The 288,358-nt window shown below is 48.8% G+C and overlaps 3 protein-coding genes and 1 long non-coding RNA gene across 25 annotated transcripts in view; all 4 read right to left on the reverse strand.

Moving 5' to 3' along the window:
* Positions 1-815: 815 nt before the first annotated feature.
* On the reverse strand, positions 816-33,699 carry LOC132209043 (utrophin-like). Of its 12 annotated transcripts, none has more exons than XR_009445135.1 (9): positions 32,055-33,691; positions 25,374-25,520; positions 22,144-22,412; positions 21,782-21,905; positions 18,002-18,201; positions 17,357-17,503; positions 13,397-13,538; positions 6,857-6,931; positions 816-937 (listed from the first exon to the last, which is right to left on the reverse strand). XR_009445135.1 is itself a non-coding variant. In XM_059644257.1 (5 exons), the coding sequence occupies exons 1-3, from the start codon at positions 33,107-33,109 to the stop codon at positions 18,115-18,117; spliced, it is 414 nt and encodes a 137-aa protein (XP_059500240.1). In that variant the 5' UTR covers positions 33,110-33,675; the 3' UTR covers positions 13,397-13,538; positions 17,357-17,503; positions 18,002-18,114. The 12 variants fall into 12 exon arrangements, 2 of the variants coding, with proteins under 2 accessions (XP_059500240.1, XP_059500241.1); XR_009445130.1 differs by lacking the exon at positions 21,782-21,905 and adding an exon at positions 17,033-17,149 and having other exon boundaries at positions 32,055-33,687; XR_009445129.1 differs by lacking the exon at positions 21,782-21,905 and adding an exon at positions 17,033-17,161 and having other exon boundaries at positions 32,055-33,687.
* Positions 33,700-37,315: 3,616 nt separating this feature from the next.
* On the reverse strand, positions 37,316-194,243 carry LOC132209041 (dystrophin-related protein 2-like). 11 transcript variants are annotated; one of them, XR_009445114.1, is made up of 11 exons: positions 194,039-194,243; positions 191,762-191,898; positions 170,843-171,044; positions 159,459-159,544; positions 155,084-155,241; positions 154,640-154,806; positions 153,367-153,478; positions 141,706-141,974; positions 110,933-112,742; positions 95,221-95,426; positions 94,009-94,717 (listed from the first exon to the last, which is right to left on the reverse strand). XR_009445114.1 is itself a non-coding variant. In XM_059644252.1 (6 exons), exons 4-6 carry the CDS (start codon positions 154,759-154,761, stop codon positions 37,585-37,587), a joined length of 357 nt encoding a protein of 118 aa, XP_059500235.1. In that variant the 5' UTR covers positions 154,762-154,806; positions 170,843-171,044; positions 191,762-191,898; positions 194,039-194,232; the 3' UTR covers positions 37,319-37,584. The 11 variants fall into 11 exon arrangements, 2 of the variants coding, with proteins under 2 accessions (XP_059500235.1, XP_059500234.1); XR_009445115.1 differs by lacking the exons at positions 94,009-94,717; positions 95,221-95,426 and adding an exon at positions 37,336-37,707 and having other exon boundaries at positions 110,933-111,127; positions 194,039-194,235; XR_009445111.1 differs by lacking the exons at positions 94,009-94,717; positions 95,221-95,426; positions 110,933-112,742 and adding exons at positions 37,339-37,707; positions 42,040-42,119 and having other exon boundaries at positions 194,039-194,234.
* A 12,111-nt stretch (positions 194,244-206,354) lies between these two features.
* On the reverse strand, positions 206,355-207,738 carry LOC132209044 (complement C3 alpha chain-like). The gene is made up of 2 exons (XM_059644259.1): positions 207,687-207,738; positions 206,355-206,584 (listed from the first exon to the last, which is right to left on the reverse strand). The coding sequence occupies exons 1-2, from the start codon at positions 207,690-207,692 to the stop codon at positions 206,363-206,365; spliced, it is 228 nt and encodes a 75-aa protein (XP_059500242.1). The 5' UTR covers positions 207,693-207,738; the 3' UTR covers positions 206,355-206,362.
* A 42,823-nt stretch (positions 207,739-250,561) lies between these two features.
* Positions 250,562-288,358, reverse strand: part of LOC132209045 (uncharacterized) — a 268,219-nt gene continuing 230,422 nt past the window's right edge. Inside the window, exon 6 of the long non-coding RNA XR_009445140.1 lies at positions 250,562-250,683. This is a non-coding gene — a long non-coding RNA (uncharacterized LOC132209045). The remainder of the gene's footprint in view (positions 250,684-288,358) is intronic.

Below are 288,358 nucleotides of genomic sequence, written 5' to 3' on the forward strand. Positions count from 1 at the left end.
CTTTAGAGGGGGTGTAGAGGAGATTTAGCAGGATGCTGCATGGAATGGACGGCACGTCTTATGAGGTAGGGTTGAGGGGGCGAGGACTTTTTTCATTGGAGCAAAGAAGAATGATAGGTGACTTGGTAGAGGTATGCAAGATGATGAGAGGCATAGCTGGAGTGGATAGTCAGAGATTTTTTCCCAGAGCAGAAATGACTATTACGAGGGGGAGAAATTTTAAGGTGACTGGAGGAAGGAATAGGGGAGATGTCAGAGGTAGGTTCTTTACACAGAGAGTGTGTGGAATGCACTGCTGGCAGTGGGAGTGGAGTCAGATACATTTAGAGACTCTTAAGCGACTCTTGGATAGGCACATGAAGGATAGTAAAATGAAGGGTATGCAGGGTAGTTTGATCTGAGTGGGATAATAGGTCGGCACAACATTGCGGGCTGAAGGCCTGTACTGTTCTTTGTTCTATGTTCAGCCAAAGGTTCTTTTCTTTTGAGGAGAGGGTAATTGATTGTCGTTTTTAAAGACAGAACTGGAGGACAGAGAAAGATATCAAGGAAGGTTGCACGTTAGTGACAGTATCAACAAGTCCACAGCAGATGCACTCTGAGTAACTACACTGCTTTCAAGGCGAGAGGACCAATGATATCAGTTAAGCCCCCCTTGTTTTTGTATTGTGTACTTCTGATATATGCGCAAATGGACAACCTCACTCTCCTGCTAAGCTGCAGAATGAATAATGCGGCAATATTTGTCAACCCCCAAATGGGCATTGATACATTAGTAAATCTCACATCAATAAACTTACATCTCAAGGTTCTCACCTTCTAGGACTGTTTGTAGTGGTAAATAACCCAAGCGAGGATGTTTGGCAAAGTATTTCTTTGATCTGAAGTTATTTTTCAGCACCTTGGTGAAATCACACACATCTTCACCTGATGTGGTCTAAAAATGTAATATAAATCAAATTTAGTAAAGAATTAATAATGAAACAATCTACTCAACTCACTCTATAATCCACGCTATCCCTGCTAAATGTCTTTGAGGATGTAAAATTAAAGAGTCCAGGCGGAATATGAGTTGCTGTTCCTGCAACCTACGGGTGGCATCATTGTGGCACTGCAGGAGGCCCATGATGGACATGTCATCTAAAGAATGGGAGGGGGAGTGGAAGTGGTTTGCGACTGGGAGGTGCAGTTGTCTGTTGCGATTCATTGTGGCACTGCAGGAGGGAACCTGGGAACCCTGCTGCCTAATGGTATCAATGTGGACTTCACCAGTTTCAAAATCTCCCCTTCCCCCACCACATCCCTAAACCAGCCCAGTTCGTCCCCTCCCCCCACTGCACCACACAACCAGCCCAGCTCTTCCCCCCCCACCCACTGCATCCCAAAACCAGTCCAACCTGTCTCTGCCTCCCTAACCTGTTCTTCCTCTCACCCATCCCTTCCTCCCACCCCAAGCCGCACCCCCATCTACCTACTAACCTCATCCCACCTCCTTTGCCTGTCCGTCTTCCCTGGACTGACCTATCCCCTCACTACCTCCCCACCTATACTCTCTCCACCTTCGGTCCGCCTCCCCATCTCTCCCTATTTATTCCAGAACCCTCACCCCATCCCCCTCTCTGATGAAGGGTCTAGGCCCGAAACGTCAGCTTTTGTGCTCCTGAGATGCTGCTTGGCCTGCTGTGTTCATCCAGCCTCACATTTTATTATCTTGGATTCTCCAGCATCTGCAGTTCCCATTATCCTTGAAGGTGGCAGGACAGGTTAACACGATGATTAAGAATGCGTGCTGAGAACTTGCCTTTATCAGTCATGGCACAGATGGTTTCAGCTGGAAGGTTAAGTTGGAATTGTATAGAACTTTGGTTAAGCCAAAGTTGGAATACTGTATGCAGTTCTCATCACCATGCTGTTGGAAGGATGTGATTGAATTGGAGAGGGTGCAGAGATTATTCACTCGGATATTGCCTGGGGCGGAGCACTTCAGCTATGAAGACTGGCTGGATAAGCTCAGTTTGTCGTCTTTAGAGCAGAGAAGGCTGAGGAGGGACGTGACTGATGTGCAGAAGATTAGGAGGGGCAAGGTCAGCAAGCAGCTGTATCCTTAGTTGAAGGGTCAATAACAAGGAGACACAATTATGAGGTGAAGGGCAGGAGATGTAGAGGGGATTTGAGGAAAAATATTTTTACCCAGAGGGTGGTGGTAATCTGGAATGCACTACCCAGAAGGGTCGTTGAGACAAGAGAGCTCACAACTTGTAGAAAAGTACTGGGATGAGCACATGAAATTAAAGGTTATTCTCCAAGTGCTGCAAAGTGGGATTAGTGCAGTTAGGTTTGCATAGACTTGATTGGCTGAAGGGCCTTCTGTATGCCATATTCCCAAATTCAAATCATGTATCTATCTCCAAAAATCAGTGTCCTAATACTTGGGAAACTGCTAATAGCGATCTTCTCATCTATTTATCATAACTTGCTGCTTCTGTCCTTCAGCCATCTTTTTTAACCAAATTTGATAGTGACCTATATATTCCATGAATCTCAATTTTATAAATCAGTCTTTTATGTGCACCTTCCCCTCATCCTTATCTAGGAAAGATTGCATTGCTTCATGAAGGCAGGCTGAAGTAATTCAGCATTACAGCCATACTCTGGTAGTATAATGACAGCATCAGTGACAGTACAATAAGTGCCTTATATCAATTGTTTCAAAACTGGGTTCTACAGTAGAGAGGTAATTGGAGATCTACAAACCAAATCATCTGTCATAACTACAGATTAAATATATTGGAAAAAAGCATACTAACTAACGCGAGCTTCAATGGTGATAAATTAAATGTAACTAATTGGAACAGTAATATTCCTCATCCAACCTTGCTAAGCACTGCCTTTCTGCACTGATAGGCTGGAAAGCTGCAGTCAAGAAAAGATATTCACTATTTATCATCAAGTCGAAACAATTCTGGAATGCTTTTATCTAACATGCATGTTTAATTATTGCAGTTTGAAACTCTCAACTATATGTAAATCATGAATATGTGATGTGAAAAATATACAAAAGGATCCAGCCCTTTTCTTGATTTATCAGGCTAACAATAGAAGAGCATTTGGATAAAGTGGATATACATTATGAGTGCCCGTATCAAACACCAGTCCAGGGACTAACAGATATCACAGTTGGAAGCAAATACACACATCGGGGCAGCACAGTGGCTCAGCGGGTTAGCACTGCAGCCTCACAGCACCTAGTACCCGGGTTCGATTCCAGCCTCAAGTAACTGTCTGTGTGGAGTTTGCACATTCTCCCCGTGTCTGCGTGGGTTTCCTCCGGGTGCTCCGGTTTCCTCCCACGGTCTAAAGATGCGCTGACTTGGTGGATTGGGCATGCTAAATTTCCCATGGTGTTCAGGGTGGTGTGTCGGTGATAGGGGGATGGGTCTGGGTGGGATGCTACAAGGGCCGGTGTGGACTTCTTAGGCTGAAGCGCCTGTTTCCACACTGTAGGGAATCTAATCTCATCTCCATGATAAGCGTCAGGAAGGAGCTTTTTAAAAAGATGATTAGAACACTTCTTTACACGTAGCCCTTTGTATTATGAATATGCAATTAATAATAGATAGGTTAGTGATTGCTATTAATATGTAGGCATTCAATCAAAAAGGTTCGAGAACGATTGCCTACCTTAAAAGGTTAAACACTGGAAGGGGCTCACATTTAGAAGGTAGAAGGAACTATGCAAAACCCATCAGATACTTAGAGAATCACCAAGCAATACAAAATATACACTGCTCCTCAAACGGATTCAAAGAGGAAATTGGTTAATATGTTAAAGCATGTACAGTCATAGCAACAAGGAGCAGGAATAGCAAGGACAGGATTTGCTGCCCATCCATAGTTCCTCCAAATTGTTTGACTATTTCAGAGTGCAGTTAAGTGTCAACCACATTATTGTGGATCTGGAGTCATATGGAGGTGAGATCAAATAAGAATGGCAGAGCTCCTTTCTTAAAGAACATCGGTGAATGAGTCAAGTTTTTATAACAGTGAATAGTTTAACAGTGACAGTGTAACCGTCACTGAGACCAGCTTTGTTTATGATTATATCAATTTGAGCATGTGTTGGATAACTGGCCCCCTCAAGCCTGCTTCACCATTCAATAAGGTCGTGGCTGACTTGACTGCAATGTCGGCTCCACATTCCTACCTACCCCCAAAATTATATTGAACTGAATTCAAATTCCATCAGCTGTTACAGTGGAATTTACGCCTATACTCTACAGCATTGTCCCAGGCCTCCAGATTACTAATCCTGTGACATTAATAGTGCTTCACTGACTACCCCAGCATGTCAATCCCCGTTCTGAGCATACTTCTTGGCTGAGGCGCCACATTTTCTGGAGTACAGAATTACAAAGTTCACCTCTCTGTGAGTGAAGAGGTTCCTCATCTATCGCTGTTGTTACATTTTATTCTGAGATTGATCTCAGGTTCTACAGCCTGATCTCTTAATTCAAATTACAATAACTTGGCTTTTCAAACGCCCTGTCACATTATCCTTGCCAAGAGATTGAATGTTAATGTTATATATACAGCAGAAGAAATGTCCATGTTGATTTTTCTTCATTTAAGTGCCGTCACCAATCTTATAGTCACCATTCTTATACAAGTGCATTTTGTCATGGGAGAGGTTGAAGGAGCAAAATCGGACCTTCATTTCTTCCCCACCCCAGCCTCAAAAAGTTTTGTCTTCATTTCAAATTTTTCACATCCAATGGATAATTCTGTACCTTTCTGGTCGCTTCAAGAAGTGCATCCTACCCAAATTGTCCCAAGCGTCTCATCTTAAAAATGAGAATATCTTTTGACATCCTCACTGTCGAACTAATCCATTATATACTTAACATAGGATTCAGGTCAAGGTTTTTTTCCCCCCCACTGTTTGTTTAACTTCCTGGCCAATGCCCCACGATTTCTCAAGAAACTATTAGTCTCTCTCTCTGTATCAGAACATTCTTCAAAAAACTAATACTTTCTCCAAATCTTGATATAACAACTGGCCAGTTTCGGTGCGAGATGAGTTCCACAGCGCAAACTCATACTTGAACCTTTTAGCCATATAAATCATTTGACAAGCAGATTCTAGGGAGTCAATCTGCAGGATCAAGTGACATCTGAAATGCTGTACATTTACTGCAAACAGTCAAGTTCAGTTTTTCTGGCATCCACAAATCTTTGACAGCATGGCTGTGGGTGTGAATCACCTAGGTCTGGCCAAATCAGTAAAATCCCACTCCTTTTCTCATCTGAACACTGCCCCAGAGCAATATCATGTGAATGCACTGCACTTTCCACATACATGGTGGCAATGCCCAGGTCTATCTCACCACCCCCTCATGCATTTCTTCCACTGTCTCTACATAACCGGACAGTTTCCATCTATTAAATCTGGTACAGAACGAAGCCATTATCTTTGGTCCTTGAAAGGACGTCTGCTTGCTAGCTACTGGTTTTCGTTGTACCCTTTGTTATTTTGACCCAGAGTTTAAATTCTGGCCACATAGGCCTGATGTCACAAAGTCTACTTATTTTCACATCCACAACATTTGGCCCCAGGTAAGTCCGTTAGTTTTGAAACCCGACCGCATTGATTAACTCTGAACATGACCATTCTTATGAATATCAAGTTGGCCTCCCAAGTTCTCCTTTTCTTTAACATGGCATCATTTCAAAGTCCATTGACTCTGTCTTAACACGCACCAAGTTCCATTCACCCAACTTTCTCTGCGCACTCTGATCTACAATGGCTCACAGTTAAGCAGTGCCTTGGTTTTCACATTGCTGTCCTGGCTTTCATATCCCTCCCTGACCTGGCAACACCCATGCACATCCCCTGACAATGTCGAACTCATAGCCCCTCTAGGCACATTTACGCCTTTCATTCCAGCCTCTCAACACAATTTGTGCTGTTCCATCATCGACAGCTTTACATTCAACTTCTTGGAGCCTAAGCTTTATAGAATTACCTTGCTGAACCTCTGCATCATTCTTTCCTCCTTCAAAACAGTCCTTAAAATCTACCTCTTTGATGAGGTTTTAATCAATCTACCTTCGGATCTCTTTCAATACTCAGTATCAAATTTTACTCTATAAAGCTCCTATGACATGCCTTGGGATGTTTTATAAAGTCATGTCATAGAAGCTGTTGTGGCAATTGCTCAGAATATGGTTTTATTCGGGGCTGAAATTCTCCATGACACTCATCATTGAAGTATTTTTCTGTTATAAAATGGGTAAATAGTACAGTGACTTCAGGCCAAGGGATGATGTGGTTAAACGCCAAAGTTGCACTCCGTGCTATTGGCATCATGAAGACAGTGTCTCCCTTTCATTTGAAGAAATCTTCTGTATTTTCTCAAATACTTTCTTCATTGTACTTTTGTTGTTGATGGTTTCCAATGAACATAAACCATTACTTGCCTTTTCAATTTCAACCTTCCTTACGTTCTCTTAATTTCTTTTGCTGTACCTGATTTGAAACAAACCATTCCTCTTTTAATTCACTGTCCTCCTCGGTCCTTCATGTGGTTGTTTCCCAATCATTAAGAAGACATCCTGTTGCTTTCCTCATTCACTCTAGTCTAAGATGCCTGGCTGCCCTTATCAGATTGCATTTTCAGCAACTTTATAGACAAACGTCCTTTGAGTGGAAGGTTGTAAGGTCATGCCGAACTGATGTCTCAACAACTGCAAAACCAAGCTAATTGTAATCAATGACATCTGACAACAGGCAAGCAAGGATGCTCACAACAAAACACAGCACGAGATTACAAATTCTGCAATGTGTGAATGTACTCACAACAGAGTGCTTTCTGGAGTCGGCGGATCTTCATTGCTGGCAGATATGCAGAAAAACGCACGGTGTTTAAATCACCTGCATTCAAAAAAATCTTTAGATACATTTTTCCTAACTGTTAGTACAAACCATTTCAATTGGAACACATTCTCAACTACTCTGCAATGAATACAGGGGGATAAATATCTGCTGAAGAATACAAGGCACAGTAAAAGGACATGATAACTACTAGGTTCAATTTATTTCCACATATTTTCAAGGATGGGAACATCACTGACAGGACCAGCATTTGTTACCCATTCCTCATGTAGGTGGTCAAAAGCTACATGAAATTCATGTCATAACTGGCAAACAGCATCTGGTGAATACAGTGGAACTCACGGAAGTCTCACTGTCAGCTTTATAGTAGGAGAGAAAAGATTCAGATAATCATGCTTGGTGTAAAGTCTGCAATCTCGCCGCCTGGTTTTTCAGGGCCACAAAGGGTTTTGAGATCTGAAATTGTATATTTGACTCATGAGCACACATCAAATGCAAGTTGCCATGGATGCTATTCTGACAATTCTATGTTGCATGCAGCAAATATCTGATGAAATGATGTCGAGGAGGCAAGATATTGCCAATACTGTGATATCAGAGCTCAATGCTTAAAGTCCCTCAATGACACATTGCTGAACGTATGATCACCAGGAACATGAATAATCCCTCTGCCAGAGTTATTTAAAGACACTGTCAGCTACTTGCAGATTAATTACTGATGGATTCATAGAGCATACAAACATACAACAGTACAGCACAGGACTGGCCCTTCAGCCCACAGTGTTGTGCTGAGCTTTTACCCTCAACCTAACGTCTAGCTAACCTCCACCCTTACCTTATACTATCATCCATATGCCTGTCTAATAGCTGCTTAAATGCTCCTAATGAAGCTGACTCCACTCCCCTCTCTGGCAATGCATTCCACGCTTCTGCCACTCTCTGAGTAAAGAACCTACTTCTCACGTCTACCCGAGATCTATCTCCACTTACTTTTAAACTATGCCTCCTCATAAGAGCTACCTTCACCCTCGGAAAAAGTCTCTGGCTATCCACTCTCTATCGATGTTCATACCTGTTATTGCCAAAATGGATGTGTGTTGATATTTTTTAGACTTCTTTAAAGTTGCCAAGGTCCACATCTAAGTTCTGAAGGACTCTGTGAAAACTTCATGGCTGCTACGCAAATCATTCACAGACATGGATGCAGTAATAGACATCTGCAAAAAACCATGTAGGTCAATGATTCACATCCTGGCCAATGTCATAATGCTTTCAAGTTGCAAGTCTGCTTTGCCAGCCACTTTGGGCCATCAAAAAATTAAGGGATAGCTACTGAGCTAAAGAGCCAAGCCAATAACAACTGGGCTTCTGACTCTTACACACAACATAGAACATAGAAAAGTATAGCACAGCACAGGCCCTTCGGCCCACCATGTTGTGCCGTGGAATAATCCCACTCCAAAAATAACCTAACCTAATTTACATTCCCCTCAATTCACTGCTGTCCATGTGCATGTCCAGCAGTTGCTTAAATGTCACTAATGGCTCTGCTTCCACCACTACCACTGGCAAAGTATTCCATGCACTCACAACTCTCTGGGTGAAGAACCTCCCTCTGACATCTCCTCTATACCTTCCTCCTAACACCTTAAAACTATGCCTCGTGGCAGTCAATCCTGCCCTGGGGAAAAGTCTCTGGCTATCGACTCTATCCATTCCTCTCATTACCTTGTACACCTTGAGCAGGTCACCTCTCTTCCTCCTTCTCTCCAGAGAGCAAAGTCCAAGCTCAGTCAACCTTCTCAACCTGGTAAACCTCCTTTGCACTCTCTCCAAAGCCTCCACATCTTTCCTATAATAGGGCAACCGGAACTGGACACAATATTCCAGTGTGGTCTCACCAGGGTTTTGTACAGCTGCAGCATAACCTCGCGGCTCTAAAACTCGATCCCCCTGTCAATGAAAGCCAAAACACCATATGCTTTCTTAACAACCTTATCCACTTGTGTGGCAACTTTGAGGGAGCTATGCACTTGAACACCAAGATTCCGCGATTCCTATACACTGCCGAGCATCTGCCTTTAATCCTAGATTCAGCATCTAAATTCGACCTTCCAAAATGCATCACCTCGCATTTATCCAGGTTGAACTCCATCTGCCATTTCTCAGCCCACCTCTGCATCCTGTCAATGTCTCGCTGAAGCCTGCAATAGCCCTCAATACTATCAACGGCACCTCCAACCTTTGTGTCAGCAGCAAACATACTAACCCACCCCTCAACCTCCACATCCAAGTCATTTCTAAAAACTACAAAGAGCAGAGGCCCAAGAACAGAGCCCAGCGGGTCACCACTCAGCACTGACCTCCAGGCAGAATATTTACCATCTACAACCACTCTCTGCCTCCTGTCAGCCAACCAATTCTGAATCCAGACAGCCAAGTCACCCTGATTTCCATACCTCCTGACTTCATCAAAGTGCCTGCCGTGGGGAACCTTATCAAATGCTTTGCTGATGTCCATGTACACCACATCCACTGCTCGCCCCTCGTCAACCGGTCTCATGACCTCCTCAAAGAACCCAATCAGATTTGTAAGGCATGACCCGCCCGTCACAAAGCCATGCTGACTCCCTTTAATCACGCTCTGTGCATGTGCAACAGCACATCCACATGAAATTTGACAGGGCAGGTCCTCGTCTTCCTGAAACAAATTTTCTGCTGTCTGGATAACTCTGGGGAGGCTTCCAGCGCTTGGCAGGGGCAGCAATTGACAGAGTTGCATGATTGGGACTACAGTAGGTGAAAATAAAGGCATCACCTACTCACTAACACTCAGTTGGGTTTCTACCAGGGCCACCCAGCTCCTGGCCTCATTGATGCCCTGGTTCAAAAATGGACAAACGAGGTGAGGGAGTGAGGGCGACAGTCATTGTTCTTGACATCAAGGCCACACTTGACCAAATGTGGCATCCAGGGAACCGAGCAAAACTGGTTTTAACGGGAATGGGGGGAAAGCTCCCTGCTCGTAGGAGTCAGATTGAGCGCAAAGAAGATGGATATGTTTGTCTGGAGTTAGAATCTTGGTGGCACACTGCATGGAAATAAGCCTTTCTGCCCAACACATTATGCATCCAGAGATTATGACATTGAAGGCTCTGCTTCATGGTGCCAAATTCCTCATTACAACTATTCACAAACTCTTTTTTTGTCCTGCCTACAATGTCTGGATTCTCCACCTCCCACCGCAAGGTCTTTTCCCGTCTGAGCAAATAAGACCCGAAGATATATGAGCAGAATTAGGCCATTCTGCACACTGAGTCTGCTCTGTCATTCAAGCACGGCTGACATACTTCTGAACCCCATTCTCCTGCCTTCTCCCCATAACCCTTGATGCACTTACTTGTCCACAAACCTATTTATCTCTGTCTTAAATACACTCAATGACTTAGCCTTCGCAGTCTTCTGTGGCAATGGCTTCCACAGTTACAGACTCTCACTCTTTGCTACACAGAATAGTGTCAATCCCACTGATTATACTACATTGCGTTTATCAAGCCCCTTTGAAAGTGTGTTTTTTACCACAGTGCGATAGTCAATTTGCACATCCACCCTAAAGCTCAGGCATTCTAGTTCCGCTATCAGCCTCATTCAGTCACAGAAGAACATGGAAACTAGAAGCAGGAATAAGCCAATCAGCCCTTCAAGCCAAGTCCACCATTCAATAAGATCATGGCTGATCTTACATCTCGATATCATATTCCCACTTTCCTGTATACTTATTGAATCTTTTAACATCTAAAAATCTATCACAAAATCAAAGAATCCCTACAATGCAAAATGTTTTCAGCTGATTAAGTCGACACTGACCCTTCGAAGTGCATCGTGTCCAAGACTGGCCCCTCCATCCTTGCCCCGTAACTATGCATTTACCATGCCTTATCCACTTGGCCTGCATATTTTTGGACTGTGGGAAGAAACCGGAGCACCTGGTGGAAACCCACACTGACACAGGGAGAATGTACAAACTCCACACGGATAGTTACCCAAGAGTGGAATCAAAACAGGTCAGTGGCACTGTGAGGCAGCAGTGGTGAGCCACCGAGCCACCTTGTCTTGTTCTTGAATACATTCAGTGATGGCCCCCATGGTCTTCTGTGGTTGAAAATTTCACAGATTCACTCTGCTTGAATGACGAGATGTTGTCCTCATCCTAGTCCTAACTGATCTACCCCAAATTCTGAGACTGTGACCCCTGGTCCTAGCACCACAAACAGGGAAAATAGCTTCCCTGCATTGAGTTCATCTGGCTCAGTTCCAACTTTCTATATTTCAATCAGATCCACCCCTCATCTTTTTAAACTCTCATGAACACAGGCCCAGTTGAATCCATAACTCACCACAGGACAGTCCTACTTTCCCCAGTATTAGCGTAATGAACCTCCACCATCGACCTCTCCTGCGCCTGAAGACTGACCAAATCAGACAAACACAAACTTAAGGGCTGTGACTGCCTCTTGGTGCAAAGAATCCTTCTGATGTGTCCCAGCATCCCTAGATCAGCCTCCAGCTCATAAACACAAGCTACTCAAACATTAAGTGCTTACAGCAAACATGCTTGCACCAGACCATACTGGAACACAGGAGCTCTTACATGTTGTAGCCGAGTTCTAATTAATGACTTTGCTATTTTTATTTAATTATATATATTTACTTATGTTTTCATAAAGCTTATTAACTTTACCATCAGTTGCATCATGTTAAACCATGGGAAGAGAATAAGCCACAATCACCACTTCTTCTCTAGCACTGGAAGAATCAATTACTGAAGGCTGAGAAGTTAGAAAAGGCAATCGTAATTTTTTTTCTTGATTCAACCTCGGGATGAGGGCGTCACTGGCGAGCCAGCATTTATTGCCCAGCCCTGATTACCCAAAGGGCAGTTAAAAGTCAACCACATTGCTGTGGGTCTGGAGTCACATGCAGACCAGGCCAGGTAAGGATGGCAGTTTCCTTCCCTAAAAGGCATTAGTGAACCTGTTGAGCTTTTCCAACAAGCAACAACGGATTCATGGTCATCATCAGATTGTGAATTCTGGATATTTATTGAATTCAAATTCCACCATCTGCCACAGCGGGATTTGAATCCAGGTCCCCAGAACATGATTTGTCTCTCTGGATGAACAGTCCAGTGACAATACCGTGAGGCCATCGCCTCCCCTAAGATGGATAATTTATACATCCCTAACACAAAAGGCTGAGTTAACTCAGTTGAGACTTGGGTTCATCAAGCCCAAACGCTCTTCAAAGGTGAATTTGTTAAAACTCCACTTAAAATTGGGAACTTCTGAACTTAAATTGCACAATTCAGTTATTGCTAATAAATTACAAATAAAATTAGGTTTGTCCAAAGGGTTAAGACTTTCTTACCCACAAACCACCTGTATTCAGTTCAGTGGATCTACATTCTGGCCAACACTTAGCATTCAATCAATATCACAAAGTAAGTGGTCATTTTTACAGTTCTGTTTGTGAAAGCCTTCTGCGCATATATTTGTTGCTGTGTTTCCGACATTACAAACATACTTCAAAAAATTACTTCATTGGTTATACAGTGCTTTTAGTTGTTTAGTGCCTGTCGAAGCTGAAATATGAACCAAAGTTCTTTGTTCTTGTTTTTCATTTAATGTCACAGATGTTGTCTGTCACTCCTAATTATACATTATTTCAAGTATTTTTAGCCGACATGAATGCATCTAAATAGATCTAAACACATAGGTATATTTGCCTAGAATCCAGAATTTACTTTGGTACCTTTTGGAGTCACAATGATCTGACAGTGGCACAGAACCAGAGTCCTATTATCAATCTACTGACCGAATGAGTGAAAATATTCAGTCATTTTTGGATGGTCCCAACAGGTACTCTGAGTCTGGTGGCTAGATAGAGGATGCACAAAACATAGAAGCTTCCACTATAACACTCTGAAAACATTTCTTATCAGAAGTATTATCTATTAATATATGAGATTCAATGGCAAGCCATTCAGAACTGAAATCAGGAAGCACTTGTATCTTAATACAAACAACAGTCAAGATCTCAAATACTCTCTCATAAAAGAATGTGGGTGCTGGATCAATAACAATGAGTGTAACTGAAATTATTTTTGATAGCTAAGGCTATGAAAGGACATAGAAGAAAGGGAGGTAAACAGACTGACGACAAAAAATGCCGGAGACCACAGTAGGTCAGGCAAGCAGCCATGGAGAGAAAGCAAGCTAATGTTTTCAGTCGACATGACTTTTCAGCAGGTAAACAGAGTTGAAGCTCAGACTAGCTGTGGTTTAACTGAATGGTTTATGCACAGAACAGCAAAACCGGTCTGCTTCTGCACCCATTCAGAATGGTTCCTTCTGTTTTATGTACTGTTTTTCGAACCAAACTTAACCACTTCACAATTTTCTGTATTACATTTAATCTACAACATCAACTGGTGCCTCTCCTCACCTTGACCTCCAACTTGCAGCCTCTCTCCACTCCCAAACCTCTGGGTTGTGCCCTCTCCTGCTTCTCAATCTCCAAGTAAGAGCCTCTTTTCCTTCCCTCCGTGACCTCAGGGTTGCAGTCTCTGCCTCCTCACCTCCTGCTGCTATTCAACAATAAATAAAACACAGAACACAGAACATTACAGCACAGTACAGGCCCTTCGGCCCTCGATGTTGTGTCGACCTGTCAGACCGATCTCAAGCCCATCTAACCAACACTATTCCATGTACGTCCATATGCTTATCCAACGACGACTTGAATGTACCTGAAGTTGGCAAATCTACTACCATTGCAGGCCAAGCGGTCCATTCCCTTACTACTCTCCGAGTCGAGAAACTACCTCTGACATCTGTCCTGTATCTTTCACCCCTCAATTTAAAGCTATGCCCCGTCGTGCTCGCCGTCACCATCCAGAAAAAAGGCTCTCCCTATCCACCTCATCTAACCCTCTGATTATTTTATATGTTTCAATTAAGTCACCTCTCAGCCTTCTTCTCTCTAATGAAAACAGCCTCAAGTCCCTTAGCCTTTCCTCGTAAGACCTCGTAATGTGGCAGGGGGATGGGAGCCAAATGCACAGGTTAGTGGGCAGTAACAAGATAATAACTACAGCCTGTAAGGAACTAGATAATGAAGTCAGTGTGACTAAGAGGAAGAGTAGACACAGAGCAGATGATGAACGCTGATGGACAGGTAGTCTGAGGTACATTTGTTTCAATGCAAGAAGTGTGTAGTGAGCTATCAACGCAAGGTAGCTCAACTGTGGGGTCCTGACAAAAGTTCTCAAAACTGAACGAGTTGAACTGCTGGGACAGGACAGATTTAGCAAATATCATGTGTGGCACAGCACAATTTTTGACAAAACAAATCTGAATTCTCAGACAAAGATGCATGAAAACTGATGCTATCATAAATCAGGAACTATATTCAGAATTCTCAGAAAGCTCAATGAGAAACTATGAAGAACTACTGCAATATTTATATTTTATTATCTACAATCTGATTTAAGTATTTCACAAACAATGAAAACGCATATTTTTTCACATTTTTCATTTCAGTGGTTCAGCCAGTTATTTTCTAACCACCATCTTTATCAGGCCGAAAAGCCATAACTAGTGGAGTGCCACAGGGATCAGTCCAAGGACGAGAATTATTTACTCTCTATATTCCTAACTTAGAGGAGGGGACAAGGCATAAATTCATTCAAATTTGCTGATGCTACAAAAATAGAGTAAGGGAATGTTGTCATGAGGACAGAAAGAATCTGCAAGGGGATAGACAGGTCAAGCAAGTCGGAAAAAAGTTGGCAGAGAGAGTTTAATGTCGGAAAGTACACTTTGGTAGGAAGGATCAAAAGATAGACTCTAAAGAAAATGCATGGTAGGGGACTTGGATGCTCTCGTCCATGAAACACATACTAGCATGCAGGTGAATGATTGCTTTGTTGCTGACACATGTACTGAGATACTGTGAAAAGTGTTGATTTGCATGCTGTGTAGGCAAATCACACCGTACAAAGTGCAGAATAGTGTTACAGCCAGAGAGAAGAGGCTGAGAGAGAGAGATCAGAATTAACATTTGAGAGGTCCATTCAAAAGTCACAACAGGAAAGTGGCTGTTCTTAAATCTATTTGTACGCTTATTCAAACTGATATCCTCTGCCCGACAGAAGAGGACGGAAGAGAGTATAATCAGAGTGAGGGGGTATTTTGATTATGTTGGTTGCTTTCTCAAGGTAGTGGGAAGTGTAGATGGAGTCAATGGATGGAAGGCTAGTTTGCGTGACGGATTGGGCTGTGCTCATGATTCTCTTTCGCTTCTTGCAGTCTTGGGAACAGCAACTGCCATACCACACAGTGATGCATCCAGATAGGATGCATCTACAAAAACAGGTAGGGTCCTCATGGACATGCTGAATTTCCTTAGCCTCCTTGACCATCATGTCGACATGGATTGGCCAGGACAGATTGTTGGTGAGCAACATTCCCAGGAACTTCACACTATCAACCATCTCCACCTCAGCACCATTGCTGCAGACAGAAGCTTCCTGAAAAAAATGACCAGCTCCTCCATTTTGCTTATGCTGATGGACAGATTGTTATCTTTCCATCATGCCAGCAAGCACTCAATTGCTTTTCCTGTAATCTCACTTATTGTTGTTTGAGGTCCGACCTACAATGGAAGCGTCATCAGCAAACTTGTAAATGGAGTTGGGGCCACGCAGTCATGATTGCATAAGGAGTATAGAGTAGGGGCAGCTTTGCTGGGCACCGGTGTTGAGGCTTACGGTGGAGCAAGTGTTGTCATCTATCCTTACTGATTGTGGTCTCTGGGTCAGGAAGTCGAGAATCCTGTTACACAGAGGGATGCTGAGGCGCAGGTCTCAGAGTTTAGAGAGGAGTTTGTTTGGAATTACAGTGTGGAAGGTGGTGCTCTGATCAATAAGTAACAGACTGATGTAGGTATCCTTGTTATCCAGACATTCCAGGGATGACTGTCAGGCCAGGGAGACGGTATCAGCTGGAGACCTGTTGCAGTGGTAGGTGAATTGCAAAGGATCAAAGCACTTTGGTAGGTTGGAGTTGATGTGAGCCATGACGATGGTGATGCAAGTAATTAAGAAGGCAAATGGAATTTTGGCCTTTATTGTAAGGAGGTTTCAGTTTAAAAATGGGCAAGTGTTTTTGCAACTGATCAGGCTATTGAGGAGGTCACACTTGGAGAAATACAAGAAAGGATACACAGCCATAGGAAGCAGTTCAAAAGAGACTCACTGGGCTGATTCATCGGATCATGATTTATCAAGAATGGTTGCACAGAAGGTCTTTATTCATTCAAGTTTAGAAGAATGAGGGGTGATCTTACTGAAACACAAAATTTTGAGAGGGCTTGACAGGCTAGATGTGAAGACAATGTTTCCATTATTGTGGAAATCTCAAACTCAGCAACATAGTTACAGAAGAAGGGAACATTTATTGAAACCTGAGATGCAAAGGAATTTCTTCTTTCAGCAGGTAGCGATTGTTTAGAATACAAGAGAATTGTGAAAGGTAGATCACTGGAAGTATTTAAAGAAGGTGGTAGATAAGATTTTTGAAATAGAGAACTTGAGCGGTCTGAGAAGCTGGTATAGAAGAGGAGTTGAGTCCTGGGCAGGTCAGCCATCTCTTATCGGATGGTGAGGTAGGGTCAAGAGGTAGAACATCCAGATCCTGGTGCTATTTATGTTTTTGTCTGCTTGCTAGAACCGATAAGGAGTTTTATTGTGCTACATGGCCAAGCGAGCTGCTGACACAGAACAAGACTGAAATAATTTGCTCAATAAAACATTTCATGCGGCTTTATGGGATAAATAAAACTTTCATCTACTACTTTGCTGACATCAATCAAAATCTGCTCAATTGAAAGAAATACATGCAGTTCAGACAACTTTATGTCATTCTTCCCTTCAATGCATCAAGTATATCTTTGTTGTAATTCATTAAAGTATGTCTTTCTCAGGGACTTAAAATATGAAACAATACATAATACTGAAGTGTACAGCAGTGAGCACAATGTTCCAATTCCAAATTCTTTTAGATGGATCGGGAAAAATACCTGCTACCTGCAGCTTCATCCTGAATATATTCAAATTGTTCCAGTCCTGAACCATTTCAGACTGTAGTTCGGATGCTCACATCTCTCACTATTTGGATTTTGTTTTGCGATTACATTCTAAAGTGCAAACTACAGACAAGAACATTGTATTTTTGAAAAAGTAATATGATAAAATTGGATAACTTCATAAACCATGATAATAAAATATTAATTGCTTGCTTCAGTTGAAAGGGTTCTTTATCTTGCTCATATATTTGAAGCCAAATTATTTGGACATACTTTCTTCAACAGATTGGCTAGTTTAGAAAATGTTTTCACTGTTACCTGTATAAATTTCAACCTCATATTTAGGTCATCAAGCTGGTGAGAAATCTTTGGAGAGAAAGAGACATCAAGCGGAGATAACTGACATCCCAGATCATTTAATATTTTGACTTCTTGTTTGACTGGGGCAATTTCTTCTTTAAAAACCTAATGGAGAGGAAGCGTATAAAATCTGAGAAACATCCTGAAATTAATGATTAAATGTTAATAAGAAATTAAGTTAAAACTAAAATCCTAATATTAAATATAATATACAAAAGCATCTGCTGGAAATGACATTTAATTAATAAAGATCTCGAGTTAAAAGTAACAGTGACGATGAAACTATCATAAATTATTTTAACAGAAAACTGAATTCACTAATCTATTCTTTCGGGAAGGGAATCTGCATCCCTTCACAATTCTGGTATCTGACTTCAAATTCACAGGAATATGGTTGACTCTCTACTGACTTCCAAAATGGCCTACCAAGCCATTCCTGGATGGGAAATGAATGTTAGCCTTGCTATCAGTGCCCTCATCCTGTGAAAGAATGCTTTAAAAAATGTGGATTTAATAAATGTAAAAGTAAGGAACAAAACAGGACAAATCAACTCAACAAGGCTTTGAAGGATAATACTACTTAGTCCTGTTCTTCTTTCTTACGTTACGTTCTCTCGCATGAAGGGTCGAGGCCCGAAATGTCAACTTTTGTGCTCCTGAGATGCTGCTTGGCCTGCTGTGTTCATCCAGCTCCACACATTGTTATCTCGCATTCTCTAGCATCTGCAGTTACCATTATCTCTCGCAAGCAAAGGTTGATGTGTTTCAAAACCCAATCTCAGATTTTGCAGGCAGTCCTTAACCTGAAAAAATACCAAATATGTACAAAGAAGAAAACTGGAGGTGAAACCATTCAAACAATTTTCATTGGCACAACAAATGTTCAAACTGTAAAAGCAGGTTAAGCACCTGTATATGAGGACACTGTACTCAAACTTTAAACAGACACTTACAGCCAACAAATGCGAGAAACATCCATTTCTTTCTGGATTACCAATTTTGCTGTTGAGAAAATAGGCCTAGACTTAGCAATGTAAATTCAAACAAGATAGCACCCTCTCAGATCTCAACACTCACAGTCATAGAGTTCTGTTTTCACAGGTTGGAGTATAATAGCATCAAGTACAACACACCAAATCTTCTTTGGTACCTTTTCCTTCCATAAAACTGCTTGTAATAGATGCGCACAGAATTCATTTTATACACATTTAAATGTTTCTAAGTTCAAGAGGCCAGTTCCAGCACTTCGACTTGCATCTTCTTCATCATCACAACAGAACAAAATAAAGACCCACTCTTTCTAAGTCACGTTTTCAATTGTTAGTGACAAGGTGAAGTGCGAGAACTGCTCACTCGATGTTAAAATCACTTAACTATGTACCTATATATTTCAATCCTGTGAAATATGTGGAATGAATTCGAGAAAAGGATTAATTTTTTTGCTCTGGGAGAGAGCTGGTACAGATAAAATAGGTTGAATGGCCTTCTCCCATGCTAAAAATGTCCATAACTGTTCTTGGCGCTGCTAAATTAAAGTGGGCATCCTTTCATTATGACTGTGAGGCGCAGCATGTTATGATAGATGGCATAATGGAGAAATCCTTTGTTATTAATAAACTTTTCAGCACGAGGCATCCTTCCGAAGTCAAATGTTCGACCTATGCCTGTTGCACTGACTTGGTTCCAAACACTTATAATGTGGAGGTGCTGGTGTTGGACTAGGATGGACAAAGTCAGAAGCCACATGGCATCAGGTTATAATCTGACAGGTTTATTTGAAATCACACAAGCTTTTGAAGTGCAGTCCCTTCATCACGTGCGGTCAGAGAGGAAAACACACAGGCACACAATTTATAAGCAGACAGATCAAAAGATCATACAACTGGTGTGAGTGGAGTGTCAGATAATAAGTCTTCATCCAGGATGTTTGTTTAGTTGCAGATATTTTGTTGAAGAAACACACAGCTTGTAGTCACAGTCAGTGTGGTGTGTTATAAATTCCTGGTTTTGAAATAAAGGTTAAAACTCGAAGACAGATTCTGAACACAAGCCTCTAAACTACAAGTCAGAGTCTGACCCGAGATGTCACCTTGTACATTCCAGTTGCGCTGCCTGATTATCATGACAGCACAGCACTGACATTGACTTTATAAACACTTTACTTGCTTATACAGGCTACCAAGAGTGTTAGAGCGTTATTATCTGACACTCCACTCAGGCCAATTCTATGATCTTTTGATCTCTCTGCTTATAAATTGTTTGTCTGTGTGGTCACCTCACCAACTGCACCTGATGAAGGGGCTGCACTCCAAAAGCTTGTGTGACTTGAAATGAGCCTGTTGGACGATAAGCTGGTGTCATGTGACTTCAAACAGTCATAGACTGTGTTTTCAGTCCTACCGTGACTTGACAAGAAGCCAACTTCTTAAAATTTAGAAAATGAGAAGTATGTCGAGCCTTGAGCCTTTAAAAAAGGAAATATTACAACCATAGTACAGTCAGACAGTAAAGACAGAAGGAATGATTTAATCAACTGTGTCTGACACCACACAATTAATCCCCCTGATGGAAGAAAGGTTGGCTGTGTTCTCTTTCTTCAGGAACATTCAGCTAATACCACCTTACTACTGCTTGTTTTATTCATCTGGTGTTCCATATAATTCCTTTCAGTCTTGGTCAAACCTTCATGTAATTTATTTAAATTTTCAAGAAAATAAATTTAACTTTATATTCCACAATTTTAACATTTCCTTTGAAGGTTTGAATGGTTCACTTAGTACACTTCACATGTGGTGTTCATAATTGGAGAAGATGGTGGAAAAATCAAGATATATTAACAAGTAAACAAATGGCTAACTTCTGTTTTCTTGTCAGTAATGCCTTTTGAACAGAACATAAAGTTGCGGAACTATGTAGAGATAACAATTTAAAACTGGGAAGACCACTGTTTGTGGTCCCCACACCAACCTCTATTCACTGCCTACTGACTGCATTACTCCGCCTTGGCAACAATGTAATGTTACGCTTGTCTCAGCACAACCTTGGCATCTTGTTTATCCCACGATGAACGTCCGACCACACATTCATGCAATCCCTGAAGCTGTCTCTTTCCATCTTTTCAATCCTGCCTACCTGTCTCTTGTCTTGGCTCATTAGCAGTGAAACCTTCATCTGGAACTACTTCACTCTGGGCCTGACAATACCAATGCATTCCCTGCTGGAGTCCCACTTTTGCCCATTGAACACTTGAGGTCATCTAAAACTCCAGTGCATGAGTCTCATCTTGAACCAAGTCCTATTCTCTGTACTTTCCACCTAACTGATACTATTAACAGTAATTTTATTGAATTCTCATTTTTGTTTACAAATCGTTCCTTGGCTATGCCTATCGCTACTTTGGTAATCCCCACCAATCCAACCATACTTGAGGATATCGGCACTCGTCTAATTACGTCCTCTTGCCCACTCTTGATTTCAAACGGCCCACTACTGGTTGCCAAACATTTAATTGTGTAGGCTTCAAACCCAAGAAGAGACTTCCTCCACCTTCAGCGAGCAAACTCGCATCCAGAACCTCAACCTGAGCACAAATCTTTCAAAACTCACTAACTTCCTACACCTCTTAGCCTCTGTACATTTCCTCTTTTAAGGCACTTTTTCAAACAATCCTCTTTGATCAAGCTCTTGATCATCTGAACTAACAACTTAATAAGGCTCAGTTGTATTCTGGGATCGTTAATACTCCTTTCAGATGTCTTCAAAGTATCCCTCCATTAAAGAGATTTTATAAGTGGTTGAAGTCATTGCCAAGCAGAGGGGGACGAATTGGGGAGTTATTTCAAAGAGCTATGATATGCCAAATGACCTCCTTCCACACTGGCCAACTCTGATTGCACAAAAACAAAAATGATTTTCAGACTTGGGAAGATCCTTCAAAAATGTCACAAGTAACCAGCTTTTGGGCAGAGTCAAGCTGCTGAGATGATAGACCAGGATTTAGGGGTACCAGGAGTGATAATATGCTGAACACAATCAAATTTTGAGGTTGTACAAGGATGTGGTCTTCAGCATTTTTGACACTTGGACCATCTTCCTTCCTTTCCACTGAACAAGTCAAATAGCGGCAGCACAATGTTGCATGGCCGCTCAAGCTTGCTCCACCATTGATGATGATTGTGGCTGGTCTTCCACATCAATTAAACTTTTGCTCATATCTCATCCGCTTTTCAAAACATCGATCTATTCAGTAGTATCCCTCTCGTGTAGTATCCCTCTCGCTAACTTCATGAGAATTCTATTCAAATTCCGTGGGCTGAACAGTTGGTTTGTGATGCAGAGTGATGCCCTGCAGAGAGGGCTCAATTGCCACACCAGTGACCTTACCACAAAGGATCTTCGCCTCAACCCCTTTACTTGCCCGAGGCATGGTGATCTTCAGGTTAAATCATAACCAGTTGTGTCTCTCTAAGGAGTGGCCAAATGGCGTGGTCAGACTTCACCTTTAGTCCTGATAACATGGCAACAAGCAGATAACTCACTTGATGTCACTGACCAATAAAATCCTCAATTATACTCATATTACCAATGTGATATCATCAGAAGGCATGCTCAACTAAGTTTTAATTTACAAATTAAGTTAACAACCATTCAATCAATATTACTTCACTACTCATATTACTGATCGTCTCGATACAACATTGCGGTTACATCTGTTCATAAGTGAAGTGTAAAGTAATTGCACTTACTGTGGTTTTATCCATGTGATCCTGCAATGCGTCAATAAACAGGTCATTCACAGGTTGCCAATCAATGTGGACCCCCTCAGCTGTTATCACATGAGACTCAAGATCATCCAGAGCTTTCTGCAGTTCTTGAAGTTTCTCTAACGCCTTTTCCACCTTGTTCTGCCAGTTGCTCGCATGGGTTTTCAATTGCTCCCAATTTTCCTTCACGTCAATTGACTGCTTGCAGACAGCTTTGGCAATTCTCTGGGCTCTCTCTTCCGGGGTAGATTCTGGAAATATGAAGTGCAAATAATTTATCAACTATTCATGACTTGGATCTATAGAACTTAAGTGTTCTTTCTAAACCCCTTTCCTTTAAAAGGTCTCAGGACTTTCTCCTGAAATTGGGAATACATAGTATAAGACTAAAGATTTTATGACAGGCACATCAATGATAAATTCTGTAATTAGCTAGCAGGTCACGGAGCCATTAACGGGGAATCACGGAGAACCAATACAAAGCCGAATAAAATTCGGCCGATATTTGAAATTTATGACTACCAAGCAAACTTTAAAAAAGGAAAAGGATTAGAGTGACTAAACGGGTAAAATTCTCAACAAAAGATATGAAAAATCCTTTCAGGATATCTTTCATAGCTATGAAACAAACATCCAAAATAAACCAACTTTCATCTTTCAGGACAGGCAAGTTAGAATGACAAACCCTAAGTCTCCCCTGCATAGTTCTCTCCAGAACTCACTTAATGAGGTTGTTAAGACACATCGAGATCACAAAGTGTGCAGCTGGATGAACACAGCAGGCCAAGCAGCATCTCAGGAGCACAAAAGCTTAGATGTTGGGCTGAGACCTTTCATCAGAAAAGGGGAAGGGGGAGAGGGTTCTGAAATAAATAGGGAGAGAGGGGGAGGCGGATTGAAGATGGATAGAGGAGAAGATAGGTGGAAAGGAGACAGACAAGTTAAAGAGGTGTGGATGGAGCCAGTAGAGATGAGTGTAGGTGAGGAGGTAGAGAGCGGATAGGTCAGTCCGGGGAGGACGAACAAGTCAAGGAGACGGGACGAGGTTAGTCGGTACGAAATGGAGGTGCGGCTTGAGGTGGGAGGAGGGGATAGGTGAGAGGAAGAACAGGTTAGGGAGGTGGGACAAGCTGGGCTGGTTTTGGGATGCAGTTGGGCTCGTTTTGGGATGCAGTGGGGGAAGGGGAGACTTTGAAGCTTGTGAAGTTCACATTGATACCATTGGGCTGCAGGGTTCCCAAGCGGAATATGAGTTGCTGCTCCTGCCCCCTTCAGGTGGCATCATTGTGGCACTGCAGGAGGCCCATGATGGACATGCCGTCTAAGGAATGGGAGGGGGAGTTAAAGGAGTTAAAATGGTTGGCGACTGGAAGGTGCTGTTGTTGATTGCGAACCGAGCGGAGGTGTTCTGCAAAGCAAACATGAGATTTTTGTCTTCAACCTTGCACTCACTGGAGCACTGCAGCAAGCCTGAGACAGAGATTTTGGCCAGGGATCATGATGGGGTGCTCAAGTGACAGGCAATTGGAAACCTGGGGCCATTTTTATGGACAGAATATAGGTGTTCAGCCAAGTGGTTGGTCAGTCTGTGTTTCGTCTCCCCGATGCAGAGCGAGACAATATTGAGAGCAGTGAATACAGTAGACTAGATTGAGTGAAGTGTGGGTAAATCGCTGCTTCCCCTGGAAGCCTTGGATAGTGAAGCGGGAGGAAGTAAATGGGCAGATGTTATGCCTTCTGTGGTGGCATGCAAAGTGCTGTCGGGTTATGGGGAGGTGTTGTGAACGGATCAGGAGTGGACTGAGGTGTCCTGATGGAATGGTCCCTGCGGAAGGCTGACAAGGGAGGGGAGGGGAATATATGCCTGGTGGTGGGATCTTGTTAGAAATCGTGGCTGATGTTCTTCTCGATGTGGATATTGATGGGTTGGTCATTGAGGACCAGGGTACCTCATCAGGGGTGAGGCCAAAGTGTAGGACATGGGTTGGACATGGCCGAGAGCTCTGTCAACCACGAACGCAAGGAATGCTCAGTTGAGGAAGAATGCAGACATTTCGGAAGCCCTCCAACAGAAGACGATATCATGAGAACAAGTGGATCTGTCTGGACAGTCCTGTTTGAAGATTTTAGGAAGTAAGACTCTGTTGTTTGTCATAAAGGATATGGTTAAGTGATCATATTCAAACTGAAGAGACCAAGAATGTGAGCCTGCAGAATGGGTGGAGAACCATGCCTCTAGGAATTCCTCTGCGTGTCTACACTTGGCTTGGGCTACTATGGTTACCTTGTCCCAGTTTCATATGAGTGGCGTGATTCTCCACCCATAATGCAACCAACAAACAGATACAATTGGACTGCACATACAAACCCATACAGATCAAAACCCGAAATGACAGTACTCATGGTAACAGACCGGACAGTATAAATTCCAGACAGAGTAAAGTAACATTGTTTCGTTGGAGGCTCTACTGGTGATGTCACCAATCATGGTGACGAAACGTCTCAATGAAAACAAGCCAGCTCGGCGAGCAAGTCAACAACCTCAATTTGAGCTACCTTGTTCAAGTGTTTCATTTTTGATCTTGAATGTTAAATCTCGCTCCAACACAGGGACGGAGGATTACTGTTAACAGCTGCATTCTAACTAATTCAAATCGAATCATTGTTTTGACCAGTCCAGAGATGTGCAGGTTAGGTGGATTGGGAATGCTGAATTACCCACATTGCCCACATACGTGTAGGTTAGGTATATTAGCCATGGGAAATGCAGGCTGACAGGGATAGAGTAGGGAATGGGGATGGGTCTGGGTGGGATGCTCTTTGTAGGGTTGCTGTGGACTTCTTGAACTGAATGGCCTGTTTCCACACTGGGGATTCTATAAAACTAGGTTTTACTGAATTAGTGAGAAAGTGAGTTTATCAATTGCTAAACGCAAGAAGTCATAAGGCACCACAAATACACACAAGTTAGAAACAAGAAATTAGCTCAAAAAACATAACCGTTAAGAGGGATACGGATAGTTCAGCCTTTGGATTGTTTGTGAGGAATAGAAAGTGGGATGTTGTGGCCACTACATTGGGCGATCCCCGGAATGCTTATGTGAATTCAGCAGTTAATTTTGAGATTCTTGTTGAAACTTTTGACCTTGGTTCCTTTTTGACATTGCCCTGGTTTGCAGAGCTCAGAGCAAGAGATTTTCTTTTCTTCTTACCTGCAGCAGAGGCCTATGAAATGGCTGTCCTAGAACTGTGACCTCCACAACTCCGTAGACCACACGAGCATAGTCGCCCAGGAATACACACACACTGACATTAAAGAACTATTGGGATAACAATACTCAGCATGGGACTGGAAAAGACTGCATGTAGAAACAGAAAACAGCTGTAAATAGTGTCAAGAGGTGAAATAAAGTTATAAATCAAAATTAATGACTCTTTGCTTGCGTGCTCATTGTATTCAGAACAAAATCAACAAATTCGTAGCACACATACAGGTTGACGGGCATGATTTGAGAGCTATTACAAAGACATGGTTATAAGGCGATCAACACTGGAGGTAAATGTGCAGGGCTACGTGACATTCCAAAAAGACAGGCAAGAGGGAAACTGACTAAGCGATGAAATTACTGTGAGAACAAGAAACGATCTTCAATCGGAAGACATAGAATCCAATTTTATTTATTTGCTAATGGGAGGACGACATCACTAGCTCGGCAGTGTTTATTGTCCATCCCGAATTGCCCAGGGGACAGTTCAGAGTCAATCATCTGGCTGTGGGTCTGCAGTCACATGTAGGCCAGACCATGTAAGGATGGCAGTTTCCTTTCCGAAAGGACATCAGTGAAGCAGGTGGGTTTTTCTGACATTTGACAATGGATTCATGGTCATCATTAGATTCTTCATTCATGATTTTCTTTTGTATTCAATTCAAATTCCACCACCTGCTGTGCTGGGATTTGAACACAGGTCCCCAGAATGTTATCTAAGTCTCTGAATTAACAGTCCAGCAATAATACCAATCGGCTATTTCCTCCCCAACCTTGGAACAAGAAAACCTGTAGTTGACTCCCACATGGGGAAAAACACTGAACCAGGAGCTTCTTAAACGGGGTGATCGCCTCTCCTTACATTTTAAGATAGCTATGAATAATCAGGACCTTGGGGGAAGCTACGAAATTGTGGGAAGGAAAATTACATCAGTATTAGGTAGGAGCTGAGCAGTATTAATTGGGAGGAGCTTTGATTGAACAAGTCGGCATTTGATACGCGGGAGATATTTAAAGACCTACTGATCAGCGTTCAGAACTGGCCTATTCCAGGGAAGGAGGAATGACAAGGATGGCAATCTAAGGACATATGGACAGAAGAAATAAAGGAGTAGGTCATCTGTCTCTTCCAGCTCGCTCCGCCATTCAATAAGGTCATCGCTGATCTTTTTGCGGACTCAGTTCCACTTACCCTCCCATTCACCATAACACTCAATTCCTTTCCTGTTCAAAGATCTATCTGTCTTGGCCTTTAAAACATTCAACCAGGGAACCTTGACTGTTTCACTGAGCAGAGAATTCCACAGATTCACAACCCTTTGGATGAAGAAGCTCATCCTCAACTCAGTCTTCAAACTGTTCACCCTTATTTTGAGGCTGTGCTGCCTGGTTGTAATTTCACCCATCAGCGGAAACAACTTCCGTGTTTCTTTCCTATCTATTTCTTTCATCATTTTAAAAGGTGCTATTAGAACACCCCTCATTCTTCGAAGTCTCAGAGAGTGCAATCCAAGTCTCCTCAATCTCTCCCCATACAGCAACATTTTCAATTGTGGAATCAATCTTGTGAAGCTCCTTTGCACCCCCTCCACTGCCAGCACATCCTTTCTCAAGTGAGGAGACTAAAACTGTACAAACTATTCGACATCAAGCCTCACCAGCACCCTATACAACTTAAGCATCCCCTCCCGATTTTTAAACTCAATTCCTTTGCTGTTCAAAGATCTGTCTGTCTTGGCCTTTAAAACATTCAACCGGGGAATAGCAGCATGCTACAATTTTTCACCATTTAACTAATACTCCATTTTGCCCTAATTGCTACCAAAATGGAGTCTCACATTTACCATCGTTGCACTCCATCTGCCATTGTCCATTCACTGACACTTTCTGCGTCCTTCTGCAGATGTTCATTATCCTTTTCACACAACACTAAAATGAGTGGTAGAGTAATCTGTGAACTGTAACTGAACATAGAAGAACACAACGCAGAACAGGCCCTTCGGCTCTCCATGTTACGCCGACCTGTGAACTAATCGAAGCCCATTCCCCTGCACTATCCTATTGTCAAACATATGCTGATCCAAGGGCTGTTTAAATGCCCCTCATGTGGCTGAGTTAACTTCATTGGCAGGCAGGGCATTCCACGCCCTTACCACTCTCTGAGTAAAGAACCTGCCTCTGACATCTGTCTTAAATCCATCACCCCTCAATGTGTAGCTGCACCCCCTTGTACAAGCTGAAGTCATCATCCTCGGAAAAAGACTCTCACTGTGCACCCTATCTAATCCACTGACCATCTTGTATATCTCTATTAAATCCCCCTGAGCCTCCTTCTCTCCAATGAGAAGGGACCCAAGTTCCTCAGCCTTTCTTCATGAGACCTTCGCTCCAGACCAGGCAACATTCTGGTAAATCTCCTCTGCACCTGTTCCAACGATTCCACATCCTTCCTGTAATGGAGCGACCACGCAATATTCGAACCGAGGCCGCACTAGCGTTTTGTAGAGTTGCAGCATGACATCACGTCTCCGCAACTCAATCCCTCTACCAATGAAACCTAAAACACCATCAGACTTCTGAACAGCACTATCAACCTGGGTGGCAATTTTCAGGAATCTATGTAGATGGACACCAAGATCCCTCTGCTCATCTACACTGCCAATAATCTTTCCGTTGACCCGGTGTTCTGCCTTCCTATTATTCCTCCCAAAGTGAATCACCTCACATTTATCCATATTAATCTCCATTTGCCAAATTTTGGGACAATTCTGCAGTTTATCCAAGTCTCCCTGCAACCTGCAACATTCTTCCACACTGTCCACCACTCCACCGACTTTAGTGTCATCTGCAAACTCACAAACCCATCCACCAATTCCTGCGTCCAAGTCATTTATACAAATGACAAACAGCAGTGGTCACAAAACAGATCCTTGAGGCACACCACGCGTAACCGGACTCCAGGCTGAATATTTTCCATCAACCACCACTTGTTGCCTTCTTACCGAAAGCCAGTTTCTAATCCAAATGGCTAAATCTCCCTCAATCCCGAGCCTCTGTATTTTCTCCGAGAGCCTACCATGGGGAAACTTATCAAAGACTTTACTGAAGTCCATGTACACCACGCCAACTGCCCGACCCTCATCCACATGTTTGGTCACCTTCTCAAAAAACTCAGTGAGGTTTGTGAGACACGACCTGCCCTTGACGAATCCATGCTGACTATCTCCAATCAAGTTGTTGCTTGTTGGATGATTATAAATCCTGTCTCTTATAATCCTTTCCAAAATTTTTCCTGCAACACACCTAAGGCTCACAGGTCTATAATTGCCTGGGTCATTCCTACTGCCCCTCTTGAACAAGGGCACAACATTTGCAATCCTCCACTCCTCTGGTACGAAACCTGTAGATAATGAGGACTCCAAGATCAAGGCCAAAGGCTCCACCACCTCCTCCCTAGCATCCCAGACAATCCTCGGAAAAATCCTATCAGGCCCAGGGGCTTTACCTACCGTCACACGTTGTGGAATTGATGACACTTCCTCCTTACTAACCTTAACCCTTTCAATTCTAGTAGCCTCTAACTCAGTCACCTCCTCTACAATATTCTCCTGTCCCTCAGTGAAAACAGATGAGAAACATTAATTTAGCACCTCTCCAATCTCCACAGCGTCCACACACAACTTCCCACTTCTGTCTTTGACTGGCCCTATGCCTACCCAAGTCATCCTCTTATTCCTCACATACCTATCGAAAGCTTTCGGGGTCTCCTTTATTTACCTGCCAGTGTCTGCTCGTGTACCCTCCTTGCTCTTCTTAACTCTCTCTTTAAATCCTTCCTAACTAATCTGTAGCTCTCCATCACCTCATGTGAACCATCTGGTCTCATCGTCACATCAGCCTCCCTCTTCTGCTTAACAAGAGATACAATTTTTTTAGTAAACCACGGTTCCCTTAGCTGATCGCTTCCTCCCTGCCTGACAGGGACGTACCTATCAAGGACACGCAATATCTGCTCCTTAAACCAGCTCCACAATTCAATTGTCCCCATTGCCCTGCATTTTGCTAACCCATTCTATGCCTCCTTAGTCTTGCCTAATCGCACTACAAGGGAGGAATGGAGAAGCCGATAGTGAAGGGGACTATCAGAGGTTACAGCAGAACATAGGTAGACTGGAGAGTTGGGCAGATAAATGGCAGATGGAGTTCAATCCGGGCAAATGCAGGGTGATGCATTTTGGAAGATCAAATTCAAGGACGAACTATACAGTAAATGGAAAAGTCTTGGGGAAAATTGATGAACAGAGAGATCTGGGTGTTCAGGTCCATTGTTCCCTGAAGGTGACAACGCAGGTCAATAGGGTGGTCTCGAAGGCATATGGCATACTTTCCTTCATTGGATGGGGTATTGAGTACAAGACTTGCCAAGGTCATGTTGCAGTTGTATCGGACTTTGGTTTGGCCACATTTGGACTACTGTGCACAGTTCCAGTCGCCACATTACCAAAAGGATGTGGATGCTTTGGAGAGGGTGCAGAGGAGGTTCACCAGGATGCTGCCTTGTATGGAGGGTGCTCGCCATGAAGAGAGGTTGAGTAGACTAGGATTATTTTCATGAGAAAGATGGAGATTGGGGGGGACCTGATTGAGGTCCACAAAATCATGAGGGTATAGACAGGGTGAACAGCAAAAAGCTTTTTACCCCCAGAGTGGAGGACTCAATTACGAGGGGTCATGAGTTCAAAGTGAGAGGAGCAAAGTTTAAGGGACATATGCATGGAAAGTTCTTTACACAGAGGTTGGTGGGCACCTGGAACGTGTTGCCAGCGGAGGTGGGAGACGCAGACACGTTAGCGTCTTTTAAGATATATTTGGACAGGCACGTGGATGGGCAGGGAGCAAATGGACACAGACCGTGAGAAAATAGGTGACAGGTGAGACAGAGGATCTTGATCGGCGCAGGCTTGGAGGGCTGAAGGACCTGTTCCTGTGCTGTAATTTTCTTAGTTGTTTTGACTGACTAGAGGGAGCGAGGGAGGGAGGAATGGATGGCTGGTGGGAGGGAGCGAGGGAGGGAGGGAGCGAGGACTGACTGGAAGAAGGAATGGATGAATGGAGGGAGCAAGAGGAAGGGGGGGCAAAGGGGCAGGAGGAGGAGGGGGGGCAAAGGGGCAGGAGGAGGAGGGGGGGCAAAGGGGCAGGAGGAGGAGGGGGGGCAAAGGGGCAGGAGGAGGAGGGGGGGCAAAGGGGCAGGAGGATGAGGGGGCGGGGGGGCAAAGGGGCAGCAGGAGGGGGGCAAAGGGGCAGGAGGAGGGGGGGAACAGAGGAAGGGAAATGAACACAGCAGACAGGCTGACATCAGCTTCCCTGGCCTCTGATGCTGCATGTCCTGCTGTTTCATGCTCATGAACACCTCGTTACCTCCCATTCTCTTTTGTTTGTGTTTTATCACTCTTCCTCCCTCACTCTGATTCTCTCCCCCTCTCTCACCTCTGCTGGCCCTAATTTCACTCCCTTGTCATGCTCCTTTATTTCCATCTTTCTGTCCCTTTTCTCTCTCCCACCACAAACTCTCTCTCTCTCACTCTGGCTTTATTCACAGGGGGAGAGAGTACAAGAGCAAAGGAAACCAAAGCACGCAGCGCCTTCGGCTGAGAGAGAAATGAAGCACTGCCGGAGATTTTCCAAACCCTGACACAGGGGTTGCCTCTCTCTCTCTCTCTCGACAGTCTCTGTGACTGCCCCATCAAACCCCACACCCATTCCCTTCCCATGGTGTCTCTCCACAAACCCACCTCCGGGTAGAAATGCAAACACAAGTTGCTGAAAATGCTCAGCATCTGTGAAGAAAAAGTACCGAGATAACGTTTTGGATGCGATGACCCTTTCCCTCAGAGCTCCGGCTAGAAATGCTCCAGCCTCTGAGACAGGGTCCCCTTGTAGTCGGAGAGCTGCGGGTCGATCTCGGCTGGTCGCTTGGTGCAGGGCATCAAGAGCTCCCCATAGCCCCTGGAAGGGGTCTGTTCAGCCCCTAACCTTATACTGACCCTGGTTCTGTCCTTCCCTCATCCCCAGGAGCCCCTCCTGCCTTCCCACCTTGTCGTCGGAGTGCTGTGCGATAAAGATCCTACTTCCCACAGCGGCGGGGTGAGGGAGCATCCCCTCACTCCGAAAACACCTTCTCCCATCTCATCTTGTGGCAGTAGCTGTTCAGCTGCAGAAAGCAGCTCTGCCCGTGACCCCAAACCTCCCTACAACACCCCTCTCCTAAACCGACCCTTTTGCAGTAGCTGTAAGCCATTCAGTCACTGGGCTGTACAATAGTGACTCTCACCATGTCCTCTCACTTCCAGGACGGCTATCCTCGAAACCCCACCCCATTCCAACCCCCTCCTTCCCTTTACCTTGTAGTACGAGAGCAGTAGGCTGTTCGGCTACGGAAACCCGCGCAGGGCTGTATAATAGACACCCTCCCAATGTCCCCAGCCTTCCCTCACCCGAGGAGGGCTATTCTCACCCCCAAAACATACATTCCCAACCCCTCGCCTTGTGATAGGAGCGGCGCAGGATGTGAAACAGGGACCGTGCTCATGTCCCCAGTCCTCCCTTCACCCCAAACCCCGCTCTCACCTTGCAGTAGGAGATAGTTTTCGGCTACTCAGCCCCGGAAGGCGTCGCGGACCCGCGGCCGGGTGCTCGGGGAGCGCAGGCTCGGTGCCAGGCAGCTGTTCAGGCAGGTAGCTGTGCCCAGGAGCCGGGCGAAGAGGCCTTCTCCCACCTCGGATCCCCGCTCCCGGCAAAGGCGGCGCAGGGCTGAGCCACTGAGCAGCGAGCGCTCCGGCAGCCCGGATGCCTGCTCCTAGCCCGGTGGTCATGCTGGAGGCCGCTGGAGAACAGGAGGTTGTAGGGGTCCAGGAGCGTGGTGCGATGATCCCCGCTGCCGAACCGCTGGGTCCTCAGCCCACTCCTGGGTAAAGGGATCCAGACAGCGGACTCATCGCCGAGGCAGAGTCGGGGGGTGGGAAAAGGCGTGAGTAGGACCAGGAGAGGAAGGGGATTGACTGAAAGGGAGAAAGAGACAGTGTGTGTGTGTGTGTGTGTGTGTGTGTGTGAGAGAGAGAGAGAGAGAGAGAGAGAGAGAGAGAGAGAGAGAGGGGGGGGGGGGATTAGAAATGCAGTCTGATTGCGGATGGGTTGGGTTCAAACAGAGATCTTTAAACTTTGTTCGAAAGAAACTCACAACGCTCCCTGCTGAGCGGGTGGAGAGGCTCGGCTAGAGAGTAAGAGAGATGGAGGAAAAGGCGGGGGGAGGGGCGGCGCAGAGTGGGTGGGGGGTCGACGGAGAGAGAGAAAGGCAGAAGCACATACAGAGGGAGGCAGAGACAGAGAGGGGCACACACACACAAAGACCAAAGAGACAGTGAAAGAGAAGGAGAGAGACAGAGAAGTGCACAGCGAGAGAGAGAGAGACACAGACAGACAGAGAGTGAGGCGCACACACACAGAGATGGAGAGACAGAGAGACAGAGATTGTGTGTGTGGTGGGGGGTGGGTCTGGAGCAAATGAGAGAGGGGGAGGGGGAGACAAAGAGACAGAGTCGCAGAGTTGTACAGCAGGGAAACAAACCCTTCAGGCCGACCAGATATCGTAACTGACTAGTTCCATTTGCCAGCATGTTGCCCATATCCCTCCAGACCCTTCCTATTCATGTGTCCATGCAGGTGACTTTTAAATACTGTGAGTATAATAGCCTCTGGCAGTTCATTCCATACACAAACTACACCAGGGAGGACACATTGGCTCCAAATCCATCTCCCATCCTCTGAGAGAAAGAACAGGAAATGACATCACCAACCCAAGGAAACCGAAACACTTGAAGAGAAAGCGGGACCGAACTCCAGCGCTTCACCGGAGGCTCACTGATGATTTTACCTGGAATGGTGACGAATCATCTGAAAACTAACCTTCCAGCTCATTGAGCAATCTTACATCCAGAACCTGAACCCTGAGCTACAAATCTTCTCAAAACTCGATAATGCTTTGCCACTTGATTAACAGATGCATCCTATTTTTTTAAAAAAATAAAGTTTTCTTGCTGGATGTATGACTGACTGATCAATGTTTGTTGTCCTTCCTTAACTGAGCCTTGGGAACTCTGCAGCCCAATGCTATCAATGTGGATTTCACAAGCTTCAAAATCTCCACTCCCACCACTGCATCCCAAAACTAGCCCATCTCGTCCCCACCTCCCTAATCTGTTCTTCCTCTTACCCATCTGCTCCTCCCAGCTCAAGCCAAGCCCCATTCCCTACCTATGAAGCTCCTCCCACCCCCTTGACCTGTTCGTCCTCCCCAGAGTGACCTATCCCCTCCCTCCCTCCCCACCTACACTCACCTCTAATGGCTTCATGTCCAGCCCCTTAAGACCACAAGATACAAGTCGAAGTTGGGCCATTCGGCCCATGAAGTCCACTCCGCCATTTAAATCATGGATGATGGGCATTTCAACACCACTTCCCTGCACTCTCCCCGCAGCCCTTGATTCCTTTTGAGATCAAGAATTTGTCGATCTCTGCCTTGAAGGCATCCAACAACCCGGCCTCCATGCACTCTGCGGCAATGAATTCCACAAGCCCACCACTCTCTGGCTGAAGAAATGTTGTCTCATTTCAGTTTTAAATTTACCCCCTCTAATTTTAAGTCTGTGCCCACGGGTCCTCGTCTCCCCTCCTAACGGAAACAACTTCCGAGCGTCCACCCCTTCTAAACCATTCATTATCTTGTAAGTTTCTATTAGATCTCCCCTCGACCTTCTAAACTTTAATGAGTACAATCCCAGGATCCTCAGCCGTTCATCATACGCTAAACCTACCATTCCAGGGATCATCCATGTGAATCTACGCTGGACACGCTCCAGGGCTAGAATGTCCTTCCTGAAGCATGGGGCCCAAAATTGGACACAGTATTCTAAATGGGGCCTAACGAGAGCCTTATAAAGCCTCAGAGGCACATTGCTGCTTTTATATTCCAACCCTCTTGAGATAAACGACATTACATGCGCTTTCTTAATTACTGACTCTAGGGACTATTAACGTTGTCCTACTATGAACAAACGGAGAGAGGAACAGACCAAGAAATTTATGGCCAGTCAGAATAATCTCAGCACTGGAGAAGCTACAAAGAGGCATTCTTAGGGGTAGAATGTACTTGCATGAATTAATCAGGGATAGTCAGTATGGATTTGTTAAGATGAGGTCACATTTCAGAAATTTGATCCTTTTTTGAGGAGATGTTGGAGTGTTGATGAGCTTATGCATTTGATGTGGACTTAGTAAAGCCCCCCTTGGCAGAGTGATCAAGAAAACAGCAGTCAACGGGATCAAAGGCAAAGAGGCACACTGGAGCCAAAACTGGCTGAGGCAGAGAGCACAGGGTGATTGACGGTAGAGAGATATCTATCTGACAGGATGTTTGCTTTGAGTGGGGTTGTGCAGGGCTTGCCACAAGGGCCCTTGAAATTTGTCAATGAGATTCATCATTTCAGCTTAAACACAGAGTGTATGACCGTGTCGCTAGCAAATCACTAATTCAGTGAGGAGGATATCGGTGGAATGGTCATGTAAATAACAGCCATGGGATCAAAGGCAAAGTGGCACACTGGATCTAAAATTGGTTGACAGGCAGGATGAATAAACTTCAGGAGGAGATCAACTGACTGGTCAGCTGGGCACAGCAATTGGAACTCAACCAGGAAAAATGTGGGCTAACGAACTCTGGAGGGCTAACAAGGCCTAATGGGTGGTGACCAAAACGCCACACACGACTCCAGCTGTGGCCGAAACAAACTTTTAAACAGCTCCAAAGTGACCTCCCCATTCTTAGAATCTACGCCACGACTGATAAAGGGAGATGTCCCATATGTCTTTGTAACAACCCTTACTAGCCTGTCCTGACCCCTTCAGGAATTTATGAACAAGCACCCCAGCATCCCTTTTCTCCTCTAAGCTTCCCAGTGTCCTGCTATGCATTAGATTTAGATTTAGGTTTTATTATCACATGTATTCAATACACGGTACAAGAGTACAATGTCACCTCAGACGGTGTCATCTCAGGGACAAAGTACCTTGGTACGAAATTTTAGTTGCAGAAGTAGAAAAGGTATCCATCCTTCTTTACTCAGAGTCGTAGGGGAGTGGAATGCAATGCCGGAGAGGGTAGTGAAGTCAGCCTCATTAGGGGCATTTAATTGGCTATTAGACAAGCAAATGGATGACAATATAAGGTAGGGGTGGAGGTTAGATAGACCTTAGGATGAGGGTAAAAGTTTGATACAACATCGTGGGCCGAAGGGCCTGTACTGCGCTGTACCGTTCCACGTTCTATGTTAGAAAAATAAATGAATAAGTTAAAAAGTTCAGCACGACAGTCTTCTTAGTATAACAGTAGAAAAATAAAAACAAAAGTTTAACAAGTCAAACATTACAGTCCTTTCTTAAGCCACGAATTTGCAGACACTCTGAACGAGGCTTCCCCCGTGACGGTTTGTATTCCCCTGCGTTGGGCTAGGGCCCGCCCATCCTTGCCGGTGGACTTCACTGCTGACTGCCATTGCTGACCTCCATCGGGCACGACAGGCTTTGCCACGTTAAGTACTCTCATCTTATTCCTTCTTCAGGCTACATCAATCCGCCACTGACCTGCCCATCTGACCGATGCCAAGATTGGAGCAGACTAGGGGACATGGTGAAGGTGTTTAAGATTTTGAAGGACATGGAAAGGTTAACTGGAAGTTGCTTTTTCCATTCGTAGACATGTCAATAAACAGGGGGCACAGATTGAAGTTCACAGGTAGAAAGCTAAGAGGGGAGCTGAGGAGAACCTATTTTCCCAGTGTGGTGGGAGTCCTGAGCTCACTGACTGAAAGTGTGACTGATTCAGAAAGTGTCTGAATATTTAAGCAGTATTTAGATGTTCACTTGTGTTGCCGTAGGCTCCAGGGCTATGGGCCAAACAATCAAAACGGAAATCAATGCCATGTGAGTTCAATGTAGACAGAGCTTTGTTGAGCAGTGCAGGAACTACGGACCGCACGGCCTCCTCCTGTGCACCAAACATCCATGAGTCTATAATTACACAGCTTTTCTTTGAGGCATTTCTCCACTTGACTGATTCTTTGTAAATGCAAGGCCGACAAAATAAATCCTTTTATTAAAAGCTTCCATCTCACTGAGAAAGCTTCAGGCCAATTTGATAATCTGCTCTCAAAAATCTGCTCATATTTTGATAGTTATGACAAATTCTACTATCAGGGCTGACACAATCCACAACATTCTAAATCAATCAACAATATTCCAGAAAGATGATCATTTGCCGTTCCTACCAATTTTAACAGATGCTTTAGAAAATAGAGAAATAAATCTAGATCTGTCAAGAACTAATCAGTTCTTCCTTGGACCATACTCATATGTATCAGTTTTCAATGAAATATGCCCATTAGTTTGTGAGTTACATTGCTGACCAACAGAACAACAAATGGGCAAAAACATGACCTCACATTAAGTGTTATCACTGCTGCAAGTGAGCAGTAGAGTCATACCACACTTCTGAATATTTTTCCCAGTATTCTAATGATGAAAACATGATTGGGAACAAAAACAGCTGCTGAGGCTAGTGTCTTTGAGAAACAATAGCATCATACATATGTAGCGCATCATTTATCTTGCAGGAATGCACTGTGCACATTCTGCACAGACCAAGTTATGATTTAACACTCATCGTGGCAGTGACTAAATACAGAAATATACTAATACAGCAAACCTTTTGTTAAACAGCACCCGTGGTCCCAGGAATGTGCTGAATAATCAAAAATTCCAGTTGATCAATAGGTCCACACACACAAAAAACACACACTCGATAATAGGAACATAATGCACAGGATATACACATCACTGTTCTCCTTCATTTACAGCATAAATAACTTCAGTAATGATGCAACTTTGCGTGAACTAAAACTTACTGGCAGAGAGCCTTCTCACTTGCACCCTCACCAGACATCACAGAGATTATGAGAAGACAGTAAACATCTGGTATGTAATTTTTGTCAGTTTATTGAGTGTGCTAGTTTATTAAACAAAGTTTACCTCCAGTTAAACCTACAGTTTACAAGTGTATCAGCAATGATAGATTTAGTACTGACACTTGTATTTTTCCTCCAGTTGACGCTTGGATGGACAGATCAAGACAATTTTCAAAGAAAGCACTCTGATTCTTCGACTCCAACCCCTGGAAAAGGAAATTGCAGAATGTCACTGACTCACTTTACTGATTTGAATACAGCATAAGATACATAGAACATCGAACAGTACAGGCCCTTCAGCCCACGATGTTGTGCCGAACTTTTACCCGAAACCTCAGGTCTATCAAACCTCCACCCCTATCTTATATTACCATCCATATGCCTGTCTAATAGTCACTTAAATGCCCCTAATGAGGACGATTCCGCGACCCACTCGAGCTAAAACAAAGATCTCTTTGAATTGTCATTTGTCAGACATGTATTGAATCAAAAAACAAATTTCTCACTTCCATAGATTTCTATAGCACCTTAATATGATTTGTGAAAATTAATATTTCACCCTTTCATTTTATAAATACAACTTTAAACAAAATGCTACTATATAGAACTTCTATGTTGGTATTTGCGCATATGCCATTTCAGTTTGTGTGATCTGTTTCTATACAACGAGTGATAAATACTTCGATTAAAATGGTTGAGAGCAGTGTATGTGAGATTTAATACCATGCTTTATCGGCAGACAGTCCATGAGCGGGTAGTTATTCACGAGACTCAACTGACATCATGTCTCAGGGGGGCTTGTGGCCTCTGGGTTACGTACTGTTTGACCATTGCCTACTGGTCACTGGTTGAGAGCAAAGAGAACTACTGGCTGCTATCCATTTTCAACAAGTGATCACGATAATCTACCTGCGTTTCAATGTCCCATCAACATTCAAGAATTGTTGCTCGAAGAGGCTACTGTGTCACAAACAGGAGCAGAATCAAGATCAACCAGTGATAATGGGAACTGCAGATGCTGGAGATTCCAAGATAATAAAATGTGAGGCTGGATGAACACAGCAGGCCAAGCAGCATCTCAGGAGCACAAAAGCTGACGTTTCGGGCCTAGGCCCTTCATCAAGATCAACCATGTTCTTTTCCCTATCTGAACAAGCTGCCAACACCAGAAATATGGGACCGTCTGAATCAATCTTATACAATTAACTTTTACAGTAGACAACAGGTGCAGAAGTAGGCCATTCAGCCCTTCGAGCCAGCACCACCATTCATTATAATCATGGCTGATCATCCACAATCAGTATCCTGTTCTTGCCTTATCCCCATAACCCTTGATTCCATTATCTTTAAGAGCTCTATCCATCTCTTTCTTGAAACGATCCAGAGACTTGTGCCTCTATTGCCTTCTGGGGCTGAGCATTCCATACATCCACCGCTCTCTGGGTGAAGAAGTTTTTTTCTCAACTCTGTTCTAAATGCCCTACTCCTTATTTTTAAACTGTGTCCTCTGGTTCTGGACTCACCCGTCAGCGGAAACATGGTTCCTGCCTCCAGAGTGTCCAATCCTTTAATAATCTTATACATCTCAATCAGACCCCCTCTCATCCTTGTAAGCCAGGGCCCTGTACAGCTGCAGAAGGACCTCTTTGCTCCGATACTCAATTCCTCTTGTTATGAATGCCAGCATGCCATGAGCTTTCTTCACTGCCTGCTGTACCTGCGTGCTTGTTTTCATTGACTTCTGTACAAGAACACCTAGATCTCGTTGTACTTCCCCTTTACCTAACTTGACTCCATTTTGATAGTTATCTGCCTTCCTGTTCTTTCCACCAAGGTGGATAACCACACATTTGTCCACATTAAACTGCATCTGCCATGCATCCGTCCACTCACCTCGCCTGTCCAAGTCACCCTGTATTCTCATAACATCCTCCTCACATTTCACACTGCCGCCCAGCTTTGTGTCATTGACAAATCTGCTAATATTACTTTTAGTGCCTTCATCTATATCATTAATGTATATTGTAAACAGCTGCAGTCCCAGCACCGAACCTTGTGGTACCCCACTGGTCACCGCCTGCCATTCCCAAAGGGACCCGTTTATCACTACTCTCTGCTTCCTGTCAGACAGCCAATTTTCAATCCAACTCAGTATTTTGCCCCCAATAACATGTGCCCTAATTTTGCTCACTAATCTCCTCTGTGGAAATTTATCAAAGGCTTTCTGAAAGTCCTGGTCCACTCCATCCACTGGTTCTCGCTTGTCCATCTTCACAGTTACATCCTCAAAAAATTCCAGAAGATTAGTCAAGCGCAATTTCCCCTTCGTAAATCCATGCTGGCTCTGACCTATCCTGTTACGGCTATCCAAATGAGTTGTAATTTCATCTTTTATAATTCACTCCAGCATCGTTCCCACCACTGACGTCAGGCTAACCGGTCTATAATTTCCTGTTTTGTCTCTCCCTCCTTTCTTGAAAAGTGGGACAACATTAGCCACCCTCCAACCTGCAGGAACTGATCCTGAATCTGTAGAACATGGGAAAATGATTACCAATCCGTTCACGATTTCTAGAGCCACCTCCTTAAGTCCCCTGGGATGCAGACCATCAGGTACCGGGGACTTAGCAGCCTTCAGACCCAACACCATTTCCTGATGAATATAAATACCCTTCAGTTCATCCATTACCCTACGTCCTTCAGCCACCATTACATCTGGGAGATTGCTTGTGTCTTCCCTAGTGAAGACAGATCCAAAGTACCTATTCAACTCTTCTGCTATTTCCTTGATCCCCATAATAAATTCACTCTTTTCTGTCTTCAAGGGCCCAATTCTAGTCTTAACCATTTTTTTTTCACATACCTTTTTCTATCCTCCTTGATAATGGGAACTGCAGATGCTGAAGAATCCAAGATAACAAAGTGTGGAGCTGGATGAACACAGCAGGCCAAGCAGCATCTCAGGAGCACAAAAGCTGATGTTTCGGGCCTAGACCCTTCATCGAGGCCCGAAACATCAGCTTTTGTGCTCCTGAGATGCTGCTTGGCCTGCTGTGTTCATCCAGCTCCACACTTTGTTATCCTTACTATCCTCCTTAATATTTTTGGTCAGTTTTCCTTTGTACCTCATTTTTTTCTCTGCGTATTGCCTTTTTAGTCAACTTCTTTTGCTCTTGAAAACCTTCCCAGTCCTCCGGCTTCCCACTCATCTTTGCTATGTTATACTTCTCTTTTATCTTTATAGAGTCCTTAACTTCCCTCGTCAGCCATGGCCGTCCCTGCCTCCCCTTAGGATCTTTCTTGCTCTTTGGAATGAACTGATCCTACACCTTGTGCATTATATCCAGAAATACCTGCCATTGTTGTTCCACTGCCATCCCTGCTACGGTATTGAACCATTGAACTTTAGACAGCTCCTCCCTCATCGCTCCATAGTTCCCTTTGTTCAACTACAATACTGACACTTCCGATTCTCCCTTCTCTGTCTCAAATTGCTGATTAAAACTTATCATATTATCATCACTACCTCTAATGGCTTCCTTACTTCGAGGTCCCTGATCAAATCCAGTTCGTTGCCCAACACCAGATCCAGAATTGCCTCCTCCCTGGTAGGCTCCATACTGACTCTGCATCTCCTGATTCTATGTCTCCACTCGCAAGGGGCTGAAGATTTTATATTTCTTTACATTCATAATTTCATATTCATTTTACTATTTACTATTTCTTTATTATTTCATTTTCTTTACTTCTGACTATTTTAAATACGACATGTTTTCTTATGCTACATCAGTGACGACATTTCAAAAGTAGTTTAGCTGCCTATAAAGTACTTTTTATACCGGAGACCATAAAATATGCTACATAAATGCAGTTCTTTCTTTTATTAACTGCTGTAGTTGTGTGCTTCTTTGCCAATGGAGGATTGGCTACAATTACGCAGAGGAGCATAAGTGAAATACATTTCCCATGACAAAATTCCAAACCAAAGTTACGAAATTAGAATAATAAAATATTGCCTGTTTGCAACTGAACTGTAGATGAGCAAAGGTCACTTAGTCAGTAAAGTACAAATTAACTATGTTCCCGACATGGAGAATACAAATGAAAACTACGGTAATGCTCACAGGAACTTGGACAATGTTCTACTTTATGATCATAGCAATGCCATATCATCAACACAGGTTTTAATAGATAATAAGTCAATCTGGGATATTTATTCATTTGTTTTATATCCTCAAGATCATCTTCGCAAATCCTGTGAACAGGGACCACTGAACAGCTGACTTAGAATTTTTTTCCACCTATAATATCCATGTTTTATCCTTCTCCCCTCGAAGTTTGTCTGCAGGAAGATGAGTTTACAGGGGCCTTACAGTTTTAATTTGTACATATATGTGTCCAATCTTTGTAAATATCTGTCTGTAGTGAGAATCCATGCATTTGCAATAAATAGGCATTCTTGTTAAGAACAGAAACCTGGACCGTGGTCTTCATCAGTTTGGATCTAAAAGACAGGTAAATTAGGGAAATTTACATACTTTTTAAAATCTTCCACATTGGGATTACTCTGGAAACAGCAGGCTCGAATTGCAGCATGGTACCCTTCTGAATGTAACACCTGAAATCACGAAAGTAATAAATTCCTTGAAAATGAACACAGATTCTATACATGAAGGTTACACAAATCCACGAGCTACAACATGGGGAAAAATACAGTGGATGCTATTTTTAACGAACAGTGTGACTACATCAACTGTTCTGTCTGAGAGTGAAATCTGAGAAATGAAAAGTGAAAACTGCCGGGTTAGAAAGATCCAGTTACGTGCTTACCTGATGGAAATGCATTGATTGTGATATTAATATATATATGATTGTTAATTGAGAGTACTGATGAATTTTGCTTATTGTTTCTGTGATCATCTCAACAATCCATTTGTCAACACAATAAAGTAGATATTGTTATCGTAAAACACCCCTGTAAATCCAAAGAAAATTTCAAGAGGGGCCAAATAAGTAGTGTTGGGGAACAAAGAAATGGCAGAGGAACTGAACAAGTATTTTGCATCAGTCTTCAGGTTGGAAGGCACCAGTAGTAGAACTTTAAGGGAGTCTGAAGCAGAAGTGAGTGCGGTGGCCATCACTAAGGAGAAGGTACAGGGGAAGCTGAAGGGTCTGTGTGGAATTTGTACATTCTCCCCATGTCCGCACGGGTCTCCGCCAGGTGCTCTGATTTCCATCCACAGTCCAAAGATGTGCAGGCAAGGTGGATCAGCCATGGCAAATGTGAGCTTGCCGGGACACAGTACAGGGCTGGGTCTTGGTGGGATGTTCTTGACGGAGATGGTGCAGACCCAATGGCCTCTTTCCGCTCTGTAGGAATTCTATAATTCCGAGAAGATGGTAAATTACATGGACCAGATGGACTGCCCCCCAGAGTTCTGAAGGAGATAAGTAAGAAGACCATGCAGGTATTGATGATCTTTCAGGAATTACTGGAGTCAGGGTGGGTCCCAAAGGAGTACAAAATGGCAAATATAACACCCCTGTTTAAAATGGAGGGAGGCAAAAGACAAGAAATTAAAAGACGAGAAAAACCTGTTAGCCTGTCATTAGGTCAGATTTTAGAATCCATTATTAAGGATGAGATCGGAGAGTACTTGGAAGGACATGGTAATACTTGGAACTACATGTTAAATTGGGCTGAGAAAACACAACTTTGTCAAGGGAAGGTCTCTGTTAGATTCTTTGAGAATGTAACCAGTGAGTAAAAACAAAAGAGAGCCATTGAACTTTATCTGTTTGGATTTTCAGAAAGCCTTTGACAAGGTGCCACACAGGACGCTTCAAAATAAAAAAAATGAGCTTATGGTGTTAGGGAGTAGGTACTGGCATGGATAGAGGATCGGCTAACTGGCAGAATGCAGAGAGTGGCAATAAAAGGGTCTTTTGCAGGATGGCAGCCAGCAACTACAGGAGTTCCACAGTCATCAGAGTTCAGACTACAGCCATTCACGTTATACATTAGCAATCTGGACAAAGGAACTAATGGTATTGTTGTCCACAGGGGGTTGTTGCTAAGTTTGCAGATGACATTTCGATAGGTGGAGAGGCAAGTAGAACATAGAACATAGAACATAGAACATAGAACAGTACAGCACAGAACAGGCCCTTCAGCCCACAATGTTGTGCCGACCATTGATCCTCATGTATGCACCCTCAAATTTCTGTGACCATATACATGTCCAGCAGTCTCTCAAATGACCCCAATGACCTTGCTTCCACAACTGCTGCTGGCAACGCATTCCATGCTCCCACAACTCTCTGCGTAAAGAACCTGCCTCTGACATCCCCTCTATACTTTCCTCCAAACAGCTTAAAACTATGACCCCTCGTGCTAGCCATTTCTGCCCTGGGAAATAGTCTCTGGCTATCAACTCTATCTATGCCTCTCATTATCTTGTATACCTCAATTAGGTCCCCTCTCCTCCTCCTTTTCTCCAATGAAAAGAGACCGAGCTCAGTCAACCTCTCTTCATAAGATAAGCCCTCCAGTCCAGGCAGCATCCTGGTAAACCTCCTCTGAACCCTCTCCAAAGCATCCACATCTTTCCTATAATAGGGCGCCCAGAACTGGATGCAGTATTCCAAGTGCGGTCTAACCAAAGTTTTATAGAGCTGCAACAAGATCTCACGACTCTTAAACTCAATCCCCCTGTTAATGAAAGCCAAAACACCATATGCTTTCTTAACAACCCTGTCCACTTGGGTGGCCATTTTAAGGGATCTATGTATCTGCACACCAAGATCCCTCTGTTCCTCCACGCTGCCAAGAATCCTATCCTTAATCCTGTACTCAGCTTTCAAATTCGACCTTCCAAAATGCATCACCTCGCATTTATCCAGGTTGAACTCCATCTGCCACCTCTCAGCCCATCTCTGCATCCTGTCAATGTCCCGCTGCAGCCTACAACAGCCCTCTACACTGTCAACGACACCGCCGACCTTTGTGTCGTCTGCAAACTTGCTGACCCATCCTTCAATCCCCTCGTCCAAGTCATTAATAAAAATTACAAACAGTAGAGGCCCAAGGACAGAGCCCTGTGGAACTCCACTCACCACTGACTTCCAGGCAGAATATTTTCCTTCTACTACCACTCGCTGTCTTCTGTTGGCCAGCCAATTCTGTATCCAAGCAGCTAAGTTCCCCTGTATCCCATTCCTCCTGACCTTCTGAATGAGCCTACCATGGGGAACCTTATCAAATGCCTTACTGAAGTCCATATACACCACATCCACAGCTCGACCCTCATCAACTTGAGGCAAGTAGTGTTGAGGAAGTGGGGAGGTCACAGAGAGTCTGTAGAGAAGTGGCAGTACAGGCATAGGCTATTTTCGAAATGGGGAAAGGCTTCAGAAATCTGAAGCACAAAGATGCCCCAGTTCAGGATTCTTTTAACATGCAGGTTCAGTTGGCAGTTGGGAAGGCAAATGCAATGTCAGCATTCATTTCCATACGGCAAAAATACAAGAGCAGAGATGTATTGCTGAGGCTGTGTAAGGCTCTGGTCATATTGCATTTGGAATATTAAGAGCAGTTTTTGGCCATCTGTCTAAGGAAGGATGTGCGGGCCTTTGTCAGGGTCTAGAGGAGGTTCTCAAACATAATCCTGGCGATGAAGGGACTGTCATGTGAGGAATGGCTGAGAACTCTGGGTCTGTACTCGATGGAGTTTAGAAGGATGAAGGGGGTCACACTGAAGGTAATTCAGGCCTGGATAGAGTGGTCATGGAGATGATGTTTCCACGAGTAGGAGAGACCAGGACCTGGGGGCACAGCCTCAGAGTCAAAGGGACTACCCTTCAGGATGGAGATGAGGAGGAATTTCTTCAGTCAGAAAGTTGTGAATCTGTGGAACTCGTTGATGCAGAAACCTGTGAAGGCCAAGTCAGAGTTGATTTCAGGCGTAGATAGATATGTTCTTGCTTAGTATGGACACAGGAGAATGGGATTGAGAATGATTGATCCCACTCAATGGGCTGAATGGTCTAATTCTGTTCTTAAATCTTCAGGTCTAAAACACTGGAATGAATCAGTTCAGTGTCATTTTTATTGCACTGCAAGGACAGTAGCTCTCCAAAAGACCGAACAGATTTTCTCACGCTGTTGTGGCAAACCTATTCAATAACTGGCAACAATGCTCCTATTGTGCCTCTCTCAGCCGATGCTAGTTAGTTCTCCTACTCATCGTAACTGGACCATCCTGGTATTACTGGCACTAGTGCCATGTTTAAAGGCTATTGTGAACCAGTAAAATGCTCAGAATCCAGAACTGCCTTGTACAGTTCATAGCATTTGTCCCAGACAGGGTAGGAAAGGGGAAATTAGCACCTTATTTTACAGTTAGGGACCTGGAAGTCCTGGTGGATGGATTGGTGCAGTGCAGAACTGTCCTCTTTCCCAAGGACAAGCACAGGAGGCCATGACACAAGACTCGGCCAGACTCATCTGAGGCTGTCCAGTGTCAATGCAGTCTCAACCACCAAAAGAACCATCCAGCATTGCTGCAAGATCAGTGACCCCTGCTCCAACAGAAGAAGAGCCTCATTGTTCTGTGCTACCTCACATTCACACTCTCTCTAATTCTGCACCACCCTTCAGCACAGCTCATGTAATACCATTCTCACCAAAGCATTCAATGTCTGTCTTCGCTTGCTCTCGTCTACTTGAGGCCCCAAGGCTATTATTCCTGTATGTTCTCTGTGCCTCTTGCTCTCACCCAGGAGACCTCACCTCCCTTCCCAAACATACATGAGCACTAACAAATGCACCAGCTCATTTCATCTCACTCAATCCCTCCCTTTGTTTCATTCCAGGAAAAACAGCCCACAGTAGGGCAGAAAGAGCCAACACAGGTAGTGAGGTGTCTAACGTTTGACTTCTCACAACCTATGAGGATAGTGTCCTGACCATGATCATTCTGAGCAGCCAACTGATTGCATCCAAGCCCCTCGAGTGATATCAGACAATGCCCTGGAGTTAGCTAGATCTGCTGCCTGAAACTGCCTCCCTTGACTGGAGACCATTCCCCTCAGAACATGAAGCATGACCATGAGGTTGGAGACAATGCAACGCATTCTGTGCTTCTGCAGCTGGCACATGCTGCAGGTGTGAGATCAACATATCACGGTGCTGAACGGCAACACCTCCACTCCTTTGATTGATGACTGCTGACAAACATGACAAGCTGTCTGGCTTGGTCTCGATGCCAAAAAGTTAATCAATATACTAGCATTATGAGTCTGTGAGATGTGGCAGAGGGGGCAACCCATAAAAAGACAAGGCAAATGAAGACAAGGCAGAGGAGCTGTTAGCATTCATGCGGGGACAAAATGAGAGTGGAGAGCTCAAGCAAGGTGTCCTGATGTGTAACGTGGCCCAATACACGAATGGGTGCCTGTTCCTGCATATAAAAGTGCCCTGGCAGCAGCACTGCAATGAGGGGGGCTGCTGCAATCCAAAATTCAGCAATGAAGTACAGAAGAGTACTGAAAGCAGATCTGAGATGTGCCATGATGTGCTGAGGCTGGAACATGCCACATGTCAAAACTGTGGACATGGGGTGCTACTGATGGGTGTGGCTGGAGATGCTGGTGACTAGTGTCCAAGTTGGGGATCCAGAGGAGCATTGAGCAATGTGGAAGCACCACACACCCACTCTGAATTTCATTTCGGTAATTCTCAGCATCTAGTTCCTGTCTGGCAGGTAGAAAAAGGGAATAATTATTAATGAGGGTGGTACTGAGAAATAATCTATGCCTTTTTGTGCTCCCTAGCGCGAATTTCTGCTCAATGTCTGCAATTTTACTGCAAAATGAAACATTTTGGTTTTGACATCCAGAAGGAACTTGAGCTGCAATCAATATGACGGGTACTCACCAAATGAAGAATGTCAAAATTGACAGTCGCAAAAATGATTTAATATTGGAACACATCTCATGCAGACAAAGCTCAACTTTATACAAATGAAAAATTGGAGGTCATGTCGGGTGCAGAGAAGGACACCGAAAGATTAACCCCGGACTTTCATCTCCAAGTCCTAGAATTATATCCAGCTTGGACTGAAGGAAAATAAAATTCTCTCCGCTTGCAAGGATTCCCCAATATACTGTCACAGTCTTAATACATTTCCAAGTGAAGTGCATAACATTATTCCGGAATGGAGTTTACTAAACAATCTGACTGAGATAAGCTGAAGGACAATTAGCCTGGAAAATACCACAATGGCACAGTTAATGCTCTTCAAGATACTGGCTAGGTTAAAAAGTCTCAGTTATGAGATAGACTGGTATGCTGGGTTTGTTTTCCTTGGAGCAGAGGAGGCGGAGGTGTGGGTGGGGATCTGATTGACGCATAGAAAATTATGACAGGCACGGGCAGAATACATGGTGAGAATCCATTCCCCATGGCACATGTGTCTAAGACCAGATGGCACAAGTTTAAGGTGAGGATTAAATGCTTTGGAGGAAGTCTGAGGAAAAGCTTTTTCATCTAAAAAGTGGCAGACATATGGAGCACACTGCCTGAGAGGGTTTTTGATGCAGGTATTCTCAACATTTAAAAAGCATCTGGGATGAGCATTTAAAATGCTAGGTCAAAGTAGGCTCTGGACCAAGTGTTGACAAATGAGATTAGTGCAGCTTGGTGTTTGTTGGTAGGCATAGATATGGTGTTTCTATGCTGTATGACTCTATGAGATTGAGGGTCATATGAAAATTTATTCTACATCTGGCCGTTTATTCCTTGACATTAACTGGATGATGTTCATATTGTGTATTTTATACACGTCATTCTCTAGCACTAACATTTGTCACCGTGAAGAGCATTACAATCAGAATGTCAAGATGTCTACATGATCCTGGGCAGATCTGACCAAATGGAATCAAAAGTATATCAGTTTCAATTTTATTGATTTAAAACAAAAGTCGCTAAAACTGTCAACTACTTTATCTGTTGAACTGAAATGAAACTAGAACATACTGAAACCTTATGTCAACAATACTCGGATTGATTTTAATCAGTCGACAATCTTCACATTTACTTAACTGATCCTGTACATATCAAAATCCAATATGTCGCATGCAGTTTAGTGCACCTTAGGACAATCTAAACTTACTACATTAAAGTGTAAATCATACATAGGTATCAAAGACGTTCAGCAGCTAGTTCAGACACATTTCGACACAGAGTGGCACGTTGACCAAGTCCTTGTGATTTTGTTCCAAACCATCATAAATGGTCATTAAACGGTTGATTACTTCAGTCACATTTAGAAGTTGCTCATTTTGTGTCAATTTGTGTTGAGCCAAGACGCGTTGTGCTGTGTGCAACTCCAACAGATACACGACAAAGGAGGAAGAAAACTAACTTCGATTACAGTTTTAACTTATTGGAGCTATTAAATAAAATTAATTCCTGTATTTGGCCCAGAAATAAATACAAGGATTCACAAAAGTACTCTGGAATGATGGAAACAGGCCATTTCCTTCTCAAATGCAACATGTCAAATCCAACGAGGGAACCGTCAGTGATGCTGGTCATATACTGTTGTTTGGTTCAGTAATTCCTGCAGAACAATGGTGGAGGAACAGTAGCTTTGTATGTCATGAAGCCCTCCTTTGTATTTATGAAGCAGGACTCAGAACAATTTAACCTGAAACATCCATCTTTTTCAAGCGATGTTCATTCTCACTACATCCAAATCCAAAGTACAATCTAATTGGCTCTTTCTCCGTTTCAAATAGTGGATCTTACAACCCTTATTTCACTTCTGGTCATCAGCATTCTTTTAAATCACACTATGCCACAGCTATTAAGTGTGTTAATTATATGTTCTTGTTAATTTTAAAAAGGTGCTCTGTTACCTCGGTTTTGAACTAGATTTCTCTTGTAATTTTGCTATTTTGTCATACATATGGTATGTTCTACAGCGTCTACCAAAAATAATTAGTAGTTAAGCAAGTATCAATTCAATGTTAGTTCACATGATGCCAACAAAATCTGGCAAACTTTGTCAAAACATCGAATGCCAGTCAAACCACTCTAAATATAACAGAACCTCCATAAATAAAATCTAATGGCAATATGAGGAACGAAGCTCCCAGAGATATGCATTCATGTGACTGAAATCATTTATTTTCTCGGCTTCTAACCCTTCCACAGGCAGCAAGATCCTGGCCCATGAACCTTCACTGCTTGAAAAAAATTCCTCCTAACATCCCCCTACATCTTTTCCCCAAAACATCAATGTATTCCATTCTCCTTGTAACATCATCCATCAGCCATGGGAACACAGACTTTCCACGTTTATCTTATCCCAACCAATCATAATCCTTTATGTCTCCATTCACTACTTATTAATCCCCTGTACTCCAATGAAAATAGCATTAGTTAAATTTGTTGATCAAATGTCACATTCTTAAAACAAGTTGGGTAAATTTCATCATTATTACTCAATATTACCAAAATTATTACTCTTGAAGTTTAGTCACCAGATTTGGGTGTATCATTCCAGTCCTATTTCAAGGTTCAGGATAACTTCTTTGTTTTAGCACTGCATGAGCTACATTATAAAGCCCCATCCCACAGATACGAAAGTGGGAAGAAACACATAAAATCTGGAGGGCACTGTGTGTACATGTGTGGAAGTTCTGGGGAACTGTCAAGCAGCCTGCCTATCCTTTGACCTCCTGAGACTAATTGATGGCAATTTAAGGGATCCCCTCTATTGCGTAAGGAGATAGATGTCAATCAGGAAGGCAGTCAGCTTTACATGCACAATCCAGCCTCGAAAAACTGAGTTGGTAGGGGATCCTCATCCACAGGCCCCTTGGCCTGATCCAAGGCACTTCACGCCCTTAAACTCTCATCCAACGTTTCAACAACCCCGAACAACCCTCGACCACTCCGCACCTCTAGTCCGGGACCTGCCATCCAGCCATCAGCAACTTCAGACTCTTCTGGGCTCTAAGTGGCCAGGAGTTCTACAAGGTAGAACTTCCATCCAAGAGGGCGCCCCATGTCCTGCCTCCAGCCATTTAATGCTGCAGGGCAGCTGTGAAGAGCATGGGCAGGGTCCCATTTGGCATTTCAACTGGGAGACACCTGAGCAGGAGTGGGGGCAACAGCACCATGTCGAGTACTATTCACCAGACCAAAACTTCCATATCCTCAGCATTCTCTCCAATGTTCTGCCAATTCAACAGTCAGTGCCCAAGGTTAGTGGGAAACCAGAAATAAGGAAAGATTTCAAAGCCGAGAAATAGAAAAGAAACCGACAATAAGAGCTTATTTAAACAAATGAAAAGGAAGGAAGAGGTCAAAGAGAACGCAGATCCCTTAAAGAATGGAGGCTGCAAAAATAATAATGGGGAATCAGGAAATGGCAAATGAGACAAATAATTACTTCATATGAGTCTCCATAGCAAAAGAAACAAATACAATCTCAAAATTACTTACTTAACAAGGTACAAAAAGCAGACAGGAAATATCACCAGAGAAAAGGTGCTCGGGAAACTAATGGGGCTAAAGGTCAATAGGTATCCTGGACCTGATGTACCCTGCACTAGGATATTAAAAGATGTAGCTCCAGAGATACTGGATGCACTAGCAGTAATCTTCCAAATATCCCGGGAATCTGGAACATTTCAAGCAGTAGATTGGAATACTGCCAATGTAACAACTTCATATGAAAAGGAAGGATGACAAAAAATAGGCAACCTCTCATTAGGAAAATATTGCAGTCTGTTATAAAAGATGCAACAGCAGGTCATGTGGTCTGGCAATACTATGGCTTTAAGAGGTGTATTTTGTCCTGGCTTGTGTTCTTCTCTAAACCAATAAACAGCTCGAGAGGCCTTGGGGATGGGTAACTTCCGAAGAAGGGTCTCGACCCAAAACATCAGCTTTCCTGCTCCTCTGATGCTGCTTGGCCTGTTGTGTTCATGCAGCTCTACACCTTGTTATCCAAGATTCTCCAGCATCGGCAGTTCTTACTATCTCAGTATGAATGGGTCATGTCAGGCTCCCACAGAACCAAGGTTTTAGTTTAGATTTCGACAGTTGTTGAGGTTTGAAGTTGGCCGTGGAAGCTGTTATCTCTCTCCGTATCTCCCCATCTCTCTCTGCGTTACAGCTAAAAGCAGGGGTTCTCTTTCTGTGACCAGAATCATGTGAGACAATCTGTTTTACTGACTTTGTCTTTGCCAAGGTGTGTTTATGGGATATTATTATATTGGAACAGTTGTTGTTTGGTAGTTAAGTAATATATTATTCAATTAAGTTTTCCAGTAGAGTTAAACTAATCTCAATTCTTCTTTCTTTTGTTTGCATTTTAACTAGGGGGAAAGTGGTTTTGCTTAAATCTGAGTGGTGTGCCTAATCGATTTACATCTAGAACACAGCACCCGAGACTTGTCTTTAAATAAAAGTTGGAGTCTAGGTTATCTCCTTGATACATATGTGTTGGGGACTTGGTCTAGTCCATAACTGTGGAAGTAGATAATATAATCAAGCAAAGTCAGCATGGCTTCATGGTGGGGAAATTGTGCCTGACAATTTTTTAAAAATTCTTTGAGTAAGTAACAGACAGGATGGATAAAACAGAACCAGTAGAAGTATTGTGTTTGGATTTTAAAATGGCACTTGAAAAAATATCGCCCTAAGTTTACCTAATATGAGAAAAAAAACACATAATTTTGGGATAGTATATTAGCATGTTTTCAGAATTGGTCAAAGAATAGAAAATAGGCAGTTGGGCTGAAGGGAGAGATAATGGGAACTGCAGATGCTGGAGAATCCAAGATAACAAAGTGTGAAGCTGGATGAACACAACAGGCCAAGTAGCAGTGACAATGGGAACTGCAGATGCTGGAGAATCCAAGATAATAAACTCTGATGAAGGGTCTAGGCCCGAAACGTCAGCTTTTGTGCTCCTGAGACGCTGCTGGGCCTGCTGTGTTCATCCAGCCTCATATTTTATTGTCTAGGCCAAGTAGCATCTTAGGAGCACAAAAGCTGAAGTTTTGGGCCGACACTGTTCATCAGAGATGGGGATGGGGAGAGGGTTCTGAAATAAATAGGGAGAGAGGGGGAGGCGGACCGAAGATGGATAGAGGAGAAGATAGGTGGAGAGGAGAGTGTAGGTGGGGAGGTGGAGAGGGGATAGGTCAGTCCAGGGAGGACAGACAGATCAAGGAGGCGGGATGAGGTTAGTAAGTGGTAAATGGAGGTGTGGCTTGAGGTGGGAGGAGGGGTTAGGTGAGAGGAAGAACAGGTTAGGTAGGCGGGGATGAGCTGGGCTGGTTTTGGGATGCAGTGGGGGGAGGGGATGAGCTGGGCTGGTTTTGGGGTGCAGTGGGGGAGGGGGAGATTTTAAAACTTATGCAGCCCACATTCATACCATTGGGCTGTAGGGTTCCCAAGCGGAATATGAGTGGCTGTTCCTGCAACCTTCGGGTGGCATCATTATGGCACTGCAGGACGCCCATGATGGACATGTCGTCTAAGGAATGGGAGGGGGAGTTAAAATGGTTCGCAACTGGGGGGTGTACGTGTTTATAGAACAGAGAACATTACAGCACAGTACAGGCCGTTCGGCCCTTGATGTTGTGCCGACCTGTCATACTGATCTGAAGCCCATCTAACCTACACTATTCCATGTATGTCCATATGCTTATCCAATGACGACTTAAATGTACCTAAAGTTGGTGAATCTACTACTGTTGCAGGCAAAGCGTACCATTCCCTTACTACTCTCTGAGTAAAGAAACCACCACTGACATCTGTCCGGTATCTTTCACCCCTCAATTTAAAGCTATGCCCCCTCGTGCTTGCCGGATAAAGGATAAAGGCTCCAACTCTCTGATTATTTTATATGTTTCAATGAAGTCACCTCTCAAACTTTTTCTCTCTCACGAAATTGCGAACCGAGTGGAGGTGTTCTGCAAAGCGCTTCCCAAGCCTCCGCTTGGTTTCCCCAATGTAGAGGAAGCTACACCGGGTACAGTGGATACAGTATACTACATTGGCAGATGTGCAGGTGAGCATCTGCTTAATATGGAAAGTCATCTTGGGGCCTTGGATGGGGGTGAGGGAGGAGGTGTGGGAGCAAGTGTAGCACTTCCTGCGTTTGCACGGGAACGTGCTGGGTGTGGTGGGATTGGAGGGGAGTGTGCAGTGGACAAGGGAGTCACTCGGGAAGGCAGACAAGGGTGGGGATGGAAAAATGTCTTGGGTGCTGGGGTCGGATCGTAGATGGCGGAAGTGTTAGTTGGGCTGAAGGGAGGTGTAACTAATGGAGTACCACAGGGATCAGTGCTGGATCCATACTTATTGTCAAAATATTACTGACTTATATACTTGAAGCAAACATACTATTGCCAGGTTTGCAGATGACATAAAAATAAGTGGGAAGGCTATTCAGTTCCAAGAACGACCAGGAGGCTGAAATGTTCAAAAGCAGAAGCTTGATTATGAAACAAAAAAACTCAACAGGCCTGGCAGCATCAGTGAAGAGAAAACAAAGCCAATGCTTTGAGTCCAACAATCCAAAGTTAGAACATAGAACAGACAACAGTACAGCACAGAACAGGCCCTTCAGCCCACGATGTTGTGCCGGCCATTGATCCTCATGTATGCACCCTCAAATTTCTGTGACCATATGCATGTCCAGCAGTCTCTTACATGTCCCCAATGACCTTGCTTCCACAACTGCTGCTGGCAACGCATTCCATGCTCTCACAACTCTCTGTGTAAAGAACCCTCCTCTGACATCCCCTCTTTACTTTCCTCCAACCAACTTAAAACTATGACCCCTCGTGTTAGCCATTTCTGCCCTGGGAAATAGTCTCTGGCTATCAACTCTATCTATGCCTCTCATTATCTTGTATACCTCAATTAGGTCCCCTTTCCTCCTCCTCCTTTTCTCCAATGAACAAAGTCCGAACTCAGTCAAACTCTCTTCGTCAGATAAGCCCTCCAGTCCAAGCAGCATCCTGGTAAACCTCCCCTGAACCCACTCCAAAGCATCCATATCTTTCCTACAACAGGGTGACCAGAACTGGAAGCAGTATTCCAAGTGCGGTCCAACCAAAGTTTTATAGAGCTGCAACAAGATCTCACAACTGTTAAACTCAATCCCCCTGCTAATCAAAGCCAAAACACCATATGCTTTCTTAACAACCCTGTCCACTTGGGTGGCCATTTTCAGGGATCTATGTATCTGCACACCAAGATCCCTCTGTTCCTCCACACTGCCAAGAATCCTATCCTTAATCCTGTACTCAGCTTTCAAATTTGACCTTCCAAAATGCATCACCTCGCATTTATCCAGGTTGAACTCCATCTGCCACCTCTCAGCCCATCTCTGCATCCTGTCAATGTCCCGCTGCAGCCTACAACAGCCCTCTATACTGTCAACAACACCTCCGACCTTCGTGTCGTCTGCAAACTTGCTGACCCATCCTTCAATCCCCTCATCCAAGTCCTGTATCCAGACAGGTACGTTCCCCTGTATCCCATTCCTCCTGACCTTCTGAATGAGCCTACCATGGGGAACCTTATCAAATGCCTTGCTGAAGTCCATATACACCACATCCACAGCTCGACCCTCATCAACTTTTCTAGTCACATCCTCAAAGAACTCGATAAGGTTTGTGAGGCATGACCTGCCCCTCACAAAGCTGTGTTGACTGCATTTAATCAAGACATGCTCTTCCAGATGGTCTTAAATCCTATCCCTCAGAATCCTTTCTAACACCTTGCAGACGACAGACATGAGACTTACTGGTCTGTAATTGCCGGGGATTTCCCTATTTCCTTTCTTGAAGAGAGGAATTACATTTGCCTCTCTCTAGTCCTCAGGTACGACTCCAGTGGAGAGCGAGGATGCAAAGATCTTCGCAAGTGGCGAAGCAATTGCATTTCTCGTTTCCCAAAGCAGCCGGGGACAAATCTGGTCCAGGCCTGGCGGCTTGTCAATCTTAATGTTTGACAAAATTTTCAGCACATCAGCTTCCTCTATCTCTCTCCATTCCAGCAAGCACACCTGCTCTTCAAAGGTTTCATTCACTACAAAGTTCGTTTCTTTCGTAAAGACAGAAGCAAAAAACTCATTTAGGGCTTCCCCTACCTCCTCAGACTCCACACACACAAGTTCCCTATGCTATCCCTGATCGGCCCGACTCTTTCTTTGACCATTCTCTTATTCCTCACCTAAGTGTAAAATGCCTTTGTGTTCTCCCTAATCCGTTCTGCCAAGCCTTTCTCGTGCCCCCTCCTGGCTCTCCTCAGACCATTTTTGAGCTCTTTCCTCGCCTGCCTGTAATCCTCTAGAGCTGAGCTTGCCCCTAGCTTCCTCCACCTAATGTAAGCTACCTCCTTCCTTTTCACTAGAAGCTCCACCGCTCTCGTCATCCAAGGTTCCTTTATCTTACCCCTTCTTGCCTGTCTCAGAGGGAAATATTTATTCTTCACTCGCAACAACTGTTCCTTAAACCATCTCCACATGTCTATAGGGCCTTTACCATGCAACAACTGCTCCCAGTCCATGCTTCCTAACTCATGTCCAATCGCATCATAGTTTCCTCTTCCCCAATTAAATATCCTCCCATTTTGCCTAATCCTCTCCGTCTCCATAGCTCTGTAGAATGTGAGGCAGTTATGGTCACTATCACCAAAATGCTCTCCACCACAAGATCTGATACCTGCCCCGGCTCGTTTCCGAGCACCAAGTCTAGAATGGCCTCTCCCCTCATCGGCCTGTCAACGTACTGAGTTAGGAAACCCTCCTGAACACACCTTACAAAAACAGCTCCATTCAAATCTTCTGCTCGAAGGAAGTTCCAATCAATATTGGGAAAGTTAAAGTCACCCATGACAACAACATGACTACGTCCGCACTTGTCCAAAATCTGCCGACCTCTGCTTTCTTCAATCTCCCTGCTGCTATTGGGGGGCCTGTAGTAAACCCCTAACGAGGTGACTACTCCCTTGCTGTTCCCAATTTCCACCCATACTGACTCAGTAGGCAGATCTTCTTCGACAATGGAAGCTTCTGTAGCTGTGATACCATCTCTGATTAGTAGTGCTACACTCCCTCCTCTTTCTCCCCCCTCCCTATTCTTTTTAAATGTTCTAAACCCTGGAACATCCAGCAACCATTCCTGCCCCTGAGAAACCCATGTCTCTGTTATGGCCACAACAACATAGCACCAGGTACTGATTCATGCTCTAAGTTCATCACTTTTATTCCTGATACTCCTTGCATTAAAGCAAACACACTTGAACTGATCCCTTGGTTCCTTCCCAGGAAAATCCTTCCCACTAGCTGGTCTACCTCTTGCTACTGCCTCACCTGCATCAACTCTCCCCTCTGGTATACAGCTCAGGTTCCCAACCCCCTGCCATACTAGTTTAAACCGTCTCGAACTACTCGAGCAAACCTTCCACCCAGGACATTGGTCCCCTTCCAGTTCAGATGCAACCCGTCCGTCTTGTACACGTCCCACCTTCCCCAGAAGGCATCCCAATTGTCTACATAACTGAAGCCCTCCCTCCTACACCAGCTGCGCTGCCACGTGTTAAGCTGCGCCCGCTCCCTGTTCCTCGCCTCGCTATCTCGTGGCACCGGTAGTAAACGAGAGAACACTACTCTGTTCGTCCTGCTTTGCAGCTTCCATCTTAACTCCCTGAAATCACTTTTTATATCCTCAATCCTTTTTCTGGCTTTATCATTAGTGCCAATACGTAACACGATTTCTGGCTGTTCGCCCTCCCCTTTTAGAACCTTATACACCTGATCGGAGACGTCCCGGACCCTGGCACCAGGGAGGCAACATACCTTCCGGGAATCCCGATCCTGACCTTTAAACATGCGTTTCCTTAGCTGTGATGGAGTGATGACCCTCATTCCCCACAGGAGACCTCCTCCTTGTATAGATAGTTCTAGCTTCCACGTGACAAATGGTTTCAGTTCCGGTTGCTCCCTTTGCAGTACCACACCCACCACTCACGTAGTCGTGGGTCATTTTGACTGTCTCTCTTAATTTGTCCTACCGTTGCCAGAGTGTTCCCTACTTGCTCGAAGTAGAAAATGTCTACATAGGGACTGTTCGTTGTCAACTCATTTGGCAAAGGTAATCTAAAATCCTTCAGCAATCTCTCAGTTTCTGATTTACAGCATCCCACAGTGAACTTCAGTTTTTACTTTTGAAGGGGGCTTGTATAATCCCACGGCATCAATGATATGGCCTTAGTATTGTATGGAAATTATTTTTTAAAATCATAGTCATTTTTCCTCACTTCTTCAAATCTAACTTGTGAGGGTGCTCTTTTTTAGGTTCTCCCTGTGAGTAAAATATTGTCTTGGCAACACTAGACTCCTTTCAATCCACTTCAAATCTGATCCATGGCATGTTAGAATAATCCAAGCAAGGATGGATTTCAAATGGAAATCTCTTGTTATTGAATACTACTTTACGTGTTACAATAATCAAGTATTTCCGTGACTCAGGAACTCTATTAATCTGGAGATAGATTTGACTAAGTTCAATCTTACTGAAAAGCAGACCTCTAGCTGGTCCAACAAGTAGGTCATCGATTACAAGCAAAGCATACTGCTCAGCACATAGTGCTGGATTAGTAGCGAACTTGTAAGCAGCGCAGATGTATACTCCATCTATCAGTGGAATGATAGGTGTGGGCCAATCATTTTTGGATTCAAGGATTCCCATCTTGACCAGTGTCACTCAATTATGGTCATAGTGTCATAGAGACGTACAGCATGGAAACAGAACACTTTGGTCCAACTCATCTACGTGAACAGAATATCCTTATTTTTCTAATCCCATTTACCAGTATTTGGCCCATATCCTCTAAACCCTTCCTATTCATGTACCCATCCAAGTGCTTTTTAAATATTCTAATTGTACCTGCTTCCGCCAGTTCCTCCAGCAGCTCATTCCTTACACACACCATCCTCGGCTTGGAAAACGTTGCCCCTTACGTTCATTTTAAATCTTTCCCCCTCACCTTAAAGCTATGCCCTCTAGTTTTTGACTCCCCTACTCGAAGGAAAAGACCTTGGCTATTCATCCTCTCCATGCCCCTCATGATTTCATAAACCTCCAAGTTCACCCCTCAGCCTCCAAAACTGCAGGGAAAGTAGTCTATTCAGCCTCCCCATAGCTCAAATCCTCCACCCTGGCAACATCATTGGAAATCCTTTCTGAGCCCTGTCAAGTAGGTTTAATTCTGCCTCAAGCTTTAGTCTGATTGCACGAGGCACTGATCTTGCCTTGCAACATTTTGCTGGACTCTCACACTTGATTTTCAATTCGACAGATGTCTTCTCCATGTCTCCCAGATCCCGATGAAAATAATTGCACGCTTCTTTAGAATTTTGCAATGAATCAGTTTCAGAATCTGACAAGCAACTTAGTTCAACCCAACTGAGTTTGATTTTTTTTCCAGCCATGGTCCTCCCAGTGAAACTAGCAGATTATCCATGCTGTCATTGTTACATGTAGATTTTTTTCCAACTCTTCACTTTCAGTACTTTTGCTGTACACTGTTCATATTTCTTTCTCAAACACACCCATTCAATGGGCCCTTTATTGCCGCAGTTTCTGCATACGACTAATTTATACCAGCAATTTGCTGTTGATTGAAGTGCTCTTTCGCACCAATGGCAGTTGTGAGTCTGTGTTGGTGCTCATCTCTCAGCTGCCACTATTCCTACCATTTCTTCATAAGTTTTGAAACCCGGTTTCTCTAGCGGTACCAGGCTCCTCAGGCAACGAAGGACATTCCCACACCCTGCCATAATACCAGGAACAATGGATTCTCTGGGTGGAGGAATTTCAGGTCTCTTTACTATAAAATATTTAACAGCTGAACTGTGGCAAGATCAAACAGGGACAGCATGGATTTATGAAAGGGATAGAGGGAAATCATACTTGACAATCTTTTGGGATTCTTTGTGGATGTAACTCATTCAGTTGATGAGGGGGGAACCACTAGATGTGGCTTCTTTGGGCTTTCAGAAGGCTTTTAACAAAATCCCACACAAGAGATTAGTGCTTTAAATTAAAGCCCATGGGATTGTCGCAATATACTGAGATGGAAATAAAACTGGTCAGCAAGTATCAAAGGATAGGAATAAATGGTCTTTTTCCAAAGGCAGAGACAGGTGGTGTGTCGCAAGGATCTGTGCTCAGACTCCGGCTACCCACCTATTCAAACGAAGGAATCAAATGCACTATCTCCACATCTGCAGATGACACAAAGCTGGATGAGAGGGTGAGCTGTAAGGAGGATGCAGAGATGCTTCAGTGTCATTGGGACAAGCTGAATGACTGGGCAAATGTGAGACAGATACAGTATTACACGGATATATGTGAGATTATTCACTTTGGGAGCAAAAACGGAAAGGTAGATCATTACCTGAATGGATATAAATTAAGACATGGGTATGTAGAATAAGATCTGGGCAAACCTGTACTTAAGTCATTGAAGGTAAGCATGCAGGTGCAGCAAGCAGTAAAGATGGCAAATAGCAGAAGGGCCTTCATAGTGAGAGAATTTGCATTCAGGAGTGGGGATGTCTTGCTGCAATTACATACCAAGAATATTACGTGCAGTTTCGGCCTCTTTATCTGAGGAAGCACACTCTTGTTCTAGGGACAGTGCAGCAAAGGTTTAGCAGACTGATTCCTGGAAGGCAGACTGGCATATTAGGAGAGGTTGCGTCAGATAAGATTATACCACTGGCATTCAGAAGAATGAAGGGGCTTCTCATCGAAGCTTAAAATTCTTACAGGACTAAACAAGTCAAATGGAGGGCAGATGTTCTTGATGGCAGGGATGTACAGAACAAAGGAGTCACAGTCATTCTTCATACCCTTAAACTAAGATGAGGAGATATTTCTTCACCCAGAGACTGATGAGCCTACAGAATTCACTACCACAGAAATCAATCAATGCTAAAACATTGCACAGTTTCAAAAAGGAGTTTGGGTTTAGCACTTGGAACTAAGTGGATCACAGGATATAAGGTTAAAGGAGGAACAGGCTACTGTGTTGGATGATTGGATATATTCATAATGAATGATAAAGCAAGCCTGAAGGGCCAAATGGCCCATTTCTCATTCTACTTCTTATGTTTCCGTGGAAAGTGAATGGCCACAAACTTGGCGGATAGAATATAATGTGGAAAATGTCAGGTTGTGCACTTTGGCAAGAAGAATAAAAGAGCTATATGTTATTAAAATGGAAAAAAGATTGCAGAAAGCTGCAGTGCAGGAGGAATTTGAAGCTCCTTGTGCATGAATCATAAGAAGTTAGCAACCATGCTCAGCAACTAAGAAGGAGGTGTCCTGTTGGCCTTTAAAAGGAATGGAATAAAAGAAGAGGGAAGTATTGCTGAAACAATACAAAGTACGAGACAGACCACATATCAAACACAGCAAATAGTTTTGGCCCTTCATCAAAGGAAAGAAATCTCAACATTGGAGGCAGTCCAGAGAAGGTTAACTAAGTTGATTCTAGGTACAGAAGGATCTTCTTTCTAAGGAGGTCAAATAGGTTGGACTTGTACTCTTTCGAATTTAGAAGAGTAAAAGGTTACCTTATTAAAACGTACAGGATTCTTAGGGGGCTTGTTAGTGTCGATGCAGAAAGTTTGGTTCCTCTTGGAGGAGAATCTACGACCAAAAGGGCATCATCTCAGAATAAGGTGTGACATATTTAAGACAGGGATGAAAATGAATTTATTTCCTCTGATGGCTTGATTTTGTGGCATTGTTTACTCCAGAGGCCTGTTGAAGCTGGGTTACTAAGAATATTCAAAACAGAGATAGCCATGATCTGATCGAATGGTGAAGCAAATTCAATGGGCTAAAAAGCCTACTTCCATTCCTTCATTTTATGGCTTTATGACCCCTACATTCCTGGGTTTTTCAGTCCTCACACACTCTTTGGAACAATGTCTTTCGAGTATTTATTGTTTGCCACTATCCCTTTAGTTAAACTGCTTCACCTCATGCATCGTTTTGTTTTGCTTTTGACATTTCACATTTTATATGGGGTAACACAATGCAAGTTGATCAACAACAAAAAGAACAAGAGCAAAGTTTCTGGAAAAATCCCAGTAGGTCTGGCAGCATCCGTGAAGGGAAAAATAGAGTTAACGTTTCGGGTCTAGTGACCGAACTCAGAACAGTGAGCAAAGATCACCACTCTTTGCAATTATCATCTTTTGATTTCGTAGATATATCTGCCACTAACCTAACCCGTCGATCCAGGCTGAGGATTCATTACCACACAAGTTTGCTTTCCTGCACTGAATACTGGGTCCTTCTGTCTCGGAGTGAGAATCACACCAACATTTCTGACTCAGGAGGAGGGCCACTGCTGACTAAACCACACTGTATCCCAGATCCCCTCACGTTTTGCTGTATTGAACTCTATCTGCCGTGTCATTTCCCATTCTGGTGGCCTATTGCAGCTGATCAGAATCATCCTCATTGTTTGGGCTCCTGCAAGCTTGGCAATCGTGGTAAATTTTGGAACTTCACGCTCTATTACTCATGTTGAGGTGTGCAATAATAAGATGGTAACTATACCAGGGGATTTCAACTTCCTCAACATTGTTTGAGATAGTCATAATCAGTGAATCATACAATATATGAGGCCCTTCAACCCACTGAGTCTGCACTATCAAGGACATACTACGAAATACACTAGACCCACTGTCAACACACTAGGTCATAGCCTTGAACGTAATGACACGTCAAGTGCTTTTTAAAGATTCTGAGATTTCCCGTCTCAACTATAATCCCAGAGAGTGCATTTTAGACCCCTCTGGGTGAAAAAGGTTTTCCCCTCATCCCCTTTAAACCTACTGCCTTTCATTTTAAAATAATGTCCACCTTGTTATCGAGTGTAAAGAGGAGTTGGATTTCTAAATACGCGTTCAGCAGAGTTTATTGTGTCAACATATAGAAGGTCCATCAAGGGACAGTCCAGTCCCAGATCTAATTCTTGGGAACAAAGTTGCCAAGTTGTTTAAGGTGGTAGTGGGCAGAATTTAGTGATAACAACCACTGTTATGAAAAAGAAAATGGTAGTTTGCAAAAAAAATAATTTTGGATTGGAGGAAGGCAGATGCTATTAAAATAAAGCAGGATCTGACCAAAGTAGACCAGGTTCAGCTACGTCTGGCAAATTCTACAGTAGAAAGTGAAGGTGTGATTGAGAAGAAAATGGGGAAAGCACAGGCCCAACATGTTTCCTTTGGGATGAAATTTGGAAATAACAAGACAAAGAACCCTGGATGTGTAGGAATATTCAGAATTGGTTAAGAACAAAAAAAAGGCTTTCAGTAGGTGCAAAGGGAGCAAATGATGGAGGCCCCAGTGGAGTATAGAAAGCTCAGAGGGAACTTAAAGCAGTTCGGAGGAAACAGGCGCATGAAAAAACATGAAGATAAAATTTGACAGATCCCAAGATATTTCACAAGTACATTGAGGGGAAGAAGATAACCAGAGGAAGAATGGGGCCCATTAGGGTCCGGGGGCAAACTTTATACCGTACAGAAGGACACTGGTAGAATGTTTCACTTTAGTCTACATTCAAGAGGAGGAAGATGGAGGTAGAGAACTTGGGGACAGGGACTGAGGTACTTGAGCAGACTGACGGAGGGAGTGAGGCTTTGCCAGGCCTAAAAGTAAATAATTCTCTCGGTCTGAAGGGGTTGTATCGTATGCTGCAATGAGAGATGAGAGGAAATTACAGGGGCTCTGACCCAAACTTTCAATTCTTCTCTGGCTACAGGGGAATTGGTAGAGGACAACTAATGTGGTACCATTTTTCAAGGAGCGAGAGAGAGATATATCAGGAATTACAGACCAATGAATCTCACGTCAGTGGGAGGGAAACAACTGGGGAAATTCTGGAGGAGAGAATTCATCTCCACTTGGAAATGCAAGGTTTGATCAGCATGGCTTCATCAAAGTGAGGTCACACTTCACAATTCTGATACAATTTTGCAAGGTATGTAGGTGCCCAGATTTTCACAAGGGTTTTGATAAGCTATAACACATTAGGCTACTTAATAAGATAATAGTCCATGATGTTGCTGTCGTATATTATCATGAACAGAGGACTGGCTCACTCATAGAAGACAGAATTGGGACAAGGGAGGCATTTGCAGACTGGCAACCTGCAGCTAGCAGAGCGCCGCACAGATTAGTGCTGGGGACACAATTATTTATGAAATACATTAATGCCTTGAATGACGAAAGAGAATATACTGTAGCTGATGACACAAAACCATGTGGGAAGGCAATTAGTAAGGATTAATCAAAAAGTCTGCAGAGAGATATTGACAGGCTAAGCAAATGGGCAAAAACTTAGCAGATGGAATATAATGTAGGGAAATCTGAGCTAATGTATTTTGGCAGGAAGAATAGAAAAGCTGGCTATTATTTAATGGAGAATGACTGCAGAAAGCTACAGAACAGAGGGATTTAAATATTCTCGTCTACGAATCACAAAAAGCAAGTATCCAAGTTCATTGGGTAATGAGGAAGGCAAATGGAATGGAATATAAAAGTACAGAGGTTTTGTTAAAATTGTACGAGGCAATTGTCAGATCTCAGCTGTAACACCGGAACAGTTTTGGGACACATATCTAAGGATGTGGAGGAAGTTCAAATAAGTTCCAGGAGGTTAAGAAGATTGAGTCTGTTCTCGTTGTAATACAGAAGAATGAGACGCCACCTGATTGAAACTTACAAGATTCTTGACAGGTTAGATGCAGAGAGTTTGTTTTCCCTTGTGGGAGAATCTAGGACCAGAGGGCATAATCTCAGAATAAGGGGTCACACATTTAAGACAGAGATTGGGAGGAATTTCTTCCCTCTGAGGGTTGAAAATCTGTGGAATTCTTTGCCACAAAAGACTATTGAGGCTGGTCATGAAGTAAATTTAAGGTTGAGATAGACAGCGGATATTGGGAAAAGGCAGGAAAGTAGACTTGAGAATTAACTGTTCTGAGATAATAAAATGTGAGGCTGGACGAACACAGCAGGCCAAGCAGCATCTCAGGAGCACAAAAGCTGACGTTTCGGGCCTAGACCCTTCATCAGAGAGGGGGATGGGGACAGGGAACTGGAATAAATAGGGAGAGAGGGGGAGGAGGACCGAAGATGGAGAGTAAAGAAGATAGGTGGAGAGAGTGTAGGTGGGGAGGTAGGGAGGGGATAGGTCAGTCCAGGGAAGACGGACAGGTCAAGGAGGTGGGATGAGGTTAGTCGGTAGCGGGGGGTGCGGCTTGGGGTGGGAGGAAGGGATGGGTGAGAGGAAGAACAGGTTAGGGAGGCAGAGACAGGTTGGACTGGTTTTGGGATGCAGTGGGTGGGGGGGAAGAGCTGGGCTGCTTGTGTGGTGCAGTGGGGGGAGGGGACGAACTGGGCTGGTTGAGGGATGCAGTAGGGGAAGGGGAGATTTTGAAACTGGTGAAGTCCACATTGATACCATATGGCTGCAGGGTTCCCAGGCGGAATATGAGTTGCTGTTCCTGCAACCTTCGGGTGGCATCATTGTGGCAGTGCAGGAGGCCCATGATGGACATGTCATCAAGAGAATGGGAGGGGGAGTGGAAATGGTTTGCGACTGGGAGGTGCAGTTGTTTTTTGCGAACTGAGCGGAGGTGTTCTGCAAAGCGGTCCCCAAGCCTCCACTTGGTTTCCCCAATGTAGAGGAAGCCGCACTGGGTACAGTGGATGCAGTATACCACATTGGCAGATGTGCAGGTGAACCTCTGCTTGATGTGGAATGTCATCTTGGGGCCTGGGATGGGGGTGAGGGAGGAGGTGTGGGGACAAGTGTAGCATTTCCTGCGGTTGCAGGGGAAGGTGCCGGGTGTGGTGGGGGGTTGGAGGGCAGTGTGGAGCGAACAAGGGAGTCACGGAGAGTGGTCTCTCCGGAAAGCAGACAGGGGAGGGGATGGAAAAATGTCTTGGGTGGTGGGGTCGGATTGTAAATGGCGAAAGTGTCGGAGGATAATGCGTTGCATCCGGAGGTTGGTAGGGTGGTGTGTGAGAACCGCAGGAAATGCTACACTTGTCCCCACACCTCCTCCCTCACCCCCATCCCAGGCCCCAAGATGACATTCCACATCAAGCAGAGGTTCACCTGCACATCTGCCAATGTGGTATACTGCATCCACTGTACCCGGTGCGGCTTCCTCTACATTGGGGAAACCAAGCGGAGGCTTGGGGACCGCTTTGCAGAACACCTCCGCTCAGTTCGCAAAAAACAACTGCACCTCCCAGTCGCAAACCATTTCCACTCCCCCTCCCATTCTCTTGATGACATGTCCATCATGGGCCTCCTGCACTGCCACAATGATGCCACCCGAAGGTTGCAGGAACAGCAACTCATATTCCGCCTGGGAACCCTGCAGCCATATGGTATCAATGTGGACTTCACCAGTTTCAAAATCTCCCCTTCCCCTACTGCATCCCTCAACCAGCCCAGTTCGTCCCCTCCCCCCACTGCACCACACAAGCAGCCCAGCTCTTCCCCCCCACCCACTGCATCCCAAAACCAGTCCAACCTGTCTCTGCCTCCCTAACCGGTTCTTCCTCTCACCCATCCCTTCCTCCCACCCCAAGCCGCACCCCCCGCTACCTACTAACCTCATCCCACCTCCTTGACCTGTCCGTCTTCCCTGGACTGACCTATCCCCTCCCTACCTCCCCACCTACACTCTCTCCACCTATCTTCTTTACTCTCCATCTTCGGTCCTCCTCCCCCTCTCTCCCTATTTATTCCAGTTCCCTGTCCCCATCCCCCTCTCTGATGAAGGGTCTAGGCCCGAAACGTCAGCTTTTGTGCTCCTGAGATGCTGCTTGGCCTGCTGTGTTCGTCCAGCCTCACATTTTATTATCTTGGAATCTCCAGCATCTGCAGTTCCCATTATCTCTGATACAATTAACTGTTCTGCCATGGTCTCTTTGAATTGCAGGGCAGATTCAAAGGGCTGAATGGCCTATTTCTGCTTCTGTGCTCTATGCTTACATTGCAGCTGATGTAGTTTGTATGGATTTCAAAAACGCCTTTGACAAGGTCCCACATGTGAGACTGATAATAAAGGTAAACACATCTGGCACCACTGGCTGTTGCGATAAGGTAGTTCTAAAATGGCATAGTGGTACGAGACAGAGCACAGAGGTAGAAGGCTGTTTGTGCGACTGAAAGCTTGTGTCAAATGGCGTACTGCAATGTTCCATATTGGGTCCCTCACTGTTCGTGATATATATAGCATAATGAGATATAGATGGGTTGGTCAGATGAGCAGATCAGTGGCAGACAGAATTTAATCCTGAAACATATCAGGTGATGCACATCGGAAGAAGTCACAAGACAAGGAGGTACTCAATGAATGGCAAGACACTAGGATGCTTAGGGGACACAGACGGATCATGGGGTGCTTGTCCACAGAACCTTGAAGGTGGCAGGACAGGTTAACAGGATTATTAAGAATGCGTGCTGAGAACTTGCCTTTATCAGTCATGGCACAGATGGTTTCAGCTGGAAGGTTACGTTGGAATTGTATAGAACTGTGGTTTCGCCAAAGTTGGAAAACTGTATGCAGTTCTCATCACCATGCTGTTGGAAGGATGTGATTGAATTGGAGGGGGTGCAGAGATTATTCACTAGGATATTGCCTGGGGCAGAGCACTTCAGCTATGAAGACTGGCTGGATAAGCTCAGGTTGTCGTCTTTAGAGCAGAGAAGGCTGAGGAGGGACGTGACTGAGGTGCAGAAGATTAGGAGGGGCAAGGTTAGCAAGCAGCTGTATCCTTAGTTGAAGGGTCAATAACAAGGAGACACAATTATGAGGTGAAGGGCAGGAGATGTAGAGGGGATTTGAGGAAAAATATTTTTACCCAGAGGGTGGTGGTAATCTGGAATGCACTACCCAGAAGGGTCATTGAGACAAGAGAGCTCACAACTTTTAACAAAGTGCTGGGATGAGCACATGAAATTAAAGGTTATTCTCCAAGTGCTGCAAAGTGGGATTAGTGCAGTTAGGTTTGCATAGACTTGATTGGCTGAAGGGCCTTCTGTATGCCATATTCCCAAATTCAAATCATGTATCTATCTCCAAAAATCAGTGTCCTAATACTTGGGAAACTGCTAATAGCGATCTTCTCATCTATTTATCATAACTTGCTGCTTCTGTCCTTCAGCCATCTTTTTTAACCAAATTTGATAGTGACCTATATATTCCATGAATCTCAATTTTATAAATCAGTCTTTTATGTGCACCTTCCCCTCATCCTTATCTAGGAAAGATTGCACTGCTTCATGAAGGCAGGCTAAAGTAATTCAGCATTACAGCCATACTCTGGTAGTATAATGACAGCATCAGTGACAGTACAATAAGTGCCTTATATCAATTGTTTCAAAACTGGGTTCTACAGTAGAGAGGTAATTGGAGATCTACAAACCAAATCATCTGTCATAACTTCAGATTAAATATATTGGAAAAAAGCAGACTAACTAACGCGAGCTTCAATGGTGATAAATTAAATGTAACTAATTGGAACAGTAATATTCCTCTTCCAACCTTGCTAAGCAATGCCTCCCTGCACTGATAGGCGGGAAAGCTGCAGTCAAGAAAAGATATTCACTATTTATCATCAAGTCGAAACAATTCTGGAATGCTTTTATTTGTCATGAATTTTTACTTATTGCAATTTGAAACTCGCAACTATATAGTGATGTGAAAAATATACAAAAGGATCCAGACCTTTTCTTGATTTATCAGGCTAACAATAGAAGAGCATTTGGATCAAGTGGATATACATTGTGAGTGCCCGTATCAAACACCAGTCCAGGGACTGACAGATATCACAGTTAGAAGCAAATACACACATCGGGGCAGCACAGTGGCTCAGCGGGTTAGCACTGCAGCCTCACAGCACCAAGTACCCGGGTTCGATTCCAGCCTCAGGTAACTGTGTGGAGTTTGCACATTCTCCCCGTGTCTGCGTGGGTTTCCTCCGGGTGCTCCGGTTTCCTCCCACAGTCCAAAGATGTGCTGACTCAGTGGATTGGCCATGCTAAATTGCCCATAGTGTTCAGGGGTGTGTGTGGGTTATAGGGGGATGGGCTGAAGTGCCTGTTTCCACACTGCAGGGAATCTAATCTCATCTCCATGATAACCGTCAGGAAGTAGCTTTTTAAAAAGATGATCAGAACACTTCTTTACATGTAGCCCTTTGTATTATGAATGTGCAATTAATAATAGATAGGTTAGTGATTGCTATTAATATGTAGGCATTCAATCAAAAAGGTTCGAGAACGATTGCCTACCTTAAAGGTTAAACACTGGAAGGAGCTCACATTTAGAAGGTAGAAGGAACTATGCAAAATCCATCAGATACTTGGAGAATCACCAAGCGATACAAAATATACACTGCTCCTCAAATGGATTCAAAGAGGAAATTGGTTAATATGTTAAAGCATGTACAATCATAGCAACAAGGAGCAGGAATAGCAAGGACAGGATTTGCTGCCCATCCATAGTTCCTCCAAATTGTTTGACTATTTCAGAGTGCAGTTAAGTGTCAACCACGTTATTGTGGACCTGGAGTCATATGGAGGTGAGATCAAATAAGAATGGCAGAGCTCCTTTCTTAAAGAACATAAGTGAATGAGTCAAGTTTTTATAACGGTGAATAGTGTAACAGTGACGGTGTAACCATCACTGAGACCAGCTTTGTTTATGATTATATCAATTTGAGCATGTGTTGGATAACTGGCCCCCTCAAGCCTGCTTCACCATTCAATAAGGTCGTGGCTGACTTGACTGCAATGTCGGCTCCACATTCCTACCTACCCCCAAAATTATATTGAACTGAATTCAAATTCCATCAGCTGTTACAGTGGAATTTACGCCTATACTCTACAGCATTGTCCCAGGCCTCCAGATTACTAATCCTGTGACATTAATAGTGCTTCACTGACTACCCCAGCATGTCAATCCCCGTTCTGAGCATACTTCTTGGCTGAGGCGCCACATTTTCTGGAGTACAGAATTACAAAGTTCACCTCTCTGTGAGTGAAGAGGTTCCTCATCTATCGCTGTTGTTACATTTTATTCTGAGATTGATCTCAGGTTCTACAGCCTGATCTCTTAATTCAAATTACAATAACTTGGCTTTTCAAATGCCCTGTCACATTATCCTTGCCAAGAGATTCAATGTTCATGGTTTATGTACAGCAGAAGAAATGTCCATGTTGATTTTTCTTCATTTAAGTGCCGTCACCAATCTTATAGACACGACAAGTGCATTTTGTCATGGGAGAGGTTGAATGAGCAAAATCGGACCTTCATTTCTTCCCCACCCCAGCCTCAAAAAGTTTTGTCTTCATTTCAAATTTTTCACATCCAATGGATAATTCTGTACCTTTCTGGTCGCTTCAAGAAGTGCATCCGACCCAAATTATCCCGCGTGTCTAATCTTAAAAATGAGAATATCTTCTGATATCCTCACTGTCGAACAAATCCATTATATACTTAACATAGGATTCAGGTCAAGTTTGTTTTTTTCCCCACTGTTTGTTAAACTTCCTGGCCAATGCCCCACGATTTTTCAGGAAACTATTAGTCGCTCTCTCTGTATCAGAACATTCTTCAAAAAACTAATACTTTCTCCAAATCTTGATATAACAACTGGCCAGTTTTGGTGCGAGATGAGTTCCACAGCGCAAACTCATACTTGAACCTTTTAGCCATATAAATCATTTGACAAGCAGATTCTAGGGAGTCAATCTGCAGGATCAAGTGACATCTGAAATGCTGTACATTTACTGCAAACAGTCAAGTTCAGTTTTTCTGGCATCCACAAATCTTTGACAGCATGGCTGTGGGTGTGAATCACCTAGGTCTGGCCAAATCAGTAAAATCCCACTCCTTTTCTCATCTGAACACTGCCCCAGAGCAATATCATGTGAAAGCACTGCACTTTCCACATACATGGTGGCAATGCCTAGGTCTATCTCACCACCCCCTCATTCATTTCTTCCACTGTCTCTACATAACCGGACAGTTTCCATCTATTAAATCTCGTGCAGAACGAAGCCATTATCTTTGGTCCTTGAAAGGAGGTCTGCTTGCTAGCTACCAGTTTTCATTGTACCAGTTGTTATTTTGACCCAGAGTTTAAATTCTGGCCACATAGGCCTGATGTCACAAAGTCTACTTATTTTCACATCCACAACATTTGGCCCCAGGTAAGTCCGTTAGTTTTGAAACCCGACCGCATTGATTAACTCTGAACATGACCATTCTTATGAATATCAAGTTGGCCTCCCAAGTTCTCCTTTTCTTTAACATGGCATCATTTAAAAGTCCGTTGACTCTGTCTTAACACGCACCAAGTTCCATTCACCCATCTTTCTCTGCGCACTCTGATCTACAATGGCTCACAGTTAAGCAGTGCCTTGGTTTTCACATTGCTGTCCTGGCTTTCAAATCCCTCCCTGACCTGGCAACACCCATGCACATCCCCTGATAATGTCCTACTCGTAGCCCCTCTAGGAACATGAGCTCCTTTAATTCCAGCCTTTCAACACAATTTGTGCTGTTCCATCATCGACAGCCTGACATTCAACTTCCTCGGGCCTAAACTTTAGAATTACCTTGCTGAACTTCTGCATCATTGTTTCCTCCTTCAAAACAGTCCTTAAAATCTACCTCTTTGGTGAGGTTTCAATCATCTACCTTCGGATCTCTTTCAGTACTCAGTATCAATTTTTACTCTATAAAGCTCCTATGACATGCCTTGGGATGTTTTATAAAGTCATGTCACAGAAGCTGTTGTGGCAATTGCTCAGAATATGGTTATATTCTGGGCTGAAATTCTCCATGACACTCATCATTAAAGTATTTTTCTGTTATAAAATGGGTAAATAGTACAGTGACTTCAGGCCAAGGGATGATGTGGTTAAACGCCAAAGTTGCACTCCGTGCTATATCATGAAGACAGTGTCTCCCTTTCATTTGAAGAAATCTTCTGTATTTTCTCAAATACTTTCTTCATTGTACTTTTGTTGTTGATGGTTTCCAATGAACATAAACCATTACTTGCCTTTTCAATTTCAACCTTCCTTTCGTTCTCTTAATTTCTTTTGCTGTACCTGATTTGAAACAAACCATTCCTCTTTTAATTCACTGTCCTCCTCAGTCCTTCATGTAGTTATTTCCCAATCATTAAGAAGACATCCTGTTGCTTTCCTCACTCACTCTAGTCTAAGATGCCTGTCTGCCCTTATCAGATTGCATTTTCAGCAACTTTATAGACAAACGTCCTTTGAGTGGAAGGTTGTAAGGTCATGCCGAACTGATGTCTCAACAACTGCAAAACCAAGCTAATTGTAATCAATGACTTCTGACAACAGGCAAGCAAGGAAGCTCACAACAAAACACAGCACGAGATTACAAATTCTGGAATGTGTGGATGTACTTACAACAGAGCGCTTTCTGGAGTCGGCGGATCTTCATTGCTGGCCGATATGCAGAAAAACGCACGGTGTTTAAATCACCTGCATTCAAAAAAATCTTTAGATACATTTTTCCTAACTGTTAGTACAAACGATTTCAATTGGAACACATGCTCAACTACTCTGCAATGAATACAGGGGGATAAATATCTGCCGAAGAATACAAGGCGCAGTAAAAGGAAATGATAACTACTAGGTTCAATTTATTTCCACATATTTTCAGGGATGGGAACATCACTGACAGGACCAGCATTTGTTACCCATTCCTCATGTAGGTGGTCAAAAGCGACATGAAATTCTTGTCATAACTGGCAAACAGCATCTGGTGGAACTCACGGAAGTCTCACTGTCAGCTTTATAGTAGGAGGGAAACGATTCAGATAATCACGCTTGGTGTAAAGCCTGCATTCTTGCCGCCTGGTTTTTCAGGGCCACAAAGGGTTTTGAGATCTGAAATTGTATATTTGACTCATGAGCACACATCAAACGCAAGTTGCCATGGATGCTATTCTGACAATTCTACGTTGCATGCAGCAAATACCTGATGAAATGATGTAGAGGAGGCAAGATATTGCCAATACTGGGATATCAGAGCTCAACGCTTAAAGTCCTTCAATGACACATTGCTGAAAGTATGATCACCAGGAACATGAATAACCCCTCTGCCAGAGTTATTTAAAGACACTGTCAGCTACTTGCAGATTAATTACTTACGGATTCATAGAGCATACAAACATAGAACAGTACAGCACAGGACAGGCCCTTCAGCACACAGTGTTGTGCTGAGCTTTTACCCTCAACCTAACGTCGAGTTAACCTCCACCCTTACCTTATACTATCATCCATATGCCTGTCTAATAGCTGCTTAAATGCTCCTAATGAAGCTGACTCCACTCCCCTCTCTGGCAATGCATTCCACGCTCCTGCCACTCTCTGAGTAAAGAACCTACTTCTCACATCTTCCCTATATCTACCTCCACTTACTTTTAAACTATGCCTCCTCATAAGAACTACCTTCACCCTCGGAAAAAGTCTCTGGCTATCCACTCTCTATCGATATTCATACCAGTCATTGCCAAAATGTATGTGTGTTGATATTTTTTAGACTTCTTTAAAGTTGCCAAGGTCCACATCTAAGTTCTGAAGGACTCTGTGAAAACTTCAAGGCTGCTGCACAAATCATTCACAGACATGGATGCAGCAATAGACATCTGCAAAAAACCATGTAGGTCAATGCTTCATATCCTGGCAAATGTCATCATGCTTTCAAGTTGCAAGTCTGCTTTGCCAGCCACTTTTGGCCATCAAAAAATTAAGGGGTAGCTACTGAGCTAAAGAGCCAAGCAACTAACAACTGGGCTTCTGACTCTTACACACAACATAGAACATAGAAAAGTATAGCACAGTGCAGGCCCTTCGGCCTACGATGTTGTGCCGTGGAATAATCCCAATCCAAAAATAACCGAACCTAACTTACATTCCCCTCAATTCACTGCGTCCATGTGCATGTCCAGCAGTTGCTTAAATGTCACTAATGGCTCTGCTTCCACCACTACCACTGGCAAAGTATTCCATGCACTCACAACTCTCTGGGTGAAGAACCTCCCTCTGACATCTCCTCTATACCTTCCTCCTAACACCTTAAAACTATGCCTCGTGGCAGTCAATCCTGCCCTGGGGAAAGGTCTCTGCCTATCAACTATATCCATGCCTCTCATTACCTTGTACACCTCGATCAGGTCACCTCTCTTCCTCCTTCTCTCCAGAGAGAAAAGTCCGAGCTCAGTCAACCTCCTCAACCTGGTAAACCTCCTTTGCACCCTCTCCAAAGCCTCCACATCTTTCCTATAATAGGGCAACCGGAACTGGAGACAATATTCCAGTGTGGTCTCACCAGGGTTTTGTACAGCTGCAGCATAACCTCGCGGCTCTTAAACTCGATCCCCCTGTTAATGAAAGCCAAAACACCATCTGATTTCTTAACACCCTTATCCACTTGTGTGGCAACTTTGAGGGAGCTCTGCACTTGAACACCAAGATCCCGCTATTCCTAAACACTGCAAAGAATCTGCCTTTCATCCTATATTCAGCATTTAAGTTCGACCTTCCAAAATGCATCACCTCGCATTTATCCAGGTTGAACTCCATCTGCCATTTCTCAGCCCACCTCTGCATACTGTCAATGTCTCGCTGAAGCCTGAAATAACCCGATACTATCAATGGCACCTCCAACCTTTGTGTCAGCAGCAAACATACTAACCCACCCCTCAACCTCCACATCCAAGTCATTTCTAAAAACTACAAACAGCAGAGGCCCAAGAACAGAACCCTGCGGGTCACCACTCAGCACTGACCTCCAAGCAGAATATTTACCATCTACAACCACTCTCTCCATCCTGTCAGCCAACCAATTCTGAATCCAGGCAGCCAAGTCACCCTGATTTCCATACCTCCTGACTTCATCAAAGTGCCTGCCGTGGGGAACCTTATCAAATGCTTTGCTGATGTCCATGTACACCACATCCACTGCTCGTCCCTCATCAACCTGTCTCATGACCTCCTCAAAGAACTCAGTCAGATTTGTAGGGTATGACTCGTCCCTCAGAAAGCCATGCTGACTCCCTTTAATCACGCTCTGTGCGTGTGCAACAGCACATCCACATGAAATTTGACAGGGCAGGTCCTCGTCTTCCTGAAACAAATTTTCTGCTGTCTGGATAACGCTGGGGAGGCTTCCAGCGCTTGGCAGGGGCAGCAATTGACATAGTTGCATGATTGGGACTACAGTAGGTGAAAATAAAGGCATCACCTACTCACTAACACTCAGTTGGGTTTCGACCAGGGCCACCCAGCTCCTGGCCTCATTGATGCCCTGGTTCAAACATGGACAAAAGAGGTGAGGGAGTGAGGGCGACAGTGATTGTTCTTGACATCAAGGCCACATTTGACCAAATGTGGCATCCAGGGAACCGAGCAAAACTGGTTTTAACGGGAATGGGGGGAAAGCTCCCTGCTCGTAGGAGTCAGAATAGAACATAGAACATAGAACATAGAACAGTACAGCACAGAACAGGCCCTTCAGCCCACAATGTTGTGCCGACCATTGATCCTCATGGATGCACCCTCAAATTTCTGTGACCATATGCATGTCCAGCAGTCTCTTAAATGACCCCAATGACCTTGCTTCCACAACTGCTGCTGGCAACGCATTCCATGCTCTCACAACTCTCTGCGTAAAGAACCTGCCTCTGACATCCCCTCTATACTTTCCACCAACCAGCTTAAAACTATGACCCCTCGTGCTAGCCATTTCTGCCCTGGGAAATAGTCTCTGGCTATCGACTCTATCTATGCCTCTCATTATCTTGTATACCTCAATTAGGTCCCCTCTCCTCCTCCTTTTCTCCAATGAAAAGAGACCGAGCTCAGTCAACCTCTCTTCATAAGATAAGCCCTCCAGTCCAGGCAGCATCCTGGTAAACCTCCTCTGAACCCTCTCCAAAGCATCCACATCTTTCCTATAATAGGGCGCCCAGAACTGGACGCAGTATTCCAAGTGCGGTCTAACCAAAGTTTTATAGAGCTGCAACAAGATCTCACGACTCTTAAACTCAATCCCCCTGTTAATGAAAGCCAAAACACCATATGCTTTCTTAACAACCCTGTCCACTTGGGTGGCCATTTTAAGGGATCTATGTATCTGCACACCAAGATCCCTCTGTTCCTCCACGCTGCCAAGAATCCTATCCTTAATCCTGTACTCAGCTTTCAAATTCGACCTTCCAAAATGCATCACCTCGCATTTATCCAGGTTGAACTCCATCTGCCACCTCTCAGCCCATCTCTGCATCCTGTCAATGTCCCGCTGCAGCCTACAACAGCCCTCTACACTGTCAACGACACCTCCGACCTTTGTGTCGTCTGCAAACTTGCTGACCCATCCTTCAATTCCCTCGTCCAAGTCATTAATAAAAATTACAAACAGTAGAGGCCCAAGGACAGAGCCCTGTGGAACCCCACTCACCACTGACTTCCAGGCAGAATATTTTCCTTCTACTACCACTCGCTGTCTTCTGTTGGCCAGCCAATTCTGTATCCAAGCAGCTAAGTTCCCCTGTATCCCATTCCTCCTGACCTTCTGAATGAGCCTTCCATGGGGAACCTTATCAAATGCCTTACTGAAGTCCATATACACCACATCCACAGCTTGACCCTCATCAACCTTACTAGTCACATCCTCAAAAAACTCGATAAGGTTCGTAAGGCATGACCTACCCCTCACAAAGCCGTGTTGACTGTAAATGGCGAAAATTGACTGTAGAATAGACTGTGTTGACTGTAGAATGAGCGCAAAGAAGATGGATATGTTTGTCTGGAGTTAGAATCTTGGTGGCACACTGCACGGAAATAAGCCTTTCTGCCCAACACATTTTGCATCCAGAGATTATCTATTAATATATGAGATTCAATGGCAAGCCATTCAGAACTGAAATCAGGAAGCACTTTTATCTTAATACAAACAACAGTCAAGATCTCAAATACTCTCTCGTAAAAGAATGTGGGTGCTGGATCAATAAGAATGTGTGTGACTGAAATTATTTTTGATAGCTAAGGGTACGAAAGGATATAGAAGAAAGGGAGGTAAACAGACTGACGACAAAAAATGCCGGAGACCACAGTAGGTCAGGCATCAGCCATGGAGAGAAAGCAAACTAATGTTTTGAGTCGACATGACTTTTCAGCAGGCAAATAGAGTTGAAGTTGAGACTAGCCGTGGTTTAACTGAATGGTTTATGCACATAACAGCAAAACCTGTCTGCTTCTGCACCCATTCAGAATGGTTCCTTCCATTTGATGTACTGTTTTTCCAACCAAACTGAACCACTTCACAATTTTCTGTATTACATTTAATCTACTACATCAACTGGTGCCTCTCCTCACCTTGACCTCAAACTCGCAGCCTCACTACACTCCCAAACCTCTGGGTTGTGCCCTCTCCTGATTCTCAATCTCCAAGTAAGAGCCTCTTTTTCCTTCCCTCCGTGACCTCAAGGTCGCAGTCTCTGCCTCCTCACCTCCTGCTGCTGTTCAACAATAAATAGAACACAGAACATAACAGCACAGTACAGGCCCTTCGGCCCTCGATGTTGTGCCGACCTGCCATACCGATCTCAAGCCCATCTAACCAACACTATTCCATGTACGTCCAAATGCTTATCCAATGACAACTTCAATGTACCTAAAGCTGTCGAATCTACTACCGTTGCAGGCAAAGCGTTCCATTCCCTTCCTGCTCTCTGAGTAAAGAAACTACCTCTGACATCTGTCCTGTATTTTTCACCCCTCAATTTAAAGCTATGCCCCCTCGTGCTCACCGTCACTATCCCAGGAAAAGGCTTTCCCGATCCACCCTATCTACTCCTCTGATTATTTTAGATGTTTCAATTAAGTCACCTCTCAACCTTCTTCTCTCTAATGAAAACAGCCTCAAGTCCCTCAGCCTTTCCTCGTAAGACCTTCGCTCCATACCAGGCAACATCCTAGTAAATCTCCTCTGCACACTTTCCAAAGCTTCCACATCCTTCTTATAATGCGGTGACCAGAACTGGACGCAATACTCCAAATGCGGCTGCAGCAGAGCTTTTACAGCTACACCATAACCTCTTGGTTCCAGAATTCGATCCCTCTATTAATAAAAGCTAAAACACTGTATGCCTTCTTAACAGCCCTCTCAACCTGGTTGGTAACTTGCAAGGATCTGTGTACATGGTACAATTTTATTACATTTCATTCATCTAATATTTGATGTTATAGCAGCACCAAGTAGATCTTAAGACTAAAAATGGTAGGAGATCCCAGACCCGTGTTATGCTGCTCTTGCTCAATGTGGGAGCTCAGGGACGTGTCTGATGTCCGTGACTCCTTCACGGGCAGGAAGCGTGTCCAGCTGCAGCTCTCGTTAGACCGCATGATGGCTCTGGAGCTGTGGATGGACTCACTTTGGAGCATCCGCAATAGTACATTCAGCAAATTGGTCATATCGCTAATGAGGATAGCTGAGGGAGAAAGGGAATGGGTGACCAAAAGGCAGAAAAAGAAGCAGGAAGGCAGTGGTGTCCCCTGTGGTCATATCCCTCCAAAACAGGAAGGGCAAGAAAAAGAGTGGAAGGGCTATAGCCACAGGGATTCTATTGTAAGGGGAGGAGATAGGCGGTTCTATGGTCAAAAACATGCTATGTTGCCTCCCAGGTCCACCGGTCAGAGATGTGTCAGATTGACTGTAGGACATTCCGAAGGGGGAGGGTGAACAACCAGCTGTCATGGTGCATATAGGCATCAATGATATGGGTTAAAAAAACACACAATGAGGTGCTACATGCAGAATTTAGGGAGTTCGGAGCCAAGTTAAAAAGTAGGACCTCAGAGGTAGTAATCTCAGGATTGCTACCAGTGCCACATGCTTGTCAGAGTAGAAATGAAGAAATAGGCAGGATAAATGAGTGGCTTGAGAGATGGTGCAGGAGGGAGGGGTTCAGATTTTTGGGACATTGGGACCGGTTCTGGGGGAGGTGGGACTATTACAAATTGGACCGTCTACACCTGGAGCCAATGTCCTCGGGGCTGCTTTTGCTAATGCTGTTGGGGAGGATTTAAACTAGTGTGTCAGGGGGATGGGAGCCAAATGCACAGGTTAGTGGGCAGTAACAAGATAATAACTACAGCCTGTAAGGAACTAGATAATGAAGTCAGTGTGACTAAGAGGAAGAATAGACACAGAGCAGATGATGAATGCAGACGGACAGGTGATCTGAGGTGCATTTGTTTCAATGCAACAAGTGTGTCGTGAGCTATCAACGCAAGGTAGCTCAACTGTGGGGTCCTTACAAAAGTTATCTCAAAACTGAACAAGTTGAACTGCTGGGACAGGACAGATTTAGCAAATATCATGTGTGGTACAGCACAATTTTTGACAAAACAAATCTGAATTCTCAGATAAAGATGCATGAAAACTGATGCTATCATAAATCATGAACTATATTCAGAATTTTCATAAAGCTCAATGATAAACTGTATTCATCAAGAACGACTGTAATATTTATATTTTATTATCTACAATCTGATTTAAGTATTTCACAAACAATGAAAGTGCATATTTTTACACATTTTTCATTTCAGTGGTTCAGCCAATTATTTTCTAACCACCATCTTTATCAGGCCAGAAAGCCATAACTGGTGGAGTGCCACAGGGATCAGTCCTAGAACTACAATTATTTACTATCTACATTCATAACTTAGAGGAAGGGACAAGGCATAAATCCATCCAAATTTGCTGATGCTACAAAAATAGAGTAAGGGAATGTTGTCATGAGGACATAAAGAATCTGCAAGGGGATAGACAGGTCGAGCAAGTCAGAAAAAAGTTGGCAGATCGAGTTTAATGTAGGAAAGTACACTTTGGTAGGAAGAATCAAAAGATAGACTCTTCCTTAAATAGAGGAGGACTCTTAAAAAAATGCACGGTAGGGGACTTGGATGCTCTAGTCCATGAAACACATACTAGCATGCAGGTGACTGATTGCTTTTTTGCTGTCACATGTACTGAAATACTGTGAAAAGTGTTGATTTGCATGCTGTATAGGCAAATCACACCGTACAACGTGCAGAATAGTGTTACAGCCACAGAGAAGATGCTGAGAGAGAGAGAGAAAGATCAGAATTAACATTTGAGAGGTCCGTTCAAAAGTCACAACAGGTAAGAGGCTGTTCTTAAATCTATTTGTACGCTTATTCAAACTGATATCCATTGCTGCAGACAGAAGCTTCCTGAAATCAATGACCAGCTCCTTCATTTTGCTTATGTTGATGGACAGATTGTTATTTTTCCATCATGCCAGCAAGCACTCAATTTCTTTTCCTGTAATCTGACTTATTGTTGTTTGAGGTCCGACCTACAATGGAAGCGTCATCAGCACAATTGTGAATGGAGTTGGGGGCAACAAGTCATGACTGCATAAAGAGTCTAGAGTAGGGGCCTGAGTACGCAGCTTTGCTGGGCACCGGTGTTGAGGCTTACGGTGGAGGAAGTGTTGTCACCTATCCTTACTGTTTGCGGTCTCTGGGTGAGGAAGTCAAGAATCCTGTTACAGAGAGGGATGCTGAGGCCTAGGTCTCCGATTCAGAGGAGATTGTTTGGAATTAGTGTGGAGGGTGGAGCTCCGATCAATAAGCCTGATGTAGGTATCCTTGTTATCCAGACATTCCAGGGATGACTGTCAGGCCAGGGAGACGGTACCAACTGGAGACCTGTTGCAGTGGGAGGTGAATTGCAAAGGATCAAAGCACTTTTGTAGGTTGGATTTGAGGTGAGCCATGACGATGGTAATTCAAGTAATTAAGAAGGCAAATGGAATTTTGGCCTTTATTGGAAGGAGGTTTTAGTTCAAAAATGGGGAAGCTTTTTTGCAACTGATCAGGCTATTGAGGAGGTCACACTTGGAGAAATACAAGAAAGGATACACAGCCATGGGAAGCAGTTCCAAAGAGACTCACTGGGCTGATTCATCGGATCATGATTTATCAAGAATGGTTGCACAGAAGGTCTTTATTCATTCAAGTTTAGAAGAATGAGGGGTGATCTTACTGAAACACAAAATTTTGAGGGGGCTTGACAGGCTAGATGTGTAGACAATGTTTCCATTAGTGTGGAAATCTCAAACTCAGCAACATAGTTACAGAAGAAGGGAACATTTATTGAAACCGGAGATGCAAAGGAATTTCTTCTCTCAGCAGGTAGCGATTGTTTAGAATACAAGAGAATTGTGAAAGGTAGATCACTGAAAGTATTTAAACAAGGTGGTCGATAAGATTTTTGAAATAGAGAAGTTGAGCGCTCTGAGAAGTTGGGATGGAAGAGGAGTTGAGTCCTGGGCAGGTCAGCCATGTTCTTATCGGACGGTGAGGCAGGGTCGAGAGGAAGAACATCCAGATCCTGGTGCTATTTCTTATGTTTTTGTCTGCTTTCTAGAACCGATAAGGAGTTTTACTGTGCTACATGGCCAAGCGAGTTACTGCCACAGAACGAGACTGAAATAATTTGCTCAGTAAAACATTTCATGAGACTTTTGGGATAAAGGAAATTTTCATGTACTACTTTGCTGACATCAATGAAAATCTGCTCAATTGGAAGAAATACATGCAGTTCATACAATTTTGTGTCATTCTTCCCTTCAATGCATCAAGTATATCTTTGTTGTAATTCATTCAAGTTTGTCTTCCTCAGGGACTTAAAATATATGAAACAATACATAATACTGAAGTGTACCGCAGTTATCACAATGGTCCAATTCCAAATTCTTTTAGATGGATTGGGAAAAATATCTGCTACCTGCAGCTTCATCATGAATATATTCAAATTGTTCCAGTCCTGAACCATTTCAGACTGTGGTTTGGATGCTCACATCTCTCACTATTTGGATTTTGTTTTGCGACTCCATTCTAAAGTGCAGACTACAGACCAGAACATTGTATTTTTGAAAAAGAAATATTATAAAATTGAATAACTTCATAAACCATGATAATAAAATATTAATTGCTTGCTTCAATTGAAAGGGTTCTTTATCTTGCTCATATGTTTGAAGCCAAATTATTTGTACACGCTTTCATTTGTACATTCTACAACAGATTGGCTGGCTTTGAAAATGTTTTCATTGTTACCTGTATGAATTTCCACCTCATATTTAGGTCATCAAGTTGGTGAGAAATCTTTGGAGATAAAGAGACATAAGTGGAGATAACTGACTGGCCAGATCATTTAATATTTTGACTTCTTGTTTGACTGGGGCAATTTCTTCTTTAAAAGCCTCATGGAGAGGAAGTATACAAAATCTGAGAAACATCCTGAAATTAATGATGAAATGTTAATAAGAAATTAAGTTAAAACTAAAATCCTAATATGAAATATAAAATACAAAAGCATCTGCTGGAAATGACATTTAATTAATAAAGATCTCGAGTTAAAAGTAACAGTGACGATGAAACTATCATAGATTCTTGTAACAGAAAACTGAATTCACTAATGTATTCTTTAGGGAAGAGAATCTGCTTTCCTTAGCAATTCTGGTATATGACTTCAAATTCACAGGAATATGGCTGACTCTCTACTGACTTCCAAAATGGCCCACCAAGCCATTCCTGGACGGGCAACAAATGTTAGCCTTGCCAGCAGTGCCCTCATCCTGTGAAAGAATGCTTTAAAAAAAGTGGATTTAATAAATGTAGAAGTAACAAAACAGGACAAATCAACTCAACAAGGCTTTGAAGGATAATTCTACTTAGTCCTGTTCTTCTTTCTTACGTTATGCTATCTGTATGCAGAACTGTATGTGAAATTACAATTTGACACCTGCCTGATGCACAGCATATATAAAGACATCCTGAGGCATCCCAAAACTCATTCTGTTAAGCAGTTCCAATTCAAGCCATTAGGAAAACAACCTCTGAATGTCGGGTGTGGGTTGCCTGAACAAGCATAAACTCTTCCCTTTTTATACATACCACCAAGCAAATAGCAGACAATTAGGTTTAATGTGAAAAGGGTTTTAGGTTTTGGTGGGCAAATCAGGGCAGAACTTATACACTTAAAGGTAAGGTCCTCAGCAGTGTCGCCAAACAAACTTGGGGTGCAGTTTCAGAGTTCCTTCAAAGTGGAGTTGCAGGTAGTGAAGTAGGTGTTTAATATGCTTGCTTTTGTTGGTCACAGCACTCAATATAGAAGTTAGGAAGTCACGTTGCAGCTACAAAGGACATTGGTTAGGCCATTTTTGGAATACTGCATTCGATTCAGGCTTCCTTGCTATAGGAAAGTTGTCATGAAACTTGAAAGGGTTCAGAAAAGATTTACAAGAACATTGCCAGGGTTGGAGGGTTTGACTGGAGGGAGAGGCTACTTTCCCTGAAGTACCTGCTTCAAAATCTTCCCACCCCCAGCCTCATCTTATTTCCTGCCCGACTGATCCAAACTGATCACAAGGTAACAATGTGTAACCTTTGAATGGCACTTCTCACAAGACATTCGAAAGAAGTCGCTCAGCCACATAATTTCGTTTTCTGGCAATAGGAGTTTTAAATGCAATAAATTACAAAGAATTAACGAAAAGAAAAGCATGCTGCCGTTCGACTCTTCAGAAATATGACAAATCCCAAATTTCCAGTTAAATCTTGTTAAAAATGGAGTGATGAAAATCACCTGCACACAACAGGGTGGCCTGTTCTTGAATCCATAGTATTTATGTGGCTGATCTTGTTCAGTTTCTGGTCAACACCAACACCCGTGATGTTGATGGTAGGGGAGTCGGCGATGGTAGCAGCATTAAATGTCAAGAGATGATGGCTAAAATCTCCCTTGTTGGAGATGACCATTGCTTGGCACTTGTGTGGTGCAAATGTTACCTCGCACTGTAACAGCCTAAGCCTGGATAATATATTGGTCTTGCTGCATTTGAACATGGACTGCTTTATTATCGAGGGAGTTGGAAATGGTACTGAACATTGTGCAGTCATCAGCAAACATCCCCACTTCTGACTTTATAGAAGGATGCTGAAGCAGCATAGATGTTTGGGCACTGGACACTGCCCTGAGGAACTCCTACAGAGTTGTCCTGGAGGTGAGACGACTATGTCTAACAACCACAAACCTTTTCTTTTGTGCTTGGTATGACTCCAACTAATAGAGGCCTTTTCCCTGCCTTACCAGAATCTAAATCCACCTTAAAATATTCAATGACCCCAACTCTATCATCTTAGGAGGCAGCTAGTTCCAATGTCATACAACTATCAGAGAAAAAAATGCTCTGCTCATCTGTCCTTAAGTGGCAACGTCAAATTTTGCATAAGTGTCCCTAGTTCTGCGCTCGCCAAAGTATAGGAAAAATCCTTCTACATATTCCTTGTGAAGACCATTCAGAATCAAATATACTTCAAGGAAATCACCTCCTTCCTCTTCTCAACTTCAGCAAAAACAAGCCCAGTCCTTCTAAGATCACCAAGTGTGGAGCTGGATGAACACAGCAGGCCAAGCAGCATCTCAGGAGCACAAAAGCTGATGTTTCGGGCCTAGACTCTTCATCAGAGAGGGGGATGGGGAGAGGGAACTGGAATAAATAGGGAGAGAGGGGGAGGCCGACCGAAGATGGAGAGAAGAGACGATAGGTAGAGAGGAGGTCCTTCTCATCCTTCCCAGTCCTTCTGATCTTACTTCATAAGACAACCCATTAATTGCAAGTATTGTTCTAGTAAACCTAAATCTGAACTGCCTCCTTAAATGAGGCAACTTATATTATATGCCATAATTGAGGTATGGCTTCAATGCTATGTATAACTGTGGCACAAAATCCTTACTTGTATGTTTATTTCCTCTTGTAATAACATATAGCATCCATTAGCATCCTTAATCATTTGCACTTCATCAGAAAGCCTGGTACAAACACCAGATAACATGACAGTCCGAACAGGATGCATTTTCCAATGCTTTAAATATATAGTCATGTGTGTCTCAGTGAATAAAAATCCTCCTCGCTTTACCCCAATCAAATCTCATAATAAAGGGAGTATGTCTGAAACTAGTCTCATCCTAAGGAAAACAGACTTGCTCCAGGAAAGCTGCTAAAATATATCAAGGAAAATATATATGAAATGATTCTAGAAATTTCTGCAATACAAAGATCAAAGGAAACAATAGTTTGATGAACACACTGTTAAGTGTTGCACTTGCACATCACATTTTGGAAAACAAACAACACTGATTTTCTACTTTTTTAAAATAAGAATGTTGAAAGTCTTCATTATGCAGCACTGCAGTGAACTGAAAAGGCACAGACTTTTAACCTGCAAAGAAAGTATGTGCAGAAGTTAAAACAAACAAAAAAAAAGCCACTTCTGTACTAAAAGGACAATATTATATTACAAAAAGGCATGGAAGTTGGAGAATGCAGCATCATGCTACGTCTGTGTCATAAAAACAAAAGAACTGTGGGCACTGTAAATCAGGAACAAAAACAGAAGTTGCTGGGAAAGCTCAGCCGGTCTGGCAGCATCAGTGAAGAGTGAGTTCTGAGGAAGGGTCAAAGGACTCGAAACGTTATCTCTGACATGGTCTACGTCATAGTGAGTTATGTCTATTGCTTCAGCAAAATCCAACCAACTTTGAATGAAAATCAATGCTTCAGAAATATCCAAAACATCCGCTGTACCCGTTGTGGCTTCCTCTACATTGGGGAAACGATGCGGAGGCTTGGGGACCGCTTTACAGAACACCTATGCTCAGTTTGCAATAAACAACTGCACCTCCCAGTATTGAACCATTTCAACTCCTCCTCCCAATCCTTAGAGGACATGCCCATCCTGGGCCTCCTGCAGTGCCATAATGATGCCACCCGAAGGTTGCAGGAACAGCAACTCATAGTCCACTTGGGAAACTTGCAGCCCAATGGTATCTATGTGGATTTCACAAGCTTCAAAATCTCCGGTCCTCCCATTGCATCCCAAAATCAGCCCAGCTCGTCCCCGCCTCCCTAACCTATTCTTCCTCTCACCTATTCCCCTCTCCCACCTCATGCTGCACCCCCATTTCCTACCTACTAACCTCATCCCGCCCCCTTGACCTGTCCGGCCTCCCCAGACTGACCTATCCCCTCCCTACCTCCCCACCCATGCTCTCCTCTCCACCTATCTTCTCCTCCATCCATCTTCGATCCGCCTCCCCCTCTCTCCCTACTTATTTCAGAACCCTCTCTCCCTCCCCCTTTTCTGATGAAGGGTCGAGGTCCGAAACGTCAGCTTTTGTGCTCGTGAGATGCTGCTTGGCCTGCTGTGTTCATCCAGCTCCACACGTTGTTATCTCGCATTCTCCAGCATCTACAGTTACCATTATCTCCAAAATAAAAGCTGATGTCTTTCAAAACCCAATCTCAGATTTTGCAGGCAGTCCTTACCCTGAAAAAAATACCAAATATGTATAAAGAAAAAAACTGGAGGTGAAACCATTCAAAAAACTTTCATGGGCACAACAAATGTTCAAACTGTATAAGCAGGTTAAGCACCTGTATATAAGGAAACTGGACTCAAACTTTATACAGACACTTACAGCCAACAAATGCGAGAAACCAATATCCATTTCTTGCTGGATTACCAATTTTGCTGTTGGGAAAATAGGTCTAGTCTTAGCAATGTAAATTCAAACAAGATAGCACCCTCTCAGAACTCAACACTCACAGTCGTAGAGTTCTGTTTTCACAGGTTGGAGTATAATAGCATCAAGTGCAATACACCAAATCTTCTTTAGTACCTTTTCCTTCCATAAAACTGCTTTTAGTAAATGCGCACAGAATTCATTTTATAAACACATTTAAAAGTTTCTAAGTTCCAGAGGCCAGTTCCAACACTTTGTCTTGCATCTTCTTCATCATCACAACAGAACAAAATAAAGACTCACTCTTTGTAAGTCACGTTTTCAATTTTTAGTGACAAGGTGAAGTGCGAGAACTGCTCACTTGATGTTAAAATCTCTTAACTATGTACCTATATATTTCAATCCTGTGAAATATGTGGCATGAGTTTGAGAAAAGGATTAATTTTGCTGCTCTGGGAGAGAGCTGGTACAGATAAAATAGGCTGAATGGCCTCCTCCCATGCTAAAAATGTCCATAACTGTTCTTGGCGCTGCTAAATTGAAGTGGGCATCCTTTCATTATGACTGTGAGACGCAGCATGTTACGAAAGATGGCATAATGGAGAAATCCTTTGTTATTAATGAATTTGTCGACACGAGGCATCCTTCCAAAGTCAAATGTTCGACCTATGCCTGTTGCACTGACTTGGTTCCAAACACTTATAATGTGGAGGTGCTGGTGTTGGACTAGGATGGACAAAGTCAGAAGTCACATGGCATCAGGTTATAATCTGACAGGTTTATTTGAAATCACACAAGCTTTTGGAATGCAGTCCCTTCATCACGTGCGGTCAGAGAGGAAAACACACAGACACACAATTTATAAGCAGACAGATCAAAAGATCATACAACTGGTGAGAGTGGAGTGTCAGATAATAAGTCTTCATCCAGGATGTTTGTTTATTTGCAGATATTTTGTTGAAAAAGCACACAACTTGTAGTTACAGTCAGTCAGTGTGGCATCTTGTAAATTCCTGCTTTTGAAATAAAGGTTAAAACTCTGAGACAGATTCTGAACACAAGCCTCTCAACTACAAGTCAGAGTCTGACCTGAGATGTCACCTTTTGTACATGCCTGTTGCGCTGCCAGATTATCATGACAGCACAGCACTGATATTGACTGTATAAACACTCTCCTTGCCTATAACACTCTTGGACGCCTGCATAGAGTTATTATCTGACACTCCACTCAGGCCAATTCTATGATCTTTTGATCTCTCTGCTTATAAGCTGTGTGTCTGTGTGGTCATCTCACTAACTGCACCTGATGGAGGGGCGCACTCCAAAAGCTTGTGAGATTTCAAATGAACCTGTTGGATGACAAGCTGGTGTCATGTGACTTCTGACTTCAAACAGTTATAGAATGTGTTTTCAATCCTACCATGACTTGATAATTAGCCAGCTTCTTAAAATTTATAAAATGAGAAGTATGTCGAACCTTGAGCCTTTAAAAAAGGAAATATTACAACCATAGTACAGTCAGACAGTAAAGACAGAAGGAATGATTTAATCGAATGTGTCTGACACCACACAATTAATCTCCCTGATGGAAGAAAGGTTGGCTGTGTTCTCTTTCTTCAGGAACATCCAGCTAATACCACCTTACTACTGCTTGTTTTATTCATCTGGTGTTCCATCTAATTCCTTTCAGTCTTGGTCAAACCTTCATGTAATTTATTTAAATTTTCAATAAAATAAATTTAACTTTCTATTCCACAATTTTAACATTTCCTTTTAAGGTTTGAATGGTTCACTTAGTACACTGCACAGGTTTTGGAAATAATTGGAGAACATGATGGAAAAATCAAGATATATTGACAAGTAAACAAATGGCTAACTTCTGCGTTCTCGTCAGTCATGCTCTTTGAACAGAACATAAAGTTGCGGAACTATGTAGAGACAACAATTTAAAACTGGGAAGACCACTGCTTGTGGTCCCCACACCAATCTCTATTCACTACCTACTGACTGCATTACTCCCCCTTGGCAACAATGTAATGTTACGCTTGTCTCAGCACAACCTTGGCATCTTGTTTATCCCATGATGAACGTCCGACCACACATTCATGCAATCCCTAAAGCTGTCTCTTGTCTTGCCTCATTAGCAGTGAAACCTTCAACTAGAACTACTTCACTTCCGGACGTGACAAGTCCAATGCATTCCCTGCTAGAGTTCCACATTTGCCCATTGAACACTTGAGGTCGTCTAAAACTCCACTGCCCGAGTCTCATCTTGAACCAAATCCTATTCTCTGTACTTGCTACCTAACTGATAGTATTAACAGTAATTTTATTAAATTCTCATTTTTGTTTCCAAATTGTTCCTTGGCTCTGCCTATCGCTATTTTGGTAATCTCCACCAGTCCAACCATACTTCAGGATATCTGCACTCATCTAATTAAGCCCTCTTGCCCACTCTTGATTTTAAATGGCCCACTACTGGTTGCCAAACATTTAATTGTGTAGGCTTCAAACCCAAGAAGAGACTTCCTCCACCTCTTAGCCTCTGTACCTTTCCTCTTTTAAGGCACTTTTTAAAAGAATCCTCTTTGATCAAGCTCTTGATCAGAACTAACAACTTAATAAGGCTCAGTGGTATTCTGGGATCATTAATACTCATTCCGGATGCCTTCAAAAGTTCCCATCCATTAAAGAGATTAGAAAGTGGTTGAAGTCAGTGCACAGCAGAGGGGGACGAATTGGGGAGTTATTTCAAAGAGCTATGAAATGCCAGGAGACCTCCTTCCACACGCCAACTCTGATTCTACAAAAAGAAAAAATGATTTTCAGACTTGGGAAGATTCTTCAAAAATTTCACAAGTAACCAGCTTTTGGGCAGAGTAGAGTTGCTGAGATGATAGACCAGGATTTAAGGGTACCAGTAGTGATAATATGCTGAACACAATCAAATTTTGAGGTTGTAGAATGATGTGGTCTTCAGCATTTTTGAAACTTTGACCATTTTCCTTCCTCTTCACAGAACAAGTCAAACAGCGGCAGCACAATGTTGCATGGCCGCTCAAGCCTGCTCCACCGTTGATGATGATTGTGGCTGGTCTTCCACATCAATTAAAAACTTTTGCTCATATCTCATCCGCTTTTCAAAACATTGATCTATTCACGTGTAATATCTCTCTCGCTAAATTCATGAGAATTCATTCCAATCACTGAACTCCTAATGCTGACCCACCTGAGATCAAAAAATTCAGCTGAGATCAGGAACTGATCTCGCCTGTATGGCTGAGCTGGTTTTTAAAAGTTTGCCAGTGAGAAACATTCATTAAAAAAAATACAATTGCATGGATTGCTCTCCAATCCTAAACTCTATTCAAATTCAGTTGGCTGAACGGTTGGTTTGTGATGCAGAGTGATCCCCTCCAACAGAGGGCTCAATTGCCACATGGGGGGGGGGGAGGTGGGGGGGGAGGTGGGGGGGGAGGGAGGTGGGGGGGGAGGGAGGGAGGGGGAGGTGGGGGTGGAGGGAGGGAGGGAGGGGGGGAGGAAGGGGGGGGAGGAAGGGGGGGGAGGAAGGGGGGGGAGGAAGGGGGGGGAGGAAGGGGGGGGAGGGAGGGGGGGGAGGGAGGGGGGGGAGGGAGGGGGGGGAGGGAGGGGGGGGAGGGAGGGGGGGGAGGGAGGGGGGGGAGGGAGGGGGGGGAGGGAGGGAGGGGGAGGGAGGGAGGGGGAGGTGGGGGGGGAGGGGGAGGTGGGGGGGGAGGGGGAGGTGGGGGGGAGGGAGGGAGGGGGAGGTGGGGGGGGGAGGGGGAGGTGGGGGGGGAGGGAGGGAGGGGGAGGTGGGGGGAGGGAGGGAGGGGGAGGTGGGGGGAGGGAGGGAGGGGGAGGTGGGGGGGGAGGGAGGGAGGGGGAGGAGGGGGAGGTGGGGGGGAGGGAGGGAGGGGGAGGTGGGTGGGGAGGGGGGGAGGTGGGGGGGGGAGGGAGGGGGGGAGGAAGGGGGGGGAGGGAGGGGGGAAGGAAGAGGGGGAGGGAGGGGGGAGGAAGGGGGGGGAGGAAGGGGGGGGAGGGAGGGGGGGGGAGGGGGGGAAGGGGGAGGGAGGGGGAGGTGGGGGGGGAGGGGGAGGTGGGGGGGAGGGAGGGGGAGGTGGGGGGGAGGGAGGGAGGGGGAGGTGGGGGGGGAGGGAGGGAGGGGGAGGTGGGGGGGGAGGGGGAGGTGGGGGGGGAGGGGGAGGTGGGGGGGGAGGGAGGGAGGGGGAGGTGGGGGGGGAGGGAGGGAGGGGGAGGTGGGGGGGAGGGGGAGGTGGGGGGGGAGGGAGGGGGAGGTGGGGGGGGAGGGGGAGGTGGGGGGGGAGGGAGGTGGGGGGGGAGGGAGGGAGGGGGAGGTGGGGGGGGGGGAGGGAGGGAGGGAGGGGGAGGTGGGGGGGTGAGGGAGGGAGGGGGAGGGAGGGGGAGGTGGGGGGAGGGGGAGGGGGGGGAGGGAGGGGGAGGGGGGGAGGGAGGGAAGGCGGGGGGGGGAGGGAGGGGGGGAAGGGGGGGAGGGAGGGGGGGAGGGAAGGGGGGGAGGAAGGTGGGGGAGGGGGGGAGGGAGGGAGGGGGGGAGGGGGGGAAGGGGGGGGAGGGGGGGGAGGTAGGGGGGGGGGAGGGGGGGGAGGTAGGGGGGGGGGAGGTGGGGGGAGGGGGGGAGGTGGGGGGAGGGAGGGAAGGGGAGGTGGGGGGAGGGAGGGAGGGAGGGGGAGGTGGGGGGAGGGAGGGAGGAAGGGGGGGGGGGAGGGAGGGGGGAAGGAAGGGGGGGAGGGAGGGGGGGGAGGAAGGGGGGGAGGAAGGGGGGGAGGGAGGGGGGGAGGGAGGGGGGGAGGGAGGGGGGGAGGGAGGGAGGGGGAGGGGGGGAGGGAGGAGGGGGGGAGGGAGGGAGGGAGGGGGAGGTGGGGGGGAGGGAGGGAGGGGGAGGTGGGGGGGGAGGGGGAGGTGGGGGGGAGGGAGGGGGGGAGGGAGGGGGGGAGGTGGGGGGGGAGGTGGGGGGGAGGGAGGGGGGGAGGGAGGGGGGGAGGGAGGGGGGGAGGAAGGGGGGAGGAAGGGGGGAAGGAAGGGGGGAAGGAAGGGGGGAAGGAAGGGGGGAAGGAAGGGGGGAGGAAGGGGGGGAGGAAGGGGGGGAGGAAGGGGGGGAGGAAGGGGGGAGGGAGGGGAGAGGGAGGGGGGAGGGAGGGAGGGGGGAGGGAGGGGGGAGGGAGGGGGGAGGGAGGGGGGAGGGAGGGGGGAGGGAGGGGGGAGGGAGGGGGGGAAGGGGGGGAGGGAGGGAGGGGGAGGTGGGGGGGGGGAAGGGGGGGGAGGGAGGGAGGGGGAGGTGGGGGGGGGGGAAGGGGGGGGAGGGAGGGAGGGGGAGGTGGGGGGGGGAGGGAGGGAGGGGGAGGTGGGGGGGGAAGGGTGAGGTGGGGGGGGGGGAGGGGGAGGTGGGGGGGAGGGAGGGAGGGAGGGGGAGGTGGGGGGGGAGGGGGAGGTGGGGGGGGAGGGAGGGAGGGGGAGGTGGGGGGGGAGGGAGGGGGAGGTGGGGGGGGAGGGAGGGAGGGGGAGGTGGGGGGGAGGGAGGGGGAGGTGGTGGGGGGAGGGGGAGGGGGAGGGGGGGAGGTGGGGGGGAGGGGAAGGGGGGGAGGGAGGGAAGGCGGGGGGGAGGGAGGGGGGAAGGGGTGGGGAGGGAGGGGGGAAGGGGGGGGAGGGAGGGGGGAAGGGGGGGGAGGGAGGGGGGAAGGGGGGGGAGGGAAGGGGGGGAGGGAAGGGGGGGGAGGGGGGGGAGGGAAGGGGGGGAGGAAGGGGGGGGAGGAAGGGGGGGGAGGGAGGGAGGGGGGGAGGTGGGGGGAGGTGGGGGGAGGGAGGGAGGGAAGGGGAGGTGGGGGGAGGGAGGGAGGGAGGGGGAGGTGGGGGGAGGGAGGGAGGGAGGGGGAGGTGGGGGGAGGGAGGGAGGGAGGGGGAGGTGGGGGGAGGGAGGGAGGGGGAGGTGGGGGGAGGGAGGGAGGGAGGGGGGGGAGGGGATGGAGGGGGAGGGGGGGAGGGGGAGGTGGGGGGAGGGAGGGAGGGGGAGGTGGGGGGAGGGAGGGAGGGAGGGGGAGGGGGAGGGAGGGAGGGGGAGGGGGAGGGGGAGGGAGGGAGGGGGAGGTGGGGGGAGGGGGGGAGGTGGGGGGAGGTGGGGGGAGAGAGGGAGGGAGGGGGAGGTGGGGGGAGGGAGGGGGAGGTGGGGGGAGGGAGGGAGGGAGGGGGAGGTGGGGGGAGGGAGGGGGAGGTGGGGGGAGGGAGGGGGAGGTGGGGGGAGGGAGGGGGGGAAGGGGGGGGAGGGAGGGGGAGGGGAGGGAGGGAGGGAGGGGGACGTGGAGGGAGGGGGGGAAGGGGGGGGAGGGGGGGAAGGGGGGGGAGGGGGGGGAGGGGAGGGAGGGAGGGAGGGGGAGGTGGGGGGAGGGAGGGAGGGGGAGGTGGGGGGAGGGAGGGAGGGGGAGGTGGGGGGAGGGAGGGGGAGGTGGGGGGAGGGAGGGAGGGAGGGGGAGGGGGAGGGAGGGAGGGGGAGGTGGGGGGAGGGAGGGAGGGAGGGGGAGGTGGGGGGAGGGAGGGAGGGAGGGGGAGGTGGGGGGAGGGAGGGAGGGAGGGGGAGGTGGGGAGGGGGAGGTGGGGGGGGAGGGAGGGGGAGGTCGGGGGGAGGGAGGGGGAGGTGGGGGGAGGGAGGGAGGGAGGGGGAGGGGGAGGGAGGGAGGGAGGGAGGGGGGGAGGGGGGGAGGGAGGGAGGGAGGGAGGGGGAGGTGGGGAGGGGGAGGTGGGGGGGGAGGGAGGGGGAGGTCGGGGGGGAGGGGGAGAGGGAGGGGAGGAGGGGGAGAGGGAGGGGGGGGAGGGGGAGAGGGAGGGGAGGGAGGGGGAGAGGGAGGGGAGGGGGGGGCGGGAGGGAAGGGATAGGTTAGGTTGGGGAGGGAGGGAAGGGATAGGTTAGGTTGGGGAGGGAGGGAGGGGATAGGTTAGGTTGGGGAGGGAGGGAGGGGATAGGTTAGGTTGGCGAGGGAGGGAGGGGATAGGTCAGTCCGGGGAAGACAGACAGGTCAAGAGGTGAGGTTAGTAGGTAGGAAATGGGGGTGTGGCTTGAGGTGGGAGGAAGGGGTAGGTGAGAGGAAGAACAGGTGAGGGAGGCGGGGACGAGTTGGGCTTGTTTTGGGATGCAGTAGGGGGAGGGGAGATTTTGAAGCTTGTGAAATCCGCATTGATACCTTTGGGCTGCAGGGTTCCCAAGCAGAATATGAGTTGCTGTTCCTGCAACCTTCGGGTGGCATTGTTGTGGCACTGCAGGGGGCCCAGGATGGACATGTCGTCTAAGGAATAGGAGGGGAAGTTGAAATTGTTCACGACTCGGAGGCGCAGTTGTTTGTTGTGAACCGAGCATAGGGACTGCTTTGCAGAACACCTAAGTCTCTCCTTGGTTTCCCCGATGTTGAGGAGTCCACAATGGGTCCAGCGGATGCAGTATACCACATTGGTAGATATGCAGTTGAACATCTGCTTGATGTGGAAAGTCTTCTTGGGTCCTGGATGGGGGTGAGGGAGGAGGTGTGGGGGCACATGTTGCACTTCCTGTGGTTGCAGGGAAAATGCCGGGCGTGGTGGGGTTGGAAGGGAGTGTGGAGCGGACATGGGATTCATGGAGAGAGTGGTCTCTCCAGAAAGTAGACAATGGTCGGAGGAAAAATGTCTTTGGTGGTGAGGTCAGATTGCAGATGGTGGAAATGTCAGAGGATGATACATTGTAGGCAGAGGTTGGGAGGGTGGTATGTGAGGATGAGGGGGTTCTCTTTTGGTGGTTATTGCGGGGACGGGGTGTGAGAGTTGAGTCACAGGAAATGAGAGAGACACGGTCGAGGGCGTTCTTGACCACTGCGAGGGGTTGCGGGGGTGTGGGATGGGTTGGGGGGAGTTGCGGTCCTTGAAAAATGAGGACATCCGAGGTGTACGGGAATGGAATGCCTCGTCCTGGGAGCAGATGTGGCGAAGGCAAAGGAATTGGGAATAGGGGATGTAATTTTTGCAGGAAGGTGGGTGGGAGGAGGTGTATCCTAGGTCGCTGTGGGAGTCGGTGGGCTTGAAATGGATATCAGTTTCGAGGTGGTTGCCCGAGATGGAGATAGAGGGGTCCAGGAAGGTGAGGGAGGTGTTGGAGATAGTCCAGGTGGACTTGAGGTTGGTGCCCGAGATGGAGACATATATAGCTCCATTCATATTCACAAATCTCTGTTTCAAATCTAATCTTCTGAAGCACGTATGTAATTTTTCATTGTCAAATAATGTTGGAATGTTGATTGCACAGCAAAAGTGTTTCAAGAGACTGATTGGCCTCATACTGTTTAGCCAATTGTATTTGGCAAGTTGACGTTCAGCACTTCTGTAACAAGTCCAATCCCAGTAAGTGGAGCAAATGGCATGGTCAACATAAATACAAGAGAGAAAAATTAAGACAATGGCCTGAGTATTTCGCCCGATTACAGCAGAGGCATTAACACATACTAGGTTACATTAATTTATCTCTGAATCTACCAAGAAATGAATTCTTTGACAATGTCATGACAACATTGAGACATTTGGCAAGCTCAGGGGCAAGGGGGCTGGTTCAGAACTGTACACAGAAACGTAATGAAATGCCAAAACACTGTACGGCGAGAATGGTACTAACAAGGAAATGGTACTATTTCATCTGTATCAATCCGTAGTTGGAATACACATGGTTTGAACCGGCACCAATGCAAAATTGAATAGCCATTGCATGACATAGCATGTGTTCAGAATGAGGAAGAGATGAAGCTTAGTTAGGATTCATTTCACGAAAATGAATCTCAACTAACTAATCTAATTAAACAAGGCAGTTTTACATACAGAACGCTGGTTTACCATCAAAATCTGCACTGATTGACTTCCAGATAGTAAACTGAAAGCTGTTGATCTCAAACTTTGCTTATCAACAGAACTGAAAGATGAAGTGACAATATTGGATTCAGGATTGCAAACTGACATTGGTGATTAAGCAACCGATAGAGACCATCCATGTAGTTAATCTTGAATTGGCAGCATTACAAGTGACCAGGACAATACCTGCTCTGTAAAAATAAGAAACAGAAGACAACTGAGATGCAAAAATGCGACATTCAATTAGAATTACAAAATACCTTAAGCAAACAATTTTATTTCATTCACATATATTATCTGCAATAATATCCATTTAATATTGGTTCTTCCAAACTGTTGCAGCACTTTGACATTAAAAGAATATTCCATCACAAGTATTGCTTGCAATAAAAATCCCAGCACGTTCTGAAATCCTGAGAATAAAAGTATTTCAATCCGATGGTGCTCCTGCATTATTCATCAGTTCCCCACTCAATGGGTATGTTCTGATATGCAGGAAACTTCTATTGTTCGATATGGGGATGGGGATTAACTTGGCATTGTTCTAATGGAGGCAGCACTGACAGATTATAATTTTCTTCCTGTGGGCTCTGTAGTCCAGATTTTTCTCTCCTCCATTATATTGCATTAAAGATCAACAACATTCACCATTTCCTCAGTCTGAGAACCGACCATGTTAAAAAGTGACCAATTAAAGTGTTGCATTGCCTTCAATTTCACAAGGACTGAACTAATCTGCTGCTTACGACACTGATTGCAAAATTAAACCATGAATTGAGAACAAAAACAGCGGGATTTTGTACTTTCAGAGATAATAGGAACTGCAGATGCTGGAGAATCCAAGATAATAAAATGTGAGGCTGGATGAACACAGCAGGCCAAGCAGCATCTCAGGAGCACAAAAGCTGACGTTTCGGGCCTAGACCCTTCATCAGAGAGGGGGATGGGGGTGAGGGAACTGGAATAAATAGGGAGAGAGGGGGAGGCGGACCGAAGATGGAGAGAAAAGAAGATAGGTGGAGAGAGTATAGGTGGGGAGGTGGGGAGGGGATAGGTCAGTCCAGGGAAGATGGACAGGTCAAGGAGGTGGGATGAGGTTAGTAGGTAGATGGGGGTGCGGTTTGGGGTGGGTGGAAGGGATGGGTGAGAGGAAGAACAGGTTAGGGAGGCAGAGACAGGTTGGACTGGTTTTGGGATGCAGTGGGTGGAGCGGAAGAGCTGGGCTGGTTGTGTGGTGCAGTGGGGGGAGGGGAAGAACTGGGCTGGTTTAGGGATGCGGTGGGGGAAGGGGAGATTTTGAAGCTTGTGAAGTCCACATTGATACCATTAGGCTGCAGGGTTCCCAGGCGGAATATGAGTTGCTGTTCCTGCAACCTTCGGGTGGCATCATTGTGGCACTGCAGGAGGCCCATGATGGACATGTCATCAAGAGAATGGGAGGGGGAGTGGAAATGGTTTGCAACTGGGAGGTGCAGTTGTTCGTTGCGAACTGAGCGGACGTGTTCTGCAAAGCGGTCTCCAAGCCTCCGCTTGGTTTCCCCAATGTAGAGGTAGCCACACCGGGTACAGTGGATGCAGTATACCACATTGGCAGATGTGCAGGCGAACCTCTGTTTCATGTGGAATGTCATCATGGGGCCTGGGATAGGGGTGAGGGAGGGGGTGTGGGGGCAAGTGTAGCATTTCGTGCGGTTGCAGGGGAAGGTGCTGGGTGTGGTGGGGTTGGAGGGGAGTGTGGAGCGAACAAGGGAGTCACGGAGAGAGTGGTCTCTCCGGAAAGCAGACAGGGGTGGGGATGGAAAAATGTCTTGGGTGGTGGGGTCGGATTGTAGATGGCGCAAGTGTCGGAGGATGATGCGTTGTATCCGGAGGTTGGTGGGGTGGTGTGTGAGAACGAGGGGGATCCTCTTTGGGCGGTTGTGGCGGAGGCAGGGTGTGAGGGATGTGTTGCGGGAAATACGGGAGACGCGGTCAAGGGCGTTCTCGATCACTGTGGGGGGAAAGCTGCGGTCCTTGAAGAACTTGGACATCTAGGATGTGCAGGAGTGGAATGCCTCATCGTGGGAGCAGATGCGGTGGAGGCGGAGGAATTGGGAATAGGGGATGGAATTTTTGCAGGAGGGTGGGTGGGAGGAGGTGTATTCTAGGTAGCTGTGGGAGTCAGTGGGCTTGAAATGGACATCAGTTACAAGCTGGTTGCCTGAGATGGAGACTGAGAGATCCAGGAAGGTGAGGGATGTGCTGGAGATGGCCCAGGTGAACTGAAGGTTGGGGTGGAAGGTGTTGGTGAAGTGGATAAACTGTTCGAGCTCCTCTGGGGAGCAAGAGGCGGCGCCGATACAGTCATCAATGTACCGGAGGAAGAGGTGGGATTTGGGGCCTGTGTAGGTGCGGAAGAGGGACTGGTCCACGTAACCTACAAAGAGGCAGGCATAGCTGAGGCCCATGCGGGTGCCCATGGCCACCCCCTTAGTCTGTAGGAAGTGGGAGGAGTCAAAAGAGAAGTTGTTGAGGGTGAGGACGAGTTCGGCTAGGCCGATGAGGGTGTCGGTGGAGGGGGACTGGTCGGGCCTGCGGGACAGGAAGAAGCGGAGGGCCTGGAGGCCATCTGCATGCGGAATGCAGGTGTATAGGGACTGGACATGCATGGTGAATATGAGGTGTTGGGGGCCAGGGAATTGGAAGTCCTGGAGGAGGTGGAGGGCGTGGGTGGTGTCACGGACGTAGGTAGGGAGTTCCTGGACCAAAGGGGAGAAAATGGAGTCCAGATAGGTGGAAATGAGTTCGGTGGGGCAGGAGCAGGCTGAGACGATGGGTCGACCAGGGCAGGCAGGTTTGTGGATTTTGGGAAGGAGATAGAAACGGGCCGTGCAGGGTTGGGGAACAATGAGGTTGGAGGCTATGGGTGGGAGGTCCCCTGAGGTGATGAGGTCATGAGGTCATGAATGGTGTTGGAGATGATGGTTTGGTGCTCGGGTGTGGGGTCATGATCGAGGGGCGGTAGGAGGTGGTGTCGGAGAGTTGGCGTCTGGCCTCGGCGATGTAGAGGTCAGTGCGCCATACTACCGTTGCGCCACCCTTGTCTGCAGGTTTGATCGTGGGGTTGGGGTTGGAGCGGAGGGCTGCCCGTTCTGCAGGGGAGAGGTTGGAGTGGGTGAGAGGGGTGGAGAGGTTGAGGCGGTTAATGTCTCGACGGCAGTTAGAGATGAAGAGGTCGAGGGAGGGTAGGAGGCCTGGGGGTGGTGTCCAGGAGGAGGACTTGTGTTGGAAGCGGGTGAAGGGGTCAGTGGAGGGAGGGTTAGGTTCCCGGTTGAACAAGTAGGCATGGAGGCGAAGACGGCGGAAAAACTGCTCTATGTCCAATCGTGACTGGTATTCGTTGATGTGTGGTTGTAGGGGGACAAAGGTGAGGCCCTTATTAAGGACTGACCATTCGTCCTCAGTCAGTGGGAGGTCTGGGGGGATGGTGAAGATGCGGCAGGGTTCAGTGTGGCTGTCTCCTCTGGGGTTGCTGGCTGTGGAGGTTGTGGGCAGAGCGATGAGGTCGTCAACCGTGGGCGGGGTTCCATCGGCGTCGGCCGTGGGCGGGGTTACGTTGGCGTCGGCCGTGGGCGGGGTTCCTTCATCAAATCCAACCTGTTTTGATGAGATACTTTTGACTGTATAATCATCCCTCCATACGAAAGCCTCTTCCTCTCCATCCATTGAATTCAATACTCTCTGACTTTGCAATGAACTGCACATTAATTGCCCTGGGCAATCTAAAAACATTTCCGAGTTGAAAACTTATGGCCAACTCCCAATGTAAATAGATTCCTAAATGGAATTAGCTGAGAAAATGGAAGCAGGTTCACTTACATGCCAATGTACAGGCCTAAACATGCACTTTAGTTTTGAAAAACTGAATGGTGGCTGGGAAAACGTCAGTTTGTATAGGTAGAAAATGGGGAGGTGGGTGGGGTCAGGAGCAATCAACAGGGTGGAGCCCAAAGAGAAAGACAGTTGGACAGATTTAGGATTTGCTAATGATCAGGCTGGGAGGGTGAATAGTTGTTAATGGGGACTGTTAGTCATCAACAATAGCGGGTGTGTCGGGGGAGGCTACGTGGTAACAAGGCCTGGTGTGTGGGGTGGGGGAGGCTGGGACATGGGAGAGTTTCGGCCCAAAAATTATTCAACTCAATATTGAGTCCGGAGGGCTGGAGGGTCCCCAAGCACAAAATGAGGTGTTGTTCCTCCAGCTTGCACTGGGCTTCACTAGGACACTGCAGCAAGCCGGAGACAGAGATGTTGGTCAGGGAGAAAGGTGGTGCATTGAAGTGGGAGACATATTTTTCAAAAATCTGATCTCAGATTTAGTCAAACCCTTCCCTCCACCAGTTTGTCACTGTTAGAAAATTTGGCCAGTTCATTAAACCCCTGAGTCCATGTTGTTGGTGGTAACTACAAATAGGCAAGATCCTAACATGATCCTCGGACGCCACAGCAAGTACTCTTACCACTCTCAATCTTGATACCACTTCTCAACTGAAAACTCACCGCTTCAGCCAGTTTTAATCCATTCCTGTGTTTTGTTTTAATTCTCCCACAATGAGCTTCAATAGCTCTGTTACATGGAACTTTGCTGAAGTTTCTTTTTTAAAGTCTAGATATATGTCAAATCAGGTAATGATCTAAATGAATTGCGAAGCAGACTCATAGATCCAAATGACCTTCTCCTATTTCTGCATCTTGGAATTCCCACAGTCTACCTGGAACATGATTTCCTCTAAAAGTTCAAAGTGGTTCGTCAGCCAGACTGCCCCTTCCAAACCTACATGTTGGCCAATGTTAATTAGATTAGCTGTTCGACCCTCACTCCTCACAATCATTTCCAGTATTTTACTCCGACCTTGGTTAAGTGTAATGAACTTTAAGTTTTAGAATCCTTACAATGTGGAGACAGGCCCTTCGGTCCAAAATGTTCAGTTGGATCCTTGGAACATCCCACCCAGACCCATCCCCCTATAACACACCTAATCTACACATCCCTGGACACGATGGGCAATTTAGCATGGCCAGTCCACCTAACCAGCACATCTTTGGACAGTTGGAGTAAACCGAGCACCCGGAGAAAACTCACACAGACACAGGGAGAACTTGCAAACTCCACACAGACCGTCACCCAAGTCTGGAATCAAACCCGGGTCCCTGGTGCCAAGAGGCAGCGGTGCTAACCACTGCACCACCATGCCGCCCTTAAAGACATGTCCTTTGAGTCAGAAACAAACCAGCAACCAGAGGATCTTTTTGGATCTTTATTTGAAAGTTAACCTGTTTCCAATTTGTATTACCAAGATATTCCCAGAATATAATTTCCTCGTAACAATTACCAGCACATCACAAATAAAATCCCTTGGCTCCCTCAACACCTGAAATACACGCTATTAAAGCCACTTGCAAAAGTGAAGACTGCATTCTCAACAAAGCGAAATGGAAAGTATTTTATTGAAAGAACGAACTACTTTCTGCATCTCCTTCCCTTGCTCTGCACTTTTCATCTCTGAACTGATAGATTGCCACAGCACATACCAGTAGAAATCAGGAACCATAGACAAGAGTGATCTTTATCGTTACTATCCCAAGGTCCCACAGACAAACTACTCTTACGTTGAGTTGATACAATGTAGCCCCTGATTATTAATTCAACCTGGAACTATTTTGTTACAAATCGACGAGACACTTTCATCACAATGGGAGCAGATTAAATGCTGTCTCATTTCAATGTATTTCAATGCTGTCTCATTTTTGAATGTTTTTTTATTACGTCATTATTGTGTGTTACTGCTTTAGTGCATCAGCAGCCAGGTAACCAACAAATTCTCTGATGTATCACTGGCAATTATGGACTTCGGGCCAGGTTCATTAATGCTTTGATTTTTCTCTCTCCTTCTACTTTCAGGAATCCCAGTGTTTCTTGGCCTTCCAACTGACCTACCAGTGTTCAAGGATATTCTTTTCCATACAGCAAGATATTATTTTCAGAATTATATCCCCAAAACATAATCTAGCAATTTAACACAAGAAATTCAACTGGCATACGCCAGCTAGAGTTATCACATTCGTAACCCTTATGACAATTGTTTGTAGATTCTCTACATCCTCTCAGCATTGTCTGGCCAATACTTTCCTCCATGTACTGTGTTAACAGCAAAGTCACAAAGTGAAATTATATTCTATTTGTGTCAAATTTCAGAAGTACAATGGATTCAATGGTAAAGAAATACTAACTCAAATACAGCAGCTATAGGTAATCAGTTTAACCTTCCAACCAAAGCAGAACAACAACCAAATGACAGACTGCCAAACTATACACCCAAAACAACAGCAAATTCAAAATAAGAAAAGCCATGATTAAACTGCTCTCATGGGAATGCACTTGATAACTGCACTCGGATACAGGGAAAAATGCCAAGCCTGGAGGAAAAGTGCAGCACACCCCTAAGGTAAACTCAGGTTGTTGAAGGCATGCTTCACAAGAAATAAATTAAAGAAATTTTGGCTTTACTGCTGGCAAACACAGCAAATGGCTGGTGAAAACAAATGAGACGTTTCTGAAGGAAGGCTCAACTTCAAAAACATGTGCTCCAAAGAATCAACATGACAAAACAAAATAAGAAAATCAGATGACACCAAAAACAGAAGTTGCTGGACAAGCTCAGCAGGTCTGGCAGCATCTGTGAACAAAAATCAGAGTTCACGTTTTGGGTCGGGTGACCCCTCCTCAGAACACAACCGTCTTGTTTGTCCGTTTCTATGCATAATGCAAAATGTAAAACAGTTGTCTAATTGCAAAGATTTTCATCATTTTAGTATTTCAGCCAGAACATACTGCTTATTAGATGATTAAATTGGTCTTTCATGACAAGCCTGCTCATAAAGTTGTGTCTAAACTGCAGTGGGTAATCACTTGAGCAATGCTGGATGTGTCAAAATGTCAAAATGCTGCTTGGCCTTCGGTGTCCATCCAGCTCCACACTTGGTTGTCTCTGATTCTGCAGCATCTGCAGTTCCCATCATCACTGATACAATTTTGTGACTTACCCATTTACAAACCAAATATTTCAGAAGATATTCTAGACAATAGAAGAAATCTGTTAAATTACTTTATGTTGAATCTTTCAGGGTAATGCTAAGAGTATGTTTTTGCATGTTTCAGTTTTCAAATCAGATGCACAGCAACAGGACGCCTCCAAGTATTTCTAAACAAGACAGATTTGATTTTTTGTGGTGGCACAGAAGCAGAACAGTTGTTGCCAGTCTCCAAAAGTCTATTACTTTAGCATATCAGAGTCTCTGGGGTAATCTCACAGCATACTCACGACAAGATCACTCTCAAAGCCACACACAAATCAAATCTAATTCTAGACGGATTCTTCTCTTTACTTCTATTTATTTTAAAGCAAACATTTGTACGGAAAAGAATTTTACAATCAGACTGTTTGAATCAACTGCTTTAGAAAAAGGCCGACAAACAAACACACAGCACGCAGTTCTGGGCAAATTATTGAGGGTCTGTCTACCAGTCCTAACCATTTCTTCATGAGGACCATAAATCTTTTTGAATCCTTATATTTCCTTGTTGACCTTGTCAGCATTTCATGATAAAGTACATATAAATGCTTAAAACAAGTCAAAATCCTGGAATTCCCTCCCTAATGTCATTGCGAGAGTAGCTATATCACATGGCATGCAGCGGGTTAAGAAAGCAACTCACCACCACTTTCTCAAGGGCAACTCAAGACAGGCAGGGATGTCCATATCGCAAAAGTGAATAAAAATTGTATGTTGAAATAAAGATACACAAAAGTAAGTCTCACCTCAGGTGAGGAAACTACTGGAAGCAATTCTGTGGGACAGAATTAATCCACACTTGGAAAGGCAGGGCAGTCATGGTTTTATTGAGGGGAGGCCATGTCTGAATAACTTGATTGCATTTTTTGAAGAAGTAACCAGGTGTGTACAAGAGGGGATTACATTTGAAATAATCTACTTGGGCTTTAGCAAGGCTTTTGTCAATGTCCCAAATGGAAGACTAATAGTGAATAGCCCAAGGGGTCTGAGGAAATTTGGCTACTCGGATCCGGAATTGGTCGAATGGCAAAGAACAGAGGATGATGATTGCTTGGTGTTTTGGTGATTGGAATTCTGTGTTCAGTGCAGGGATCAATGTTGGACTTTTTGCTGTTTGTGTTATTTATAAACAATTTAGATATCTATACAGCTTTTTGAGTGCGAGCAGCAGCGGAGGCAAGACGGACCCGGAAGACTGCAGCTAAGGTAAAGCAGTTTATTTTTAAAATTACTTACCGGTAGCGGGCAGCGGTGTTTTTTTTTCCTCTTTCAGAGAAGGAGCGGGAGCATCAGAGGAAGTGACGAGGACCAGAGGGGCAGCCGGGAAGGAAAGCAGTGAGTATAAATACTCACCCTTCGACGCCAACGGCCTTTTTGAGTGCGAGCAGCAGCGGAGGCAAGACGGACCCGGAAGACTGCAGCTAAGGTAAAGCAGTTTATTTTTAAAATTACTTACCGGTAGCGGGCAGCGGTGTTTTTTTTTCCTCTTTCAGAGAAGGAGCGGGAGCATCAGAGGAAGTGACGAGGACCAGAGGGGCAGCCGGGAAGGAAAGCAGTGACCATATATATCAGCAAGGGGTTTCAGATATGTTGATAATTGGGATGCCTTCTGGGGAAGGTGGGACCTGTACAAGAAGGATGGGTTGCATCTGAACTGGAAGGGGACCAATGTCCTGGGTGGAAGGTTTGCTCGAGTAGTTCGAGAGGGTTTAAACTAGTATGGCAGGGGGGTGGGAACCTGAGCTGTATACCAGAGGTGAGCGTTGATGCAGGTGAGGCAGTAGCAAGAGGTAGACCAGCTAGTGAGAAGGATTTTCCTGGGAAGGAACCAAGGGATCGGTTAAAGTGTGTTTGCTTTAATGCAAGGAGTATCAGGAATAAAAGTGATGAACTTAGAGCATGGATCAGTACCTGGTGCTATGATGTTGTGGCCATAACAGAGACATGGGTTTCTCATGGGCTGGAATGGTTGCTGGATATTCCAGGGTTTAGAACATTTAAAAAGAATAGGGAGGGGGGAAAAAGAGGAGGGGGTGTAGCACTACTAATCAGAGAGGGTATCACAGCTACAGAAGCTTCCATTGTCGAGGAAGATCTGCCTACTGAGTCAGTATGGGTGGAAATTAGGAACAGCAAGGGAGTAGTCACCTCGTTAGGGGTTTACTACAGGCCCCCCAATAGCAGCAGGGAGATTGTAGAAAGCATAGGTCGACAGATTTTGGAAAAGTGTGGACGCAGTAGGGTTGTTGTAATGGGTGACTTTAACTTTCCTAATATTGATTGGAACCTCCTTCGAGCAGAAGATTTGAATGGAGCTGTTTTTGTAAGGTGTGTTCAGGAGGGTTTCCTAACGCAGTACGTTGACAGGCCGACGAGGGGAGAGGCCATTCTAGACTTGGTGCTCGGAAACGAGCCGGGGCAGGTATCAGATCTTGTGGTGGGAGAGCATTTTGGTGATAGTGACCATAACACTCTCTCATTCTACATAGCTATGGAGAAGGAGAGGATTAGGCAGAATGGGAGGATATTTAATTGGGGAAGAGGAAACTATGATGCGATTAGACACGAGTTAGGAAGCATGGACTGGGAGCAGTTGTTCCATGGTAAGGGAACTATAGACATGTGGAGATGGTTTAAGGAACAGTTGTTGGGAGTGATGAGTAAATATGTCCCTCTGAGACAGGCAAGACGGGGTAAGATAAAGGAACCTTGGATGACGAGAGCGGTGGAGCTTCTAGTGAAAAGGAAGGAGGTAGCTTACATTAGGTGGAGGAAGCTAGGGGCAAGTTCAGCTAGAGAGGATTACATGCAGGCAAGGAAGGAGCTCAAAAATGGTCTGAGGAGAGCCAGGAGGGGGCACGAGAAAGGCTTGGCAGAAGGAATCCGGGAAAACACAAAGGCATTTTACACTTAGGTGAGGAATAAGAGAATGGTCAAAGAAAGAGTAGGGCCGATCAGGGATAGCATAGGGAACTTGTGTGTGGAGCCTGAGGAGGTAGGGGAAGCCCTAAATGAGTTTTTTGCTTCTGTCTTTACGAAAGAAACGACCTGTGTAGTGAATGAAACCTTTGAAGAGCAGGTGTGCATGCTGGAATGGATAGAGATAGAGGAAGCTGATGTACTGAAAATTTTGTCAAACATTAAGATTGACAAGTCGCCAGGCCCGGATCAGATTTGTTCTCGGCTGCTTTGGGAAGCGAGAAATGCAATTGCTTCGCCACTTGCGAAGATCTTTGCATCCTCGCTCTCCACTGGAGTCGTACCTGAGGACTGGAGAGAGGCAAATGTAATTCCTCTCTTCAAGAAAGGAAATAGGGAAATCCCCGGCAATTATAGACCGGTAAGTCTCACGTCTGTCGTCTGCAAGGTGTTAGAAAGGATTCTGAGGGATAAGATTTATGACCATCTGGAAGAGCATGGCTTGATCAAATACAGTCAACACGGCTTTGTGAGGGGTAGGTCATGCCTTACAAACCTTATCGAGTTTTTTGAGGATGTGACTAGTAAGGTTGATGAGGGTCAAGCTGTGGATGTGGTGTATATGGACTTCAGTAAGGCATTTGATAAGGTTCCCCATGGAAGGCTCATTCAGAAGGTCAGGAGGAATGGGATACAGGGGAACTTAGCTGCTTGGATACAGAATTGGCTGGCCAACAGAAGACAGCGAGTGGTAGTAGAAGGAAAATATTCTGCCTGGAAGTCAGTGGTGAGTGGGGTTCCACAGGGCTCTGTCCTTGGGCCTCTACTGTTTGTAATTTTTATTAATGACTTGGACGAGGGAATTGAAGGATGGGTCAGCAAGTTTGCAGACGACACAAAGGTCGGAGGTGTCGTTGACAGTGTAGAGGGCTGTTGTAGGCTGCAGCGGGACATTGACAGGATGCAGAGATGGGCTGAGAGGTGGCAGATGGAGTTCAACCTGGATAAATGCGAGGTGATGCATTTTGGAAGGTCGAATTTGAAAGCTGAGTACAGGATTAAGGATAGGATTCTTGGCAGCGTGGAGGAACAGAGGGATCTTGGTGTGCAGATACATAGATCCCTTAAAATGGCCACCCAAGTGGACAGGGTTGTTAAGAAAGCATATGGTGTTTTGGCTTTCATTAACAGGGGGATTGAGTTTAAGAGTCGTGAGATCTTGTTGCAGCTCTATAAAACTTTGGTTAGACCGCACTTGGAATACTGCGTCCAGTTCTGGGCGCCCTATTATAGGAAAGATGTGGATGCTTTGGAGAGGGTTCAGAGGAGGTTTACCAGGATGCTGCCTGGACTGGAGGGCTTATCTTATGAAGAGAGGTTGACTGAGCTCGGTCTCTTTTCATTGGAGAAAAGGAGGAGGAGAGGGGACCTAATTGAGGTATACAAGATAATGAGAGGCATAGATAGAGTCGATAGCCAGAGACTATTTCCCAGGGCAGAAATGGCTAGCACGAGGGGTCATAGTTTTAAGCTGGTTGGTGGAAAGTATAGAGGGGATGTCAGAGGCAGGTTCTTTACGCAGAGAGTTGTGAGAACATGGAATGCGTTGCCAGCAGCAGTTGTGGAAGCAAGGTCATTGGGGTCATTTAAGAGACTGCTGGACATGCATATGGTCACAGAAATTTGAGGGTGCATCCATGAGGATCAATGGTCGGCACAACATTGTGGGCTGAAGGGCCTGTTCTGTGCTGTACTGTTCTATGTTCTATGTTCTAAGACAGATCAGTTAGTTTGCAGATGGTGCAAAAATTGGTGGAGTAGTCATTCATGAGGAGGTTAGCTTTAGATAACAGGGGAATATAGATAGGCTAATCAGCAGCAAATGGAATTCAATCTGGATACACGTGAGAGAATGCACTTCAGCAGGACAAATAAGGCATAGGAATATATGATGAAAGGTGGAAGCACTGAGGATCCCAGGGATTTTAATATACATGTACACCAGTCCCTTAAGGTATCAGGTCGGGTAGATAAAGTAATGAAGAAGGCATAAGGGACACTTACCTTTACTAACTAAGGCATTGAGTTTAAGAGTAGGGTGGTTATGCTGGAACTCTGCAAAACATTGTTTAGGACACAGCTAGCGTAATGGGCACAGGTCTGGAATCCACAGTGAAGGGTTGGGGGGATGTCACTGCACTGGAGAAGGTGCAGGGGAGATTTATCAGGATGCTGTCCAAGGTGAAGAGTTTTTGAAATGAAGAAAGATTGAACAGTCTAAAGTTGTTTTCCATAGAACAGAACAGATGAAGGGAGAATATGATTGAAATGTATAAAATTATGAGAGACATAAACAGAAAGAAACTTTTCGCTTTGGTGCAGGGATCAATGACTGGTCACGTAGATTTAAGGTAAGGGGCAAGAGATTCATAAGGGATGAAAGGAAAAATGTTTTTACCAAGAGGGTGCAGGGATCACTGCCAGTAAGGGTGGCTGAGGCAGAAACCCTCGTAAGATTTACGAAATAAAGGTGGATACTTGCTACGCCAAGGCATACAAGGCAAATGGTACAAATGCCGTAAAATGGGATTAGAATAGTTCGGTGGCTGTTTTTCACAGGCACAGTGCCAAAGGTTCCTTCCCTGAGCTAGAGGCCTCTATGAGACAATAACCAATTCATGAGCATAATAGGTAGTTCATAACATCAATAACTTTGGTTAAAGATATTGGCTGAGAAATTCAAATTCGATTGCCTAACATGGCCATTTCTGGGAAATAGCTCAGAATGACTCCCGAAGTGAGCAGTGAATAAAGAAAAGGATTTAATCTAATTACCATTAGATACTGTTTCAACAAATCTCCTGTGCTGTGTTAAAAACCTGCCTGCCCTGCCCAAAATCCACAAGCCTGCCTGCCTGGGTCGACCCATTGTCTCAGCCCTTTGTTGCCCCACCAAACTCATCTACACCTATCTGGACTCCATTTTCTCCCCCTTGGTCCAGGAACTCCCCACCTACGTCTATGACACCACCCACGCCCTCCACCTCCTCCAGGACTTCCAATCCCCTGGCCCCCAACACCTCATTTTCACCATGGACGTCCAGTCCCTATACACCTGTATTCCGCATGCAGATGGCCTCAAAGCCCTCCGCTTCTTCCTGTCCCGCAGGCCCGACCAGTCCCCCTCCACCGACAGCCTCATCCGCCTAGCCAAACTTGTCCTCACCCTCAACAACTTCTCTTTCGATTCCTCCCACTTCCTACAGACAAAGGAGGTGGCCATGGGTACCTGCCTGGGCCCAAGCTATGGCTGCCTCTTTGTAGGTGACATGGAACAGTCCCTCGTCCGCACCTACACAGACCCCAAACCCCACCTCTTTCTCTGTTACATTGATGACTGTATCGGCACCGCCACTTGCTCCTCAGGGCAGCTCGAACAGTTCATCCACTTCACCAACACCTTCCACCCCAACCTCAAGTTCACCTGGGCCATCTCCAACACATCCCTCACCTTCCTGGACCTCTCAGTCTCCATCTCAGGTAACCAGCTAGAAACTGATGTCCATTTCAAGCCCACCGACTCCCACAGCTACCTAGAATACACCTCCTCCCACCCACCCTCCTGCAAAAATTCCATCCCCTATTCCCAATTCCTCCACCTCCGCCGCATCTGCTCCCAGGATGAGGCATTCCACTCCCGCATACCCCAGATGTGCACGTTCCCCAAGGACCGCAACGTTCCCCCCGCAGTGGTCGAGAACGCCCTTGACCGCGTCGCCTGCGTTTTCCGCAACACATCCCTCACACCACGCCCCCACCACAACCGTCACAAGAGGATCCCCCTCGTTCTCACACACCACCCCACCAACCTCCGGATACAACGCATCATCCTCCGACACTTCCGCCATCTACAATCCAACCCCACCACCCAAGCCATTTTTCCATCCCCACCCTTGTCTGCCTTCTGGAGAGACCACTCTCTCCATGACTCCCTTGTTCGCTCCACACTCCCCTCCAACCCCACCACACCCGGCACCTTCCTCTGCAACCGCAGGAAGAGCTACACTTGCCCCCATATCTCCTCCCTCACCCGCATCCCAGGCCCCAAGATGACCTTCCATATTAAGCAGAGGTTCACCTGCACATCTGCCGATGTGGTATACTGTATCCATTGTACCCAGTGTGGCTTCCTCTACATTGGGGAACCAACCGGAAGCTTCGGGACCGCTTTGCAGAACACCTCTGCTTGGTTCGCAATAAACAACTGCACCTCCCAGTTGCAAACCATTTCCACTCCCCCTCCCATTCTTTAGATGACATGTCCATCATGGGCCTCCTGCAGTGCCACAATGATGCCACCTGAAGGTTGCAAGAACAGCAACTCATATTCTGCTTGGGAACCCTGCAGCCCAATGGTATCAATGTGGACTTCACAAGCTTCAAAATCTCCCCTTCTCCCAATGCATCCCAAAACCAGCACAGTTCTTCCCCTCTCCACAGTGCATCCCAAAACCAGCCCAACTTGTCTCCGCTTCCCTAACCCGTTCTTCCTCTCACCTATCCCTTCCTCCCAGGTCAAGCAGCACCTCCATTTCCTACCTACTACCTCATCCCGCCTTCTCGACCTCTCCGTCTTCTCTGGACTGACCTACCCACCTACTACCTCCCCACCTATACTCTCCTCTCCACCTATCATCTTTTCTCTCCATCTTCGATCCGCCTCCCCTTCTCTCCCTATTTATTTCAGAACCCTCTCCCCATCCCCCTCTCTGATGAAGGGTCTAGGCCCGAAACGTCAGCTTTTGTGCTCCTGAGATGCTGCTTGGCCTGCTGTGCTCATCCAGCTTCACACTTTGTTATCTTGAATTATCCATGTAATGGATTATAAAGTAATTTGAATGAAAGATAGAGCATAACCCAGGAATATGGGTATAAATTACATAGTTGAGATTATGTTACGAATACTGAGATTCATAAAGCTTTCCCTGGACAAAGAATTCACTAAGCATGTTGGTCACAAATCTGTAAATAGTTTTTTAAGCCACTCAACTCAGAATCACACTGTGTGCTGAACTAAATCTTGTCACATTTTTGACACACGCAATACAATTAATCAAAAGATATTGCTTTCAGCAGAAACACACACGGCTGTAAAAATTGCACAGCTCTTAATAAAAGTCAGTCAACTCACTGTATCTCCTTGAACATAATGAAAACTTGACTGAAATCAACTGCATAGAGCTAATTATAAGCCGAACTCTGGCAGCTCCCGTTCATATGACAGCACCACACAATTAATAAAACAGCTCCACAAAGTGTTCACAATCAAAAGACTGAGATAAGTACTGAATGACCTGGGTAACTGGAGGTCGAGTCTAGAATTTTAACTCATTGTACGAGTCAAGGTTGCGCTTGGTTATATAAATTAATGTTATGATTGGAATAGCGTAGTTTCTCTAACTGTGTGTGACTGAAATTAATCAGAGCTAACATTTCGGGTCCAGTGACTGTTCCTCAGAACTGGACCCGAAACTGGACAATAACCGGCTTGCTGTTGCTCATTTTGGGTTCCATCAGGGCCAACGTAGCTTCTAACTTTAATACAATCTCGGTCCAAACAGAGACAAAAGAATAGTTTTCCAAAGGTGACAGAAAAGTAACTCACCTTGACATCAAAAAGCCTTCCGAAAACTGAAGTCAATTGGGAATCAGGTGGGAAATGGCCGACTAGTTGGAGATATAGACAGCAAAAGGCAGGATTGGTTGTGGTTGCCGGAGATCCATCAGCTCAGTACCAGGTCATCGCTGCAAAGTTCCTCAGTCTGACCAGCTTCAGCTGCTTTATCAATGAACGTAACTCCTTCACAAAGTCAGAAGTGGGTATAGGCACTGATTACTGCAGTCCATGTCCATATGCAGCAAGGCCTGGGCAAAGTTTAGGCTAGGGCTGACAAGTGGTACGAATTATGCATTACAAAAAAGTGTCAGGCAATGACAATCTCCAGTAAGGGAGAATCTAAATCTCTTTACTTGACAAAAACAGAAGTTGCTGGAAAAGATCAACAGGCCTGACAGCATCTGTGAAGTGAAATTGGAATTAACATCTAAGGTCCGGTGACCCTTCCTGAGATATATATTTGAAAGTGCTGAATTTAGAGGCCTACAGAGACACAGCTGGGTAGCTCTTTCAGGAGCCAGTACAGACAGAGTGGGCCAAATGGCCACCTTCTATACTGTAAAATTCTATGATTCTTCAGTTCAGAAATATTAGAATTTGATTGTGATGCAGGATAATGGAGTCGAAGTTGATCACCAAAAAAAAATCGCTGAGCTCACATTTTTCCGCACTTCAGTTAAAGAATAATTTACCAAAAAATCTCACTCAAATTTTACTAGTTACTTGCGCAATTTTCCTGAAAGGCTGTTACCTTGCTGGAGATGTACCCATCAGTTCCTCCATACTCATCTGTTTTTCAGCTATACTCTACAACAGTGGGTGGCAGTCGCTACATTAATTCAACACAGCACATAACTCTCAACCAAAATGTCTTTGCTGAGGACTTTCTGGCCCAAAATCTTTTCAGCATACACAAATCAAACTTGTGTTAGAATGCCTACAGTGTGGAATCAGGCCTTTTTCTGATCCAAGCCCAGACATAGGTTCAATTGATCAACTGTCAAATTGAGGATCAATGTGGTGATCGGTGACACGACACCATTGTCAAAAAGCAGAGGAACTGTGAGAAAGTCACCTCATTTACCCCGCTTTTGGCTGAGAGTCTTGTTCTGCAGGGTTTGTTCTTTTTACTGATATCTCCCACCCACGATACTGCAGAATAACTGTTCATCTTGACTATCCTGCCACCTTATTGGTGACAAGTGTATGCATGTCTGCACCTGAATGTAGAATGGTTTAAGTTTACATGTTCATCATTAATAATCCACTTTGTCACTTGTTAAAGAATACATTTAAAATAATAAATGTACTTTTTCCCCCATTAATTGATGAAGCCTGGAGAAAATTTCTTTTATCCTCAATAACGGTAACAGTCAGACATTAACAATCCTTGAGGTTACACTCGTCATATTTACAATTATTTATGGAATAGTGGGGTTCAATCTCTAGTAGGCTCTTCCAATATAGATTGTGACAAATCCAAAAAAAATTTACGTCCCAAGAAAATGCTGCTCAAAACAGGCTCATAATGATAAAATCAAATATATATCAAGTGTTTTCACTGAATGTACTTAAGAACAAAATTTACCTTCATTCTCTCAGGGAATCGAGGGACTCAGGGAGCAAGCAGGAAAGCAAATTTGAAGCCCAAGATGAGCCACAATTGTAGTGAATGAGGAAGCAGGCACAGTGGGCTGCACAGTCTTCTCCTGCCCTTGGTTCTTATATTCCTTTACAGTATTATTAGATTGGATCCAAAGCCAAATTGAAACTAAGCACAGCTGGATCCTAGCTGAACCTGTTAAAACGAGTGGAAGGGATGCACTGTCTTTAAGTTTTTCACAAAGCCTTTCTTTATTGTTCACAGGAGTGCATCAAAATATTCTGGACAGCTTTTAGTGAAAGAGCATTCCAACTAATATCAAATAGGCAATCAGTATCAAACACCAACAAATCTTAAAAGAAAGGCAGTAAACCTTTAGCAGAATATTGCTGGCCTACTTTATAAAGTACATTGTTGCATACAACATGGATACAAAGTTCCAAAGTTCTTGTCTTGACTAAATCAAGCTTTGTACAGCTTCATTTACTGTTCAGGTTTCATACAAAGTTCCGCTAAATCCTTTCACCATGTATATTTCGTAATCAAACAACAAACTAAAAGGAATTTGTGATTAGTTGCAAATAATTAGTAGCGTGTTATGAAAGTAAAGAGTCAAAATTCATAGTTTCAATGTGCAAGAGTCCACAACACAAATAACCCACAACTCTACAATCTGTGAAATATCAATTGGAATGCAAGCTGATTAAAAAAGCTCAAAGGCAACAGAAATGAGAATTAATGCTATTGGTGAAACTCCAAAGGTTAACATATCACACTGCATGCACCTTTGTATACATGGGAAGGTAATAAATGAGATTTGATTTGACATATTACCGTCACATGTAGACAGACACAGTGAAAAGTATTGTTTTACATGCTAACCAAACTAGGTTGATACGGCATCAGGAAAGCCAGTGCCAGACATGAGACTGCTGAGTGAGAGAGTTTATTTCAGGGGATAATGTTTGGTGTAGGAACCAGAGGAATGTACCTGCATGAGTAACGGGCATGGTCAATGTGAGGTCAGGTCGAATGACATATAAAGATCAAGTAGATGCAACAGCCCTGAACGAGAATGTCACCAAGACTGCTGCAAACTCGCAAACAGTGCAGGGGCACAACGTGCCCAGCTCCTCGACAGCCTTTCCAATAGTTTGGGAACATGTGTGTTCGACTTCTCCGTCAAGATTCTCGGAATCTGAGATGGTCACTGCCTCGACGCCTTTTCCGCTTGCAGAATAAAACTGATTTCTTGCGAAATACTCTCGGTGCAAGAGGCAGGCTACTGCACATTACACTCTGCCCGTATCCGAGACAGGATTAGAGGAACCTGACCCGACGCTAGAACATCCAGAAACCACAAAAGAAAAAGAACCAGCCTGTGTCCTTGAACTCAGAAGGGGAGGAATATATTGAATGTAATGAGGTCAGCCAGATGGACAGCACAGAGTGAGTTTCCTGAATGGGGCTTAATCTGGTCCAGTCAGGAAGCCCTGGCTGATTGATAAGAACTGGAGTGTCGGACATCCTGCTCACTCTGAAAGAGTCGGTTGAGTGTCAAGGACTCTCAGTTTGTAAATAAAAGGTGACTTGGTGACAGGATACCAGCTCTGCGGAATTATTTCAGGTCCCTCTTAAAAACAAAATTTTTGATCCCTTCCACTGCGACAAATTAAAAATTCTGAGTGAAAACCCAAGAGGACAGCGGATGCTGTAAATCAGAAATAAAAGCAGAAGTTGCTGGAAAAGCTCAGCAGGCCTGGCAGCATCTGTGAAGGAAAATCAGAGTTACCATTTCAGTGACCTTTCCTCAGTTCTGAACAAGTACATTCATCATATGAATGCTGCAAACTCGCAAACAGTGCGGAAGCATGACATGCCCAGCTTCTCGACAGACTTCCGATAATTTTGAGCATCTTGCTAAATCTCCTCTACACCCTCTCTAAAGCTTCCACATCTCTCCTATAATGAGGCGACAAAAGCTGAACATAAAAATACAAGTGTGGAGTAACCAGAGTTTCAGAGAGCTGCAGCATAACCTAATGGCTCTTAAAATCAATTCTCCTGTCAATGAAAGCCAACACACCATATGCCTTCTTAAAAACCCTCTCAACTTGGGTAGCAACTTGGTGGGAGCTTTGGATATGGACCCCAAGATCCCTCTGTTTCTCCATACTTCCATTAACCCTGTAATCTACATTGAATTTGAACTTACAAAATAAATCAGTTCACACTTTTCTGGTTTGAATTCCATCTGCCAGTTCTTTGCCCAGCTCTGCATCCTGTTGCAACCTGCAACAGCCCTCCACACTATCCACAACTCCAACAACCTTTGTGTCATTGGCAAACTTAGTAACCCACCCTCCCACTTCCTCTTCCAAATCGTTTATAAAGATCACAATCAGCAGGCGTCCCAGAACAGATCCCTGCGGAACACCACGAGTCACCGAGTTCCAAGCTGAATACTTTCCATCTACTACCAACCTGTCTTCTATTGGGCAGCCAGCTATGTATCCAGACAGGCAAATTTCCCTGAATCTCATGCCTCCTTACTTTCTGATTGAGCCTACCATGTTGAAGCTTATCAAATGTCTTGCTAAAATCCATAGACACCACATCCATGGTCTACCTTCATCGATGTATTTTGTCACATCCTCAAAGAATTCAATAAGGCTTGTGAGGCCTGACCTACCCCTCTGAAAGCCATGCTATTTCGAATCAAACTGTGCTTTTCCAAATAATCATAAATACTATACTATTCATATTGGGATATACCCATATCACATGGACTGCAGTGACTTATTCTCACCTTCTCAAAGGCAATTAGAATTGGACAATGGACACACTCCATGAATGATTTAAGGAAAAAAAAACTCCGTGTCTGTCATTTTTGTTCCACTGACACAGTCATCCTCTTCTTTCCACCCTCTACCCAGTTAGAAATTTTAGGTTGAAGCTCCAAACCAGGACTTGAGCACAAAATGATGGCAATGTTGAGGGAATGCTGCAATGCTGACGTACCTACTCTTGGCATTCTTTCCGAAGCCTGAATTCAATGGAAGTCAGCAATAAAAAAGTTAGCCAGAACGTGTCCATTAAACCATTCTCAATTGCCATTTGGTTCACTAATGCCCGACACAGAAGGAAACCTGGCCTAGGATACACGTGATTCCAGTCTTCGCATTCATAAAATCACAGAATCATATGGTACAGAACAAACCCTTCAGTCTCGGCCATGCATCATAGTTTACGCTTAACTGCCTTCTAAGCAATTTGGCATGAGCAATAAACAGTCACCTAGCCAGCAACACAAGGCCCATTTAGAAAAAGTACTGATAATATTGGCTTCCAAGAGTTACTGACGTCGACACCATCAAGAAGCTGAAATAACATAAATATAGTGATGCAAAAATTGACTCAGCGGCACCTAACTAAGCTCCTTGATAATGAGCAGAGACTCAGAACCTCCAAGCTGGTAAGCTCAATGTCATTACTAATCAAAGCAAAGGATGCAGAGGTACATGCTGTTAATCTTAGTTGTGTGTCACTGGTCAAGTTCAAAAAGGGGGCCACAATGATGATTAAGAGCGTCTAAGTTGGCGGTTGGTTGGCTGACTGTCATAAGCCAAGCTCATTATGTGCTGAGGATACAGAATGACTTGTATGAAAATAAATTAATTTTAAAAATTATATTTCCTCATTAGAAGTACAGGATAGTTTTAATAGCCCTGAAGGGAACATTATAAAGAGTCACTTTAGGCTTCATGTTTGTTTTGCTTCTGTCCTACAGGGGTTATGCGTGTAATTTTCATCAAAAATGATTAGCTGCTCTAGGCCGGCCCAGATTAAAATTCTAGCAGTTTGGTAGTGGCTTGACCACTCGACCATAAATATAGCATAAAGACCCATTCATTCCTTGGCAGTTTTATTAACTCCAATACCGTTTGTTATTAGAAAGGCTGTCAAAACATATCAGAAAGAATCCTTCAAAGGAATCAGCTGAGAATACAATACTGCAAAGATAATTTTCTCTTCAAGTTGTCAAATCATTTTATTTTTAAGGGTGGACAACTATCGTGGACAAACAAGAGACACAAAATTCTACAGGTGGGGGTGGAGTAGTGATATCATCGGACTATTAATCCAGACCCACAAGCTAATGTCCTTGGGACTTGGCTTCAAATCTCACTATGACAGACGATATAACATATTTACTCTCTCCTAATGTCCCCTTAACTCCTCAATACCTTGTACCTAAACATTGGAAATTAATTCCCTTTATACAATTACAGGAATAAAAATAATTTACATTTTCGATAGTCAAATATCAAACTTCTAGTTAGATATATGTCACAACCAACTCATACCTGACCTGATCAGAATTATAAAACTTTCAATGAATGTTTAAAACAAAACCAGTGTTATGACAGTGGATCAGAGCTTCAAAATACAAACAGGCCTCTTTTCACTTCGCATTTCAAAATTACTCACTTTTGAAAGAAAAACAGGACTGCTACAGAAAGTATAAACTGTAAATGTGAACTCACTGAAAAGATCCTACAAGAAGCCCACGTAATGCTGTAAAGAATCACAGAAATTTCAAACAGGGACAGACCTCCTAAAAAGACAGACCGAGGGGCTGACTGCACCCCTGTCAGCAAACAGCCACCTTTTTCAGGCATATCTGTGTTAGCCTCCAGAAATGTATGAAAAAGAGGTTAAAAAGTGAATGCAACAATGAGCCTGTCACTATTAGCAGAAAATGTCCTGGTATATGGCCCAGAGTGCTGAGGGACACAGCTTTGAGAATAGCGATTTTTAACAGCCCTATCCTACCAGAAAAAACATAGAATCACCCCTTCTTCCTCCACATGCTGTCAGTGAGTTCAAAAGTAATCACAAAGGAATTTTGATTACAAAATCAACATCAAAACTGTCAGCTCAACTATCAAGGTCAACGCTACTGGCCCAATCCAATCACAGCTGCTACATCTTTGCACTTGCTCCTCACAAATAATTCAGAGGCTCATCTGCATTTTGCTTTTACTTTTATCCAGTTGCACTCATCGCTTACTTTTATAAGTTTAGTAGTTTAATTATGTATTTTTTTATTTTGAAGAAACTGAAAAATGTTTGGGAGGAAACAAATGCTAGGAAAGTCAAGGAAAACTGTCTCAACTCCCCTAGTCAATTTTCATCATGGGATATCACATCCCTGGAATTATTGTAAATTGCTTCTGCTCTGCATCCAACATATTCACAACATTCCCATAGTATTGGAGGTTTTCATCTGCCATGGTGGCATAAACCTATTTAGAAGTAACCTTGCCAGAATCTTCCTGGAAAAGGTAAATCTGACGAGCAGCAATTCTAACATGTGAAGCTGTAAAGGCAACAATACACATTTTCAGCTCAGACAGCAGAAGGGAAGTTCTCCAGGGAAAGAGAAAAAAATAGCAAAGAAATAAACTGTAATAATGGCTGAGAGACAGTGGGCAAGTGGCAAATACAGTGAACTAAAAATCCAGAGACCCAGGCTGATGCTCTGGAGAATGTAGGTTCATGTTCAAACACTGCAGCTGGTCAAATTTACAATTCATTAAAAAAATACCCAGAACTAAAAGTTATTTCCAGTAACGCTATCATGAAACTATCAACAATTGTTGGTAAAAATCCATCTGATCCACTCATGTCTTTTTGGGGAGAATTTGATCATCCTTACCCCATCTGATCTACATGTGGCTGCAGAGCCACAGCAATGTAGGTAGCTCTGAACCACCCTCCCAGCCATCCACTCAGTTCAACAGCAATTAGTGAAGGACAACAAATGATACCTTCACCGGTGATAGCCACATCCCTTGCAAGAATGGAACATGTTATAATGAAATGGAAGGACTTGATCAATGTAGTGTGAAATTATCAACAGATGAATGGATAGAATTGGATACAGAATGCAGTTCATCAATATGATGAGATGGTGCAAAACAGAGGATATTGCTTTCAGGATTCCTGTCATTAAGGCAAACTCGAAGACTCAGCAAGCAGTTAGGGCACTCATTAATGTATGAGCAGAAACTAAATAGCCATGAAAACCAACATAAAAGTACAAACAGCAGGCTCTTAAAATTTTTTGGAGATGTGCAAGGCAATATTAAATTATGCCCTGAAGTGGTTAAGTTCAGTTAATCCTATTATAAATAGCACTGAAACTCACTGTCAATTACACATTAGTCCAGAATTTTCGAGGCAATAGATAAAGTGAAGCAGAATACCAGTTTCCATGAGGAACAAACATAATTTGGAAGTTAAAGGGATGAAAGGAATTACTTTTCTGAACAACGTTCTGAACAAAGACAGGCAGAGGGCAGATTGAGAATATGAAACATTGAGGAGATGGTAAGTAAAGAAACAGGTTTGGAAGCAACAGTGTGGTAGAATTGTAGAAGTTCTCTGGCCTCATGCAACATCAGGAATGAATACATTTGATCTTTATAGAACAGAATGTCAGAGAAGGGGGGGCTCTCTTCCAAAATGGTCAAGCTTACAAAATGTAGGAAAAAGGCTGCCTTCCTCTTGGTGCTTCTCACTGGATGAACACTCGAGGAAAGTTGTGCTCATTGGTTGCGGACCTGTTGGTGGTTGCTTCGTTCATATCAGGCAGATTCTCCCACAGCGGGTGAAGGTGTGGTCACAGTCTTCACTGGGGGCAACTGAATCTATTCCTCTTCTTTGTTCTTTCATGCAAGTTCTGTGTTTGGATTCCTGATTGTGGCTACAAACTCATCTATCTGTCCCTCGAACGATCAAGTCTCCGATCACTCACGTCCTGTTTACCTTACCCTTTTCCGCCGTGCCCCAGAGCCAATAACACTTTACTTTAAACAAATTTTCAGTCCAAATCACGGTAAAAGGAAGCCATTTGGTCCATCATGTTTGAACTAGCTCTCCAAATACATATCACAAATTTGTGCCTTTTCCTTACCCTGCACATTATTTTTCTTTCATTAATCAACTAATGCTCTCTTGCATCTTTTGCTGAAACTGCCTCCTCCAGGTAATGCATTCTATAGACTGTGATAAAGCTATTTCTTACAGGGCAGTTACTTCTTTTGTCAATCACTGCAAACCTCTGCATCCAATTCTCAATTCTGTCACAAGGTAGGAAAGTCTTCCCGTCGTCTGCTCTGACCAGACCTCAAATGATTTTGCAAGATTCAACATAATCTCTTCTAAGTCTTAGCATCTTCGAGGAAAGCTGTCCCAATTCCTCTAATCAATTTTCATGAGATATCACATCACTGCAATCATTATTGTAATTTGGTCCTGCTCTGTCTCCAACATTTTCACAAAGTTCCCTCAGCATGGAAGGTTTCTGCACCCATTCAGAATGGTTCCTTCCATTTTATGTACTGTTTTTCCGACCGAACTTAACCACTTCACAATTTTCTGTATTACATTTAATGTACTACATCAACTGATGCCTCTCCTCACCTTGACCTCTAACTTGCAGCCTCTCTCCACTCCCAAACCTTTGGGTTGTGCCCTCTCCTGCTTCTCAATCTCTAAGTAACAGCCTCTTTTCCTTCCCTCCGTGACCTCAGGGATGCAGTCTCTGCCTCCTCACCTCCTGCTGCTATTCAACAATAAATAGAACACAGAACAGAGAACATTACAGCACAGTACAGGCCCTTTGGCCCTCGATGTTGTGTCGACCTATCATACCGATCTCAAGCCCATCTAACCAACACTATTCCATGTACGTCCATATGCTTATCCAATGACGACTTCAATGTACCTGAAGTTGGCAAATCTACTACCGTTGCAGACAAAGCGTTCCATTCCCTTACTACTCTCTGAGTAGAGGAACTACCTCTGACATCTGGCCTGTATCTTTCACCCCTCAATTTAAAACTATGCCCCATCGTGCTTGCCGTCACCACCCTATCTAACCCTCTGATTATTTTATATGCTTCAATTAAGTCACCTCTCAGCCTTCTTCTATCTAATGAAAACAGCCTCAAGTCCCTCAGCCTTTCCTAAGATCTTCCCTCCATACCAGGCAACATCCTAGTAAATCTCCTCTGCACCCTTTCCAAAGCTTCCACGTCCTTCTGATAATGCAGTGACCAGAACTGTACACAATTCTCCAAGTGCAGCCGCGCCAGAGCTTTGTACCGCTTCACCATAACCTCTTGGTTCCGGAACTCGATCCCTCTATTATTAAAAGCTAAAACACTGTATGCCTTCTTAACAGCCCTCTCAACCTGGTTGGCAACTTTCAAGGATCTGTGTACATGGTACAATTTTATTCATTTCGTTAATCTAATATTTGATATTATAGCAGCACTAAGTAGAGCTGAAGACGAAAAATGGCAGGAGATCCCAGACCTGTGTTATGCTGCTCTTGCTCAATGTGGGAGCTCAAGGACGTGGCTGATGTCCGTGACTCCTTCACGGGCAGGAAGTGTGTCTAGCTGCAGCTCTCGTTAGACCACATGATGGCTCTGGAGCTGTGGATGGACTCACTTTGGAGCATCCACGATAGCACATTCAGCAAATTGGTCATATCGCTAATGAGGATAGCTGAGGGAGAAAGGGAATGGGTGACCAAAAGGCAGAAAAAAAAGCAGGAAGGCAGTGGTGTCCCCTGTGGTCATCTCCCTCCAAAACAGGAAGGACAGGAAAAAGAGTGGAAGGGCTATAGCCACAGGGGATTCTATTGTAAGGGGAGGAGATAGGCGGTTCTATGGTCAAAAACATGCTATGTTGCCTCCCAGGTCCACCGGTCAGAGATGTGTCAGATCGACTGCAGGACATTCCAAAGGGGGAGGGTGAACAACCAGCTGTAATGGTGCATATAGGCATCAATGACATGGGTTAAAAAAAACACACAATGAGGTTCTACATGCAGAATTTAGGGAGTTAGGAGCCAAGTTAAAAGGTAGGACCTCAGGAGGTAGTAATCTCAGGATTGCTACCAGTGCCACATGCTAGTCAGAGTAGAAATGAAGAAATAGGCAGGACAAGTGAGTGGCTTGAGAGATGGTGCAGGAGGGAGGGGTTCAGATTTTTGGGACATTGGGACCGGTTCTGGGGGAGGCGGGACTATTACAAATTGGACCGTCTACACCGGGAGCCAATGTCCTCGGGGCTGCTTTTGCTAATGCTGTTGGGGAGGATTTAAACTAATGTGGCAGGGGGATGGGAACCAAATGCACAGGTTAGTGGGCAGTAACAAGATAATAACTGCAGCCTGTAAGGAACTAGATAACGAAGTCAGTGTGACTAAGAGGAAGAGTAGACACAGAGCAGATGATGAATGCAGACGGACAGGTGGTCTGAGGTGCATTTGTTTCAATGCAAGAAGTGTGTAGTGCGCTATCAACGCAAGGTCGCTCAACTGTGGGGTCCTTACAAAAGTTATCTCAAAACTGAACAAGTTGAACTGCTGGGACCGGACAGATTTAGCAAATATCATGTGTGGCACAGCACAATTTTTGACAAAACAAATCTGAATTCTCAGAGATAATGGGAACTGCAGATGCTGGAGGGTTCCAAGATAATAAAATGTGAGGCTGGATGAACACAGCAGGCCAAGCAGCATCTCAGGAGCACAAAAGCTGACGTTTCGGGCCTAGACCCTTCAACAGAGAGGGGGATGGGGAGAGGGAACTGGAATAAATAGGGAGAGAGGGGGAGGCGGACCAAAGATGGAGAGTAAAGAAGATAGGTGGAGAGAGTATAGGTGGGGAGGTAGGGAGGGGATAGGTCAGTCCAGGGAAGACGGACAGGTCAAGGAGGTGGGATGAGGTTAGTAGGTAGATGGGGGTGCGGCTTGGCGTGGGAGGAAGGGATGGGTGAGAGGAAGAACAGGTTAGGGAGGCAGAGACAGGTTGGACTGGTTTTGGGATGCAGTGGGTGGGGGGGAAGAGCTGGGCTGGTTGTGTGGTGCAGTGGGGGGAGGGGACGAACTGGGCTGGTTTAGGGATGCAGTAGGGGAAGGGGAGATTTTGAAACTGGTGAAGTCCACATTGATACCATTAGGCTGCAGGGTTCCCAGGCGGAATATGAGTTGCTGTTCCTGCAACCTTCGGGTGGCATCAATGTGGCACTGCAGGAGGCCCATGATGGACATGTCATCTAGAGAATGGGAGGGGGAGTGGAAATGGTTTGCGACTGGGAGGTGCAGTTGTTTGTTGCGAACTGAGCGGAGGTGTTCTGCTGAATTCTCAGATAAAGATGCATGAAAACTGATGCTATCATAAATCATGAACTATATTCAGAATTTTCATAAAGCTCAATGATAAACTGAATTCATCAAGAACTACTGTAATATTTATATTTTATTATATACAATCTGATTTAAGTATTTCACAAACAATGAAAGTGCATATTTTTCACATTTTTCATTTCAGTGGTTCAGCCAGTTATTTTCTAACCATCTTTATCAGGCCGGAAAGCCATAACTAGTGGAGTGCTACAGGGATCAGTCCCAAGACGACAATTATTTACTATCTACGTTCATAACTTAGAGGAGGGGACAAGGCATAAATCCATCCAAATTTGCTGATGCTACAAAAATAGAGTAAGGGAATGTTGTCATGAGGACATAAAGAATCTGCAAGGGGATAGACAGGTCAAGCAAGTCGGAAAAAAGTTGGCAGAGAGAGTTTTCTGTAGGAAAGTACACTTTGGTAGGAAGAATCAAAAGATAGACTCTTACTTAAATAGAGGGGGACTCTAAAAAAATGCAGGGTAGGGGACTTGGATGCTCTCGTCCATGAAACACATAACAGCATGCAGGTGACTGATTGCTTTATCGCTGTCACATGTACTGAGATACTGTGAAAAGTGTTGATTTGCATGCTGGAGAGGCAAATCATACCGTACAAAGTGCAGAATACAGTGTTTACAGCCACAGAGAAGATGCTGAGAGAGAGAGATCAGAATTAACATTTGAGAGGTCCGTTCAATAGTCACAACAGGAAAGAGGCTGTTCTTAAATCTATTTGTACGCTTATTCAAACTAATATCCTCTGCCCGACAGAAGAGGATGGAAGAAAGTATAACCAGAGTGAGGGGGTATTTTGATTATGTTGGTTGCTTTCCCAAGGCAGTGGGAAGTGTAGATGGAGTCAATGGATGGAAGGCTAGTTTGCGTGATGGATTGGGCTGTGCTCATGATTCTCTTTAGCTTCTTGCAGTCTTGGGAACAGCAACTGCCATACCACACAGAGATGCATCCAGATAGGATGCATCTACAAAATTAGGTAGGGTCCTCATGGACATGCTGAATTTCCTTAGCCTCCTTGACCATCATGTTGACATGGGTAGACCAGGACACATTGTTGGTGAGCAACATTCCCAGGAGCTTCACACTATCAACCATCTCCACCTCAGCACCATTGCTGCAGACAGAAGCTTCCTGAAATCAATATCCAGCTCCTTCATTCTGCAATGTTGATGGACAGATTGTTATCTTTCCATCATGCCAGCAAGCACTCAATTGTTTTTCCTGTAATCTGACTTATTGTTGTTTGAGGTCCGACCTACAATGGAAGCATCATCAGCAAACTTGTAAACGGAGTTGGGGCCACACAGTCATGATTCCATAAGGAGTATAGAGTAGGGGCAGCTCTGCTGGGCACCGGTGTTGAGGCTTACGGTGGAGGAAGTGTTGTCATCTATCCTTACTGATTGTGGTCTCTGGGTCAGGAAGTCGAGAATCCTGTTACAGAGAGGGATGCTGAGGCGTAGGTCTCAGAGTTTAGAGAGGAGATTGTTTGGAATTACAGTGTGGAAGGTGGTGCTCTGATCAATAAGTAACAGCCTGATGTAGGTATCCTTGTTATCCAGACATTCCAGGGATGACTGTCAGGCCAGGGAGACGGTATCAGCTGGAGACCTGTTGCAGTGGTAGGTGAATTGCAAAGGATCAAAGCACTTTGGTAGGTTGGAGTTGATGTGAGCCATGACGATGGTGATGCAAGTAATTAAGAAGGCAAATGGAATTTTGGCCTTTATTGGAAGGAGGTTTTAGTTCAAAAATGGGCAAGTTTTTTTGCAACTGATCAGGCTATCGAGGAGGTCACACTTGGAGAAATACAAGAAAGGATACACAGCCATGGGAAGCAGTTCAAAAGAGATTCACTGGGCTGATTCGTCGGATCATGATTTATCAAGAATGGTTACACAGGAGGTCTTTATTCATTCAAGTTTAGAAGAATGAGGGGTGATCTTACTGAAACACAAAATTTTGAGGGGGCTTGACAGGCTAGATGTGAAGACAATGTTTCCATTAGTGTGGAAATCTCAAACTCAGCAACATAGTTACAGAAGAAGGGAACATTTATTGAAACCGGAGATGCAAAGGAATTTCTTCTCTCAGCAGGTAGCGATTGTTTAGAATACAAGAGAATTGTGAAAGGGACATCACTGAAAGTATTTAAACAAGGTGGTCGATAAGATTTTTGAAATAGAGAAGTTGAGGGCTCTGAGAAGCTGGTATGGAGGAGGAGTTGAGTCCTGGGCAGGTCAGCCATGTTCTTATCGGACGGTGAGGCAGGGTCGAGAGGTAGAACATCCAGATCCTGGTGCTATTTCTTATGTTTTTGTCTGCTTTCTAGAACTGATAAGGAGTTTTATTGTGCTAAATGGCCAAGCAAGCTACTGACACAGAACAAGACTGAAATAATTTGCTCAATAAAACATTTCATGAGGCTTTATGGGATAAAGAATATTTTCATGTACTACTTTGCTGACATCAATCAAAATCTGCTCAGTTGAAAGAAATACATTCAGTTCACACAATTTTATGTCATTCTTTCCTTCAATGTATCAAGTATATCTCTGTTGTAATTCATTAAAGTTTGTCTTTCTCAGGGACTTAAAATATGAAACAATACATAATACTGAAGTGTACAGCAGTGAGCACAATGGTCCAATTCCAAATTCTTTTAGATGGATCGGGAAAAATATCTGCGACCTGCAGCTTCATCATGAATATATTCAAATTGTTCCAGTCCTGAACCATTTCAGACTGTAGTTCGGATGCTCACATCTCTCACTATTTGGATTTTGTTTTGCGATTACATTCTAAAGTGCAGACTACAGACCAGAACATTGTATTTTTGGAAAAGAAATATTATAAAACTAAATAACTTCATGAACCATGATAATAAAATATTAATTGCTTGCTTAAATTGAAAGGGTTCTTTATCTTGCTCATATATTTGAAGCCAAATTATTTGTACATGCTTTCTACAACAGATTGGCGAGTTTAGAAAATGTTTTCACTGTTACTTGTATAAATTTCAACCTCATATTTAAGTCATCAAGCTGGTGAGAAATCTTTGGAGAGAAAGAGACATCAAGTGGAGATAACTGACTGGCCAGATCATTTAATATTTTGACTTCTTGTTTGACTGGGGCAATTTCTTCTTTAAAAACCTAATGGAGAGGAAGCGTATAAAATCTGAGAAATATCCTGAAATTAATGATTAAATGTAAAGAAGAAATTAAATTAAAACTAACATCCTAATATTAAATACAAAATACAAAAGCATCTGCTGAAAATGACATTCAATTAATAAAGATCTCGAGTTAAAAGTAACAGTGATGATGAAACTATCATAAATTGTTGTAACAGAAAACTGAATTCACTAAACTATTCTTCAGGGAAGGGAATCTGCCTTCCTCAGCAATTCTGGTATATGACTTCAAATTCACTGGGATATGGCTGACTCTCTATTGACTTCCAAAATGGCCCACCAAGCCATTCCTGGATGGGAAATGAATGTTAGCCTTGCCAGCAGTGCTCTCATCCTGTGAAAGAATGCTTTAAAAAAAAGTGGATTTAATAAATGTAGAAGTAAGTAACAAAACTAGTGAGGGGATAGGTCAGTCCAGGGAAGACGGACAGGTCAAGGGGCCGCCTCCCCCTCTCTCCCTATTTGTTTCGGAGTCCTCTCCCCGTCCCCCTTTTCTGGTGGGGGGCCTGGGCCCGGGGCGTCGGCTTTTGTGCTCCTGGGATGCTGCTTGGCCTGCTGTGTTCATCCAGCTCCACACTTTGTTATCTTGGATTCTCCAGCATCTGCAGTTCCCATTATCTCTCGCACACGCTGTGTGATTGTTTTGTTCTCAAGCTTTCAGGCATGCTGTGAATGTTGAATTTATTGAGAGCATGTTTTTTCCCCAAGAAGGTATTGTGGTATTACTTGGAATCTGCTACAGTTTGCAGTAATGGTGAGTTTGAGGGGAATTTTGAAGTGATAATGTCTCCCTGATTGGAGAGTCCAGATCACTGCTCTAGAATACTTATTAGTGAGATAGTATTGGCACAGGTTGTTGGTGAGATGTACTGGAGAAATTTGTTGCTAAGAGGATACTGGAGCAGGTAGTTGGTAAGATGGTAATAGAGCAGGTTATTGGAGAGATTATTTGGGGCAATTTGTTGGTGAGATGTTATGAGAACAAGTTTTTGATGAGATGGTATGGGAGCAGGCTGCTAGTGAGATGGTATTGGAGTAGTTTGTCAACAAATTGTATTTGAAGCAGGTTATTGGTGAAATGATATTTGATTTGAGCAGGATATTGATGAGATGGTATTGGAGCAGCTTGTTGGTGAAGTGGGATAGTAGAGCAGGTTGTTAGTGAAATGGGATGACGGGGTGTGGAGCTGGATGGACACAGCGGGCCGGGCAGCGTCGGAGGGGCGGGGAGGCTGGCGTTTCGGGCATAGACCCTTCTTCAGAAAGGGGTCGGGGGGGGGTCCAGGCCCGGGGCGTCGGCCTTCCTGCCCCTCTGGTGCTGCTTGGCCTGCTGTGTTCGTCTAGCTCTACACCTTGTTATCTCAGATTCTTCAGCATCTGTAGTTCCTGCTGTCTCTGTTAGTGAAATGGCTTTGCTTCATAATGCTGCAGATTTCTCCCTCGGCTTCTGGTAAATCAGGACTTGATTGAATCAGATTAAATGACCATATATTATGATGGTGGTCTTCTCCAGCAGTGAAATTATCTTCAGCATTACCACAAGGTGTTTAGGATTACAAATGACAGTTAGCCTTAACCAATTAACACACCTGATTCCATTGCATGAGTTGAAATAAATTTACATTGTGAGCAGAACAATCTGTGACAACTGTCTGTTTAAATTTTTGCCTGACAAAAGCTTTGTGGCCTTGGGTGTTAACTCCTTGCATGCCAATTTTAAAAGCAGAAATATTACTGGTTAAAAATTCAATATTGACAAAAATAAATCAATTTTCTCATGTAACTAGTGCTGTAAAAGTCACTGCCTACAGCTGTTTAAATTTACAGGCTACCCCTGTATTTTGCAACTGTCAATGTCAAACTGCCATTGACTTGTCATTCCGTGCATATTCCTTTTCGGACATTAAAATTGCATGTCTCCCAGTACCAGTGGATGCTGTCAGTAGTTGTGCTCTTTACCTATCATTGGTAATGGAATGTGCAAACAAAGATATTGCTTTAATGGAATGAACTTAATAAAATACAATGGGATGGCCTAGTGGTATTATCACTAGGATATTAATCCAGGTATTGTTCTGGGGACCCGGAAATTGGTGGAATTTGAATTCAATTTTTAAAAGAAATCTGGAATTAGGAATTTAATGATGACTATGAATCCGTCATTGATTGTGGGGGAAAAACCCATTTAGTTCACTAATGTCCTTTCAGGAAGGAAACTGCCATCCATAATTGGTGACTCCAAACCCACAGCAATGTGGTTGACTCTTAACTGCCCTCTGGGCAATTAGGAATGACCAATATGCTGCCCTCATCCTGTGAATGAGTTAAAATAAATGCACAGTTTGGGGGACATTATGTGGAGAATCAGACTGTTATTGATACAGAATAGATTTAGTATCAATGCAACATCTCTCCCTTAAAATTAACAAGGCCAAAAATACAATATTTATCAGCAGTCCAATTGCAAACTCCTGGAATATGAACTACAGAATTGATTTCTTATCCAATAATCTCTGCTGTCAGTTTGGGAAGACCTGTAATGACCAGTCCCTGAGAAAGGCTTCTTAATTTAATACACTTCTAGATAAGATTCCCCAAATTATCAAGCTTCTGGATGAGGAAAGAAGTGCTGGACTTCTTTTCTTTATTCAGCTGCTCATATAGGTTGGTCACAGCAAAGTTATTAGAAAGGAACCCCTCCCTTATTGATACCTTTTGCCCTGACCCAACTTAATTTGTGCTTTAAAAGGAGCCAATTTAACCATGCTTTTTTGGTTTAATGAAAAAGTTTGCTCGTTACTAAATGCAGGAATAAATAACAATACTCCACGTATACATTAGGCTAGAAATGTGGTGTGTCCAAAAAAGATAAAAGTTAAAACTGATACATATCAGTCTCTGAGTTATTTGTGGAGAGTAGATCATTAAAAGCTCATTTTGGGATTCTTGTCCTCGCAGGTTAGTCAAAATTCTCTTGTCCATTTTCTTTGATTGGCTTGCTAACTTCCTTCCGCCACTCAGAGTGAAAACCTTTTACTTGCAACAAAAGGTGATGACTGGTTAATTCTTCGATGGTGACTTTCACAGCACATGGGTGCTTGAACCGATGCTGAAACATATGTGTACCTCAACCCACTAGCGTACACAGACCGGGGTTGAAACTTGCCTCTAACCCAATTCCCTGTGGGCTGAATCTTACTAGAAATCTGTTGCAATTTTTGGTGAGTTTCACAGACAGTCTGTGAGGCCTAGCAGGTTTTTTTTGAGTTATCATCTCAACTTGCCTCATTGAAGACAAAAGATTTGAGCCCTTCTGATATGTACCACGTCTCCATCGCATGCCACTCGTCACATTCTCCTACTCGATGTAGGTGTAAGTACTTAGCACTGTTGGGATTTCTTGGGATCCCTCGAACTGGCACCATCTTTGAATTTTAGCTGTGCACTGGTCAGTTGTTGACAGTCTTGACTTGCCCTTCATTGTGCACGCGCTGATACAGTAACCACACATGACTGCTGGCTCAGAACACAACAGCAGCATAGCTGACACTTATTTGCTCATGCAGGTTCAGGTTTGTACATCTATCGCTGTGTAAGCACCAACCTACATAACTTGCCTGTCCTAAGTCACATCCCACCTTACAAACCTGCCTGATTCAATGCTACCCTTTCCCCAAAGCCCTATGGATTCCAGCATCCTCCTACAGTTCAATGTGGGACATCCCGTACAGGAAAGCCTTCAACAGCAGCAAAAGTAAACAAAAAAAAACAAATACATGGAAACTACATTTGCCTCTAAGAACAGAAACAGACTGCATGCCTTTGAGCACCACCATATCTTATCATAAATGGGTAATCCTTGTACCCCATTCACATTTGTTGGGACTGGATTGCATTTCTTGCTGCTCTGCTGTATCATGCAGAAGGGGATGGCCTTTCTGCTCAATGTCCTTAGCTTCCTCCTTGCAAGACAACTGCCATAATCCCACATTTTAGGATCTATCACATTCCCCCTTTGCCTGCTAGGGTTGTGTAGAACACACCATGTAGGATTATGTGTTTTTTTTTGCCTGGAGACCTGTTACTTGCTTCACAGTGGATCTTCCTGATGAATGGGCTACAATGTGTCTACGCTGTGTACAAGGGGGCATAGCTACAAATTGAGGGGTGATAGATTTAAGACAGGTGTCAGAGGCAAGTTCTTTACTCAGAGTGGTAAGGGCATGGAACACCCTTGCTGCCAATGTAATTAACTCAGCCACAGTAGGGGCATTTAAACAGTCCTTGGATATGCATATGGATAATGATGGGATAGTGTAGGGGCAGGGGCTTAGATTAGTTCACAGGTCGGCACAGCATCGAGGGCCGAAGGGCCTGTTCTGCGCTGTATTGTTCTATGTTCTATGTTCTATGTTCTATGTTCTAAAACAGGACAAAACAACTCAAAAAGGCTTTGAAGGATAATACTACTAAGTCCTGTTCTTCTTCCTTACTTTATGCTATCTGTATGCAGAACTGCATTTGAAATTACAATTTGACACCTGCCTGATGCACATCACACATAAAGACATCCTGAGGCATCCCAAAACTCAATCTGTTAACCAGTTCCAATTCAAGCCATTAGGAAATCAACCTCTGGATGTCGGGTATGCGTTGCCTGAACAAGCATAAACTCTTCCCTTTTTATATATACCACCAAGCAAATAGCAGACAATTAGGTTTAATGCAGAAATGGTTTTAGGTTTTGGTTGGGAAAATCAGGGCAGAACTTATACACTTAATGGTGAGGTCCTCAGCAGTGTCGCCAAACAAACTTGGGGAGCAGGTTCAGAGTTCCTTGAAAGTGGAGTTGCAGGTAGAGAAGAAGGTGTTTAATATGCTTGCTTTTCTTGGTCACAGCACTAAATATAGAAGTTGGGAAGTCATGTTGCAGCTACAAAGGACATTGGTTAGGCCATTTTTGGAATACTGCATTCAATTCAGGTTTCCTTGCTATAGGAAAGTTGTCGTGAAATTTGAAAGGGTTCAGAAAAGATTTACAAGAACATTGCCAGGGTTAAAGGGTTTGACTGTAGGGAGAGGCTGCTTTCTCTCAAGTACCTGCTTCAAAATCTTCCCACCCCCAGCCTCATCTCATATCCAGCCCGACTGATCCAGACTGATCAGAAGGTAACAATGTGACCACCTCTGAATGGCACTTCTCACAAGACATTCGAAAAAAGTCGCTCAGCCACATCATTTCTTTTTCTGGCAACAGAAGTTTTAATTGCAAGAAATTACAAAGAATTAACGAAAAGAAAAGCATGCTGCTGTTCGACTCTTCAGAAATATGACAAATCCCAAATTTCCAGTTAAATCTTGGTAAAAATGGAGTGACGAAAATCATCTGCACACAGAGTGCGAGCAGCAGCGGAGGCAAGACGGACCCGGAAGACTGCAGCTAAGGTAAAGCAGTTTATTTTTAAAATTACTTACCGGTAGCGGGCAGCGGTGTTTTTCCTCTTTCAGAGAAGGAGCGGGAGCAGCAGAGGAAGTGACGAGGACCAGAGGGGCAGCCGGGAAGGAAAGCAGTGACCATATATATCAGCAAGGCGTGTTAGGGAAATGGAGCTGGAGCTGGATGAACTACGGATCATTCGGGAGGCAGAGGGGGTAATTGAGAGGAGTTACCGGGAGTTGGTCACTCCTAAGGCTCAGGACGAGGATAGATGGGTTACAGTTAGGGGGAGGAAAGGGGACAGACAGACAGTGCAGAGATCCCCTGTGGGCATTCCCCTCAGCAATAAGTATACCATTTTGGATACTGCTGGGGGGGATGACCTACCAGAGGAAAGCCATAGTAGTCAGTTCTCTGGCACTGAGCCTGACACTGTGGCAAAGAAGGGAAGGGGGCAGAATAGAAAAGTACTCGTGGTAGGGGACTCGATAGTTAGGGGAATCGACAGGAGATTTTGTGGGCAAGATCGGGATTCCCGGAAGGTATGTTGCCTCCCTGGTGCCAGGGTCCGGGACGTCTCCGATCGGGTGTATAAGGTTCTAAAACGGGAGGGTGAACAGCCAGAAATCGTGTTACATATTGGCACAAATGATATAGCCAGAAATAGGTTTGAGGATATAAAAAGTGATTTCAGGGAGTTAGGATGGAAGCTGCAGAGCAGGACGAACAGAGTAGCGTTCTCTGGTTTACTACCGGTGCCACGAGATAGCGAGGTGAGGAACAGGGAGCGGGCGCAGCTGAACACGTGGCTACGCAGCTGGTGTAGGAGGGAGGGCTTCAGATATGTTGATAATTGGGATGCCTTCTGGGGAAGGTGGGACCTGTACAAGAAGGACGGGTTGCATCTGAACTGGAAGGGGACCAATGTCCTGGGTGGAAGGTTTGCTCGAGTAGTTCGAGAGGGTTTAAACCTGAGCTGTATACCAGAGGTGAGCGTTGATGCAGGTGAGGCAGTAACAGGAGGTAGACCAGCTAGTGGGAAGGATTTTCCTGGGAAGGAACCAAGGGATCGGTTAAAGTGTGTTTGCTTTAATGCAAGGAGTATCAGGAATAAAAGTGATGAACTTAGAGCATGGATCAGTACCTGGTGCTATGATGTTGTGGCCATAACAGAGACATGGGTTTCTCATGGGCAGGAATGGTTGCTGGATCTTCCAGGGTTCAGAACATTTAAAAAGAATAGGGAGGGGGGAAAAAGAGGAGGGGGTGTAGCACTACTAATCAGAGAGGGTATCACAGCTACAGAAGCTTCCTTTGTCGAGGAAGATCTGCCTACTGAGTCAGTATGGGTGGAAATTAGGAACAGCAAGGGAGTAGTCACCTCGTTAGGGGTTTACTACAGGCCCCCCAATAGCAGCAGGGAGATTGAAGAAAGCATAGGTCGACAGATTTTGGAAAAGTGCGCACGCAGTAGGGTTGTTGTAATGGGTGACTTTAACTTTCCTAATATTGATTGGAACCTCCTTCGAGCAGAAGATTTGAATGGAGTTGTTTTTGTAAGGTGTGTTCAGGAGGGTTTCCTACCGCAGTACGTTGACAGGCCGACGAGGGGAGAGGCCATTCTAGACTTGGTGCTCGGAAACGAGCCGGGGCAGGTATCAGATCTTGTGGTGGGAGAGCATTTTGGTGATAGTGACCATAACTGCCTCACGTTCTACATAGCTATGGAGAAGGAGAGGATTAGGCAAAATGGGAGGATATTTAATTGGGGAAGAGGAAACTATGATGTGATTAGACATGAGTTAGGAAGCATGGACTGGGAGCAGTTGTTCCATGGTAAGGGAACTATAGACATGTGGAGATGGTTTAAGGAACAGTTGTTGGGAGTGATGAGTAAATATGTCCCTCTGAGACAGGCAAGAAGGGGTAAGATTAAGGAACCTTGGATGACGAGAGCGGTGGAGCTTCTAGTGAAAAGGAAGAAGGTAGCTTACATAAGGTGGAGGTCAAGTTCAGCTAGAGAGGATTACATGCAGGCAAGGAAGGAGCTCAAAAATGGTCTGAGGAGAGCCAGGAGGAGGCACGAGAAAGGCTTGGCAGAAGGAATCCGGGAAAACACAAAGGCATTTTACACTTACGTGAGGAATAAGAGAATGATCAAAGAAAGAGTAGGGCCGATCAGGGATAGCATAGGGAACTTGTGTGTGGAGCCTGAGGAGGTAGGGGAAGCCCTAAATGAGTTTTTTGCTTCTGTCTTTACGAAAGAAACGAACTTTGTAGTGAATGAAACCTTTGAAGAGCAGGTGTGCATGCTGGAATGGATAGAGATAGACGAAGCTGATGTGCTGAAAATTTTGTCAAACATTAAGATTGACAAGTCGCCAGGCCCGGATCAGATTTGTCCTCGGCTGCTTTGGGAAGCGAGAAATGCAATTGCTTCGCCACTTGCGAAGATCTTTGCATCCTCGCTCTCCACTGGAGTCGTACCTGAGGACTGGAGAGAGGCAAATGTAATTCCTCTCTTCAAGAAAGGAAATAGGGAAATCCCCGGCAATTATAGACCGGTAAGTCTCACGTCTGTCGTCTGCAAGGTGTTAGAAAGGATTCTGAGGGATAAGATTTATGACCATCTGGAAGAGCATGGCTTGATCAAATACAGTCAACACGGCTTTGTGAGGGGTAGGTCATGCCTTACAAACCTTATCGAGTTTTTTGAGGATGTGACTAGTAAGGTTGATGAGGGTCAAGCTGTGGATGTGGTGTATATGGACTTCAGTAAGGCATTTGATAAGGTTCCCCATGGTAGGCTCATTCAGAAGGTCAGGAGGAATGGGATACAGGGGAACTTAGCTGCTGGGATACAGAATTGGCTGGCCAACAGAAGACAGCGAGTGGTAGTAGAAGGAAAATATTCTGCCTGGAAGTCAGTGGTGAGTGGAGTTCCACAGGGCTCTGTCCTTGGGCCTCTACTGTTTGTAATTTTTATTAGTGACTTGGACGAGGGAATTGAAGGATGGGTCAGCAAGTTTGCAGACGACACAAAGGTCGGAGGTGTCGTTGACAGTGTAGAGGGCTGTTGTAGGCTGCAGCGGGACATTGACAGGATGCAGAGATGGGCTGAGAGGTGGCAGATGGAGTTCAACCTGGATAAATGCGAGGTGATGCATTTTGGAAGGTTGAATTTGAAAGCTGAGTACAGGATTAAGGATAGGATTCTTGGCAGCGTGGAGGAACAGAGGGATCTTGGTGTGCAGATACATAGATCCCTTAAAATGGCCACCCAAGTGGACAGGGTTGTTAAGAAAGCATATGGTGTTTTGGCTTTCATTAACAGGGGGATTGAGTTTAAGAGTCGTGAGATCTTGTTGCAGCTCTATAAAACTTTGGTTAGATCGCACTTGGAATACTGCATCCAGTTCTGGGCGCCCTATTATAGGAAAGATGTGGATGCTTTGGAGAGGGTTCAGAGGAGGTTTACCAGGATGCTGCCTGGACTGGAGGGCTTATCTTATGAAGAGAGGTTGACTGAGCTCGGTCTCTTTTCATTGGAGAAAAGGAGGAGGAGAGGGGACCTAATTGAGGTATACAAGATAATGAGAGGCATAGATAGAGTTGATAGCCAGAGACTATTTCCCAGGGCAGAAATGGCTAGCACGAGGGGTCATAGTTTTAAGCTGGTTGGTGGAAAGTATAGAGGGGATGTCAGAGGCAGGTTCTTTACGCAGAGAGTTGTGAGAGCATGGAATGCGTTGCCAGCAGCAGTTGTGGAAGCAAGGTCATTGGGGTCATTTAAGAGACTGCTGGACATGTATATGGTCACAGAAATTTGAGGGTGCATACATGAGGATCAATGGTCGGCACAACATTGTGGGCTGAAGGGCCTGTTCTGTGCTGTACTGTTCTATGTTCTATGTTCTACAACGGGGTGGCCTGTTCTTGAATCCATAGTATTTATGTAGCCGATCTTGTTCAGTTTCTGGTTAATAGTAACACCTCTGATGTTGACAGTGGGGGATGCAGCGATGGTAACAGCAATAAATATCAAGAGATGATGGCTAAATTCTCCCTTGTTGGAGATGGCCATTGCTTGGCGCTTGTGTGGTGCAAATATTACCGAGCACTTATCAGCCTAAGCCTGGATAATATACTGGTCTTGCTGCATTTAAACATGGACTGCTTTATTATCTAAGGAGATGGTAATGGTACTGAACATTGTGGAGTCATCAGTGAACATCCCCACTTCTGACTTTATAGAGAGAAGCTGAAGCAGCACAGATGTTTGGGCCTTGGATGCTGCCCTGACGAACGCTGAAAGAGATGTTCTGGAGGTGAAATGACTATGTCTAACAATCACAAACGTTTTCCTTTGTGCTTGGTATGACTCCAATTAACAAAGACCTTTTCCCTGCCTTACAAGAATCTAAGTCCACCTTAAAATATTCAATGACCCCAACTCTGTCATCTTATGAGGCAGCTAGTTCCAATGTCAGACAACTATCAGAGAAAAAATGCTCTGCTCATCTGTCCTGAAGTGGCAAGTCCAAATTTTGCATAAGTGTCCCGAGTTCAGCGCTCGCCAAAGTATAGGAAAAATCTTTCTACATATTCCTCATGAAGACCATTCGGAATCATATATACTTCAAGGAAATCACCTCCTTACTCTTCTCAACCTCAGCAAAAACAAGCCCAGTCTATCTAAGACAACAAAGTGTGGAGCTGGATGAACACAGCAGTCCAAGCAGCATCCCTGGAGCACAAAAGCTGATGTTTCGGGTCTAGACCCTTCAGCCTCTCTGATGAAGGGTCGAGGCCCGAAACGTGAGATTTTGTGCTCCTAAGATGCTGCTTGGCCTGCTGTGTTCATCCAGCTCGACATATTGTTATCTCGCATTCTCCAGCATCTGCAGTTACCATTATCTCTCCAAAATAAAGGCTGATGTCTTTCAAAACCCAATGTCAGATTTTGCAGACAGTCCTTACCATGGAAAAATACTAAATATGTATAAAGAAGAAAACTGGAGGTGAAACCATTCAAACAATTTTCATTGGCACAACAAATGTTCAAACTGTAAAAGCAGGTTAAGCACCTGTATATGAGGAAACTGTACTCTAACTTTGACCAGACACTTAGAGCTAACAAATGCGACAAATATCCATTTCTTTCTGGATTACCAATTTTGCTGTTGGGAAAATAGGCCTAGACTTAGCAATGTAAATTCAAACAAGATAGCAACCTCTCAGATCTCAACACTCACAGTCGTAGAGTTCTGTTTTCACAGGTTGGAGTATAATAGCATCAAGTACAATACACCAAATCTTCTTTGGTACCTTTTCCTTCCATAAAACTGTTTTTAGTCGATGCGCACAGAATTCATTTTATACACGTTGAAAAGTTCAAGAGGCCAGTTCCAGCACTTGGACTTGCATCTTCTTCATCATCACAACAGAACAAAATAAAGACCCACTCTTTCGAAGTCACGTTTTCCATTTTTAGTGACAAGGTGAAGTGCAAGAACTGCTCACTTGATGTTAAAATCTCTTAACTATGTACCTATATATTTCAATTCTGTGAAATATGTGGAATGAGTTCGAGAAAAGGATTAATTTTGTTGCTCTGGGAGAGAGCTGGTACAGATAAAATAGGTTGAATGGCCTCCTCCCATGCTAAAAATGTCCATAACTATTCTTGGCCGTGCTAAATTAAAGTGGGCATCCTTTCATTATGACTGTGAGACGCAGCATGTTACGATAGATGGCACAATGGAGAAATCCTTTGTTATTAATGAATTTGTCGGCACTAGGCATCCTTCCGAAGTCAAATGTTTGACATGTACCTGTTGCACTGACTTGGTTCCAAACACTTATAATGTGGAGGTGCTGGTGTTGGACTAGGATAGACAAAGTCAGAAGCCACATGGCATCAGGTTATAATCTGACAGGTTTATTTGAAATCACACAAGATTTGAAGTGCAGTCCCTTCATCACATGCGGTCAGAGAGGAAAACACACAGACACACAATTTATAAGCAGAGAGATCAAAAGATCATACAACTGGTGTGAGTGGAGTGTCAGATAATAAGTCTTCATCCAGGACGTTTGTTTATTTGCAGATATTTTGTTGAAGAAGCACACAACTTGCAGTTACAGTCAGTGTGGTATCTTATAAATTCTTGCTTTTGAAATAAAGTTTAAAACTCTACGACAGATTCTGAACACAAGCCTCTAAACTACAAGTCAGAGTCTGACCTGAGATGTCACCTTGTACATTCCTGTTGCGCTGCCTGATTATCATGACAACACAGCACTGACATTGACTTTATAAACACTCTCCTTGCCTTTAACACTCTTGGTCGCCTGGAAAGAGTTATTATCTGACACTCCACTCAGGCCAATTCTATGATCTTTTGATCTCTCTGCTTATAAGCTGTGTGTCTGTGTGGTCACCTCACGAACTGCACCTGATGAAGGGGCTGAACTCCAATAGCTTGTGTGAATTGAAATGAACCTGTTGGACTATAAGCTGGTGTCATGTGACTTCTGACTTCACACAGTTGTAGGATATGTTTTCAATCCTACCATGACTTGACAATAAGCCAACTTCTTAAAATTTATAAAATGAGAAGTATGTCTAACCTTGAGCCTTTAAAAAAGGAAATATTACAACCATAGTATTCCCCATGGTAGGCTCATTCAGAAGGTCAGGAGGAATGGGATACAAGGGAACTTAGCTGCTGGGATACAGAATTGGCTGGCCAACAGAAGACAGCGAGTGGTAGTAGAAGGAAAATATTCTGCCTGGAAGTCAGTCGTGAGTGGGGTTCCACAGGGCTCTGTCCTTGGGCCTCTACTGTTTGTAATTTTTATTAATGACTTGGATGAGGGGATCGAAGGATGGGTCAGCAAGTTTGCAGACGACACAAAGGTCGGAGGTGTCGTTGACAGTATTGAGGGCTGTTGTAGGCTGCAGCGGGACATTGACAGGATGCAGAGATGGGCTGAGAGGTGGCAGATGGAGTTCAACCTGGATAAATGCGAGGTGATGCATTTTGGAAGGTTGAATTTGAAAGCTGAGTACAGGATTAAGGATAGGATTCTTGGCAGAGTGGAGGAACAGAGGGATCTTGGTGTGCAGATACAGAGATCCCTTAAAACGGCCGCCCAAGTGGACAGTGTTGTTAAGAAAGCATATGGTGTTTTGGCTTTCATTAACAGGGGGATTGAGTTTAAGAGTCGTGAGATCTTGTTGCAGCTCTGTAAAACTTTGGTTAGACCGCACTTGGAATAGTGCATCCAGTTCTGGTCGCCCTATTATAGGAAAGATGTGGATGCTTTGGAGAGGGTTCCGAGGAGGTTTACCAGGGTCCTGGCTGGACTGGAGGGCTTATCTTATGAAGAGAGGTTGACTGAGCTCGGTCTCTTTTCATTGGAGAAAAGGAGGAGGAGAGGGGACCTAATTGAGGTATACAAGATAATGAGAGGCATAGATAGAGTTGATAGCCAGAGACTATTTCCCAGGGCAGAAATGGCTAGCACGAGGGGTCATAGTTTTAAGCTGGTTGGTGGAAAGTATAGACGGGATGTCAGAGGCGGGTTCTTTACGCAGAGAGTTGTGAGAGCATGGAATGCGTTGCCAGCAGCAGTTGTGGAAGCAAGGTCATTGGGGTCATTTAAGAGACTGCTGGACATGCATATGGTCACAGAAATGTGAGGGTGCATACATGAGGATCAATGGTCGGCACAACATTGTGGGCTGAAGGGCCTGTGCTGTGCTGTGCTGTACTGTACTGTTCTATGTTCTATGTTCATTGTACAGTCTGGCAGTAAAGACAGAACGAATGATTTAATCGACTGTGTTTGACACCTCACAATTAATCCCCCTGATGGAAGAAAGGTTGGCTGTGTTCTCTTTCTTCAGGAACATCCAGCTAATACCACCTTACTACTGCTTGTTTTATTCATCTGGTGTTCCATCTAATTCCTTTCAGTCTTGGTCAAACCTTCATGTAATTTATTTAAATTTTCAATAAAATAAATTTAACTTTATATTCCACAATTTTAACATTTCCTTTGAAGGTTTGAATGGTTCACTTAGTACACTGCACATGTTGTGTTCATAATTGGAGAAGATGGTGGAAAAATCAAGATATATTGACAAGTAAACAAATGGCTAACTTCTGCTTTCTTGTCAGTAAAGCCTTTTGAACAGAACATAAAGTTGCGCAACTACGTAGAGATAACAATTTAAAAGTGGGAAGACCACTGTTTGTGGTCCCCACACCAATCTCTATTCACTTCCTACGGACTGCATTACTCCTCCTTGGCAACAATGTTATGTTACACTTGTCTCAGCACAACCTTGGCATCTTGTTTATCCCACGATGAACGTCCGACCACACATTCATGCAATCCCTAAAGCTGTCTCTTTACATCTTTTTAATACTGCCTACCTGTCTCTTGTCTTGACTCATTAGCAGTGAAACCTTCATCTGGAACTACTTCACTTCTGGACCTGACAACTCCAATGCATTGCCTGTTTGAGTCCCACATTTGCCCATTGAAAGCTTGATGTCGTCTAAATCTCCACTGCCCGAGTCTCATCTTGAACCAAATCCTATTCTCTGTACTTTCTACCTGACTGATAGTATTAACAGTAATTTTATTAAATTCTCATTTTTGTTTCCAAATCGTTCCTTGGCTCTGCCAATCGCTATTTTCGTAATCTCCACCAGTCCAACCATAATTCAGGATATCTGCACTCGTCTAATTATGTCCTCTTGCCCACTCTTGATTTCAAACGGCCCACTACTGGTTGCCAAACATTTAATTGTGTAGGCTTCAAACCCAAGAAGAGACTTCCTACACCTTCAGCGAGCAAACTCACATCCAGAACCTCAACCTGAGCAACAAATCTTCGCAAAACTCACTAACTTCCGACACCTCTTAGCCTCTGTACATTTCCTCTTTTAAGGCACTTTTTAAAAGAATCCTCTTTGATCACGCTCTTGATCATCAGAACTAACAACTTAATAAGGCTCAGTTGTATTCTGGGATCGTTAATACTCCTTTCAGATGTCTTCAAAGTTTCTCTCCAATAAAGAGATTACATAAGTGGTTGAAGTCATTGCCAAGCAGAGGGGGACGAATTGGGGAGTTATTTCAAAGAGCTATGATATGCCAGGAGACCTCCTTCCACACGCCAACTCTGATTCTACAAAAGCAAAAATGAGTTTCAGACTTGGGAAGATCCTTCAAAAATGTCACAAGTAACCAGCTTTTGGGCAGAGTCGAGCTGCTGAGATGATAGACCAGGATTTAGGGGTACCAGTAGTGATAATATGCTGAACACAATCAAATTTTGAGGTTGTAGAATGATGCGGTCTTCAGCATTTTTGACACTTTGACCATTTTCCTTCCTTTCCACAGAACAAGTCAAATAGCAGCAGCACAATGTTGCATGGCCGCTCAAGCCTGCTCCACCGTTGATGATGATTGTGGCTGGTCGTCCACATCAATTAAACTATTGCTCATATCTCATCCGCTTTTCAAAACATCGATTTATTCACGTGTAGCATCCCTCTCGCTAACTTCATGAGAATTCATTCCAATCACTGAACTCCTAACGCTGACCCACCCCAGGTCAAAAAATTCAGCTGAGATCAGGAACTGATCTCGCCTGTATGGCTGAGCTGGCTTTTAAAAAGTTTGCCAGTGAGATAGTCCCAGTGAGAAACATTCATTCAAAAAAATAGAATTGCATGGATTGCTCTCCAATCCTAAACTCTATTCAAATTCAGTTGGCTGAACGGTTGGTTTGTGATGCAGAGTGATGCCCTGCAGAGAGGGCTCAATTGCCACACCAGTGACCTTACCACAAAGGGTCTTCGCCTCAACCGCTCTACTTGCCTGAGGCATGGTGATCTTCAGGTTAAATCATAACCAGTTGTGTCTCTCTAAGGAGTGGCCAAATGGCGTGGTAAGGCTTTACCTTTAATCCTGATAACATGGCAACAAGCAGATAACTCAGCTGATGTCACTGACTAATAGAATCCTCAATTATACTAATATTACCGATGTGATATCATCAGAAGGCATGCTCAACTAAGTTTTAATTTGCAAATTAAGTTAACAACCATTCAATCAATATTACTTCACTACTCATATTACTGATCGTCTCGATACAACATTGTGGTTACATCTGTTCATAAGTGAAGTGTAATGTAATTGCACTTACTGTGGTTTTATCAATGTGATCCTGCAATGAGTCAATAAGCAGTTCACCCACAGGTTGTCAATCAGTGCGGACCCCTTCAGCTGTTATCACATGAGCCTCAAGATCATCCAGAGCTTTCTGCAGTTCTTGAAGTTTCTCCAACACCTTTTCCACCTGTTTCTGCCAGTTGCTCACATGGGTTTTCAATTGCTCCCAAGTTTCCTTCACTTCTATTGACTGTTTGCGGACAGCTTTGGCAATTCTCTGGGCTCTCTCTTCCGGGGTAGGTTCTGGAAATATGAAGCGCAAATAATTTATCAACTATTCATGACTTTGATCTATAGAACTTAAGTGTTCTTTCTAAACCCCTTTCCTCTAAAAGGTCTCTCTGGACTTTCTCCTGAAATTGGGAATAGAAAGTATAAGACTAAAGATTTTATGACAGGCACATCAATGATAAATTCTCTAATTAGCTAGCAGGTCGCGGAGCCATTAACAGGGAATCACGGAGAGCCAATGCCAAGCCGAATAAAATTCTGCAGATATTTGAAATTTATGACTCCCAAGGAAACTTTAAAAAAGGAGAAGGATTCGAGTGACTAAATGGGTAAAATTCTCAACAAAAGATACGAACAATCCTTTCAGGATCTCTTTCGTAGCTATGAAACAAACATCCAACATAAACCAACTTTCATCTTTCAGGGCTGGCAAGTTAGAATGATAAACCCAAAGTCTACCCTGCATAGTTCTCTCTAGAACTCACTTAATGAGGTTCTTAAGAGATATAGACACAACAAAGTGTGCAGCTGGATGAACACAGCAGGCCAAGCAGCATCTTAGGTGCACAAAGGCTGACATGTTGGACCGAGACCTTTCATCAGAAAAGGGGGAGGGGAGAGGGTTCTGAAATAAATAGGGAGAGGAGGGAGGTGGATCGAAGATAGATAGAGGAGAAGATAGGTGGAGAGGAGACAGACAAGTTAAAGAGGTGGGGATGGAGCCAGCAGAGGTGAGTGTAGGTGGGGAGGTAGGGAGGGGAGAGGTCAGTCCGGGGAGGACGAACAGGTCTCCGGGGCGGGAAGAGGTTAGGAAGTAGGAGATGGGGGTGGGGCTTGAGGTGGCAGGGTGGGCTGGTTTTGGGATGCGGGAGGGGGAGGGGAGATTTCAAAGCTTGTGAAGTCGACATTGATTCCACGGAGACGCAGGGTTCCCAAGTGCAATACGAGGTGCTGCTCCTGCAACCTTCAGGTGGCATCGTTGTGGCACTGCAGGAGGCCCAGGATGGACATCCTATCTGAGGATTGGGAGAGTCAAAACAGTTCACGACTGGGAGGTGCAGTTCTTTAGTGCATTGAGCATAGGTGATTTGCAAAGCAGTCCCCAAACCTCCATTTGGTTTTCCCGATGTAGAGGGGGCCACAAAGGGATCAGCGGATACAGTATACCACATTAGCAGATGTGCAGGTAAACATCTGTTTGATGTGGAAATTCTTCCTGGGGTCTGGGATGGGGGTGAGGGGGGAGGTATTGGGACAAGTGAATTTTAAACATTATGATGACAATATTTGTGGATATATAGGGAAAAGTGCTGGGTGTAGGGGGTGCTGGAGGCGAGTGTGGAGCGGATAAGGGAGTCACCTAAGTGTGGAGGGAAAAATGTCTTTGGTGTGGGGTCGGATTGCAGATGGCAGAAGTGTGAGCGGACGATGCATGGAATCCGGAGGTTGGTGTGGTGGTAGGTGAGGGTGAGGAGGACACTGTTTTGGTAGTTATTATGGGGAGCGGGTATGAGGGATGAGTTGTGGGAAATGCGGGTGACACGGTTGAGGGCGTTTTTGACTATTGAGGAGGGGGATGTTGTGGTTCTTGAACAACCCTCAACAATTTCTCTTTCAATTCCTCCCACTTCCTACAGACAAAGCGGGTGGCCAGTGTACCCACCTGGGCCCAAGCTATGCCTGCCGCTTTGTAGGTTACATGGAACGCTCCCTCTTCCGTACCTACACTGGCCCTCAACCCCACGTCTTCCTCCGTTACATTGATGACTGTATCGGCACTGCCTCGTGCTCCCACAAGGGGCTCTAACATCCACTTCAGCAACACCTTCCTCCCGAACTTCAAGTTCACCTGGACAATCTCTGATACCTCTCTCTCCTTCCTGGACCTCTCTATTTCCAACCACCAAGAAACAAATATCCATTTCAAGTCCACCAACTCCCACCAAATTCCCGCAACAATTCATCCACTTTCCCCATTCCTTTGACTCTGCATCTGCTCCCAGGATGAGGTATTCTACTCTCGTATATCTCAGATGTCCTCATTTTTCAAGGACCACAACTTCCCCCGCTCAGTGGTTGATAACGCCCTCGACCGTGTCTCCAGCATTTCCTGCAACAAATCCGTCTCACCCCACCTCACAACAACAACCAAAACAAAGTCTTCCTCGTCCTCACGTACCACCCCACCAACCTCCGGATCCAACGCATCAGTTCCTTCGAAACTTTGATATTCTCTGGGAGGCTACGGAGGAGGTGGTGGAGCCTTTGGCCTTCATCTTTGAGTCCTCATTGTCTACAGGTTTAGTACCAGAGGAATGGAAGGTTGCAAATGTTGTGCCTTTGTTCAAGAAGGGCAGTAGAGATGACCCAGGTAATTATAAACCATTGAGCATTACATCTGTTGTCGGAAATGTTTTGGAAAGAGTTATAAGAGATAGGTATTATAATCATTGAGCAAGCACCAATTTGATTGGAGATAGTCAACATGGATTTGTCAAGGGCAAGTCATGTCTCACAAACCTCACTGAGTCATTTTAGAAGCTGACGAAGCATGTGGATGAGGGTCGGGCAGTTGACGTGGTGGACATGGACTTCAGTAAAGCCTTTGATAAGGTTCTACATGGTAGGCTACTGGAGAAAACATGGAGACATGGGATTGAGGGAGATTTAGCAGGTTGGATTAGAAACTGGCTTTCAGTAAGAAGGCAACCAGTCGTGGTTGATGGAAAATATTCAGCCTGGAGTCTGATTACTAGTGGTGTGTCTCAAGGATCTGTTTTGGGACCACTGCTGTTTGTCATTTTCACAAATGACTTGGACGGAGGCATTGGTAGATGGGTTACTAAGTTTGCAGATGACACTAAAGTCGGTGGAGTGGTGGACAATGTGGAAGAATGTTGCAGGTTGCATGGAAACTTGGATGAACTGCAGAATTGGGCTGAAAGGTGGCAAATGGAGTACAATGTGGATAAATGTGAGGTGATTCACTTTGGGAGGAATAATAGGAAGGCAGAATATTGGGTCAATGGAAAGATTCTTGGTAGTGTTGCTGTGCAGAGGGATCTTGGTGTTCATGTACGTAGATCCCTGAAAATTGCCACCCAGTTTGATCGTGCTGTTAAGGCGGCTTACGATGTATTAGGTTTTATTGGTCGAGGGATTGAGTTCCAGAGCCGTGATGTCATGCTGCATCTGTCCAAAAAGCTAGTGCGGTCTCACTTGGAATACTGTGTACAGTTCTGGTCACCCCATTCCAGGAAGGATGTGGAAACATTGGAAAGGTGCAGAGGAGATTTACCAGGATGTTGCCTGGTCTGGAGTGAAGGACTTCTGAAGAAAGGCTGAGGGACTTGGGTCTGTTCTCGTTGGAGAGAAGATGGTTCAGAGGGGATTGAATAGAGACATACAAGATGATCAGTGGATTAGATAGGGTGGACAGTGAGGGTCTTTATCCGAGGATGATGATGTCAGCTTGTATGAGGGGGCACAGCTAAACATTGAGGGGTGATAGATTTGAGATAGATGTCAGAGGCAGGTTCTTTACTCAGAGTGGTAAGGACGTGGAACCCCCTGCCTGCCAATGTAGTTAGCTCAGCCACATTAGGGGCATTTAAACAGTCCTTGGATATGGATGATAATGGGATCATGTAGGGGGATGGGCTTAGATTTGTTCACCGGTCCGCCCAGATCGTTGCAATGGGCAAAAAAGCACACCATTGTCTCTACTTCCCAGGAGGCTAAGGTAATTCTGTGCGTCCACAAGGACAACTTTCACTGATGTACCACAGAAAGCATCCTATCTGGATGCATATCACAGCACGGTTCCTTCAGCTAAACAATCACAAGTTATTATGGCTCCTGCCTTTCTTCTTCAAGGCAGAATTGGTTCTGCTTTGTCATAACTATATTGGGAGAAAATCCATGCTCAGTGCAAGTTAATTCTTCCAACAATTGAGATACCATGGAATACTGAGCAATGAGTTGGTGTGAGAGAGAGAGAGAGAGAGACAAAGACAGAGAGGTTGGTCGGGGGGGGGGGGGTGGAGGGAGACAGGGACAGAGAGAGAGATGGGCGATGAGGGAGAGAGAGAGACAGTCAGACAGACAGAATGGGCGACAGAATGTGAGCGTGTGAGTGCCTGCATCAGACAGTGTGAGAGATGTTGCTGAGGTGGAGATAGTTGAGAGTGACGATCACCAACGATCTCTCCTGGTCCACCCAGATCGTTGCAATGAGTGAAAACAGCACACCAATGCCTCTATTTCCCCAACAGCAGCTTCTTCACCGCTGCTATTGGACATCTGACAAAGGAAGTCAGGAAACATATCAAAGAAAAAGAGACAGCCTATAAAATGGCCAAGAGCACTGGGAAATCAGAAGATTGGGAAGGCCACAAAAACAGACAGAGGATAACAAAGAGAGCAATCAGGAAGCAGAAGATCATATATGAAGGTAGGCAAGCTAGTAATATTAGAAATGACAGTCAAAGCTTTTTTCAATACATAAGAAGCAAACGAGAGGCAAAAGATGATATTGGGCCGCTCCAGATTGATTCTGGAAGGCTATTGATGGGAGAAAAGGAAATAGCTGAAGACCTTAATAAGTACTTTGCGTCAGTCTTCACAATGGAAGACATGAGTAGTATGCCAACAATTAGGGAGAGCCGGGGGCAGAGTTGAGTACAGTAGGCATTACAAAAGAGCAAGTGCTAGAAGAGCTCAAGGGTCTAAAAACTGATAAATCTCCTGGCCCCGATGGGCTACATCCTAGAGTTCGGTGGGAGGTGGCTGAGGAAATCGCAGAGGCTTTGGTCGTGATCTTTCAAAAGTCACTGGAGTCAGGGAAAGTCCCAGATGATTGGAAAATTTCTGTTGTAACTCCCTTGTTTAAGAAAGGATCAAGGCAAAAGATGGAAAATTACAGGCCGATTAGCCTAATCTCGGTTGTTGGTAAAATTCTAGAATCCATTGTCAAGGATGAGATTTCTAAATTCCTGGAAGTGCAGGGTCAGATTAAAACAAGTCAGCATGGATTTAGTCAGGGGAGGTCATGCCTATTCGAATTCTTTGAAGAGGTGACAAGTATGTTAGACCAGGGAAACTCAGTAAATGTTGTCCATCTAGACTTCCAAAAGGCCTTTGATACAGTGCCTCACGGGAGGCTGCTGAGCAAGGTGAGGGCCCATGGTGTTCGAGGTGAGGTACTGGGTTGGATTGAGGATTGGCTGTCTGACAGAAGGCAGAGAGTTGGGATAAAAGGCTCTTTTTCGGAATGGCAACCGGTGACGAGTGCTGTCCCGCAGGGTTCAGTTTTGGGGCCACAGCTGTTCGCCTTATATGTTACTGATCTGGATGAAGGGACTGGGGGCATTCTGGCGAAGTTTGCCGAAGATACGAAGATAGGTGGACAGACAGGTCCTACTGAGGAGGTGGGGAAGCTGCAGAAAGATGTAGACCATTTAGGAGAGTGGTCCACGAAATGGCTGATGAAATTCAATGTGAGTAAATGTGAGGTTTTGCACTTTGGTAAAAAGAATACAGGCATGGACTATTTTCTAAATGGTGAGAAAATTTGCAAATCAGAAGTGCAAAGGGATCTGGGAGTGTTGGTCCAGGATTCTCTACAAGTTAACTTGAAGGTCGAGTCCGTAATTAAGAAAGCGAATGTAATGTTGGCGTTTATCTCAAGAGAGTTGGAATATAAAAGCAGCCATGTGCTTCTGAGGCTTTATAAGGCTCTAGTTAGGCCCCATTTAGAAAACTGTGTCCAATTTTGAGCCCAACACCTCAGGAAGGACATACTAGCCCTGGAGCGTGTCCAGCGGAGGTTCACACGGATGATCCCTGGAATGCTAGGTTTAATGTATGATGAACGGCTAAGGATCCTGGGATTGTCCTCATTAGAGTTCAGAAGGTTGAGGGGCGATCTAATAGAAACTTACAAGATAATGTATGGTTTAGAAGGGGTGGACGCTCGGAAGTTGTTTCCGTTAGGCGGGGAGACTAGGACACGTGGGCACAGCCTTAAAATTAGAGGGGGTAAATTTAAAACTGAAATGAGACGACATTTCTTCAGCCAGAGAGTGGTGGGCTTGTGGAATTCATTGCCGCAGAGTGCAGTGGAGGCCGGGACGTGAGATGCCTTCAAGGCAGAGATCAACAAATTCTTGATCTCAAAAGGAATCAAGGGCTATAGGGAGAGTGCAGCGAAGTGGTGTTGAAATGCCCATCAGGCATGATTTAAATGGTGGAGTGGACCGGATGGGCCGAATGGCCTTACTTCCACTCCTCTGTCTTAAGGTCTTATGGACAGGTACATGGATGGGCAGGGAGCAAATGGACACAGACCCTTAGAAAATAGGTGACAGGTTAGACAGAGGATCTCGATCGGCGCAGGCTTGGAGGGCCGAAGGGCCTGTTCCTGTGCTGTAATTTTCTTTCTTCTCTTTATTTGTACTCTTGCCTCTCTCTTACCTTTATAGCTGAAAAAAAACTCCTGCAATTTTTTTTTAATATTACCCTCATTAATATTGCCCTCATATTTCATCATCTTCCCCCTTATTGCCTTTTTAGTTGTCCTCTGCTAGTTTTCGAAAGGCTTCCCAATCCTCTGGCTTCCCACTCACCTACACCACATTTTATCCTTTTTCTTTTGCTTTCATCCTGTCCCTGACTTATCTTGTTAGTCGTGGTTGCTGATCTTTTCCTGATCTCAACTCCACTCTCCTGCCAGCTCCCCATGGCCCTTGATCCCTATTTTTCATCAGAAACATATTTATTTCTTTCCTGGATCGGTCGATTGGTGCTGCCTCCATTGCATTCAGAGGCAATGAATTCCACAGATTCACAACCCTCTCCTCATCTCCATTTTGAACATTCCATCTCTCACTCAACAGCCACAGCTTCTTGTTTGAGACTGTTCCACAATGCAGAACATGTGCTCAATGCCCATCTTTTCAATCCCCTTTACTATTTTATATACCTCAATCAGAACCACCCCCTCACTCTTTCGAACGCCAGCAAGTACAAGCGCAAGCTACTCAGCCACTTCTCATATGACAGCCCTTTCATCCCTGGAATCAATCAGTTAAACCTCCTCCGAACTGCCTCCAGTACAAACGTATCCATCCTCAGTGAGGGGATCTAAACTGGACACAACACTCTGGTCTCACCAACACCCAATGTATGAGGAAAAACACTTTGTTACTTTAATGATCCAGTCCTTTTGTGACAAATGCCAGAGTTCCATCTGCCTTTCTTATGCTATGCTATACCTGCATACCCACTTTCGGCTATTCATGCACAAAGGCAGCCAGATAACAGACTTTGAATCTTCCTTCCATTTAAATAATAATTCGCCCTTTTTTCCCCTGGGCAAAACAGGCAAGCCTTGTGCTTATCCACATAAACCACCTGCCAGATTCTGGTCCATTCTCCTCGCCTGTCAATGTTCCGCTCTGTATGTTCTATTTCACATCACAGGCTGTTGTCCCACCTATTTCAGAATCATCCATGCATTCTGTTATGTTACATTTTGTCTCTGCTTACATATCATTTGTATAGGTTACAAATAGTTGAGGTCAGAGAACTGAACCCGCAGCACCCCACTAGTGACAATTCACCATCCAGGCAAAGACTCATTTATCCTGACACTCAGCTTTCTGTCAGTTAGCCAGGCCTTTATTCAAACCAATATTCTACCCTTCATCCCCTTGGATCTAACGTTCTGGTTCACATTTTTATGCAGCAACTGGTCAAATTCTTTCTGGAAATCTCAATATGCCACATCCCTCGGATCCCTGTACAAGATCCTCAATTCTGCCACCTCATCAGTTCCTGACTTCATTACAGCTTTTGTTCAAACATGGTCGAAAGAGTTGAATTCCGGAGGTGAGCTAAGGATGGCTACATTTGACCGAGTGTGGCATCAAGGAGCGCTACCAAAACTGGAGCTGATGGGAATCCAGCAGAAACTCACCACTGGTTCGAATAATATCTGCACAGAGGATGATATTTTTTCCATTCTTTCATGGGAAAGAGGGCATTGCGGGTTAGACCAGCTTTTATTGCCCATCTCAAATTGCATAACTGATATCTGGAGTTCCATGTAGGCCACACCAGGCGACGCAGTTTCCTTCCCTAAAGAACATCAGTGAATCAGATGGGTTTTTCCAACAATTGACAATGGATTTACGGTCATCATTAGACTCTTAATTCCAGATTTTCATTGAATTCAAATTCCATTATGTGCCATCGTGGAATTTGAACCAAGTCCTCAGCACATTACCTGAGTGTTTGGATTATTAGTCCAGTCATAATACCATTAGGTCATCGCCTCTCCTAAAGGGAGGCATTTTGGTTGTTGGAGGTCACCTGCAGGAGGTCCTGAGAGTACAGTCCTAAGCCTAACCATCTTCAGCTGCCTTATCAATGACCTTCTCTCCATCATAAGCTCAGAAGTGGGGATGTTCACCAGAGATAGCAGAATATTCAGCATTATTCACCACTCCTCAGATAGTGAACCTGTCCATGTCCAAATGCAACAAGGCCAGAACGATGTCTAGGCTTGGGCTGCTAAGTGGCAAGTCGCATTTATACTTTACAAATACTAGGTAATGACCATCTCCAGTAAGAGAAAATCCATAAATTGTCCCTCGACATTCAATGGTGTAACCATCACTGAATTGTCCGCTATCAAAATCCCAGGTTTTACCAGTGAACAGAAATTCAACGGGACTTCCTATTTAAATGCAGTGGCTACAAGAGCAGGCCCAAAGTTCGGATTACTGCATCAAGTAACTCACCTCCTGATTCCCCAGGCCTGTCTACCAGCTACAGGAACAAGTCAGAAGAATGGTGGAATACTCCCCACTTGCCTAGATGGGTGCAGATGCAAAAGCACTCAACAAGTTCAACACCATCCAGGAAAAAGCAACCTACTCCCTCCAGTGCTCAAAAGCAGCAGTGTGTACCATCTATGAGATGCACTGAGAAATCTGCAAAAGATCCTGAGATAGGACTTTCCAAACCTATGACAAATTTCAGCTACAAGGGCAAGGGTAACAGATATATGAGAACAGCACCACCTACAACACCCTGTCTAAGCCACTCACCATCTCAACTTGGAAATATATTGCTGTTCTTTCACTATCACTGGGTCAAAGTCCTGGAAATTCGCCCCTGACTGACTGAGTCTACCTACAGCACATGGACTACAATGATTCAACAATGACAAGGGTAACTAAGGATGGGAAGTAAATGCTGGCCCAGTTAGTGATGCCAGTGGCCCAGAAACAAATAACAATTAAGTATCACCTATCTCTTCTTAAGTCCAGTTTCTCATGTAGCACCATTCTGATTAATCTATAAAACCTGGTCTTTCTATAGCAATGCTCAAAGCTACACACAGTACTCAGTTGTGATCAAATCATAGTCTGCACAATATTAAGAACCATCACTGGCTGATAAGTATGATTGCCCAGCTAGGAAATTCCATATCACAGGTCCTGAGCTCTGTGCGGGTTGATTAGCCTGAACTGGAGCCACATATCTGACCACACGTTTAGGAGGTCTTTCGGAGTGGTGGAAGTGGTCTCGGCCTTGAGAACATTGGCATTCCTTTCTCCAGTTCCTTTCCCACACTTCAACTTCTTGTCTGGTGTTCATGAAGAATTATGTGCCTTCATACAGGAGATTCCCCCAAGTTGGTTTCTTCTGAATGGGGATATCCATACTTTGACCTCCAAGTACTACTTCTTGAAGGAACATTTCAAGGTCTTTTAAATGCTTCCTTTGACTTCTTCTTGTTCAGATGCCTTCCTTGAGTTGGCAAAAATTTACTTTGGTAGTCATAACTTAGGCATCCCAAGTACATGGCAATCCCAATGAGGTTTGTTTCAAATCATCATGGCATCAATGCTGATGCTGGGAGGTTTTTCCTCCTCGCTGATGTGGAGAATCCATGATAAAACTGTGCTGAACGGGTCTTGAAGTGGCAGCTCTATGTTATCCAGGTTTCACAGTCATATAGAAGAGGCTGAACGATGCATGCCTTGAACTCAAGGATCTTGCGATCAGCACAGATGTCACAATTGAGCATTCTCATCCTTAGGAGTCCAAAGGTGCCACTCGCAGATTGGACGTAATGTTAGAATCTCTGTATCGATGTCAGCCTTAAAAGAGAGAGAGCGTCCCATCTAAGGGAAATGTTCTACATTTGGGAGGATTTCTCTATTAATTTTGATGAAAAGATGGATCACAACATGACAGATTGGTAAAGGATTTGAGTCATCTTGAGGTTCGAACACAGAACATAACAGCGCAGTACAGGCCCTTTCGGCCTTGATGTTGTGAAACCAACCTGAAGTCCAACAAACCTACACTATTCCATTATCATCAATATGTTTATCCAACAACCATTTAAATGCCCTAAAAGTTGGCAAGTCTACTACTGTTGCAGGCAGGGCATTCCACGCCCTTACTACTCTCTGAGTAAAGAACCTACCTCTGACCACTGTCCTATATCTATCACCCCTCAATTTGAAGCTATGTCCAGCCCGTGTCAAACATGGCCATCCGAGCCAAAAGATTCTCACTGTCCACCCTATCTAATGCTCTGATCATCTTGTCCGGTTCCATTAAGTCGCCTCTTAATTTTCTTCTCTCTAACGAAAACAGCCTCAAGTCCCTCAGCCTTTCCTCAAAACGCCTTCCCTCCATACCAGGCAACATCATGATAAATCTCCTCTGCACCTTTTCCAATGCTTCCACATCCTTCCTGTGATGCGGTGACCAGAACTGTAGGTAATACTCCAAGTGCAGCTGCACCAGAGTTTTGTACAGCTGCAACATGCCCTCATGGCTCTGAAACTCAATCCCTCTACGAATAAAAGCTAACACACCGTATGCCTTCTTAACAACCCGATCAACCTGGGTGGCAAATTTAAGGTTGAGGCTAATTCTTCAGTATACTTCTGCAAAGGCCTTAAGGGAGATTTGAAGACTTCTGAGAGCGGAAATGACATTGTGAACCACATACTGAAGTTCCATATGCGAGGTCAGTGTCATTTTCTTCTTCGATTTCAACTGGTTGAGGTTAAAAGGTTTTCCATCAATCCTGTCCAGGCCACTGGGAAGCTTGTTCTTCACGAGATTAAGAATGGCGGTGACAAAGCTGGAGAAAAGGGTGGGCGTGATGACACATTCTTCCTTGAGCCTCAACTTGACCTCAAAGAGCTTCTGCACAATATTGCATTTCTGGTATTGAAGCCTGATTTAAGCTGTTGGCCTTTTATCATTTTAGCAAACTACTTCAACTTTGAGGGAAGATTGTATTTAAATGGTTAAATCCCTAAGTTTCCACTGATTGGAACAATTCTATCAAGTGGAATAATATATTACTCACCGGAGTGCAGTACTCCACCATGGGGCAATGTAACTTGTGTCCCTTTGATGTGCGCCCCGAAAAGAAACAGCTTTGGCAGATGTCAGAATTGAAGTGCTTGAGACTGCGGTACCTATAAAGAAAGAACAAGAAGTAAGAGAAATGTTCATTTTTGTTTAGATATTTTCAACCTTTGAAGGAATGCAAGTTAAGTAGTTAAATTACATATTTCTTTTTATTTTGAAGAAACGGTAAATTGTTTGGGGAGAAACAAATGCTAGGAAAGTCGGGGAAAACTGTCACAACTCCCCCAGTCAATTTTCATAATGAAATATCTCATCCCTGGAATCATTCCTGTAATTTGGTCCTGCTCTGTCTCCAACATTTTCACAAAGTTCCCTTCACATGGAAGGTTTTCATCTGCCATGGTGGCATAAACCTATTCAGAAGTAACCTTGCCAGAATCTTCCCAGCAATGGAAAGGCTGGTGATCCCATGGTTCTTTGAGCAATCTGACATTTCTCCTTCAGTTTTGTACAAGATATGGCATCTTAAAGATTCTGTGAAATCCTGCCCTGTTCCTCATAGTCCATGAAAAGCTAACAGATCTTGGCCTTCAGAGTTAGGCCACCATTCCTCAAGCTTCAGATGGAATTCAATTGACTCCGGGTCGCTGTTGCTCTTTACTTAGTTACGGCAGTCATAGTTTCATCCACAGTTGGGGTCTCACTTCTTAGACAGGGAGTTGTTTGGTCAGATCAATGGCAGTAACATGCACCTTTTCCAAGATGGTCAATCGTAGAAATGTAGGAGAATAGTTAACCAAAAAGGTTCAATTACCCCTTAGAAATCCTGTCCAAATATGCATTTTAATTTACTAATTATGGACAAGAAGTTTTATCGATCATTTAGCAACACCACAGCAATCACTTTCATAGGATGCACACACACTGATTACAGGACTAATAAAAAGGCCTTTCTGTAAATTCCCAATAATTGCAAATTACAGAAGCAACCGCAAGTCGAGTTACAATCCGTTCTGAGCCACAGTGTCTGTGATCAATGCAACTGTGAACAAAATACCATAAACATGCAGCATTCACCTCTCACAAAAATTAAGGTAAAGAAGTTGATACTTAATTTATCCTAATTACTTCTCTGGTCCATAAATTTGTTGGGATTTTTGACGATTTCAGTTATCATTTACTGACAGAGTTTCCAATAGAACATCTAAAGTTAAAGCTTTCTTTAAAAACTAATTCCCACTAACTTTCTGCTGGTTTGCACATCTCACCTGAAACCTACGATTGGGTACTCTTTGCAGATGTTACACTTAGCCTGATGTTTTGCAGTTTCAGCAGCTGCCACACGGTGTCGAACAGGCAGCCACACCATGGACTGAGGCTCCAATCTCATCCACTCGACAAAGCGTTCAACATCAATCTCTGGTTTGTTCTGGCCCTGGAGGGAAATAAAAGATCAGCTGCATGATTAATTATGTCAAGCTTACGTCCGCTATCCTCAGTGATATGGTATCTCATACACTATCACTGGGGTTTCTGACATTGTTTTTTGTCATTAATCTAATAAAAACATTGACTACTTATCAACATGATAGCCTTGGATTAGTGGTGGTACATGTTGGCCTCTGGAACCAATTCAAACCAAAAATGAGCACAAAAATCATACTGGCAAGTGGACCCGCTTGACCTTATGAATTGGTGCAGAGCACACTTACATGTTGGAAGCAACTGCGGATACTTGGTTCAATGTTGCAGCCTCCAAATGAAGCTACCTCACCCAGCTGCCAAGGGATCTGGACTGCATCGTAAAGCAAAAGACTCAGGCTTCGTTGGTCACATAAATCTGTGGGTTCAGCGACTTGTTTGAAGAGATCTGCCAAAGTTATCCAGAAGAAAAATATTGATATTCCTCAACTTAAGGGAGGTAGTTGAGAGTTCAATACATCCAATACATCTTCCTCAATTGCCTTGTTTTGTAAATTATGTTAAAAGATTATTTTATGATCTTGATTGGCTATTTGCAAACAACTGTGGAAACAAAAACTTCTGTTTGTTTACAACAATGGACAATGTATGTTGTATGATTCTCCAAGGAAGTCATTTTGTCAATTTCTTTCTTGATTGTAAATCTCAAAACTCTCTGATATCTCCTCATTCATTTCACAGAGGTAATCTTTGTGTGGACCTGGAAAACATGGGCACTGTCCTCAATGAATATTTTGCGTCAATCTTTACAACGGAGAAGGACACTGCAAGTATAGATATCAGGGCAGAGGACCTCGGAACATCAGAGGTTAAGACATAGGGAGATGCAGCTGGTTTAGCAACTTTAAAAGTGGATACATCTGCAGGCCGAACTGAAACGTATACCAGTTAGCGAGGGAAGTGAGGGAGGAGATATCTGGGCCCCTGGCAGCAATTTTCAAACCCTTGTCAATCACACGTGAAGTCATGAAGGACTATTAACATTGTCCCACTATTATCAAACGGACAAAGAAACAGACCAGGAAATTAAAGACCAGTCAGAATAATCTCAGCACTGGAGAAGCTACAAAGAGGCATTCTTAGGGGTAGAATGTACTTGCATGAATTAATCAGGGATAGTCAGTATGGATTTGTTAAGATGAGGTCACATTTCAGAAATTTGATCCAAATTTGAGGAGATGTTGGAAGATTGATGAACTTCTGCATTTGATGTTGACTTAGTAAAGTCCCCCTTGGCAGACTGATCAAGAAAGCAACAGTCAACGGGATCAAAGGCAAAGAGGCACACTGGAGCCAAAACTGGCTGAGGCAGAGAGCACAGGGTGATTGATGGTAGAGGGATGTCTATTTGACAGGATGTTTGCTTTCAGTGGGGTTGTGCAGGGCTTGCCACAAGGACCCTTGAAGTTTGTCATGTATATTCTTCATTTGGGCTTAAACACAATTTGTATGACCGTGTCACTAGCAAATCACTAATTCAGTGAGGAGGATATCGGTGGAATGGTCATGTAAATAACAGCCATGGAATCAAAGGCAAATTGGCAAATTGGCAAATTGGTTGACAGACAGGAAGAATAAACTTCAGGAGGAGATCAACAGACTGGTCAGCGGGACACAGCAATTGGAACTCAACCAGGAAAAGTGTGAGCTAACGAACTCGGGAGGGCTAACAAGGCAAGGGATCACACTATGAAGGGTGTGATCCTGGAGATTACTGAAAAAACCAAGATGCTGCCTGGGCTGGGGGTTCTCATGGAATCATAGAGTACAGAAGAGGTCCTACAGCCCACTAAGGCTGTACCTCTAAAAATACACTGCGACATTTTTACACACTAGACCATTCTCAAAAATATTATGACATTACAAGTGCTCATCCAAGTACTTTTCAAAGGTTGTACGGTTTCCTGTTTCAACTTCCCTCCCAGGCAATGCATTCCAGACCTTTACCACACTCTGGATGAAAATGATTTTCCGCAAAGCTCCTCTAAATTTCCCGTCTTTCTCTTTAAAATTGTGCCCTGTTGTTATTGATGCTTTAACTAAGGGGAACAATGCTTTCTACTCAACCTATCTATACCTCTCATAATCTTCTATGCCTCTATCAGGACCTCCACTCACCCCGCCAAACGTTCTCTGCTTCACAGAAAATAATCTGAATTTTTCCAGCCTTTCTTCACAGCTAAAATGCTCCAACACATGCAACATCCTTTTCATTCCCTCCAGTACAATCACATCCTTCCTAATGGGTGGTGACCAAAACTCCACACGTGACTCCAGCTGTGGCCTAACCAAACTTTTAAACAGCTCCAAAGTGACCTCCCCACTCTTACAATCTATGCCACGACTGATAAAGGGAGATGTCCTATATGTCTTTGTAACAACCCTTATTAGCCTGACCTGACTCCTTCAGGAATTTATGAACAAGTACCCCAGGATCCCTTTTCTCCTCTAAGCTTCCCAGTGTCCTGCTATGCATTAGATTTAGATTTAGGTTTTATTATCACATGTATTCAATACAGGGTACAAGAGTACAATGTCACCTCAGACGGTGCCATCTCAGGTACAAAGTACCTCGGTACGAAATTTTAGATGCAGATGTAGAAAATTTATCCATCCTTCTTTACTCAGAGTCGTAGGGGAGTGGAATGCAATGCTGGAGAGGGTAGTGGAGTCAGCCTCATTAGGGGCATTTAATCGGCTATTAGTCAAGCACATGAATGACAGTATAGGGTAGGAGTGGAGGTTAGATAGACCTTAGGATGACGGTAAAAGTTCGGTACAACATCGTGGGCCGAAGGGCCTGTACTGTGCTGTACCGTTCCATGTTCTATGTTAGAAAAATAAATGAATAAGTTAACAAGTTCAGCACGACAGTCTTCTTAATATAACAGTAGAAAAATAAAAACAAAAGTTTAAAAAGTCAAACATTACAGTCCTTTCTGAAGCCACGAGTTTGCAGACACACTGAACGAGGGCTCCACAGTGACGGCTCGTATTCCCCTGTGCTGGGCTCAGGCCCGCCCATCCTTGCCAGTGGACTTCACGGCTGACGGCCGTTGCTGTCCTCCATCGGGCATGACAGGCTTTGCCACATGAAGTACTCTCTTATCTTATTCCTTCTTCAGGCTATATCAATTTGCCACTGACCTGCCCAACTGACCGATGCCAAGAGTGGAGCAGACAAGGGGACCTGGTAAAGGTGTTTAAGATTTTGAAGGGCATAGAAAGGATAACTGGAAGTTGCTTTTTCCATTCGTAGACAGGGGAGGGGAGTTGAGGAGAACCTATTTACCCCAGTGTGGTGGGAGTCCTGAGTTCACTGACTGAAAGTGTGACTGATTCAGAAAGTGTCTGAATATTTAAGCAGTATTTAGATGTTCACTTGTGTTGCCGTAGGCTCCAGGGCTATGGGCCAAACAGTCAAAAAGGAAATCAATGCCATGTGAGTTCAATGTAGACAGATCTTTGTTGAGTAGTGCAGGAACTACAGACCACACGGCCTCCTCCTGTGCAACAAACATCCATGAGTCTATAATTACACAGCTTTTCTTGGAGGCATTTCTCCACTTGACTGATTCTTTGTAAAAGCAAGGCTAACAAAATAAATCCTTTTTATTAAAAGCTTCCATCTCACTGAGAAAGCTTCAGGCCAATTTGATAATCTGCTCTCAAAGATCTGCTCATATTTTGATAGTTGGGACAAATTCTACTGTCAGGGCTGACACAATCCACAACATTCTAAATCAATCAACAATATTCCAGAAAGATGATCATTTGCCTATCCGACCGATTTTAACTGATGCTTTAAAAAAATAGAGAAATAAATCTGGATCTGTCAAAAACTAATCAGTTCTTCCTTTGACCATACCCATACGTACCAGCTTTCAATGAAATATGCCCATTAGTTTGTGAGATACATTGTTGACAAACAGCACAACAAATGGGCAAAAACATAACCTCACACTAAGTGTTACCACTGCTGCAACTGAGCACTTGAGTCATACCACAGTTCTGAATATTTTTCCCAGTATTCTAATGATGAAAACATGATTGGGAACAAAAACAGCTGCTAAGGTTAGTGTCTTTGAGAAACAATAGCATCATACATATGTAGCGCATCATTTATCTTGCAGGAATGCACTGTGCAGATTCTGCACAGACCAAGTTATGACTTAACATTCATAGTGGTAATGACTAATTACAGAAATATACTAATACAGCAAACCTTTTGTTAAACAGCACCCGTGGTACCAGGAATGTGCTGAGTAATCAAAAATTCCAGTTGATCAATAGGTGCACACGCACAAAAAAACACACACTCAATAATCGGAACATAATGCACAGGATATATGCATCACTGTTCTCCTTCATTTACAGTATAAATACCTTCAGTAATGAAGCAACTTTGCCTTAACTAAAACTTACTGGCAGGGAGCCTTCTCACTTGCACCCTCACCAGACATCACAGAGATTATGAGAATACAGTAAACATCTGGTGTATAATTTTTGTCAGTTTATTGAGTGTGCTAGTTTGTTAAACAAAGTTTACATACAGTTAAATCTACAGTTTACATGTGTATCAGCAATGATAGATTTAGTACTGACACTTGTATTTTTCCTCTAGATGATCCTTGAAGAGTCACGTCAAGCCAATTTTCAAAGAAAGCACTCTGATTCTTCCACTCATACCCCTGGAAAAGGAAGTTGCAGAATGTCATGACTGACTTTACTTATTTGAATACAGCATAACATACATAGAACATCGAACAGTACAGGCCCTTCAGCCCACAATGTTCTGCCGAACTTTTACCCTAAACCTCAGGTCTATCTAACCTCCACCCCTATCTTAAACTACCATCCATATGCCTGTCTAATAGTCACTTAAATGCCCCTAATGAGGACGACTCCGCGACCCACTCGAGCTGAAACAAAGATCTCTTTGAATTGTCATTTGTCAGACATGTATTGAATCAAAAAACAAATTTCTCACTTCCATAGATTTCTACAGCATCTTAATATGATTTGTGAAGATTATACTCCACCCTTTCATTTAATAAATACAACTTTAAACAAAATGCCACTATATGGAACTTGTATGTTGGTATTTGTGCATATGCCATTTCAGTTTGTGTGATCTGTTTCGATGCAACGAGTGATAAACACTTTGATTAAAATGGTTGAGAGCAGTATATGTGAGATTTAATACCATGTTTAATCTACAGATAGTCCATCTGCAGGTAGTTATTCATGAGACTCAACTGACGTCATGTCTCAGGGGAGCTTGTGATCTCTGGGTTATGCACTGTTTGACCATTGCCGACTGGTCACTAGTTGAGTGGAAAGAGAACTACTAGCTGCTATCCATTTTCAACAAGTGATCACGATAATCTACCTGTGTTTCAACGTCCCATCAACATTCAAGAATTATTGCTCGAAGAGGCTTCTGTGTAACAAATAGGAGCGGAATCAAGATCAGCCATGTTGTTTTCCCTATCTGAACAAGCTGCCAACACCATACATAAAGGGACCGTCTTAATCATTCTTATACAATTAACTTTTACAATAGACAACAGGGGCAGGATAAGGCCATTCGGCCCTTCGAGCCAGCACCACCATTCATTATAATCATGGCTGATCATCCACAATCAGTATCCTGTCCCTGCCTTATCTCCATAATACTTGATTCCACTATCTTTAAAAGCTGTACCTATCTCTTCTTGAAAGTGTCCAGAGACTTGCCCTCCACTGCCTTCTGGGGCAGAGCATTCCATATATCCACCATTCTCTGGGTGAAGAAGTTTTTCCTCAACTCTGTTCTAAATGCCCTATCCCTTATTTTTATACTGTGTCCTCTGGTTCTGGACTCAATCATCAGCAGAAACATGGTTCCTGCCTCCAGAGTGTCTAATCCTTTCATAATCTTATACGTCTCAATCAGACCCCTTCTCATCCTTCTAAGCCATGTCCCGGTACAGCTGCAGATGGACCTCTTTGCTCCGATACTCAATTCCTCTTGAAGGCCAGCATGCCATTGGCTTTCTTCACTGCCTGCTGTACCTGCATGCTTGCGTTCATTGACTGATGTACAAGAACACCTGCATCTCGTTGTACTTCCCCTTGACCTAACTTGACTCCATTTCGATAGTAATCTGCCTTCTTGTTCTTGTCACCAAAGTGGATAACCACACATTTATCCACATTAAACAGCATCTGTCATGCATCCGTCCACTCACCTAGCCTGTCGAAGTCACCCTGTATTCTCATAACATCCTCCTCATATTTCACACTGCCACCCAGCTATGTGTCATTGGCAAATTTGCTAACATTACTTTTCATGCCTTCATCTATATCATTAATGTATATTGTAAACAGCTGCTGTCCCAGCACCGAACCTTGTGGTACCCCACTGGTCACCACCTGCCATTCTGAAAGGGACCCGTTTATCACTAGTCTTTGCTTCCTGTCAGACAGCCAGTTTACAACCAAAGTCAGTATTTTGCCCACAATACCATGTGCCCGAATTTTGCTCACTAATCTCCTAAGTGGGACTTTATCAAAGGCTTTCTGAAAGTCCAGGTAGACTACATCCACGAGTTTTCCCTCGTCCATTTTCATAGTTACGTTCCCAAAAAATTCCAGAAGATAAGTCAAGCACAATTTCCCCTTCGTAAATCCATGCTGACTCTGACCTATCCTGTTGCTGCTGTCCAAATGAATCGCAATTTAATTTTATAATTCTTTCCCACCACTGACGTCTGGCTAACCGGTCGATAATTTCCATTTTCTCTCTCCCTCCTTTCTTGAAAAGTGGGACAACATTAGCCACCCTCCAATCCGCAGGAACTGATCCTGAATCTAGAGAACATTGGAAAATGATTACCAATGTGTCCACAATTTCTAGAGCCACCTCCTTAAGTACCCTGGGATGCAGACCATCAGGACGTATCAGCCTTCAGACCCAACAGTCTATCCAACACCATTTCTTGCCTAATATAAATATCCTTCAGTTCATCCATTACCCTAGGTCCTTCAGCCACGATTACATCTGGGAGATTGCTTGTGTCTTGCCTAGTGAAGACAGATCCAAAGTACCTATTCAACTCTTCTGCCATTTCCTTGTTCCCATTAAATAAATTCACTCGTTTCTGTCTTCAAGGGCTCAATTTTAGTCTTAACCATTTTTTTTCCACACACCTAAAAAAAACTTTGACTATCCTCCTTTATATTTTTCGCCAGTTTTCCTTCGTACCTCATTTTATTCTCTGCGTATTGCCTTTTTAGTTATCTTCTGTTGCTCTTGAAAAGCTTCCCAGTCCTCCGGCTTCCCGCTAATCTTCGCTCGGTTATACTACTTCTCTTTTATCTTTATAGAGTCCTTAACTTCTCTCGTCAGCCACGGCCATCCCTGCCTCCCCTTAGGATCTTTTTTCCTCCTTGGAATGAACTGATCCTGCATCTTTTGCATTATATCCAGAAATACCTGCCATTGTTGTTTCACTGCCATCCCGGCGAGGGTATTGAACCATTGAACTTTAGCCAGCTCCTCCCTCATAGCTCCCTCGTTCCTACAATACTGACACTTCCAATTCTCCCTTCTCCCTCTCAAATTGCAGATCAAAAATTATTGTATTATGGTCACTACCTCCTCATGGCTCCTTTACTTCGAGGTCCCTGATCAAATCCGGTTGGTTGCACAACACCAGATCCAGAATGGCCTCCTCCCTGGTACGCTCCATACTGACTCTACATCTCCTGATTCTATGTCTCCACTCGCAAGGGACTGGAGATTTTATATTTCTTCACATTTATAATTTCATATTTTTTCACTATTTTTATTATTACTTCATTTCATATTTCTTTACTTCTGACTATTTTAAATACAACAGGTTTTCTTATGCTACATCAGTGACGACATTTCAAAGGTAGTTTAGCTGCCTATAAAGTACTTTTTATGCCTGAGACCATAAAATGTGCTACATAAATGCAGTTCTTTCTTTTATTAACTGCTGTAGTTGTGTGTTTCTTTGCCAATGGAGGATTGGCTACAATTACGCAGAGTAACATAAGTGAAATACATTTCCATGACAAAATTCCAAACCATGGTTACTCAATTAGAATAATAAAATATTGGCTGTTTGCAACCGAACACTGTAGATGAGCGAGCGTCACTTAGTCAGTAAAGTACCAAATAAATATGTTCCCGACATGGAGAATACAAATGAAAACTACGGTAATGCTCACAGGAAATTGGACAATGTTCTATTTTATGATCACAGCAATGCCATATCATCAACACATGCTTTAATAGATAATAAGTCACTCTGCGATATTTATTCATTTGTTTTTCATTCTCAAGATCATCTTGGCAAATCCTGTGAACCGGGACCACTTAGTTAGGACTTAATTCGCATTTTTTTCCACCTATAATAGAACATAGAACATAGAACATAGAACAGTACAGCACAGAACAGGCCCTTCAGCCCACAATGTTGTGCCGACCATTGATCCTCATGGATGCACCCTCAAATTTCTGTGACCATATGCATGTCCAGCAGTCTCTTAAATGACCCCAATGACCTTGCTTCCACAACTGCTGCTGGCAACGCATTCCATGCTCTCACAACTCTCTGCGTAAAGAACCTGCCTCTGACATCCCCTCTATACTTTCCACCAACCAGCTTAAAACTATGACCCCTCGTGCTAGCCATTTCTGCCCTGGGAAATAGTCTCTGGCTATCGACTCTATCTATGCCTCTCATTATCTTGTATACCTCAATTAGGTCCCCTCTCCTCCTCCTTTTCTCCAATGAAAAGAGACCGAGCTCAGTCAACCTCTCTTCATAAGATAAGCCCTCCAGTCCAGGCAGCATCCTGGTAAACCTCCTCTGAACCCTCTCCAAAGCATCCACATCTTTCCTATAATAGGGCGCCCAGAACTGGACGCAGTATTCCAAGTGCGGTCTAACCAAAGTTTTATAGAGCTGCAACAAGATCTCACGACTCTTAAACTCAATCCCCCTGTTAATGAAAGCCAAAACACCATATGCTTTCTTAACAACCCTGTCCACTTGGGTGGCCATTTTAAGGGATCTATGTATCTGCACACCAAGATCCCTCTGTTCCTCCACGCTGCCAAGAATCCTATCCTTAATCCTGTACTCAGCTTTCAAATTCAACCTTCCAAAATGCATCACCTCGCATTTATCCAGGTTGAACTCCATCTGCCACCTCTCAGCCCATCTCTGCATCCTGTCAATGTCCCGCTGCAGCCTACAACAGCCCTCTACACTGTCAACGACACCTCCGACCTTTGTGTCGTCTGCAAACTTGCTGACCCATCCTTCAATTCCCTCGTCCAAGTCATTAATAAAAATTACAAACAGTAGAGGCCCAAGGACAGAGCCCTGTGGAACCCCACTCACGACTGACTTCCAGGCAGAATATTTTCCTTCTACTACCACTCGCTGTCTTCTGTTGGCCAGCCAATTCTGTATCCAAGCAGCTAAGTTCCCCTGTATCCCATTCCTCCTGACCTTCTGAATGAGCCTTCCATGGGGAACCTTATCAAATGCCTTACTGAAGTCCATATACACCACATCCACAGCTTGACCCTCATCAACCTTACTAGTCACATCCTCAAAAAACTCGATAAGGTTTGTAAGGCATGACCTACCCCTCACAAAGCCGTGTTGACTGTATTTGATCAAGCCATGCTCTTCCAGATGGTCATAAATCTTATCCCTCAGAATCCTTTCTAACACCTTGCAGACGACAGACGTGAGACTTACCGGTTTATAATTGCCGGGGATTTCCCTATTTCCTTTCTTGAAGAGAGGAATTACATTTGCCTCTCTCCAGTCCTCAGGTACGACTCCAGTGGAGAGCGAGGATGCAAAGATCTTCGCAAGTGGCGAAGCAATTGCATTTCTCGCTTCCCAAAGCAGCCGAGGACAAATCTGATCCGGGCCTGGCGACTTGTCAATCTTAATGTTTGACAAAATTTTCAGTACATCAGCTTCCTCTATCTCTATCCATTCCAGCATGCACACCTGCTCTTCAAAGGTTTCATTCACTACACAGGTCGTTTCTTTCGTAAAGACAGAAGCAAAAAACTCATTTAGGGCTTCCCCTACCTCCTCAGGCTCCACACACAAGTTCCCTATGCTATCCCTGATCGGCCCTACTCTTTCTTTGACCATTCTCTTATTCCTCACCTAAGTGTAAAATGCCTTTGTGTTTTCCCGGATTCCTTCTGCCAAGCCTTTCTCGTGCCCCCTCCTGGCTCTCCTCAGACCATTTTTGAGCTCCTTCCTTGCCTGCATGTAATCCTCTCTAGCTGAACTTGACCCTAGCTTCCTCCACCTTATGTAAGCTACCTTCTTCCTTTTCACTAGAAGCTCCACCGCTCTCGTCATCCAAGGTTCCTTTATCTTACCCCGTCTTGCCTGTCTCAGAGGGACATATTTACTCATCACTCCCAACAACTGTTCCTTAAACCATCTCCACATGTCTATAGTTCCCTTACCATGGAACAACTGCTCCCAGTCCATGCTTCCTAACTCGTGTCTAATCGCATCATAGTTTCCTCTTCCCCAATTAATATCCTATTAATTCTATTAATCCTATAATATCCATGGTTTATCCATCTCCACTCTATGTTTGTCTGCAGGAAGATGAGTTGACAGGGGGTTTACAGTTTTAATTCATACAGATATATGTCCAATGTTTGTAAACATCTGTCTGTAGCTAGAATCTATGCTGTTGTAATAAATAGGTATTCTTGTTAAGAACAGAAAAGTGAAAACTGCCAGGTTAGAAAGTTCCAGCTACGCGCTTACCTGATGGAAATGCATTGACTGTGATATTAATATATATATAATTGTTAAATGAGAATACTGACGAATTTTGCTTATTGTTTCTGTGATGATCTAAACAATCCATTTGTCAACACTATAAAGTAGATATTGTTATTGTAAACACCCCTGAAAATGCAAAGAAAATTTCAAGAGGGGCCAAATAAGTAGTGTTGGGGAACAAAGAAATGGCAGAGGAACTGAACAAGTATTTTGCATCAGTCTTGAGGTTGGAAGGCACCAGTAGTAGAGCTTTAAGGGAGTCTGAAGCAGAAGTGAGTGCAGTGGCCATCACTAAGGAGAAGGTACAGGGGAAGCTGAAGGGTCTGTGTGGAATTTGTACATTCTCTCCATGTCTGCATGTGTCTCCGCCAGGTGCTCTGATTTCCATCCACAGTCCAAAGATGTGCAGGCAAGGTGGATCAGCCGTGGCAAATGTGAGCTTGCCGGGAAAGAGTACAGGGCTGGGTCTTGGTGGGATGTTCTTTGCGGAGGTGGTGCAGACCCAATGGCCTCTTTCCGCTCTGTAGGAATTCTATAATTCAGAGAAGATGGTAAATTACATGGACCAGATGGACTGTCCCCCAGAGTTCTGAAGGAGATAAGTGAGAAGACCATTGGTGATCTTTCAGGAATTACTGGAGTCAGGGTGGGTCCCAAAGGAGTGCAAAATGGCAAATATAACACCCCTGTTTAAAATGGAGGGAGGCAAAAGATGAGAAATTACAGACCTGTTAGCCTGGCGCTGGTCATTGGGTCAGATTTCAGAGTCTATTATTAAGGATGAGACCAGACAATGCTTGGAAGTACATGGCAATACTTGGAAATACATGGTAAATTGGGCTGAGAAAACACAACTTTGTCAAGGGAAGGTCTCTGTTAGTTTCTTTGGGAATGTAACCAGTGAGTCAAAACCAAAGAGAGCCATTGAACTTTATCTATTTGGAATTCCAGAAAGCCTTTGACAAGGTGACACACAGGAGTCTTCAAAATAAAAAATGAGCTTATGGTGTTCGGGAGTAGGTACTGGCATGGACAGAGGATCGGCTAACTGGCAGAATGCAGAGAGTGGCAATAAAAGGGTCTTTTTCAGGATGGCAGCCAGCAACTACAGGAGTTCCGCACTCATCAGAGATCAGACTACAGCCATTCACGTTATACATTAGCAATCTCGACAAAGGAACTGATGGTATTGTTGTCCACAGGGCGTTGTTGCTAAGTCTGCAGATGACATTTCGATAGGTGGAGAGGCAAGTAGTGTTGAGGAAGTGGGGAGGTCACAGAGAGTCTGTAGAGATGGGCAAGTACAGGCATAGACTATTTTCTAAATGGGGAAAGGCTTCAGAAATCTGAACCACAAAGATGCCCCAGTTCAGGATTCTTTTAACATGCAGGTTCAGTTGGCAGTTGGGAAGGCAAATGCAATATCAGCATTCATTTCAAGACGGCAAAAATATAAGAGCAGAGATGTATTGCTGAGGCTGTGTAAGGCTCTGGTTATCTTGCATTTGGAATATTAAGAGCAGTTTTTGGCCATCTATCTAAAGATGGATGTGCTGGCCTTTGTCAGGGTCTAGAGGAGGTTCTCAAACATAATCCTGGGGATGAAGGCACTGTCACGTGAGGAGTGGCTGAGAACTCTGGGTCTGTACTCGATGGAGTTTAGAAGGACGAAGGGGGTCACACTGAAGGTCAGTCAGGACTGGATAGAGTGGACATGGAGATGATGTTTCCACGAGTAGGAGAGACCAGGACCTGAGGGCACAGCCTCAGAGTCAAAGGGACCACCTTTCAGGATGGAGGTGAGGAGGAATTTCTTCAGTCAGAAAGTTGTGAATCTGTGGAACTCATTGATGCAGAAAGCTGTGGAGGCCAAGTCAGAGTTGATTTCAGGCATAGATAGATATGTTCTTGCTTAGTGAGGACACAGGAGGTTGAGAATGACAGATCCCACTCAATGGGCTGAATGGTCTAAATCTGTTCTGAAATCTGAAGGTCGAAAACACTGGAATGTTAGTTCAGTGTTATTTTTATTGCACTGCAAGGACAGTATCTCTCCAAAAGACCTAACAAATTTTCCCACTCTGTTGTTGCAAACATATTCAATAACTAGCAACAATGCTCCTATAGTGCCTCCCTCAGCCGACGCTAGTTAGTTCTACACTCATCGTAACTGCACGTGTTTGCCACCACTGAAACATCCCGGTATTACTGGCACTAGTGCCATGTTTAAAGGCTATTGTGAACCAGTAAAATACCCAGAATCCAGAACTGCCTTGTACAGTTCATAGCAATTGTCCCAGACAGGGCAGGAAAGGGGAAATTAGCACCTTATTTACAGATAGGGACCTGGAGGTCCTGGTGGATGGATTGGTGCAGTGGAGGACTGTCCTCTTTCCCAAGCACAAGCACAGGAGGCCACAACACAATATTCAGCCAGACTCATCTGAGGCTGTCCAGTGTCAATGCAGTCTCAACCACCAAAAGAACCATACAGCAGTGCTGCAGGATCAGTGACCTCTGCTCCAATGGAAGAGGATCCTCATTGGTCTGTGCTACCTCACATTCACACTCTCTCTAATTCTGCACCACCCTTCAGCACAGCTCATGTAATACCATTCTCACCAAAGCATTCAATGTCTGTCTTCGCTTGCTCTCGTCTACTTGAGGCCCCAAGGCTATTATTCCTGTATGTTCTCTGTGCCTCTTGCTCTCACCCAGGAGACCTCACCTCCCTTCCCAAACATACATGAGCACTAACAAATGCACCAGCTCATTTCATCTCACTCAATTCCTCCCTTTGTTTCATTCCAGGAAAAACAGCCCACAGTAGGGCAGAAAGAGCTAACACAGGTAGTGAGGTGTCTAATGTTTGACTTCTCACAACCTATGACGACAGTGTCCTGACCATGGTCATTCTGAGCAGCCAACTAATTGCATCCAAGCCCCTCGAGTGATATCAGACAATGCCCTGGAGTTACCTAGATCTGCTGCCTGAAAGTGCCTCGCTTGACTGGAGACCATTCCCCTCGGAACCTGAAGCATGACCATGTGGTTGGAGACAATGCAATGCCTTCTGTGCTTCTGCAGCTGGCACAGACTGCAGGTGTGAGATCAACATATCACGGTGCTGAACGGCAACACATCCACTCCTTTGATTGATGACTGCTAACAAGCATGACAAGCTGTCTGGCTTGGTCTCGATGCTAAAAAGTTAATCAACATAGTAGCGTTATGAGTCTGTTAGATGTGGCGGAGGGGCAAACCTTAAGAAGACAAGGCAAATGAAGACAAGGCAGAGGAGCTGTTAGCATTCATGCAGGGACACAATGAGAGTTGAGAGCTCAAGCAAGGTGTCCTGATGTGTAACATGGCCCAATACATGAATGGGTGCCTGTCCCTGCATCCAAAAGTGCCCTGGCAGTAGCACTGCAATGAGGGGGGCTGCTGCAATCCAGAATGCAGCAATGAAGTACAGAAGAGTACTGAAAGCAGATCTGTGATGTGCCATGATGTTCTGAGGCTGGAACATGTCACATGTCAAAACTGTGGACATGGGGTGATCCTGATGGGTGTGGCTGCAGATGCTGCGGACTAGTGCCCAAGTTGGAGGTGCAGAGGAGCATCGAGCAATGTGGAAGCACCACACACCCACTCAGAATTTCATGTCGTTAATTCGGAGCATCCAGTTTCTGTCTGGCAGGTAGAAAAAGGGAATAAGTACTAATGAGGTGGTACTGGGAAATAGTGCATGTCGTTCAGTGCTCCCTAGCGAGAATTTCAGCTAAATATCTACAATTTCCCTGGAAAAGGCAACATTTTGGTTTTGACATCCTGAAGCAGCTTGAGCTGCTATCAATATGAAGGGTACGCACCTAATGAAGAATGTCAAAATTGACAGTCGCAATAACAATTTAATATTGGAACACATCTCATGCAGACAAAGCTCAATTTTATATTAATGGTAAATTCAAGGTGATTGGGGTGGATAGGAGGACACCGAAAGTTTAACCCTGGACGTCCATTGCCAAGTCCTAGAATTGTATCCAGCCTGGACTGAAAGAAAATAAAATTCTCTCCGCTTGCAAGGATTCCCCAATATACTGTCACAGTCCTAATACATTTCCAAGTGAAGTGCATAACATTATTCCTAAATGGAGTTTACTAAACAATCTGACTGAGATAAGCTGAACGACAATTAGTCTGGAAAATACCACAATGGCACAGTTAATGCTCTTCAAGATACTGGCTAGGTTAAAAAGTCTCAGTTATGAGATAGACTGGTATGCTGGGTTTGTTTTCCTTGGAGCAGAGGAGGCTGAGGTTGGGGTTGGGATCTGATTGAGGCAAAGAAAATTATGACAGGCACGGGCAGAATACATTGTGAGAATCCTTTCTCCATGGCACATGTGTCTAAGACCAGATGGCACAAGTTTACGGTGAGGATTAAATGCTTTGGAGGAAGTCTGAGGAAAAGCTTTTTCATCTAAAAAGTGGTAGACGTATGGAGCACGCTGCCTGAGAGGGTAGTTGAGGCAGGTATTCTCAACATTTAAAAAGCATCTGGGATGAGCATTTAAAATGCTCGGTCAAGTAGGCTGTGGAACAAGTGCAGATAAATGAGATTAGTGCAGCTTGGTGTATGTTGGGAGGCATAGACACGGTGTTTCTATGCTGTATGACTCTACGAGATTGAGGGTCACATAAAAATTTATTCTACATCTGGCCGTTTATTCCTTGACATTAACTGGATGATGTTCATATTGTGTACTTTATACACGTCTTTCTCCAGCACTAACATTTGTCACCGTGAAGAGCATTACAATCAGAGTGTCGAGATGTCTACATGATCCTGTACAGATCTGACCAAATGGATTCCAAAGTATATCAGTTTCAATTTTACGATTTAAAACAAAAATCGCTAAAACTTTCAACTACTTTATCTGTTTAAGTGAAATGAAATTAGAACATACTGAAACCTTATGTCAACAATACCAGGATTGATTTTAATCAGTCGACAATCTTCATATTCACTGAACGGATCATATACATATCAAAATCCAATCCGTCGGATGCAGTTTAAATGCACCTTAGGAGAATCTAAACATACTACATTAAAGTGTAAATCATACATACGTATCAAATACGTTCAGCAGCCAGTTCAGACACATGTCGACACAGAGTGGCACATTGACCAAGTCCTTGTGGTTTTGTTCCAAAACATCATAAATGGACGTTAAACAGTTGATTACTTCAGTCACATTCAGAAGTTGCTCGGTTTGTGTCAATTTGTGTTGATCAAAGACGCGTTGCGCTGTGTGCAACTCCAACAGATCCACTACAAAGGAGGAAGAAAACTAACTTTGATTACAGTTTTAACTTATTGAGCTATCAAATAAAATTAATTCCTGTATTTGGCCTAGAAATAAATACAATGATTCACAAAAGTACTCTGGAATGAAGGAAACAGGCCATTTCCTTCTCAAATGCACGATGTCAAATCTAACTAGGGAACCGTCAGTGATAATGTATGGTTTAGAAGGGGTGGACACTAGGAAGTTGTTTCCGTTAGGCGGGGAGACTAGGACCCGTGGGCACAGCCTTAAAATTAGAGGGGGTAAATTTAAAACTGAAATGAGACGACACGTCTTCAGCCAGAGTGGTGGGCTTGTGAATTCATTGCCGCAGATTGCAGTGGAGGCCAGGACGTTGGATGCCTTCCAGGCAGAGATCGACAAATTCTTGATCCCAAAAGGAATCAAGGGCGAGGGGGAGAGTGCAGGGAAGTGGTGTTGAAATGCCCATCAGCCATGATTTAAATTGCAGAGTGGACTTGATGGGCCGAATGGCCTCACTTCCACTCCTATGTCTTATGGTCTTATGATGCTGGTCATATTCTGTCGTTTGGTTCAGTAATTTCTGCAGAACAATGGTGGAGGAACAGTAGCTTTGTATGTTATGAAGCCCTCCTTTATATTTATGAAGCAGGACTCAGTACAATTTAAACTAAAACATCCATCTCTTTCAACCGACGTGCATTCTCACTACATCCAAATCCAAAGTACAAACTAATTGGCTCTTTACTCGTTTCAAATAGTGGATCTTACAACCCCTATTTCACTGCTGGTAATCAGCATTCATTTAAATCACACTAGGTTGCAGCTATGAAGTGTGTTAATCACACATTCTTGTTCATTTTAAAAAGGCGCTCTGTTACCTCGGTTTTGAACTAGATTTCTCTTATAATTTTGCTCTTTTGTCATACACATGGTATGTTCTACAGCGTCTACCAAAAACAATTAGTAGTTAAACAAGTATCAATTCAATTTTAGTTCACATGATGCCAACAAAATCTGGCAAACATGGTCAAAACATGGAATGCCAATCGAACCACTCCAAATACAACAGAACCTCCATAAATAAAATCTAATGGCAATATGAGGAATGAAGCTCCCAGAGATATGCATTCATCTGAGTGAAATCGTTGATTTTCTCGGCTTCTAACCCTTTCACAGGCAGAGAGATCCTGGCCCATGAACCTTCACTGCTTGAAAAAAATTCCCCTCGACATCGCCCTACATCTTTTCCCCAAAACATGAATGCATTCCCTTCTCCTTGTAACATCATCCACCAGCCATGGGAACACAGCCTCTCCACGTTTATCTTATCCCAACCAATCATAATCCTTTATGTCTCCATTAACTACTTATTAATCCCCTGTACTCCAATGAAAATAGCGTTAGCTAAATTTGTTGATAAAATGTCACAATCCTAAAACAGGTTGGGTAAATTTCATCATTATTACTCAATATTACCAAAATTATTACTCTTGAAGTTTAGTCCCAGATTTGGGTGTATCATTCCAGTCCTATTTCAAGGTTCAGGATAACTTCTTTGTTTTAGCACTGCATGAGCTACATTATAAAGCCCCATCCCACAGATACGAAGGTGGGAAGAAACACATAAAATCTGGAGGGCACTGTGTGTACATGTGTGGAAGTTCTGGGGAACTGTCAAGCAGCCTGCCTATCCTTTGACCTCCTGAGACTAATTGATGGCAATTTAAGGGATCCCCTCTATTGCGTAAGGAGATAGATGTCAATCAGGAAGGCAGTCAGCTTTACATGCACAATCCAGCCTCGAAAAACTGAGTTGGTAGGGGATCCTCATCCACAGGCCCCTTGGCCTGATCCAAGGCACTTCACGCCCTTAAACTCTCATCCAACGTTTCAACAACCCCGAACAACCCTCGACCACTCCGCACCTCTAGTCCGGGACCTGCCATCCAGCCATCAGCAACTTCAGACTCTTCTGGGCTCTAAGTGGCCAGGAGTTCTACAAGGTAGAACTTCCATCCAAGAGGGCGCCCCATGTCCTGCCTCCAGCCATTTAATGCTGCAGGGCAGCTGTGAAGAGCATGGGCAGGGTCCCATTTGGCATTTCAACTGGGAGACACCTGAGCAGGAGTGGGGGCAACAGCACCATGTCGTGTACTATTCACCAGACCAAAACTTCCATATCCTCAGCATTCTCTCCAATGTTCTGCCAATTCAACAGTCAGTGCCCAAGGTTAGTGGGAAACCAGAAATAAGGAAAGATTTCAAAGCCGAGAAATAGAAAAGAAACCGACAATAAGAGCTTATTTAAACAAATGAAAAGGAAGGAAGAGGTCAAAGTGAACGCAGATCCCTTAAAGAATGGAGGCTGCAAAAATAATAATGGGGAATCAGGAAATGGCAAATGAGACAAATAAATACTTTATGTCAGTCTTCACAGCAAAAGGCACAAATACCATCTCAAAAATATTTAGTGAACAAAGAGCAAAAAGCAGACAAGAAATATCACCAGAGAAAAGGTGCTCGGGAAACTAATGGGGATAAAGGTCGATAGGTATCTGGGACCTGATGTACTCTGTGCTAGTATATTAAAAGATGTAGCTAGTGCGGCCTTACTTGAAATACTGCGTGCAGTTCAGGTCGCCCCATTACAGGAAGGATGTGGAAGCATTGGAAAAGGTTCAGAGGAGATTTACCAGGATGTTGCCTGGTCTGGAGTGAAGGTCTTATGAAGAAAGGCTGAGGGACTTGGGTCTGTTCTCATTGGAGAGAAGAAGGTTAAGAGGGGATTTAATAGAGACATACAAGATGATCAGTGGATTAGATCGGGTGGGCAGTGGGAGTCTTTTTCCGAGAATGATGACTTCAGCTTGTACAAAGGGGCACAGCTTCACATTCAGGGATAATAGATTTGAGACAGATGTCAGAGGCAGGTTCTTTACTCAGAGAGTGGTAAGGGCGTGGATCGCCCTGCTGGCCAATGTGGTTCACTCAGCCACATTCGGGGCATTTAAACAGTCCTTGGGTAAGCAGATGAGTGCTGATGGGCTGGTGTCGCGGGGTGGGCTTATATTAGTTCACTGGTCTGTGCAACAACAAAGCCCGAAGGGCCTATTCTGCGCTGTATCGTTCTATGTTCTAACCCCCCACCAGCACTCATCTTCACTGGTTTCATCCTCGCCGCTTCGAACTGTCTGTCTCCTCTCGAACTATCTTCTCAGCTATCCATCTTCAATCCGCCTCCCCCTCTCTCCATATTTATTTCAGAATCCCTTCCCCTGCCCCATTTCTGAAGAAGGGTCCAGATTCCAAACATCAGCCGTCCTGTTCCTCTAATGCTGCTTGGCCTGCTGCACTCATCCAGCTCTACACCTTGTTTCTTCAGATTATCCAGCATCTGCAGTTCCTACTATCTCTGAAGAGATTTTCTTTCTCTTCTCCCACAGCAGTCTTGGAAACAACTCATATGGGCGTGGGGATTTGTTCACTTTTAAACCAGCCAATAATTTCAATTTCACCCTGCATCTTCCTGCTTTATAGACATCAATGCTCCTCCTTGAAGGGAGGACAGATGGGAGGTACTTGTCGACTGTATCGATGCTCTTCAGTTCTGAACACAGATTGCCCCATCACCCTTCGTACACCCCGGTTTCTAATTGGCCCTACTCTTTCCCTGGTTATTCTCCTGCTTGATATGCCTGCAGAATATCTTGATATTCTTTCCAATCTTGGCCACCACCGTTTCTTCACACTTCATTTTTATACGTCACTAGTCATCCATTCATTTGCTCCCTTTGCACTTGTCAATAAACATGTCCTGAACATTCCTCAAGATCCAGGGTTCTCCAGGCTTGTTGATCATAAATTTCACCCAAAACGGAACATAGCTGGCCTTTACTCTCCCAGTTCCTTTTCTGCTGTAGATTCGCCCTCAACCAACTTCCCAAAATATTACACCCAGATCCTGCCTTGTTTCAGTCAAATATGCCTTACCCCAAACCAAAAACATTTTTTTTTAAACAGATCTCCTCTCCCACGTTGAAAATTCTGTTGTCATGGTCACTATCACTAAAGCACTTAGCCACTGTCACCTTGAACACTGCCTTTGTGTCCCAGAAGTAGGTCCAGCATTGCACCGTCCCTTACAAGCTCGTCTACATGGTGATGTTAAATAATCTCTCAAATGTATTTAAAGAATTATTTCCCAAGTCAAACTTTTATGTTATCTCAATTAATGTTGTGCAGTTGAAATCCCCGAATATAATCTTTATATTATTATTTTCTCACCCCTCAGTGAATTACCTGCTCTTCAATTGCCCACTGCTTGGAGGCCGACAGCTTAAATTCCTCACCACATTAGCAAACCCTTGTGCAAGGATTTTGGTTCCTTTCTGCTTCAGCTGCAGACCAGCCAACTTGCAGAGGATATACCATCCCCACAAATTGTCCTTCAGATCCATGTGTCTAAATCCCTCCCCAAACACAAACACTTGAGCCAAGCATTCATCTGTTTTCTTCCCCTTTTTCTTGCCTTCTCAGCATGTGGCACCAGGAATAATCCAGAGATTGCAACTTTAGAGGTTCTGCTATTTAATCCACTGCCTAGCTCTCGGAACACTTGATGCAAGACCTCATCACTCATCTTACCAAAGTGTACATCGAGCTGCGTCTTACAGTCCTCCTCCTTCAGGATATTTTTAATGACATTGTTGATCTGGTTAACACACCATAATGGAGTCACATCAATGACTGTGAAAAATCTGGTCTACCCAGATCGTCGCAATGGGCAAAAAAGCACACCAATGTCTCTACTTCCCAGGAGGCTAAGGCAATTCAAATATAAAGGGCAACTTTCATTGATGTACCAGAGAAAGCATCCTATCTGGATGCATATCATAGCATGGTTTGGCAACTGTTCTTCCTAAGAAAACAACAGACTCCAGAGTCATGAACACAGCACAGTGCATCATGCAAATCAGCCTTCCACTCATTCATTCCACCTATACTTCCTGCTGCCTCGGGAAAGCAACTGAAATAATCAAAGGTCTTTCTCACCCGCCAATTACACTCTCTTCTACCCTTTTCTGAAGGGAAGGTGTCAAAAACTTTGTATTCATGTGTGAACAGATCCCAGAAAAGCTTCTTCACCACTGTTATTGGACATCTGAATAGAACTCTTAAAATTTTAAATCTAATTTTGATCTTGCTCTCTGTGCATCTTCTCTGTTGCTGTCATTATGTTCCATTTCACTAATGCACCTTGTATGGTATGATCTGTCTATACTGCATGCATCACAGAACTTTTCACTGTACCTAGGCATATGTAACAATGAATACTCTAATCAAATTGACTGTGTGCAAGAGAGAGGTGAACATATGATTGTGTTCAAGAGTGCAAAGACAGTGCACGAAAGTGTGAGTGTGCGCAGGACAGAATGTGTGCGCCAGTGACTGTGCTCAAGAGCGTGTAAACGAGAGTCAGCACAAAAGCGAGTGTAACAGCATGCATGAGGCAGTGAGAGTGTCTGTGAGAGCGAGTGAGCTTGAGAGCAAGTGAATTTGTAACCCCAAGTGTGTGAGGGAGAGTTTTGTGTGTGTGTGTCTGTGTGTAGTTGAGTGTATGAACATTGGCAAAAGATCCTGCGAACAGGGCATGCAAGTGTGCCACGGAATGTGTGCAAGACCATGCATGATTGTATGACAGTATGGAGTATGAATGAGTGAGAACGTGACTCTGTGTGTGTGTGTCTGTCCGTGTGTGTCTGCCCGCGTGTGTCTGTCCGTGGTCAGTGTGTGTGGAGAGTATGTTTGTGCATGAGGGATAGGATATGCATGTGCAACATAGTGTGACTGTGAACTTCTGTTTGTGCCTGAGTGAAGTGTTGGGGGAGAATAGGGAGAGGAGAGATCGAGAGAGCGTATGTGAGAGAGATGAGATGAGGAGAGGAATAAGAAATGATGAGTGGTCAATACCTGGAGGTAAAAAAGAACAGTGTGAGAGTGTTAATAGAAGCCGCTGGATAGAATATGGAGGCTAAAATAGTATCAGAGATAATGGGAACTGCAGATGCTGGAGAATTCCAAGATAATAAAATGTGAGGCTGGATGAACACAGCAGGCCAAGCAGCATCTCAGGAGCACAAAAGCTGACGTTTCGGGCCTAGACCCTTCATGAAAGGTCTAGGCCCGAAACGTCAGCTTTTGTGCTCCTGAGATGCTGCTTGGCCTGCTGTGTTCATCCAGCCTCACATTTTATTATCTTATAATATGGAGGCTATTGTTTTACTGATGGTACTGAATGAAAAGCAAGTGACACCTCTACTTGTTAGGGGACAGGAGATGTGCATTCGAGAAGGAGATACAGTCAAGCCTTGTTAGAGACAGCAGACACATTGAAAATGCACAGAAACTGAAATTAAAGCTTTCTTGTCAATGTGTCAAGAGGTGAGACAAATATGACGGGCTAATATTGTACCTTTGTGCTCAGTAAAATCATAGAATCATGAATCAGAGAATCCTTACAGTGTGGAAACAGGTCCGTCAGTCCAACACAACCACACTGCCCCTCAAAGCATCCCACCAAGACCCATCCACCCATAACTCACCTAACCTACACATCACTGAACACCTTGGGAAATTTAGCATGGCCAATCCACCGACCTTGCACGTCTTTTGACTGTGGGAGGAAACTGGAGCACCCAGAGAAAACCCATGCGGACACATGAAGAATGTGCAAACTCCACACAGATAGTCAAAGGGTGGAATTGAACCCAAGTTGCTGGTGCCGTGAGGCGGCAGCGTCAAACAGAGCCCCTGTGCTCTTTATTATGCCAATTAAGCTGCAAGCATTATTTTTAAAGGAAGGAAACGTACCATCGTCACAGGATGCCAGTGCTTTCAATTTTCTATCAGCTTTGAGAACTTTATCCATGTCTGTCTTGACAAGGGCAAGGTGATGGCAATGGTGTGAACAGCAATTTGATTCACTCTAAATCAACTATAACACTAATTTTCAAAACTTTGAAAACTCAATGTCCTGTTTTTCGAAGATGTCTGCATGTTCCATGGAAAATCATGTATTTTCCACTGCCTACCAGGCTAATCATTTCTTCACTATGATCTCCGTCTCTCTCTCTCTCTCTCTCTCTCTCTCTCTCTCTGTGTCTTGCCCTCTTTGATTTCTGGAATTCCCGCCCTCCCTACCCTCAGCTACCTGTGCTCATATGCTCGAGGCTTCTCCAATTTTCTGATGTTCATGCTAAAGCTTTAAGATCCCTGCACTGAACGTCAGCAAATTTTTCCAGAAGCCTCAAATGACTGCTGCCCAGTGGCTCTTACATCCATTTTCATCACTATGAAGTGCTTTGAGAGGTTGGTCATGGGTCACATCAACTCCACCCTCCCACATTACCTTGATCCACTGCAATTCACCTACTGATGCAGCAGATCCATCGTCGATGTCCTCTCTTTGGCTTTACACACATCTCTGGAACGTCCAGATAACAAGGGCATCTACATCAAGCTCCTACTTATTGACCACATCTCCACCTTCAATACCCTAATGCCAAACAAACACATCTCCAAGATTTTGAGTAGGATTAATTTCTTATATTTTTATGCCAATTATATGACTGAATTAATTAAGTCGATTTAATTTTCAAACAAGTCTAGGTTTCTTTGTATTTCACCAGAGTCCAAATGTAAATTTATTCACATGCAAATTACATGAATGGCTTCAACATACAAATAAGTTCAGAGCTGATACACATTGTCATATAGGTTATGACACTCAGAAAACTTGATGTAGCAAAGACACCTAACATGTGCTGTCTCTATGATAACAAGGTGTCGAGCTGAATGAGCACAGCAGGCTGAGCAGCATCAGAGGAGTAGGAAAGCTGACGTTTTTGGTCCAGATCTTTTGTCAGGAATTGGACACAAAAGAATCTGAGATAACAGGTGTAGAGCTGGATGATGAGAGATAATGGGAACTGCAGATGCTGGAGAATTCCAAGATAATAAAATGTGAGGCTGGATGAACACAGCAGGCCAAGCAGCATCTCAGGAGCCTGAGATGCTGCTTGGCCTGCTGTGTTAATCCAGCCTCACATTTTATTATCTTAGAGCTGGATGATGCTGCTTGGCTTGTTGTGTTCATAAGACCATAAGACAGAGGAGTGGAAGTAAGGCCATTTGGCCCATCAAGTCCACTCTGGCATCTGAATCATGGCTGATGGGCATTTCAACTCCACTTCCCTGTACTCTCCCCATAGCCCTTGATTCATCCAGCTCTACACTTTGTTATCTCAGACTCCCCAGCATCGGCAGTTCCCACTACCTGTGTGGTCCTCCTCTACGTCAGGGAAACCAAGCGGAGGCTTGGTTCACACTAAACAACTGCACGTCCCAGTCGCCAACCATTTTAACTACCCCTCCCAATCCTCAGATGGACTGTCCATCCTGGGCCTCCTGCAGTGCCACAACGATGGCACCCAAAGGTTGCAGGAACAGTACCACTTATTTTGCTTGGGAACCCTGCAGCCTAATGGTATCAGTGTGGATTTCACAAGCTTCAAAATTTCCCCTCCCCACCTACATCCCAAAACCAGCCCAGCTCATCCTCACCTCCCTAACCTGTACTTCCTCCCACCTATCCACTCTCCCACCTCAAGCCCTACCCCCATCTCCAACCTACCAGCCTCATCCCACCCCCTTAGCCTGTTTGTCCTCCCTGGACTGACCGATCCCCTCCCTAACTCCCCACGTACACTCATCTTGACTGGCTCCATCCACCGCCTCTTTAACCTGTCTGTCTCCTCTCCACCTATCTTCTCCTTTATCCAGAGATAATGGGAACTGCAGATGCTGGAGAATCCAAGATAACAAAGTGTGAAGCTGGATGAACACAGCAGGCCAAGCAGCATCTCAGGAGCACAAAAGCTGACGTTTCGGGCCTAGACCGTTCATCAGAGAGGGTGTTGGGGAGAGGGCTCCGAAATAAATAGGGAGAGAGACGGGGAAGCGGACCGAAGATGGAGACAAAAGAAGATAGGTGGAGAGGAGAGTATCGGTGGGAAGGTCGGGAGAGGATAGGTCAGTCCAGGGAGGACGGACAGGTCAAGCAAACGGGATGAGGTTAGTCAGGAGGAAATGGAAGTGCGGCTTGAGGTGGGAGGAGGAGATAGGTGAGAGGAAGAACAGGTTAGGGAGGCGGGACAAGCTGGGCTGGTTTTGGGATGCAGTGGGGGGAGGGGATGAGTTGGGCTCGTTTTGGGATGCAGTCGGGGAGGGGAGATTTTGAAGTTTGGGAACTTCACATCGATACGATTGGGCTGCAGGGTTCCCAAGCGGAATATGAGTTGCTGTTCCTGCACTCTTTGGGTGGCACCATTGTGGCACTGCAGGAGGCCCACGATGGACAGGTCGTCTGAGGAATGGGAGGGGGAGTTAAAATGGTTCGCGACTGGGAGGTGCTGTTCTTTATTGCAAACCGAGCGGAGGTGTTCTGCAACGCAAACATGAGATTTTTTCCTTCTAGCTTGCACTCACTGGAGCACTGCAGCAAGCCTGAGACAGAGATTTTGGCCAGGGATCATGATGGAGTGCTCAAGTGACAGGCAATTGGAAACCTGGGGCCATTTTTATGGACAGAATATAGGTGTTCTGCCAAGTGGTTGGTCAGTCTGTGTTTCGTCTCCCCGATGCAGAGGGAGACCATATTGTGAGCAGTGAATACAGTAGACTAGATTGAGTGAAGTGTGGGTAAATCGCTGCTTCTCCTGGAAGCCTTGGATAGTGAAGCGGGAGGAAGTAAATGGACAGATATTATGCCTTCTGTGGTGGCATGGAAAGTGCTGTCGGGTAATGGGGAGGTGTTGCGAATGGATAAAGAGTGGACTGAGGTGTCCTGACGGAATGGTCTCTGCGGAAGGCTGACAAGAGAGGGGAGGGGAATATTTGCCTGGTGGTGGAATCTTGTTGGAAATCGTGGCTGATGTTCTTCTAGATGTGGATATTGATGGGTTGGGCTTTGAGGACCAGTGCACATCATCAGGGGTGAGGCCAAAGTGTAGGAGATGGGTTGGACACAGCTGAGAGCTCTGTCAACCACAAACGCAAGGAATACTCAGTTGAGGAAGAATGCAGACATTTCAGAATCCCTCCAACAGAAGACGAAATCATGAGAACAAGTGGATCTGTCGGGACAGTCCTGTTTGAAGATTATGGGAACTAAGACTACGTTGTTTGTCATAAAGGCTATGGTTGAGTGATCATATTCAAACTGAAGAGACCAAGAATGTGAGATTGGAGAATGGGTGGAGAACCATGCCTCGAGAATCCCTCTGCGGGTCTATGCTTGGCTTGGGCTACTATGGTTACCTTGTCCCAGTTTCGTATGAGAGGCGTGATCCTCCACCCATAATGCAGCCAACAAACAGATACAATTGGACCCCCACATACAAAAGCATACAGATCAAAACCCGAAATGACAGTACTCATGGTAACAGACCGGACAGTATAAATTCCAGACAGAGTAGAGTAACATTGTTTCGCTGGAGGCTTTACTGATGATGTCACACATCATGGTGACGAAACGTCTCAATGAAAACAAGCCAGCTCGGCGAGCAAGTCAACAACCTCAATCAGAGAGCTGGCTGTTTTGAACTACCTTGTTCAAGTGTATCATTTTGGATCTTGAATGTTAAATCTCGCTCCAACACAGGGACGGAGGATTGCTGTTAACAGCTGCATTATAACTAATTCATATTGAATCATTGTTTTGACCAGTCCAGAGATGTGCAGGTTAGGTGGATTGGGAATGCTGAATTACCCACAGTGCCCACATACGTGTAGGTTAGGTATATTAGCCATGGGAAATGCAGGCTGACAGGGATAGAGTAGGGAATGGGGATGGGTCTGGGTGGGATGCTCTTTGCAAGGTTGCTGCGGACTTGTTGAACTGAATGGCCTGTTTCCACATCAGGGATTCTATAAAACCAGGTTTTACTAAATTAGTGAGAGAGTGAGTTTATCAATTGCTAAATGCAAGAAGTCAGAAGGCACCACAAATACACACAAGTTAGAAACAAGAAATTAGCTCAAAAAACATAACCGTTAAGAGGGATACGGATAGTTCAGCCTTTGGATTGTTTGTGAAGAATAGAAAGTGGGATGTTGTGGCCACTAAGTTGGGCGATCCCCGGAATGCTTATATGAATTCAGCAGTTAATTTTGAGATTCTTGTTGAAATTCTTTTGACCTTGTTTCCTTTTTGACATTGCCCTGGTTTGCAGAGCTCAGAGCAAGAGATTGTCTTTTCTTCTAACCTGCAGCATAGGCCTATGAAATGGCTGTCCTAGAACTGTGACCTCCACAACTCCATAGACCACACGAGCAGAGTCGCCCAGGAATACACACGATCTGACATTCAAGAACTATTGAGATAACAATACTCAGTGTGGGATTGGAAAAGACAGCATGTACAAACAGAAAACAGCTGTAAATACTGTCAAGAGGTGAAATAAAGTTATAGAGCTAAATTAGTGGCTCTTTGCTTACATGCTCATTGTATTCAGAACAAAATCAACAAATTAATAGCACACATACAGGTTGGCGGGCATGATTTGAGAGCTATTACAAAGACATGGTTATAACGAGATCAACACTGGAGGTAAATGTGCAGGGCGACATGACATTCCAAAAAGACAGGCAGGAGGGAAACTGACTGTCAGCGATGAAATTACTGTGAGAACAAGAAACGATCTTCGATCGGAAGACGTAGAATCCAATTGTATTTATTTGTTAACGGGAGGAGGACATCACTAGCTACGCAGTGTTTGTTGTCCATCCCTAATTGCCCAGGGGTCAGTTCAGAGTCAATCATATGGCTGTGGGTCTGCAGTCACATGTAGGCCAGACCATGTAAGGATGGCAGTTTCCTTTTCTAAAGGACATCAGTGAACCAGGTGGGTTTTTCTGACATTTGGCAATGGATTCATGGTCATCATGAGATTCTACATTCATGATTTTCTTTTATATTCAATTCAAATTCCACCACCTGCTGTGCTGGGATTTGAACACAGGTCCCCAGAATGTGATCTAAGTCTCTGAATTAACAGTCCAGTAATAATACCACTCGGCCATTTCCTCCCCAATCTTGGAACAAGAAAACCTGTAGCTGACTCCCACATGGGGAAAAACACTGAACCAGGAGCTTCTTCAAACGAGGTGATCGCCTCTTCTTACATTTTAAGATAGCTATGAATTATCAGGACCTTGGGGGAAGCTACTAAATTGGGGGAAGGAGTATCAGGTAGGAGCAGAGCAGTATTAATTGGGAGGAGCTTTTATTTTACATGTCGACATTTGATACGTGGGAGTTATTTAAAGACCTAGTGATCAGCGTTCAGATCTGGCCTATTCCAGGGAAGGAGGAATGACAAGGATGGCAATCTAAGGACATATGGACATAAGAAATAAAGCAGGAGTAGGTCATCTGTCTCTTCCAGCTCGCTCCGCCATTCAATAAGGTCATCACTGATCTTTTTGCGGACTCAGCTCCACTTACCCTCTCATTCACCAAAATCCTCAATTCCTTTCCTGTTCAAAGATCTATCTGTCTTGGCCTTTAAAACATTCAACCAGGGAACCTCAACTGTTTCACTGGGCAGAGAATTCCACAGATTCACAACCCTTTGGATGAAGAAGCTCATCCTCAACTCAGTCTTCAATCTGTTCACCCTTATTTTGAGGCTGTGCCCCGGAGTTGTACTTTCACCCATCAGTGGAACCAACTTCAGTGCTCCTTTCCTGTGTATTTCTTTCGTAATTTTAAAAGTTGCTATTAGAACATCCCTCATTCTTCGAAGTTTCAGTGAGTGCAATCGTAGTCTCCTCAAACTCTCCCCAAACAGCAACATTTTCAATTCTAGAATCAATCTTGTGAAGCTCCTTTGCACCCCCTCCAGTGCCAGTACATCCTTTCTCCAGTGAGGAGACTAAAACGGTACAAACTACTCTACATCAAGCCTCACCAGCACCCTGTACAACTGGAGCATCCCCTCCCGATTTTTAAACTGCATCACTCGAGCAATAAAGGACACTATTCCATTTGTTGCCTCAATTACCAGCTGCGTCTGCAAACGTTTTGTGCTTCATACACAAGGCTGCCCAGCTCCCTCTGCATAGCAGCATGCTACAATTTTTCACCATTTAAGTAATACTCCATTTTGCCCGAATTGCCACCAAAATGGATAGCCTCACATTTTCCATCATTGCACTCCATCTGCTAGACCCTTGTCCATTCACTTACACTTTCTGTGTCCTTCTGCAGACGTTCATTATCCTCTTCACACTTAACACTAAAATGTGTGGTAGAGTAATCTGTGAACTGTAATAGAACATATAACAACACAGCGCAGAACAGGCCCTTCGGCCCTCCACGTTGCGCCGAGCTGTGAACTAATCTAAGCCCATTCCCCTGCACTACCCCATCGTCAACCATATGCTTATCCAAGGGCTGTTTAAATGCCCCTCATGTGGCTGAGTTAACAACATTGGCAGGCAGAGCATTCCACGCCCTTAACACTCTCTTAGTAAAGAACCTGCCTCTGACATCTGTCTTAAAACCATCACCCCTCAATGTGTAGCTGCACCCCCTTGTACAAGCTGAAGTCATCATCCTCGGAAGAAGACTCTCACTGTCCACCCTATCTAAACCACTGATCATCTTATATTATCTCTATTAAACTCCCTCTTAGCCTCCTTCTCTCCAATGAGAACAGACCCAAGATCCTCAGCCTTTCTTCACAAGACCTTCGCTCCAGACCAGGCAACATCCTGGTAAACCTCCTCTGCACCTGTTCCAACGATTCCGAGGCCGCACTAGTGTTTGTAAGTTGCAGCATGACATCACGTCTCCGGAACTCAATCCTTCTACCATTGCAACCTAACACACCATCAGACTCCTGAACAGCACCATCTACCTGGGTAGCAATTTTCAGGAATCTATGCACATGGACACCAAGATCCCTCTGCTCACCTACACTGTCAAGAATCTTTCCCTTGACTCGGTGTTCTGCCTTCCTATTAGTCCTCCCAAAGTGAATCACCTCACATTTATCCGTATTAATCTCCATTTGCCAACTTTAGGGACAATTCTGCAGTTTATCCAATTCTCCCTACAACATGCAACATTCTTCCACAATGTCCACCACTCCACCAACTTTAGTGTCATATGCAAACTTACTAACCCATCCACCAATGCCTGCGTCCAAGTCATTTACACAAATGACAAACAGCAGTGGTCTCACAACAAATCCTTGAGACACACCACTAGTAATCAGACTCCAGGCTGAATATTCTCCATCAACCAGCACTCGTTGCCTTCTTACCGAAAGCCAGTTTCTAATCCAAATGGCTAAATCTCCCTCAATCCTGTGCCTCTGTATTTTCTCCAATAGCCTACCACGGGGAAACTTATCAAAGGCTTTACTGAAGTCCATGTACACCACGCCAACTGCCCGACCGTCATCCACATGTTTGGTCACCTTCTCAAAAAATTCAATGAAGTTTCTGAGACACGACCTGCCCTTGACGTATCCATGTTGACTATCTCCAATCACATTGTTACTTGCTAGATGATTATAAATCCTATCTCTTATAATCCTTTCCAAAATTTTTCCTCCAACACACCCAAGGCTCACAGGTCTATAATTGCCTGGGTCATTCCTACTACCCCTCTTGAACAAGGGCACAACATTTGCAATCCTCCACTCCTTTGGTACGAAACCTGTAGACAATGAGGACTCCAAGATCAAGGCCAAAGGCTCCACCACCTCCTCCCTCGCTTCCCAGGCAATCCTCGGAAAAATCCCATCAGGCCCAGGGGTTTTATCTACCTTCACACCTTGTCGAATTGATAACACTTCCTCCTTACTAACCTTAACCCTTTCAATTCTAGTGCCTCTAACTCAGTCACCTCCTCTACAATATTCTCCTGTCCCTCAGTGAAAACAGATGAGAAATATTCATTTAGCACCTCTCCAATCTCCACAGCGTCCACACACAACTTCCCACTTCTGTCTTGGACTGGCCCTATGCCTACCCCAGACATCCTCTTATTCCTCACATACCTATCGAAAGCTTTCGGGTTCTCCTTTATTTACCTGCCAATGTCTGCTCATGCACCCTCCTTGCTCTTCTTAACTCTCTCTTTAAATCCTTCCCAGCTAATCTGTAGCTCTCCATCACCTCATCTGAACCATCTGGTCTCATCATCACATCAGCCTCCCTCTTCTGCTTAACTAGAGATACAAGTTTTTTTTAGTTAACCACAGTTCCCTTAGCTTATCGCTTCCTCCCTGCCTGACAGGGACGTGCCTATCAAGAACACGCAATATCTGTTCCTTAAACCAGCTCCACAATTCAATTGTCCCCATCCCCTGCATTTTGCTAACCCATTCTATGCCTCCTAAGTCTTGACTCATCACCTTATAAGGGAGGAATGGAGAAGCCGATAGTGAAGAGGACGATCAGAGGTTACAGCAGAACATAGATAGACTGGAGAGTTGGGAAGATAAATGGCAGATGGAGTTCAATCCAGGCAAACGCGAGGTGATGCATTTTGGAAGATCACATTCAAGGACAAACTATACAGTAAATGGAGAAAATTGATGAACAGAGAGATCTGGGCGTTCAGGTCCATTGTTCCCTGAAGGTGACAATACAGGTCAATAGCGTGGTCAAGGCGGCATATGGCATTGGACGGGGTATTGAGTACAAGAGTTGGCAGGTCATGTTGCAGTTGTATCGGACTTTGGTTCGGCCACATTTACAGTACTGTGTCCATTACCAAAAGGACGTGAACGCTTTGGACAGGGTACAGAGGAGGTTCACCAGGATGTTGCCTGGTAAGGAGGGTGCTAGCTACAAAGAGAGGTTGAGTAGATTAGGATTATTTTCATGAGAAAGATGGAGATTGGGGGGGACCTGATTGAGGTCGACAAAATCATGAGGGTATAGACAGGGTGAAGAGCAAAAAGCTTTTGCCACCCAGAGCGGAGGACTCAATTACTAGGGGTCATGAGTTTAAAGTGAGAGGAGGAAAATTTAGGGGAGATATGCATGGAAAGTTCTTTACAGAGAGGTTGGTGGGCACCTGGAACGCATTGCCAGTGGAGGTGGGCGACGCAGACACATTAGCATCTTTTAAGATATATTTGGACAGGTACACGGACGGGCAGGGAGCAAATGGACACAGAACGTGAGCAAACAGGTGAGAGGTTAGACAGAGGATCTTGATCGGCGCAGGCTTGGAGGGCAAAAGGGCCTGTTCGTGTGCTGAAATTTGCTTTGTTGTTTTGACTGACTGGAGGGAAGGAGGAATGGATCGCTGGAGGGAGGGAGGGAGGGAGGGAGGGAGGAATGGATGGATGAATGGACGGGGCAAGGAGCAGGAGGACGGGGTGGGGGGGGTGGGGGAAGGAGAAGGAGGACGGGGGTGGGGAAGGAGGAGGAGGACGGGGGAGGAGAGAGAAGGAGGGCGGCGGCCGGGCGGGGGGGGGAAGGAGGAGGAGGAGGGCCGGGGTCGGGGGGGAAGGAGGAGGAGGAGGACCGGGGAGGGGGGGGGAGGAGGAGGAGGAGGACCGGGGTGGGGGGGGAGGAGGAGGAGGACCGGGGAGGGGGGGGAGGAGGAGGAGGACGACGGTGGAGGGGGGAAGGAGGAGGACGACGGTGGGGGGGGGGGGGGGAAGGAGGAGGACGACGGTGGAGGGGGGAGAAGGAGGAGGACGACGGTGGCGGGGGGGGAAGGAGGAGGACGACGGGGGAAGAAGGAGAAGTAGGACGGTGGGGAAGGGGAAGGAGAAGGACGACGGTCGGGAAGGGGAAGGAGAAGGAGGACGGTGGGGAAGGGGAAGGAGAAGGAGGACGGTGGGGAAGGAGGAGGAGGAGCGGGGAGTGGGGGGGGAGGAGTTGAACACAGCAGACATCCTGACATCAGCTTCCCTGGCCTCTGATGCTGCATGTCCTGCTGTGTTCATGCTCACGAACACCTCGTTACCTCCCATTCTCCTTCGTTTGTGTTTTCTTGCTCTTCCTCCCTCCCTCTGATTCTCACCCCCTCTCTCACCTCTGCTGGCCCTAATTTCACTCCCTTGTCATGCTCCTTTATTTCCATCTTTCTGTCCCTTTTCTCTCTCCCACCACAAATTCACTCTCTCTCACTCTGGCTTTATGAACAGGGGGAGAGAGTACAAGAGGAAAGGAAACCAAAGCACACAGCGCCTTCGGCTGAGAGGGAAATTAAGAACTGCCAGAGATTTTCCAAACCGTGACACAGGAATTGCCTCTCTCCCTCTCTCTCGACAGTCTCTGTCAACCCCAACCCCACACCCATTCGCGTCCCATGGTGACTCTCCACAAACCCACCTCCGGGTAGAAATGCAAACACAAGTTGCTGGAAATGCTCAGCATCTGTGAAGAAAAAGTACCGAGGTAGCATTTTGGGTGCGATGACCCTTTCTCTCCGAGCTCCGGCTAGAAATGCTCCAGCCTCTGGGACAGGGTCCCCTTGTAGTCGGAGAGCTGCGGGTCGATCTCGGCTGTTCGCTTGGCGCAGGGCATCAAGAGCTCCCCTCAGCCCCAGGAAGGGATATGTTCACCCCCTAACCTTATACTGACAGTGGTTGTGTTCTTCCCTCATCCCCGGGAGCCCCTCTTGCCTTCTCACCTGGTCGTCGGAGTGCTATTTGGCTACGGAGGGCGGTGCGATAAAGAGCCCACTTCCCACAGCCGCGGGGGAAGGGGGCATCCCTTCACTCCTCAACCTCCTCCCATCTCATCTTGTGGCAGTGGCTGTTCGGCTGCAGAAAGCAGCGCTGCCCATGACCCCAAACCTCCCGACAACACCCCTCTCCGAACCCAACCCCCACCACGACCCTTTTGCAGTAGCTGTAGGCCACTCAGTCACAGGGCTGTGCGATAGTGACTCTCCCCATGTCCCCTCGCTTCCAGGACGGCTCTCCTCCAACGCCTACCCCATCCCATCCCGCTCCTTCCCTTTACCTTGTAGTCGGAGAGCTGTAGGCAGTTCTGCTACGGAAACCCGCCCAGGGCTGTATAATAGACACCCTCCCAATGTCCCCAGCCTTCCCCTCACCCGGGGAGGGGTATTCTCACCCCCAAAACATACATTCCCAACCCCTCGCTTTGTGATAGGAGCGGCGCAGGGTGTGAAACAGGGATCGTGCTCATGTCCCCAGTCCTCCCTTCACCCCAAACCCCGCTGTGACCTTGCAGTCGGAGATTGTTGTCGGCTGCTCAGCCACGGAAGGCGTCGCGTAACGCGGCCAGGTACTCGGGGAGCGCAGGCTCGGTGCCAGGCAGCTGTTCAGGCAGGTAGCTGTGCCCAGGAGCCGGGCAAAGAGGCCTTCTCCCACCTCAGATCCCCGCTCCTGGCAAAGGCGGCGCAGGGCCGAGCCAATGAGCAGCGAGCGCTCCAGCAGCCCGGATGCCTGCTCCTAGCCCGGTGGTCATGCTGGAGGCCGCTGGAGAACAGGGGGTTGTAGGGGTCCAGGAGCGTGGTGCGATGATCCCCGCTGCCGAAACCCTGGGTCCTCAGCCCCTCCCGGGAAAAGGGATCCAGACAGCGGACTCGTCGCCGAGGGAGAGGGGGAAAAAGGCGTGAGTAGGAACAGGAGAGGAAGGGGATTGACTGCGAGGGAGAAAGAGACAGAGTGTGTGTGAGAGAGAGAGGGGATTAGAAATGCAGTCTGATTGTGGATGGGTTGGGTTTAAACTGAGATTTTTAAACTTTGTTCGAACGAAACCCAGAACGCTGCCTGCTGAGCGAGTGGAGAGGCTCGGACAGAGAGGAAGAGAGACACAGGGAAAGATAGGGGGGCGGGGGAGAGGGGGCAGAGAGAGGTCACAGGGAGAGACGGAGAGACAGGGGAGAGAGAACGGCAGAAGCACACACAGAGGGAGGCAGAGACAAGAGGAGAGACAGAGGGGCGCACACACACACAGACCAAAGAGACAGAGAAGTGCACAGCGAAGTGGCAGAGACAAGACGACAGAGAGAGAGATACAGAGACATAGAGTGAGGCACACACAGAGAGATGGAGGGACAGAGATTGTGTGTGTGGGGCAGGGGGTGGGTTTGGAGAAAATGGGAGAGAGAGAGAAAGAGGCAGAGTCGTAGAGTTGTACAGCAGTGAAACAGACCCTTCAGTCCAACTACTCCATGCCGACCGGGGGGCCGGGGCCCGTGGGCGGGACAGGGCTGCGGGGGGCCGGGGCCCGTGGGCGGGACAGGGCTGCGGGGGGCCGGGGCCCGTGGGCGGGACAGGGCTGCGGGGGGCCGGGGCCCGTGGGCGGGACAGGGCCGCGGGGGGCCGTCCCTCTGAGGGGGACAGGGCTGCGGGGGCGGGTCAGGACTGCGGGGGCAAATCGCCGTGAGCGGGTCAGGACTGCGGGGGCAAATCGCCGTGAGCGGGCCAGTGCTGCGGGGGCAGGTCCCCGTGAGCAGGACTGTACTGCGGGGGCCGGTCCCCCTGAGCGGGATAGGGCTGCAGGGGGCCCGTCCCCGTGAGCAGGACAGGGCTGCAGGGGGCAAATCGCAGTGAGCGGGACAGGGCTGCGGGGGCCGGTTGCCGCCAGCGGGAGAGGGCTGCGGAGGCAAATCGCCCTGAGTGGGAGAGGGCTGCGGGGGCCGGTCCCTGTGAGCGTCTCAGAAATGCAGGGGCAAGTTGATCCGGTGAATTCAAGTATGAAATTACACGAAAGACAGCAATGAATTTAAAGCATCAAGAGGAAAGAGATTTGGAATCCAGCATTCGTTCATGGGGATGGAGCAGCGCTTGGAATATTGCCTTCAGTTCTGGTCGCTTCATTACAGGGAGGATGTGGAAGCTTTAGAGAGGGTGCAGAGGAGATTTAGCAGGATGCTGCATGGAATGGACGGCAGGTCTTATGAGGAAGGGTTGAGGGGGCGAGGACTTTTTTCATTGGAGCAAAGAAGAATGAGAGGTGACTTGATAGAGGTATACAAGATGATGAGAGGCATAGCTGGAGTGGATAGTCAGAGATTTTTTCCCAGAGCAGAAATGACTATCACGAGGGGGAGAAATTTTAAGGTGACTGGAGGAAGGAACAGGGGAGATGTCAGACCTAAGTTCTTTACACAGAGAGTGGCGGGTGTGTGGAATGCGCTGCTGGCAGTGGTAATGGAGTCAGATACATTTAGAGGCTTTTAAGCGACTCTTGGATAGGCACATGAAGGACAGTAAAATGAAGGGTATGCAGGGTAGTTTGATCTTAATGGGATAATAGGACGGCACAACATCGTGGGCCGAAGGGCCTGTACTGTTCTTTGTTCTATGTTCAGCCAAAGGTTCTTTTCAGGAGAGAGTAATTGATTGTAGTTTTTAAAGACAGAACTGGAGGACAGAGAAAGATATCAAGGAAGGTTGCACGTTAGTGACAGTATCAACAAGTCCTCAGCAAATGTACTCTCTGAGGAACTACACTGTTTTGAAGGCGAGAGGACCAATGATATCAGTTAAGCCCCCCTTGTTTTTGTATTGTGTACTTCTGACATATGCGCAAATGGACAACCTCACTCTCCTGCAAAGCTGCAGAATGAATAATGCTGCAATATTTGTCAACTCCCAAATGGGCATTGATACATTAGTAAATCGCACATCAATAAACTTACGTCTCAAGGTTCTCGCCTTCTAGAACTGTTTGTACTGGTAAATAACCCAAGCGAGGATGTTTGGCAAAGTATTTCTTTGATCTGAACTTATTTTTCAGCACCTTGCTAAAATCACGCACATCTTCACCTGATGTTGTCTAAAAATGTAAAATAAATCAAATTCAGTTAAGAATTAATAATGAACCAATCTACTCAACTCACTCTATAATCCATGCTATCGCTGCTAAATGTCTTTGAGGATGTAAAATTAAAGAGTCTGCAATTCTGAGGGATAAAGTCGCTATCTTTCTGTAAGATTATGATAAAGGTTAGATATGTCTGAATGTGAGTTTCGAACAATTAAGCTTGAGTTTCATAGAGTCATACAGCATGAAAAAAGATCCTTTGGTCCAACCAGTCTATGCTGATCACAATCCCAAACTCAACTAGTTCCACCTGCCTGTGCTTGGCCGATATCTCTCCAAACATTTCTATCATCTTTCTATCTTCTAGCTACAACATCACCTGAACAGAATTCTCCATCTTGTGGTCAAATACTAAAACTATACAATTAAGTAATTTCAAATGATTCACATTAGTGGCCTTTCTGGTTGAATTGCTAATTATTTTAACAACAGTGCATTTTTTGTCCAATTATGCCATGTATAATTACTGATCCAAAATTCATCTCATTGGGTTTCATTTTTTTGGTTTTTTGTATTGAGTCAAAGATGAGATCAATACAGGGGGGGAGAAGGGCGCCGCACGAGGGGGGGAGAAGGGCGCCGCACGAGGGGGGGAGAAGGGCGCCGCACGAGGGGGGGGGAAGGGCGCCGCACGAGGGGGGGAGAAGGGCGCCGCACGAGGGGGGGGGAAGGGCGCCGCACGAGGGGGGGGGAAGGGCGCCGCAAGAGGGGGGGGGAAGGGCGCCGCACGAGGGGGGGGGAAGGGCGCCGCACGAGGGGGGGGGGGAAGGGCGCCGCACGAGGGGGGGGGGAAGGGCGCCGCACGAGGGGGGGGGAAGGGCGCCGCACGAGGGGGGGGGAAGGGCGCCGGACGAGGGGGGGGGAAGGGAGCCGGACGAGGGGGGGGGAAGGGAGCCGGACGAGGGGGGGGGAAGGGAGCAGGACGAGGGGGGGGGGAAGGGAGCAGGACGAGGGGGGGGGAAGGGAGCAGGACGAGGGGGGGGGAGGGAGCAGGACGAGGGGGGGGGGAGGGAGCAGGACGAGGGGGGGGGAGGGAGCAGGACGAGGGGGGGGGAGGGAGCAGGACGGGGGGGGGAGGGAGCAGGACGAGGGGGGGGGGAGGGAGCAGGACGAGGGGGGGGGAGGGAGCAGGACGAGGGGGGTGGAGGGAGCAGGACGAGGGGGGGGGAGGGAGCAGGACGAGGGGGGGGAGGGAGCAGGACGAGGGGGGGGGGAGGGAGCAGGACGAGGGGGGGGGAGGGAGCAGGACGAGGGGGGGGGGAGGGAGCAGGACGAGGGGGGGGGGGAGGGAGCAGGACGAGGGGGGGGGGAGGGAGCAGGACGAGGGGAGGGAGCAGGACGAGGGGAGGGAGCAGGACGAGGGGGGGGGGAGGGAGCAGGACGAGGGGGGGGGAGGGAGCAGGACGAGGGGGGGGGGAGGGAGCAGGACGAGGGGGGGGGGAGGGAGCAGGACGAGGGGGGGGGAGGGAGCAGGACGAGGGGGGGGGGAGGGAGCAGGACGAGGGGGGGGAGGGAGCAGGACGAGGGGGGGGGAGGGAGCAGGACGAGGGGGGGGGGAGGGAGCAGGACGAGGGGGGGGGAGGGAGCAGGACGAGGGGGGGGGGAGGGAGCAGGACGGGGGGGGGGGGGAGGGAGCAGGACGAGGGGGGGGGGAGGGAGCAGGACGGGGGGGGGAAGGGAGCAGGACGAGGCGGGGGGGGGAAGGAGCAGGACGAGGTGGGGGGGGAAGGAGCAGGACGAGGTGGGGGCGTAAGGAGGAAGGGAAATGAACACAGCAGACACGCTGACATCACCTCGACACCCAGAATATTCAGACCCTAGATAAGCGTTTCTCCCTGCGACTCCTGAAACAGACACTCGCAGCCATGCGCCGGCACCTCCACACACTGCAATCCAGCCTGCCCCAGCTCAGAGCCTCCTCTCCCAGACCTGCAAAGGACCCCTGCTGTTTTTTATCCGCCGCAGGTTCCACAGACTGAACACCCAGTTCCACTCAGCTTTACTGGACACCAAAAATCGTAAGTACAACCAACTCACGGGCCCCTGCCACCCACAAGAGGATTCCTGCGCCTCCCAAATCCCGAGTCTGTACCTGCCCCGCCGCCATTGACCATGAAGACACGGCCGGAGACCCCACCGATGACGTCACATCCGCCTCCGCCGGCGACACCACTTCCGGAACCGCTGCTGCACTCACCACCTCCACTTCCAGGTACAACACCTCACACACCACCCTCACCGCAGCTGCTGCCGCCTCCCCCGATACACCAACCGCCGACGGAACCCCGCCCACGGCCGACGGAACCCCGCCCATGGCCGACGACCTCATCGCTCCGCCCACAGCCTCCACAGCCAGCAACCCCAGAGGAGACAGCCACACTGAGCCCTGCCACATGTTCACCGTCTCCCCAGACCTCCCACTGACTGAGGACGAACGGTCAGTCCTCAGGAAGGGGCTCACCTTTGTCCCCGTACAACCACAAATCAACCAATACCAGTCACGATTGGACATAGAGCAGTTTTTCCGCCATCTTCGCATCCACGCCTACTTCTTCAACCGGGAGCCTAAAACTCCCTCCACTGACCCCTTCACCCTCTTCCAACACAAGTCCTCCTCCTGGACACCACCCCCAGGCCTCCTAACCTCCCTCGACCTCTTCATCTCCAACTGCCGTCGAGACATTAACCGCCTCAATCTCTTCACCCCTCTCACCCACTCCAACATCTCCCCTGAAGAACGGGCAGCCCTCCGCTCCAACCCCAACCTCACCATCAAACCCGCAGACAACGGTGGCGTAGTGGTAGTATGGCGCACTGACCTCTACATCGACGAGGTCGGACGCCAACGCTCCGACACCACCTCCTACTGCCCCCTCGCTCATGACCCCACACCCGAGCACCAAACCATCATCTCCAATACCATTCATGACCTCATCACCTCTGGGGACCTCCCACCCACAGCCTCCAACCTCATTGTTCCCCAACCCCGCATGGCCCGTTTCTATCTCCTTCCCAAAATCCACAAACCTGCCTGCCCTGGTCGACCCATCGTCTCAGCCTGTTCCTGCCCCACCGAACTCATCTCCACCTATCTGGACTCCATTTTCTCCCCTTTGGTCCAGGAACTCCCTACCTACGTCCGTGACACCACCCACGCCCTCCACCTCCTCCAGGATGTCAAATTCCCTGGCCCCCAACACCTCATCTTCACCATGGACGTCCAGTCCCTATACACCTGCATTCTGCATGCAGATGGCCTCCAGGCCCTCCGCTTCTTCCTGTCCCGCAGGCCCGACCAGTCCCCATCCCCCGACACCCTCATCGGCCTAGCCGAACTCGTCCTCACCCTCAACAACTTCTCTTTTGACTCCTCCCACTTCCTACAGACTAAGGGGGTGGCCATGGGCAGCCGCATGGGCCCCAGCTATGCCTGCCTCTTTGTAGGTTACGTGGAACAGTCCCTCTTCCGCACCTACACAGGACCCAAACCCCACCTCTTCCTCCGGTACACTGATGACTGTATCGGCGCCGCCTCTTGCTCCCCAGAGGAGCTCGAACAGTTCATCCACTTCACCAACACCTTCCACCCCAACCTTCAGTTCACCTGGGCCATCTCCAGCACATCCCTCACCTTCCTGGACCTCTCAGTCTCCATCTCAGGCAACCAGCTTGTAACTGATGTCCATTTCAAGCCCACCGACTCCCACAGCTACCTAGAATACACCTCCTCCCACCCACCCTCCTGCAAAAATTCCATCCCATATTCCCAATTCCTCCGCCTCCGCCGCATCTGCTCCCACAATAAGACATTCCACTCCCGCACATCCCAGATGTCCAAGTTCTTCAAGGAGCGCAACTTTCCCCCCACAGTGATCGAGAACGCCCGTGACCGCGTCTCCCGTATTTCCCGCAACACATCCCTCACACCCCGCCCCCGCCACAACCGCCCAAAGAGGATACCCCTCGTTCTCACACACCACCCCACCAACCTCCGGATACAACGCATCATCCTCCAACACTTCCGCCATCTACAATCCGACCCCGCCACCCAAGACATTTTTCCATCCCCACCCCTGTCTGCCTTCCGGAGAGACCACTCTCTCCATGACTCCCTTGTTCGCTCCACACTGCCCTCCAACCCCACCACACCCGGCACCTTCCCCTGCAACCGCAGGAAATGCTACACTTGCCCCCACACCACCTCCCTCACCCCTATCCCAGGCCCCAAGATGACATTCCACATTAAGCAGAGGTTCACCTGCACATCTGCCAATGTGGTATACTGCATCCACTGTACCCGGTGTGGCTTCCTCTACATTGGGGAAACCAAGCGGAGGCTTGGGGACCGCTTTGCAGAACACCTCCGCTCAGTTCGCAACAAACAACTGCACCTCCCAGTCGCAAACCATTTCCACTCCCCCTCCCATTCTTTAGATGACATGTCCATCATGGGCCTCCTGCAGTGCCACAATGATACCAGCCACCCGAAGGTTGCAGGAACAGCAACTCATATTCCGCCTGGGAACCCTGCAGCCTAATGGTATCAATGCGGACTTCACCAGTTTCAAAATCTCCCCTTCCCCCACCGCATCCCTAAACCAGCCCAGTTCTTCCCCTCCCCCCACTGCACCACACAACCAGCCCAGCTCTTCCCCTCCACCCACTGCATCCCAAAACCAGTCCAACCTGTCTCTGCCTCCCGAACCTGTTCTTCCTCTCACCCATCCCTTCCTCCCACCCCAAGCCGCACCCCCATCTATCTACTAACCTTATCCCACCTCCTTGACCTGTCCGTCTTCCCGGGACTGACCTATCCCCTCCCTACCTCCCAACCTATACTCTCTCCACCTATCTTCTTTTCTCTCCATCTTCGGTCCGCCTCCCCCTCTCTCCCTATTTATTCCAGAACCCTCACCCCGTCCCCCTCTCTGATGAAGGGTCTAGGCCCGAAACGTCAGCTTTTGTGCTCCTGAGATGCTGCTTGGTCTGCTGTGTTCATCCAGCCTCACATTTTATTATCTTGGATTCTCCAGCATCTGCAGTTCCCATCATCTCTGACATCAGCTTCCCTGAGCCTCTGATGCTGCTTGTCCTGCTGTGTTCATCCACATCAACACCTTGTTACCCCCCATTCTCCTTTGTTTGTGTTTTCTTGCTCTTCCTCCCTCCCTCTGATTCTCTCCCCCTCTCTCACCTCTGCTGGCTCTAATTTCACTCCCTTGTCATGTTCCCTTATTTCCATCTTTCTGTCCCTTCTCTCTCTCTCTCCGCCCACAAACTCACTCTGGCTTTATTCACAGGGGGAGAGAGTACAAGAGCAAAGGAAACCAAAGCACGCAGCGCCTTCGGCTGAGAGAGAAATGAAGAAATGCCGGAGATTTTCCAAACCCTGACGCAGGGGTTGCCTCTCTCTCTCTCGACAGTCTCTGTGACTGCCCCATCAAACCCCACACCCATTCCCGTCCCATGGTGTCTCTCCACAAACCCACCTCCGGGTGGAAATGCAAACACAAGTTGCTGGAAATGCTCAGCATCTGTGAAGAAAAAGTCCCGAGGTAGCGTTTTGGGTGCGATGACCCTTTCCCTCAGAGCTCCAGCTAGAAATGCTCCAGCCTCTGAGACAGGGTCCCCTTGAGGTCGGAGAGCTGCGGCTCCATCTTGGCTGTTCGCTTGGCGCAGGGCATCAGGAGCTCCCCTCAGCCCCAGGAAGGGGTATGATCACCCCCTAACCTTATACTGACAGTGGTTGTGTCCTTCCCTCATCCCCGGGAGCCCCTCCTGTCTTCTCACCTTGTCGCCGGGGTGCTATTCGACTACGGAGGGCTGTGCGATAAAGATCCTACTTCCCACAGCGGCAGGGGGAGGTGGCATCCCTTCGCTCCTAAAACACCCCCTCCCATCCAATCTTGTGGCGATGGCTGTTCGGCTGCAGAAAGCGGCGCTGCCCGTGACCCCAAACCTCCCTACAACACCCCTCTCCTAATCCGACATTTTTGCAGTAGCTGTAGGCCACTCAGTCACTGGGCTGTACAATAGTGACTCTCCCCATGTCCAATCACTTCCAGGACGGCAATCCTCCAACCCCGACCCCATCCCATCCGCCTCCTTCCCTTTACCATGTAGTACGAGAGCTGCAGGCTGGTCGGCTACGGAAACCCGCGCAAGGCTGGATAATAGACACCCTCCCAATGTCCCCAGCCTTCCCCTCACCCGGGGAGGGGAATTCTCACCCCCAAAACATCCATTCCCAACCCCTCGCTTTGGGATAGGAGCGGCGCAGGATGTGAAACAGGGACCGTGCTCATGTCCCCAACCCTCCCTTCACCCCAAACCACCACCCCCAGCTTACCTTGCAGTAGGAGATAGTTGTCGGCTGCTCAGCTACGGAAGGCGTCGCGGACCTGCGGCCGGGTGCTCGGGGAGCGCGGGCTCAGTGCCAGGCAGCTGTGCTCAGGCGCCGGGCGAAGAGGCCTTCTCCCCCCTCGGATCCCCGCTCCCGGCACAGGGCCGAGCCACTGAGCAGCGAGCGCTCCAGCAGCCCGGATGCCTGCTCCCAGCCCGGTGGTCATGCTGGAGGCCGCTGGAGAACAGGAGGTTGTAGGGGTACGGGAGCGTGGTGCGATGATCCCCGTTGCCGAACAGCTGGGTCCTCAGAACCCACCCGGGAAAAGGGATCCAGACAGCGGACTCGTCGCCGAGGGAGGGTGGGGGAAGGCGTGAGTCGGAACAGGAGAGGAAGGGGATTGACTGAGAGGGAGAAAGAGACAGACTCTCTGTGTGTGTGTGTGTGTGTGTGTGTGAGTGAGAGAGAGAGGGGATTAGAAATGCAGTCTGATTGCGGATGGGTTGGGTTTAAATAGAGATTTTTAAACTTCGTTCAAAAAACTCACAACGCTCCCTGCTGAGCGGGTGGAGAGGCTCGGATAGAGAGGAAGAGAGAGACAGAGGGGCGGGGGAGAGGGGACAGAGAGAGGTTCACAGGGAGAGACGGAGAGACAAGGAGACAGGGGAGAGAGAACGGCAGGAGCACACACAGACGGAGCCAGATACAAGACGAGAGATAGAGAGGGGCGCACACAGAGACCAAAGAGACAGAGTGAAAGCGGAGAGAGGAGAGAGACAGAAGTGCACAGCGAGGTGGCAGAGACAAGACGACAGAGAGAGACAGAGACATAGAGTGAGGCACACACAGAGAGATGGAGAGACAGAGATTGTGTGTGTGTGGCGGGGGGTGGGTTTGGAGAAAATGGGAGAGAGAGAGACAGAGTCGTCGAGTTGTACAGCAGGGAAACAGACTCTTCAGTCCAACTCCTCCAGGCCGACCAGATACCGTAACTGACTAGTTCTGTTTGCCAGCCTGTAGCCCATATCCCTCCAGCCCCTTCCTATTCATGTGTCCCTGCAGGTGACTTCTAAATACTGTGAGTATAACAGCCTCTGTCACTCCTCTGGCAGTTCATGCCACACACAGACTACACTCGGGAGAACACGTTGGCGCCAAATCCATCTCCCATCCTCTGAGAAAAGGAACCGGAAATGACATCACCAACCCAAGGAAACCGGAACACTTAAAGAGAAGGCGGGACCTAACTCCGGATGCTCACTGATGATTTTACCTGGAATGGTGCCGAAACGTCTGCAAACTAACCTTCCAGCTCAGTGAGCAATCTTACATCCAGAACCTCAACCCTGAGCTACAAATCTTCTCAAAACTCGATAATGCTTTGCCACTTGATTAACAGATGCATCCTATTTTTTGAAAAAAATAAACTTTTTTTGCTGGATGTATGACTGACTGACCAGTGTTTATTGTCCTTCCTTAACTGAGCCTTGGGAGCTCTGCAGACCAATGGTATCAACGTGGATTTCACAAGCTCCAAAATCTCCCCTTCCACCACTGCATCCCAAAACCAGCCCAGCTCGTCCCCTAATCTGTTCTTCCTCTTACCGATTCCCTTCCTCCCAGCTCAAGCCAAACCCCCATTCCCTACCGACTAACCTCTTCCCGCCCCCTTGACCTGTCCGTCCTCCCCAGACTGACCTATCCCCTCCCTACCTCCACACCCACACTCACCTCTACTGGCTTCATGTCCGCCCCTTTTACTTAAGGCCAGAAGACATCGGAGTGGAAGTAGGGCCATTCGGCCCATCAAGTCCACTCCACCATTTAAATCATGGCTCAGGGGCATTTCAACTCCACTTCCCTGAACTCTCCCCGTTGCCCTTGATTCCTCGTGAGATCAAGAATTTGTCAATCTCTGCCTTGAAGGCATCCAACGTCCTGGCCCCGACTGCACTCCGTGGCAATGATTTCCACAAGCCCGCCACTCTCTGGCTTTACAAATGTCATCTCATTTCCATTTGAAATTTACCCCCTCTAATTTTAAGGCTGTGCCCATGGGTCCTCGTCTCTCGGCCTCACGGAAACAACTTCCTAGCGTCCACCCCTTCCAAGGCAGACATTATGTTGTAAGTTTCTATTAGATCTCCCCTCACCCTTCGAAACTCTGATGAGTACAATCCCAGGATCCTTAGCCGTTCATCGTATGTCAAACCTACCACTTCAGGGATATTCCGTGTGAATCTCCGCTGGACACGCTCCAGGGCTAGTATGTCCTTTCTGAGCTGTGGGGCTCAAAATTGGACACGGTATTCTAAATGGAGCTTAACTAGAGCTTTATAAAGCCTCAGAAGCACATCGCTGCTTTTATATTCCAACCCTCTTGCGATAAAGGACAACATTACATTCACTTTCTTAATTACGGACTCTACCTGCAAGTTAACCTTTAGAGAATCCTGGGCCAACACTTCTAGATTCCTTTGTACTTGAGCTTTACGAATTTTCTCACCATTTAGAAAATAGTCCATGCCTGTATTCTTCTTACCAAAGTGCAAAACCCCACATTTACTCACATTGAATTTCATCAGTCATTTCCTGGACCACTCTCCTAAACTGTCTAACTCTTTCTGCCGCCCCTCCACCTCCTCAGTACTACCTGCCTGTCCACCTATCTTCGTATCATCGGAAAACTTCGCCAGAATGACCCCAGTCCCTTCATCCAGATCATCAATACGTAAGGTGAACAGCTGCGGCCCCGACACCGAAACCTGCGACACCAATCGTCACTGGTTGCCATTCCGAAAAACAGCCTTTTATCCCAACTCTCTGCCTTCTATCAGACAGCCAATCCTCAATCCAAGCCAGTAGCTCATCTCAAACACCATGGGCCCTCACCTTGCTCAGCAGCCTCCTGTGAGACACTTATGAAAGGCCTTTTGGAAGTCTAGATAGACAACATTTACTGGGTTTCCCCGGTCTAACATACTTGTTACCTCTTCAAAGAATTCTAACAGGTTTGGCAGGCACGACCTCCCCTTACTAAATCCATGCTGACTTGTTCTAATCTGACCCTGCACTTCCAGGAATTTCAAAATCTCATCCTTGACAATGATTCAAGAATTTTATCAACTACCGAGGTCAGGTTAATTGGCCTGTAATTTTCCATCTTTTGCCTTGATCCTTTCTTAAACAAGGGGGTTACAACAGCAATTTTCTAATCATCTGGGACTTTTGAAAGATCACATCCAAAGCCTCTGCTATTTCCTCAGCCACCTTCCTCAGAACTCTACAATGTAGCCCATCGGGGCCAGGAGATTTAGCAATTTTTAGACTTTTTAGCTTTTCCAGCACTTGCTCTTTTCTAATGCCTACCATACTCAACTTTGCCCCCTGACTCTCCCTAATTGTTGGCATACTACTCATGTCTTCCACTGTGAAGACTGACACAAAGTACTTATTAAGTCCTTCAGCTACTTCCTTATCTCCCATCACTAGCCTTCCAGCATCAATTTGGAGCGGCCCAGTGTCTACTTTTGCCTCATGTTTGTTTCTTATGTATTGAAAGAAGCTTTCACTGTGATTTCTAATATGACTAGCTAGCCTTCCTTCATATTTGCTCCTCTCCTTCCTTATTGCTCGTCTGTCTCCTCTGCACCTATCTTCCCCTCTGTCCATCTTCAATCTGCCTTCCCCCTCTCCCTGAAAATTTATGTTCAGGGAGATCTGGGTGTTCAGGTCCATTGTTCCATGAAGTTGGCAATGCAGGTCAACAGAGTGGTTAAGAAGGCATATGGTGTGCTTTCCTTCATCGGACGGGGTATCGAGTACAAGTGTTGGCAGGTCATTTTGCAGTTGTATAAGACTTTGGTTCGGCCACACTTGGAGTACTCCGTCCAGTTCTGGCCGCCTCATTACCAAAAGAATGTGGATGCTTTGGAGAGGGTGCAGAGGAGGTTAACCAGGATGTTGCCTGGTATGGAGGGTGCTAGCTATGAAGAGAGGTTGAGTAGATTCGGATTATTTTCATGAGAAAGACGGAGATTGAGGGGGGAACCTGATTGAGGGCTACAAAATCATGAGGGATACAGACAAGGTGGATAGCAAGAAGCTTTTTCCCCCAGAGTTATTGACTCAATTACAAGGGGTCATGAGTTCAAACCGAGAGGAGGAAAGTTTCAAGGAGATATGCAAGGGAAGTTCCTGAGGAAGAGGGTGGTGGGTGCCTGGAATGCGTTGCCAGCAGAGCTTGAAGACGCAGACACGATAGGGTCTTTTGAGATGTACCTGGACAGGTACATGGATGGGCAGGGAGCAAAGACCCTGACAGAATAGACGACAGGTTTAGACAGAGGATCTCGATTGGCGTAGGATTCGAGGGTCGAAGGGCCTGTTCCTGGGCTGTAATTTTCTTTGTTCTTGGATCAGATAAGAAGGAAAAGGGAGGTGTATAACAGTTATCAAGGGAATAAATCAACAGAGTCCCTGTAGACACACTAATGTCAACCAGGCCAACATCCCCAGCACTGAGGCACTGACCATCCTCGATCAGCCACAATGGGCTGGACACTTCATCTGTATGACTGACACGAGACTCCCCGCATGTTCTAATCCCAGCTTCAAAACAGCAGGCGAGACCCAGATGTGCAGAGGAAGCACTCAGTGATAAACTCAAGGCCTCAACGGTGAAGTGCAACATTCCTGCAGACACCGAGAATCACCGGCCGAAGACGGTCCGACGCCTGAGGAGTACCTGGGAAGGCATCAACACCTCGAGGCTTGATTTGGAAGCAGCGGAAGCCATGCAGCTACATCAACAACCCCCTCACCCCTTCCCAAGACCGCCTTCTGCCCCAAGTGCAACAGAGCCTACGGTAGCTGCATCGGTCTGGACAGCCACCCGGAGATTCAGCCTGAGAGTGGGAGACTGTCATCCGCGAGAAACCACCATGATGATGATGTATGGTGTGCAGGGGGATCTTGTCATAGCAATTAAGAGAACAAATAGAGGGCAACAGAACGCTGGTGACCAGGATTAGGATCAGGGAGAATCTCAAAATCTTCTACAAGTGTCTCAGAGCGAAAGAGAAAATCCAGGGAAAACCAGGTCTCATGAGGGATGAAGAGGCAAATGTATGGTTTGAACTGGACAGCAATTGTCAGGTGTTAAACAAGAAATTCACATCACCTTTTACATGTGAGAAGGAGCATTTCGGCACACAATTCCTGAGCAGAATTAACAGAGACTGGGGACATGTAAGGTGATCCGGTGAATTTAAAATCAGAAGAATTACCTGGAGAACAAGTAACATAGTTCCGCTTATCAAAATGCATGACAAACATAAAGCAGAGTATTACAGTCTGGAGAGTATCACATCAGTAGATAGGAAAATATTGGAGAATATTCTGAACGGCAGGCTTAATTTCCTTGGAAAGAAGCGGGGTTTGATCAGCAACGGTCAGCATAGCTTTGTCAGAGGGAGGTCATGCCTCACAAACCTAGATGATCCTTTCAAAGAGGTGACGGAGTGTGTAGATGGGAATTGATGCAGTGAAAACAGATTTCAGCAAAGACTTGGACAGGGTCTCACATGGGAGCCTGGCAAAGAAGGTAAAAGCTCGTGGGGTCCAGGAAAATACAGCAAGTTCAATCCAAAGTTATACATTGGTCAAATGGGCAGGTCAGTGGTAGATGGAGTGTTAACACTGATAAGTGTATGGTAATGCAATTTGGAAGAACTAACATGGCAAGGAATCTTTCAATGGATGCCAGGACACCAGGAAGGTCAGAGCAATGGTGTTATCTTGGGGTGCTTGTGCACAGATTGCTGAACATGGCATGGCAGCTTAAAGGGACAGTTAGGAAAGCAAATGGCTGAAGAGCTGTGCAGGAGTTTGGTTAGGCCCCAGCTGAAGGACTGAGTGCAGTTCTGCTCTCGCTTTAAATTGAAGGGTGAAAGAATAGCTTTAAATTGAGGGGTGAAAGACATAGGACAGATGTCAGAGGTGGTTTCTTTACTCAGAGAGTAGTCAGGGAATGGAACGCTTTGCCTGCAACGGTAGTAGATTCGCCAACTTTCGGTACATTTAAGTCGTCATTGGATAAGCATATGGACGTACATGGAATAGTGTAGGTCAGATGGGCTTCAGATCGGTATGACGGGTCGGCACAACATCGAGGGCCGAACGGCCTGTACTGCGCTGTAATGTTCTATGTTCTAATGGTCTCTTCATTATCGAAAAGAGGTGATTGCATTTGAGCATGTGTGGAGGACATTCATCAGGATGTTCTGAGGGGGTGAAGCATTTTAACTCGATGGAGAGTCTGGATAAGTTTGAGATAACAAGAACTGTCAATGCTGGAGTCTGAGATAACACAGCGTGGAGCTGGAGGAACACTGCAGGCCAGGCAGCATCACTGTTTTATCTGGATAAGGTTGGCTTGTTTTCTTCCGAAGAGAGAAGGTTGAAGAAGGTCCTGAAAAAATGGTCTGCATTCTGATGGGTCTAGGCGAGGGAAGCAGAACGACCATTCATGGGGTGGGAGGTCGGGGGGCCAGGGGGAAGGAATTTCAGGAAAGAAAAGACACCCAGAAGGTGCTGGGTGTTTGGAATTCATTGTCTGGGACTTTAGTTGAGGTGGTGGATAATCTTTTCACATTAAAGAAAAAGGGTTGGTACAGCACTTAAAATGAAATAACATTCAAGGCAACGGGCCTATTGCTAAAACATGAGCCGAATGTGAACTTAGTGTGGCTTCAGTGGTTACAGACACAATGGAATGAAGTGCTTGTCCAATTCACACGGATGATCCCTGGAATGGTAGGCTTAACCTATGATGAATGGCTAAGGATCCTGGGATTGTACTCACTACAGTTTTGAAGGTTGAGGGGAGAACTAATAAAAACTTCCAAGATAATGTATGGTTTAGAAGAGGTGGACGCTAGGAGGTTGTTTCCGTTAGGAGGGGAGACGAGGACCCGTGGGCACAGACTTAAAATTCGAGGGGGTCAATTTAAAACTGAAATCAGACGACATTTCTTCAGGCAGAAAGTGGTGGGCTTGTGGAATTCATTGCCGCAGAGTGCAGTGGAGGCCGGGATGTTGGACGCCTTCAAGGCAGAGATCGACAAATTCTTGATCTCAAAAGGAATCAAGGGCTACGCGGAGAGTGCAGGGAAGTGGTGTTGAAATGCCCATCAGCCATGATTTAAATGGCGGAGTGGACTTGATGGGCCGAATGGCCTTACCTCCACTCCTATGTCTCATGGCCTGATGGTCTAATTCTGAAGTATTCTCTTATTCTATGATTCTGGAGCAGGGGACAGTGAGTGGACAGCACAGGACAGTTCACCTAACTTCTCCTTTACCAATCTTCTATCTGCCTCCCCACTTCTCCCTATTTTTTTCAGAATCCCCTTCTCCCCCAACCATATTTGAAGAAGGGTGTCGACCCGAAACGTCAGCTTTCTTGCTTCTCTGATGCTGCTCGGCCCGCTGTGTTCATCCAGTTCTACTCCTTGTTCTCTCAGATTCTCCAGAATTGGCAAGTTCCTACTATCTCTCGAGGAAACTGACTTGTTTTTGCACCCAAACTGTGGTGAGAATGTGGAACGCACCGACTGTGTGGGTGGTAGAGGCAGAAACCATGATAACACTTAACAAGTTTTTGATTGGTCATTTGCGATACCAAGGCATACAAGGCTCTGGGTCGAGTGCTGGGAAATGTGATTAGAATAGTAAGGGACTTGCATCTTGTGAGGGCACATACAATTTGCTGAAGGGTCTGTTCCATTGCCACGGCACTCTATTATGCTGTCCCTCAATGATCCTATGACAAGTAAGTGAAGGTTTGCAGAAAGAGATAGTTTTCAAGGACAATGCCTAAAGGAAAACTGATGCACAGGCAAAGTGCATGTAAGAATTTAACCAAGGATTAACACCATTCAAGAACTGGAATTTGTGCCAATGCACCAAACCTGCAGATGAAAATGCAGTGTCCAGTTTGATTGCAAACAGCAACAACCACCAGTTAGTAACATGATCAATGGAAATATCTGAATGCCTGTTGTTGTGATCTCAAGCATTTACCTGCGTCGAGTGAAATCCACCACCATAGTTCTGTTGCATCGTTAGCCACCTCACAATCGGTGTTGCATAGTCAAAATCATTCCTTGACAATGCTTGAAGCAAGGCATAAGCAGTGGTTTCCACAGTCATCGCAAAAGCCCGTGCTGCTTCAATTAGATACGGCTTCTCGTCCTCCAACAATGGAGGCTTTCCAGTTACCAACATCACAATCTGTCATTTGAGAAAGGGATTAGCTGAGAATAAAGTTTACATCATATAGATTTTTGTTTGCATTTCAACAACACAACAATGGTTTTGCTGGTCAAGATCCAGCATTATCTCACCACTGATGTCTATAACATTCTCCATACTTCCCGCTCAGTGATGGGTCCTTTTGTTTGGGAAAAATAGGCACCTTCGAATGCAAATGAATCAAGATGAGCTTTAGTTTCTCATCAGGCTACATGGAGTTACTACAAGATGTTATGAGCAAAAGGTGAAGGAGCAGATGAAACGATTCATAGCATCAGTCTGGATGATCTTCTTGCGCTCATCCTGAGGAGGCATCACAGATCTCAACTTACACGCAATTCAAATTATTTCACGCAATGACAAGACTGAATGTTCTGGATACTGTAAATGCCATGGCACCTGGCAGCATCCCACAAACTGTATTGGAACAATGTGCCCCAACGTCACCACACCAACAGTAAATGTTTTCCAGTACATTTTTAAACACTTGCAACACTCACATTTCAGAGAAAGATGACCTATCACGCAATCGGCAGACAAATTGTCCTGACCAATTCTGACCTCAATGTATTCTCAATCATCAGCAAAGTAATGCAACATCTGGATGACAGTGCTGTCAAATAGTTGCACACTGAGGCTCAGTTCACTTTTCGTCATGCCACACTTCTCGCAACCTCATTCAGGATTTACCACAAATATGATCAGAGATCCTGAGCTTGAAAAGGAAGGAAACTGCAATCTGTCATTTCCACCAAGGCAACTTCTGATTGAATGTGGTGTTCAGCAGAGTTATAGGAAGTTGAGTCAGTGGCATTCACTGGATACCTGCACTGGTTGAAGTCATGTCTTCACTTGAACCAAAGTGGAGACATGAATGTTCATTGAATATTGTCCAGGTGTCCAGCAGAATTCATGACTTTTCCAACAGTGAAGTCAACGATGAGAAAATACAGTGAGACTTGGACAATTATCAGGCTTGGCCTGACAAAGGATAAGTAACATTTGCACCATACAAGTGCTAAGCAGCAATCAGCTCCAACAAGAGAGAATATGACCATATCACAAAATTCCATGTCCTTACCATCATCCTTACATTTTTTTTAAATGTGCAAGTGTTATCCAAGCCATGCAAGGCTATGGACCAGGTGTTGGAAATGAGGTTAGAACAATTCAGTGCTTGTCTTTGACTGTCACAGAATCCGTGAGCTTCAGAATTTATTTCTCCTGTACTGTAGACCACTGAGGTGCTTGGCTATCCACTTCATCAAGGTTAACACTGATCTAAAACCAAACTGGAACGGTTATATAATCAGCAGTAGCCAGGTCCGTTGTACAAACCGCCCTGCTGTGGGACAGGGTCAGGTAAATCCAAGTGAGTGATCGTGGTTGGAGACTCATTCGTTGGGGGCATAGTTTCTGTAGCCACATTTGAGATACCAGGGCTGTGTGTTGCCTCCCTGGTGCCAAGGTCAAGGAAATCTCTGAGTGGTTGCAACAAATTCTTAACGGGGAGGGTGAGCAGCCAGAGGCCATTCTGCACATTGGTACCAATGACGTAGGTAGAAAGAGGGATGTGATCCTCCGGACTGTGTACAAGGAGTTAGCAAAGAGGCTGAAAGGCAGGACCTAGAGGGTAATAATTTATGGGTTGCCACGAGTGCCACATGTTAGTGAGTTAAGTCAGAGAAAGATAGGTGAGAGATGAATGCATTGGTTAAGGAGCTGGTACTGGGGGCAGGCTTTCAGGTTCATGGATAATTGCGACCGCTTCTTGGGCAAGGGGTGACCTGTCTAAGAGGGATGGGTTGCACCTAAACTGAACGGGAACAAATACCCTCACAGGGAGGTTTGCTAGTGCTACTTGGGAGGATTTAAAGACTGGCAGGCAGCTGGGAACCAGAGCAGCAGGTCAGCAAGTAGATGAATTGATGGCAGGTACATGCTGGGACCAATAAATCAGAAAAGAATGGCAGTCAGAGACAGGTACATGAACATGATGGCACGAACAAGCTGAAATATGTTTATTTCAGTGCAAGGAGTATTATAGGTAAGGCAGATGAGCTTAGAGCCTGGATCAGTACATGGGACTCTGATGTTGAGGCCATTACAGAGGCTTGGTTGAGACAGAGACAGGACTGGCTGCTCAATGTTCCAGGGTTTCATTGCTTCAGACAAGATAGAGGGGAAGATAAAAGAAGGAGGTGCACTCCTAACCTGTGGGAAATGTTACATCTGCACCTCGAAAGGACATTCTGGAGGGCTTGCCCACTGAGGCAACAGAGGTAGCATTGAAAAATAAGATAGACACAATCACTCTGATCAGATTAAACTAATAGCCTGCTCCCCTGTTGCCACTGACACACTGAGGAACAAATATGTAGGCAGCTTTTGAAACGATGCAATAACTCAGAGTTGTCACAGTCAGTGAATTTAACCTCCCCGGTATTGACAGGGACTCCCTTACAACAAGAGTTTAAATGAGGCTGAATTTGTTAAGACTATCCAAGAGAGTTTCTTGACACAGTGTGTGGATAGAAGATGGGCCATACTGGACTTTGTCCTGGTCAGGTAACTGGTGAGAAGGGTGGGAAAGCATTTTGGAAATAGTGATCACAACTCCTTCAATTTTAAGATTGCTATGAAGAAGGATAAGTCAGGACCTTGGGGGAAGAGTAAATTATATCAATTTTAGGTAGGAGCTGGGGTGTGTTAATTGGGAGGAGCTGTCACATTTGCCATATGGGAATTGTTTAAAGGCCTGCTTATGAGTTTAGGATCAGGAAGGAGGAAGGACAAGGATGGCAAGGTAAAAGACCCTTGGATAATTGGGGAGGTTGTGAAGTTCGTCAAAAGGGAAAAACAAAAATATGTCAGGTTTACGAAGCTAAAATCGAACAGGGCCGACATAAAGAAAGCAGAAAAAGAAAGGCTATGAAATGACCTTGGCAAGGAGGGTTGAAGGAAATCCCAAGGCATTCTGTGCATACATCTAAAACAAGGGGATAAATAGCAAGAAGGTACGACCATTCAGGATAAAGGAGGGAACTTGTGTTTGGAAGCAGAGGATGTGGGCAAGATCCTAAATGAGTACTGTGCATCACTATTCACTCAGGCGAAGGGTATGGAGGATAGTGGGATTTGTGTGGAGCATGCGAAAATGATAACAGCATTTTGAAATCAAGAAAGAGCATTAAGGTGGATAAGTCCTCAGGACCCAGTGGTATCTACTCAAGGTTTTTGAGCGAGGTGAGAGAGGAGATTGTCGGGGCATTCAGCAAGATCTTTGTATCCTTGGTAGCCACTGGAGGGGTACTGGAGGATTAGCAAGTTGCTAAATGTTCTTCTTCTGTTCAAGAAGGGAAATAGGGTCAATCCAGGAAACTCGACTAGCGAGTTTCTCATCGTTCATTGGGAAGCTATTGGAGAGAATTCTTAGGGATTGTATTTATCTGTATTTGAAACAGCATGGCCTAATTAGGGACAGTCAGCATGGCTTTGTGCAGGGCAGGTCACGTCTTACTAACTTGACTGAATTTTTTGAGGAGGTGACGAATGTGATCAATGAAGGTAGAGCAGTGGATATTGTTTTCATGGATTTCAGCAATACTTTCAACAAGGTGCCTCATGGTCGAATCATCCAGAAAATTAAGATGCACCGAGTCCATGGTGGCTTGGATGCTTGGATTCACAACTGGCTTGCCCAGAGAAGACAGAGGCAAGTGGTGGAAAGGTGCTTTTCAGGCTGTAGATCCAGGAGGATTGGTGTTCCGCAGGGATCTGTGCTGGGACCTCTGCCGTTTGTGGTCTATACAAAATGACTGAGGTGAAAATATAGATGGATGGGTTAGCAAGTTTGCAGACAATAGAATGATTGGTAGAATCGTGATGAGTGTAGACGTCATAAAAGGATACAGATCAGTTGCAGAAACGGCAAGTGGATTTTAATCCATTAAATGTGAGATGCTCCACTTTGGGAAATCAACTATAATGGAAAAATATACAGTTAATGGCCCCCCTCAGTGCAGAATTGTTAAGGTGGGGATGCAGGTGCACTCAATCTGTTCATTGAGAACTGTCGATGTGATATCACCTCAATTTCTCTGTTCCCCGCACCAAACCCAACCTACGTCCTGCCCAACTGACTGCCCTCCACGCACTCATATCTCACCCTGACTTTGTTATTAAGCCTGCCGATAAGGTGCTGCTGCTGTGGTCTGGTGAGCTGAAGTCTACCTTGCAGAGGCTGAGCGCCAGCTCTCAGATACTTCCTCCAACTTCTCCTGGACCATGACCGCACCGGGCCATTGTATCTACTACAGTAACTGATCTTGGTCTATCCGGTGATCTTCCCCCTCTGTTTCCAAGCTGAAAGGCCACAGCTCCCCACAGGTTGCTCCTACGCCCCCTAAAAATCCACAAATGAGAGTGTCCTGGCAGATCCATTGTTTCAGCCTGTTCCTGCCCCACAGAACTCATCTCTTCCGACCTTGACTCAATCTTCTGTCCCCTGGTCCAAGCCCTGCCCACGTACATCCAGAAATACTCTGACATCTTATGCAGGTTTAAAAACATCAGTTTGCCGGTTCCAGCTGCGTTCTCTTTACCATGAACGTGTAATTCCTTTACACATCCATTCCCCACCGGGAGGTTCTTCGGGCTGTCCTCTTCTTCCTGGAGCAAAGAGCTGAACATTCCCCTCCCACCACCACCCTCCTCCACTTGGTCAACCTCATCCTCACCCTCAACAACTTCTTTTTTAACTCCTCTCATTTTCTTCGGGTAAGAGGAGCAGCTCTGGGCACCTGCATGGGCCCGAGTTATACCTGTCTCTTCACGGGGTACGTGGAACATTCCCACCCACAACACTTTCTCCGATACATCAATGATATCATCCGACTGCTTCTCTCTCTTGTCTGAAATTGGAAAACTTCATCAACTACGCCTCCAATTTCCATCCTGCCCTCACTTTCACCTGCTCTATCTCTGACTCCACCCTTCCCTTCCTCAACATTTCTGCTTCCATTCCTGGGGGTAGGCTTCGCACTAATATCCATTACAAACTCTCTGACTCTCACAGCTACCTGGTCTATATATCCTCACACCCCACTTTCTGTAAAGACTCCAACCTCTTCTCTCACTTCCTCCATCTCCATCGAATATGTTCTCATGAGGCCAACATCAACAAGGGAGCCTCCAAAATGTCCACCTTCTTCCTCAACTGAGGATTCCCCGGCTCCGCGGTCAACAAGGCCCTCAACTGTGTCCAACCCAGCTCCCGCACTTTTGCCCTCACCTTTTCTCTTCCCTCCCAAGACAACAATAAGCTTCCACTTGACCTTACCTATCAACCCACATGCCCACATCCATACAAACATCAGGCACCATTTCCACCACCACCAGCAGGATGCCGCCACCAGACACATATTCCCCTCCTCTCCCTTATCCGCCTTTACCGGAGGACCCGGAGGAAATGCAAGCAGACACGGGGAGAACGTGCAAACTTCGCACAGACGATTGCCCGAGGCTGCAATGCGAACCACTGAGCCACCGTGCTGCCCAGAATCTTGGTGGTGTGGATGAGCAGAGAGATCTCGGTGTCCATGTGTGTAGATCCCTGAAAATTGCCACGCAGATTGATAGGCTTGTTCAAAAGGCGTACGACGTGTTAGGTTTTATTGGTACAGAGATTGAGTTTCGGAGCCATGAGGTCATGTTGCAGCTGTACAAAACACTGGTGCAGCCGCGCTTGGAGTATTGCGTACAGTTCTGATCGCCACATTATCGAAGGATTTGGAGGGGGTTTCTTAGGATCTTGTCTGGTGTGGAAGGAAGGTCTTATGAGGAAAAGCTTCGAGACTTGAGGCTGTTTTTGTCAAAAGAAGGTGAAGAGGCAATTGAATGGAGACATACAAGATAATCAGAGGATTAGATAGGGTGGACAGCGACAGCCTTTTTCCTCGATGGTGATGGCGAGCACGAGTGGAGAAAGGTTTAAATTGAGGTGAGATAGATATGGGACACATGTCAGAGGGAGTTTCTTTATTCAGAGAGTAGTATGGGTGCGGAATGCCCTGCCTGCAACAGGAGTAGATTGCCAAGTTTAAGGGCATTTAAATGAACATTGCTAAATATATGGATGGTAATGGAATAGTGTCGGTTAGATGGGCTTCAGGTTGGATTCACAGGTCGGCGCAACATCGAGGGCTGAAGGGCCTGTACTGCGCTGTAATGTTCTATGTCATAATACTTCAGTGAATTCTGGTTACCCTGCCGTAGGAAGAATGCTGTTAAACTATACAGAGTGCAAAAATAATTACAAAAGGTCATTGCCGGGACTGGAGGGTTTACGAGGAGTGGTGGATAGGCTCGGACTTTTTCCCTGGTGTATCGGAGACGAAGGGGTGACTTTCCAGAGGTGTAAAAAATCATGATGGGCATTGATAAGGGGAATAACCAAGGTCGGGGAGTCCAAAGCTAGAAGGGAGGAGGTTCAAATGTGAAAGGGGAAAGATTTAAAAGTGACCCGAGAGGCAACTTGTCCCACACAGAGGGTGGTGCGTGAATGCAATGAGCTGCCAACAGACGTGGTAGAGGCAGATAATATTACTGTATTTAAAAGACATTTGGACAGGTACACAATGAGGAAAGGTTTAGATGGATACCAAACGCAGGCAAATGAGACCGGTTAAGTTTGGGACACCTGGTCAGTACAGATGATTGGGGCTGAAGGTCCTGATTCTGTGCTGTATGACTCTATGAATCTATGACTGAAGAGCTAACTAGGTGTGTGGATGAGGGCAATGCATTTGATACAGTCTACTTGGGCTTCAGCAAAGCTTTTGACAAGATCCCCCATTTGAAGACTGTTAGAACAGGAAACAGTCCATGGGATCCAAGGACACGTGCACAGGAAATCATAACTCATGTAATTTGAATGAGTTTTTTAAAGTAGTAATGAAGAGCATTGATTAAGGCAGAAACATGGACGTATATGGGCTTCAGTAAGGCGTTCAAGAAGGTTCCTCACAGAGGTCCAGTAGGGAAGTTAAATCACACGGAGCACAGGGAGAGCTAGCCATAGAACATAGAACATAGAACATTACAGCACAGTACAGGCCCTTCGGCCCTCGATCTTGTGCCGACCTGTCATGCCGAACTCAAGCCCATCTAACCTGCACTGTTCCATGTACGTCCATATGCTTGTCCAATGACCACTTAAATGTACCGAAAGTTGGTGAATCTACTACCATTGCAGGCAAAGCGTTCCAATCCCTTACTACTCTCTGAGTAAAGAAACTACCTCTGACATCTGTCCTGTATCTTTCACCCCTCAATTTAAAGCCATGACCCCTCATGCTCACTGTCACCACCCTAAGAAAAAGGCTCTTCCTATCCACCCTATCTCACCCTCTGATTATTTTATATGTTTCAATTAAGTCACCTCTCAACCTTCTTCTCTCTAATGAAAACACCCTCAAGTCCCTCAGCCTTTCCTCGTAAGACCTTCCCTCCATACCAGGCAACATCCTCGTAAATCTCCTCTGCACCCTTTCCAAAGCTTCCACATCCTTCTTATAATGCGGTGACCAGAACTGTATACAATACTCCAAGTGCGGCCGCACCAGAGTTTTGTACAGCTTCACCATAACCTCTCGGTTCCAGAACTCGATCCCTCTATTAATCAAAGCTAAAACACTGTAGGCCTTCTTAACAGCCCTGTCAACCTGGGTGGCAACTTTCAAGGATCTGTGTTCATGGACACCGAGATCTCTCTGCTCATCTATACTACTAAGAATCTTACCATTAGCCCTGTACTTTGCCTTCTGGTTACTCCTGCCGAAGTGCATCACCTCACACTTGTCTGCATTAAACTCCATTTGCCACCTCTCAGCCCAGCTCTGCAGCTTATCTATGTCTCTCTGCAACCAATCCTTTGTCACTATCCACAACTCCACCTATCTTAGTGTCGTCTGCAAATTTACTAACTCATCCTTCTACGCCCTCATCCAGGTCATTTATAAAAATGACAAACAGCAGTGGACCCAACACCGACCCTTGCGGTACAACACCAGTAACTGGTCTCCAGGATGAACGTTTCCCATCAACTACCACCCTCTGTCTTCTTTCAGCAGGCCAATTTCTGATCCAAGCTGCTGTATCTCCCACAATTCCATTCCTCTGCATTTTGTACAATAGTCTGTTATGGGGAACCTTATCGAATGCCTTGCTGAAATCCATATACTCCACATCAACCAGTTTACTCTCATCTACCTGTTTGATCACCTTCTCAAAGAACTCAATAAGGTTTGTGAGGCACGACCTACCCTTCACAAAACTGTGCTGACTATCCCTAATCAATTTATTCTTTTCTAGATGATTGTAAATCCTATCCCTTAGAACCTTTTCCAACACTTTACCAACAACTGAGGTAAGGCTCACTGGCCGATAATTACCAGGGTTGTCTCTACTCCCCTTCTTGAACAGGAGAACCACAATTGCTATCCTCCAGTCATCTGGCACTATTCCTGCAGACAATGATGAGTTAAAGATCAATGCCAAAGGCTCGGCAATCTCCTCCCCGGATTCCCCGAGGATCCGAGGATAAATCCCATCCGGCCCAGGGGTCATAGCTATCTTCACCCTCTGTAGGATTTCAAATACCTCTTCCTTGTGAACCTCAATCCCACCTAGCCCAGTAGCCTGTATCTCTGCATTCTCCTCGACAACATTGTCGTTTTCTAGAGTGAATACTGTTGAAAAATATTCATTTAGCGCTTCCCCTATCTCATCTGACTCCACACACAACTTACCACTACTATCCTTAATTGGGCCTAATCTTACTTTTGTCATTCTTGTATTCCTTAAATACCGACAGAAAAGTTTACGGTTTACCCTGATCCTGTCCGCCAACAACTTCTCATGTCTCCTCCTGGCTCTTCTGAGATCTCTCTTTCGGTCTTTCCTGGCTACCTTGTAACCTTCAACCACCCCAACTGAGCATTCACATCTTATAGTAACAGAAGCCTTCTGCTTCCTCTTGACCAGAGATTCCACTTCCTTCGTAAACCATGGCTTCCGTGCTCTACAGCTTCCTCCCTGCCTGACAGGTACATACTTATCTAGAAAGCACAGGAGCTTTTCATTGAATAAGCTCCACATTTCTACTGTGCCCATCCCCTGCAGTTTCCTTCCCCATCCTATGCTCTCTAAATCTTGCCAAATCTCATCGTAATTGCTTTTCACCCAGATATAACTCTTGCCCAGTGGTGTACACCTATCCCTTTCCATCACTAAAGTAAACATAACAGAATTCTGATCGCTATCACCAAGGTGATCACCAACTTCGAAATCTAACACCTGGCCGGGCTCATGACCCAGTATCAAATCTGATGTGGTCACTGCACTCCAACTCCATTGGTCACTGCATCCCATTTCGCTCAGTCACTGCATCCCATTTCAGTCAGTCACTGCATCCCACTTCCCTCAGTCACTGCGTCGAATTTCACTCAGTCACTGCATTACATTTACCTCAGTCACTCCATCCCATTTCCAACAGTCACTGCATCTCCTTTCCCCGAGTCACTGCACATCATTTCCCTTGGTCACTGCATCCCATTTCACTCAGTCACTGCATCCCATTTCTCACGGACGCTGCATCCAATATCCGTCAGGTACTGCATCCCATTTCCAGAGTCACTGCATCCCATTTCCCTCAGTCAGTGAATCCCATTTCCCTCAGTCAGTGAATCCCATTTCACTCAGTCACTGCATCCCATTTCACTCAGTCACTGCATCCCATTTCACTCAGTCACTGCATTCAATTTCCATCAGTTACTGCATTCAATTTCCATCAGTCACTGCATCCCATTTCACTCAGTCACTGCATCCCATTTCCATCAGTCACTGCCTCCCTTTTCACTCAGTCACTGAATCCCATTTCACTCAGTCACTGCATCCCATTTCCAACAGTCACTGCATCTCCATTCCCCGAGTTACTGCATCTCCTTTCCCACAGTCACTGCATAACATTTCACACAGTCACGGCATCCCATTTCCATCAGTCACTGCATCGCATTTCACAGTCACTGCATCGCATTTCACACAGTCACTGCATCGCATTTCACTCAGACACTGCATCGCATTTCACACAGTCACTGCATCGCATTTCACTCAGACACTGCATCGCATTTCACTCAGACACTGCATCGCATTTCACTCAGACACTGCAACGCATTCCACTCAGTCACTGCATGGCATTACACTTAGTGATTGCATCGCATTCCAATCTGTCACTGCATCGCATTTCACTCTGTCACTGCATCCCATTTCACTCTGTCACCGCATCCCATTTCCCTCACTCACTGCATCCAATTTCACACAGTCACTGCATCCAATTTCCATGAGTCACTGCATCTCACTTCACTCATTCACTGCATCCCATTTCCATGACACACTGCATCGCACTTGACACAGTCACTGCAGCTCATTTCACTCTGTCACTGCATTCAATTTCCATGAGTCACTGCATCTCACTTCACTCATTCACTGCATCCCATTTCATTCAGTCACTGCATCCCATTTCCCGCAGTCACTGCATCCCATTTCACGCAGTCACTGCATCCCATTTCACGCAGTCACTGCATTCAATTTCCATCAGTTACTGCACTCAATTTCCATCAGTCACTGAATCCCATTTCACTCAATCACTGCATCCCATTTCCAACAGTCACTGCATCTCCATTCCCCAAGTTACTACATCTCCTTTCCCACAGTCACTGCATAACATTTCACACAGTCAAGGCATCCCATTTCCATCAGTCACTGCATCGCATTTCACTCAGTCACTGCATCGCATTTCACACAGTCACTGCATCGCATTTCACACAGTCACTGCATCGCATTTCACACAGTCACTGCATCTCCTTTCCCTCAGTCACTGCATTTCATTTCACTCAGTCACTGCATCCCATTTCACTCAGTCACTGCATCCTATTTCACGCAGTGACTGCAACCTATTTCACGCAGTCACGGCATCCCATTTCACGCAGTCACTACATTCCATTTCACTCAGTCAGAGCATCCCATTTCACTCAGTCAGAGCATCCCATTTCACTCAGTCACTGCATCCCATTTAACTGAGACAGTGCATCCATTTCCCTTATTCACTGCACCCTATTCCCCACAGTCACCGCATACCATTTCCCTCAGTCACCGCTTCCCATGACCCTCACTCACTGCATCCCATTGCCCTCAGTCACTTCATCCCATTACCCTCAGTCACTGCATCCCATTACCCTCAGTCACTGCATCCCCTTTCTATCAGTCACTGCATCCCATTTCACTCAGTCACTGCATCCCATTTTACTCAGTCACTGCCTCCTACATCACTCAGTCACTGCATCCCATTACACTCAGTCACTGCACCCCATTTCCCTCAGTCACTGCGTCCCAGTTCACTCAGTCAGTGCGTGCCATTACCCTCACTCACTGCATCCCATGACCCTCAGTCACTGCATTCAATTTCACTCAGTCACGGCATCCCATTTCCCTCTGTCACTGCATCCCATTTCACTCAGCCACTGCATCCCATTTCACTCAGCCACTGCATCCCATTTCATTCAGCCACGGCATCCCATTTGACTCAGTCACTACATCCTATTTAACGGAGACAGTGAATCCTATTCAGCTGACACAGTGCATCCATTCCCCTCAGTCACCACATCCCATTTCCATCAGTCACCGCATCCCATGACCCTCACTCACAGCATCCAATTTCCATCAGTCACAGCTTCCCATTTCACTCAGTCACTGCATCCCATTTCACTCAGTCACTGCCTCCTACGTCACTCAGTCACTGCATCCCATTACCCTCAGTCACTGCATCAGATTACCCTCAGTCACTGCATCAGATTACCCTCAGTCACTGCATCCCGTTTCACTCAGTCACTGCATCCCGTTTCACTCAGTCACTGCATCCCGTTCCACTCAGTCACTGCATCCCGTTCCACTCAGTCACTGACTCCCACTTCACTCAGTCACTGACTCCCACTTCACTCAGTCACTGACTCCCACTTCACTCAGTCACTGACTCCCATTTCAGTCAGTCACTCCCTCCCATTTCAGTCAGTCACTCCCTCCCATTTCAGTCAGTCACTCCCTCCCATTTCAGTCACTCCCTCTCATTTCAGTTAGTCACTGCTTCCCATTTCCCTCAGTCGCTGCATCCCATTTCCCACATTCACTGCATCCCATTAGCCTCAGTCACAGAAATCACATTTCACTCAGCCTCTGCTTCCCATTTTCCTCAGTCACTGCATCCCATTTCCCACATTCACTGCATCCCATTAGCCTCAGTCACAGAAATCACATTTCACTCAGCCACTGCATCCCATTTCACTCAGCCACTGCATCCCATTTCACTCAGCCAATGCATCTCTTTTCACTCAGCCATTGCATCCCATTTCACTCAGTCACGGCATCCCATTTGACTCAGTCACAGCATCCTATTTAAAGGAGACATTGAATCCTCTTCAACTGAGACAGTGCATCCATTTCCCTCAGTCACCGCACCCTATTCCCTACAGACACCGCATTCCATTTCCTCAGTCACCGCATCCCATTTCACTCAGTCACCGCATCGCATTTCCTTCAGTCACTGCATCCCATGACCCTCACTCACTGCATCCTATGACCCTCAATCACTGCTTCCCATGACCCTCAGTCACAGCTTCCCATGACCCTCAGTCACAGCTTCCAATTTCACTCAGTCACTACATCCTATTTCACTCAGTCACTACATCCCATTTCACTCAGTCACTGCATCCCATTTCACTCAGTCACTGCATCCCATTACCCTCAATCACTGCATCACATTACCCTCAGTCACAGCATCCAATTTCCATCAGTCACAGCAGCCCATTTCTCTCAGTGACTGCATCCCATTTCACTCGGTCACTGCATCCCATTACACTCAGTCACTGCATCCCATTACACTCAGTCACAGCATCCCATTTCACTCAGTCACTGCATCCCATTTCACTCAGTCACTGCATCCCATTTCACTCAGTCACTGCCTCCCATTTCACTCAGTCACTGCCTCCCATTTCAGTCAGTCAATGCCTCCCACTTCGTTCAGTCACTCCCTCCCATTTCAGTAAGTCACTGCATCCCATTTCCCTAAGTCACTGCATCCCATTTCCGTAAGTCACTGCATCCCATTTCCCTAAGTCACTGCATCCCATTTCCGTAAGTCACGGCATCCCATTTCCCACATTCACTGCATCTCCTTTCCCTCAGTCACTGCATCCCATTTCACTCAGTCACTGCCTCCCATTTCACTCAGTCACTGCCTCCCATTTCAGTCAGTCACTGCCTCCCATTTCAGTCAGTCACTGCCTCCCTTTTCAGTCAGTCAATGCCTCCCACTTCGTTCAGTCACTCCCTCCCATTTCAGTCAGTCACTGCATCCCATTTCCCTAAGTCACGGCATCCCATTTCCCACATTCACTGCATCTCCTTTCCCTCAGTCACAGCACCCCATTTCACTCAGTCACTGCATCCCATTTCCCATAGTCACTGCATCCCATTTCCCATAGTCACTGCATCTCCTTCCGCCATTAACTGCATCGCATTTAACTCAGTCACTGCCTCCCACTTCACTCAGTCACGGCCTTCCATTTCACTCAGTCACGGCCTCCCATTTCACTCAGTCACGGCCTCCCATTTCACTCAGTCACTGCCTCCCATTTCACTCAGTCACTGCCTCCCATTTCACTCAGTCACTCCCATTTTAGTCAGTCACTGCAACCCATTTCCCTCAGTCACTGCATCCCATTTGCCATATTCACTGAATCTCCTTTCCTTCAGTCACTGCATCCCATTTAACCGAGACAGTGAATACGATTCAGCTGAGACAGTGCATCCGTTTCCGTCAGTCACCGCCCCCCATTCCCCACAGTCACCGCATTCCATTTCCCTCAGTCATCGCATCCCATTTCCCTCAGTCACCGTATACCATTTCCCTCAGTCACCTAATACCATTTCCCTCAGTCACTGCATCCCATTTCACTCAGTCACTGCATCCCATTACCATCAGTCACTGCATCCCATTTCACTCAGTCACTGCATCGCATTTCACTCAGTCACTGCATCACTTTTCACTCAGTCACAGCCTCCCACTTCACGCAGTCACAGCCACCCACTTCACTCAGTCACTGCCTCCCAATTCACTCAGTCACTCTGTCCCATTTCAGTCAGTCACTACCTCCAATTTCAGTCAGTCACTGCATCCTATTTTACTCGGTCACTGCATCCCATTTCACTCAGTCACTACCTCCCATTTCAGTCAGTCACTGCATCCTATTTCCCTCAGTCACTGCGTCCCATTTCTCTCAGTCACTGCGTCCCATTTCACGCAGTCACTGCATCCCATTTGACTCAGTCACTACATCCTATTTAACTGAGACAGTGAATCCTATTCAACTGAGACAGTGCATCCATTTCCCTTAGTCACCGCACCCTATTCCCCACAGTCACTGCATACCATTTCCCTCAGTCACCGCTTCCCATGGCCCTCACTCACTGCATCACATGACCCTCAGTCACTGCTTCCCATGAACCTCAGTCACTGCATCACATTACCCTCAGTCACAGCATCCCATTTCCATCAGTCACAGCATCCCATTTCACTCAGGGACTGCATCCCATTTCACTCAGGGACTGCATCCCATTTCACCTAGTCACTTCCTCCGACTTCACTCAGTCACTCCCTCGCATTTCACTCAGTCACTCCCTCGCATTTCAGTCAGTCACTCCCTACCATTTCAGTCAGTCATTCCCTACCATTTAAGTCAGTCACTCCCTACCATTTCAGTCAGTCACTCCCTACCATTTCAGTCAGTCACTGCATCTCATTTCCCTCAGTCACTGCATAGCATTTCCCCACTGTCACTGCATCACATTTCTGTCAGTCACTGCATCACATTTCTGTCAGTCACTGCATCCCATTACCATCCGTCACTGCATCCCATTTCACTCAGTCACTGCATCCCATTTCACACAGTGACTGCACCCATTTCACACAGTGACTGCACCCATTTCGCACAGTGACTGCACCCATTTCACACAGTCACTGCATCTCCTTTTCCTCAGACACTGCATCCTATTTCCCTCAGTATCTGCGTCACATTTCCGACAGAAACTGCATCACATTTCACTCAGTCTCAGCACCCCATTTCACTCAGTCACTGCCTCCCAATTCATGCAGTCACTCCGTCCCATTTCACTCACTCAGTGCGTACCATTTCCCTCAGTCACTGCATCCCATTTCTATCAGTCGCGACATCCCATTTCCCTCAGTCACTGCATCCCATTACCATCAGTCACTGCATCCCATTTCACTCAGTCACTGCTTCCCATTTCACTCAGTCACTGCATCACATTACCCTGAGTCACAGCATCCCATTTCACTCAGTGACTGCATCACATTTCACTCAGTGACTGCATCCCATTTCACTCAATCACTGCCTCCCATTTCCCACAGTCACTGCAACCCATTTCCCACAGTCACTGCAACCCATTTCCCACAGTCACTGCAACCCATTTCCCACAGTCACTGCGTCTCCTTTCCATCAGTCACAGCATCCCATTTCCCTCAGTCAGAGCATCGCATTTAACTCAGTCACTTCATCCCATTTAACTGAGACAGTAAATCTCATTGAACTGAGACGGTGCATCCCATTACCCTCAGTCACAGCATTCCATTTCCCTCAGTTACTGCATCTCATTTCCATCAGTCAATGCATCCCATTTCACTCAGCCACTGCATCCCATTTCACTCAGCCACTGCATCCCATTTCACTCAGCCACTGCATCCCATTTCACACAGTCACTGCATCACATTTCACTCAGTCACTGCATCACATTGCACTCAGTGACTGCATCGCATTTCACGCAGTCACTGCATCCCAATTCCCTCAGTCACTGCATCCCATGTCCGTGTGTCACTGCATCCCATGTCCGTGTGTCACTGCATCCCATGTCCCTCAGTCACTGCATCCCATGTCCCTCAGTCACTGCATCACATTTCACTCAGTCACTGCATCACATTGCACTCAGTCACTGCATCACATTGCACTCAGTCACTGCATCACATTGCACTCAGTGACTGCATCGCATTTCACTCAGTCACTGCATCCCATTTCACGCAGTCACTGCATCCCAATTCCATCAGTCATTGCATCCCATGTCCGTGTGTCACTGCATCCCATGTCTCTCAGTCACTGCATCTCATGTCCCTCAGTCACTGCATCCCATGTCCCTCAGTCACTGCATCCCATTTCCCTCAGTCACTGCATCACATTTCCTTCAGACACTGCAGCTCATGTCACTCTGTCACTGCATCCAATTTCCATCAGTCACTGCATCCCATTTCACCCAGTCACTGCATCCCATTGCACTCACTGATGCATCCCATTTCACTCAGTCACTGCATCACATTGCACTCAGTGACTGCATCGCATTTCACGCAGTCACTGCATCCCAATTCCCTCAGTCACTGCATCCCATGTCCATGTGTCACTGCATCCCATGTCCGTGTGTCACTGCATCCCATGTCCCTCAGTCACTGCATCCCATGTCCCTCAGTGACTGCATCACATTTCACTCAGTCACTGCATCACATTGCACTCAGTCACTGCATCACATTGCACTCAGTCACTGCATCACATTTCACTCAGTCACTGCATCCCATTTCACGCAGTCACTGCATCCCAATTCCATCAGTCATTGCATCCCATGTCCGTGTGTCACTGCATCCCATGTCCGTGTGTCACTGCATCCCATGTCTCTCAGTCACTGCATCTCACGTCCCTCAGTCACTGCATCCCATGTCCCTCAGTCACTGCATCCCATTTCCCTCAGTCACTGCATCACATTTCCTTCAGACACTGCAGCTCATGTCACTCTGTCACTGCATCCAATTTCCATCAGTCACTGCATCCCATTTCACCCAGTCACTGCATCCGATTGCACTCACTGATGCATCCCATTTCACTCAGTCACTGCATCACATTGCACTCAGTGACTGCATCGCATTTCACGCAGTCACTGCATCCCATATCACCCAGTCACTGCATCCGATTGCACTCACTGATGCATCCCATTTCACTCAGTCACTGCATCACATTGCACTCAGTGACTGCATCGCATTTCACGCAGTCAATGCATCCCAATTTCCTCAGTCACTGCATCCCATGTCCATGTGTCACTGCATCCCATGTCCATGTGTCACTGCATCCCATGTCCCACAGTCACTGCATCCCATGTCCCTCAGTGACTGCATCACATTTCACTCAGTCACTGCATTACATTGCACTCAGTAACTGCATCGCATTTCACTCAGTCACTGCATCCCATTTCACTCAGTCACTGCATCCCAATTCCATCAGTCACTGCATCCCATGTCCGTGTGTCACTGCATCCCATGTCCGTGTGTCACTGCATCGCATGTCCCTCAGTCACTGCATGCCATGTCCCTCAGTCACTGCATCCCATGTCCCTCAGTCACTGCACCCCATGTCACTCAGTCACTGCGTCCCTTTTCGGTCAGGCACTGTATCCCATTTCCCTCAGTCACTGCACCCCATGCCCGCCCTCAGCACTGATTCCCTATTAACTCAGAAACTCCTTCCCAGTACCTCTGTCACTGCAGCTCATGTCACTCTGTCACTGCATCGCATTTCCATCAGACAGTGCATCTCATTTCACTCAGTCACTGCGTCCCATGTCCCTCAGTCACTGCATCCCATTTCACTCAGTGACTGAATCACATTTCACTCAGTCAGTGCATCCCATTTCCCTCAGTCACTGCATCCCATGTCCCTCAGTCAGTGCATCCCATTTCCCTCAGTCACTACATCCCAATTCCCTCAGTCACTGAATCCCATGTCCGTGCGTCACTGCATCCCATGTCCGTGTGTCACTGCATCCCATGTCCCTCAGTCACTGCTTCCCATGTCCCTCAGTCACTGCTTCCCATGTCCCTCAGTCACCGCATCCCATTTCACTCAATCACTGCATCACATTTCACTCAGTCACTGCATCTCCTTCACCATAGTCACTGCATCCCATTTTCATCTCTCACTGTTCCCAGTATCTCACAGACGCTGCATTCAATTTCCCACACTCACTGCATCCCATTTCCCATCGTGGCAGCATCTCCTTTCCCTCAGTCTCTGCATCGCATTTCACTCAGTGATTGCATCCCATTTCCCTCAGTCACTGCTTCCCATGTCCCTCAGTCACTGCATCCCATTTCACTCAGTGACTGAATCACATTTCACTCAGTCAGTGCATCCCATTTCCCTCAGTCACTGCATCCCAATTCCCTCAGTCACTGAATCCCATGTCCGTGCGTCACTGCATCCCATGTCCGTGTGTCAATGCATCCCATGTCTCTCAGTCACTGCATCTCATGTCCTTCAGTCACGGCATCTCATGTCCCTCAGTCACTGCATCCCATGTCCCTCAGTCACTGCATCCCATTTCACTCAGTCAGTGCGGCCCTTTTCGGTCAGGCACTGTATCCCATTTCCCTCAGTCACTGCACCCAAAGCCCGCTCGGGCACTGATTCCCTATTAACTCAGTCACTCCTTCCCAGTACCTCTGTCACTGCAGCTCATGTCACTCTGTCACTGCATCGCATTTCCATCAGACAGTGCATCTCATTTCGCTCAGTCACCGCATCCCATTTCCCTCAGTCACGGCATCCCATTTCCCTCAGTCACTGCATCCCATGTCCCTCAGTCACTGCTTCCCATGTCCCTCAGTCACTGCTTCCCATTTCACTCAGTCACTGCATCCCATTTCACTCAATCATTGCATCCCATTTCACTCAGTCACTGTAACCCATTTCCTTCAGTCACTGCATCTCCTTCACCACAGTCACTGCATCCCATTTCACGCAGTCACTGAATCGTATTTTACTCAGTCACTGCATCCCATTTCACTCAATCACTGCATCTCCTTCACCAAAGTCACTGCATCCCGTTTCCATCAGTCACTGTTTCCCTGATCTCACAGACGCTGCATTCAATTTCCCACACTCACTGCATCCCATTTCCCATCGTCACAGCATCTCCTTTCCCTCAGTCTCTGCATCGCAATTCACTCAGTGATTGCATCCCATTTCCCTCAGTCACTGCATCCCATTTCCCTCAGTCACTGCATCCCATTTCCGTCAGTCACTGCCTGCCATTTCCCTCAGTCACTGCATCCCATTGCACTCACTGATGCATCCCATTTCAAGCAGTCACTGCATCACATTTCCATCAGTCACTGCATCCCATTGCACTCACTGATGCATCCCATTTCAAGCAGTCACTGCATCACATTTCCATCAGTCAGTGTTTCCCGTATCTCACAGACGATGAATTCAATTTCCCACACTGACTGCATCCCATTTCCCTCAGTCACTGCATCCCATTTCCCTCAGTCACTGCATCCAATTTCCATCAGTCACTGCATCCCATTTCACCCAGTCACTGCATCCCATTGCACTCACTGATGCATCCCATTTCAAGCAGTCACTGCATCACATTTCACTCAGTCACTGCATCACATTGCACTCAGTGACTGCATCGCATTTCACGCAGTCACTGCATCCCAATTCCCTCAGTCACTGCATCCCATGTCCGTGTGTCACTGCATCCCATGTCCGTGTGTCACTGCATCCCATGTCCGTGCGTCACTGCATCCCATGTCCCTCAGTCACTGCATCCCATGTCACTCAGTCACTGCATCCCATGTCACTCAGTCACTGCGTCCCTTTTCGGTCAGGCACTGTATCCCATTTCCCTCAGTCACTGCACCCCATGCCCGCTCAGGCACTGATTCCCTATTAACTCAGAAACTCCTTCCCAGTACCTCTGTCACTGCAGCTCATGTCACTCTGTCACTGCATCGCATTTCCATCAGACAGTGCATCTCATTTCACTCAGTCACTGCGTCCCATGTCCCTCAGTCACTGCATCCCATTTCCGTCAGTCACTGCATCCCATGTCCCTCAGTCACTGCTTCCTATGTCCCTCAGTCACTGCATCCCATTTCACTCAGTCACTGCATCCCATTTCACTCAATCACTGCATCCCATTTCACTCAGTCACTGTATCCCATTTCCTTCAGTCACTGCATCTCCTTCACCACAGTCACTGCATCCCATTTCACGCAGTCACTGAATCGTATTTTACTCAGTCACTGCATCCCATTTCACTCAATCACTGCATCTCCTTCACCATAGTCACTGCATCCCGTTTCCATCAGTCACTGTTTCCCTTATCTCACAGACGCTGCATTCAATTTCCCACACTCACTGCATCCCATTTCCCATCGTCACAGCATCTCCTTTCCCTCAGTCTCTGCATCGCAATTCACTCAGTGATTGCATCCCATTTCCCTCAGTCACTGCATCCCATTTCCCTCAGTCACTGCATCCCATGTCCGTGTGTCACTGCATCCCATGTCCGTGTGTCACTGCATCCCATGTCCCTCAGTCACTGCATCCCATGTCCCTCAGTCACTGCTTCCCATTTCACTCAGTCACTGCATCTCATTTCACTCAGTCACTGCATCTCATTTCACTCAGTCACTGCATCCCATTTCACTCAGCCACTTCATCCTATTTCACTCAGTGACTGCATCACAGTTCACTCAGTGACTGAATCACAGTACACTCAGTGAGTGCATCATATTTCACTCAGTGACGGAATCACATTTCACTCAGTGACGGAATCACGTTTCACTGAGTCACTGCGTCGCATTTCACGCAGTCACTGCATCCCTTTTCCCTCAGTCACTGCATCCCATTTCACTCTGTCACTGCATCCCTTTTCACTCAGTCACTGCATCCCATTTCACTCAGTCACTGCATCCCATTTCACTCTGTCACTGCATCCACTTTCACTCTGTCACTGCATCAGAGTTCACTCTGTCACTGCATCCCATTTCACGCAGTCACTGCATCCCATTTCACACAGTCACTGCATCCCATTTCACACAGTCACTGCATCACATTTCAGTCAGTCAGTGCATCCCATTTCACTCAGTCGCTGCATCCCCTTCACCACAGTCAGTGCATCCCATTTCCATCAGTCATTGATTTCGTATCTCACAGACAGTGCATTCTATGCTTCTCATTTCACTTCGTCACTGCAGCTCATGTCGCTCTGTCACTGCATCCAATTTCCATCAGTCAGTGCATCACATTTCACTCAGTCAATGCATCTCATTTCCGTCAGTTACTGCATCATATTTCCATCAAACAAGGCATCTCATTTCACTCAGTCACTGCATCGCATTTCACTCAGTCAGTGCTTACCATTTCACTTAGTCACTGCATGTCATTTCACACAGTCACTGCAACCCATTTCCCTCAGTCACTGCATCCCATTTCACTCAGTCACTGCATCCCATTTCACTCAGTCACTGCATCACATTTCACTCAGTCACTGCATCTCCTTCACCATAGTCACTGCATCCCATTTTCATCTCTCACTGTTCCCAGTATCTCACAGACGCTGCATTCAATTTCCCACACTCACTGCATCCCATTTCCCATCGTGGCAGCATCTCCTTTCCCTCAGTCTCTGCATCGCATTTCACTCAGTGATTGCATCCCATTTCCCTCAGTCACTGCTTCCCATGTCCCTCAGTCACTGCATCCCATTTCACTCAGTGACTGAATCACATTTCACTCAGTCAGTGCATCCCATTTCCCTCAGTCACTGCATCCCAATTCCCTCAGTCACTGAATCCCATGTCCGTGCGTCATTGCATCCCATGTCCGTGTGTCACTGCATCCCATGTCTCTCAGTCACTGCATCCCATTTCCGTCAGTCACTGCATCCCATTTCCCTCAGTCACTGCATCACATTTCCTTCAGACACTGCAGCTCATGTCACTCTGTCACTGCATCCAATTTCCATCAGTCACTGCATCCCATTTCACCCAGTCACTGCATCCCATTGCACTCACTGATGCATCCCATTTCAAGCAGTCACTGCATCACATTTCCATCAGTCACTGTTTCCCGTATCCAACAGACGATGAATTCAATTTCCCACACTCACTGCATCCCATTTCCCTCAGTCACTGCATCCCATTTCCCTCAGTCACTGCATCACATTTCCTTCAGACACTGCAGCTCATGTCACTCTGTCACTGCATCCAATTTCCATCAGTCACTGCATCCCATTTCACGTAGTCACTGCATCCCATTTCAGTCAGTCACTGCATCCCATTTCACTCAGTCACTGCATCTCCTTCACCACAGTCACTGCATCCCATTTTCATCACTCACTGTTCTCCGTATCTCACAGACGCTGCTTTCAATTTCCCACACTCACTGCATCCCATTTCCCACAGTCACAGCATCTCCTTTCCCTCAGTCTCTGCATTGCATTTCACTCAGTGATTGCATCCTACTTCCCAAAAATACTGAATCCCTTTTCCCTCAGTCACAGCATCTCATTTCACTCAGTCACTGCATCCCATTACCCTCAGTTACTGCATCCCATTTCACTCAGTCACTGCATCCCATTACCCTCAGTCACTGCATCCCATTACCTTCAGTCGCAGGATCCCATTTCCAACAGAAACTGCATACCATTTCCTTCACTCAGTGCATCCCAGTTCACTCAGTCTCGGCATCTCATTTCCCTCAGTCACTGCATCACATTTCCCTCAGTCACTGCATCCCATGTCCCTCAGTCACTGCATCTCACGTCCCTCATTCACTGCATCCCACGTCCCTCAGTCACTGCATCCCATTACGCTCAGTCACTGCATCCCATTTCCCTCAGTCAGTGCATCCCATGTCCCTCATTCACTGCATCCCACGTCCCTCAGTCACTGCATCCCATTTCACTCAGTCACTGCATCCCATTTCCCTCAGTCACTGCATCCCATGTCCCTTAGTCAATGCATCCCATGTCCCACAGTCACTGCATGTCATTTCACTCAGTCACTGCATCCCTATTCACACAGTCACTGCATCCCAGTTCACACAGTCACTGCATCCCAGTTCACACAGCCACTGCATCCCAGTTCACACAGCCACTGCAGCCCAGTTCACACAGCCACTGCATCCCAGTTCACACAGCCACTGCATCCCAGTTCACACAGCCAGTGCATCCCATTTCACACAGCCACTGCATCCCGTTTCACTCAATGCTTCACTTTACACTCAGTCAGGGCATCCCATTTCCATCTGTCACTGCGTCCCATTTCCTCAGTCACTGCATCTCCTTTCCACAGTCACGGCAATCCCATTTCACTCAGTCACTGCATCCCATTGCCCTCAGTCACTGCATCCGATTGTCCTCAGTCACTGCATCCCATTGTCCTCATTCACTGCATCCGATTCCCCTCAGTCACTGCATCCCATTTCACTCAGTCACTGCATCCCATTTCACTCAGTCACTGCATCCCATTACCCTCAGTCACTGCATCCCATTACCCTCAGTCACTGCATCCCATTACCTTCAGTCACTGCATCCCATTTCCAACAGACACTGCATACCATTTCCATCAGTCACTGCATCCCAGTTCACTCAGTCTTGGCATCTCATTTCTCTCAGTCTCGGCATCTCATTTCCCTCAGTCACTGCATCCCATTTCCCTCAGTCACTGCATCCCATTTCCCTCAGTCACTGCATCCCATTTCCCTCAGTCACTGCGTCCCATTTCCATCAATCACTGCATCCCATTTCCCAGTCACTGCATCCCATTCCACTCAGCCACTGCATCACAGTTCACTCAGTGACTGAATCACAGTTCACTCAGTCACTGCATCCAATGGTCCTCAGTCACTGCATCCCATTTCCATCAGTCACTGCATCCCATTTCCCACAGTCACTGCATCTCCGTTCCTCAATCACTGCATGTCATTTCACTCAGTGTCTGCAGCCCATTTCACCTCAGTCACTGCATCCCATTACCCTCAGTCACTGCATCCCATTACCCTCAGTCACTGCATCCCATTACCTTCAGTCGCAGGATCCCATTTCCAACAGACACTGCATACCATTTCCATCAGTCACTGCATCCCAGTTCACTCAGTCTCGGCATCTCATTTCTCTCAGTCACTGCATCCCATTTCCCTCAGTCACTGCATCCCATTTCCCTCAGTCACTGCGTCCCATTTCCATCAATCACTGCATCCCATTTCCCAGTCACTGCATCCCATTCCACTCAGCCACTGCATCACAGTTCACTCAGTGACTGAATCATAGTTCACTCAGTGACTGAATCACAGTTCACTCAGTCACTGCATCCAATGGTCCTCAGTCACTGCATCCCATTTCCATCAGTCACTGCATCCCATTTCCCACAGTCACTGCATCTCCGTTCCTCAATCACTGCATGTCATTTCACTCAGTGTCTGCAGCCCATTTCACCTCAGTCACTGCATCCCATTACCATCAGTCACTACATCCCATTACCCTCAGTCACTGCATCCCAGTACGCTCAGTCACAGCATCCCATTTTCCTCAGACACTGCATCCCATTTCCCTCAGACAGTGCATCTGATTTCCATCAGTCACTGCATCCCATTTCCCTCAGTCATTGCATCCCATTAACCACAGTCACTGCATCGCGTTAACCTCAGTCACTGCATCACATTATCCTCAGACAGAGCATCCTATTTCCCACATTCACTGCATCTCCTTTCCCTCAGTCAATGCTTCACATTCCACTGAGTCACTGCATCCCATTCCACAGTGTCACAGCATCCCATTTCACTCAGTGACTGCAACCCATTACCCTCAGTCACTGCATCCCATTTCCATCAGTCACTGCGTCCCATTCATCTCAGTCACTGAATCCCAGTTCCCTCATTCACTGCATCCCATTTATCTCAGTCACTGAATTCCATTTCCCTCAGACACTGCTTCCCATTCCCCACAGTCACTGAATCCCATTTCCATCAGTCACTGCATCCCATTTATCTCAATCACTGCATCCCATTCCCCACAGTCACTGCATCCCATTCCCCACAGTCACTGCATCCCATTTCCCTCAGTCACTGCATCACATTACCCTCAGTCACTGCATCCCATTACCCTCAGTCACTGCATCCCACTTCACTCAGTCACTGCATCCCATTTCACTCAGTCACTGCATCACATTACCCTCAGTCAATGCATCCCATTGTCCTCAGTCACTGCATCCCATTACCCTCAGTCACTGCATCCCACTTCACTCAGTCACTGCATCCCATTTCACTCAGTCACTGCATCCCATTAACTTCAGTCGCAGGATCCCATTTCAAACAGACACTGCATCTCATTTCCCTCAGTCACTGGATCCCATTACGCTCAGTCACAGCAGCCCATTTCACTCAGTCACAGCAGCCCATTTCACTCAGTCACTGCATCCCATTTCAAGCAGTCACTGCATCCCATTTCAAGCAGTCACTGCATCCCATTTCATTCAGCCTCTGCATCACATTTAACTCAGTCACTGCATCCCACTTCACTCAATCACTGCAGGCCATTTCACTCATTGACTGCATCCTATTTCACTCTGACACCGCGTCCCGTTTCCCTCAGTCACTGCATCCCATTACCGTCCGTCACTCCATCCAATTACTGTCAGTCACTGCATCCCATTTCCCTCAGTCACTGCATCCCATTACACTCAGTCACTGCATCCATTTGACACAGTCACTGCATCCCATTTCCCTCAGTCACTGCATCCCATTTCCACCAATTACTGCATCCCATTTCCCTCAGACACTGCATCCCATTCCCCACAGTCACTGAATCCCATTTCCCACATTCACTGCATCCCATTTCCATCAGTCACTGCATCCCATTTATCTCAGTCACTGCATCCCATTTATCTCAGTCACTGCATCCCATTCCCCACAGTCACGGCATCCCATTCACTTGAGTCACAGCATCCCATTTCAAACAGACACTGCATCTCCTTTCCCTCAGTCACTGCATCCCTATTCACACAGTCACTGCATCCCAGTTCACACAGCCACTGCATCCCAGTTCACACAGCCAGTGCATCCCATTTCACACAGCCACTGCATCCCGTTTCACTGAATGCTTCACTTTACACTCAGTCAGGGCATCCCATTTCCATCTGTCACTGCGTCCCATTTCCTCAGTCACTGCATCTCCTTTCCACAGTCACGGCAATCCCATTTCACTCAGTCACTGCATCCCATTGCCCTCAGTCACTGCATCCGATTGTCCTCAGTCACTGCATCCCATTGTCCTCATTCACTGCATCCGATTCCCCTCAGTCACTGCATCCCATTTCACTCAGTCACTGCATCCCATTACCCTCAGTCACTGCATCCCATTTCACTCAGTCACTGCATCCCATTACCCTCAGTCACTGCATCCCATTACCCTCAGTCACTGCATCCCATTACCTTCAGTCGCAGGATCCCATTTCCAACAGACACTGCATACCATTTCCATCAGTCACTGCATCCCAGTTCACTCAGTCTCGGCATCTCATTTCTCTCAGTCACTGCATCCCATTTCCCTCAGTCACTGCATCCCATTTCCCTCAGTCACTGCATCCCATTTCCCTCAGTCACTGCGTCCCATTTCCATCAATCACTGCATCCCATTTCCCAGTCACTGCATCCCATTCCACTCAGCCACTGCATCACAGTTCACTCAGTGACTGAATCATAGTTCACTCAGTGACTGAATCACAGTTCACTCAGTCAGTGCATCCAATGGTCCTCAGTCACTGCATCCCATTTCCATCAGTCACTGCATCCCATTTCCCACAGTCACTGCATCTCCGTTCCTCAATCACTGCATGTCATTTCACTCAGTGTCTGCAGCCCATTTCACCTCAGTCACTGCATCCCATTACCATCAGTCACTGCATCCCATTACCCTCAGTCACTGCATCCCATTACCTTCAGTCGCAGGATCCCATTTCCAACAGACACTGCATACCATTTCCATCAGTCACTGCATCCCAGTTCACTCAGTCTCGGCATCTCATTTCTCTCAGTCACTGCATCCCATTTCCCTCAGTCACTGCATCCCATTTCCCTCAGTCACTGCATCCCATTTCCCTCAGTCACTGCGTCCCATTTCCATCAATCACTGCATCCCATTTCCCAGTCACTGCATCCCATTCCACTCAGCCACTGCATCACAGTTCACTCAGTGACTGAATCATAGTTCACTCAGTGACTGAATCACAGTTCACTCAGTCACTGCATCCAATGGTCCTCAGTCACTGCATCCCATTTCCATCAGTCACTGCATCCCATTTCCCACAGTCACTGCATCTCCGTTCCTCAATCACTGCATGTCATTTCACTCAGTGTCTGCAGCCCATTTCACCTCAGTCACTGCATCCCATTACCATCAGTCACTGCATCCCATTACCCTCAGTCACTGCATCCCATTACCTTCAGTCGCAGGATCCCATTTCCAACAGACACTGCATACCATTTCCATCAGTCACTGCATCCCAGTTCACTCAGTCTCGGCATCTCATTTCTCTCAGTCACTGCATCCCATTTCCCTCAGTCACTGCATCCCATTTCCCTCAGTCACTGCATCCCATTTCCCTCAGTCACTGCGTCCCATTTCCATCAATCACTGCATCCCATTTCCCAGTCACTGCATCCCATTCCACTCAGCCACTGCATCACAGTTCACTCAGTGACTGAATCATAGTTCACTCAGTGACTGAATCACAGTTCACTCAGTCACTGCTTCCAATGGTCCTCAGTCACTGCATCCCATTTCCATCAGTCACTGCATCCCATTTCCCACAGTCACTGCATCTCCGTTCCTCAATCACTGCATGTCATTTCACTCAGTGTCTGCAGCCCATTTCACCTCAGTCACTGCATCCCATTACCATCAGTCACTACATCCCATTACCCTCAGTCACTGCATCCCAGTACGCTCAGTCACAGCATCCCATTTTCCTCAGACACTGCATCCCATTTCCCTCAGACAGTGCATCTGATTTCCATCAGTCACTGCATCCCATTTCCCTCAGTCATTGCATCCCATTAACCACAGTCACTGCATCGCGTTAACCTCAGTCACTGCATCACATTACCCTCAGACAGAGCATCCTATTTCCCACATTCACTGCATCTCCTTTCCCTCAGTCAATGCTTCACATTCCACTGAGTCACTGCATCCCATTCCACAGTGTCACAGCATCCCATTTCACTCAGTGACTGCAACCCATTACCCTCAGTCACTGCATCCCATTTCCATCAGTCACTGCGTCCCATTCATCTCAGTCACTGAATCCCAGTTCCCTCATTCACTGCATCCCATTTATCTCAGTCACTGAATTCCATTTCCCTCAGACACTGCTTCCCATTCCCCACAGTCACTGAATCCCATTTCCATCAGTCACTGCATCCCATTTATCTCAATCACTGCATCCCATTTCACTCAGTCACTGCATCACATTACCCTCAGTCAATGCATCCCATTGTCCTCAGTCACTGCATCCCATTACCCTCAGTCACTGCATCCCACTTCACTCAGTCACTGCATCCCATTTCACTCAGTCACTGCATCCCATTTCACTCAGTCACTGCATCCCATTAACTTCAGTCGCAGGATCCCATTTCAAAGAGACACTGCATCTCATTTCCCTCAGTCACTGGATCCCATTACGCTCAGTCACAGCAGCCCATTTCACTCAGTCACAGCAGCCCATTTCACTCAGTCACTGCATCCCATTTCAAGCAGTCACTGCATCCCATTTCAAGCAGTCACTGCATCCCATTTCATTCAGCCTCTGCATCACATTTAACTCAGTCACTGCATCCCACTTCACTCAATCACTGCAGGCCATTTCACTCATTGACTGCATCCTATTTCACTCTGACACCGCGTCCCGTTTCCCTCAGTCACTGCATCCCATTACCGTCCGTCACTCCATCCAATTACTGTCAGTCACTGCATCCCATTTTGATCAGTCACTGCATCCCATTACACTCAGTCACTGCATCCATTTGACACAGTCACTGCATCCCATTTCCCTCAGTCACTGCATCCCATTTCCACCAATTACTGCATCCCATTTATCTCAGTCACTGAATTCCATTTCCCTCAGTCACTGCATCACATTACCCTCAGTCACTGCATCCCATTACCCTCAGTCACTGCATCCCACTTCACTCAGTCACTGCATCCCATTTCACTCAGTCACTGCATCACATTACCCTCAGTCAATGCATCCCATTGTCCTCAGTCACTGCATCCCATTACCCTCAGTCACTGCATCCCACTTCACTCAGTCACTGCATCCCACTTCACTCAGTCACTGCATCCCATTTCACTCAGTCACTGCATCCCATTAACTTCAGTCGCAGGATCCCATTTCAAACAGACACTGCATCTCATTTCCCTCAGTCACTGGATCCCATTACGCTCAGTCACAGCAGCCCATTTCACTCAGTCACAGCAGCCCATTTCACTCAGTCACTGCATCCCATTTCAAGCAGTCACTGCATCCCATTTCAAGCAGTCACTGCATCCCATTTCATTCAGCCTCTGCATCACATTTAACTCAGTCACTGCATCCCACTTCACTCAATCACTGCAGGCCATTTCACTCATTGACTGCATCCTATTTCACTCTGACACCGCGTCCCGTTTCCCTCAGTCACTGCATCCCATTACCGTCCGTCACTCCATCCAATTACTGTCAGTCACTGCATCCCATTTCCCTCAGTCACTGCATCCCATTACACTCAGTCACTGCATCCATTTGACACAGTCACTGCATCCCATTTCCCTCAGTCACTGCATCCCATTTCCACCAATTACTGCATCCCATTTATCTCAGTCACTGAATTCCATTTCCCTCAGACACTGCATCCCATTCCCCACAGTCACTGAATCCCATTTCCCACATTCACTGCATCCCATTTCCATCAGTCACTGCATCCCATTTATCTCAGTCACTGCATCCCATTTATCTCAGTCACTGCATCCCATTCCCCACAGTCACGGCATCCCATTCACTTGAGTCACAGCATCCCATTTCAAACAGACACTGCATCTCCTTTCCCTCAGTCACTGCATCCCTATTCACACAGTCACTGCATCCCAGTTCACACAGCCACTGCATCCCAGTTCACACAGCCAGTGCATCCCATTTCACACAGCCACTGCATCCCGTTTCACTCAATGCTTCACTTTACACTCAGTCAGGGCATCCCATTTCCATCTGTCACTGTGTCCCATTTCCTCAGTCACTGCATCTCCTTTCCACAGTCACGGCAATCCCATTTCACTCAGTCACTGCATCCCATTGCCCTCAGTCACTGCATCCGATTGTCCTCAGTCACTGCATCCCATTGTCCTCATTCACTGCATCCGATTCCCCTCAGTCACTGCATCCCATTTCACTCAGTCACTGCATCCCATTACCCTCAGTCACTGCATCCCATTTCACTCAGTCACTGCATCCCATTACCCTCAGTCACTGCATCCCATTACCCTCAGTCACTGCATCCCATTACCTTCAGTCGCAGGATCCCATTTCCAACAGACACTGCATACCATTTCCATCAGTCACTGCATCCCAGTTCACTCAGTCTCGGCATCTCATTTCTCTCAGTCACTGCATCCCATTTCCCTCAGTCACTGCATCCCATTTCCCTCAGTCACTGCATCCCATTACCCTCAGTCACTGCGTCCCATTTCCATCAATCACTGCATCCCATTTCCCAGTCACTGCATCCCATTTCCCTCAGTCACTGCATCCCATTTCACTCAGTCACTGCATCACATCACCCTCAGTCACTGCATCCCATTGTCCTCAGTCACTGCATCCCATTACCCTCAGTCACTGCATCCCATTACCCTCAGTCACTGCATCCCACTTCACTCAGTCACTGCATCCTATTTCACTCAGTCACTGCATCCAATTTCACTGAGTCACTGCATCCCGTTTCACTGAGTCACTGAATCACATTTGTTGTTCTCACTTGAATGCAATGGTCATGAATCTCCTCCAATGGTTGGTCATGTATTTCCAATGCAAAATTTTACCAAGTTTTGATTTTCAATTTTGATTACATGTGTCTCCTCTATTCTATAGGACGCTGCAATAAACTCATATTTGACGAATCATAAATTAACCACCATTACCTACAGAGTTAATTTCATCAAACAGATCCAATTAGAATTGTCACATTCCCAAATCCTGATTCACGTTTTTCTAATTATGGGCCACGTGGTTAAGAAAAAAGACACTTAGAATCACAGAGATGTACAGTCGGGAAACAGATCCTTTGGCCCAATTTGTCTATGTTGACCAGATATCCTAAATTAATTTAGTCCCATTTGCCAGCATTTGGCCCATATTCCTCTCAACCCAGCCTATTCATATACCCATCCACATGCCTTTTAAATGTACAAGCCTCCATCACTTCCTCTGGCAGCTCACTCCATACATGCACCACTATGAAAAAAATCCGGTCCATTTTAAATCTTCCCTCTCTCATTTTTAACCTATTCCCTCCAGTTTTGGCTTCCAGCAATCCGGGGAAAAGATCTTGGCTGTTCGCTCTATCCACGTCCCTCGTAATTGTATAAACTTCTATATGGTCAGCCCTGAACTCCAAAGTTCCAAGAAATAGCTGCCTGTTCAATCCCACGGTATACCTCCAACCTCCGATGCTGGTAACATCCTTTTAGAGCTTCTCTGAACCCTTTCAAGTTTACAACATACAACAATACAGCGCAGAACAGGCCCTTCGGCCCTCAATGTTGCGCCGACATCCTTCCTCTCGCAAGGAGACCAAAATCGATTGCAGTATTCCAAAAGCAGCCGAACCAACGTCCTACATGGCTGCTAAGTGATCTCCCAACTCCTATACTCAATGCACTGACCGATAAAGGCGAGCACACCAAATGTCTCCTTCATATCCTTTCTACCGGTGGCTGTACTTTGATGGAACTACGAAACTGCACTCCAGCGTGCTGCCCTGATTTGCCTTTCCAAAATGTAGCACCTCACATTTGTCTAACCTCAACACCACCTGCCATTCCTCAGTTTATTGGCCCTTGTCAATGTCCCATTGTATTCTGAGGTGACCTTCTTGGCTGGCTACTACACCTTCAATCATTGGGAAACTTACTAACCACACCTTCTATTTTCATGTCCAAATCATTGCATCACTTCAACTCCCCCTCCCACTCCCTGAATGACATGTCCATCCTGGGCCTCTTCCAGTGTCACAACCAAACCACCCAGAAACTGGAGGAGCAGCACCTCATATTCCGCCTCGGGAGCTTCCAACTCAACAGCCTCAATGTGGACTTGGCCACCCTCAAAATCTCCCCACCCGCCAACCTCATCCCAAGACTAGTTCCTCCCCTCATCCCCGCCTCCATGACCTGTCCGCCTTCTCTCCCACCTATCCACTCCTCCCACCTCACTGACCAACTCCCACCACTGCTTGGAATTATTCTTCTTTTCACACTTCATCAGCTCAATGTTATTTCTAAAATCTATTTTCCAATTGTTGGAAAAAGTGAGAAAAAGAGAAGTAAAAGAAGTTACATTCTTACCACTCGTGAAATCTCTGAATATTCTTCTGTTGAAAGGCCGCCAAGGAACAATGCAATTCTTTTGTCACAAACGCTGTGAGGGAGACATCTTTTTCGGTTCCACTAACTCCACCCTAAGGAAGACAAACCCACGTAACATACCTAGTGACTTAAAGCATACTCTATTGTTGCCCAAGGTGGAGAGCTGGATGAACACAGCAGGTCAAGCAGCATCAGAGAAGCAAGAAAGCTGATGTTTCGGGACGAGACCCTGCTTCAGAAAATTGGCGCTGGAGAATCTGAGATAACAAGGTGTAGAGCCGAATGATACTGCTTGGCCTGCTGTGTTCATCCAGCTTTACACCTTCTTATCTCAGATTCTCCAGCATCTGCAGTTCCTACTACCTCTATTGTAGCCCTTTCACTTTACTGAACTAATATGAGCCAGTAGTTTTGTTTAGGCTCGTGTAATCTTACGGTTATTGGCCTGTACAAAATCCTGAATTAATTTTGATCGACTGACGGGAGGAGAGATGAATTTTATAGAAATTTTTGTTTTCTACCAATTTGCAGAGGGCATCGTGGGCGATTGAAGGACAGTGTTATTATCCTCCAGGTCTGTGGACTGCATCATTACCAACTTGCCCATTTGCATACACATACAATATTCATTATGTACCAATGAAACATAATAAACCAATACTGCGTACTAAAAACAACCCTCACATATCAATGGAAATTTAAATATTTATCATAGAGTTTGAAGGATTGAATTCAATGATAAAAAGCAAAAACCAGTGAAGATGAGTGCAGTTGGTCAGCACTTTTGCCACGAAGTGGAGGTTGGCAGTTTGAGGCCACCCAGGAACAAGCAAGCTCTGTCTAACTCCAAGGGCAGCACGGTGGCTCAGTGGTTAGCACTGCTGACTCACAGCGCCAGGGACCCAGGTTCGATCCCACCGTTGGACGATTTTCTATGCGGAGTTTGTACATTCTGCCCAAGCCTGCACGGGTTCCTGCTGGGTGCTCTGGTTTCCTCCCACAGTCCAAAGATGTGCAGGCTAGGTGTATGGGCCATGCCAAACTTGCCCATTGTGTTTAGGGATGTGTAGATTAGGTGTGTTAGTCATGGGAAATGTAGGGTTACTGAGGAAAGGGTTGGGGGATGAGTCAGGGTGAGATGCTCTTTGGAAGGTGGCTGTGGACCTCTTGGGTCAAAAGGGGCTTGTTTCCACACCGTAGGGATTCTATGATATGGAAGTATCTTTTGAAGTGGACATTCATGGGTATGCTGTAACAGAGACCTTGAAATACTGCACAACAAATATTTGGAACTAGACTGTCAATTCAGACATAGCATCAAAAAAGGTCATGGAAGTTGTCACCGATATAAAGCAGGATTGATGAAAATCCAGCAGGAAATGGTGACAAAAGGCACAGTATCTTTTATTCATCTCCAGTTATTTTGTCCAAGGCACTGGATGCTGGCAGGATTGAAACATTTAAGAAATGCTTCACAAATCACATATAAGGACCTGCACATCTTTGAACAATGGGAGGAAACTGCAGCACCTGGCAGAAACCCCTCGCAGACGCGGGGAGGACGTGTCAATTCCACACAGATATTTACCCAAGACTGGAATCTCAATTGGCTCCCCAGTGCATGAGCAGCTCTAACCACTGAGCAACTACCTTGCCCAGAAGGGCTTTTATAAGCGCATACATTATTTCCATTAAGACAGATCCAATCCTCTATGTCCAATCAAAATAACATATTGTAGATATCATGACAACAATCATAAATGATTTTGAACAAGTAAATCAAAAAACTTGAAATAGTTTCCAAGCCTAAACACGAGATATGGTGCAGTTAAGATGAATAGTGCAACAACAAAAAGGCCATATTTTATGTGACAATCGGTAACACTTGAAAACTTGCAACAATTCGTCGCCAGTAGTGCTCTGAAGTGGCGTGATGGTGCACTCCTTCAGACACTGGAATGAAACACCAAAGATCACAAATTCTCCTTCAATACCGTGTTGTAACAGTGACGGCATCAACCTGTGTTTATGGGCCTGACTGGAAACCCACACAACATGCATAAACAAAAAAATAATCTAAGGTGATAGGAGAAAAAAATGTATGTATGCAACGTCTTTGAAAAGCAATTATTTGTCGCGGCTGCAAGCCCATAAGAAATCTCATTTCGCAGATTATATTCATTTGTACTGCAGGTCATGCCAGTCAGAATCAGTTTTCGTTTCATGACAGATAACTAAAATGTCCATTACAATGAACTTTGGTTGATCAGAAGATTTTAAGTAAGGACTATGTCTTGTGTGAGCTGACGGCATTGGGGGATGGAGAAGGTACATGCACTGCTGGCATCTTGACACCATTGAATGAGCAAGCGTGGACGCAAAGGTTGTAACAGGTAACAATTGCACAGGCAATATCTTTTGAGCTCCTTCCGAGCAGGCCTGTAATACTCTAAAGCTGTGCCAGACCCTCACTTCCTCCACCTTACGTACGCTGCCTTTTCTTTTTGACAAGAAGCACCTCTGTACCCGTCATCCAAGGCTCCTTAATCTTACCCCTTCTTACCGGTCTCAGAGGAACAAATTTATACATCACTCGCAACAACTGCTCCTTGAACAGCCTCCACATGTCTGCTGCGCCCTTTCTGTGGAACAATTGCTCCCAATCTGTACTTCCCAACTCCTGTCTGATAGCATCATAGTTTCCTTGACCCCAGTGAAATATCTTCCCCTGGTAACTGCTCCTTTCCCTTTCCATGGCTATGGTAAATGGGAGGCTCTTGCGGTCACTGTCGCCAAAATCTTCTCCCACCACAAGATCTGACACCTGTCCTGGCTCATCGCCGAGCACCAAATCCAAAATGGCCTCCCGCCTCATCGGCCTGTCCACATACTGAGTCAGGAAACCCTCCTGAACACACCTGACAAAAACGGCTCCATCCAAACCATCTGCACTCAGGAAGTTTCAATCTATATTGGGAAAGTTGAAGTCACCCATAACAACAACCCTGATACGTTTGCACTTTTCAACAATCTGCCGGCCAATGAGTTCTTCGATCTCCCAACTGCTATTTGGGGTCTGTAGAAAACCCCCAGTGAAGTGACTGCTGCCTTGCTGTTCCGAACTTACACCCACACTGACTCAGTCAACAAACCTTCCTTGGCAACCTCAGCCCATACCACCTCAGTAGATGAGTCCTCAAAGGTTCTTTCAGCCGCCGTTATGCTGTCCTTGACCAACAAAGCCACACCTCCCCCTCTTTTTCCACCTTCCCAGACCTTAATGAAAGATCTAAACCCGAGAACCTGCAACATCCATTCCTGACCCTGCTCTATCCATGCCTCCGAAATGGCCACAACATCGAAGTCCCAGGTACCTATCCAAGCTGCAAGCTCACCTACATTATTCCGGATACTCCCGGCATTAAAGTCGTCAAACTTCAATCCAGCTTGCTGTCTGCCAGCACACTTCTGTGACAGTGAGGTCCTGACCATGTCCTCCCTACGCTCATCCTCCTGTGTACGAGGACTACACCTCAGTTTCCCATCCCCCTTCTGAGCTCGTTTAAATCCACCCGAATGGCACTAGCCAATTTCCCACCCAGGATATTCGTGCCCCTCTCATTCAAGTGGAGACCGTCCTGTTTGTACAGGTACCACCTTCCCCAGAATGAGCCCCAATTATCCATGTACCTGAAGCCCTCCCACCTGCACCATCCCTGCAGCCACGTCTTCAGCTGAAATCTCTCCCTGTTCTTTGCCTCGTTATCATGTGGTACGGGTGACAAACCAGAGATGACCACTCTGTTTGTTCTAGCTCTCGGCTTCCACCCTAGCTCCCTCAAATCCTGCCTGACATCCCTATCCCTCTTTCTACATATGCCGTTGGTGCCTATGTGGACCACGACTTGGGGCTGGTCACCCTCTCCCCTCGTGACCCGAAAGAGACGATCCGAGACATCACAGACCCTGGCACCTGGTAGGCAACACACCAATCGTGAGTCTCTTTCGTTCCCGGCAAATCTTCTATCAGTCCCTCTCACTATTGAGTCCCCAATGACTATCACTCTCTTCCTATCCCCGCTTCCCTTCTGTGCAAGAGGGACAGACTCTGTGCCAGAGACCTGCACCCTACTGCATACCCCTGGTAAGTCGTCCCCCGGAACAGTATCCAAAACGGTATAGTTGTTTTTCAGGGGAGCGACCGCAGGGGATTTCAGGGGAAGGTTAGTCAACACCGGGTAAACGTGCATTTTTGGCTGAAGAAACATGTGTTTCAATGTGAGCTAATGGAAGAAGCCATGGAGTCAAAGCTAAACATTTCGACAATAAGACAACCATTCTTCAAAGCAGCAGACGGCATGAAAAAGAAATGAGCTGCTTTAATATCCACTTAAAATTTATGTGGAATATCAGATGGAATTTTCTTATTGACTCGATTGTGCAATCATGTCAAGCTAAAAATGTTAACTGCATTAATTAATACTAATCAGAAACGGACTTTGTAGTAAATGGTTTGACGATTTTCTGTATCTGGAACATCCCTTTTCCTTCTCGAACGAAGATCGTACCAACCTATGGTACCAAACGGTGAGTCAAACGGATGGGACACGTAATCTTTAAATTTCTCATCAAAACAGTCCAATCGTATGGTTCTGTGCAATAAAAGAGAAAGAATAAACATGTTTCCAACAATTTTGCTGATGTTTATGAACAGAATGCTCAAATTGAAAAAGTTTGGGCTGGCATGTCTGCTTCCTCCAGCCTGTTTAAACTGTTCCATTCAATGTGAAATTTGTGATAAGTTTTAGCACACAGGTCTATGTGATCTGCGCCACCACCTTCTATTAGTCATACATGCTTTCCCCCTCTTCCTGTAATACATTCCTTGAAGTGTTCAATGAAATTTTGATTTTAAATCTTATCGTCATATTCTTTTGATTCTCAAGCATCAATGAATCTGATGTTGCCGCCATTCCATGCAGTGCACAGCACGTCAAACAGGAGTCTTACTCTTGCCATGAGCACTGAGGTAGTATGGGGTCACAACTGTCTCACAGTTCAGAATGAAATTCTACAGATAGGGCTATGAAGAGTCATGCAGTTAATTTTATTTGACATGCTATTTCTTTTCTTCACAAATATGCTGGATTTAAAGTGATCTTCACCCTCATTTAAAATGAATTCAATATCCAACCATCTGTAAAACTAGCATATCCAAATTTTAATTTGAGTTCAGTGTTACACAAAGATATGGCTTTTTTAAAAATTATGTTCGAGTCAACATTAACATTTCATTCCCTGACAGCGGGTGAACTTACTTTTAAACTCCAATTTTCCTTCGGTATTAACGGAGAGGTGAGCCTTTTTGCAAGCACCGAAAGGCTGCACCAGTTTATGCTAAAACTTACGGAACTGTAAGTTTCACAAATATGTTCCTATTAAACACTAATTCCTATTGAAGCAGTATGAAGCTAAATTCATTCAACTGGACAGCAAAAACGGTCAAGATTTTAAAAGCAAGCAACTATTTTGAAGTCACTCTTCAAACTAAATTCCATCTTGGTGTGTGAGAGTCCATAGGTTCCTCACTCTCAACGAACCATTCAACTGTCATGCAATTACTGAAACACACAGACAAAAAACATCAATGTTAACAGTCACTAAGATTTTGAGAGTGATTTGGAATTCGTACTCAATACCCCCTGGGGAAAATCTGTTCCAATCTGGATAGTACTCACTTATCACCATCCCACCTACCTTCCCTACCACCTCCTCCCCCTTCCACCCTCCATTTCTCAGGAAGGGTCCTGACCCAAAACCCCAACTTTCTTGAGCCTCTGATGCTGCCTGCCCTGCTGTGTTCCTCCAGCTCCACAATGTGTTATCTCAGACACCAACATTGGCAGTTCTTACTATCTGGATAACTCATTCTCACCTTGTCACAAGTGATTTTTCCTCATTATCTTTTCAGATGACGCATGTACATGTATATACATAAATATACATATTGCACTTTTATGCCTGAACCACTAACCTAGAGGATATTTTAAAAGAGTCTCTTCATATCTGCATGAAAGAGAAATCATCAAGGTCATAACTTTCATTTTAGGAATAACTCGAACATTCAAAGTACTCACAGTCAGTGTCCCATTTCCTTGACCAGTCAATTTGATGTGAATCTTTCTTCCAAGTGGAAACTATAACAGCAATTATATTTGAGAGTCAACCACTTCATTGCATCACCAATATTTCCTTGTCTGTTTGAAGCATAACATAATGAAATAATCATGGACAGATTGGCCAACAGTGTAATTTAATGTGTGTTATGGCAACTCAAAATCACAACCATTGAAGTGAGCTTTAAAAAGCTGCTGTCATACAACAGAGCACTTTTTGAGATGCAGTGATGAACATACTTCCTGAGATGCAAATAATATATGCCAAATTAATTCCAAAGAATACCTTTACAATTAAAAAGAAGCTAAAAATCTCTTTACATTGCGAAGCTTGTCAGATTGCTATTAGTCAATGGAAATCGTTCAGAACAATTATTTATTCCCAGATGAAAAGGAAGTGTATACATTTCATGACAACAAAATGTGAGGCTGGATGAACACAGCAGGCCAAGCAGCATCTCAGGAGCACTTTTGTGCTCCTGAGATGCTGCTTGGCCTGCTGTGTTCATCCAGCCTCACATTTTGTTGTCTTGGATTCTCCAGCATCTGCAGTTCCCATTATCTCGTATACATTTCATTTTCACATCTTATCCAAGAGAGAAAAAAAAACACCTTCATGAATGCATTGTCAAACAAGAAGACTCACAAAAATAGTCATTTGGCCCATTGAATATTCCTCCATCATTCGGTGAGATCATGGTTGATCTCATTACATGTATCATGACACAGCATTTCCACCAAACCCTGCTTATAGCTAATACATGCTGATCCAAGTAACATCCTGGTAAATCTCTGTTTCTGGGCCATGCCTTGTCTTTCTAAATATTTTTTCAGTCATCAACAAATTTCGCCACAGCACATGCACCTCTTTCCTCCAAGTCATTAATAAACAAGCACAAGAGCTGTGGTTCCTTCAGCGCGACCTCATTTCTTACTGACAAGCCAACCCTGGCATCTCTGTCCATTTGTATCGGAGATAATAGGAACTGCAGATGCTTCAGAATCCAAGATAACAAAGTGTGGATCTGGATGAACACAGCAGGATGAACACACAGAAGTAGAAGGGTCTCGGCACAAAACGTCAGCTTTTACGCTCCTGAGATGCTGCTTGGCCTGCTGTGCTCATCCAGCTCCACACTTTGTTATCTCTGTCCATTTGCCTGTTCTTTCTATCGGACATGAATCATTGGCTATTTTGTTCCCAACACTTATCCCCTAACAACCACCTCTCTGTGATACCCAGAGTGATGTATCTGTCAATTTCAATCTGCACCACAAACTCATTCACTTTGTTTCATACACTCCCTGCAATTCAATACAAGATCTTCAGTCTGGCATTTACAGCCACCCTTCTTATCTGCTGCAGCTGAAGTGAGACTCCTGACCATTTCCATACTTTTTGTCCTATTACTTGCTCTGGAAACTTTGCTGAGCACTTACCAGCTTCTAACTTTTTCCACAATTTTCCATGCAACTGAGCTCACCCACTCCACACTTTTTATTTTAACGCCCTAGCCCCAGGCCTAGGTCTGTATTTTGCCAGGAGACTTATCCCAATATGATTCTCGTCGAGCCGAGAACACCAGAACAACTCCCTCCTTCCCCATACCGATGCCAATGTCCCATGAATTCAAACACATTTCTGCCATGCCACCATTTGAACAATGTACATCTATAATTATGTTCACACCGTGCCAAATTGCTCAGATAATAATCCAGAGATTATTACCATTCTGGTTCTGCTTTCTCACCTCAGCACCTCGGTGCTCATAATCCCTCAGGAGAACCTCTTTCCTCTTTCTTCCATATCAATGGTACCTGTGTGGACCATGATAGCTGGATTTCTACTCCTCCCACTTCAAGTTCCTTTGTAGCCGAGATGGAATATCCTGAACCTGGGCACCAGGCAGGCAACACTGCTTTCGAGACTCTCGATCCTGGTCACAACGAACAGTGTTCATTCCCCTAACTATACTACCTCTGATTATAACTAGATTTCACTTTTTATTCCCGCTTCAATGTCCCCCTGTACCACAGTGCTACAGTCAGTTTACTCATCTTCCCTGTACCCTGCACTCTCATCCACACACGAAGAAAGAATCTCAAACCTGTTAGATAAGATCAAAGGCCAAGGTTCCTTCTGCACTACATCCTGAATCCTTCCACCTGCCCTGTTCTTTGTCATTGGCCACTGACCAAGTTTCAGCGAGTTAATCTAAGGTGTGTGACTGCCTCCTGAAGCACAGCATTCCCCAGTAACTGTCCCCCACATGATTTGTTGATTGGTAAAAACTGACATTCCAGTTCATCAACCCTAAGCTGGAGTATGGGGCCTGACCACTCGCCCGTCATGTAGGTACAAATCATCATCTGGCCTGGCATCTCCATTTCAATTACTTCGATCTTAATTTGATTTGAAAACATTCTGGTCTTTTAGTTTGTAGCCTGGAAATATTTCTCCGATTTACTTTCAATCTGAAAGCTACCGATAATAGATTCTTAAACCAGGAGCGATCACCAACCAATGAAACTGGTTCACCCTCTCGGTCCCTGATTCTGGCTTCAATTCACCCTGTCTCAAAAAAAATGCTTACCAACTATCAGGCAAAAAAAGCAAGCAAATGGCACCTCTTACCCTCTGCACTGACTTACCGCATTGCCACCAAGTTCCCCAAAATATATATTCACTTGGTGCATTTCACTCGAGATGTCATGTCTCCTTCCAGAACGTGCAAAGCATACTGATCCATAGCAATATACTACCTTCAAAACCTCAGCTCTTAGCTTATTACTTTTGAGTACATTCTCAATGCTTTCTCCAAGTCCAAACACAACACATTTACTGGTTTTCCTCTATTAATTCTCCTCCCAAAACTTCCTCCAAAAACCCAAACAAATTAGCCAGACATAATTTCTCTTTCATCAGGCTATGGTGATTCTGTTTGATTAGATTCTGATTTTCCAAATGTTCTGCTACTATTTTCTTCATAGTTGATTGCCACATATTACCAACAATAGATGTTCGGCTGGTTCGGTTGTAGTTATCTTCTTTTTGCCTCTCTCCTTTTTAAACAGGGATGTCACATCGGCAGTTTTCCAGCCCTCAGATGCTTCTCTGGAATCTAAACCTTTTTGGGAAATTACAATCAATGCATACACCGACTCTGAAGCTCATTGTTTAGAATATTAGAAAGTAAACCATCACGGCAAAGAGTCTAATCTGCTTTCACTCCATGAGATTGTCGACTGCTACTTCTCTCATGGTACTGATGGTGTGGTAGTGATGTGTTTAATTCCTCCCTGTTTTCTTTAGTAATAAGGGGATCCTTGAAGTATCTTCCACTGTAAAGACTACCCTTTTCTCATTATCACTGATAATGGGAACTGCAGATGCTGGAGAATCCAAGATAACAAAGTGTGAAGCTGGATGAACACAGCAGGCCAAGCAGCATCTCAGGAGCACAAAAGCTGACGTTTCAGGCCGAGACCCTTTTCTCATTATCATTGTTTCTTGATTTAAAAATTAACCTGGCCGTTACAGCCTAGCATATGATTAATGGCATTACCTCTAAAATCTTCTTGGCTAAAGTGTTCAATAAATTGCTACAACCTGAAAGAAGTAATTCTTCCCTGAATTAATGGGCAACCAATTTGAAAATGTGGCCTCTGGTCATAAAATCTTTCACAAATGGGAGTAATCTCTACGGATATACACTATCAAGCCTCTTAAGAATCTTACATGTTGAAAAAATAAGATTGTTTTCAATCTTATAAACGCCAATGAACGTAGTCCCTGCCTGCCCAACTTTCCTAAGCATAGCAATCCCCTACGCCATTTCCGAAATCAACCCAGTCAACATGAGGTGTACGGCCTCCGCAGCATTCGCTCTGTGGCCGTACATGACTTTTAAGTTACCATCTTGCTGCTACAACTCTACTTCTATTAACGATGCAGTCCTCTGTCCATCCGAACATACTACCCTTGAACACACGGGCTCTTTTCCTTCGAGACACCTTACGAGCTGTACCTTATCAAATGCTTTGTTGAAATCTCAATGTACGACATCAACTGGTGGTCCTTCATCAGTAATGTTTGTTTCCTTCTCAAAGCACTGTAGCAAGTTTGTCAAGTATTATTTCCCCGTTATGAAAGGATGTTCACTCTGTCGGATGTTATAGCACACTCAGTACCCTGTTATTTCATCTTTCATTGCCGGCATGAACATCTACCCAGGTTGACCTAAATTGGCAATACTTGCTTACTATTTTGTCAAAGTATCTTTGTAATAATGGTGTTATGTTCACCATCTTTCAATCCTCTGAGAATTTTCCACAATCTAAGGATTCTTGGAACATTATCATCAGTGCCTCCATTGTATCTGAAGCTGCGCTGTTCAACATGAGAGGATACAACTCATCACACCCCTTGGATATTTTCTCTACTGATTGGAGTCATGTTTGGAATTCTGTGCAGTGACATTCACTTTTAACAGTTTGCTAAATACTACCAGGAACAGAAATTGTCATCCAGCTGCAACTAAACTAAAGCTTTCAGCACAGAAGGAAGTGTTTCAATTCATTATGAACCTAATAACTCCTGAAAAGGGAAATACAATTTGCCTCAGTCCATAAATGTTCTTCCTCCAACATCCTGAGATGCATCATCTGTATTTCTTCAAATTTACCACAGATTCTGTTTCAATCATCCTTTCAGCAATACGCATGACAACAATTCGGCATTTTTAGTCCCCCTGTAGTCTCCGTTGCACATGTGCATTGTTAGATGATTATTTATTTGCGTGCCTGCTTTTTTGCTCGAATGGATAAAGGTAAATTTCTGTTCTTTTGTCATCAGAGCTATTGCCTCCTCACTCTCATCTTCCTTCTTTTATCCTGTGCTGGAATATTTAATTTGTTGACATATCTGAAATATGTTGTTGAATGGATTGGGTTTTGTAACATTGCATCCCCCATAGACCATCTACCGATGCTGTTGCTTGTTCTAACAGTTATTATCTCGCAGAGTGGAAAATGCAGTTTGAAAGCAATGGAACATTATCGATGAAGAAGTTGATGCATAAATTGCTGCGATCTTCTAAACTACAAACTCACCTTCAATTCTTTCTCGGTCAGAGCATTATGCCGGCGCAAATGAATCGTGTTCTCAATGGGACTTCCAAAACCATGGAATTGAATTTGCATGTTGATTTCTTCTTCCCTCTTCAGAAATGCAAAGTAGTATCGTGATGAAGCTTCCAAGGCGATGATTGTGTCCTTCAATGAACGGAAAAGTGACTTTTAGATTCATGGAAATATTTCACTCCTTCGATAGACATGAAAGGCAAACATTCTCCCTGCATATGACCCAGTCTCATTTTATCGTATCTTTCTCATTTTACATGCCACGGGATAATCATTGCAGTGTAACAGAAATGTTGATCATGGAAATTTATCACTGTTTTCATAAATAATGGCAAATTTTCAACATCTTGCAATTGTATGAAGGCTCAGTCTCATCACACCTCGCCTGCTGCACAAAGACATTCTTACACTGCTTTCAATGTTAGGGCTGAAACAAAACACAATCATGACACAAATGCATCAACACACCACTTTCAACAGGATCTGATATCCTTGCCAGGCACTGGAGGGGTTGCGGAGACTGGTGAGTGGATAAAGTCATTCCTCTGTTCAAGCAGGAAAACAGGGACTTTCCAGGAAACTACAGACTGGTGAGTGTCTCATGTCTCAAAAGTATGGGCTAATAAGGGACAGCCAGCATGGTATTATGCGAGGCAGGTTATGTCTTACCAAGTCAGTTGAAGTTTTCAAGGAGGTGACAAGGGTGATCAATTCGGGTAGAACAGTTGATAACATATACATGGATTTTACGAACGTTTTCAATAAGGTCCCTCATGGTATGCTCATCCAGAAGATTAAGATCCATGAGATCCGTGGTGACTTGGCCTGCCCATATAAGGCAGACGGTAGCGGTGGAAGGCGAACAAAGAGAACACAGTATAGGGCTGGAGGAACACAGCAGGCCAGGCAGCATCAACAATGTCAGCTTTCCTGTTCCTCTGATGCTGCCTGACCTGCTGCGTTCCTCCAGCTCCACACTTGGTTAACTCTGATTCCAGCATCTGCAGTTCTTGCCGTCTCAGTGGTGGAAAGCTGTTTTTCTGGCTGCAGTTCAGTGACGAGTGGTGTTCCGCATCGATGTGATTTCTGCTGTTTGTGATATGGTTTGTGATATAGGTTCACCTGCACATCTGCCAATGTGGTATACTGCATCCACTGTACCCGGTGCGGCTTCCTCTACATTGGGGAAACCAAGCGGAGGCTTGGGGACCGCTTTGCAGAACACCTCCGCTCAGTTCGCAACAAACAACTGCACCTCCCAGTCGCAAACCATTTCCACTCCCCCTCCCATTCTCTTGATGACATGTCCATCATGGGCCTCCTGCACTGCCACAATGATGCCACCCGAAGGTTGCAGGAACAGCAACTCATATTCCGCCTGGGAACCCTGCAGCCATATGGTATCAATGTGGACTTCACCAGTTTCAAAATCTCCCCTTCCCCTACTGCATCCCTAAACCAGCCCAGTTCATCCCCTCCCCCCACTGCACCACACAACCAGCCCAACTCTTCCCCCCCACCCACTGCATCCCAAAACCAGTCCAACCTGTCTCTGCCTCCCTAACCGGTTCTTCCTCTCACCCATCCCTTCCTCCCACCCCAAGCCGCACCCCCAGCTACCTACTAACCTCATCCCACCTCCTTGACCTGTCCGTCTTCCCTGGACTGACCTGTCCCCTCCCTACCTCCCCACCTACACTCTCTCCACCTATCTTCTTTACTCTCCATCTTCGGTCCGCCTCCCCCTCTCTCCCTATTTATTCCAGTTCCCTCCCCCCATCCCCCTCTCTGATGAAGGGTCTAGGCCCGAAACGTCAGCTTTTGTGCTCCTGAGATGCTGCTTGGCCTGCTGTGTTCATCCAGCCTCTCATTTTATTATCTTAACAAAGTGTGGAGCTGGATGAACACAACAGGCCAAGCAGCATCTCAGGAGCAGAAAAGCTGACGTTTCGGGCCCAGACCCTGTATCACAGACGGGGATGGGGTGGGGGAACTGGAATAAATAGGGCGAGAGGGGGAGGCGGACCCAATATGGAGAGAAAACAAGCTTCAAAATCTCCCCTTCCCCCACTGGATCCCAAAACCAGCTCAGCTCATCCCCTCCCCACACTGCATCCCAAAACCAGCTCAGCTCGTCCCCTCCCCCCACTGCATCTCTTCTTCCTCTCACCCATCCCTCTGTCCCACCTCAAGCCACACCTCCATTTCCTACCTCGACCTCATCCTGCCTCCTTGACCTATCCATCTTCCCTGGACTGACCTATCCTCTCCCGACCTCACCTATACTCTCCTCTCTACCCATCTTGTTTTCTCTCCTCCTTCGGTCCGCCTCTCCCTCTCTCCCTATTTATTCCAGTTCCCTCTCCCCATCCCCATCTCCGATGAAGGGTCTGGGCCCGAAACGTCAGCTTTTTGCTCCTGAGATGCTGCTTGGCCTGCTCTGTTCATCCAGCTCCACACTTTGTTCACGTGGATTGTCCAGCGTCTGCAGTTCCCCTGATCTCTCCTCCTCCTCCTCCTCCTCAACTCCTCCATTGCCACCCAGCCCACTCCTCCTCCTTCCACCCCACCCTCCTCCTACTCCGTGATAACAAAGGAGGAGCAAGAGGAGGGTTGGGGGAGAAGGAGGGTGGGGGGGGAATGAGGAGGAGGGTAGGAGGTGGAAGGAGGAGGGTGGTAGGGGGAAGGAGGAGGGTTGGGGGGAAAGGAGGAGGAGGAGGGTGGGGGGGGAATGAGGAGGGTGGTGGGGGGAAGGAGGAGGGTTGGAGGAAAGGAGGAGGAGGAGGGTGGGGAGGAGGAGGGTGGGGAGGAGGAGGAGGGTGGGGAGGAGAAGGAGGAGGGTAGGGGGTGGAAGGAGGAGGGGGGTAGGGGGTGGAAGGAGGAGGGGGGTAGGGGGTGGAAGGAGGAGGAGGGTAGGGGGTGGAAGGAGGATGAGGGTAGGGGGTGGAAGGAGGAGGAGGGTGGGGGGAAGGAGGAGGGTGGTCGGGGAAAGGGGGGTTGGGGGGGAAAGGAGGGGGCTTGGGGGGAGAAAGGAGGAGGGTTGGGGGGAGAAACGAGGGGGGTTGGGGGGAGAAACGAGGGGGGTTGGGGGGAGAAACGAGGGGGGTGGGGGGAGGGTGGGGGCAAAGGAGGTTGTGGAGGAGGGTGGTGGGGAAAGGAAGAGGAGGTTGGGGGGTGGAAGGAAGAGGAGGGCGGGGGGGTGGAAGGAGGGGGAGGATAGGGGGTGGAAGGAGAAAGAGGGTGGGGGGTGGAAGGAGGAGGAGAGTGGGGGGGTGGAAGGAGGAGGAGAGTGGGGGGGTAGAAGGAGGAGGAGAGTGGGGGGGTGGAAGGAGGAGAAGGGTGCGGGGGTGGAAGGAAGGGGGTGTTGGGGGGGTAAGGAAGAGGAGTGTAGGGGGGGATGGAGGAAGAGTGTCGGGGGGGAGAAGGAGGAGGGTGGGTGGGGAGGAGGAGGAGGGTGGGGTGGGAGAGAGTGGGTCAGGACTGCAGGAGCCAGTCGCTGTGACCAGGTCAGGACAGAGGAGGCAAGTCGCTGTGAGCGGGTCGAGACAGCGGGGGCAAGTCGCTGTTAGTGGGTCAGGAGTGCGGGGGCCAGTCCCTGTGAGCATCTCAGGGCTGCGGGGGCAAAGTCGCTGTGAGCACGTCAGGGCTGCAGGGGGCAAAGTCGCTGTGAGCACGTCAGGGCTGCAGGGGGCAAAGTCCCTGTGAGCACGTCAGGGCTGCGGGGGCAAAGTCGCTGAGAGCACGTCAGGGCTGCAGGGGGCAAGTCCCTGTGAACGGGAAAGGGCTGCGGGGGCCAGTCCCTGTGAGCGGGCGAGGGCTGCGGTGGCAAATAGCTGTCAGCGGGACGGGGCTGCGGGGGCCAGTCCCTGTGAGCGGGCGAGGGCTGTGGTGGCAAATAGCTGTCAGCGGGACGGGGATGTGGGGGCCATTCCCTGTGAGCGGGTGAGGGCTGCGGTGGCAAATATCTGTCAGGGGGCCAGGGCTGCGGGGGCCAGTCCCTGTCAGCGGGACAGGGCTGCGGGGGCCAGTCCATGTCAGCGGGACAGGGCTGCGGGGGCCAGTCCCTGTGAGCGGGCGAGGGCTGCGGGGGCCAGTCCCTGTGAGCGGGCGAGGGCTGCCGTGGCAAATAGCTGTCAGCGGGACGGGGCTGCGGGGGCCATTCCCTGTGAGCGGGTGAGGGCTGCGGTGGCAAATAGCTGTCAGCGGGACAGGGCTGCGGGGGACAGTCCCTGTGAGCGGGCGAGGGCTGCGGGGGCAAATAGCTGTCAGCGGGACGGGGCTGCGGGGGCCATTCTCTGTGAGCGGGTGAGGGCTGCGGTGGCAAATAGCTGTCAGGGGGCCAGGGCCGCGGGGGCCAGTCCCTGTGAGTGCGCCAGGGCCGCGGGGGCCAGTTCCTGTGAGCGGGCCAGGGCTGCGGGGGCCAGTCCCTGTGAGCGGGCCAGGGCTGCGGGGGCCAGTCCCTGTGAGCGGGCCAGGGGGGCGGGGGCCAGTCACTGTGAGCGGGCCAGGGCTGCGGGGGCCAGTCCCTGTGAGCGGGCCAGGGCTGCGGGGGCCAGTCCCTGTGAGCGGGCCAGGGGGGCGGGGGCCAGTCACTGTGAGCGGGCCAGGGCTGCGGGGGCCAGTCCCTGTGAGCGGGCCAGGGCTGCGGGGGCCAGTCCATGTCAGCGGGACAGGGCTGCGGGGGCCAGTCCCTGTGAGCGGGCAAGGGCTGCGGTGGCAAAGAGCTGTCAGCGGGACGGGGCTGCGGGGGCCATTCCCTGTGAGCGGGTGAGGGCTGCGGTGGCAAATAGCTGTCAGCGGGACAGGGCTGCGGGGGACAGTACCTGTGAGCGGGCGAGGGCTGCGGGGGCCAGTCCCTGTGAGCGGGTGAGGGCGGCGGTGGCAAATAGCTGTCAGCGGGACGGGGCTGCGGGGGCCATTCCCTGTGAGCGGGTGAGGGCTGCGGTGGCAAATAGCTGTCAGTGGGACTGGGCAGCGGGGGAAGATACCTGTGAGCGGGTCAGGGCTGCGGGGGCCAGTCCCTGTGAGCGGGCAGGGCTGCGCGGGCCAGTCCCTGTGAGCGGGTCAGGGCTGCGGGGGCCAGTCCCTGTGGCGGGACAGGGCTGCGGGGGCCAGTCCAGGTCAGGGCGACAGGGCCGCAGGGGACAGTGCCTGTGATCGTGTCATGGCTATGGGGGCCAGTCCCTGTGAGCGGGTGAGGGCTGCGGTGGCAAATAGCTGTCAGGGGGTCAGGGCTGCGGGGGCCAGTCCCTGGGAGCGGGCCAGGGCTGCGGGGACCAGACCCTGTGAGCGGGTCAGGGCTGCGGGGGCCAGTCCCTGTGAGCGGGTGAGGGCTGCGAGGGCCAGTCCCTGTGAGCGGGTCAGGGCTGCGGGGGACAGTCCCTGTTAGCGGGTAAGGGCTGCGGTGCCAAATAGCTGTCAAAGGGTCACGGCTGCGGGGCCAGTCCCTGTGAGCGGGCAGGGCTGCGCGGGCCAGTCCCTGTGAGCGGGTCAGGGCTGCGGGGGCCAGTCCCAGTGGCGGGACAGGGCTGCGGGGACCAGTCCCTGTGAGCGGGTCAGGGTTGCGGGGACCAGTCCCTGTGAGCGGGTCAGGGCTGGGGGGGACAGTCCCTGTGAGCGGGTCAGGGCTGCGGGAGACAGTCCCTGTCAGCGGGTCAGGGCTGCGGGGGCCAGTCCCTGTGAGAGGGTCAGGGCTGCGGGGGCCAGTCCCTGTGAGCGGGTCAGGGCTGCGGGGGCCAGTCCCTGTGGCGGGACAGGGCTGCGGGGGCCAGTCCCTGTGGCGGGACAGAGCTGCGGGGGCCAGTCCATGTCAGCGGGACAGGGCTGCGGGGGACAGTGCCTGTGATCGTGTCATGGCTGCGGGGGCCTGTCCCCGTGAGCGGGTGAGGGCTGCGGTGGCAAATAGCTGTCAGGGGGTCAGGGCTGCGGGGGCCAGTCCCTGTGAGCGGGTCAGGGCTGCGGGTACCAGTCCCTGTGAGCGGGTCAGGGCTGCGGGGACCAGTCCCAGTGAGCCGGTCAGGGCTGCGGGGACCAGTCCCTGTGAGTCGGTCAGGGATGCGGGGACCAGTCCCAGTGAGCCGGTCTGGGCTGCGGGGACCAGTCCCTGTGAGCGGGTCAGGGCTGCGGGGACCAGTCCCTGTGAGCGGGTCAGGGATGCGGGGACCAGTCCCTGTCAGGGGGTCAGGGCTGCGGGGACCAGTCCCTGTGAGCGGGTCAGGGCTGCGGGGGCCAGTCCCTGTGAGCGAGTCAGGGCTGCGGGGGCCAGTCCCTGTGAGCGGGTCAGGGCTGCGGGGGACAGTCCCTGTTAGCGGGTCACGGCTGCGGTGGCAAATAGCTGTCAGAGGGTCAGGGCTGCGGGGCCAGTCCCTGTGAGCGGGCAGGGCTGCGCGGGCCAGTCCCTGTGAGCGGGTCAGGGCTGCGGGGGCCTGACCCAGTGGCGGGACAGGGCAGCGGGGGCCAGTCCATGTCAGCGGGACAGGGCTGCGGGGACCAGTCCCTGTGAGCGGGTCAGGGCTGCGGGGACCAGTCCCTGTGAGCGAGTCAGGGCTGCGGGGACCAGTCCCTGTGAGCGAGTCAGGGCTGCGGGGACAAGTCCCTGTGAGCGGGTCAGGGCTGCGGGGACCAGTCCCTGTCAGGGGGTCAGGGCTGCGGGGACCAGTCCCTGTGAGCGGGTGAGGGCTGAGGGGGCCAGTCCATTTGAGCGGGTCAGGGGTGCGGGGGCCAGTCACTGTGAGCGGGTCAGGGCTGCGGGGGACAGTCCCTGTCAGCGGGTCAGGGCTGCGGGGACCAGTCCCTGTGAGCGGGCCAGGGCTGCGGGGGCCATTCCCTGTGAGCGGGCCAGGGCTGCGGGGGCCAGTCCCTGTGAGCGGGCCAGGGCTGCGGGGGCCAGTCCCTGTGAGCGGGCCAGGGCTGCGGGGGCCAGTCCCTGTGAGCGGGTCAGGGCTGCGGGGGCCAGTCCCTGTGAGCGGGTCAGGGCTGCGGTGGCAAATAGCTGTCAGCGGGACGGGGCAGAGGGGGAAGATACCTGTGAGCGGGTCAGGGCTGCGGGTGCCAGTCCCTGTGAGCGGGCAGGGCTGCGCGGGCCAGTCCCTGTGAGCGGGTCAGGGCTGCGGGGACCAGTCCCTGTGGCGGGACAGGGCGGCGGGGGCCAGTCCCTGGGAGCGGGCCAGGGCTGCGGGGGCCAGTCCCTGTGAGCGGGCCAGGGCTGCGGGGGCCAGTCCCTGTGGCGGGACAGGGCTGCGGGGGCCAGTCCATGTCAGCGGGACAGGGCTGTGGGGGACAGTGCCTGTGATCGTCTCATGGCTGCGGGGGCCAGTCCCTGTGAGCGGGTCAGGGCTGCGGGGACCAGTCCCTGTGAGCAGGGCAGGGCTGCGGGGGCCAGTCCCTGTGAGCGGGTCAGGGCTGCGGGGACCAGTCGCTGTGAGCGGGTCAGGGCTGCGGGGACCAGTCGCTGTGAGCGGGTCAGGGCTGCGGGGACCAGTCCCTGTGAGCCGGTCAGGGCTGCGGGGACCAGTCCCTGTGAGCCGGTCAGGGCTGCGGGGACCAGTCCCTGTGAGCGGGTCAGGTCTGCGGGGAGCAGTCCCTGCCAGGGGGTCAGGGCAGCGGGGACCAGTCCCTGTGAGCGGGTCAGGGCTGCGGGGGCCAGTCCCTGTGAGCCGGTCAGGGATGCGGGGACCAGTCCCAGTGAGCCGGTCAGGGCTGCGGGGACCAGTCCCTGTGAGCGGGTCAGGGCTGCGGGGACCAGTCCCTGTGAGCGGGTCAGGGATGCGGGGACCAGTCCCTGTCAGGGGGTCAGGGCTGCGGGGACCAGTCCCTGTGAGCGGGTCAGGGCTGCGGGGGCCAGTCCCTGTGAGCGGGTCAGGGCTGCGGGGGCCAGTCCCTGTGAGCGGGTCAGGGCTCCGGGGGACAGTCCCTGTTAGCGGGTCACGGCTGCGGTGGCAAATAGCTGTCAGAGGGTCAGGGCTGCGGGGCCAGTCCCTGTGAGCGGGCAAGGCTGCGCGGGCCAGTCCCTGTGAGCGGGTCAGGGCTGCGGGGGCCAGACCCAGTGGCGGGACAGGGCAGCGGGGGCCAGTCCATGTCAGCGGGACAGGGCTGCGGGGACCAGTCCCTGTGAGCGGGTCAGGGCTGCGGGGACCAGTCCCTGTGAGCGAGTCAGGGCTGCGGGGACAAGTCCCTGTGAGCGGGTCAGGGCTGCGGGCACCAGTGCCTGTCAGGGGGTCAGGGCTGCGGGGACCAGTCCCTGTGAGCGGGTGAGGGCTGCGGGGGCCAGTCCATTTGAGCGGGTCAGGGCTGCGGGGGCCAGTCACTGTGAGCGGGTCAGGGCTGCGGGGGACAGTCCCTGTCAGCGGGTCAGGGCTGCGGGGGCCAGTCCCTGTGTGCGGGCCAGGGCTGCGGGGGCCAGTCCCTGTGAGCGGGCCAGGGCTGCGGTGGCAAGTCCCTGTGAGCGGGTCAGGGCTGCGGGGGCCAGTCCCTGTGAGCGGGTCAGGGATGCGGTGGCAAATAGCTGTCAGCGGGACAGGGCAGCGGGGGAAGATACCTGTGAGCGGGTCAGGGCCGCGGGGGCCAGTCCCTGTGAGCGGGCAGGGCTGCGCGGGCTAGTCCCTGTGAGCGGGTCAGGGCTGCGGGGACCGGTCCCTGTGGCGGGACAGGGCTGCGGGGGCCAGTCCCTGGGAGCGGGCCAGGGCTGCGGGGGCCAGTCCCTGGGAGCGGGCCAGGGCTGCGGGGGCCAGTCCCTGTGGCGGGACAGGGCTGCGGGGGCCAGTCCATGTCAGCGGGACAGGGCTGTGGGGAACAGTGCCTGTGATCGTGTCATGGCTGCGGGGGCCAGTCCCTGTGAGCGGGTCAGGGCTGCGGGGACCAGTCCCTGTGAGCGGGGCAGGGCTGCGGGGGCCAGTCCCTGTGAGCGGGGCAGGGCTGCGGGGACCAGTCGCTGTGAGCGGGTCAGGGCTGCGGGGACCAGTCGCTGTGAGCGGGTCAGGGCTGCGGGGACCAGTCCCTGTGAGCCGGTCAGGGCTGTGGGGACCAGTCCCTGTGAGCCGGTCAGGGCTGCGGGGACCAGTCCCTGTGAGCGGGTCAGGGCTGCGGGGAGCAGTCCCTGCCAGGGGGTCAGGGCTGCGGGGACCAGTCCCTGTGAGCGGGTCAGGGCTGCGGGGGCCAGTCCCTGTCAGCGGGTCAGGGCTGCGGGGTACAGTCCCTGTCAGCGGGTCAGGGCTGGGGGGGACAGTCCCTGTCAGCGGGTCAGTGCTGCGGTGGCAAATAGCGGTCAGAGGGTCAGGGCTGCGGGGGCCAGTCCCTGTGAGCGGGTCAGGGCTGCGGGGACCAGTCCCTGTGAGCGGGTCAGGGCTGCGGGGACCAGTCCCTGTGAGCGGGTCAGGGCTGCGGGGACCAGTCCCTGTCAGGGGGTCAGGGCTGCGGGGACCAGTCCCTGTGAGCGGGTCAGGGCTGCGGGGGCCAGTCCCTGTGAGCGGGTCAGGGCTGCGGAGGACAGTCCCTGTGAGCGGGTCAGGGCTGCGGGGGACAGTCCCTGTGAGCGGGTCAGGGCTGCGGGGGACAGTCCCTGTTAGCGGGTCAGGGCTGCGGTGGCAAATAGCTGTCAGAGGGTCAGGGCTGCGGGGCCAGTCCCTGTGAGTGGGCAGCGGTGCGCGGGCCAGTCCCTGTGAGCGGGTCAGGGCTGCGGGGACCAGTCCCTGTCAGCCGGTCAGGGCTGCGGGGGCCAGTCCCTGTGAGCGGGTCAGGGCTGCGGGGGCCCGTCCCTGTGAGCGGGTCAGGGCTGCGGGGGACAGTCCCTGTTAGCGGGTCAGGGCTGCGGTGGCAAATAGCTGTCAGAGGGTCAGGGCTGCGGGGCCAGTCCCTGTGAGCGGGCAGGGCTGCGCGGGCAAGTCCCTGTGAGCGGGTCAGGGCTGCGGGGGCCAGTCCCAGTGGCGGGACAGGGCTGCGGGGGCCAGTCCATGGCAGCGGGACAGGGCTGCGGGGGACAGTCCCTTTGAGCGGTGAGGGCTGCGGTGGCAAATAGCTGTCAGGGGGTCAGGGCTGCGGGGGCCAGTCCCTGTGAGCGGGTCAGGGTTGCGGGGACCAGTCCCTGTGAGCGGGTAAGGGCTGCGGGGACCAGTCCCTGTGAGCGGGTCAGGGCTGCGGGGACCAGTCCCTGTGAGCGGGTCAGGGCTGCGGGGACCAGTCCCTGTGATCATGTCATGGCTGCGGGGGCCAGTCCCTGTGAGCGGGTGAGGGCTGCGGTGGCAAATAACCGTCAGGGGGTCAGGGATGCGGGGGCAAGTCCCTGTGAGCGGGTCAGGGCTGCGGGGACCAGTCGCTGTGAGCGGGTCAGTGCTGCGGGGAACAGTGCCTGTGAGCGGGTCAGGGCTGCGGGGACCAGTCCCTGTGAGCGGGTCAGGGCTGCGGGGACCAGTCCCTGTGAGCGGGTCAGGGCTGCGGGGACCAGTCCCTGTGAGCGGGTCAGGGCTGCGGGGACCAGTCCCTGTGAGCGGGTCAGGGCTGCGGGGTCCAGTCCCTGTCAGGTGGTCAGGGCTGCGGGTCCAGTCCATGTCAGCGGGTCAGGGCTGCGGGGGCCAGTCCCTGTGAGCGGGCAGGGCTGCGCGCGCCAGTCCCTGTGAGTGGGTCAGGGCTGCGGGGGCCAGTCCCAGTGGCGGGACAGGGCTGCGGGGGCCAGTCCATGGCAGCGGCACAGGGCTGCGGGGGACAGTGCCTGTGATCGTGTCATGGCTGCGGGGGCCAGTCCCTGTGAGCGGGTGAGGGCTGCGGTGGCAAATAGCTGTCAGGGGGTCAGGGCTGCGGGGGACAGTCCCTGTGAGCGGGTCAGGGATGCGGGGACCAGTCCCTGTGAGCGGGTAAGGGCTGCGGGGACCAGTCCCTGTGAGCGGGTCAGGGCTGCGGGGACCAGTCCCTGTGAGCGGGTCAGGGCTGCGGGGACCAGTCCCTGTGAGCTGGTCAGGGCTGCGGGGACCAGTCCCTACCAGGGGGTCAGTGCTGCGGGGACCAGTCCCTGTGAGTGGGTCAGGGCTGCGGGGACCGGTCCCTGTGAGCGGGTCAGGGCTGCGGGGGCCAGTCCCTGTGAGCGGGTCAGGGCTGCGGGGGACAGTCCCTGTTAGCGGGTCAGGGCTGCGGTGGCAAATAGCTGTCAGAGGGTCAGGGCTGCGGGGCACAGTCGATGTCAGCGGGACAGGGCTGCGGTGGACAGTGCCTGTGATCATGTCATGGCAGCGGGGGCCAGTCCCTGTGAGCGGGTGAGGGCTGCGGTGGCAAATAACCGTCAGGGGGTCAGGGCTGCGGGGACAAGTCCCTGTGAGCGGGTCAGGGCTGCGGGGACCAGTCCCTGTGAGCCTGTCAGGGCTGCGGGGACCAGTCCCTGTGAGCCGGTCACGGCTGCGGGGACCAGTCCCTGTGAGCCGGTCAGGGCTGCAGGGACCAGTCCCTGTGAGCGGGTCAGGGCTGCGGGGACCAGTCCCTGTCAGGGTGTCAGGGCTGCGGGGACCTGTCCCTGTGAGCCGGTCAGGGCTGCGGGGGCCAGTCCCTGTGAGCGGGTCAGGGCTGCGGGGGCCAGTCCCTGTGAGCGGGTCAGGGCTGCGGGGGACAGTCCCTGTTAGCGGGTCAGGGCTGCGGTGGCAAATAGCTGTCAGAGGGTCAGGGCTGCGGGGACCAGTCCCTGTGAGCGGGTAAGGGCTGCGGGGACCAGTCCCTGTGAGCGGGTCAGGGCTGCGGGGACCAGTCCCTGTGAGCAGGTCAGGGCTGCGGGGACCAGTCCCTGTGAGCAGGTCAGGGCTGCGGGGACCAGTCCCTACCAGGGGGTCAGTGCTGCGGGGACCAGTCCCTGTGAGTGGGTCAGGGCTGCGGGGGCCGGTCCCTGTGAGCGGGTCAGGGCTGCGGGGGCCAGTCCCTGTGAGCAGGTCAGGGCTGCGGGGGACAGTCCCTGTTAGCGGGTCAGGGCTGCGGTGGCAAATAGCTGTCAGAGGGTCAGGGCTGCGGGGGCCAGTCCATGTCAGCGGGGCAGGGCAGCGGTGGACAGTGCCTGTGATCATGTCAGGGGGCAAGTCCCTGTGAGCGGGTCAGGGCTGCGGGGACCAGTCGCTGTGAGCGGGTCAGTGCTGCGGGGACCAGTCACTGTGAGCGGGTCAGGGCTGCGGGGACCAGTCCCTGTGAGCGGGTCAGGGCTGCGGGGACCAGTCCCTGTGAGCGGGTCAGGGCTGCGGGGACCAGTCCCTGTGAGCGGGTCAGGGCTGCGGGGACCAGTCCCTGTGAGCGGGTCAGGGCTGCGGGGACCAGTCCCTGTCAGGTGGTCAGGGCTGCGGGGACCAGTCCCTGACAGCGGGTCAGGGCTGCGGGGGCCAGTCCCTGTCAGCGGGCAGGGCTGCCCGGGCCAGTGCCTGTGAGCGGGTCAGGGCTGCGGGGGCCAGTCCCAGTGGCGGGACAGGGCTGCGGGGGCCAGTCCCTCTGAGGGGGTGAGGGCTGCGGTCGCAAATAGCTGTCAGGGGGTCAGGTCTGCGGGGACCAGTCCCTGTCAGGGGGTCAGGGCTGCGGGGACCAGTCCCTGTGAGCGGGTCAGGGCTGCGGGGACCAGTCCCTGTGAGCCGGTCAGGGCTGCCGGGACCAGTCCCTGTGATCGTGTCATGGCTGCGGGGGCCTGTCCCTGTGAGCGGGTGAGGGCTGCAGTGGCAAATAGCAGTCAGGGGGTCAGGGCTGCGGGGGCCAGTCCCTGTGAGCGGGTCAGGGCTGCGGGGGCCAGTCGCTGTGAGCGGGTCAGGGCTGCAGGGACCAGTCCCTGTGAGCGGGTCAGGGCTGCGGGGACAAGTCCCTGTGAGCCGGTCAGGGCTGCGGCGACCAGTCCCTGTGAGCGGGTCAGGGCTGCGGGGGCAAGTCCCTGTGAGTGGGTCAGGGCTGCGGGGGCCAGTCCCTGTAAGCGGGTCAGGGCTGCGGGGGCCAGTCCCTGAGATCGGGTCATGGCTGCGGGGGCCAGTCCGTGTGAGCGGGCCAGGGCTGCGGGGGCCAGTCCCTGTGAGCGGGCCCGGGCTGCGGGGGCCAGTCCCTGTGAGCGGGCCAGGGCTGCGGGGGCCAGTCCCTGTGAGCGGGCCAGGGCTGCGGGGACCAGTCCCTGTGAGCCGGTCAGGGCTGCCGGGACCAGTCCCTGTGATCGTGTCATGGCTGCGGGGGCCAGTCCCTGTGAGCGGGTGAGGGCTGCAGTGGCAAATAGCAGTCAGGGGGTCAGGGCTGCGGGGGCCAGGCCCTGTGAGTGGGCCTGGGCTGCGGGGGCCAGTCCCTGTGAGCGGGCCAGGGCTGCGGGGGCAAGTCCCTGTGAGCGGGCCAGGGCTGCGGGGGCCAGTCCCTGTGAGCGGGCCAGGGCTGCGGGGGCCAGTCCCTGTGAGCGGGTCAGGGCTGCGGCGGCAAATAGCTGTCAGCGGGACGCGGCTGCGGGGGCCAGTCCCTGTGAGCGGGTGAGGACTGCGCTGGCAAATAGCTGTCAGCGGGACAGGGCAGCGGGGGAAGATACCTGTGAGCGGGTCAGGGCTGCGGGGGCCAGTCCCTGTGAGCGGGCAGGGCTGCGCGGGCCAGTCCCTGTGAGCGGGCCAGGGCTGCGGGGACCAGTCCCTGTGAGCCGGTGAGGGCTGCCGGGACCAGTCCCTGTGATCGTGTCATGGCTGCGGGGGCCAGTCCCTGTGAGCGGGTGAGGACTGCGGTGGCAAATAGCTGTCAGCGGGACAGGGCAGCGGGGGAAGATACCTGTGAGCGGGCCTGGGCTGCGGGGGCCAGTCCCTGTGAGCGGGCCAGGGCTGCGGGGGCCAGTCCCTGTGAGCGGGCCAGGGCTGCGGGGGCCAGTCCCTGTGAGCGGGCCAGGGCTGCGGGGGCCAGTCCCTGTGAGCGGGTCAGGGCTGCGGGGGCCAGTCCCTTTGAGCGGGTCAGGGCTGCGGTGGCAAATAGCTGTCAGCGGGACGCGGGTGCGGGGGCCATTCCCTGTGAGCGGGTGAGGACTGCGGTGGCAAATAGCTATCAGCGGGACAGGGCAGCGGGGGAAGATACCTGTGAGCGGGTCAGGGCTGCGGGGGCCAGTCCCTGTGAGCGGGCAGGGCTGCGCAGGCCAGTACCTGTGAGCGGGTCAGGGCTGCGGGGGCCAGTCCCTGTGGCGGGACAGGGCTGCGGGGGCCAGTCCAGGTCAGCGGGACAGGGCTGCAGGGGACAGTGCCTGTGATCGTGTCATGGCTGTGGGGGCAAGTCCCTGTGAGCGGGTGAGGGCTGCGGGGGCCAGTCCCTGTGAGCGGGTCAGGGCTGCGGGGGCCAGTCCCTGTGAGCGGGCCAGGGCTGCGGGGGCCAGTCCCTGTGAGCGGGCCAGGGCTGCGGGGGCCAGTCCCTGTGAGCGGGTCAGGGCTGCGGGGGCCAGTCCCTGTGAGCGGGCCAGGGCTGCGGGGGCCAGTCCCTGAGAGCCGGTCAGGGCTGCGGGGGCCAGTCCCTGTGAGCGGGTCAGGGCTGCGCGGGCCACTCCCTGTGAGCGGGTCAGGGCTGCGGGGGCCAGTCCCTGTTAGCGGGTCAGGGCTGCCGTGGCAAATAGCTGTCAGAGGGTCAGGGCTGCGGGGGCCAGACCATGTCAGCGGGACAGGGCTGCGGGGGACAGTGCCTGTGATCGTGTCATGGCTGCGGAGGCCAGTCCCTGTGAGCGGGTGAGGGCTGCGGTGGCAAATAACTGTCAGGGGGTCAGGGCTGCGGGGGCAAGTCCCTGTGAGCGGGTCAGGGCTGCGGGGACCAGTCCCTGTGAGCGGGTCAGGGCTGCGGGGACCAGTCCCTGTGAGCGGGTCAGGGCTGCGGGGACCAGTCCCTGTGAGCGGGTCAGGGCTGCGGGGCCCAGTCCCTGTGAGCGGGTCAGGGCTGCGGGGGCCAGTCCCTGTGAGCAGGTCAGGGCTGCGGGGGACAGTCCCTGTGAGCGGGTCAGGGCTGCGGGGAACAGTCCCTGTGAGCGGGTCAGGGCTGTGGTGGCAAATAGTTGTCAGCGGGACTGGGCAGCGGGGGCCAGTCCCTGTGGCGGGACAGGGCTGCGGGGGCCAGTCCATGTCAGCGGGACAGGGCTGCGGGGGACAGTGCCTGTGATCGTGTCATGGCTGCGGGGGCCAGTCCCTGTCAGGGGGTGAGGGCTGCGGGGACCAGTCCCTGTGAGCGGGTCAGGGCTGCGGGGACCAGTCCCTGTCAGGGGGTCAGGGCTGCGGGGACCAGTCCCTGTGAGCGGGTCAGGGCTGCGGTGGCAAATAGCTGTCAGCGGGACGGGGCTGCAGGGGCCATTCCCTGTGAGCGGGTGAGGGCTGCGGTGGCAAATAGATGTCAGCGGGACAGGGCAGCGGGGGAAGATACCTGTGACCGGGTCAGGGCTGCGGGGGCCTGTCCCTGTGAGCGGGCAGGGCTGCGCGGGCCAGTCCCTGTGAGCGGGTCAGGGCTGCGGGGGCCAGTCCCTGTGAGCGGGCCAGGGCTGCGGGGGCCAGTCCCTGTGAGCGGGCCAGGGCTGCGGGGGCCAGTCCCTGTGAGCGGGTCAGGGCTGCGGGGGCCAGTCCCTGTGAGCGGGCCAGGGCTGCGGGGGCCAGTCCCTGTGAGCGGGCCAGGGCTGCGGGGGCCAGTCCCTGTGAGCGGGTCAGGGCTGCGGGGGCCAGTCCCTGTGAGCGGGCCAGGGCTGCGGGGGCCAGTCCCTGTGAGCCGGTCAGGGCTGCGGGGGCCAGTCCCTGTGAGCGGGTCAGGGCTGCGCGGGCCAGTCCCTGTGAGCGGGTCAGGGCTGCGGGGGCCAGTCCCTGTTAGCGGGTCAGGGCTGCCGTGGCAAATAGCTGTCAGAGGGTCAGGGCTGCGGGGGCCAGTCCATGTCAGCGGGACAGGGCTGCGGAGGACAGTGCCTGTGATCGTGTCATGGCTGCGGGGGCCAGTCCCTGTGAGCGGGTGAGGGCTGCGGTGGCAAATAACTGTCAGGGGGTCAGGGCTGCGGGGGCAAGTCCCTGTGAGCGGGTCAGGGCTGCGGGGACCAGTCCCTGTGAGCGGGTCAGGGCTGCGGGGACCAGTCCCTGTGAGCGGGTCAGGGCTGCGGGGACCAGTCCCTGTGAGCGGGTCAGGGCTGCGGGGACCAGTCCCTGTGAGCGGGTCAGGGCTGCGGGGCCCAGTCGCTGTCAGGGGGTCAGGGCTGTGGGGACCAGTCCCTGTGAGCGGGTCAGGGCTGCGGGGGCCAGTCCCTGTGAGCGGGTCAGGGCTGCGGGGGACAGTCCCTGTGAGCGGGTCAGGGCTGCGGGGAACAGTCCCTGTGAGCGGGTCAGGGCTGTGGTGGCAAATAGTTGTCAGCGGGACTGGGCAGCGGGGGCCAGTCCCTGTGGCGGGACCGGGCTGCGGGGGCCAGTCCATGTCAGCGGGACAGGGCTGCGGGGGACAGTGCCTGTGATCGTGTCATGGCTGCGGGGGCCAGTCCCTGTGAGGGGGTGAGGGCTGCGGGGACCAGTCCCTGTGAGCGGGTCAGGGCTGCGGGGACCAGTCCCTGTCAGGGGGTCAGGGCTGCGGGGACCAGTCCCTGTGAGCGGGTCAGGGCTGCGGGGACCAGTCCCTGTGAGCCGGTCAGAGCTGCGGGGACCAGTCCCTGTGATCGTGTCATGGCTGCGGGGGCCATTCCCTGTGAGCGGGTGAGGGCTGCGGTGGCAAATAGCTGTCAGCGGGACAGGGCAGTGGGGGAAGATACCTGTGACCGGGTCAGGGCTGCGGGGGCCTGTCCCTGTGAGCGGGCAGGGCTGCGCGGGCCAGTGCCTGTGAGCGGGCCAGGGCTGCGGGGGCCAGTCCCTGTGGCGGGACAGGGCTGCGGGGGCCAGTCCAGGTCAGCGGGACAGGGCTGCAGGGGACAGTGCCTGTGATCGTGTCATGGCTGCGGGGGCCTGTCCCTGTGAGCGGGTGAGGGCTGCGGGGGCCAGTCACTGTGAGCGGGTCAGGGCTGCGGGGGCCAGACCCTGTGAGCGGGTCAGGGCTGCGGGGGCCAGTCCCTGTGAGCGGGTCAGGGCTGCGGGGGCCAGTCCATGTTAGCGGGTCAGGGCTGCGGTGGCAAATAGCTGTCAGAGGGTCAGGGCTGCGGGGGCCAGTCCATGTCAGCGGGACAGGGCTGCGGGGGACAGTGCCTGTGATCGTGTCATGGCTGCGGGGGCCAGTCCCTGTGAGCGGGTGAGGGCTGCGGTGGCAAATAACTGTCAGGGGGTCAGGGCTGCGGGGGCAAGTCCCTGTGAGCGGGTCAGGGCTGCGGGGACCAGTCCCTGTGAGCGGGTCAGTGCTGCGGGGACCAGTCCCTGTGAGCGGGTCAGGGCTGCGGGGACCAGTCCCTGTGAGCGGGTCCGGGCTGCGGGGACCAGTCCCTGTGAGCCGGTCAGGGCTGCGGGGACCAGTCCCTGTGATCGTGTCATGGCTGCGGGGGCCAGTCCCTGTGAGCGGGTGAGGGCTGCGGTGGCAAATAGCTGTCAGCGGGACGGGGCTGCAGGGGCCATTCCCTGTGAGCGGGTGAGGGCTGCGGTGGCAAATAGCTGTCAGCGGGACAGGGCAGCGGGGGAAGATACCTGTGACCGGGTCAGGGCTGCGGGGGCCTGTCCCTGTGAGCGGGCAGGGCTGCGCGGGCCAGTGCCTGTGAGCGGGCCAGGGCTGCGGGGGCCAGTCCCTGTGGCGGGACAGGGCTGCGGGGGCCAGTCCATGTTAGCGGGTCAGGGCTGCGGTGGCAAATAGCTGTCAGAGGGTCAGGGCTGCGGGGGCCAGTCCATGTCAGCGGGACACGGCTGCGGGGGACAGTGCCTGTGATCGTGTCATGGCTGCGGGGGCCAGTCCCTGTGAGCGGGTGAGGGCTGCAGTGGCAAATAGCAGTCAGGGGGTCAGGGCTGCGGGGGCCAGTCCCTGTGAGCGGGCCAGGGCTGCGGGGGCCAGTTGCTGTGAGCGGGCCAGGGCTGCGGGGGCCAGTCCCTGTGAGCGGGCCAGGGCTGCGGGGGCCAGTCCCTGTGAGCGGGCCAGGGCTGTGGGGGCCAGTCCCTGTGAGCGGGTCAGGGCTGCGGGGGCCAGTCCCTTTGAGCGGGTCAGGGCTGCGGTGGCAAATAGCTGTCAGCGGGACAGGGCAGCGGGGGAAGATACCTGTGAGCGGGTCAGGGCTGCGGGGGCCAGTCCCTGTGAGCGGGCAGGGCTGCGCGGGCCAGTCCCTGTGAGCGGGTCAGGGCTGCGGGGGCCAGTCCCTGTGAGCGGGTGAGGGCTGCGGTGGCAAATAGCTGTCAGCGGGACGGGGCTGCAGGGGCCATTCCCTGTGAGCGGGTGAGGGCTGCGGTGGCAAATAGCTGTCAGCGGGACAGGGCAGCGGGGGAAGATACCTGTGACCGGGTCAGGGCTGCGGGGGCCTGTCCCTGTGAGCGGGCAGGGCTGCGCGGGCCAGTGCCTGTGAGCGGGCCAGGGCTGCGGGGGCCAGTCCCTGTGGCGGGACAGGGCTGCGGGGGCCAGTCCATGTTAGCGGGTCAGGGCTGCGGTGGCAAATAGCTGTCAGAGGGTCAGGGCTGCGGGGGCCAGTCCATGTCAGCGGGACACGGCTGCGGGGGACAGTGCCTGTGATCGTGTCATGGCTGCGGGGGCCAGTCCCTGTGAGCGGGTGAGGGCTGCAGTGGCAAATAGCAGTCAGGGGGTCAGGGCTGCGGGGGCCAGTCCCTGTGAGCGGGCCAGGGCTGCGGGGGCCAGTTGCTGTGAGCGGGCCAGGGCTGCGGGGGCCAGTCCCTGTGAGCGGGCCAGGGCTGCGGGGGCCAGTCCCTGTGAGCGGGCCAGGGCTGTGGGGGCCAGTCCCTGTGAGCGGGTCAGGGCTGCGGGGGCCAGTCCCTTTGAGCGGGTCAGGGCTGCGGTGGCAAATAGCTGTCAGCGGGACAGGGCAGCGGGGGAAGATACCTGTGAGCGGGTCAGGGCTGCGGGGGCCAGTCCCTGTGAGCGGGCAGGGCTGCGCGGGCCAGTCCCTGTGAGCGGGTCAGGGCTGCGGGGGCCAGTCCCTGTGGCGGGACAGGGCTGCGGGGGCCAGTCCAGGTCAGCGGGACAGGGCTGCAGGGGACAGTGCCTGTGATCGTGTCATGGCTGCGGGGGCAAGTCCCTGTGAGCGGGTGAGGGCTGCGGGGGCCAGTCCCTGTGAGCGGGTCAGGGCTGCGGGGGCGAGTCCCTGTGAGCGGGCCAGGGCTGCGGGGGCCACTCCCTGTGAGCGGGCCAGGGCTGCAGGGGCCAGTCCCTGTGAGCGGGTGAGAGCTGCGGTGGCAAATAACTGTCAGGGGGTCAGGGCTGCGGGGGCCAGTCCATGTCAGCGGGACAGGGCTGCGGGGGACAGTGCCTGTGATCGTGTCATGGCTGCGGGGGCCAGTCCCTGTGAGCGGGTGAGGGCTGCGGTGGCAAATAACTGTCAGGGGGTCAGGGCTGCGGGGGCAAGTCCCTGTGAGCGGGTCAGGGCTGCGGGGACCAGTCCCTGTGAGCGGGTCAGTGCTGCGGGGACCAGTTCCTGTGAGCGGGTCAGGGCTGCGGGGTCCAGTCCCTGTGAGCGGGTCAGGGCTGCGGGGACCAGTCCCTGTGAGCGGGTCAGGGCTGCGGGGACCAGTCCCTGTGAGCGGGTCAGGGCTGCGGGGACCAGTCCCTGTGAGCGGGTCAGGGCTGCGGGGCCCAGTCGCTGTCAGGGGGTCAGGGCTGTGGGGACCAGTCCCTGTGAGCGGGTCAGGGCTGCGGGGGCCAGTCCCTGTGAGCGGGTCAGGGCTGCGGGGGACAGTCCCTGTGAGCGGGTCAGGGCTGCGGGGGACAGTCCCTGTGAGCGGGTCAGGGCTGTGGTGGCAAATAGTTGTCAGCGGGACTGGGCAGCGGGGGTCAGTCCCTGTGGCGGGACAGGGCTGCGGGGGCCAGTCCATGTCAGCGGGACAGGGCTGCGGGGGACAGTGCCTGTGATCGTGTCATGGCTGCGGGGGCCAGTCCCTGTGAGGGGGTGAGGGCTGCGGGGACCAGTCCCTGTGAGCGGGTCAGGGCTGCGGGGACCAGTCCCCGTCAGGGGGTCAGGGCTGCGGGGACCAGTCCCTGTGAGCGGGTCAGGGCTGCGGGGACCAGTCCCTGTGAGCCGGGCAGGGCTGCGGGGACCAGTCCCTGTGATCGTGTCATGGCTGCGGGGGCCAGTCCCTGTGAGCGGGTGAGGGCTGCGGTGGCAAATAGCTGTCAGCGGGACGGGGCTGCGGGGGCCATTCCCTGTGAGCGGGTGAGGGCTGCGGTGGCAAATAGCTGTCAGCGGGACAGGGCAGCGGGGGAAGATACCTGTGACCGGGTCAGGGCTGCGGGGGCCTGTCCCTGTGAGCGGGCAGGGCTGCGCGGGCCAGTGCCTGAGAGCGGGCCAGGGCTGCGGGGGCCAGTCCCTGTGGCGGGACAGGGCTGCGGGGGCCAGTCCAGGTCAGCGGGACAGGGCTGCAGGGGACAGTGCCTGTGATCGTGTCATGGCTGCGGGGGCCAGTCCCTGTGGGCGGGTGAGGGCTGCGGGGGCCAGTCACTGTGAGCGGGTCAGGGCTGCGGGGGCCAGTCACTGTGAGCGGGTCAGGGCTGCAGGGGCCAGACTCTGTGAGCGGGTCAGGGCTGCGGGGGCCAGTCCCTGTGAGCGGGTCTGGGCTGCGGGGGACAGTCCATGTTAGCGGGTCAGGGCTGCGGTGGCAAATAGCTGTCAGAGGGTCAGGGCTGCGGGGGCCAGTCCATGTCAGCGGGACAGGGCTGCGGGGGACAGTGCCTGAGATCGTGTCATGGCCCCGGGGGCCAGTCCCTGTGAGCGGGTGAGGGCTGCGGTGGCAAATAACTGTCAGGGGGTCAGGGCTGCGGGGGCAAGTCCCTGTGAGCGGGTCAGGGCTGCGGGGACCAGTCCCTGTGAGCGGGTCAGTGCTGCGGGGACCAGTCCCTGTGAGCGGGTCAGGGCTGCGGGGACCAGTCCCTGTGAGCGGGTCAGGGCTGCGGGGACCAGTCCCTGTGAGCCGGGCAGGGCTGCGGGGACCAGTCCCTGTGATCGTGTCATGGCTGCGGGGGCCAGTCCCTGTGAGCGGGTGAGGGCTGCGGTGGCAAATAGCTGTCAGCGGGACGGGGCTGCGGGGGCCATTCCTTGTGAGCGGGTGAGGGCTGCGGTGGCAAATAGCTGTCAGTGGGACAGGGCAGCGGGGGAAGATTCCTGTGACCGGGTCAGGGCTGCGGGGGCCTGTCCCTGTGAGCGGGCAGGGCTGCGCGGGCCAGTGCCTGTGAGCGGGCCAGGGCTGCGGGGGCCAGTCCCTGTGGCGGGACAGGGCTGCGGGGGCCAGTCCAGGTCAGCGGGACAGGGCTGCAGGGGACAGTGCCTGTGATCGTGTCATGGCTGCGGGGGCCAGTCCCTGTGAGCGGGTGAGGGCTGCGGGGGCCAGTCACTGTGAGCGGGTCAGGGCTGCGGGGGCCAGACCCTGTGAGCGGGTCAGGGCTGCGGGGGCCAGTCCCTGTGAGCGGGTCAGGGCTGCGGGGGACAGTCCATGTTAGCGGGTCAGGGCTGCGGTGGCAAATAGCTGTCAGAGGGTCAGGGCTGCGGGGGCCAGTCCATGTCAGCGGGACAGGGCTGCGGGGGACAGTGCCTGTGATCGTGTCATGGCTGCGGGGGCCAGTCCCTGTGAGCGGGTGAGGGCTGCGGTGGCAAATAACTGTCAGGGGGTCAGGGCTGCGGGGGCAAGTCCCTGTCAGCGGGTCAGGGCTGCGGGGACCAGTCCCTGTGAGCGGGTCAGTGCTGCGGGGACCAGTCCCTGTGAGCGGGTCAGGGCTGCGGGGACCAGTCCCTGTGAGCGGGTTAGGGCTGCGGGGAACAGTCCCTGTGAGCGGGTCAGGGCTGCGGGGACCAGTCCCCGTGAGCGGGTCAGGGCTGCGGGGACCAGTCCCTGTCAGGGGGTCAGGGCAGCAGGGACCAGTCCCTGTGAGCGGGTCAGGGCTGCGGGGGCCAGTCCCTGTGAGCGGGTCAGGGCTCCGGGGGACAGTCCCCGTGAGCGGGTCAGGGCTGCGGGGGACAGTCCCTGTGAGCGGGTCAGGGCTGCGGTGGCAAATAGCTGTCAGCGGGACTGGGCAGCGGGGGCCAGTCCCTGTGGCGGGACAGGGCTGCGGGGGCCAGTCCATGTCAGCGGGACAGGGCTGCGGGGGACAGTGCCTGTGATCGTGTCATGGCTGCGGGGGCCAGTCCCTGTGACGGGGTGAGGGCTGCGTTCGCAAATAGCTGTCAGGGGGTCAGGGCTGCGGGGGCCAGTCCCTGTGAGCGGGTCAGGGCTGCGGGGACCAAACGCTGTGAGCGGGTCAGGGCTGCAGGGACCAGTCCCTGTGAGCGGGTCAGGGCTGCGGGGACCAGTCCCTGTGAGCCGGTCAGGGCTGCGGGGACCAGTCCCTGTGAGCCGGTCAGGGCTGCGGGGACCAGTCCCTGTGAGCGGGTCAGGGCTGCGGGGACCAGTCCCTGCCAGGGGGTCAGGGCTGCGGGGACCAGTCCCTGTGAGCGGGCCAGGGCTCCGGGGGCCAGTCCCTGTGAGCGGGTCAGAGCTGCGGGGGCCAGTCCCTGTGAGCGGGTCAGGGCTGGGGGGGACAGTCCCTGTCAGCGGGTCAGGGCTGCGGTGGCAAATAGTGGTCAGAGGGTCAGGGCTGCGGGGGCCAGTGCCTGTGAGCGGGTCAGGGCTGCGGGGGCCAGTCCCTTTGGCGGGACAGGGCTGCGGGGGACAGTGCCTGTGATCGTGTCATGGCTGCGGGGGCGAGTACCTGTGAGGGGGTGAGGGCTGCGGTCGCAAATAGCTGTCAGGGGGTCAGGGCTGCGGGGACCAGTCCCTGTCAGGGGGTGAGGGCTGCGGGGACCAGTCCCTGTGAGCGGGTCAGGGATGCGGGGACCAGTCACTGTGAGCCGGTCAGGGCTGCGGGGGACAGTACCTGTGAGCGGGTCAGGGCTGCGGTGGCAAATAGCTGTCAGTGGGACGGGGCTGCGGGGGCCATTCCCTGTGAGCGGGTGAGGGCTGCGGTGGCAAAAAGCTGTCAGCGGGACAGGGCAGCGGGGGAAGATACCTGTGAGCGGGTCAGGGCTGCGGGGGCCAGTCCCTGTGAGCGGGCAGGGCTGCGCGGACCAGTCCCTGTGAGCGGGTCAGGTCTGCGGGGGCCGGTCCCTGTGGCGGGACAGGGCTGCTTGGGTCAGTGCCTGTGATCGTGTCATGGCTGCGGGGGCCAGTCCCTGTGAGCGGGTGAGGGCTGCGGGGGCCAGTCCCTGTGAGCGGGCCAGGGCTGCGGGGGCCAGTCCCTGTGAGCGGGTCAGGGCTGCGGGGACCAGTCACTGTGAGCCGGTCAGGGCTGCGGGGGACAGTCCCTGTGAGCCGGTCAGGGCTGCGGGGACCAGTCCCAGTGAGCGGGTCAGGGCTGCGGGGACCAGTCCCTGTGAGCAGGTCAGGGCTGCGGGGGCAAGTCCCTGTGAGCGGGTCAGGGCTGCGGGTCCAGTCCCTGTGAGCGGGTCAGGGCTGCGGGGGACAGTCCCTGTTAGCGGGTCAGGGCTGCGGTGACGAATAGCTCTCAGGGGGTCAGGGCTGCGGGGGCCAGTCCCTGTGAGCGGGTCAGGGCTGCAGGAACCAATCCCTGTGAGCGGGTCAGGGCTGCGGGGACAAGTCCCTGTGAGCCGGCCTGGGCTGCGGGGACCAGTCCCTGTGAGCCGGTCAGGGCTGCGGGGACCAGTCCCTGTGAACGGGACAGGGCTGGGGGGACCTGTCCCTGTGAGCGGGTCAGGGCTGCGGGGACCAGTCCCTGTCAGAGGGTCAGGGCTGCGGGGACCAGTCCCTGTGAGCGGTCAGGGCTGCGGGGGCCAGTCCCTGTGAGCGGGTCAGGGCTGCGGAAGGCCAGTCCCTGTAAGCGGGTCAGGGCTGCGGGGGACAGTCCCTGTCAGCGGGTCAGGGCTGCGGTGGCAAATAGCGGTCAGAGGGTCAGGGCTGCGGGGGCCAGTGCCTGTGAGCGGGTCAGGGCTGCGGGGGCCAGTCCCTTTGGCGGGACAGGGCTGCGGGGGACAGTGCCTGTGATCGTGTCATGGCTGCGGGGGCGCGTCCCTGTGAGCGGGGGAGGGCTGCGGTCGCAAATAGCTGTCAGGGGGTCAGGGCTGCGGGGGCCAGTCCCTGTGAGCGGGTCAGGGCTGCGGGGGACAGTCCATGTTAGCGGGTCAGGGCTGCGGTGGCAAATAGCTGTCAGAGGGTCAGGGCTGCGGGGGCCAGTCCATGTCAGCGGGACAGGGCTGCGGGGGACAGTGCCTGTGATCGTGTCATGGCTGCGGGGGCCAGTCCCTGTGAGCGGGTGAGGGCTGCGGTGGCAAATAACTGTCAGGGGGTCAGCGCTGCGGGGGCAAGTCCCTATGAGCGGGTCAGGGCTGCGGGGACCAGTCCCTGTGAGCGGGTCAGTGCTGCGGGGACCAGTCCCTGTGGCGGGACAGGGCTGCGGGGGCCAGTCCAGGTCAGCAGGACAGGGCTGCAGGGGACAGTGCCTGTGATCGTGTCATGGCTGCGGGGGCCAGTCCCTGAGAGCGGGTGAGGGCTGCGGGGGCCAGTCACTGTGAGCGGGTCAGGGCTGCGGGGGCCAGACCCTGTGAGCGGGTCAGGGCTGCGGGGGCCAGTCCCTGTGAGCAGGTCAGGGCTGCGGGGGACAGTCCATGTTAGCGGGTCAGGGCTGCGGTGGCAAATAGCTGTCAGAGGGTCAGGGCTGCGGGGGCCAGTCCATGTCAGCGGGACAGGGCTGCGGGGGCCAGTCCCTGTGATCGTGTCATGGCTGCGGGGGCCAGTCCCTGTGAGCGGGTGAGGGCTGCGGTGGCAAATAACTGTCAGGGGGTCAGGGCTGCGGGGGCCAGTCCATGTCAGCGGGACAGGGCTGCGGGGGCCAGTCCCTGTGAGCGGGTCAGGGCTGCGGGGACCAGTCCCCGTGAGCGGGTCAGGGCTGCGGGGACCAGTCCCTGTCAGGGGGTCAGGGCAGCAGGGACCAGTCCCTGTGAGCGGGTCAGGGCTGCGGGGGCCAGTCCCTGTGAGCGGGTCAGGGCTCCGGGGGACAGTCCCTGTGAGCGGGTCAGGGCTGCGGGGGACAGTCCCCGTGAGCGGGTCAGGGCTGCGGGGGACAGTCCCTGTGAGCGGGTCAGGGCTGCGGTGGCAAATAGCTGTCAGCGGGACTGGGCAGCGGGGGCCAGTCCCTGTGGCGGGACAGGGCTGCGGGGGCCAGTCCATGTCAGCGGGACAGGGCTGCGGGGGACAGTGCCTGTGAGCCGGTCAGGGCTGCGGGGACCAGTCCCTGTGAGCGGGACAGGGCTGGGGGACCTGTCCCTGTGAGCGGGTCAGGGCTGCGGGGACCAGTCCCTGTCAGAGGGTCAGGGCTGCGGGGACCAGTCCCTGTGAGCGGGTCAGGGCTGCGGGGGCCAGTCCCTGTGAGCGGGTCAGGGCTGCGGAAGGCCAGTCCCTGTAAGCGGGTCAGGGCTGCGGGGGACAGTCCCTGTGATCGGGTCATGGCTGCGGGGGCCAGTCCCTGTGAGCGGGCCAGGGCTGCGGGGGCCAGTCCCTGTGAGCGGGTCAGGGCTGCGGGGGCCAGTACCTGTGAGTGGGTCAGGGCTGCGTGGACCAGTCCTGTGAGCCGGTCAGGGCTGCGGGGACCAGTCCCTGTGAGCCGGTCAGGGCTGCGGGGACCAGTCCCTGTGAGCCGGACAGGGCTGCGGGGACCAGTCCCTGTGAGCGGGTCAGGGCTGCGGGGACCAGTCCCTGCCAGGGGGTCAGGGCTGCGGGGACCAGTCCCTGTGAGCGGGTCAGGGCTGCGGGGGCCAGTCCCTGTGAGCGGATCAGGGCTGCGGGGGCCAGTCCCTGTGAGCGGATCAGGGCTGCGGGGGACAGTCCCTGTCAGCGGGTCATGGTTGCGGGGGACAGTCCCGGTGAGGGGGTCAGGGCAGCGGTGGCAAATAGCTGTCAGAGGGTCAGGGCTGCGGGGGCCAGTCCCTGTGAGCGGGTCAGGGCTGCGGGGGCCAGTCCCTGTGGCGGGACAGGGCTGCGGGGGCCAGTCCATGTCAGCGGGACAGGGCTGCGGGGGACAGTGCCTGTGATCGTGTCATGGCTGCGGGGACCAGTCCCTGTGAGCGGGTCAGGGCTGCGGGGGCCAGTCCCTGTGAGCGGGTCAGGGCTGCGGGGGCCAGTCCCTGTGAGCGGGTCAGGGCTGGGGGGGACAGTCCCTGTCAGCGGGTCAGGGTTGCGGTGGCAAATAGCGGTCAGAGGGTCAGGGCTGCGGGGGACCAGTGCCTGTGAGCGGGACAGGGCTGCGGGGGACAGTGCCTGTGATCGTGTCATGGCTGCGGGGGCGAGTCCCTGTGAGGGGGTGAGGGCTGCGGTCGCATATAGCTGTCAGGGGGTCAGGGCTGCGGGGACCAGTCCCTGTCAGGGGGTCAGGGCTGCGGGTCCAGTCCCTGTGAGCGGGTCAGGGCTGCGGGGACCAGTCCCTGTGAGCCGGCCAGGGCTGCGGGGACCAGTCACTGTGAGCCGGTCAGGGCTGCGGGGGACAGTCCCTGTGAGCCGGTCAGGGCCGCGGGGACCAGTCCCAGTGAGCGGGTCAGGGCTGCGGGGACCAGTCCCTGTCAGGGGGTCAGGGCTGCGGGGACCAGTCCCTGTGAGCAGGTCAGGGCTGCGGGGGCAAGTCCCTGTGAGCGGGTCAGGGCTGCGGGGGCCAGTCCCTGTGAGCGGGTCAGGGCTGCGGGGGACAGTCCCTGTTAGCGGGTCAGGGCTGCGGTGGCGAATAGCTCTCAGGGGGTCAGGGCTGCGGGGGCCAGTCCCTGTGAGCGGGTCAGGGCTGCGGGAACCAATCCCTGTGAGCGGGTCAGGGCTGCGGGGACAAGCCCCTGTGAGCCGGCCTGGGCTGCGGGGACCAGTCCCTGTGAGCCGGTCAGGGCTGCGGGGACCAGTCCCTGTGAGCCGGTCAGGGCTGCGGGGACCAGTCCCTGTGAGCGGGACAGGGCTGGGGGGACCTGTCCCTGTGAGCGGGTCAGGGCTGCGGGGACCAGTCCCTGTCAGAGGGTCAGGGCTGCGGGGACCAGTCCCTGTGAGCGGGTCAGGGCTGCGGGGGCCAGTCCCTGTGAGCGGGTCAGGGCTGCGGGGGCCAGTCCCTGTGAGCGGGTCAGGGCTGCGGGGGCCAGTCCCTGTAAGCGGGTCAGGGCTGCGGGGGCCAGTCCCTGTGATCGGGTCATGGCTGCGGGGGCCAGTCCCTGTGAGCGGGCCAGGGCTGCGGGGGCCAGTCCCTGTGAGCCGGTCAGGGCTGCGGGGACCAGTCCCTGTGAGCCGGTCAGGGCTGCGGGGACCAGTCCCTGTGAGCGGGACAGGGCTGGGGGGACCTGTCCCTGTGAGCGGGTCAGGGCTGCGGGGACCAGTCCCTGTCAGAGGGTCAGGGCTGCGGGGACCAGTCCCTGTGAGCGGGTCAGGGCTGCGGGGGCCAGTCCCTGTGAGCGGGTCAGGGCTTGCGGGGACAGTCCCTGTCAGCGGGTCAGGGCTGCGGTGGCAAATCGCGGTCAGAGGGTCAGGGCTGCGGGGGCCAGTCCCTGTGATCGGGTCAGGGCTGCGGGGGCCAGTCCCTGTGGCGGGACAGGGCTGCGGGGGCCAGTCCATGTCAGCGGGACAGGGCTGCGGGGTACAGTGCCTGTGATCGTGTCATGGCTGCGGGAGCGAGTCCCTGTGAGGGGGTGAGGGCTGCGGTCGCAAATAGCTGTCAGGGGGTCAGGGCTGCGGGGACCAGTCCCTGTGAGCAGGTCAGGGCTGCGGGGGCAAGTCCCTGTGAGCGGGTCAGGGCTGCGGGGGCCAGTCCCTGTGAGCGGGTCAGGACTGCGGGGGACAGTCCCTGTTAGCGGGTCAGGGCTGCGGTGGCGAATAGCTCTCAGGGGGTCAGGGCTGCGGGGGCCAGTCCCCGTGAGCGGGTCAGGGCTGCGGGAACCAATCCCTGTGAGCGGGTCAGGGCTGCGGGGACAAGTCCCTGTGAGCCGGCCTGGGCTGCGGGGACCAGTCCCTGTGAGCCGGTCAGGGCTGCGGGGGCCAGTCCCTTTGAGCCGGTCAGGGCTGCGGGGACCAGTCCCTGTGATCGGGACAGGGCTTGGGGGACCTGTCCCTGTGAGCGGGTCAGGGCTGCGGGGACCAGTCCCTGTCAGAGGGTCAGGGCTGCGGGGACCAGTCCCTGTGAGCGGGTCAGGGCTGCGGGGGCCAGTCCCTGTGAGCGGGTAAGGGTTGCGGGGGCCAGTCCCTGTAAGCGGGTCAGGGCTGCGGGGGCCAGTCCCTGTGATCGGGTCATGGCTGCGGGGGCCAGTCCCTGTGAGCGGGCCAGGGCTGCGGGGGCCAGTCCCTGTGAGCGGGCCAGGGCTGCGGGGGCCAGTCCCTGTGAGCGGGCCAGGGCTGCGGGGGCCAGTCCCTGTGAGCGGGCCAGGGCTGCGGGGGCCAGTCCCTGTGAGCGGGCCAGGGCTGCGGGGGCCAGTCCGTGTGAGCGGGCCAGCGCTGCGGGGGCCAGTCCCTGTGAGCGGACCAGGGCTGCGGGGGCCAGTCCCTGTGAGCGGGTCAGGGCTGCGGGGGCCAGTACCTGTGAGCGGGTCAGGGCTGCGGTGGCAAATAGCTGTCAGCGGGACGGGGCTGTGGGGGCCATTCCCTGTGAGCGGGTGAGGGCTGCGGGGGCAAAAAGCTGTCAGCGGGACAGGGCAGCGGGGGAAGATACCTGTGAGCGGGTCAGGGCTGCGGGGGCCAGTCCCTGTGAGCGGGCAGGGCTGCGCGGGCCAGTCCCTGTGAGCGGGTCAGGTCTGCGGGGGCCGGTCCCTGTGGCGGGCCAGGGCTGCGGGGGCCAGTCCCTGTGAGCGGGCCAGGGCTGCGGGGGCCAGTCCCTGTGGCGGGACAGGGCTGCGGGGGCCAGTCGATGTCAGCGGGTGAGGGCTGTGGTGGCAAATAGCTGTCAGGGGGTCAGGGCTGCGGGGGCCAGTCCCTGTGAGCGGGTCAGGGCTGCGGGGACCAGTCGCTGTGAGCGGGTCAGGGCTGCGGGGACCAGTTCCTGTGAGCCGGTCAGGGCTGCGGGGACCAGTCCCTGTGAGCCGGTCAGGGCTGCGGGGACCAGTCCCTGTGAGTCGGTCAGGGCTGCGGGGACCAGTCCCTGTGAGCGGGTCAGGGCTGCGGGGACCAGTCCCTGTGAGCGGGTCAGGGCAGCGGGGACCAGTCCCTGCCAGGGGGTCAGGGCTGCGGGGACCAGTCCCTGTGAGCGGGTCAGGGCTGCGGGGCCAGTCCCTGTGAGCCGGTCAGGGCTGCGGGGGCCAGTCCCTGTGAGCGGGTCAGGGCTGCGGGGGACAGTCCCTGTCAGCGGGTCAGGGTTGCGGGGGACAGTCCCGGTGAGTGGGTCAGGGCAGCGGTGGCAAATAGCTGTCAGAGGGTCAGGGCTGCGGGGGCCAGTCCCTGTGAGCGGGTCAGGGCTGCGGGGGCCAGTCCCTGTGGCGGGACAGGGCTGCGGGGGCCAGTCCATGTCAGCGGGACAGGGCTGCGGGGGACAGTGCCTGTGATCGTGTCATGGCTGCGGGGGCCAGTCCCTGTGAGCGGGTGAGGGCTGCGGTGGCAAATAGCTGTCAGGGGGTCAGGGCTGCGGAGACCAGTCCCTGTGAGTGGGTCAGGGCTGCGGGGGCCAGTCCCTGTGAGCGGGTCATGGCTGCGGGGGCCAGTCGCTGTGAGCGGGTCAGGGCTGCGGGGGACAGTCCCTGTTAGCGGGTCAGGGCTGCGGGAGCCAGTCCCTGTGAGCGGATCAGGGCGGCGGGGCACAGTCCCTGTTAGCGGGTCAGGGCTGCGGTGGCAAATAGCTGTCAGGGGGTCAGGGCTGCGGGGGCCAGTCCCTGTGAGCGGGTCAGGGCTGCGGGAACCAATCCCTGTGAGCGGGTCAGGGCTGCGGGGACCAGTCCCTGTGAGCGGGTCAGGGCTGCGGGGACCAGTCCCTGTGAGCGGGTCAGGGCTGCGGGGACCTGTCCCTGTGAGCCGGTCAGGGCTGCGGGGACCAGTCCCTGTGAGCCGGTATGGGCTGCGGGGACCAGTCCCTGTGAGCGGGTCAGGGCTGCGGGAGCCAGTCCCTGTGAGCGGGTCAGGGCTGCGGGGACCAGTCCCTGTCAGGGGTTCAGGGCTGCGGGGACCAGTCCCTGTGAGCGGGTCAGGGCTGCGGGGGACAGTCCCTGTGAGCGGGTCAGGGCTGCGGGGGACAGTCCCTGTCAGCGGGTCAGATCTGGGTGGGACACTCCCTGTCAGCAGGTCAGGGCTGCGGTGGCAAATAGCGGTCAGAGGGTCAGGGCTGCGGGGGCCAGTCCCTGTAATCGGGTCAGGGCTGCGGGGGCCAGTCCCTGTGAGCGGGTCAGGGCTGCGGGGGCCAGTGCCTGTGAGCGGGTCAGGGCTGCGGGGACCAGTCCCTGTGAGCGGGTCAGGGCTGCGGGGACCTGACCCTGTGAGCCGGTCAGGGCTGCGGGGACCAGTCCCTGTGAGCCGGTATTGGCTGCGGGGACCAGTCCCTGTGAGCGGGTCAGGGCTGCGGGAACCAGTCCCTGTGAGCGGGTCAGGGCTGCGGGGACCAGTCCCTGTCAGGGGTTCAGGGCTGCGGGGACCAGTCCCTGTGAGCGGGTCAGGGCTGCGGGGGCCAGTCCCTGTGAGCGGGTCAGGGCTGCGGGGGCCAGTCCCTGTGAGCGGGTCAGGGATGCGGGGGCCAGTCCCTTGAGCGGGTCAGGGCTGCGGTGGGAAATAGCTGTCAGAGGGTCAGGGTTGCGGGGCCAGTCCCTGTGAGCGGGCAGGGCTGCGCGGGCCAGTCCCTGTGAGCGGGTCAGGCCTGCTCGGGTGTGTCCCAGTGGCGGGACAGGGCTGCGGGGGCCAGTCCATGGCAGCGGGACAGGGCTGCTGGGGACAGTGCCTGTGATCGTGTCATGGCTGCGGGGGCCAGTCCCTGTGAGCGGGTGAGGGCTGCGGTGGCAAATAGCTGTCAGGGGGTCAGGGCTGCGTGGGCCAGTCCCTGTGAGCGGGTCAGGGCTGCGGGGACCAGTCCCTGTGAGCGGGTCAGGGCGGCGGGGACCAGTCACTGTGAGCCGGTCAGGGCTGCGGGGACAAGTCCCTGTGAGCGGGTCAGGGCTGCGGGGACCAGTCCGTGTGAGCGGGTCAGGGCTGCGGGGACCAGTCCCTGTCAGGGGGTCAGGGCTGCGGAGACCAGTCCCTGTGAGCGGGTCAGGGCTGCGGGGGCCAGTCCCTGTGAGCGGGTCAGGGCTGCGGGGGCCAGTCCCAGTGGCGGGACAGGGCTGCGGGGGCCAGTCCATGGCAGCGGGACAGGGCTGCTGGGGACAGTGCCTGTGATCGTGTCATGGCTGCGGGGGCCAGTCCCTGTGAGCGGGTGAGGGCTGCGGTGGCAAATAGCTGTCAGGGGGTCAGGGCTGCGGGAGCCAGTCCCTGTGAGCGGGTCAGGGCTGCGGGGGCCAGTCCCTGTGAGCGGGTCAGGGCTGCGGGGGACAGTCCCTCTTAGCGGGTCAGGGCTGCGGGGGCCAGTCCCTGTCAGGGGGTCAGGGCTGCGGGGACCAGTCCCTGTGAGCGGGTCAGGGCTGCGGGGGCCAGTCCCTGTGAGCGGGTCATGGCTGCGGGGGCCAGTCGCTGTGAGCGGGTCAGGGCTGCGGGGGACAGTCCCTCTTAGCGGGTCAGGGCTGCGGGGGCCAGTCCCTGTGAGCGGGTCAGGGCGGCGGGGGACAGTCCCTGTTAGCGGGTCAGGGCTGCGGTGGCAAATAGCTGTCAGGGGGTCAGGGCTGCGGGGGCCAGTCCCTGTGAGCGGGTCAGGGTTGCGGGAACCAATCCCTGTGAGCGGGTCAGGGCTGCGGGGACAAGTCCCTGTGAGCGGGTCAGGGCTGCGGGGACCAGTCCCTGTGAGCCGGTCAGGGCTGCGGGGCCCAGTCCCTGTGAGCCGGTCAGGGCTGCGGGGTCCAGTCCCTGTGAGCCATTCAGGGCTGCGGGGACCAGTCCCTGTGAGCGGGACAGGGCTGGGGGGACCTGTCCCTGTGAGCGGGTCAGGGCTGCGGGGACCAGTCCCTGTCAGAGGGTCAGGGCTGCGGGGACTAGTCCCTGTGAGCGGGTCAGGGCTGCGGGGGCCAGTCCCTGTAAGCGGGTCAGGGCTGCGGGGGCCAGTCCCTGTGATCGGGTCATGGCTGCGGGGGCCAGTCCATGTGAGCGGGCCAGGGCTGCGGGGGCCAGTCCCTGTGAGCGGGCCAGGGCTGCGGGGGCCAGTCCCTGTGAGCGGGCCAGGGCTGCGGGGGCCAGTCCCTGTGAGCGGGCCAGGGCTGCGGGGGCCAGTCCCTGTCAGGGGGTCAGGGCTTGGGGGGACCAGTCCCTGTGAGCGGGTCAGGGCTGCGGGGGCAAATAGCTGTCAGGGGGTCAGGGCTGCGGGGGCCAGTCCCTGGGAGCGGGTCAGGGCGGCGGGGGCCAGTCCCTGTGAGCGGGTCAGGGCTGCGGGGACCAGTCCCTGTCAGGGGGTCAGGGCTGCGGAGACCAGTCCCTGTGAGTGGGTCAGGGCTGCGGGGGCCAGTCCCTGTGAGCGGGTCATGGCTGCGGGGGCCAGTCGCTGTGAGCGGGTCAGGGCTGCGGGGGACAGTCCCTGTTAGCGGGTCAGGGCTGCGGGAGCCAGTCCCTGTGAGCGGATCAGGGCGGCGGGGCACAGTCCCTGTTAGCGGGTCAGGGCTGCGGTGGCAAATAGCTGTCAGGGGGTCAGGGCTGCGGGGGCCAGTCCCTGTGAGCGGGTCAGGGCTGCGGGAACCAATCCCTGTGAGCGGGTCAGGGCTGCGGGGACCAGTCCCTGTGAGCGGGTCAGGGCTGCGGGGACCAGTCCCTGTGAGCGGGTCAGGGCTGCGGGGACCTGTCCCTGTGAGCCGGTCAGGGCTGCGGGGACCAGTCCCTGTGAGCCGGTATGGGCTGCGGGGACCAGTCCCTGTGAGCGGGTCAGGGCTGCGGGAGCCAGTCCCTGTGAGCGGGTCAGGGCTGCGGGGACCAGTCCCTGTCAGGGGTTCAGGGCTGCGGGGACCAGTCCCTGTGAGCGGGTCAGGGCTGCGGGGGACAGTCCCTGTGAGCGGGTCAGGGCTGCGGGGGACAGTCCCTGTCAGCGGGTCAGATCTGGGTGGGACACTCCCTGTCAGCAGGTCAGGGCTGCGGTGGCAAATAGCGGTCAGAGGGTCAGGGCTGCGGGGGCCAGTCCCTGTAATCGGGTCAGGGCTGCGGGGGCCAGTCCCTGTGAGCGGGTCAGGGCTGCGGGGGCCAGTGCCTGTGAGCGGGTCAGGGCTGCGGGGACCAGTCCCTGTGAGCGGGTCAGGGCTGCGGGGACCTGACCCTGTGAGCCGGTCAGGGCTGCGGGGACCAGTCCCTGTGAGCCGGTATGGGCTGCGGGGACCAGTCCCTGTGAGCGGGTCAGGGCTGCGGGAACCAGTCCCTGTGAGCGGGTCAGGGCTGCGGGGACCAGTCCCTGTCAGGGGTTCAGGGCTGCGGGGACCAGTCCCTGTGAGCGGGTCAGGGCTGCGGGGGCCAGTCCCTGTGAGCGGGTCAGGGCTGCGGGGGCCAGTCCCTGTGAGCGGGTCAGGGATGCGGGGGCCAGTCCCTTGAGCGGGTCAGGGCTGCGGTGGGAAATAGCTGTCAGAGGGTCAGGGTTGCGGGGCCAGTCCCTGTGAGCGGGCAGGGCTGCGCGGGCCAGTCCCTGTGAGCGGGTCAGGCCTGCTCGGGTGTGTCCCAGTGGCGGGACAGGGCTGCGGGGGCCAGTCCATGGCAGCGGGACAGGGCTGCTGGGGACAGTGCCTGTGATCGTGTCATGGCTGCGGGGGCCAGTCCCTGTGAGCGGGTGAGGGCTGCGGTGGCAAATAGCTGTCAGGGGGTCAGGGCTGCGTGGGCCAGTCCCTGTGAGCGGGTCAGGGCTGCGGGGACCAGTCCCTGTGAGCGGGTCAGGGCGGCGGGGACCAGTCACTGTGAGCCGGTCAGGGCTGCGGGGACAAGTCCCTGTGAGCGGGTCAGGGCTGCGGGGACCAGTCTGTGTGAGCGGGTCAGGGCTGCGGGGACCAGTCCCTGTCAGGGGGTCAGGGCTGCGGAGACCAGTCCCTGTGAGCGGGTCAGGGCTGCGGGGGCCAGTCCCTGTGAGCGGGTCAGGGCTGCAGGGGCCAGTCCCAGTGGCGGGACAGGGCTGCGGGGGCCAGTCCATGGCAGCGGGACAGGGCTGCTGGGGACAGTGCCTGTGATCGTGTCATGGCTGCGGGGGCCAGTCCCTGTGAGCGGGTGAGGGCTGCGGTGGCAAATAGCTGTCAGGGGGTCAGGGCTGCGGGAGCCAGTCCCTGTGAGCGGGTCAGGGCTGCGGGGGCCAGTCCCTGTGAGCGGGTCAGGGCTGCGGGGGACAGTCCCTCTTAGCGGGTCAGGGCTGCGGGGGCCAGTCCCTGTCAGGGGGTCAGGGCTGCGGGGACCAGTCCCTGTGAGCGGGTCAGGGCTGCGGGGGCCAGTCCCTGTGAGCGGGTCATGGCTGCGGGGGCCAGTCGCTGTGAGCGGGTCAGGGCTGCGGGGGACAGTCCCTCTTAGCGGGTCAGGGCTGCGGGGGCCAGTCCCTGTGAGCGGGTCAGGGCGGCGGGGGACAGTCCCTGTTAGCGGGTCAGGGCTGCGGTGGCAAATAGCTGTCAGGGGGTCAGGGCTGCGGGGGCCAGTCCCTGTGAGCGGGTCAGGGTTGCGGGAACCAATCCCTGTGAGCGGGTCAGGGCTGCGGGGACAAGTCCCTGTGAGCGGGTCAGGGCTGCGGGGACCAGTCCCTGTGAGCCGGTCAGGGCTGCGGGGCCCAGTCCCTGTGAGCCGGTCAGGGCTGCGGGGTCCAGTCCCTGTGAGCCATTCAGGGCTGCGGGGACCAGTCCCTGTGAGCGGGACAGGGCTGGGGGGACCTGTCCCTGTGAGCGGGTCAGGGCTGCGGGGGACAGTCCCTGTCAGCGGGTCAGATCTGGGTGGGACACTCCCTGTCAGCAGGTCAGGGCTGCGGTGGCAAATAGCGGTCAGAGGGTCAGGGCTGCGGGGGCCAGTCCCTGTAATCGGGTCAGGGCTGCGGGGGCCAGTCCCTGTGAGCGGGTCAGGGCTGCGGGGGCCAGTGCCTGTGAGCGGGTCAGGGCTGCGGGGACCAGTCCCTGTGAGCGGGTCAGGGCTGCGGGGACCTGACCCTGTGAGCCGGTCAGGGCTGCGGGGACCAGTCCCTGTGAGCCGGTATGGGCTGCGGGGACCAGTCCCTGTGAGCGGGTCAGGGCTGCGGGAACCAGTCCCTGTGAGCGGGTCAGGGCTGCGGGGACCAGTCCCTGTCAGGGGTTCAGGGCTGCGGGGACCAGTCCCTGTGAGCGGGTCAGGGCTGCGGGGGCCAGTCCCTGTGAGCGGGTCAGGGCTGCGGGGGCCAGTCCCTGTGAGCGGGTCAGGGATGCGGGGGCCAGTCCCTTGAGCGGGTCAGGGCTGCGGTGGGAAATAGCTGTCAGAGGGTCAGGGTTGCGGGGCCAGTCCCTGTGAGCGGGCAGGGCTGCGCGGGCCAGTCCCTGTGAGCGGGTCAGGCCTGCTCGGGTGTGTCCCAGTGGCGGGACAGGGCTGCGGGGGCCAGTCCATGGCAGCGGGACAGGGCTGCTGGGGACAGTGCCTGTGATCGTGTCATGGCTGCGGGGGCCAGTCCCTGTGAGCGGGTGAGGGCTGCGGTGGCAAATAGCTGTCAGGGGGTCAGGGCTGCGTGGGCCAGTCCCTGTGAGCGGGTCAGGGCTGCGGGGACCAGTCCCTGTGAGCGGGTCAGGGCGGCGGGGACCAGTCACTGTGAGCCGGTCAGGGCTGCGGGGACAAGTCCCTGTGAGCGGGTCAGGGCTGCGGGGACCAGTCTGTGTGAGCGGGTCAGGGCTGCGGGGACCAGTCCCTGTCAGGGGGTCAGGGCTGCGGAGACCAGTCCCTGTGAGCGGGTCAGGGCTGCGGGGGCCAGTCCCTGTGAGCGGGTCAGGGCTGCAGGGGCCAGTCCCAGTGGCGGGACAGGGCTGCGGGGGCCAGTCCATGGCAGCGGGACAGGGCTGCTGGGGACAGTGCCTGTGATCGTGTCATGGCTGCGGGGGCCAGTCCCTGTGAGCGGGTGAGGGCTGCGGTGGCAAATAGCTGTCAGGGGGTCAGGGCTGCGGGAGCCAGTCCCTGTGAGCGGGTCAGGGCTGCGGGGGCCAGTCCCTGTGAGCGGGTCAGGGCTGCGGGGGACAGTCCCTCTTAGCGGGTCAGGGCTGCGGGGGCCAGTCCCTGTCAGGGGGTCAGGGCTGCGGGGACCAGTCCCTGTGAGCGGGTCAGGGCTGCGGGGGCCAGTCCCTGTGAGCGGGTCATGGCTGCGGGGGCCAGTCGCTGTGAGCGGGTCAGGGCTGCGGGGGACAGTCCCTCTTAGCGGGTCAGGGCTGCGGGGGCCAGTCCCTGTGAGCGGGTCAGGGCGGCGGGGGACAGTCCCTGTTAGCGGGTCAGGGCTGCGGTGGCAAATAGCTGTCAGGGGGTCAGGGCTGCGGGGGCCAGTCCCTGTGAGCGGGTCAGGGTTGCGGGAACCAATCCCTGTGAGCGGGTCAGGGCTGCGGGGACAAGTCCCTGTGAGCGGGTCAGGGCTGCGGGGACCAGTCCCTGTGAGCCGGTCAGGGCTGCGGGGCCCAGTCCCTGTGAGCCGGTCAGGGCTGCGGGGTCCAGTCCCTGTGAGCCATTCAGGGCTGCGGGGACCAGTCCCTGTGAGCGGGACAGGGCTGGGGGGACCTGTCCCTGTGAGCGGGTCAGGGCTGCGGGGACCAGTCCCTGTCAGAGGGTCAGGGCTGCGGGGACCAGTCCCTGTGAGCGGGTCAGGGCTGCGGGGGCCAGTCCCTGTAAGCGGGTCAGGGCTGCGGGGGCCAGTCCCTGTGATCGGGTCATGGCTGCGGGGGCCAGTCCATGTGAGCGGGCCAGGGCTGCGGGGGCCAGTCCCTGTGAGCGGGCCAGGGCTGCGGGGGCCAGTCCCTGTGAGCGGGCCAGGGCTGCGGGGGCCAGTCCCTGTGAGCGGGCCAGGGCTGCGGGGGCCAGTCCCTGTGAGCGGGCCAGGGCTGCGGGGGCCAGTCCCTGTGAGCGGGTCACGGCTGCGGGGGCCAGTCCCTGTGAGCGGGTCAGGGCTGCGGGGGCCAGTGCCTGTGAGCGGGTCAGGGCTGCAGGGACCAGTCCGTGTGAGCGGGTCAGGGCTGCGGGGTCCTGTCCCTGTGAGCCGGTCAGGGCTGCGGGGAATAGTCCCTGTGAGCCGGTCAGGGCTGCGGGGACCAGTCCCTGTGAGCCAGTCAGGGCCGCGGGGACCAGTCCCTGTGAGCGGGACAGGGCTGCGGCGACCTGTCGCTGTGAGCGGGTCATGGCTGCGGGGACCAGTCCCTGTCAGAGGGTCAGGGCTGCGGGGACCAGTCCCTGTCAGAGGGTCAGGGCTGCGGGGGCCAGTCCCTGTGAGCGGGTAAGGGCTGCGGGGGCCAGTCCCTGTGATCGGGTCATGGCTGCGGGGGCCAGTCCCTGTGAGCTGGTCAGGGCTGCGGGGGCAAGTGCCTGTGAGCGGGTCAGGGCTGCGGGGGCCAGTGCCTGTGAGCGGGCCAGGCCTGTGGGGGCCAGTGCCTGTGCGCGGGCCAGGGCTGCAGGGGCCAGTGACTGTGAGCGGGTCAGGGCTGCGGGGGCCAGTCCCTGTGAGCGGGTCAGGGCTGCGGGGGACAGTCCCTGTGAGCGGGTCAGGGCTGCGGGGGACAGTCCCTGTGAGCCGGTCAGGGCTGCGGGGGACAGTCCCTGTG

Source organism: Stegostoma tigrinum, unplaced genomic scaffold (genome assembly GCF_030684315.1).
Source record: "Stegostoma tigrinum isolate sSteTig4 unplaced genomic scaffold, sSteTig4.hap1 scaffold_63, whole genome shotgun sequence".
Taxonomy (NCBI): Eukaryota; Metazoa; Chordata; class Chondrichthyes; order Orectolobiformes; family Stegostomatidae; genus Stegostoma; species Stegostoma tigrinum.

Excerpts from the sequence above, each read along its gene's own strand:
- LOC132209043 (XM_059644257.1), bottom strand. The coding sequence starts at position 33,109 with ATGGGCAACATGCTGGCAAATGGAACTAGTCAGTTACGATATCTGGTC. Across the intron at positions 22,413-33,051 it reads ATATCTGGTCGGCCTGAAGG|AATCTACCCCGGAAGAGAGA; the intron begins GTTTGTTTCCCT and ends TCATATTTCCAG. Across the intron at positions 18,202-22,143 it reads ATCACATGGATAAAACCACA|GTTAAGGACTGCCTGCAAAA; the intron begins GTAAGTGCAATT and ends GTATTTTTTCAG.
- LOC132209041 (XM_059644251.1), bottom strand. The coding sequence starts at position 194,060 with ATGGTCAATGGCGGCGGGGCAG. Across the intron at positions 171,045-194,038 it reads GGTCAATGGCGGCGGGGCAG|TGGATCTGTTGGAGTTGCAC; the intron begins GTACAGACTCGG and ends CCTCCTTTGTAG. Across the intron at positions 168,913-170,842 it reads CTGCTGAACGTATTTGATAC|CATCGAGACCAAGCCAGACA; the intron begins GTATGTATGATT and ends TTAACTTTTTAG.